Source organism: Dermochelys coriacea, chromosome 7 (assembly GCF_009764565.3).
Source record: "Dermochelys coriacea isolate rDerCor1 chromosome 7, rDerCor1.pri.v4, whole genome shotgun sequence".
Taxonomy (NCBI): Eukaryota; Metazoa; Chordata; order Testudines; family Dermochelyidae; genus Dermochelys; species Dermochelys coriacea.
The window spans coordinates 112,477,227-112,765,584 of record NC_050074.1 but is presented as its reverse complement, the minus strand read 5'-3'; the positions used below and the strand labels follow the sequence as shown (position 1 = coordinate 112,765,584).

The 288,358-nt window shown below is 40.3% G+C and overlaps 1 protein-coding gene across 2 annotated transcripts; it reads right to left on the bottom strand.

The window, feature by feature from the left end:
• Nucleotides 1-48,944: 48,944 nt before the first annotated feature.
• Nucleotides 48,945-253,451, bottom strand: GFRA1 (GDNF family receptor alpha 1). 2 transcript variants are annotated; one of them, XM_038411862.2, is made up of 10 exons: nt 252,786-253,449; nt 252,275-252,532; nt 250,986-251,288; nt 249,337-249,420; nt 121,080-121,419; nt 92,239-92,348; nt 84,011-84,145; nt 79,897-80,075; nt 54,567-54,620; nt 48,945-53,244 (listed from the first exon to the last, which is right to left on the bottom strand). In XM_038411862.2, the coding sequence occupies exons 2-10, from the start codon at nt 252,312-252,314 to the stop codon at nt 53,083-53,085; spliced, it is 1,407 nt and encodes a 468-aa protein (XP_038267790.1). In that variant the 5' UTR covers nt 252,315-252,532; nt 252,786-253,449; the 3' UTR covers nt 48,945-53,082. The 2 variants fall into 2 exon arrangements, with proteins under 2 accessions (XP_038267790.1, XP_038267789.1); XM_038411861.2 differs by having other exon boundaries at nt 252,275-253,451.
• Between the last annotated feature and the right edge of the window lie 34,907 nt (nt 253,452-288,358).

The following is a 288,358-nucleotide window of genomic DNA, read 5'->3' as shown; positions in this document are numbered from 1 at the left end:
AACTTCAGAGCTGCATGTCCAGAGCCCTTTCTAAGAAGGGTAGAACATTGCCCAGAGATAAATGGGAGGGTGTATTATCTGAAGCTATGGGAAGATACAGTCCACAGTGATGACATTGGGGAAACCACTGTACACTTGGGAAATTAATGACTCATTTCCCATAGAATCAGAGGTAGGCAGGGTCTGAAAAAGATGCCCTTGGGAAACTTATTGTGGCTCAGTGTGTGTTTCACAAATAATTCCCTGCGACAGGTGTCTTATTGAGCTTTTACTTACATTTCTGGCATGTTCCTGCCTCAGTCAACTCCCTGCCAAGCTAATTCCAAAACCCGGGATTCCTGCCCTTGCAGATTTCCCACCATGTGTTTTCCTTTTTAGACAGCTTCTAGGGGAAGTGTGGCCACAGCATGACAGATCCACATCCAGTGGCAGTCTCAGCCCTGCTATGGAGACTAAGCTATCCTCTAAGCCAGAAGTCCCCAAAGTGTGGAGCACGGAGTAACGTCTGGGGGGAATCATGGGGCCAGGCCAGCCCCCACGGGCGGGGAGGGAGAGACACCCAGCCCCTCCCCGCCACCCAGGTCCTGCCCCCAGCCCAGCCGCTTCCTCAGCTCCCGGCACCTGGCCCTGCACCTGGCCCTGTCCCCAGCCTCGGCATGGCTCCACTCTTGGCCACTGGCTGTTCCCGGCCTGGGGCCAAACCTGGCCACGAGCCTGGCTTCAGGCCCCCATCGCAGCCTGGCTGTGACTCTGCTCCTGACCCCGACCCCACCCCCAGCCTCGCAGCCTTGCTCACAGCCCCAGACGCACCTCCAGCCTCGGCCTCCTTACTTTTGTCTAGGTCCCACCCCCCTGCCCGTTGTGCTGCTCCCAGCCCCAGCTCTGAGGGGAGGTGGGGGATGTAGACAAGGGTAAGGGGGGGAGCAACCCTCCAAAGTTTGGAGACCACTGCTCTAAGCCCTACATGTGATTACCTCCATGTTAGAGTTGCGTTATAGTGGTGGTGGTGAGGGTGGAGAATGCCCTGCTGCCACCTGTATCCTGGGTGGGCAGAGAGCTTCAGTCTCCAGGGCTCTCATGACAGTACCCCTCAATTGAGGGGAAGGCCATTGTCATTCTTGTGGGTGGACCTCCTGGAAGGAGAACGGAGGGGGGTGGGTCCTTCCATCAAAGTTCAAATAGGCTAGCACTTTTCAGCAGCAATGATTTCACTCATAGGGTTAAAAAGAAGGGGGAGGGATGCTGATTGTATCATGTATCAGAATAGTTGACTGAAAATCAAAATACCTGTTCTCTAGTCTGTGGTTACCCCTGGGTCTATTTCTCTTATCAAAAAGTCACATTGCTCTAATTTGTGATGTCTCTTGGCTCCTCACCTGCATGGTATTTGTGATCCCAAACTGCGATCAAGCTCAGGCAAGTTTTGCTGAGCGAGAGTTGGTATTTTTATATTTCTCCCACCTTGCTCACAGATGACAGAGGTGAGTGTGATGGGACACATTTGTGTGTCCTGTCAAGATTTTCATGCCTGCCACACAACTTACTTATTCTTTAATAAAAGGTATTACCCTCCCCCTCCTGCTCTCTGAAGAACCAATATGTTTGTGGTTTGGAGTTTGGGAAGACATTAATATTTCACCCATGGTGGTGGCTGTGGGGCCACTTGGATAAAGAAGCAACCTGGGGACTGGGATTAACATGGTGCATTGAAAGAAAGTCTTGTAGGGAATGTTTTAAAGCTCCTAAGAGCATGGTTTTCAAGTGCTCCTTGTAAGCACAAAACTTTGCTCCTAATAAAAGCACTGTGGGTAGTACAAATGACACAAGATGCTCTTTTTCATTGCAAAGCTGAATACTTGGTAGTTTGGTAGATTTTATTATAAACAGCATAAAGAAAAAGTTTTCCCTCCCAAGCTAAAGTGGATGGAAACATCCTTTGCTCATAAAAAGATCTCAACACCACCCCCACCTCCCTCCCTCCCATATCTTCTTATCCAATTAAAGTCCTCCTGCGGGTCTGTAGGTCTGTTGACAACTTGTTCTATGTCACTAAACTTGATTTGCTGCCCTACTACAGGAATAACAATGTGGTGCCTCTTAAATGGCCTTAGTGTTAATTAGAGCCAGGAGGGTTGGCATTCTGCAGGCTGCCAACACTCTTATCTGGAATATTCATTCAATTGTTTAGCTCCCTTTTTTGTTTTCCCTCCCAACTTGTTTTGTGTCAGGGCTAAATACCAAGAGGGGAGATTTTACTCTAATATGTCTCAGAGTACATTGATGCAGTTATCCCCAATATGCACCAGGTCACCTGGAGCAAAATTTGGCCCTGAGATGTGCAGGAGGCTGTCATCTTCTGGGAAGGTTGTGGGTGGGGGAAAATCCAGTGGCTTCAGTGTCTCTTAACACCAAATCAATTGTGTAACATCGTGAAACACAAACCTCTGCTATCCATGTAGGTCCTTTCCAGCCCAGCAGGCAAACAGCTGTCAATATGGGCAGGCACATGTGCTGTAAAAGCAGCATTAATCTGGGCCAATTTTTGTGCTGCTTGCTGCCTCATACCCTGGGCAGGCTATTTGTAAAACCAACATAAATCTGATTGCTGAGGGTGAGGCAAGGTGTCTCAGCCACAGCTCAGCAGGCCATGTATGCACGCATCAGACTATGCCCCTAGCCGTTAGCCTCAACCCAGAGTGCCTCTTTATGTAGAATAGCCTCTTCAATTTTTTATTTTTTTATTTTTTTATTTTTTTGCAGGAAGTCACAATTGTGGGTGGAGTCTCATGCAGTGCATGGATTGTCTGGCAGGTGCCTGTGCATTGAGTTCTTTGTGTATTGCCTTCTCAAATTTGGCAATTTCATCTTTACAAGTTGCTGTCAGTAAATACATATGTCTATTTTTCTTTTTCCTCTGAGTCCCACTGTAGCTGCCTGCCTTTTCCAGCTCCACAGCTCAACTCAATGCTTGCTGACTAACTTTCCTGCTAAGACAGGATAGAGATGGCTTCAGAAATATATCAAAGACTGCTGGAGGGGGTCACTTGGGAACAACTCACAGTTAAATAAAGATGGTCACTTGCTGCTTCCATCCTTCTGAAGCAGCCTGTGTACAGCTAGCACACTTCTGAGTACAGTATAAAAATAGCCCCCCCCCCCCCAATTCTGTAATGAGGGCCTCTTGGGAAGAAAGTATTCCAGATTCAAGATACAGAACTGTAGCCTTCAAAGCCTTCTCAGCTGTTCACTCATGGATGGAATATGCCCTTGACAGGATGTGTATGGCACCCATTGGCTTAAAGGTGAGGCAGACTGGTTTTGTGTTTAATACACAAGATGGGGACTAAAGAGATCTGAGTTCAAGCTGTGTGAGTGACTTGGACTAGTTAATTAATCCTTCTGGTCCTCATCTAGCCATAAAATCAGGGTACTAAAGCTTTGTTTTTTCCAGCCATCGTCTTGCTTATTTAGATTGTAGGCTCTTCAGGGTTGGAACTGCCTCTCACTACATTTATGTACAGTGCCTAGCACTGACACTTCACATTATACATAAGTAGCATTCCAGGCAAATCTCCTTGACTTCAACAGAGTGGAAAAGGTACATGGCCAAGGGGAGCATTTAATGCACACAGAAGGCTTTATGCCAGTATCATTCACTGTAAGAAAGAAATGCCCAGATTCAGAGTCTTTGTTTCTTTGAATATAAACAAACCTTTTTGTCGCAGCCTTTGTGTGGCTGGTGAATATATTTGTTATCCTTAGCCCATTAGCCAGTGCCTATGCAGCTGGTTTTGTCCTCCATTAAAAATGGGATGAGCTTAAATGCCAACGTGAGAAGTGCAGCAGGATAAATAAAGATGCACTTGGGCAAATGTTATGCACTTAGTCATTTATTTTTCTACCAGCAGTTTTAGAGAGTTGTTAAGTCTAATCTGTTCAGTCAGCAGTCTCAAGAGTAAAAGCTTCGGCTTGGTGTTGATGCTTGGTCGAGTCTTAAAGCTTCATGGTTTTTTTGACACTGTGCTGAATCTGAAGCTTTGATGTCTGAGACTGCTGCCTGCACAGAGTAAATCATATTTTAAAGTTTATCAGTACAGTGAGTTCTCTCTCCCTCACACACACACTCACACAGAAGTTTGCTTAGTATTTCATAATGTCTTCCCTTACAGCTATCTCATGGAAACTTTGTCAAATCAACTTTCAAATCCTCAGAGATTCCTGTTAAAGATGGAAAATTCATGTGTTAGTGAGAATACAGAAGGAGCAGGACCTAAAGGGATAGCAATATATTTCCACTAGGACAGCCACCAGGTCTAGTCCCTGCTGCTGAAATATGCCTTTGTGGAACTTGCTGCTAGTTAGAGTGAAAATGGTTGTGGTAGAGTGCAAGTCCTGAATGGCTTCTGTGCATGTCACTGGATGTTTATTCCACTTACAGTGAAGCTTCACGCCACTTGTAGTGAAACGTCACTCTGAAATACCAGGTTTCTTCAGTGTACACCTCTGCATCCCAGGACATTATCTACCAGACAGAGGTCAAGGACCAGCTTGCAAATGGGAGCAGAAGAGGCGCTGATAAGCTTCTGCTATCCTGTGTTGGAAAGTGCAATCTCTGCAGCTTCTTGCAGAGGGGAATAGAGAGAAGCCAGGCTTCTCTTGCTTCCTGTTCACTCACTAGGAATGAAGTTGTATAGTCAGATACTCAGCTGCTCCTGAGATGTGGTGGAGAGGGTTTCCTGCCACTGATAGACTGCTCTAAATTATACCAGGCTGCAACAATCCCCAGAGTATTTGGGGATCAAAACAGTGCAAGTGTAATCCCGCTACATCCTCTTACCCTCTTTGCTCAGACTAGTGGGGCATAACATAGAGCTGAGTGTGATGCGCTGTCCCCTGTAGTGGCACCAAGACTACTTAGAGATTAATGAGTCTGCTACAGCCTTCACTAAGAGCCATGTGACTTTTAGCTCATGCAGTAGAGGCTCATGCATATAGCTCCAGAGGTCTCAGGTTTGATTGCCCTCCCGCCAATGACTGGGGTCTGTCAGCGTTAAATATACTCACAGAGCTACAGGTGACAAAAGGTCCCGGTCACCACTCCTGCCATGAAGAGCACGGGATATTGGTCAAGGAGTCTCTCCCCGTTGCAATCAATTTCCGCTTGTAATTTAGTGTGTGTAGTTTTTAATAGAACACTTCACTCCATGGGCCAGGTTGTGCTTGGTTTGCGTGTTTGTGTATGTTTGTGGGGGGCAATCTTCCCTTGTACAGCTATGCTCAGCTATACAGAGTACCAGCTCTTCTGCTTGACTGTGGAGTAACTCCTAAGGTACATCAGTGCAGGTAAGAGCAAAATGGATCCAATAAGTTTTATGCAGGGTGTAAGTTAGTGCAGAATTTGGCCTAAAAAAGATATAAGCAGATGAACAATACCCAAAACCAATCTGTGACAGATTTGGTTACAGAGATCCCCTTGGGTAAACTCATAAATTGTCCCCCTCTATAACACTGATAGAAAGATATGCACAGTTGTTTGCTCCCCAGGTATTAATCACTTACTCTGGGTTTAATAATAAATAAAAGTGATTTTATTAAGTATAACAAAGTAAGTTAGCAAGCAAAATAAAACAAAACATGCAAGTCTAAGCCTAATACATTTAAGAAACTGAATACAGGTAAATCTCACCTTTAGGGATGTTCCAATAAGCTTCTTTCACAGACTAGACTCCTTCCTAGTCTGGGCCCAATCCTTTCCTCTGGTACAATCCTTGTTAGTTCCAGCAGGCATCTTAGGTGAAAAATAGGGGCTTTCTCATGACTGGGACCCCCTTTGTCCTGTTCCACTCCCTTTTATATCTTTGACACAAGGCGGGAATCCTTTGTCTCTCTCTGGATTCCCACCCCTCTTTCTAAATGGAAAAGCACCAGGTTAAAGATGGATCCCAGTTAAGGTGACATGATCACATGACCTGTGAAACTTCATTACTCACTGGCTAGCACACAGGTATAGAGGAAGGCTTACAATTAAACAAAGCCATTTGCCACCAATTTTCGTAGTTGATGGGAGCCATCAAGAGTCCAAGCCACCATTAATGGCCCACACTTTGCCTAGTTACAATAGGAGTTCAGAGTAATACTTCATATTTCTAGCTTCAGATACAAGAATGATATAGTCATACAAATAGGATGAACACACTCAGTAGATTATAAGCTTTTAATGATGCCTTACAAGAGACCTTTTGCATAAAGAATATTCTAGTTACATTATATTTACACTCATAGGCATATTTCCATAAACATATGGAGTGCAATGTCGCACAATCATTGATTATATTTATTACTAAGCCCTAAAAATAGTTTGACCAACTTCAGTGTAATCTGAGGAAATGTCTCCAGAGATTTTTATGGGAACCCTGAATATAGGAATTTGTAATTATGATAAAAGATCAGTCAAAATTTCTTCTTCTGCCTCCTGTTCCTAAGAAGGCACAGGTCTGAATTCTAGTTTGTTACCCCTGGAATTAGATTCAGGTCACTGGTGTGGCATAACTAAAAGAGCAGAATTCGACCCAAAGGCAGTAGACGTAAACAACTGTTAGCTGAATCAAAAGCCAAAGAACAAGTACAGGCATCCTACCACCCCAAATAACTTACAATTCCGAGAGGTAACACACAGCATATGGTGCTCCCGTTGTTATGACTAGAGGTAGATTTTCAAAAGTGCCTGAGAACTTTATTGAGATGCGCTCCTAAATTGTCTAGGCACTTTTCTAATCCCTCCCGCCTTCACAAATTAAATAAATGGCACTTGCAGCTCCTGAGCTGAGTTGCTTTGTTCCTATCAAGGAATGTCTGAATAGCACCCTGAGTGGGGGAAAAAAGCTGAGGTTTCCCTGTTTTTACTTTTAACAGAACTCATCCATTATCAGCTGTTCTTTAAGGCTCTGGGACATTCACCTGCTGCCTGTGATAGTTACTAAAGGTAGCATTAGTTTGTTCTCCCTCTCTTCCTTAGTACAGCTGCACAGGGCAGAGGTGAAGAGGATATATTGGAATACGTTAATAGGACAAAACACCTCCTCTATCATCTCAACCTTCTCCCTCCAGCTTGTAGTTAATTTCTATGTATAGACTCCTTGAATAGAGCTGTTACTTCTAGAATTGATGGTACATATCATGGGGCAGCAGGTAACTGAGGGGAAGGGAAGGAAACTGCAGGTAGAAGGAATTTAATTTCTCTACAGCTCTCTTCCTTCAGCTGTGTAAGTAACCCTTTCCTACTAAAGGCTGAATTTCTTGGTACAGAGTTTAAGGATTTAAGGATGGACTGTGCTATGGTTACAACATTGGATGTGATTCAGGGAGCTGGATTCATTTCCTTGGCACTGCCACAGACTCCCCGTATGACATGAGGCAAGTCCCTTAATTTCGCTGTACCGTTTTTTACCCAGCTGAAAAATGGGGATAGCAGCACTGCCTTTCACCCATTATTTGTGTGTCTTGTCTAGTAAAATTGTAAACTCTTTGGGATGAAGCCTGTATCTCACTATGCATACACACAATGCCTAGCACAAAGGGGCCTTGATATTAATTGCCCCTACTAGGTGTTGCTGACATACAAATGAATAATAATAAAAGTGGGACATATTTATAAGACAGCCCCTCAGCCACAAAATATGAAATTATCTGACGGCAGCACTGCACTGTCTCTAATATTTATCAGTTCTTGTTTTATTTATTTGGTTATTTCAGTTAGTGCACACAATGGACTAGGCACTTTCTAAACATCAAAGAAGACATGGTCCTGCCCCAGTGAGTTTACAGATTAAAAGGTGTTCTAAACTTACTTCTTCTAACTAAAAAGAAAAGGAGTACTTGTGGCACCTTAGAGACTAACAAATTTATTAGTCTCTATTTATTTATTTATTTAGTCTCTAAGGTGCCACAAGTACTCCTTTTCTTTTTGCGAATACAGACTAACACGGCTGCTACTCTGAAACTTCTTCTAACTATTAAGGGTTAGGCGGAAACTGTCTGTGGAGACAAGTTATTCCATAGTTGCCTGCTTTGGGTTTCATGCACTTTGCTTTAAAGCAACTGGTACTGACCAGGATACTGCACCAGATGGAACCCCTGCTCTAGTCTAGTATGGCAATCCCTATGTTCCTAAAAAATAAACAGATCACATATAGATGAAAGGAGCATAATATTTAAATGCTCAAGGTGGGAGTGGGTCTGTCTTCTTGGTAATAAAGAGTTTAATAACAACTTGAGCCAGGTTCTCAATTTCCACTTTCCTCAATTTCCTTTTGCACCTCTAGTATTTGGGATTCAGCCCTGTTATTTTTCGTGCAGATGTAATATACACAGGCAAAGCCTCAGGACTAGGCTCTGCTCTGCTTAATCTCAGGTGTCTATGCCCATACTATCTAAGCGCTATGGGCTACAGTCACTAGGAAACAACACAATCAGAGATACTTGAGCAGGGCTGACACATTCCAACAAGAGGTGAGCAAGAATGCAAATGGACCGGGTGAAAGAACAGCCACACAAAGGAAGCAGATTACTATTGTTGTTGTTTTGTTTTATTACAGCGATATTTTAGAAAACAGACCTAATTGCAAAATTTTGGAGGAGGGGAAGCTCAGATGCTCAGCTGGCATGTTTTGAATTTTACTATACTCTCTTGAACCACATTAGACCAGAAAGAACCTAAGTGTACCTACGATATTTTATTTTGCATATTTGCCTTGAGTTTATTATGCTACATAAGGTTGCAAAATGTGTGGTTTGCCTTCAGCATGACATTAGTGCCTGGATGGTAAGATGATTGGGTGGGGAGGCTTGATAGCTAGAGAGATAGCAGTTCTTGACATTTACGCTTTCCCTCATCAGCAACTTGCCGGATTGAGATTTGGGGCCACCTGAATCAAGATGAAGCCCTGCATGATGGGTCCTCTGTCCTCAGTATGATACACTTACGTGTTATGAGGATAGCTACCAACTGTATTGAGGCTACCTCTGCCATTAACAGACTGGGCCATGCCAGAAACACTTTCTTAATGAGGAAAATCCATACTTCAGGATATGTGTCATGGAGAGGATTGGAAGGGGGCTGGGGGGGGCAATGAACATCACAGGAAGAATTCTATTAAGTTTAAGCATAAAGACAATAGTAAAGCTAGACTCCTTAAAAAGTGTTTTTAAGCTTCCCTTGACATTGCTTTTCTGTCAACAGCAAAATTTAACATAGAATTAAATCTCATAAATTCTACATGGGGCTTGGCACAGAATTTGTGTTTACATGCATTAGCAAGGTAAAAAAGAACTTCCCTTCAATTACCATAGCTATGTTTCAAAACCTAATTTGACCTCCAACAGAGTCCCTTTCACAGACTGTTTGAAAAATTATCACACCGACTTGCATGCATGTTTTTTTTGGAAGAAGCCAGCATGCATGCTGAAAAATGATCTGTGTATCCTAGTGATGCCACTGCTCATTTATTAAATGTGTAATCCTAGAATGACAGAGCCACAGGAGACATATAAGGCTAAAGCGAAAAGAACAAGTCCAAGATTTTCAAACATGACTAATAATTTTGAGCCCATCTTGAGATGCTGTAAAGAAGACCTGATGTTCAGAAAGCTCTGAGCACCCGACCTGACCAGGACAAGGTCTCAAGTTGTATGACCCAAAACTGATACACACAAACCTGCTAATTACTTTTCCAAACCTTGACCCAAGGATTTGCTCACAGCAACACTAGTGCTCTCACTGGGCATGAGGAACCTCATCTAATAGATCAGCTAACTTTATGTATTTCTCATCACGTTCAACAGTAAATGGGTCTGGCATGACATGCTGTCTGGCCTCTTTTAATTTTGTTTCATTGCCTGTGAGAGCTAAACATCTTGGAACCCTTTGTGTGTTTGGGAGGTCAAAAGGTAGATTTTTAAATTAACTACTCCCAGGGAATGGTTTCACTAAATGAACAGAAGAGAACTAGTTCTAATGGCCCTCTGAGATGTAGGATAGAGGCACAGTGACTTTTCAGTTACAGACGAAAAGCCGAAAACGCCCTCAGTTACAGGCACCTCAAAGGGTACATCTACACAGGGCAAGAAAACCCACGGCTGGCTTGGGTCACCTGACTCAGGTTTGCGGGGCTTGGGAGCCAGGCTGAAAAATTGCTGGACCCTCACAGGATTCCAGAGCTCAGGCTCCTGCCCATGCTCAAACATTGACTCAGCAATTTTTTCAGCCCAAGCCTGAGTCAGCGGATGCGGGCCAGCCACTTTTTTTTTAACCCTTGTGTAGACATACCCAAAGAGGCTTGAGCACCAAAAAGGGCAATGTGGATCTTTAGGCTTCTTGGCAACAGTCCCAATTCCCCCAGCTTGAAGCCAGGATAAGCTCCACCAATGCATATTAACTTCTCTACCTCCTTATCTACCTGTAGTGGCTGGCCATTAATTGCTGGAAATGGAGTAAGTCTCCCATTTAGACAAGGCCATAGACAAATAAGTTGCCAAAAGCATAAAGATCAACATTGGATCTTTGTTCAGATTAAGCCTCTTGCAGACTCCAGTCCTTAAGTGACTTCCTAAGGGCATGATGCTATGGGCTCTCCTATAGTTATGTATATACCAAGTGATTAGGAGTTTCAAATGACTATTAGGCTGGTGGGTCAGGGATTTGGCCTACCTTACTCAGAGAGTGAGGGTGATGGATGGGGAGGGTCTGTGAAGATAAAAAATGAGACCAAAGGCTGATACCTTCTTACTTTCCATAATTCACACAGACTCCAGCATGTCTGTGAGCTCCTGTGACAGAGTTCAGGCTAGGAGTGCTAGGAATGGGTGTTTGTAGGTAAACTTTTAGCAGAAATCTCTCCCGTAACAGGAGCAGTGTTATCAGATCGTCTTACTAATGTAGTTACCATATATTCTGCTTGTAGTGCTTGTTATGTGTAGTTTGCCTTGTAAACAGCATTAGCAAATGCACATTTATAATGTGCTTAAACAGTATCTTGAATAGTGTGGTGAGGCACTGTGTCGCTAAAAAAACACTGACTGGCGAAAGGAACAGTCTATTACGGTGGCTGATTTGCCTAAATTAATTGGGTAAAAATGAACTTGTGGAACCTAGATTCTGATGCTTTTTGTGTGCGCTTGATGCCTTTCTTCCTGCCAAGACAACCTGGAAAGACAGTACAGTTGTGGTGCTAACCTTGTTCTAGATTGTGCAACACTTCAGGGCTGGTCTTAGGGGAGGGCCACCCGGGCAACTACCCAGGGGCACCATGGTCAAGGGGATGCTGTGTGGCAGTGCTGAGGTGCACACTGCTGGTGTAGAGTCAGAAACTGCTCCCAGCTTAGGGTGCCCAGATTTTCCCGTGCTTCCTCCTGGTAGAGGAATATGGGGGTGGGGAACAAGTGGTGATGCATAGATACTGCTCACCCCCTTCCCCCCCCAGCATTCCTCCACACTCCATTACTGGTCTGTGAGGAGCAGCACCAAGTGCTCTGTGCATCCAGGTCACTTTCCCCACCTGGGCTGTGCTGTGAGGAGAGCATCAGGAGTTGCTGCTTTGCTGCCCTCCCCTTACACAGCCCAGGTGGGGAAAGTGACCCAAACGCAGAGAGCACTGATGTCAATCCTCCTCTGACAGCCCCCTAAGGGATGTGTTGAGGAGCAGCGTTGGAAGGGGGGGAGCGAGTAGCAATGCCAGCTGCTCTGTGCATCTAGGTCAGTTTCCCACCATGGACACAGGAGGGGGATGCAGGGGTTGGGGCACAGATGGCGAGTGCAGGGGTTAGAGGCAAAGGGGGCACAATGCAGGGATAGGGGTTCAGGAGGAGAGTACAATGCAGGTGTTTGGGCAAAGTGGAGTGGGGAGCCCGGGGGAGGGGGCCAGAGGCAATGGGGGGGTTCTATGCCCATGGGGGCCAGAGGCGCCAAAATACAAGTTCACCCAGGGTGCCATTTTCCCTGGGGCTAGCCCTGACACTTGCCTATGCTGGCAAGCATCCATTTGTGCAAACATGCTTATTGACTGTGATGAGCCTACCCAGAAGATCAAGGCATGAAACAGGCTCCATTGTACGGGTATGTACTGAATATAGGAGCCTTTAACAACTCAAGCCTCAAGGAGCCTTTAACAACTTTCTTAAAAGACCTCTTGACTGCCCAGTGTACGGTATGAAACTGCAGAGCAAAAACCACACTAGACTTTGACTTAGCTGCAGTGCCCGCCCACTCACCTATGTCTCAGTCACCTGTGTCCCTGGGTAGCTAATGGGTACAGCTTGGCGTGGGTGGGGAATTGGGGACAAGCAGCAGGGCAGTGTGCTATCATGTCTGCCACTCAGTATTAGTGTGTGAGCTCGGCATTGAATTGCCCTGGTGACTGTAAGGGTGAGCTGATTGGCTGCACTCAGGAGTCAGAACATGTAGACTTTGTCCTGAGCAACGGGGCTGACTCCTGGGTCTCCGCAAGTGGCTCATCTGCCCCTCTTTAGCCTCCACCACTTCCTTAGCCACCTCCCGGCCAGGACCATTGGAACAGAAGGCCTCCCACCCACCTCTGCGTGAGTTTGTGAGGCTCTCTCCATCTCCCCCGCCCCACCTGTCCCCTCCAGCTGGCTGTCCCTTCAGCGCACAGCTTGTCTGCACTCTTCGCCAGCTTCTTTCCAACCTCAGCCTCTTGTGCTGCCCAGCCTCTGCTTCACTTGGGCTAAGGGAGTGAGGAAGAGCATGAAGATCAGGCAGCATCAGGAATACAATTGCAGTAGAAGGAAGGGTGGGTAGTGTACTAGTATGGGACCTCAAAGACATGGGTCCAACTCCTTCCAGCCTATGGGCAAGTCACTTAGGGCCTGGCTACACTTGCAGATATAGAGCGCTTTGAGTTAAACCCACCTTCAGAGAGTGCTGTAGGGAAAGCGCTGCAGTCCGTCCACACTGACAGCTGCAAGCGCACTGACGTGGCCACATTTGCGGCACTCGCAGTGGCATTGGGAGCAGTGCATTATGGGCAGTTATCCCACAGAGCACCTCTTCCCATTCTGGTGTTGTGGCTTATGGGAAGGGGTTGGGGCATTCTGGGTCCTGTCCCAACTCTCCGTGATGCATCGATTCACATCCCAGCAATCCCTGTGCTTCCGCTCACATTTGGTGCCATCTTTCAGTGGTTTTTTTTGTACTGTGCGCCCTGTCTTCCCTTTTGGTCTGCGGGAATGGAGCCCGAACTGCTGAGGAGTATGCTGATGAGTTGTAAACAGGGGAGTTTGAGTGGGAGTTTGGAAGGGGAGTTTGTATTGTGGTGCTTGTTTGGGGTTTGCTTTTGCTGGGGGGGGTGGTCTTTTTGGTGTGACTTGTGTTTCCCAGATTAACAGGATTTAGGTGGGAAGGCGATGACAGATACAGAGGCAGCTGTGGGAGTGACTCCTGTAGTGGAAGACACATTGAGGATGACTGGATGTGGAAGCTGTGGTATGTACATGATCCTGGAGGGGGGACCTGGTAAGAGTTTTTTCTGCATGAAATGCCATCTGATAGAGCTGATGGAGGAAAAGATCCGAGGTTTGGAGATGCAGGTGGAAAGTCTCGTTGAGTTTAGGAAGGGGTTTGAGCAGATGATGGAGCAAAGATATGAGGTATCTGAAGGGAAAAGCTCAGACTCACAGATGGAAGCAGGGCTGGGGAATTCTGAGGGGAGACTGGGTGAGGAAAGTGGTCAGTGGAAGCATGTGACTAAAAGAACCAGGCAGAGGAAAAGACGGGCTAGTGAAGGAGAAATAGAGCTTAGGAAGAGGTTTGCAGAGTTGGAAAATGAAGAAGGGGCTCAGGAGGTACTTGTTGAAGGTGGAAGGGTAAGGAAGAAGAGAAGAGAGGTTAGTCCTATAGGAAAAGGGGAAGAGTCAAGGGAGACTACACCAAATATGAGCCCCAGGAGGATACAGATGTGGTGAAGAGGATTATAAGGGAAAATAGGAATGGAAAGAACTTGCAGCCAGAAGGAACAGGGGAGAGAGTGGAGAATAGCACTGTCACCAGGAAAAGGCAGGTCTATGTGATCGGGGACTCTTTATTGAGAAGAATAGACAAGCCTGTAACTAGAGCTGATCCAGAGAATAGAAGGGTATGCTGTCTTCCAGGTGCTAAGATACGGGATGTAAACCTGAGGTTGAAAAGGATCCTAAAGGGAGCGGGAAAGAATCCCCTAATTATCCTTCATGTGGGAACAAATGATATGGCTAGATCCTCGCTGGAAAGTATTAAGGGAGACTATGCTAGGCTGGGGAAGACACTTAAGGAAATTGAGGCTCAGGTGATCTTTAGTGGTATCCTTCCTGTTCCTAGAGAAGGGCAACAAAGGTGTGACAAGATTATGACTGTCAACAGATGGCTTAGGCAGTGGTGCTATAAGGCGGGCTTTGGGATGTATGGCCACTGGGAGGCATTCACGGAAAGAGGACAGTTCTCTCGGGATGGACTTCATCTGAGTAGGGAAGGAAATAGACTTCTAGGATCGAGGCTGGCACAACTGATAAAGAGAGCTTTAAACTAGGAATTAGGGGAGATGGTTGGGAGATGTCCAGGTAATCTCCACGCCAGATTTTAGCATTGAGAGGGAAGAAGACGAAGTAAGAAAGGATACAGCCATGGGTAGGAGAATGTATATAAGGAGCGAGGGCGGTGTGGATACTAGTCTAATAGGTTATACTGGCTGTAGAATGACTGTGCCTAATAGGGTACAAAATGTGAGCGAGGCCAAACAGCAAAAATTAAGATGTTTGTACACCAATGCGAGGAGCCTAGGTAACAAAATGGAGGAACTAGAGCTACTGGTGCAGGAAGTGAAACCAGATATTATAGGGATAACAGAAACATGGTGGAATAGTAGTCATGACTGGACTACAGGTATTGAAGGGTATGTGCTGTTTAGGAAAGACAGAAACAAAGGTAAAGGTGATGGAGTAGCATTGTATATCAATGATGAGGTAGAATGTAAAGAAATAAGAAGCGATGCAATGGATAAGACAGAGTCCGTGTGGGCAAAAATTACATTGGGGAAGATAACTGTAAAGCCTCTCCTACGATAGTGCTTGGGGTGTGCTATAGACCTCCGGGATCTAATTTGGATATGGATAGAGCCCTTTTTAATGTTTTTAATAAAGTAAATACTAATGGAAACTGCGTGATCATGGGAGACTTTAACTTCCCAGGTATAGACTGGAGGACCAGTGCTAGTAATAATAATAGGGCTCAGATTTTCTTAGATGCGATAGCTGATGGATTCCTTCATCAAGTAGTTGCTGAACCGACTAGAGGGGATGCCATTTTAGATTTAATTTTGTTGAGTAGCGAGGACCTCATAGAAGAAATGGTTGTAGGGACAATCTAGGCTCAAGTGATCATGAGCTAATTCAGTTCAAACTAAATGGAAGGATTAACAAAAATAAATCTGCAACTAGAGTTTTTGATTTCAAAAGTGCTGACATTCAAAAATTAAGGAAATTAGTTAGGGAAGTGGATTGGACTGAAGAATTTATGGATCTAAAGGTAGAGGAGGCCTGGGATTACTTTAAATCAAAGCTGCAGAAGCTATCGGAAGCCTCATAGGAAGGAGTTGTAGACCAAGTTGGATGAGCAAGCATCTTAGAGAGGTGATTAAGAAGAAGCAGAAAGCATACAGGGAGTGGAAGATGGGAGAGATCAGCAAGGAAAGCTAGCTAGTTGAGGTCAGAACAGTTAGGGATAAAGTGAGACAGGCTAAAAGTCGAGTAGAGTTGGACCTTGCAAAGGGAATTAAAACCAATAGTAAAAGGTTCTATAGCCATATAAATAAGAAGAAAACTAAGAAAGAAGAAGTGGGGCCGCTAAACACTGAGGATGGAGTGGAGGTTAAAGATAATCTAGGCATGGCCCAATATCTAAACAAATACTTTGCCTCAGTCTTTAATAAGGCTAAAGAGGATCTTAGGGATAATGGTAGCATGACAAATGGGAATGAGGATATGGAGGTAGATATTGCCATATCTGAGGTAGAAGCGAAACTCAAACAGCTTAATGGGACTAAATCGGGGGGCCCAGATAATCTTCATCCAAGAATATTAAAGGAATTGGCACCTGAAATTGCAAGCCCATTAGCAAGACTTTTTAATGAATCTGTAAACTCAGGAGTAGTACCGAATGATTGGAGAATTGCTAATATAGTTCCTATTTTTAAGAAAGGAAAAAAAGTGATCCGGGTAACTACAGGCCAGTTAGTTTGACATCTGTAGTATGCAAGGTCCTGGAAAAAATTTTGAAGCAGAAATTAGTTAAGGACATTGAAGTCAATGGTAAATGGGACAAAATACAACATGGTTTTACAAAAGGTAGATCGTGCCAAACCAACCTAATCTCCTTTTTTGAAAAAGTAACAGTTTTTTTAGATAAAGGAAATGCAGTGGATCTAATTTACCTAGATTTCAGTAAGGCATTTGATACCGTGCCACATGGGGAATTATTAGTTAAATTGGAGAAGATGGGGATCAATATGAACATCAAAAGGTGGATAAGGAATTGGTTAAAGGGGAGACTGCAACGGGTTCTACTGAAAGGTGAACTGTCAGGCTGGAGGGAGGTTACCAGTGGAGTTCCTCAGGGATCGGTTTTGGGACCAATCTTATTTAATCTTTTTATTACTGCCCTTGGCACAAAAAGTGGGAGTGTGCTAATAAAGTTTGCAGATGATACAAAGCTGGGAGGTATTGCCAATTCAGAGAAGGATCTGGATATTATACCAGAGGATCTGGATGACCTTGTAAACTGGAGTAATAGTAATAGGATGAAATTTAATAGTGAGAAGTATAAGGTTATGCATTTAGGGATTAATAACAAGAATTTTAGTTATAAGTTGGGGACGCATCAATTAGAAGTAACGAAAGAGGAGAAGGACCTTGGAGTATTGGTTGATCATAGGATGACAATGAGCTGTCAATGTGATATGGCTGTGAAAAAAGCTAATGCAGTTTTGGGATGCATAAGGAGAGGCATTTCCAGTAGGGATAAGGAGGTTTTAGTACCATTATACAAGGCACTGGTGAGACCTCACCTAGAATACTGTGTGCAGTTCTGGTCTCCCATGTTTAAAAAGGATGAATTCAAACTGGAGCAGGTACAGAGAAGGGCTACTAGGATGATCCGAGGAATGGAAAACTTGTCTTATGAAAGGAGACTTAAGGAGCTTGGCTTGTTTAGCCTAACTAAAAGAAGATTGAGGGGAGATATGATTGCTCTCTATAAATATATCAGAGGGATAAATACAGGAGAGGGAGAGGAATTATTTCAGCTCAGCACCAATTTGGACACAAGAACAAATGGGTATAAACTGGCCACCAGGAAGTTTAGACTTGAAATTAGACAAAGGTTTCTAACCATCAGAGGAGTGAAGTTTTGGAATAGCCTCCCAAGGGAAGCAGTGGGGGCAAAAGATCTATCAGGTTTTAAGATTCTACTCAATAAGTTTATGGAGGAGATGGTATGATGGGATAATGGGATAGAATCATAGAATATCAGGGTTGGAAGGGACCTCAGGAGGTCATCTAGTCCAACCCCCTGCTCAAAGCAGGACCAATCCCCAATTTTTGCCCCAGATCCCTCAACGGCCCCCTCAAGGATTGAACTCACAACCATGGGTTTAGCAGGCCAATGCTCAAACCACTGAGCTATCTCTCCTACCCCCTTAAAATAATTGATCTTTAAATATTCAGGGTAAATAGGCCTAATTCCCTGAGATGGGATATAAGATGGATGGGATCTGAGTTACTACAGAAAATTCTTTCCTGGGTAACTGGCTGGTGAATCTTGCCCATATGCTCAGGGTTTAGCTGATCGCCATATTTGGGGTCGGGAAGGAATTTTCCTCCAGGGCAGATTGGAGAGGCCCTGGAGGTTTTTCGCCTTCCTCTGTAGCATGGGGCCTGGATGACTGGAGGGAGGCTTCTCTGCTCCTTGAAGTCTTTAAACCATGATTCAATAGCTCAGACATAGGTGAGGTTTTTTGTAGGAGTGGGTGGGTGAGATTCTGTGGCCTGCGCTGTGCAGGAGGTCAGACTAGATGATCAGAATGGTCCCTTTTGACCTTAGTATCTATGACTCTATGAGTCTCACCAGCACATCATGCTTGGCAGTCGAGTTATTCCTTATGATCCTAAGTGACAGTGAGGGCTCCGACGATGATATTGACTCAAGTAAATAGACATATAACACGAGTTTGCTTTTGGCTTTCACGGACATGCTCACCACCACGGCACGCCACTTTTGGGCTCAGAAAACAAGCACTGAGTGGTGGGATCACATTGTCATGAAAGTCTGGGATGACGAGTAGTGGCTGCAGAACGTTCGGATGAGAAAAGCCACTTTCATGGGACTGTGTGAGGAGCTCCCCGCCCTGCTGCCCAAGGACATGAGACTGAGAGCTGCCCTGATGGTGGAGAAGCGGGTGGCTATTGCAATCTGGAAGCTGGCAACTCCACACAGCTACAGATCGGTTGCTAACCAGCTTGGAGTGGGAAAATAGACCGTTGGCGTCATGTTGATGCAAGTTTGCAGGGCCATTAATAGCATCCTGCTTGGAAGAACCGTGACTCTGGGTAATGTGCATGATATTGTGGATGGCTTTGAGCAAATGGGTTTCCCTAACTGTGGAGGGGCCATAGATGGGACGCATATTCCAATTCTGGCACCAGCCCACCTAGCCTCTGAGTACATAAATCGGAAGGGCTATTTCTTTATGGTTGTCCAGGCACTTGTGGATCAACGTGGGCATTTCATTGACATTAACGCAGGCTGGCCCGGAAAGGTGCATGGTGCACGCATATTTTGGAACACTGGCCTGTTCAGGAAGTTGCAAGCCAGGACTTTTTTCCCCAGACCAGAAGATCATCGTAGGGGAAGTCGAAATGCCCATTGTGATCCTTGGAGACCCCGCTTACCCTTTAAAGCCGTGGCTCATGAAACCCTACACAAGGAGCCTTGACGGCAGAAAGGAGCTGTTCAACAACAGGCTGAGCCAGTGCAGAATGACCGTGGAGTGTGCTTTTGGCTGTTTAAAGGGCCACTGGCACTCTCTGTATGGGAAGCTGGACCTGGCCGATGACAGCATCCCAGCAGTTATATCTCCGTGCTGAACCCTCCATAATATTTGTGAAGGGAAGGGTGAACGATTCACTCAGGCATGGAATTCGGAGGTTCAACACCTGGAGGCTGAATTTGATTAGAGATTAGGGATGCCTTGCGGGAGCAATTTGAGGCTGAAAGCTACCAGTAATGTCTGGTGCCCTGCACTGGAGTGAAGTGCAGTGGTTCCAATGTTAGTAGGAATCTGTGTTTGCTATGCTGACTTGCAGTGCCTGTTTCTTTCCTGGGCTAAGGTATCTTTTACTTTATGCAATAATAAAGAATGTTTTCAAAGCCAAGAAATCCATTTATTGAAAAGAAATACAACTGCTTGGGAAACAGAAAGGGCAAGGGGGGTGGGATGGGGAATGTCCTGTTATCATACTCAGCCTTCCTGTCTGGAGTGCTGTGCAATGAGTGCTGCGCTTCAGGATGGCTATACTGCATGGTGATGGGGGTTGAGTGCAGTGGGTAAGGGTCGTAGTTTTCAGGGCTGGGTGGTGAAACTACAGGTTGGAGGCAGCTGGTAGCGATATGAACCCGGATGTTGGGGAAAGTGGGTTGGAGGTGACATGAGGGCACAAGGGACAGAGTTTTGGGACAAGGGCTGTGGGGGGTGGGGTGGGGAAGGAGGGTCGTGGTAGTGCTCCACCTGCATGGCTACGAGTGCCTGGATAGAGTCCTCTTGGTGCTCCATTATGCTTATCAGCCGATCCGTGCTTTGCTGCCAGAGCACCACGCTTTTGTGCCGGCGCTGCTCATTCTGCTAGTGGATCCTCCTTTTGTTATACCAATAAAATAAAAACCAGCAGGATCTTATTAAAGGGGAAAAGGCAAAATACCACATTTATTGTGAATACAGAAAGAATCATAGTAAACAGTTAGTTATAGCTATAACATTCAATTCAATCTCATATTTATTCACACATTCATTCATACACACACACACACACATGTTCTGCAAGGTTGTTATCATAGTTACCGGCCTTAGAGTTGCTCATGCCAAGCCACTGGCCAGGTGGCCTGGACATGAGGAGGGAGCAGGGCCTTGTCAGATGCTCATCTGATGCTCCTGCAAGTTCGTTTGCAGAATCAGACCCCAAAGTTCTCACTTTCTAGAGTCCATTTTTATAGGAATTTCTTCCTATGCCAGTCTATGGGAATTGCTTCATCATGCTGTTGCTGAATTGATCAGCAGATGGCACATTCCTGATGGCTCCGTGTTGTCAGATGTTATCTTGTTCTTTGGTTCTCCCATTCTTGAGGCTGTTGGGTGGATTCCAGTCTGCCCTCCGGAGGGTCCTCTGTTTATTTCCACTTGACCCCTTCTTCAGCTGATGGACACTGGATTCTTAGGCTGGCACCTCCCTGATGATTCAGTTATTATCCACACCAAGCATCCATCCACATACATCCTCTATCTCTATTTTAATCACAATTGTTAACAAAGCGAGATGAATACAATAGAAGGGCGGGGAGTCTCTGGGTGCTGTTTCTGTTGTTACAGAGTATTGCTTTGAATCTCTCTCTCTCTGTGAGTAGTTGTTGTTACAAAGAATTGCTTTGAGAACAGACTCTGTCTTAGAATGTACTAACACAATTAGCAGCTTGCAAGTTTCACATACAGAGGGAGAGAAACAGTACCAAAGACCAAGAGACCTCTTAACCAGTAATACCCTGGAATTCAAATCATGGGGAATCAAACTCATTTGTGACTTTAATACAGAATTTCTTTAATATGATCCAACACTTTCACTGTCCCGCCACTTCTGCACTTTTTGATTTTCATTACTTGAATGCTGAATTACTATCAGACTTCAAGAATTATAACATTCAAAAACCAGTCGGAGAACACTTCAAATTCTCTGGTCACTCTATTACAGATCTAAAAGTTGCAATATTACAACAACAAAAACTTCAGAAAAAGACTCCAACTAGAGACTGCTGAATTGGAATTAATTTGAAAACTGGACACCATTAAATTAGGCTTGAATAAAGACTGGGAGTGGACGTGTCATTACTCAAAGAAAAACTATTTCCCCTTGTTTATTTTCCGCCCCCCTACTGTTCCTCTCAAGTTCTTGTCAACTGCTGGAAATGGCCCATTTTGATCGTCACTACAAAAGGTTTTTTTGTTTGTTTGTTTGTTTGTTTTCCTCTCTCCTGCTGGTAATAGCTCACCTGAACTGATCACTCTCTTTATAGTGTGTATGGTAACACCCATTGTTTCATGTTCTCTGTGTATATAAATCTCCCTACTGTATTTTCCACTGAATGCATCCGATGAAGTGGGCTGTAGCCCATGAAAGCTTATGCTCAAATAAATTTGTTAGTCTCTAAAGTGCCACAGGTACTCCTGTTCTTTTTTCATGCAACATGTCTTCCTTGCTTCTACGTGGCCTCTTTCTGATTCTTTGGAGTCTTTCGGTTGGTGATAACTCGGACGGCTGAGATCTCAAGGTTGCATCTGTAAAGGCAAAATGCAACACTTAACAGAGGCAGCATTGTTCACACCAGACAGAACAATGATTCCCTCGTACTTAAGGGCAAGCACGGTCTACACAATAGCATAATTTGCCCATCCCAAAGCAAGCGCCCACAACCCACGGGAGCCCCAAAATGGTGAGTAAGCACAGGGGCAAGGGGGACTGATTGTTTCATGGCTGTACTGTCCTCTGAATTTCTGTGCCTTTGAGAGAGCCAACAGCGGCAGGGGCCCCCTTATACTGAACACTGTCCCCAAATTTTCCACAGGAGTTTGTCCTGGAAGATATCTCGCTGCTGAGGGTGACTTGGGAAGCAAGGAAGAGTCTTCTACTAAAATGTGGATTCTACCCTGGCCCATATGCAGCTTGCCTGTGTGCAGAAATGGTCCCCCTCCCAGCTCTGCATGGCACAGTGGCAAGTTAGCCTGACTGGGACAAGGACCACAGTGGCTCTCCCAAGAAACTGTGCAAGCGCATTGCCTAAGTTCTGGATGAGACCTTTGAAGAGATCACTGAGGCCGATTACCACCATGTGAGAGCGCACATCAATGCCCTATTCTGCATCTAGGCATGCATGCAGCCCTAACCCTCCTCACCCCAAGAGCCCACACCAAATTACTTCCTTCCCAAAATAAGAGCCGCTTACCGGGAACCTCCTCTGGTGTTTGTCCTTCCCCAAGCACTGGCCACTGTGACTGGCTACCTTCCTCCTGGCTTGAGAATAGCTCCTGGCTGCATGCATCTAGGGATGCCGGGGTGTCTTCCTCCGCCTCAGTACCCTCGCTCCTGCTTTGCTCCTCCTCCTGCCTTGTTGGACTGTGTTCTGAAGTGTCCATGGTGGTACTCAGAGTGGAGACACCAAGTATCGCGTCCAGCTCTTTGTAAAAACAGCAGGTTGCGGGGGCAGCACCGTAGCGTCTCTTTGCCTTGAGGGCTTTGTGGTAGGCATTCTGCAGCTCCTTCACTTTAACCCTGCACTGCAGAGCGTCCCGGTCATGGCCCCTTTCCATCATGGCCCTTGATATCTGCCCGAAGGTATCATAATTCCTACAGCTGGAGCACAGCTGGTGCTGGACAGCTTCCTCCCCACAAACACTGATGCGGTCCAGCGCCTTGCCATTGCTCCATACTGGGGATCACCTGACGTGTGGAGGCATGGTCAGCTGGAAAGATGCACTGAGAGACTCTACACCTGGCTGAGCAAGCAGGAAGGGGATTTTCAAAATTCCCAGGGAATTTAACAGGTGGGTCTGACAGTTGGTCACCTGAGGGCAGGGCAGTAGAGTTCAAAGTGATGACCAGAGTGGCTAGAACAGGCATTGTGGGACACTTCTGGAGGCCGATCAGAGTGCACTAACAGACCAGGGCATCCATACTGGCACCACAGCACTCCAGCGGGGGTGCACAAAACATTATTCCATTTGCCAAGGTGGAGTACCGGGCGTGCTCTAGCCATGGAGTCAGAGCGCTCTACATGCCTTGCCAGTGTGGACGGGTAGTGAGCTAGTGCACCCTGGGGATCCTTTAATGCGCTCTAACTCGCAAGTGTAGCCAAGCCCTTAGTCTCTGCTCAGCTCCCCATCTGTAAAATGGGCATAATAGCACGTCTCTACCTCACTGGGGTGTTGGGAGGATAACTACATTAATGAGTGTAAAGTACTCAGTCATGAGTACTTAGCAGGGCCTTAAGTACCATAAATAGATGCAGTTGGCTGGAGAAAGCCTGAATGAGTTCCCAGCTGGCCATGAGCACTCTGTGTGGCCATCTAGATCCCTGGCCATTAGCCATTCCTCAGCTGTCTCTGGGAACTGACCAGCTTCTTTATGGCAGCATGCTTGTCTCTGTCACAGAGCCACACTGGCATTGTTCCTTCCTTGGTCCAGACCTGTAGAATATTGTTGAGATACTCCCAACTGAAAGCAAACTGCAGGGGGTAAAAGGGCTTGACTTGGGGTTTCACCTAGAGCCTGTTGAGGTGGCAGTTGACTGGACATTGAAGGAAGCGTTTGCTTTCTTGCAGCATTATGCATGACTTAGGAACCAAAGTGTGTTCTGACTCACCCCTTGTGCAGCCTGTTCACACTGATTTCAATGGGATCCAGGGGAGTGCAGTAAAGCAAGAGCCAGGGTCAATTGACTTGCCTGTTTGTTTGGCTAAATCAAACAGGCACATGTCTGGCGAGGCTTTGCCTTACAAGGGAGGGGCATTAGTTTTGTTGTGTGACGGGTCTTCTCTGGGAATGATGCCATGAGGACTCCTTTACACTTTGCCTAGGCAATAGTGGGGACAGAAACCCTCTGAGGCAAGTGTTTTGCTCATATGTATGCAGGGCAGCAGGAGTGGGTTGGGGCTTCCTACCTAAAAAATCCCATTGCATAATACATAGGCACAAACTTGACTGATAGCTGTTCCTGACAGTGGCAAGAGCTGATAATGCCGAGACCTGCCTATGGCCACTTAGGACTCATCTATACGGTGGGGGAATGCTCAGTGAGTATGTGCATTCTAACGTGCACTGACACATTGAGCATTAATAGACTTTTGTAGCCCCTGTTGGTGTGCACTAAAGGTTCCCTAATGTGCTTTCACTTTATACGCTTGCAAACAGCACTATGTTAAAGCACGCAAACAGCACTATGTTAAAGCACACTAACAGCTTGTACACAGCCCAATTTCTGCACAGCATGTTAGTGTGCTTTAGCAATGACACACTGTAGAGTACCATGTGGCTCAACCATGAATCTTCAGCATGAGGGCTCATGTACAGAGCACTTCAGATGTTCAGGGCCCCTTTATTTTTGTGAACTGGAGTTAGGATGGGAGGAGCAAAATCTATTTTTTAAATAATCTTGTTTGAATGTGGCACCAATTATTACAATGTACGTTATAGCTCGATTCATGGCTGCATGAATTGTTAGCATAATGTGAAAATATGGTCACAATTACTCAGTTACAGATGAGCTTTTATTGTACAGAAAGCTGGACTAACATAGAGTTGAACTGCATATATATATATATATATATATAAAATCAACAGTTTGTAACCTGGTCTTTTGCAAGTTGTCACTGAAGGGTTGTCCCTCTGGTGTCTGCTTTTACTGGCTGCTTTAGCCCACCTGCACATCCCTTTATATTCTTGTGCTGCTTGTTAATGCAATAAAATGTTAATTAGCAGCAGGGTGAGGTGGGGCGGGGAGAAGAAGACTGGCATATTCTGGGTGTAAAATGACTTGGAATTTAAATCGAGGCTGAGCTGAGCAGACTTTATTGTTTACAGTTTGAAACTGAGTGAAATGCTGTCTTTTTTTCCCCAGGTGTTTGAAGTCTAATCTTTTGATTGCACCATCTTTTGAAGCAGAGCTTTGCTGTTTATTACTAAACCAGCTGCAGTGCTGGAATAGGGAAGGAGGCAAAACTTGAGTAGAAATGTTCACCGGCTATGGTTTATCATTCACTACAGATTTTCTAGTTTATCGTCTAATCCATCATAAAGCGGATGTGAGATGTATGTGTGTAAACTTTCTAATCTAACTTTAAAGTTAGGGGTTTTTTGATGCAAGTTATACATAGTTATTATTTATACAATGTCCTAGGTGTGCATAGTGCTTAACGCCACTGGAATCAGTGGAGCTACACCAGCTTACATCAGAGACGACTACAGTTCATTTTATTTTACAGGTACTTTACCATGCTAAGTGCTGTGCTAACGTATTTCCCCGAATTACACAACGTGAATTGCCCAATCCTTAACATGGGTGACTGACATTCTACTAATTTGTAATCTGTTCTATTAAGCTTAAGCTCAGAATTGCCTTGCTTGTTGGACAACACCTTTTTAATGTACATATCAAATTGTATTGGTTGATAAGATATATTAGGAGCAGGCCTTTTGGGGGTACAGTTGGAAGTTATTCAGTAATGAGTATCTTGTTTTGGAAACCTTTGGACTATTATAACTGCTTTCTGATCAGACCATATTTACATATTGTTTTGCTGTGCAACTGTGCTGATTTGTAGCAAATATACCTTTTGAGCCTCATGGTCACACAGTTCTAATGGATTGAAAGTGTTTCAAAATGGCTATGGATGAAAATTAAAATACAAGAGCTTTTCAGAGCAGCTAGTGAGACGCCATTAGCTTCATCTTGTCATGTTTTTTAAAATTTGGTTTTACAATTACATTTTACTTCTTTAAAAAAAAAAAGATATTTTCCCTCTCATCTAGTTGTTGAGTGAAAGATCCAAACAATCAATCTAAGGAAACTAATTTGCACAGAGGAAACATTAAAACTGACTTAGCACAAAGCAAATTGTTAAATCAGCCCAGATTTGGCCTTTTGATAGTTGGTTGGTCTACTGATCAAACTACTCAGCTCACCAGCCACTGATAATCCAAGCATATGGGTAGATGGCTATTCTCTATCAGAGAAATGTCCCTGCCCTTATCCCCCTACCTGCCCCCCCAATCCATTAAGTGCTTATGTACAGCACTCCAGTAAACCCCTCACCCCTGCCCCATTCCCCAGGCTGGAAGAGCTTTCGCTCCATTGGAACCAGAAGTGTTCCATTGTGAGATAGGGAAGAGGCTTATGGGTCCCCACTTGCTGTACTTGGGCATGTATTCCATGGTGCAGGCTGCTTGGTGGGAAAGATAGGCTGTCACTCAGGGTGAAAGTAAGTTACAGGACTTACTGGTATGCCGGAGTCCTGAGAAGGGGGGTGGCCTCAACCAGAAGAGGCGTGGCATCAACAGGAAGAGGCATGGCCTTAACCTGAAGAGGGAGGGCCTTAGATCCCTGGGCCCTTTAAATCTTGATTTAAAGGGCCAGGGCTCCAGCTGCGGTAGTGGCGGCTGGGAGCCCAGGGCCCTTTAAATCACCCCCGAGCTACCAGCTTCAGAGGCAGCGATTCAGATGGCTCGGGAGCGATTTAAAGGGCCCAGGGCTCCAGCTGCCGCTACCGTAGTGGAGTCCCGGGCCCTTTAAATCACTGAGGAGCCCTGGGGGCTCCCGGCTGCCACTGCTGCCCCAGGGCTCTGGGCTCTGGCAGAGCTTTAAAAGGCCTTGGGCTCCACTGTGGTAGCGGCTGCTGGAGCCCCGAGCCCTTTAAATCACCACCTGAGTCCTGCTGTCCAAGTCCTGAGGCAGCGACAGCTGGGCTCTGTCAGGGAATTAAAGGGCCCCGGGGCTCCAGCAGCTGCTACCATCCCGGCCCTTTAAATCCACTCCGGAGCCCTGCCGCTGCTATCCCAGAGCTTTAAATTGCTGTCTGGGAAAGCTGGTCACCAGTACGTGGCACCGGCTCTACTGGTACACCATACTGGGGCATACTGGCTTACTTTCACCTCTGCTGTCACTACATGGCTGCTCTGTTTACTGCTCTTCTGGAGCTTAGTGCTGAAGCCAGGAGGTCTCCAATGCCCTACCTCATCTGCCAAAGCAGGCACTGAGCAGCTACTGTGTGCATGAAGGAACTACCTCACACAAGCCCCAACAGATTGCCCCAGTTTACAGCCTAGCTACCCAGACTTGTTGAAATCCAGCCTTGTGCAGGAGGCCAGTGAAGGCCTGAGAGCTTAAGTGAGATTTAACTGGTGCATGGGTATTGTGCTGATGATCTTCTGCAAGGGTAGTTAAGTCACCTTCTGCATGCTGGGGTCAGCATTTGGCCCCACATTTGTTGGTGCCCAGACTTTTCTGAGTTGCTTAGGTACACAAGGAAATATTGTAGTTGTTTGTCCTGAATATCCTTAAGCAACACAGACACGTGGTGCACTGTAGTTCTTTCTGTGCTGATCATTTTCATGCACCTCACTCCTGCAGTGAGGAACCTCTGTTGTAATATATGCAAAATCCCATTCACACCAGCTAAACATTCCTGGTATTCTCAGTGAACCAGGGAAGAGGTGATCCTTAATGATCAGATCACCCACTTGCTCTTCACATTGTGTAATCTTCATGCAGTGCATTTGATTATGGGCATTACTATGTATTATAAATTAACTGGCATTCTTAAATACAAGACGTCTTGCACAGCAACGTTATATAGTGCATATGCCCAAGGCGCTATTCAGATGGACCTTGCCACTCCACGTGAAATAATGAGTGGCCTTTCTTCTTGTTAATTAGTCATCAATTTCAGATGCAGTTAAAGTAAAATTACCTTTGGTACAATCTTGGTTATTATGACTTGTCCTGGCCATAACTCTCACTGCACTTTGTTGTTTCTTCAAATAAAAATGATATTTCTTGTGTGCCTTGGAATCTCAGGCTCATTTTTGACCCAAAGTGTCCTCAGAGAGTTATAAAACATAGATTATATAACCTCATGTTACCGTGTAATGAACATAGTGAGCGTCAAGCCCAGCAAGATGAAGACAAGCGATATGAATTTATGTTTTAATAATCTTGCTTAGATTAGTGTAAATCACTGCAGGCCAGGCTCCCAGTAACTCTGGTGAGGACTGCAACTTTTCCACTATGGAATGAGAACAGTGCTTTTTTAATAGGAAACTGTAAAGGATATGACTCCTTAATGCCTGCCAAGGGACAGCTGAGAGACAAGGTGGGTGCGGTAATATCTTTTGCTAGAGCAATGTTTGTTGGTGCGAGAGAGACAAACTTTTGAGCTTATACAGCGCTCTTCTTCAGGAACCTAGAAGAACTCTGTGTAAGATTTTTCAATTTTCTTTTTCAAATGGAAAGTCAGCACCATAGAATTATTGCAATTTTCAGTGGCATGCGACTGGCTTAGGACTGAAATAACTCAGCTTTGGATCAGGCCTCTTGTGTCTTGATGGTAGGATACTCTTTGGAGAATTGTCCTGGCCTGATCCATTGTAGTGTCAACATTTTGTACTGAACCCAGCCAGCAAGAGACATTATACAGAACTGCAGTAAATGTCATTGTTTCTATAACTGCTACATGGCTAAAGAGTGGTATTTGGTTCTTGCTTTTCAACATCCAGAAAAACCCACCCAAGTTCAGTGCTTAGACTTGAAGCAGAAGCCACAAAATTGCAATATTGGGCACCTTAAAATATTCATAATTAGATTATAAGGCCAAAAGGGACCGTTGTGGCCATCTAGTTCAAACTCCTGCATAACACAGGCCATAGGACTTCCCTGAATTAATTTCAGTTTGGATATTTTAGAAAAACATCCACTCTTGATTTAAAAATTGTCATTGATGGAGAATCCACCACAAACCTTGGTAAGTTATTCCAATGGTTAATTACCTTACAGTTAAAAACATATGCTAGTCTAAACTTGTCTAGCTTCAACTTCCAACCATTGACTCTTGTTATACCTTTGTCTGCTAGACTGAAGAACTTTCTCATATCAAATTCCTATGTAGGTACTTAAGGTGGGATCCACAAAAGTGCTTAAGTACCTAAACCTCAGACTTAGGTGCCTACATGCCAGTATTGGCTGCACTGAGAGCCACAAAACCCCACAGGCATCTAAACTTACTTGGCACCTAAGTTTTTCAGGATAATGGTTCTCGTGGTTCCTAAACTTCTGCCTCTGGGTACATCCACTGCTGCCGCCCCCCGAGGCATCAAGGCACCAATCTCATGCCTAAGCCCCAGACCGCCCCATGAACAAGGAAGAGATGGGCATTTGGCTGCCTAAGTCACGAGCAACTACCAATCCTGAGCAGGCGAGGAGGTAGTGGTGGTGCTCACCTGAGAACTTTCAGCCTAGTGGTTAGAACACCGGCCTGGGCTGTTGGAGTCCCAGGTTCAATTTCCCCCTCTGTGCCAGAGAAGGAAAAAGTATTTGAACAGACAGTACACCACTGAGTAGCATGGGCTAACCAATGAGCTATGGTCAAGGCTCATGTGGGGGCTCCCTCTGTCTCTCCTGTTAAAGCTGGATAAATAATGAGCGTGATTGGAGCAGGGGGACTGGACCCAGGGTCTCCCATCTCCATGCCCTAACCAGTGGGCTACAGAGTCATTCCTGTTTGCTCTTGCTCATTCTTTGGACCAATGACTGTTTAAGTCTTTATCCACCATAGAACAGCCATTGGGCCAGGGAGAGGCTGACTGGGAATGTGTTTAGGGCAGCTGCCTGGGAGGTGGGAGACCCAGGTGAGAGCTCTAACCACTGGGCTAGGCTCCCCAAGGATGGTCCGCCACTGCTGACATTTTGTATATGAAGTGAGGCGGGTGCCTAACGCATTCCCTCAAAAAGCTGCTTACACACCTAAGTTGCCTCCCACCAGGCAGTGGGTTCCCATTCATGGCTTGCTAAGCAGACATAGGCACCTATCTCTGAGAGAGGTGCAGGCTGAGCGCACACCACTCTGGTTAGCATCTCCCATTGGCTAGCTTAAGTGGCTTGCCACCTAGCGTGCTTGCTTTTGTGGCTTACGTTCTTAGGTGCCTCTCGCTCTTCATTCACTGTATAGGGAGCCTAAGTGCCTAACTCAGCTTTGTGGCTTGCAGGAGTGTTCCTCTGATTTTCTAGGTGCCTAAAAGTTAGGCGCTGGGACACTCAGCATTGCAATGCCTAAGTCCCTTCATGGATTCTGCCTTTATAGACCGTGATCAAGTCACCACTTAATCATCTCTCTGATAAGCTAAAGAGATTGAGCTCCTTGTGTTTCTCACTGTATTTTTTTTTCAATCTTTAATCATTCTCATGGCTCTTCTCTTATCCCTCTCCAATCGATCAACAGCCTTCATGAATTGTGGACACCAGGACTGGATGTGGTATTCAAGCAGTGGTCGTAACTAAACTAAATTCAGAGATAATGTAAACTCGCTACTCATATGTGATATTCTCCTGTTTGTCCATCTAAGTATTACAATAGTCTTTTTGGCTACAGTGTTGCACTAGGAGCTCATGTTCAGCTGATTATCCACCATAACTCCCAAATCTTTTTCAGAGTCACTGCTTCCCAGGCTAGAGTCCCCCATCCTGTAAGTATGGCCTACATTCTTTGTTCTCAGATGTACGAAAAGAAGCTCTTGAGGAATTCCACCATGATTTCAACAATTTCCATCCCACCATCAACCTCAGCCTGGACCAGTCCACACAAGAGATCCACTTCCTGGACACTACAGTGCTAATAAGCGATGGTCACATAAACACCACCCTATATCGGAAACCTACTGACCGCTATTCCTACCTACATGCCTCTAGCTTTCATCCAGATCATACCACTCGATCCATTGTCTACAGCCAAGCGCTACGATATAACCGCATTTGCTCCAACCCCTCAGACAGAGACAAACACCTACAAGATCTCTATCATGCATTCCTACAACTACAATACCCACCTGCTGAAGTGAAGAAACAGATTGACAGAGCCAGAAGAGTACCCAGAAGTCACCTACTACAGGACAGGCCCAACAAAGAAAACAACAGAACGCCACTAGCCATCACCTTCAGCCCCCAACTAAAACCTCTCCAACGCATCATCAAGGATCTACAACCTATCCTGAAGGACGAGCCATCGCTCTCTCAGATCTTGGGAGACAGACCAGTCCTTGCTTACAGACAGCCCTCCAATCTGAAGCAAATACTCACCAGCAACCACACACCACACAACAGAACCACTAACCCAGGAACCTATCCTTGCAACAAAGCCCGTTGCCAACTCTGTCCACACATCTATTCAGGGGATACCATCATAGGGCCTAATCACATCAGCCACACTATCAGAGGCTCGTTCACCTGCGCATCTACCAATGTGATATATGCCATCATGTGCCAGCAATGCCCCTCTGCCATGTACATTGGCCAAACTGGACAGTCTCTACGTAAAAGAATGAATGGACACAAATCAGACGTCAAGAATTATAACATTCAAAAACCAGTTGGAGAACACTTCAATCTCTCTGGTCACTCGATCACAGACCTAAGAGTGGCTATACTTCAACAAAAAAGCTTCAAAAACAGACTCCAACGAGAGACTGCTGAATTGGAATTAATTTGCAAACTGGATACAATTAACTTAGGCTTGAATAGAGACTGGGAATGGATGAGTCATTACACAAAGTAAAACTATTTCCCCATGGTATTTCTCCCTCCCACCCCACCCCCCACTGTTCCTCTGATATTCTTGTTAACTGCTGGAATTAGCCTACCTGCTTGTCACCATGAAAGGTTTTCCTCCTTCCCCCCCTGCTGTTGGTGATGACTTATCTTAAGTGATCACTCTCCTTACAGTGTGTATGATAAACCCATTGTTTCATGTTCTCTGTGTGTGTGTATATAAATCTCTCCTCTGTTTTTTCCACCAAATGCATCCGATGAAGTGAGCTGTAGCTCACGAAAGCTTATGCTCTAATAAATTTGTTAGTCTCTAAGGTGCCACAAGTACTCCTTTTCTTTTTGCAAATACAGACTAACACGGCTGCTACTCTGAAACCTGACTTTATACTTGGTTGTATTGAAACACATGTGTGCATCCAAGTTACCAAATTATCTAGATTGCTCTATGAGAGTAACCTGTTCTCCTCATTATTTACCCTTCCCCCAGTCTTTGTGACATCTGCAAACGTTATCAGTAATGAATTTATGCTTTGTTCTAGATCATTGCTAAAAATGTCAAATAGTATAGAGTGGGGTAGTCAATTATTTTTTGTCAGGGTCCAAATTTCTTGGTCAAGGTCCAGACTCCGGATAAAATAATAATAATAAAAATCAATAATGATAATAATAAGTAAATAAAAAGATTTTGGGGTCCATTCAAAAGAGTCTGGCAGTCTGGTGTACAGCCAAGAACTGATCTTTGCAGAAACCCACTTGTTTAACAATGATTCTCCATTTACAATTACATTTGTTAGCTAGTTTTAACCCATGTAATTTGTGCCATATTGATTTTGTATCACTCTGGTTTCTTAATCAAAATGACAGGCTGTACCAAATCAAATGCTTTATAGAAAAAATGGTTACCTATCTTTTGTAACTGTTGTTCTTTGAGATGTGTTGCTCATGTCCATACCGTTCTAGGTGCATGAAAACCCAAGAGTACAGTTGTCAGATACTTTTGCCTTAGAGGCATCTGTAGGGTCGGCTCTGGTGCCCTCTGCAGTGCTGCGCTCATGCGTCGGTATATCAGGCGCCACCAGCCCTATGCCCTCTCAGTTCCTTCTTGCCAGCAACTCCAACAGAGGGGCAGGAGGGTGGGTAATGGAACGGACATGAGCAACACATCTCAAAGAACAACAGTTACGAAAATTAGGTAATTGTTTTTCCTTCTTTGAATGCTTGCTCATGTCAATTCCATTCTAGGTGACTCACAAGCAGTATCCTGGAGGTGGGCTCAGAGTTCACAGACGTGCAGCTTGTAATACTGGTCTACCAAAGCCAGCATTGTCTCAGGCTTGCTGGGTAAGCGCATAGTGAATGTGTGGCAGCCCTGCAGATATCTGGAATTGGCATATGGGCCAGGAAGACCTCCAACGAGGCTTGTGCTCTAGCTGAGTGGACGGTTACAATCACTGGCGGAGGCACCTTTGCCTGAGCATAGCAAAATTGGATGCAGGTGGTGACCCAAGATGGGATTCTCTGGGTGGACATTGGATGACCTTTCATCCTATCTGCCACCGTGACAAACAACTATGTTGACTTGTGAAATGGCTTGGTCCTCTTGATATAGAAGGCTAGGGCTCTCCTGACATTCAGAAAGTGCAACCTATGTTCCTCCTCAGACTTATGAGGCTTTGGGAAGAAGACTGGCAAAAATATGTCCTGACTCATGTGAAATTGCGAAACCAACTTGGGTAGGAAAGCCAGATGGGGCCACAGCTGGACCTTGTCCTTGAAGAACACCATATAGGGTAACTCCGAGGTAAGTGCCCTAATCTCGGAGACCCTTGGGGCAGAAGTTATCACCACCAGGAATGACACCTTCCAGGAGAACAAAAGAAGGGAACAGGATGCCAAAGGCTCAAAGGGGGCTTTCATGAGTCGTGTGAGCACCAAATTCAGGTCCCACAGAGGGACCGGGTCCTGAACCTGGGGGTAGAATCACTCCAGACCTTTCAAGAACTGAACCATTATGATATGAGCGAAGACTGACCTGCCCTGGAATGGAGGGTGAAAGGCTGATATGGCAGCCAAGTGGATCTTAATTTATGAAAGGGACAAGCCCTGAGCTTGAGATGCATAAGGTAGTCCAGGATCTATTGCAGCGAGGCTGCTCAGGCCTAACCCCTTGGGCCAAGGCCCAGAATGTGAATCGTTTTCATTCGGCCAGGCAGGTTGCTCTAGTGGAGGACTTTCTACTACCCAGCAGGACCTGCTGGATGTGGGCCAAGCACTCCTGCTCTTTAGCAGTTAACCATGCAGCCACCAAGCTGTTAGGTGCAGCACTGCTCGCTTCGGGTGCAGGAGCCTGCCATGATTCTGGGACAGGAGATCAGGCCATAGGGACAGCTGCATCGGGGGTCGTCACTGACAGGTCCATCAGCGTGACGAACCAGTTTTGGTGAGGCCAAACTGGGGCTACCACGATAACCTTGTCCTTGTCCTGCTTGATCTTTATGAGGATTTTGTGAAGCAACAGCACCAGTGAGAAAGCATACATCAGAGCCCCCGACCATGTGAATAGGAAGGCGCCCGGCAAGAAGTTTCTGTCAATCCCCCCAAATGAGCAGAACAGGTGACATTTCCTGTTCTGATGTGTCGCGAACAAATCCACCTGGGGAGATCCCCACTTTCAGAAGAGCCTGCTGACCATCTCGGGGTGACCATTCGTGGTGAGACAAGAAGGCTGTGCTGAGGTAATATACTAATATGTTCCTGGTTCTGGGTGGGTGCGCTGCCACGAGATGAATGGCATGCTGCACACAGAAGTTCCAGAGCCAGAGGGCTTCCTGGCAGAAGGCAGGCGTCCTGGCTCCACCTTCTTTGTTGATATAAAATATCAGGGTGATGTTGTCCGTCAGGACTTGAACGACTTAGGCTTTTTGGTTCCACCAACAAGGCAGACAGGCCAAGCAAACCACCCTGAGCTCCCCGACATTTATGTGGAAAGAGTGGTTCACTCCCGACCAGCAACCTTGTGGACTGAACTTGCCCAGGTGGTCTCCCCAGCCCAGATCCAAGGCAACAGAAACCAGAGTTAGGGTTTGATGGGGCTGGGACCATGAAGGAAACTCCCTGAATTATCGATGTGGGGTCCAACCACCAAGCCACTCTCTCTTTTCTTTTTAAATAAATTTTAGTTTAGGTAATAAGAATTGGCTCTAAGCATGTATCTTAGGTAAGATCTGGAATATTCATTAACCTGGGAGGTAATGTGTCCCATCCTTTGGGATTGGTAGAACCTTTTCTTTTATATGATGAAATAAGATTTTCAGAAATCTTCTTCATATTTGACTTGGGTACCTGGATGGAGGCCTAGGGTTGGGTTACTTCAAGGAAACTGTGTTGCTGGCTTCTGGGGAACCAGTGAGGTAACGAAGAGGGTGTTTTATGCTGGTTTGATAAATCTAAGTATTGAAATATCCACCAGTTTTGGGCAACATCTGCCCCATTCTTTGCAGTTCACCCTAACTGAGCTGGCCCCCATTGGGACCCTGGTCATAACCCCAGAGGCAGGTATGAGTATTTGAACCCCTTAGTGGGGTGAAATACTTTTTCTCAGCCCTCTTGGGAGTGCGGGGACAGGGTTTGCCAGAGGGCTTTGACAATCTTTAGGATCCCTTTGTGCACCAGGAGCGTGACAAGTGCAGGGGTGGATGCGGAGAACACATTAAACAAAGTGTCTGATTGCTCCACCATCTTTCCGACTCTAGGCCCAAATTAGTGGCCACCCTTCGGAGCAGGGCTTGGTACTCCTTAAAGTCATCCAATGGGCTAGCACAAGAAGTCCCTGCCACAGGCTCATCTGGAGAGGATGAGGATGACCAAACCGTCGGGGGAGGGCCCGGGGCATCATCCTTGGTGGGGAACGGGATCTTGGGGTAGGCACCTGTCCTTCCACCTCAGCGTCTGCTTGCGCTTTGTGCACCAAGCCTGGGGCCATCAGTGCCATTTGGTGAGAGGGGCATCAGCATAACCAGCATGCCCCAGGCATTCCAGTAAGGCCATTGCATTGGCCACTGGCTCTGCTGCCAGAACAGCATCGCTGCGGTGGACACAGCCTCAGGAGCCCAGTCACAATGGTGCTGTCTCAACCAGGGGCAGAACTCCCTCTTCATGCCTGAGGAATCCTCGTCCTGTCACCATGGCAGGGCTATCAATGCCTGAGTCTGGTGGCGAACCATCCCATGTGTGATCAGTGCCAGGAGTAGGGGGAACAGCGCTGTGTTGGGGAGCATCCCCAGGTCCTGGTGATGGTGACCATCAGTGTGGAGAGGGGTGGCGTGAAGATGACTGGTGCTGACCATATAGTTACCAGCACTTCTCTCTGTGCGAGACCTGGCATGAGAGCAGAGACTGGGAGCATGGTGCTGACGATCTATAGCAGTGAACCGGTAACCTGGGCTGATGCAGAGACCAGGGACATGGCAACAAAGGGCTATGCCTCAGCTCCAGTGACTAGCAGTGCTCACTCGCCTTCTGTAAGGCTTTCATGGCTGGCTTGCCCTCGTAGGGAGCCTTCGCTGGGTCCATTGCCGCATGCGGTGCCGGCTGTGGTGGGAGAGTCCTTTGCTCTCTGTGTGCCGTGAGCTGGGAAGGCATTGACTCCACTATCAGTCTGGGTCCCCTACTGCTCTCCCTGAGTTGGTGGGAGATCCCTTGTGAGGGTAGGAGGTCCCCTAGGGGATGTGTCCCCTTGCAACTCCAGTGTGGGTGGGCAGCCCAAACAGGTCCTTTACCCAATGCCCCTTGGTCCCTCTTCCTCAGTGCTGGGTCCCGCTTCTTCTTGGGCTCTGACAAAGGGGATCGATGCCAGGGGTGCTCTCTGCACCGATGCTGAAGTGCTGGGTGTTGCATCTGGCTGGGACCGCTCCAAGGCTGGGTGAAGAGCGGCCTCCATGAGGAGGGCCCTCAAGCAAATATCATGTTCTTTCTGTGTCCTGGGATAAAAGTTCTTACAGATGTGACACCTCTTGGATGTGGGATTCCCCCAGGAACTTTACACAGATACCATGAGGGTCACTAATAGACATACGCCTATTAGAGTCAGCCCATGGCTTAAAACCCAGTGACCAGGGCATGCCCCGCCTTGGGCAAAGTCCTCGCTGGGATCCTAATTGACTAACTACAGTACTTAACAGCTACTTACTAACTAATCTACAGTAAACAAAGCTATTTACAGGAACACGAAGCCAAAAGGGAGAGAAACTGCCGACCACTTGCGACGCAAGAGAGAGCAGCGCTCCGACCAATCACCATGGGCGGTAAGAAGGAACTGAAAGGGCATAGGGCCTGCACTGCCTGATATACCGAAGCATGAGCATGGCACACTAGAGGGCGCCACAGCTGACTCTACGGATACTGCTAGGGCAAAAGTCTCCGACAACTGTGCATGTAGGCGTGCACACACCTAGAATGGAATTGACATGAGCAAGCACTTGAAAAAGTAGTCTAAGTATATTAGATTAGCCCTATTACCTTTATCAGCTGAATTTGGAATTTCATCCATAAAGATATTGCTAGTTTGACAAGATCTATTTGCCATAAACTCACTTAGATTGGCATTAATTACTCACCATTTGTTATTAATCCAGTTCTGTGTCAGCCATTCCATTATTTTGCCCAGGATCAGCATCTAGTTTATAGGCCTATAATTACCCAGATCACCCCATTTACCTTATTAAAGCCATTGGCACAACATTTGCTTTCTTCCAGTCCTCTGAAACTTCCCCAGTGCCCGAGACATTTTGGAAAATCATCGTTAATGGGCCAGAGAGCTCTTCGTCCAGGTCTTTGAAAACATGCAACATAAAGAGCCTCCGTTCCATGTGGTCTCTTTGTTATCAATGCAGCAAGGCACCTAAAAAGATTGACCATTTGTTTTAAGACTTGCAAGCTGTGCAGTAGGTGGGTATCATACAAGTTAACAGTGACTCCATCTGGACTCTGTTTATGCTCTTCCTTCAATTGGGTACTTAAGACCATTTGGCTTCTGTGCAGCATGGAGTACTTACTTCTGTAATGGATCTAATCAGATGTGTTCTCCTCATCAAAAATATCGCTTATGTCTGTAAACTAGTGTGGGTGTGGGGGGGAGGGCAGTATACCAAGAAGCTATTATTACTGCAGGACTAACTTAGCTTTCTTTAACATACCCTCCTGATATTTCTGATGTCCTGATTTACCTACCTATTATTACGCTCCTGTCAATTCTTCTTATGTTCTGGTCCTCTTCTTAAGGAGTTCTGGTTGTTGCATGTAAAAAGTCAGTTAACGAATAAAAGCCTTTGCCAAATCTGAGCTGTGTGTCTGGCATTGGTTTAGTTGTGTCCATGAATAATAGCAAGCTAAGGAAAATCCAACCCAGAATTCAGACATTACTTTTTGGCAATCTAAAGTGCTGTGCCGTTTCTCTTCTACATTAGTTCAAAGACCCTGGCTCGTGCTTTTGAACCTTGATGGTCCAATGCTATAACAATCAAAATAAGGAAAAACATAAGCTGTGATATTTTCTTCTATCTCCTGTTCAGTAAGCAGTCTTGGTGGGTATCTTTTTAGATGAAGGACTGCAGAAGTCACAAGACCCAGAGATGCAACAAGTCTAGACATGAGACAAAATGACCTGCTTTATCTTTGTATTGTTTATAAATATGATGAAAAAGGCCATTTCAAATGCTCATTTGTAACCAGTTAATTATTTTCTGGGGATTTTTTTAAAGCAACATCAGGCAAAATTTACATTGTGAAATAAACCATCCATAAAGTGTGCATCATAACTAATGTTTAGCAATTTCAGCCTAGTGAAAAATTATTAAAACTTCATGACTCATTAATAAGTGATTATAATCGCTTAATAGAAAAGGAAACTGAGCTAATGATAGAAGCTCTGATTAACATTTTTGACGTTAGGACATGAAATCAAGTGAAATTAATATCATTGGGTGTTGAATGTGAAGTTATTTTCAAGTGTAGGTGGTCTCCATAATCACAAAAAAATCCAAGTATACAAGTTCAACAGTGGAAGAATATTGTTTCAGTTCTACTCTTCTATGCTAGTTTGCACCATGTTTAATGAACTCATTGATGTGTTGCAAATGAGTACATGCATGTCTCATTGGTAGTCACTACTGGAAAAAAATGTAATTACAATCTCCCTTTGGGAATTAATCTCAAAACAATACTTGATGTGCCAGAAAACAGAGGCATTTTAGGGACTATAGTATATGTTTCTTTTTTCCTCCTCTCTCTTTCTCTTCTTTTTAGTAGTGATGAATATTTTGATGTCAAGGTAAAAGATCATCCAAGAGAATAATACAGCACAGAGAGTCTATCTATAGAATAATCACATGTCAGATACATAAGCAGCTCCAAAACTGACATGACAACTGTTCCTGGTGCCAGATGTATACCTGTAAGAGCATCTTCCCCAGTTTAGCATCTGCATACCTCCAGTGCTCACTTGGGCTGTACCAACTGGTGGCATTTGAAGATAATGGGGAGGAAGAATGCACTGAGCTGGTCTGCTGATTGTATAATTTGAGATCTAAAAAACAGGGCAGTATAAGTGCAAATGTTAAAATGTTGTTTAATGAAATCAAAGAATTATAACACAACACATTAAATGTGTTAGGAAAAAATGTCTTCCTATTCACTGTAGAACTTATTTTTTTACATTTTACATGATTGAAGAAACAAATTAATTCTAAAACTGATGTCTCTGTGATAGGATTCTATAGCCCCATGTGCTAATTCTAAAGTTGTCAAAGGGTGAGGGACAAATTCCTCCATAATTTACACCCATGCAGGCCCCCTGACGATGAATAAATGAGCAACCATGACCCTGTGGCTTTAAGAAGACAACTTCCTTTTCAAAGCATGTGCTTTGAGGGCCAGTGGGCATCAGTGCCCAAATTCTGTTCTCTTCACACCCATAGAGCTCTCACTGGGGCCTTCATGTAGGTAGGGAGATCAGAATACTGACATAACAGTGAGGATCTGAGAGGAGACACCTGCCTTCTTTTGAAATCAATCAGTGTTCATTATCTTCATGATAAAGGGTTATGGCAAAATCAATTCCTAATAACCTACTCTAAATACTTAAGTCATCTAAATTTTTATTAATCTAAGATCCTAAGGCATTGTGCATTTTTCAACAGTTAAAACATCCAAAAATCAGAGAGCTTCTATGTGCATAAATAATTTTGGACTCAGATGTAAACTAGGCTTTATTAATTGTAACCCGATTTCAGCATTCAGCAAAGAGGAGATTAGCATAAATCAGTTAGATTAGTAATATATTTACAACCAATGACACTACAAAAAGCTTGCATTAGCTTGGAGACGATAGTTTCCTTTTTCTCACTCTGTGGCATACTTTTTTAGCTCACTCTTTTTAGCATTTTCTTAAATTTCCATCTGAAGAGTAAAGTGCTGCACTTGCAAACCTGGGAATAAATATTTCCTGTTTAGCCAACCCCACTTATGGTGGTTTTTATTTGTAATAGCTGTTCAGAAGATTGTATCCCAGTCACTTCAAAAGCAATTGACTACCAGCCTTTATTTTGTAATGGTACAAAGCATAAATGTGTTTTTATGAAAGATTTTGTGAATTACACATCCACATCAAACAGAACCTGTAGCATGCTAACACAAAAGAAGCTTTCATCAATAACATTGGATTCCTCCCCCACTCTTGCACTATTTTAGGTCATTCCTGATTGGGCTTGTGTAATTTTCTATAATTAATATCGTTAAAAGTTTATGGCCATGCTGTATGGGGTTGTTCTTAATTTTCAGGTCCAAATACACATGCGTAGTGCCAAAAAAATTGCATTTATTTTTACCAAAAATTGTTTTTGGAAATAGCACTCTTCTCTCTGAACATGAAACCAAACCAATATGAAGCTGATTGTAATGCAGAAAGGCCTTCCTTGCCAAAACCTATGCAAGAGTCAGGACTGGTAGCTAGCTTGGGCTGGGCATTTTGTGTGTGTGGAGGGGGAGGAGGGACACTTTTATAAATCCAAGTCACTGGCATCTAAGAATCCCCTACTGGTTTTGTAGCACATTGGAGACCAAGGCTCCAAGAAACAGAAGAACTCCCTACATCCAAGTTAGCGCATCTTTCCGCTATTTCCCTCTCCATTCTCATAGCCTTATTCTTAGCTGGCAGTATGCAGTCCTCTGTCATTGCCCAGAAATGACTAGACTGTCTAGTTGCCTTCTAAAAAGCATCCTCACCAAAACACTGCAAACTCCTCCTCTGCCCATTTATAACTTTCATTTAAATCCCTACTTGTTCGTGAATGTAGGGATCAAGAGATAACTCTCTTTTGAAGTCCTGTCTAAAATACTGCCAATAAAGATATTTTTTTAACCTGTCATAATGGGGTAGGACTCTACTAAGTGTTGCAATTAGTCCTATGATTCAATGATTTTTTTAGCCTCAGCTGCAAATTTTTTATTTTATTTTAAGATGTTGGTATGATAACTTTTCAATGGGTCTTTAATCCCCAACATCAGGGTCAATAAAACCAGAGAGAAGATTTGAAAGGGAGGCTATAAGTGGTTCTTTTAAACTGATCCAGCTGTTCAGTGATCTAAAATAAGCTTGTTTTCACATACCTCTGGAGTGGATGTTGCTCAACATGCCAGGCACTGAGATGTGCCACCCTTCATTCTTGTTAAGTCCTCTGTGTTCTCTTCCTCTCTATTGTGTCTGCATCTTTCTACGCAGAAGCCTATCTCTAATGCCGACTGACATATTCCCAATGGTGAGCTGGAGCTGGTTTGCACCGGTTCACTAGAACTGGTTGTTAAATTTAGAAGCCCTTTTAGAACCGGTTGTTCCGCGAGGGACAACTGGTTCTAAAAGGGCTTCTAAATTTAACAGGCCAAAAGTGACCCTTAGGCGCTGACTCCAGCCCTGGAGCACCCAAGAGGAAAATTTAGTGGGTGCAGAGCACCCACTGGCAGGTCCCCTCCCTGGCATGGCCCCGGCCCTGGCCCCGGCCCCAGCCCCAGCCCCAGCCCCAGCTTACCTCTGCTCTGCCTCCGTCTCCTCCCCTGAACGCGCTGCCCCACTCTGCTTCTCCCCACCCCCCACCCCACGCTTCCTGTGAATCAGCTGTTTGCGTGGGAAGCCGGGGCAGGCTGAGAAGCAGGTGGCGGCTTCGCACTCAGGCCCATGGAGGCGGAGGTGAGGTGGGGCGGGGGTGTGTGTGTGTGTGTGAGGAGGGGCCGCCTGCGCTGCAACAGGTAACCCGGGGGGGATGAGCAGGGGAACCCCTCCCCGCCCCAGCTCACCTCCACCACCCTGGACCTGAGCAGGAAGCCGTCACCTGCTGCTTCTCATCCCTCCCTGGCTTCCTGCCGAACAGCTCATTCGCTGCAACCCCTGCTCCCCCCAAGCTCTGGTCCCCCATCCCTAGGAGCCAGAGGGACCTGCCGGATGCTTCCTGGGAGCTGCCCCAGGTAAGCACCACCAGGACTGCCCACCTCGCCCCCTGCCAGGTCCCTCTGGCTCTTATGGGTGGGGTGGGCACTCACTACAGTGGCCCACGAGACCCTCCTGCCCGGTTCTGGGGGCAGTCAGGGACCAGGGGAGGGGGATGGATGGGGTTGGGGGGGCTTCAAGGAATGTGGGGGGTTGGATGGGGCAGGAGTCCCGGGGGGCAGGGGTGGACAACGACCCCCTCATGGGGTGAGGAGGGAACCCGTTGTTAAGATTTTGGCAGCTCATCACTGCATATTCCCATTCCCTCTTCTTTAAAACAAATGTCTTCCAAGTGATCTCTAGCCTCTACTTTCCATGGACTGACACAAAACAGAGATTGTTGTTGGGGATAATAGGGGGCAAATCAAAACAAAGGGTATGGCATTAATAGGACAGGTGCTAACCATTGCTGTTGATATATTTTTTTGTTGCATTCCATTCCCCAGCCTCTGGCTCCACAAATTATATTAATTTAAATTTTAAAAACTCATTGAGATAGAGACCTTGTCCTCTGTCTGGTAAAGTATCTAAGCATTACATGCTTGACAGCGCAGTCGAGCATCAATTGAGCATTCCCATCACTGATATGAAAGTTCCAGCTCGTCCAGTGTGATGCTGTAGCAGAAATGGCTCCTGCAATCTTTTGATGAATGAACAAGGAAGAAGTGAGTACCTGTAGGGAGATGATTTTACCTCTGTATATGCAAGTGGTAAAACCAGTACTGGGAAATTTCATACATTTCTGGTGTCAACATTTTTTAAAGGATGTCAAAAATTGGAGTGGTGAGGAAAAGAGCCACAAAAATTATTCAAGGCACAGAGAAAATGTCTGACAATGAGAGACTTAAATTAAACAGATTGAGCACTTTATGAAAAAGCAGACTAAGAGGGGACTTGATTACAGTGTATAAGTACTTTCATGGGGGAAAAAAAACACCAGATACTGAAGGGCTCTTTAATCTAGTGGAAAAAGGCAGAACAAGGACCAATAACTGGACGCTGAAGCCAGATAAATTCAAATTGGAAATTAGGCACAATTTGTAAACAGTGAGGGTGATTAACCATTGAACAAACTACCAAGAGAAGTGGTGGATTCTCCATCTCTTGATGTCTTCAAATCAAGTCAAGATGCCTTTCTGGAAAACAGGATTTAGTTGAACACAAGTTATTGGACTCAATACAAGTATCACCAGGTGAGATTCAAAGGCCTGTGATATACAGGAGGTCTCCCTCAATGATCTCATGGTCCCTTCTGGCCTTAAACTCTGACACTCTGAAGTGACCCTTTTGTTTTAACTTGGATACTGGCATGTGCAGATGCAATATAGAGAGGTCTGCAGCATGTTTTTAAATTGGTATGTTAAAGCACAATTTGAAAATGGATGATTGTGGCGATAATGTTGCCGTTTTCTAATTGGGTCACTGATTGTACCTGGAGCGTGTGCAATGTGGTATCCTACAACTTGTTTTCCTCCTTCCTTCTACCAATTCAGGACACTCCTCATTCTGGAAATATTTTGTTTTTCCAGTTTTTGGAGTGACATCTATGCTCTTATTCTTTTTCAGAATCCCAAGTGTCTTGAGGACTATCTCCGGGCTTCTACTTGTCTTGTGACAAAATATCAAATGTCCTTTTTTCTGGCTTAATCGTGTCTGTGTGTTTGTGAAAGAGAGAGCTCATGGACAGAGGACCGCTGTTGCTCCTATCGCTCAACCATTTGCATTTGATGTTCCCTGCTCATTGCATTTTGGTGGGCCACCATATATCAGTATCACTGAGGACTTTTGAGCCAGGAAATGCACTGACTTTAAAAGAGAAAATCTTTTATTACATTGTCTCCTAGATCATAGTCAAATGTGGAACAAGAGGAATGAAAAAAAACCCTTAATGCTTTTCTTTTAGAGTCAAAACTGTCCCTCTGTGGAGTCAGCCATGCCAAAACAAATGACCAGTACAAAACCACAAAAACAGGGTTTTTTTTTTTAATAAAAAGAGAAACCAATGTTTATTGGGTGGGATTTTCTTTCGCCTATGTACAACAGTCATGCGTGAGCATTATGCCAACAGAAAAATCCAAACATCAAGAAGTTATTTTCAAAGTCCAGACAGTCCAAACAGCAATGTCCTTAGCTCAAGTCTAAGTCAACAGGAACAGTCAACAGTGGGGTTGATTTTGGTTTTTTGTTTTTTCACAACAAAGTACCTGGCAGAATGATTGTGAGAGGACCTGACACATAATAACCTACAGTGGGACGTACAGAAAGCCATAAGACAACATATAGAGACTTTACACACGATAATAATAAGGTAAATAATTGTGTAAGAATCTCCTCCAAAAAGGGAAGTAGGGATAACTGGATGGGGTTTTTTGGGGGGGAGGGAGGCAGGAGGAGGGAATGGAAAAAATAACCTGGGCTGTTCTCAATGTATAGATTATATTCACAGTGAAAATCATTCCTTCTAGCTCCAAATGCTCCCAGTTACCTCAGCCTGCATCCCTCCTCCCATCCCCAATCAATCCCTTTATCGGCCTCAAATAACAAAAATACTTTAAATCCAAACTTCATTCTATTTCCCCTCTGCTGTAGTTCTTGTCAACTTGTATTATACAAAAAGAACACAAACTTAGACATACCCTCAGCAAAAAGAAAAACTCCCTCAGTTTCCCAAGCATGATGATTAATCACAACTAATTATGTCAATACCAAGTTGATGATACACATCGTATAAACCCCATTAAGCAAACTCAGTGGTGATAACCGTTGGATGGGGCGGGGAAACAAAGGCAAATTGGCAACAGTTGTCTTCCATGTCATAGTGCTGTGAAGCCATTTCTTCCACTGTTTGGCTTTAGTCTGCTTCCTTCTTAGCCAGAAACAATGCCGTGTCCATGGGAAAGATAAGACATGTTGTATATATGCCTGATGACTACAGTGAATTGTCAGCCTAACAAGACATGGCAATGTGCTGTTTAGGACCATTGTTTTCATTACTTTGTTACCCATCAAGCTTTTTTTTGTAGGGCAGGAAGATGGTGATAAACAGATTATAGATCATATAAAACAAGAGTCTGGACCCCCTGAAAGATGCACTCATATTCAACTGCACGTTGCATGATGGAATTCCATCTCTAGCACACAGGGGTCTTCTCAGATTAATTTAGTTAGGGATAAGGTGCATAATCTAATATTGTGTAGAGGGAACATAGCACCTTAGAAATCAGATGTGAAAAAAATAATCCCTTTCCCCCTCTCTTGATGCTGTTGGAAACTGTTGGTTCCTCAGCCACTAATTCCTGCTTGCCATACTCATGGGAGTAATTCCCACACTGGTCTCAAGGGGGCATTTGTCTCATTGGGACTACAGACAAGAGTCAAACAAGCAGGATTTGGGTCTCTTTTTCTACCAGCTTAAGACTTCAGGGTATTAACATCTTTTTCTTGGCCCCTTACACTTTGCAGTATTTATAGTTAAATTAAACATTGTGGTCATCAACCATCACTTTTGTGTCTTTCTGAGATCTTGCACCAAGGCTTTGAGACTCCTCACTCCTTCTAGCTCACTCAGACACCCACATAAAAACCCAACTCTTCATTTTGTTCTAAAAATTGCTTTATGGCTTCTGTGCTTGAAGACGTCTACATTTCCCTGTGGCTTAGTAGATTTATTTTTTAAGGTTCACAATGAAGGGCAAGTGTGACCGGCAAACTAAACATCAGGTTAATAAGCTTGCTCTGTATCATCGGCATAATGGGTGTGTGCCAATAAGCCTGCAAGCTTGTATGGGCTTATTTGTCAGTTTGAATTTCTGGAAAACAGTATGCGAGCATGTTTGTAAGTTAATTTAGGGCTGGCTTGGCAGCTCTGGAGGCTAAAGCCTTTTGTAAAGGCACAGAACAGGTACCATAAAGCACAGGTAGTGGCAATGCCAGTTATCCCACCCTTAGCCTGTTATTGTACTACTACTGCATCTAGGGGTGACATGTTAATTCAGGCTCTGTGGCCCATTCAGGGTATAGCTTCTGAAGTGAGACCTCTGACAACTGCCTGTTTATGTAACATGGCCAGATGTCCACTAGGAACTGAACTGATTCAAACCAGTGGCAGAGGTGAATGGTTCTGTATCCCATTATTAAATCCTTTTAAGCCCCTCTTTACCATTCAACAGATTAGCCAAAAAATCTCAGGCGTCACCCACTACAAAGAGGGGAAAATTAGGAGTAAACAAAGGATTCAACCAAAACTAATGTACACAATAGGAGATGAACTACAAGAATAAAATTGGCTATTTATTGTACTTATACCTGCAGATCTTTGAATGACTTCTCCAGCTGTCTAGCATGTTAGATCATAGAGCCATACAGGCCTGAGTATTATTAGCGCTCACATTCAAAACCACTGAACACAAGCCAGCAAACATGGACAGTTGTGTCATGCCAAGATACCATCTCTAATTACCTACATTAATCTACCATGTCAACGCCTAAATCCACCAGATTGGAGAGGGCCTGAAGATAAATATGGTCTGATTCTGTCAAGTGTTTAGCCCCCCAAACTCCCATTCACTTGTGTAGGAATTGAAGGAGCTTAGCAGGTTGCAGGAGATGCTCAGGGCTTCACAGGATGGAGGTCTATAGGGAGGAGGGTGTATTAGTGAGACACCTTGGTGGGAGTGACTTGAAGAAATCCAGTTACAGTTAAATACATGACCCAGTTTCTCCCTATTTCTACAAATTCTCCCTTCTAGGAGATTAGAAGGCAGTGTAGAAAAATTCAGGTATTTTGGAGTTTTTAAGAAAGGGGAAAACTGGACAAAAACTGTGCTCAAGTGGGTATCAGGTTTGGCTGCTTTATCTAGTCAGTAATTAACACCAAGTGACTCAATGATAAAATTCAGCGACTGATACGTGGGCAAAGGAAAACAGCAGAAGCTGCAGCTGCTCTGGTCAAATGGGCACAGAGACCTACACTGCAATAAAAAACCTCCCTGCAGCACTGAGTGTCAGAGCACAAGGCCATTGACTTGGGTTAGTGGGGGTTGCGGCCCTAAAAGGAGCAGTGTAGAAGTCTGGGCTTGGGCTGTAGCTGAAGCTCTCAGACTCTCCCCTCCGCTCCCCCTGTCATGGGGTTTGAGAGTCATGACTCCAGCCTGAGCCCGAACATCTACACTGCAATTTTTAGCAGTCTGAGCCCTGAGTCAACTGACATGGACCAGCTGTGGCTATGCCACAGATCTTTATTGAAGTGTACACATACCATTAGGAGCTAAGACCTCGGTTGAATGGTATCACATGACACTAGATACCACAATCTATGTTGATAAATGCCATTGAGAAATTGGTTGACCCCCTGCTTTTTTCCCTGTAACTTACAAACTCTCTCGGCCAAACCTTGTAAGTTCTTTCTAAGGTTTTAATCAATGACATTTTACCTAGGCAAGCTATTAAAAAAACATTGCAGAAGGATTTCAGGATTTGGCCTGATGGTTACCAAGGTCACCACTTTTAATACATAATCTATGAAGAAAAAGTTTCCCCTAAAGACAAAATATACCCATGTAAAGACAGAGAATTAAGTTGTGTGATGGACAGATACTATACTAAGCTGAAGAATGTGCTTAAAAAAATCCAACCCTTAGCCTCAAAACTAGAGCTGGTTAAAATGTTTCTGATGTAACGTTTGTCATCATAAAAGGCTGATTTTATAAAATTGAAACATTTCATGGGAATGTATTGATTTTGTTGAAATTTTCTGCTGGAAATTATCATAATGTTTCATTTTGATAAGGTTGAAACATTTCATTATAACTCTCATTTTGACATTTATATTTAAATTATAATAGTCAAAATGTTTTGAAGACAACATTAAAGTCAAAATGATAAAGTCAAAATTGAAACATTTTGACTTTATTAAAAGAGCGACTTTATTGAAATGAAATATTTCTATAAGGTCAAAACAAACTATTTCACTTCCTAAAAAATTCCAAAATTTTGACTTTTTTCCTAATTCAGGATGAATCCAAATTTTAAAATCTCAAAATTTCCTGCAGGACAGAAATTCCTCTTTTTATTTTAAGATGTTCTACCCAAACAAACAGTGCCAAAAGGATTAGACAAACCACAGACTCTTCTGATAGAGGTGAGTGTCTCCCACAAAGCTGGAGAGAAAAAGTTGAGTGCTCTTGCATGAAGAGGTTCAATAAAGACATGGAACATCTTGCTCCCAACCAAGTTTACATTTCACAGAAGCAAAGGATATACTCAAAGAAAATGCTGAGGCAAATCTTTAGAGAAAAAATGTAATGTGGGGAACAGGGGAGAATGACGTTCCGAACTGAAGAGAGCCTGAAATGGCCATAAAGTGAAACATCACCGAAGGAAGTGAGCTGGCAAAACAGAACATATATTTAAAAATGAGAAATCTTTGGATTTTCCTGCCAATTTCATTGGAAGCAAACACATTTCTATTTGGGCTCATGTGATGCGAAGTGGAGAGTATGCATAAAGCTGTTGGAATCTGGGACACATCACAGGGAATCCTGTGTCAGTTTTTAATATAGGGCTCTTGTAAGTAAATGTGTATCATTCAGTGGGTCAGATCCCACCAATGCAGTAAAGCAAAATAGTTCCATTTTTTGAACAGGCAAATAAAGCAGAACTGTTTGGCTTGGATAGTTTATAATAAAGAAATAATACATGCCAGATTAGGTCCTCTCACTTGCCCAGCTTTTGCTACCCATTTTAAAAGGAGCTATTCCCCAGAATAACAATCCCTGGCTCAATCCATCTACTTTTAGTGTTCTGCTCTGTCAGCAATAAAGAATTCCAATGGGCAGCATGAGACAGGCCTATCACGTGATGGATCTGTGACTGACTTCCCTCAGCAAGTTTTAAGCATCATTCTTCTTCCTTACTGTTTATATCTACCTTTCCTCCCTGGATATGTCACTTTTAATTCAACCATCTCTAGACCTGGCCTACTGTTACCCCTAGCACGTACTCAAGGCATACTCTACTTCCTGGTGTTTACACTCCATAATATTGGTCATGTCTCATACAATTTTATGGGCAGTAGGATACACCACAAGTTTGAGGAAAAACAGCAATACTTCTAAGGAGAAACAGGGAGGGGCCAAGGCAAAATGACCATGAACTAATGTAAAAGTATTTTTCTATCAGGACTGGTGGTTTTTCATATTCTTAGTTCATTGATTCAAAATGCAACAGTCCTCAGGTTATGAATGGACGCATTTTCAAAAAGGATGGGTCTTATCAGGATATCACTGAATAAAAAATTACTGGAAAAAATGATCCAGATAGAGCCTATAAAATTGCGTTACAAATTATTAAGATCACCTGCCTCTTCTGAATGACACAATATAGGTGAATCTTCCTCGAGGAAAGGCTCATGGACACAGTCTTGCAAGGTGCTGAGGGCCCTCCGCATTCACTGACTTTAATAGGATTTAAGGGGCCCTTGCAGCAACTTTTTAGATCACTCTTAGTATATGACCAAAGTGGTGCATAGGACCTTCTGCAGGATCTCTGTACTTGACAGAGTGAAATTTGCCTCCATATATTTTATGTTTTTGTTACTAGTAATTGAAAGTATCTACTGCAGCTCATAGTCTTGTATCTTTTGTATATTAATAACTTGAGAAAGTCAGACATATGTTAAATAGTGCAAAATACTGACCATATAACACCACATTGTGCATTAGCTCTTTAACATGCTGTTTTTTAAAAAAAAAAAAAACAAAGACAACGATCTGATATATTTAACATGAAAAGTGGAGATGTGTTTCTAATCATTCTAATGAAACTACCTGTTTCATTACGTTAAATGAAAAATGGCTTGTGTATCTTTATTTTAACTCATGATTTAATTTAAACATATAGCTTACTTAAAAAGGACTGAGTTGATTACATTTACAATTCAAAGCCTAGGTGTCATCAATGGGTGCATCCTGTATTTGGATGGCTGCTCACAGTGCTGTAGATATACTGGTAATAGAAATGCACTGAATGAATGCATGAAATCCAGTCTTTGGGTGTTTGCCTAACACTCAGTACATGCAATTATGGTAGTTGTAAGTGGAAAGAAAAAATGAAACGATTTGCTTACTTTAGTACTGTAGCAAATAACTGTGTTGACAAGGTCACTGTGCTAAATTGACATCGTCAGCGCCACATCCAACTGCTAAAAATCCACCAATATTTGCATGGTGATATCTGTAAGAACCTCTTTAAAGTGTCAGACTCATAATTTTTTCCTCTGGCTTGTTTAATAAGCAATTTATTTTTAAATTAAGAATCCAGTGTGCTTTAAATTTATCCAGGAAAAAAACAGAGTGTTATTTCTTGCTTGTGGTAGACATGGCCAGCTTCACAAAATGTAGTCTATTTCTGTGTTATACACATGACTCTTGTTAAGCCAAATAACAATTCCTTTTGTTATCAGATGCTAATGAGAGTTGTTGTTTACAGTGTTAAGTGATCAATTGCTTTTATTCTGAATTGCACTGGTTCACAGCTATAATAATCAGTATAATATAGATAGAGATATTGTAGTAAAAACAAATATATAAAAATCTTCAAAAAATGTATGCACTGTGCCAGCAGATTATTAAAGCTCCAGATATTATTTAACATTTAATGGGCTGAATATAAATGATATTGAAAAGAAACCTTTGTTGATCAAAGAAGGGTTTAACCATTTTAATGTTTATGGATTTGTTTTGAAAATATTTTTAATTGGGTAATGTCAAACTTTCCCATTATAATTCTGTATGCATTAGCATTTCAATAGATTATACTTCCAACTCTTTTTGACATAAAAGAATTTATTTTTAAATCTTGGATCTAGTTATCTTTTTTTCTTGTTGCCACTATTTTTCAATAATTTGATTAGCTTTTAGAAGAAAAGCAACAGCAACCACAGGGGATTTTGTAGTAACGATAGACTATATATTTCTTCTCCAAAAGCGGCTCCTACGCCTTAGAAAATAATGTGAAGTTTTTTTAATCAGTGCAGAATTAAGGAGTAATGTTGTCTACTTTGCTATGTTTAGTGGAATGCAGTACTCTAGATGTTTGTCAGAGAATGGTTTGAATCGTATGTTATGTGACTATAACCAAAACTACAAAAGTGATTTTTAGAATTTTTGCACTGCTTTTATTAGTCTGGTAAAAAGAAAAATCCCAAATATGGATCAGCCAATAGTTTAACAATTGGTTAGTGAGATGTATATTTTTCACATTGCTAGCAGCACTGAAGTCTATGATCTTTAGTTTGTATTTTTATTGCAAATAGCTGATCTGGACATTTCAACCAAACCTGAATAGATCATGTAGGTTTCAGTGTAAAACTATAAATTCAGAGCGATGAACTCTATACCTAGCAAAGTGATCATCTATTTTCAATAAAAACAGATTACAGTTGATCATTTAGATATAACTGCTTGTAACAGTCACCAAGCCACTACAGTCAGGTATATAGACAGCCCTTAGGAGACATGCTGCCTATCTGATGACATTTAAAGCTTTAAAAAATCCCTTCTAGATACTGCAGTAAATCATCATGATTCAGCATAGGATGTTGGTGTCACCAAATGAAACAAAAGTGTTTAAATCATGTGCACTGGCAATATTGCCATTAAACCATTTATGGGTCCAATACTGCAAACCTTTACTCATATCAGCAGTCCCATGGGCTTGAGTGGGAGTACTAATGTGAGTAAAAACTTCTTACATAGATGAGGTTTGTATGACTGTGCCCATAACTGAAGCAATGATCCCTTTACGTGTTGATTTTAGCAGTATAAGAAATGATACACAATTTAAATTTCACATTTCTGTTTTATGTCCTATTTTCAGTCTATAATGGCGTGATCGGAGAGCTAAGCCATAAAGCTTCTTTAACTTTTAGAGTTGATATACTATGTAAATATAAGCAGATAATGCTGTTTTAGTAGATGAAATAAATTGTATGTCATTTTTATTAAACCAACAATAAAATAACTAGACTGTATTATTACAATAGAAGTATAGAAGACCAACAATTGTACAATTGAAACTCTTTAGCAAAATTTGTTTCTATTATGTATATCCTTGTAATTTAAATAAATTTAGCATTATGAAGTGTTCACAATGATTGCTTCTTGTTAATTTAAGGAATTTTCACCCCTTGTTAAGGCTAAATGTAATTAAAATTTAGAAGTACTGGTAAAAGTTTATTACACTCTGTTTTTTATGAGATTTTAACTAAAAGATGTACGTTATACCTGTATGTGACTTATAATGGCTTCTAGCAGCGAATGCAGAACCACTTACGTTACAGAAACATTTAAAGAGGAGAATGCTAACACACTGAAAAAGTTAAACATCAGTAGCAATCTATCAAATGAAGACATTTCATGAAGTCCACTCTCTGGGAGAACATTCACCATGTGACAAAAGCCTGGCATCCTCGTTAGTCTGATGTTCATTTAATTTTAAAATCAAAATAGTTAAATGAGATAAATAGAATCTTAAGAAAACTGACATCTTCCTTCTCAGGTAAAGGCCAGAATTGAAATAATAATAAAAAATCCAAACAGATTGCTTTACAGGCAAATTTACATACTGTCTCTTTATAACACTGCATGCCCAAAAGCCTTTTGGGTTCGGAATGTAGCACTGCATCAAGTATTTCACAAAGCCCCTAAATATCACAAGAAGCTTAAAAAAAAATAAGAAAGAAAGAAAGAAAAAGAAAAATTCCAGTTGAATGAAACTGTTTTAGCAGAGTGCTTCAACTCAGCTCCTAGAACTGGAATTTCAGATAAACAACAGAGGACAGGGAACAGAATTTTTTTTTGTAACGTGTCCTTTTGTAATGCAGCTACAAGGTTTCTGATGAACTTAAGAACAAAGAGACTGAGAGTGCAATTGTCATAAATATGAGCAGTGTGCTTAGACTGAAGCTTGTAGGAAGAGCAGATGAATTCTCTGACGATATGTGACTGGTGGAGACTCTGACTGTGTTGTCCTTCCCAATAGCATTCTGCAAGAGACAACACTTTCCTTGGTCATTGTTAAGCATTTTCATTATACTGTAATATATTTAGATGCACTTAATAAAATTCATCCTGCCAGTTTCTCCCCCTCCAATTTCATGTATTTCACCATTATGAATTTGAGTATATGAGAAGGATAAAACAGGATGTCAAAAAGACAGTGGTATTAAAATACAATTTGATTGTAACTATCAAAACACATTTAAGGGACACCATCAAAGTAATCAGGTGGGGAAAAAAGAATAAATGAAAATGACACACTTTGAGAGCAAACCCAATTGGAAGATCTAACCTTCTAAAATCAAGCACTATTTTAAAGAGATCTGTGTTCCAACATGGAAATTCATTTTTAAAAAGCAGATGCAGGACTTGCTATGAAATTTGTCTTGTGTAGCCAACAGCAAGGATTGTTTGAAAACAAATTATTGTTGGATTTCTATAGGTAAGAACCACCATCAGAGTAGGTTTATGGGTTGGCCTAGCAACAGAAGCAATGTCCATTTAGTTTCTTTTCCCAGTTGCTGCATTGTTATATGCCCATGTGTTTTCATGATCAAAAAGTACTAATGCTACATACAATATACAGCTATACATTATACACAGTAAAATAACAGGATAATATTGGGGCAGATTGGCAGGTTATGTGCAGGTACACGGGACAGTACACAAGGAGTATTCTTTAACTCCTGAGCCAGCAGAAAGGTTACAGATTAGTTTAGTTTCCATGAGAGTCAATCTTCCACCTCTAGGGATGGTCCTTATTGGTCAGGTTTGAAGCAGGCTGGTGGAACAGCGTAGGGAAAGGTTCCAAGTCTCCAGGGACTGTCAATCTAGCTCCTAATGTATTACATAACTGTCATTTCATTTATCCTAAATCAGTATTCTGTCAGCCATAAAATGAAATCTGCTGTATTTCTGGGACTTGGTAAATGCCATATGATTACATGTTCCTGCAGATTACTAGCTAATTACTCTTCCTAGGTGTAACACTAATTACTATTTGACCTGCAAAATCAGTTCTTGGGAAGCCAAGTGGAAAGAGGGAATCCCAACAACTATGTAGGAATTAAAATGTAATTATCTCACCACTGCATGGTACCAGGGTAGCAGCCACTTTGGACCCAATCCTGAGCTCCTCACTCAGGCAAAACTCCCTTTATTATGATAACTTGGTACCCAGCTATGATGATATTAATGGGAATTTTGTCTGAGGAAAGAGTTCAGGATTGGGTCCTGGATTATTACATTTCAGATTGATATCTGCATTATGAAAAATAAAGTGCTACTGTGATAGGGTCCACATTCTTACCTCATTAAGACAGAGTTCTGTGTCTACAGATTCATTGGATTTCCGCTTCTGTGCCTATAGACAAATGCAAAAGTTACACAGTATATAGGTATATTTATACACGTAATATGGATATTTCTGTTTGAATAAGCTTTTCTTGATTGTTCTGTTTCATGTTAACATGCCTCTATAATAAATGAGTAGGAATGAAGAGCAAATAGTAAAATAACAGTCTTGAAGTAACAATATAATCTCAGCGCTTGTCTACATAGAGCCTTAGTGGTTGGCAAGCCGGGATGTGACTCTACAGCCCAGTAGCTAGCCATTATATTTCAAATGGTAGTTCATCAAAACACACAAAGGAACTTTTAATGTGCAGTAGCCAGGTCCACATGCCCAGTGAGTGCGTGGCAAACTAGTGCACTGCAGATTTACAGCCTGGTTTACAGCGCATTAAATCTCCGTGTAGACAAGCCCTTGCAGTTTTAATCCCCGCTGTGAATTTAAAATACAGATTTTGAAAAAGCCAGTAAGAATAAGGGCATAAGGCACTCAGCTATTACCGTGATGAGGCCATAGAAATGCCTACATATAAATCAAGTCAGTAATCAAGGGTCTATGTAAAAGACACATATGATCCTAGTAGAGAAAAATGGAATATGATCATGCTTTCAGTAAATATTAACTAACACTAATAGATCTTAACTAGAATATATGGACTTCGACCAGTGTATTCTTAACAGTTAGGAAAAAATATACCATATTTTGAAGTGGTTTACTTCTGCTAATAGAATTTTACCTAGATGTTAAGATGACCAATAAAAATATTTTAAAATAAAAATATATTAATTTCTGTATTGTGGTACAGCCACAAAGCCTGTTCTGGAAAGTTACCAGATTATGCAAACAGAACAACATTTATTTCCTTTAAGGAATACAACTATAAATCAAACGATCGGGGGACTGGATACCAGGTACCCCACCTCCCAAGTGCGTGCTCCAATCACCAAATGATATAGTTATTCCCTCTCTCCCCTTTTCCCCCCCATTATTTATCTACACTGGAAGAGCTTCAACAGGAGAACCTGTGGGGGCCCCTCATCAGAATATCCTATGGCCCAGTAGTTAGGGCATTCAACCTTGAGGTGGCAGATCCCTGTTCAAATCCTGTTTCCCCATCAGGCAGAGAAGGTACTGGAATCAGAGGTCTCCAACGTCTCAGGTGTGTATCCTAACCACCAGGCTAAAAGTTATCAGGGACGTCATCCTCCTCATTTTCTGTTAACTTGTCTGTAGGGGCCCAATTCAGTAGGTGAGTTCTGAGCATGGTTACTGGGTTGGGGAGAGGATTCCCTGTCCATGCATTGTTCTGGGGCTCAGTGTGGGGTTGCAATGCATATGTGCAGAAGCAGAAACACAGGCATCTACTGAACTTTTATCTCAAAAATTTCTGTGCAGAGCAAGTTTTGGCACCTACAGGGTTCAGCAGCAGCAGCTGAGGTTTTTGTGAATCTGAGTGGGGCCTGATTCTGGGATTCAGGCACTGAAAGTGGCAGGTAGGCACCTAAGTTCTTTTGTGAGTCTAGCCTCTAGATGAAAAAATAAAACTCTGGCAGTGAATTTTGAGTGCTACTTGGCCAGATTAGAAATGACTTTCTCTGGTGACAGCAATGCTGATTTCACTCCTCATTGGCTTGCCGCAAGGGGAAACATGACAAGCAAGGAGAAACCAAAGTAAAGGCTAATCTTGCATTTCTTTTTCAGCACATCCTTCCACTGAGTCAAATGGGAAAGTGGAGATCCAAAGAACATAGGATGGGATCTTTGGTTTTTACATTATAAATTGTTAAAGGCCTTTGTTGATATTTCCTACCTCCTTGCTATGTGCTAGATATCCAAGTCCTTATACAAGCTTCTGTCTACTGCCCATGTGTGTTTTCTAGTCGCTATGCCTGGCTTGGGTTACAGAATACTGTACCATTTAGGATATTACTATTTCTAATTAGCTTCTGCTCTATACCAAGGATTAAATTTTATCTTTTCTTAAGACTTAATATAGCTCTCAAAATGAAAAGAGAGAACAAGGTCGTGTTCATCTTCCATTACATTCATCTTGAAAAACAACATAACCAGTGCAGCACAGAAAGTATAATTGCATTTTAGAAAACAACTGTTTTTAGGGTGAAATCAACAATTATCAGGTAGAATCCAAAATCAACAACAAAAGCTTTTCAATAATTTTGATCATCATTCACTAGCTTTAATTTGGGAACAGTTATCTCTATATTTAATGAGGACCATTTTAACAATAATTAATACATTTATTTACCTGCTTCAAATAGAACAGAAGTTCCTTCTTCCTTTGGATTTTAAAAAAGTATTTTAAAGTGGCCTTTTCTCCCTTCAAAGTGTAAGGGATAGTGTCTGTAATTCAAAAATAAAACAACACTAACACCTTCTTTTTGGGGAGGGGAGCAAGAGGGGGATTTGCAGGAAAAAATTAGCTTCCAGGCTGAGACATTATCTGCCAAGTTTCAAATTGGAAGAGTAGATTTTTACTGCTGAGTTATAAACCTGAAAAAATGAGTTCTAATGGAAATACTGGCATAGGCTGCACTACTATAATGCAATAGTGTATCACTAAATCACAAGTGATTTTTGGGGGGAGGGGGAGCAGGGAAAGAACCTGTGGGCGGAAGAGTGCACTATGGGAAGCTTATATCAGTAATTACATCCTAAAGGGAAAATCCTTCCTGCCCAATTCTTAGGCACAAAGAGCAGAGAACACAAAAAAATGGATGGTGCTATGCTTCACAGGAAAGGAGTGCTTTACCTGGGGAGTCAAGTCGGGACTCAGACACTACTGATGGTCTTGAGGCACATGCACTCACACACAAAAATGAAAAATTATGTGGAGCCCCATTATCTGTTTATCTATAAAATAGCCCCAAATCTTATACAAGATAAAGAAGCTTGCATCCCTTGCATGCTGTAGAGTGAAGTTCTGGCCGGGGAAATTCTGCACCTCAAGATTCAGGAGGATTTGGGGGAATACAGGTGTGTCTTATATAGGCTACTGTAGATGCCATCCCAAGCCCCAGTCTCAAAGAACCCCTCAGGACAGTGTAATTCCATGCCTGGTACACTGGTAACAGGGTTTGTCCCTAAGGTATTAAGAGCAGCCTTTCAGTCAGAGTAAAGATAAAATAAAACACATTAATTTGCAAACTTGACAACATCAAATTAGGCCTGAATAAACACTGGAGTGGCTGGGTCACTATAAAAAGTAATTTTCCCTCTGTTGATACTCTCACCTTCTTGTCAACTGTTGGGAATGGGCCACATCCACCCTGGATTGAATTGGCCTCGTTAGCACTGAGCCCTCACTTGGTAAGGCAACTCCCATCTTTTCATGTGCTGTATATTTACCTGCCTACTGTATTTTTCACTCCATGCATCTGATGAAGTGGGATATAGCCCACAAAATCTTATGCCCATATAAATTTGTTATTCTCTAAGGTGCCACAAGGACTCCTCGTTGTTTTTGCTAATAAGACTATAGTAGAACTTCGGAGTTACAAACACCAGGGTTACAAACTGATCAGTCATCCACACACCCCATTTGGATCAGAAGTACACAGTCAGGCAGCAGAGACAAAAGCAAATACAATACATTGCTGTGTTAAATGTAAACTAACAACAAAAATAAAGGGAACATTTTAAAAATGGATTTGACAAGGTAGGAAACTGTTTCTGTGCTTGTTTTATTTAAATCAAGATAGTTTAAAAGCAGAATTTTTCTTCTGCATTGTAAAGTTTCAAAACTGTATTAAGTTGATGTTCACTTGTAAACTTTTGAAAGAACATTTTGTTCAGAGTTATGAACATTTCAGAGTTACGAAACACCTCCATTCCTGAGGGGTTTGTAACTCTGAGGTTCTCCTGCATATTTCAGAATTAGACTTATTTTCAGGCTTCATATAAGGCCTGAGCCTGCCATAAGAATGTTCATGAGATTTTTTTCACTGACGGAAATGAGAGCAGGATTGGGCTCGTAAAAAATCAATGAAAATGAAGTTTAAAAAAAACTCTCAAGAAAAGAGGTCTGGGATCTGTGTTATTGGCTAAAATCAAATCTGCTAACGATTCATGCATTTAGCTGTAATCTACTTTTGATTGTAGAATGAATAGTTACAGGTAATTGACTCACTGACCTAAAAACCCTCCAAATTACTGTACACCTTTTCCTTTTGTTACTATAAAAACAAGCAGTAACTTTATTTAACTACAGTTCTTAAAGCCTATCCCACAAGGAACGATTAAGAAGGTTTGAGATGGGTTGACTGATAACTGTGGCTTTGCAAGAAACTCCTGTTTGGTTGGACTCAGAAATGCTGGCCAGTCTTAAGAAGCTGCCTGAGTTTTGTCTTTGTCATCAGTCTTGTGCTGAGTTACCCTTTTATATTTTGTAAAATGTGCCCCTTAATTCTGTAAAGAACCTAGTTACTATGGTAGAAAAGCAAAGATTCATATTTAAGAATTTGAACACTTGTGAACTCTGTCTGATGAAATTTTCATTATGCTGCTCATCTATCAGGAGTCTTAGCTTAGCTTGGGCAGTCTCAGGGTTTTAAACCACTCCCCTGCTTCCTCTAAGGCACTGTGCCCAAGCCAATGTCCTGAGACATCTGGTTGGTACGGAAAGCTTCTCAGCCCATTTCAGAAAAGAACTAGTACCCTATGCCCAGCAAAGAGCTGACAGATGCTCTTCCTGGAGGGGAAGGAGAATCAGAGCTAGCAGAACAGCTAGCTGTTTCTCTGAAAGGCACGCGGCATTGCTACATAGCCTATGTCCATATTACAGCTAGGAGCAAGCCTCCCAGCCTGGCAGACAGACTTGTGCTAGCTCAGCTTGAGTTAGCACACTGAAAACAATAGTGTGGATGGTGTGGCTTGGGCTCCCCAAGCCCACCCAACCCCATGGGCCTGAGCTTGAGAGGCCACCTATTTTATGGCTTGCAGTGCAGTGATTTCGTTTCACATACAATGTAGTGTTCATATAGGGTATTCAACGTGCACTAGAGGTCCACAGGTGGACTGTTCCAAACCAAAGTGAGTTTTAATTTGGGAAAAGAAGGGAGCAATGGAGTACTCAGCCTGTAAAGTCAGAGGCACAGAATGAGCAGCTGATCCTGCAAACCAATACCTCTCTGATAGTTTGGTCTTCAGGTTTCGTGAGGGAATATGTACTTTACAGGCCTCATTGCTTAGATACTATGGTGATAAGCAATGTAGCTATAACTAAGACAGATACATATATTTCATGCTTGTTTGCAGGTCATTTTAATGGGTTTGGCTTTGCTATCCTTTCAAATTCTTGGCTAGCTATAAGCATATTAACAAGGTTCAAAAAAAAAAGAGCAGAAGAAATCCCCTCAAACATCCTCTGGCTGACCCCACTCCTGAAATATTAATAACAAATGACATTACATGTTCTTTTTGTTCTTTTCTAGTGTTGATTAGAGATTTACTATGCAACCAACCTGTTTTCCTAACAGTAGGACATAAACAATATATAGAAAAATGCATGGAGTGTAAAAATGCAATAAGTTTAACTCTTCTGCACTCACTAAGTGCTAGCTGCATCTATCACACTTGTCAATAGTATTTTCTTATTAGTACAGTGGTACAATAGTATGCTGCAATATAAATTACTTTCAGTGGGGAAAACAAGCAAAGTGCATGTCAGAAGCAGAGTATACTAAAACAAGGATCTAATTCAGCATACAGTAATTCTGAATTCTGTGCCTCACAGCCTGGTGTAATGCTATTTAAGCTTTGTAGATTCTCACCATGAAGAAGACAGACCTTTTTTTTTTTGTTGAATCAGCCCCAAAGGTGTTACCTCAGAGCATGAATTTGTGTGTGGTCATTTTGCCTAAAGTATCATCCCATTTTGTATAGTAAGTACATTTTAATGGTAGGTATTACCAAAACATTTTTGGTATCAGTCTTCAATGCTAGAGCAAAATACATAGTAAGTATCTTACAAAATACATAGTGAGTTTTCTTATACGTGTGTGCATTCCAATGCCAATAGGCAGCTGAAACCTGGCTTATTTCTATAACCCTCTCTTATATGTTCATAAAGGCCAGGGAAGGCAGATTACCTGCAAAGTTCCCTTTCCCCCTCCACACAGGGCATCGTGCTGTTTGTGTTTGAGAGAAATTTGTGTGCTCAAGTTTTAGGAGTAAGGCAATTAAGAGCTGTGCGACCACATGATAGATATGTGTCTCAGGATTGTGTGGAAAACAAATCCTTCCTGACTGTGCATGGCCAGATACACAGATCTTCAAACACCTTTTCAAGCAGTTAGTTTTTGAGTGAGCACAGTGCAGAATGCAATACACAGACTAGTCTGCCAAAAATGACTTACCTAGATCTTCTGAATATCTAACCTTACATGGTGGTATAGTAACTAGTTCTGGGTTTGCTTCCCTTTTCACTCACTCATTTATTTGAGTTAAATGACTTCATATAGCCCTAGATTCTTGTTTCCTATTTTTAGGGGATAGTATGGAACATTCCTAATATTGTCTTTTTATCGATATGCCTCAAGCAAACATGTTTGCATTAAGAAAGGCAGAGAAGAAAAGAGAATACTAAAAAGCACAGGCAGAATAACTTTTGCTAGCCTCATATCCTAACAACTTAGGCTGCTTGGGTTCCCCCCCACCCCAGCTATAACACTGAAAACCATGTAATCCAAAATCTAGTACTTTGGGATTTTATTATTAAAACCCATCTTCCCAGTGATTCTCTACCGCCACCAACCCAGTGACTTATATACCAGTTATAAGTAGCATCTAGATATTGTGCACTGTAATTCAGTTAAAGAAAACAAAAGTGAATATAAAGCTATTAAAGTCCTGTTTAAAAGCCACAGTCATATTTTAATTATAAATAAAAAACTTCATGGTTGAAATCCTGAACCCATTGACCTTACTGGGGGCCAGGATTTCACCCCACATGTCTAAGAAAATTCTTTCCTGGGTATCTGGCTGGTGAATCTTGCCCATATGCTCAGGGTTTAGCTGATTGCCATATTTGGGGTTGGGAAGGAATTTTCCTCCAGGGCAGATTGGAGAGGCCCTGGAGGTTTTTCGCCTTCCTCTGTAGCATGGGGCATGGTTGACTTGAGGGAGGCTTCTCTGCTCCTTGAAGTCTTTGAACCATGATTTAAGGACTTCAATAGCTCAGACATGGGTGAGGTTTTTCATAGGAGTGGGTGGGTGAGATTCTGTGGCCTGCGCTGTGCAGGAGGTCGGACTAGATGATCAGAATGGTCCCTTCTGACCTTAGTATCTATGAATCTATAAGCACTAGTGATACTCCTGCTTTCAGTAAACCCATAAGGTACCCACATATCCTGTGAGAGATTACACGTTAAATGCTCTATGCACAAGCAAGTTCCCATTCACATTTATCACAGGTTTCAGAGTAGCAGCCGTGTTAGTCTGTATTCGCAAAAAGAAAAGGAGTACTTGTGGCACCTTAGAGACTAACAAATTTATTAGAGCATAAGCTTTCGTGAGCTACAGCTCACTTCATCGGATGCATTTGGTGGAAAAAACAGAGGAGAGATTTATATACACACACACAGAGAACATGAAACAATGGGTTTATCATACACACTGTAAGGAGAGTGATCACTTAAGATAAGCCATCACCAACAGCAGGGGGGGGAAGGAGGAAAACCTTTCATGGTGACAAGCAGGTAGGCTAATTCCAGCAGTTAACAAGAATATCAGAGGAACAGTGGGGGGTGGGGTGACAGTCTCTACGTAAAAGAATGAATGGACACAAATCAGACGTCAAGAATTATAACATTCAAAAACCAGTTGGAGAACACTTCAATCTCTCTGGTCACTCGATCACAGACCTAAGAGTGGCTATACTTCAACAAAAAAGCTTCAAAAACAGACTCCAACGAGAGACTGCTGAATTGGAATTAATTTGCAAACTGGATACAATTAACTTAGGCTTGAATAGAGACTGGGAATGGATGAGTCATTACACAAAGTAAAACTATTTCCCCATGGTATTTCTCCCTCCCACCCCACCCCCCACTGTTCCTCTGATATTCTTGTTAACTGCTGGAATTAGCCTACCTGCTTGTCACCATGAAAGGTTTTCCTCCTTCCCCCCCCTGCTGTTGGTGATGGCTTATCTTAAGTGATCACTCTCCTTACAGTGTGTATGATAAACCCATTGTTTCATGTTCTCTGTGTGTGTGTATATAAATCTCTCCTCTGTTTTTTCCACCAAATGCATCCGATGAAGTGAGCTGTAGCTCACGAAAGCTTATGCTCTAATAAATTTGTTAGTCTCTAAGGTGCCACAAGTACTCCTTTTCTTTTTACATTTATCACAGAATCTCTGCACAGTTTGATATGATTGTTCACAATTGGGAGTCTCTGCTTAAGAAAAAACCTAGGAGTGGCACAGCAGGTCAGGATTCAGCTGCATTGAGAGAGCGGAGTCGGGAAGCACGCCAGTTGCCTGCCAAGGCTGGCTATAGGATAGTACACAGCCCCACACTGCCAATGGAGGGAGAGGCAGAGTGGGAAAATGAGGCCACGAGTTGCCTCCACCCTCCAGCAGCAGGACTAGAGGAGAGGCAACTTGCATTTCTGGAGCCAGGAGGAGAAAGCAAGCTGGCTTGTTTGAACATCTGTCTATGGAGGGACCTGAGCAGCTGTTGTGGTGCTTGTGCAAGACACTGTTCTCCAGCATGATGCCAGGCTAAGCAATGGACATTAGTGTTTCTTTCTTGAGCACTACATTCACTCAGAAATGTTAAGGGGAAAAGAATTGTCAAAAACATTTGTCTAGAGAACCTCCTGACCGAGTCTTTTTTAACAGACTAAATTGTTGAGGATTTTTGCATTTATTAACCATATAGTAAATCGTATATGTGCATGAGTACGTAATGTGAGCATGGGCACACACACACAGAATATAGTGGTCAACTTTAAAAACTTGACAATTCCCTTGAAGAAAACCTTAGATAATTAAATGGAAGCATTCAAGATATTTCCTATAGTAAGTATAGGGAAGTACATGGGAAAACTGCAGATACTAAGGTAATCTTATCTATATGGTAAAATTGGCAACTATGAATGCGCACACACCTGAATGCAAGTATATTTGTTTTGCTACATCTGTACTTATGTGACTATCCTGGTTGTGAAGTTTTATTACATCACCAACATGATTTAGAGATTGCTTTATAAAAATAATTCAATCTTGAGCAACTATGATTTAGAACAACTGTTGAATTTTGCATTTATGGTCCCAAGCAATCCACTTCCATGAGGTGACATAGAAATGCTTTTTTTATTTAAAACACTTTTTCTCCATACAGCTTTAAGGCCCTAAGTCTGCAATTAGGCACAGACAACTCCGGGGCTGAGGCCTTAGTGAACATGTTACACTTGCTAGGTACTTAAACTATTTTTTAGCATTGAAAATACCATTTAGAATAAAATCACTCATTATAGAGGAGGAGGGAACATTAACTTTTTAAAGAATGAAATAAAACTGATCCAGGTATGACTAACAGGAACAACCTGCATTTTCTGACAGTGAGGAGGCAACAGACATTAAAAAAAATCAGCCAGAAGCAAAAATCCAAGATAGAAAATTTCAGCCCAAGCAGGTAAGGTTTTGGCAAAGTTATAAGCTGTTGAAAACAGAGTCTTATAAAGGGGAAGTGTTAGGCTACCAGAACGAACTGTAATAATTTGTTCTTATTTTCATTAGAATAATGCTACCTTCAATGAATCTTTCTGCATCATTTTCCGGCGAGGCATTCATACTTACCATTGGTGATCTGGGTTATTAAATTCCTAGCTCACATTATTTCTTGAAAGTAAAACTAATATCATGCTAATACTCCTTGTGAACATTTTATTTTCTACCATATACTCATGTTCCAAAGAATTTAAGTGAGGACAAAATAAAATGTTAAATCGGTCCAATAAGTCCTATCAACTGCCCTCCATTAGTTAAGCTGTCCCTTGAGCTGCCCTGTCAGCTTTGTAACAAACTATAAAAAGGATCCCTGCAGTATGGAGCTTGTAATTTCATACTAATGCCAGGCAGTGAAGTGGCCTTATATGCATACATACGCATCATCCTACCCACATTGGAGTCAATAGGACTTTGATCATTTTACCTGAATGGGAGCAGGACTGAGCCCTTAGTCAGGAATAAAATCCTGGCCCCACGGAAGTCAATGGCAACACTTCTATTCACTTCAGTGGGCCAGGATTTCGCCCCAAGGACTTTGTATCCATTATTACACATGAACAATCCTCTCTCATACAAACAGCCTCACTGAAGTCAATGGAGCTATTTGAGTGAGTGGGAAATATTTGCGAGAGTAGGAGTTTGCACAATTATACTCTGATTTTCTATTTCCCATATTCTTTATGAGTTTGATCTTGCACCGTGAAAGTCAACAGGAGTTTTTACATTGACTTATATGGGAGCAGGATAAAACCCTCTATAACTTTCTAACATCTACTTGTATCTGCTATGAATAATTAATCAAATTTGCTGTGGGGAAAAAAGTACTATACATCATAGTTAACATTTTGCCACAACTAAAATGCTCACTACATACACACATGCATGCATACAAGCAAAATGAATGGGCATTTTAAATTCTTAGCAATTATCCATCACATTTTGGAAAATTATGAGTCCATAATAATCAGATTATGCAAATAATTATCCGATTATGCAAAATTATGTTCACAGGAAATATTTCTGTTTTGTTTCATTGCCCAAATCATCCACAGAAATGATGGAAGGCTTGTATTAAAGCAGAACAATGTAATGCAGAAAAATATAGGCATTATAAATTGAGAAATCCTAATATTTTGTATAGGTTCCATGTATAATTATAACAAGGAGTCCTGTTGCACCTTAAAGACTAACAGATATATTTGAGCATAAGCTTTCATGGGTAAAAACCTAATTTCTTCAGATGCATCTGAAGAAGTGAGGTTTTTACTCACAAAAGCTTACGCTCAAATATCTCTGTTAGTCTTTAAGGTGCCACCGGACTCCTTGTTGTTTTTGTGGATACAGATTAACACGGCTACCCCCCGATACTTGACATGTATAAAAATGGCACTAATTGTGACCTCTGGCAGTGAGTCTCATCAGAGGGGCCAAGGATTTATGAGCATATGATTATAAAATCCCATGGTGTTTCGGATATTTCTTTCCAGCTTCCTTTCTCTCTCTTTGAGATTCACTGCTCTCGCAGGACAGGAAAGATCTCATGTGCTCAGAGAATTTATAATTCCTTGGTGGCCTCCAGGAGGTAAATCTTTGAAGGTGCAATATACCATCAAATTTTAACACCTTTTTGTGGGGCCTAGGTAGAAATTATAAAGTTCTACAAGAACATACATGCTGCAGTGGAGACTCGAATGGACTACCTGAAGAGGACCTTGTTTAAAGGATTGTTGGAGCAAATGTTTTCCTGAATGTGCAGGAGCTACACTAATATTTCTCAAAAAGAACAGGAATACTTGTGACATCTTAGAAACTAACAAATTTATCAGAGCATAAGCTTTCATGGCTACAGCCCACTTCATTGGATGCCCACGAAAGCTTATGCGCTAATAAATTTGTTAGTCTCTAAGGTGCCACAAGTACTCCTGTTCTTTTTGCGGATACAGACTAACACGGCTGTTACTCTGAAACTAATATTTCTGTATCTTCCAAAAAATTCACTTTAAGACATTTGTTTGTGTTTGTTTTAGGTGTATATACGTATGTGTGTGTGTATGTGCATGTAAGTGTTTGACTGACAGCTGTGGAGAATGAACTCTTCAATTTATTCATGAGTCAAGTACACCACAGTCAGCACAACTGTCTCGACCCAGAGCTGGAGGGTGCAGCTGGTAGTTCTAATCTCTGTACTCTGCTTAGTCCTTGGCCTCTTTGTTGAAACTACCAAAAAAGCACTACTAAGTGTAGCAGTGGTTTTTGTAGTGTGGACACTTGGGCCTGGATCCACAAAGGTACTTAGGTTACTAAATCTCGGGGTGAGGTGGAGTCCCAGTTTTAGGTGCCACTGCAATCCACAGAACTCCTGCCTGGCTGCCGACTACCCCTTCAGGCACCTAAACTTGCTTGGTGCCTACATTTTTGCAGTAAAAGTTTCCCGGGTGTTTATGTTTCTGCCTTTCAGCATGCAGATTGCTGCCTTCCTTTAGGTGCCCATGCACCTATCTCCTACCTAAGACCCAGAGCAATCAATGGACCAGGGAAAGACAGGCATTCATCTGCCTAATTCACGGAAGGGACCCAGTCCAGTAGGCATGCTCAGAGGTTGCCTAACTCACACAAAACAACTGTGGGAAAGGAGGACCGTCTTCCTTATAATGTTTAGCCCAATGGTTAAAGCACTCACCCAGCATGTGGAAGACCCATTCCTCCTGATAAGGTGAAGGGATTTCAGCAGGGATCTGGCACCTCTCAGAGGAGTGTCCTAATCACTAGTTTATGAAATATTCTGATGGGGGTCTTCCTCAATCTCTCCTAGTGACTGTGTTCCATTTTAATTAAATAATTGAATAATTAAATATGAAAGGTGCAAGAGAGATGACTGTATGCCAGTGGTTAGGGCACTCAGCTGAGAGTGGCAGAGTCCTGCTCAGATCTCGTTTTCACATCAGGCAGAGTAGGGACTCGACCCAGAGGTCTCCCATATGCCAGGTGAGTGCACTAACCACTGGGCTACAGGTTATAAGGGAGGCACTCCCCACAAACCATTTTGTGTAGATCTAGGTGGAATCTGAGCATGCCTACTGGATTGGGCACTGCACACAAATTAGGTGGGGGAGTGCTTATCTTCCCCAGCTTCTCCTATTGGTTAGCATAAGCCATTTCCTGCCTATCATGTTGAGTTTGTGGATCCACATTCTCAGGTGCCTCTCTCTCACCATTCATCATAGAGGGAGCCTACACGCCTAGCCGATTGTCTAGGTGCCTAAAAGTTTGGCATTGGCATACTTAAGGCCCATTATGAATCCTGGTCTTGACCACAAATTCAGTTGCCAGGGAGCAAAATTCATCTCTCACAGACCACCCAGCAAACTGCCTTCAGATACTAACTGTTGCTAATTACCAGTTTAGACTGGATTTTGACCAGCAATCTAACGGTGAAAGGACCTTGCCCATTAGCAATCCCTGAGCCGTATATTACCCTCATTAAACTCACATTCTGGATATAGAGTGGAGCTGATTTTAACTGAACCAGTTCACTTTTGTCTATTTATAAATAATGACCTTCATTCCTCATCTGCAATAATCATGACTATATCCTCACATCTAATCACAAACGAAATCTTCATTACAATTGTTTGTGGGCCAGATGACTCCTGATAAGTACATGATTCTGCAACAGGGACAAGTATACCACAGGCTGATCAGGGTTCATATCTGTATCAAAAAAAAAAAAAAAAAAAAGCTAAATTTTCAGAAATGCCCTCTAAATTTGCATCTACAGTTTTGTGCACACAGCTTCTTGCACACACAAACCTGCTGCAAATGAATGCAAATGTATGCAAAATTGGATAATTAAGGGTGCACATGATTTGAGTGCACAAATAAGATTTACATTTATATAGAACATTTAATCCCAAAAGACCCTAAAGAATTTAACTTATACACATTCAACTTTTTTTTATGCTATCACATTTTGGCCAATAGTAAAGAGTACAATGAACAACAACATTTGTTTAGCATATGATTATTGTAAATTTTTGCATGTACATACAAATTGAAGACACAAATTTAGGGTTAGGTTTTCAGAGTTAGATGCTTGTAACTGTGTTGCATTCATCTTTGCATGCTTAGTTTATAAGCCCAATTACCCAACATGCTTGCACAAATCAGGTATTTGTCATGTCACATGATCATCTAGGCATCTAACTCACCATATGCACATACCTGATTCACAAACATACATCAAACATTGATGTGCCTCAATTAGGTGCACACAAACGTATGTGTGTGTAACTTGGCACCTCTAACTTGGAATTTCTGGCCATTAGCACAAAGTTGAGCCTTCTGAGAAGGTAACAACTCTAACAGAAGAAATACACAGTAAAATACAGCATTTAGTAAATTAGTGCCCTGACTACCTAATTCTGTTTTCAAAAACCTATGGGGAAGGATAATCCTATAATTTTTCAGGATATGCATGCTGTGTGAACCTATGACAAAAAAAGCCTGCACTGTGCACAACAGTCTGTTTACTTGGGGCTCACACAGCAAGCTAAGCACACAGGAGCGTTTAACGTGTGGTAGAATAGGTTGAGGCCAGTCCACTGATTAGTACCAGGATCCTGTATGAAATATTTAGGATTTTATTCTCCAAAGTAAAGAATAAAATAAACAACACTTCAAACTCCCATTGATTTTGAAGGTGAGGGACTAAAATGGGGGACAGCATCTTACGTTCCAGAACTGAATAATAGATTGAAAAAAGTGGTTGAGTAGAATGGTTTAAGGGCAATGCAGAGATCTATTATTCAGGTGAGGCAGCGGATTAGAAGTCATGGGAGAAAAGGTCAGTAGGAATAACAGAGATTTGATTTATATCCAGTACTTGATTGTAAATGTGCACTGAAGACTATAGGTAAAATGAGGAGACAGGTTAAAAGCAGAATAAAAATATATTTATGTTCACATCTTCGTTAGCATTAATGCTTTTTATTAAGAGTGTATGTTAGCGAATTTGGTTAAAAAGCTTTGTTTCATTTTCTCTCCTATAAACCTGGCTCATCTAGTATGAAGATATCTATCCCTGCTACCTTTATAGCGTGTGATACAATAATTTCAATGTATAGCTTAGAATGACTGTTTTAAAATTTTTATTATATTTTAGTCATTTATGGAATCTTCTCTATTTCTTTCATTTACTGCTGGTTATGGGAAGGAAACTATTCCTATGTTGTTATTGTGTTTAATGAAAGAATTTTCATCTTATCCTCTGTATAATACCAAGGGCTTTTGTTTTCTAAAGTTTATTTTATAATAAGCTAAGTATAGGTGCAATAAAGACAGATACAAAATATCATGTCTATAAACAATAACATTCTGTTATAAAGTACACCCAAAGAGAATTTACATCACTGTAATAATGGAGTTAGTCCAATCTACACCAGTGTAACAGCGCAGGATTGGACCCAAGGGGATTAGTTCTCCAGGCCTGCCTAGCCAGCACTGGTGTGGAGACCCTTCCTGTGTTACACAGATACAGAACTGCTTCCACTCAGCAAGCAACCCACCCTTACACATAGCTCCTATTTGGGGCATGCGTGCAGAAAGTCTTGCACTCAGCCTCAATAGTGGAGTGAATTTCATAATAGTGTGATCTGGTGGATTTCTTAAGTTGATACACAAAGGTAAAGTAAGAGAGCTGAAAGCAGAAAGGAGAAGAGAGGAACAGAGGAAGAGATAAGAAGATAGAGGAAGGGTAGAAATGATAAAAGGGATAAAAGTGATAAAAGGGAGTTACAGAATATCTGGGATTGAGAGGTGATGTACATGTCATTGGAAGGTGAAATTAATGGGTAAGCAATGATATCACGTAGACAGAGACAGAATTCATCCAGGTTATTGTTTCTTGAGAGTGTAATTTTCCCCATGATTACTGTTGAGATTTCTTCTGCTTCCATTTTATTCAAAAGGGAGGATCTTTTCAATAGCATAAGAGAGCATTTTAAAAAGGGACATTACTGTTCAGGGCTGGCATTCTAGTACTTGGTACATTATGGCTGCCAGTATGATGGGGACATTTTGAGCTCCAGAAGTAAGATTACAAACTTTGTGCTGGAGTGGGAAATGTGGTCATGGGACCAGGATGTAATACGATAGAGATGCTGATCACTGTTGAAACATCCATCACTTTGCAGAATCTGTTAGTTTAGGTAAGAGGACTGTAATCAAAGCCATTAATAGCTCATTAAGTTTTGTTTTAGAGTATGTGGAGAACAGGTGATGAAGATGTATGTTTGAGAGTTGCTGTATCCTAAACCAATTTTCATTTGAGAAGGTAAGATTAGGTCATTTGTCCCATTTTTCTAGGGAAAAAAAAGAAATACAAAACATCATATATCTGAATGGAGGACTTTTCAACTCCATAATATTCTTAACATTCATTCGGCCAACAACAGAAACGGCCAAATGTAGTGTCTAAAGCTAGGTTTCAAAGTAGCAGCCGTGTTAGTCTGTATTCGCAAAAAGAAAAGGAGTACTTGTGGCACCTTAGAGACTAACAAATTTATTAGAGCATAAGCTTATGCTCTAATAAATTTGTTAGTCTCTAAGGTGCCACAAGTACTCCTTTTCTTTTTGTCTAAAGCTAGACATCAATGGACAGCTCACAGTGCACAAAATTAAGCATGGGCTTAAGTCTTTGCAGGCTTGATATCTTAGATTGTAAGTTCTTTGGGGAAGGGTTTCCCTGCGCTATATTTGTACACTACCTACAACAATGGGGCTGCGGCTTCTAGAAGCTACTACAAACCAACAATAAATAGTAATAATAATAATGCAGGGTTCCAAATAGACACTTAATTTGGTTTACTTACAATTTTTTTCCTGATTAATAAGTCAAAATAATTATCAAAATGCTTAATGAAACTATTTGTTTAATAAACGGTTAGCAAATAAAAAACTTCAATAACCATTCTGATAACTCTTGATTTAAAAATAAATTTAATAATCACATTATTTTTCAATAAAAAATGTAATGAAAAATTAGAAAAAGTTGGTTTTTCACATAAAAATTATTTCTAAAAAAAGGCAGGGTTTTTTTGAGAGGAGAAATACTTTGTAAAATTTCAACCAGCTCTGGTAACTACCAAGCTGGTCACTTTCAAACTTAAAACTCTTAGAGATGAATGTCTCTATATCCAATTACTAATCTCCTGTGGCATACACTTCCCTTACTTTGTGTATATGTGTGTGTGTGTTTCTCTCTCTATTTGATATGCTTTCTGTGGGAATATATTAAATTAACTTAGTTCATTGTGGTAAGATATTTATTATGTACGTGGCACTCAAAATGTGCAAAGTGGTTTACTGAACAAATAATACATAGGGTGAAATCCTGGCCCCATTGAAGTCAACTGGAGTTTACTTAGCTCTTTTGGTGCAAGGCCTATCTTTTTGTTCTGTTGGTTACACTGCCCAGCATAATGAAGCCCTCGCCCATGACTTGGTCTCCTGGGCACTACTGTAATACAAATAATAATAACTTCAATGGGACCAGGATTTTATCCAGTGTCCCCATCCCGCTAGAACACTAGATAGGTGTACTCCATTTGCCTGAACTAGTTTTACATTGATGTAACTCCATTGAGTTCACTGGAATTAGTTCTGATTTATATTGGTGTAAGTGAGATCAGAATCAGGTCCAATAACTTGTAACCAATGTTAAACTATTTAGCAAATAGCAAATAATATTCTTTATACTAAACACTTTTACATATTCCACAAATATAGGACATTAGAATTGCAGTTCATAGTATAATGACAATATGTCTTCTATTACAGGGTGATACACTAGAACTGTTATTACTTGTAGTTATGCCCTAAAATTAAATTATAATACTGTGCACCATTTTAAGGCCATTTTTTGCATGTTATAGTAAGTGATCTATTTTAAAGGGAAAGAATATGATGGATTTGAATTTGGAGACAGAAATTAAATCACCTATTATTAAGAGTACCCTTAATATGATGAACCACCCTTATAAAGCAAAAGCACTAATTATGCATAGGCATATTTGGCACAATTGGAAATGTTCTGATTTTCTGATTCACAGTTAGTCTTGTGCTTTATATTTCTGCAATTATTCCTATAAGAGGAGACTTTGCTGTAAAACAGTGAAACAACTGTGGCTTAAGGGAATGCTGCAAATGTTACATCTGTTTTTAGTGGGAGTAATTTGCTTTCTGAGAATAGAAACTATAATCTGTCCATATCTGGCAGTTGAAATTTCAGTATTCTTTAAAGGTGTGCAGTAGATTTTGGTAAAATGGTATTTTTATAAGTCATTAAATTGGTTTTTAGGAACCTCACATTTGAACAATTATTAAACTATAAAACAAAATTGCATGATTCCTAAAACTGTAATCTGAAGTTTTACAGTCAGCTATAAAAGGCTGTATTATTATAATATACTAAAGATGCTGAGACTATTACAACTTTTAAAAAAAATGAATTGTAAAATCTTTTATTGCTGATGAAATAACTCTAAACTATTATGCACTCCAATAATATATATGTACCATATTTGGGTACAATGAAAAGCATACTATTCACAAAAACATAATTTAAATTGCGATTGAACTATGCAAAATCGAACATCTCGATTTATTTCTATAACAGAAGTTCCTTGAACCTGACTTTCAGTATATAATTAAAAATGTTTCATGCATTTTAGGACTAATAATTAAATATAGGGGCCAGATTTTCAAAAGAGCTCTAGGGCACTGATCCTCAGCTGAGGTAAACCAGTGTAGCTCCATTGAAGTCAATGGAGCTGTGCCAGTTTAAACCAGCTAAGGATCTAGATATTTATTTATATACTGCTGTAAAAATGGTAATGGTATATGTTGATGGGCCCCCTATTAAAACACAGTAGGTTAGTCTGGAGAGGTGAAATTGGGAACAAATTGCGTTTGTCACATGAACCCCACCAACTGCTACTATCTCATAATGCATAACTCCCAGATAAGAATATACAGCACCATTATTGGCAAACCAGCACCCCTTTAAATTTTGTCCTGACATGGACAAACAAACATACCTATATTACATCAATTCCTATGCTGAGTGATATCAGGCTAGATCCTCAGCTGGTGTAAATTGGTCTGTTGAAATCAATAGACCGTGGCAAAGTAAATTGCATACTGAGAAATCAATATTTATCCACCAGCCTCATGAGGCCAAATTCATGCATGGATTAATTATGCTGACTTCAACAGAGTTATGCTAAGATTGTCTATTTTGTGTACTTCTGAAACCAATTGTGGCTGCTACAGTTAAGAGCAAGTCTAAACTAGACTACCTTCTTTTTTGGAATCATGATGCATTATTTAATCTCAAGTATCAATGTATCTGCTTTCTCACCTAGGAACATGGAAATTGTCATCCTGCATCAGACACAAGGTCCATCTAGTCTAATTTTATGTCTTTGCTAATGGCAAGCACCAGGTGCTTCAGAAGAAGACATCAAACCACTACAGTAAGCAACTGTGAAACTAAATAGGACCTATTTTAACTATTGGGAGAAACTCTTGAGTTCTGATTCTTCTGTTTACCCTGAGGAAAATAAGGAGAAAACTTCATTGAGGTCAATGGTGTTGGGAGTAGGAAATCAGCCTCTTTGTTGGGAAAACACTGAATTCAGATGAATACTGTCCAAATTAGATTAACGATGAAATTTTAGATTATCTCCGGCTGTCAGATACTAATATGAAAATGCAAAGCACACAGGGCTTCTTTAGGTAAAACAGAATTGCTGCTGAGCCAAATTAACAGATGCTCCTTTTGAGAAGAAAAGCTGCCAATATAAATCTATAAATCAAGTTCTATAAATCATTTGTGCCAGCACGCTGACCTCATTATGTCAGCTAATCCTGGAAATACAGGAGGTAAATTTAAATCTTCTAGTATGAAACTTTTAATCAATATTCTAAACGTTTTTCTTACAATTTATTCTGGCAGACCAATTGGACCATTACCATTCTGTTAATCTTTTGCCACGGACTAGAACTTTCTGAATGGTTATAATGTCTGGAAGAAGATAGCCAAAAAAGTGTTTTCTTGAGGGATGGAGTTGGAAGGGCATTTGAACAGAAACAGTCACCCCTTGTTTGTTCTTTGCAGAATGGCAAAGAAGCAGAAAAAATAAGATACCACACAGAAGGGCTGGAAGGTGAGGGTAGCAGCCAGACAAAGTAGCAAGTACTTCAGCACAGAGGAATAAAGTTCAGTGTGTCTTTATTCAGAGCACAGCCTCAGCATTTGTATTGTTCCCACATCAACAAATCACCTACGTGCTTACTATGCTTCCTATTTATGTTCACCAACCACCCAATTACCAATCCATGAAGCTGCACACCTGTTGTGGCTTGATATTCAGAGCACTACATTATAGCTTTTAACCCTCTACCAATACCTACTTTATAGCAATATTATTTAACATGTATGTACTTGCAAACATTAAATAATTATAGACAGGATTCAGCCTGCAAGCACTGGGCAGAAACTGATTGGTGCTGAGCACCTGCAACACTCTGGCTTATGAGTAAAGAGTATAGTTAAGTGCTTCGTTTGCATGATGTAAATTGTGCATAGGGCCCAGTCTCCTCAAACACCGGTGTTGCCAAATCTTGTGATTTTATCACAAGTCTTGCAATATTTGGTGATTTTCTTAAAGCCTCAGCTCCTGGAGTCATGGGAATACATGCAAATCTCAGCTTTCATTTAAAAAAAAAGTTGCTTGCAGCCCTCATTTGCTGAGGAGAAAAGCTTGAAAATGTGACTCAAGTGTATTTTAAAGACTCAAAAACCAGAAGGCAAATAAAAAGACCCCCATTACTATTTTTTAAATTTCATTATTTTAAGCAAATATCATAATTGTTTGTTTCTGAGAATCTTTGAACGCTTGAAGTTGACATTACTGAAATATTCCCATTTCCTTCTGCCTTTTTTTAATATGTGCTTTTGAGAGTATAAGAACAAGTGCACAAGGGGCCCCACAGTTATTTGCCCTCAGTCTGAAGGACCATGCTTTGTACTGAATTATATTTGCATCCACTGTCCACATTTGTACAGGAGCTCAAAAATCTCACACTCCCTTCAGCATGCTGTACAAGGGCTTGAAGGATCAAGGCCTTTATAATGAATGCCCTAAGGGAAACTGTGCAACTGATTGGGAAGTAGCTGGCGTTTGTTGTGCAAAATTTTGGTGAAAACACAGCAATTTCTGTTAAATTAACACAATCTTCAGTTACAAAATATTTACTAAAACATTCCACCTCTCTCCACAAGTGTCATTATTAATTCTTCTTGTTCTGTATTTACTGATATCATAGATCAGATGTATACAATAATTCATACAGCATTTAAATATCATATTACTATTGCTATTTATTTCTAGGTGGTTGTCCTACCAAACTTCATTATTGGCCTCACCTTGGCCCTTTATACATCCAAAGACATTGAGGGAGGGTGATTTAATACTAAATCTTGAGCAAACTCACAGCACCAATGGAGATATGCTGAGTGGAGTGTGAGGTACATTTTTGGATTGGAGTGCTGCTCGGGTGAACAGATATCCTGATTTTATAGGGACAGTTCCGATATTCTGGGCTTTGTCTCATGTAGGTGCCTATTATTCTTTTTCACATTTGCTAACTGATCACACCAAGTGCGGGAAACAGGTTATGCAGAAGAACTAGACTAGGTGCCAAAGATGGCAGTGAAAGAGAACTAAACATGGATCAAAGCCACGAGAAAGCTTTTTTTAAGTATTATTTGAAAACAGTTTGTCCACACAAGGCTCCAGCTACTAATACTAACATTTTTTCTTCTTTTCATGTGTTTTGTATACAATATTTTATGGCCTGATCCTTTGAGTGCTGAGCAGCAATTATAAAGTGCTGAGCATTTTACATAGATCTAGCCACTGGTCCCTTTTTTTGTTTTTTTTTTTGCATGCATTGGGGAACTTCCCTAGAAGCAGGGTATATTGAAGTGCCTATAAGTATTGTTGAAGTCAGGCATCCACCTGACAAACATGAAGTACTGAGATAATTTTGGGACATAATAGAGTATATTATGCTAATAAAGTAATTCACTTGCAAACTAGCAGAAAACCTAAAGCAAAAGCTTCCATCAGAAGTCAACATTTCAGTATTTCAATTTGAAAAAGAAATTACAAGAATATTATAATTCAAGAACCTGGTGAGCCTCTGTAAGTGATAATTTTACATGAAGAACAATTTTAAAATGATATCACTATAGCAAAAAATGATTTTAAACCTCCAACAAATATTTGAAGTAAATACTGACTTTAGATAAGCAACAAGTATCAAATATTTTGTTTAAACATCCCCAGCATTTCTAGCACCTTGAAAATGTGTGTGTACCAGAGATCATACAAATTGATTAAACCATTAATGTCTTTTCCATATGACCTCTTTGAAGAAGTCAGAAAAAATGTATCAACAATAGCTCAGCCAGTGTCATTCTTGTTACTAATATGAATGCCAATTATTTCTGACATGGCAGTTTGGCAGGCTACCTAATGCCCTATATTTTACAACTTCAGGAGGTTAGTACTTAGTCATTTCTATGACATTTTATACTAATCAATCCATTCCTCACTCCACCCCTCTTTGTGTTGTATAAAAAAACCCTACCCTGTACCTACCATGATCTGAAGACTTAACATCATCTGAATGATCATTTTCATTTTCGCTTAAAATGTAATTGTCTTGTTGTATTGATACTTTTGCCTTTAATTCTTCTTTTCATAATTTTTATGCTGTATTCTCTCTCTTTTTTTTTTTAAGAGTCTTTGATCTCCAACACTAAGACTATAACAAAGCCCCTTAGAGTGCTCTCGGTAGTACTAGTGCAGGTTCTGAAAATATTACAAAGGAACACTTCTCATGGGAGGTGATCATACGAACAATACAGCTTGTCAAAATGTACTACAAATGTCTCCACTAACTTGGTTCCTTTATGATATTTTAGAGTTTAACTTTAAGTCTCATGTTCAAAGTAGCACCACACTGTCTGACAAATGTATGGTTTCAGAGTAGCAGCCGTGTTAGTCTGTATTCGCAAAAAGAAAAGGAGTACTTGTGGCACCTTAGAGACTAACAAATTTATTAGAGCATAAGCTTTCGTGAGCTACAGCTCACTTCATCGGATGCATGAAGTGAGCTGTAGCTCACGAAAGCTTATGCTCTAATAAATTTGTTAGTCTCTAAGGTGCCACAAGTACTCCTTTTCTTTTTGACAAATGTATGTTCAATAAAAACCAACAGAGTAACCTTCATTTAATTACTTTAAACTTTCCATTATCAGATGCTTGGTTTCAGTTATGAGGCAAGGAAGGTGCTGATACTGGAATGTTAATCTCATAAAAGATAAAGCTGTTTGGTTCAGATAACTTCAGGTACTTCTGAAAATGGATATAGCTACATTCCTAAACACTAGCAGGTCAGTTTTGTGAGGTTGACTGTTCTCAACAGAGACGTTTACGCCTATGTCACTCCTGACCTACTATATCAGTGGTACTCGTGAAGTGAAGATATTGCCCCAAACAGTGCTGATTGACTGAGATGATAATGTGACTTTTAAAATGCTAGAGAACTGGGGCAGGGAGGGAGGGAAGACAGTGGAGGCTAATTTATTTACTTGGAAAAACAGCTTGATTTTCAAATGTGTTGAGCATTCAGAACTCCAACTGAAATCAATGGGATTTATGATAGTCTGCCATTTCCAATCCAATATTTATTATGTGTACTTTGGTAGCGCCAAGAGGCCCTGATCTGCTAGGGGCAGTACAAACAGGGAATATGGACATGATCCCTGCTCTAAAAAAGAAATACTCAGTTCATCAATGCAACTTATTAAATATAATATGCAGTGAATTAATGTTTTCTCCATGAATTTTTTGTTTTTAAACACAAGAATTCAGAGGTCCATTTTTTAATAGTTGTATTTCTTTTTTAACATGAATTTTTTTTTCACATCAAGTCATTAATGCCTATGTAAATACATCCCTTGTTAATTAGCAATTACTTACAAAACTTGATTAATAATGAAAATAGATATGCAAAATCACATTAAAAAGAAAAGAAGAGAAAGCAATTCTCACCATCATTAACCCCAATATATCTTCCAAGTAAATGACACTTGTGCAATGTATTAGGTTTATATGAAATTTGCCCACTTGACATGCCAAGTAAAGGGAGAAACTAAAAGGAGTTGGTGATGGGGAAATGGTATAGGAAAAATGAGAAAGCAGAATAAAGGCTGGGAAAATCTTGAGATATATAAATTGTCCCTGGAAATAAATGTGGACACTGATATTTTCTGACAGTAAGAATACAACAATCAAATATTTTATAAGTAAGAAAAATGTAAAAGCTATCAGATTAGGGAAAGAAAGAGTTTTAGTTCTTGTCTGGTTTAGACACAACAAATCCTGCATTTTGGCAAGGGGTTAGACTAGATGATCCTTGAAGTCCCTTCTAGCCCTATGATCCATAGTTTGGATGTCCAGTGTAAAAGCAAATTCATGTCAGATAGAAACTTTAATAACAAAGCTGAAATTAATTAATTTGTGTAATATTGCTATTGTCCCACTATGAAGACAAAATTAAAAGTGGGACAAGCAGATCTGTCCTTGAGCAAAGCCAATATCTTTAAGCAACCAGAAATCTTTATAATACAGGATTTCTAAAATCCTCTGGCTTAGAGATGTTTTCAGTTTAAATTTTCTTTTACCTCATGTTCTCCCCTGCCAAAATTCTGTGTTTTTTTCCTGCCCAAATTCTGTAATCTTCTGATAACTGCATTTATGGCCTTGGGCAAGTGTTTAGCCTCTTTAAAATTCAGATTCAATGCCACACCATGAATTGACTAATTGAGGCAGGACATTGGGCCCAATTCAGAGGGGAGTGTGTAATCTAGATCGTTTCCCCCTTTCCCATGTCAGTTATACCAATATACACTCTTATGTTCACATTCACTTTTTAATCTAAATGAGTCTAAGTTGGTGTAACTAACATGATGAAGGGCCAAGAAGAAGATTCAAGGTACACTAGTTCACACTCAGTGTAACCTTTGAATTTGAATGATTGATTGCATCATCTCTATTTCGTCTATATTGGCTGGGTAGCAGGAATGCCAATTTCATATTCAAAGCTGTGGTTCCACTAAATAACTATGTCCTTCCTGTTCCTGGGTTACTGTTCCAGTACAACCTATTCTTATTTATGTTTCTTATTTAAAGTAAGAGTGTCTAACATATTACAAAATATGGGATAAATAACTTCAACATTAGAACCAACAGAGCAGAATACAGATTAATTCAAGTCTATCTGGGTACCTGCATATGCAGCAGGCAGGGGTGACAGATTCTATATCAATAACAATTTCCTTCTTTCCATTTTGCACATTTATTTTGCTGTCTCGATGTAGCACTTACAAAGCAATCTTACCTGCAGATTTGCACATGCTGGTAAATCATTGTGGGTGGGTATTTCATTGTTGGTGCTCTCTGAACCCATGTTTTTAAATCTGGAAGCTGTTGTAGTTGTCGCTGTGGTGGTTTGTACTGGTAGGATTGGCTGCCACACAGTCACATCTGTACCATTGCCGAAGGCCTGAATTGCATTTTCTGTAGAAAACAAGTATAGCGAAAATTCTGCATATAAACCAATGCCACAAACAGCAGAATTGGCATTAAAAATAACCTGATGCCATAGAATAGAAATAACTCCAAAAATGCTCTCCCATGCAAAATTTTGTCCTTATTTGTTCAAACTCACGTTTTTATATTGAAAAGCTAGTTTCAATTTATTTTGAATACATGCCAGAAATGTGAATTTTGGGGCCACAGGTTTATCTACTGCTAAATTCTCCCTGAAATATTTTCAGCCATTCTTTATGGAAGCTCAAAACCGTAAATCTTCTGTGAGCAAATTAGCATTCAAAAGCTTCAAAAAACTTAACTGGTGAGACTTAAAGTACAATATGTATGTTGTGTCCTAATTCTGATAAATTATGTTATGCAACAAGCCAAACATAAAGAGCAAGCAATATATTGACTTATTTCCACAGCTTGCTTTAAAACCAATGTGCCCATAAACAAGGGACTGTTTAACTAAGATGATCAGTTTCCAAACAAAATCTACAAAACAAAGTGAGAGAAGTGTGTTTAAAGTAAAAGTTTAGAATATAAAGGTTAAAAAGCTTATCAATTTCATGGGATTAAAGAGTGTGTTTATGGCAAGGGTAAATTGGTTGTGTGGGGTTTTTTTTATACAAATGAATAGAAAAACAGTTTTTAATCAGGTCCTTGGGGATTCAGCATGGATTTAGGGATTCTTATTCCACACTCACTGTATAAGAAATCAAACAATTTCACATGGGACTTGAATGGGGAAGTTATTAACAATACTCTTCACTGGCATCCATCTCGCTATAAAATAATTTACATTTAGCCCTCATCTTAGAAAGATGCAGTTTATTCTAGAATCTGATCTTAGCGTTCCACCAAACAGAGATTGATTCATAAAAAAGACATTACAATTGGTTGGATTGATGGGGGGGGGGCAAAGTGAGAATAGTACGAAAGGATTTTCCTGTCCAGTATTCTCTCTTAAATAAGGTAAACAGCAGTATTTTTCACACAGTAAATATCATAGGAGACCAAATAATTACCTAAATTAAGTAGTGTGCCATCTTCTTGTTTTCAGTGCTGTAGGAGAAGCTACAGGAGAATATGGAGGCACCCTCTAGTTTTTAAAATAAAATTACTCTTATAATTTAAAATAAAATTATAATTCTTATAATTACTCTTATAACTCTCTCTTTTTTTCCCTCCTTCGGTGTATCTACTTTTTTGTAATAATGTGCATGAATTTTATAACTATAACATAGCAGACGAACATAATAAGAGTAAGATGCCATGGCAAATGCTTAACTGTTCTAGTAGATGACTGACTGTTTCAATCTTCTGTATTAACTCACTTTTGCTCTGTCTTTTCCCCTTGCTTACCAGTTTTTCCCCTCTACTCCATCATCTGGTATGTATGCCCAAACCCTCCAAAACACTTACACCCCTGGGTAACCTGAGTCCCATTCAACCCAGTGGGATTATCCAGTGCACAAGTGTGTGCAGGATCAAGGCCATAGTGTGTAGAATAAGCAACACTGTGTGTATTAGAAGAACATTTAAAATATTAATAAAAATAAAGTTTAATAAAGGCGTTTAGGATTGAAATGGGCCAACCTCTTTTTAAAGGTGCTACAGTTGGGAGTTATAACAGAATTAAAGGAACATTGGTTGGGATTTCAATATGTACTATCATTTAGGCCCTAGAAATGTGGGATTCTGACTTTTTAAAGACTGGCCATTTTCAGGTAAGGCCAAGATTCTGCAAACACACATGCACTTTACTTTACACATGTGAATATTTCTTTTTACTTCAGCAGGACTACTCACATTCATACAGTTATACACGTGTCTTTGAAGGACCAGGACCTATAATTCTTCATTTTCCAACAGCAGAATACATGTAAGTAATACTATACTTAAAAATTAAAACTGATTTCTTTAGTCTCTGTTCTGAAACAAATGCTTTTTTCTCCCATGTTGAAAGGCCATTTATGAAAAGACACGAAAACACTTTTTCTCCCTCTGTGAAATGCTACTAAACCAGGAACACCTTTAATTTAAATTTTTTCACAAAGAGGTTTCCCTGTGAGGGTAAGTATAATTTTTCTCATAGTGACCTCTAATGTCACTGCTTTATTGTCATTAAACTTTTTATTCCAGCAAAGACAAAGGGATTGGTGTACACTTAAAGTCTAAGTGTACTTGTAAAATGTTAGTAATGACTAATGAACACACTTACAAATTAGCAAAATATGAAATGTTATAAAATATGAAAAGTTATATGTGTGAGAGGCAGCTTGGAGAAAGTATGGATGCTATACAGTTCCCCTGTCTTGTTTAGAATCCCACTCGGAATTGATTGCTTAACCAATGATCTACATTAACCTTTCCTGAGTAGCAATCCTTCCAAGGCTTTTAACAAATAGGGCTCAATCCTGTCATCGTTCTGATGCTTAATGGAAGTATTGCATGTTGAGAGACTGTTGGGTAGAGGCAAAAGATAAAAATGCTCTTAGGGCAGTCAACACCTTTGATGGTGTGTAGAGTACTAACACTACATGCCCAGCTAGAACAGGTATAAATAACAGTGTATGCAATGAGACACTGCTTAAGTGAGTAGTGTAGAGTACCCAGTGAGTAGAGCAGAGTGCCCTACACATCTGAACACAAAGGTATATATCTTACACAGCTCTCCACATGTTCAAGCAGAGTCTCACTCATCCACACTGCTATTTTTAGCAGTGTAGTGTCCTGCTGCCTTCCCATCTTCAGAGCCTTTCCCCACTGCACTGAAAGAAGCAAGCAGTGGTGAAAGGCTCTGATGGGGTAATACAGGTGGAGAAAGGCTCTGGCAGTGGGAAGCTTTTCACTGAGGCATGTAGCTACACATATCCTACAAACCACTGCAAGATGCTTAGAGACAAGGTCTTAGAGAAGTGCAGGGTCTTTGATAGCCCAGTGATGGAATTTCACTATAACTCCCCTATCCGCAACTAGAGAATGCCCTACTTCAGACCCACTGCTAATATAACTTTCTGGGGTTGTTTTTTTTAAAAGAGGTGACCAAGTTTGTGTGCTGTATGACTCCTCTGACTACCTTAAATGTTGTACTTGTGGCACCTTCGAGACTAACAAATTACAATTTAATTTAATTTAATAACAAATAAATTTGTTAGTCTCTAAGATGCCACAAGTATTCCTTTTCTTTTTGCGAATAAAGACTAACACGGCTGCTACTCTGAAACCTTAAATGTTGTATTGCTCTACATCAGCAATAAACCCTTTCTCTGAAATTCAAATTCTGATGTGCGCTCCCTATCATTGAGTTATAAGGGTGCTGGCAAAAGGAATTTTGGAAAGGAAGTCTACCAAAACTGACTTCTCAAAGACCCTCAACTGGAAGTAAGTTGGGCTATTAAAACCATAACATAACAATCTCAATTAAATTGCTGTATCAGGATCTCATTGTGAAAAAAATCATTTGAGTGAAGTTTTGACCAAATTTCAAGTATCTGAGAAAGTACCGATAATAAAATCCCAATTCATATATATCTATATGAAACCCTTCATAGCCTATTTCTCACATTATACACAACCCTCTTAGATCTTGCAATTTTCTGGTAGAGACCTTCCCTGATGGCTACCCAAAATATAACCTGTTGGTAGATGAATTTTTCCACATTATGTACCACTGTTATTTGGAATTATCTCCCACAGTTTCTCATGTTTACAAGCTTGAACATCAGGTAGATTTGCTCAAGTACCTTTAGTTCTAGTTTCTATACCTACTACATATCCAATCTATCAAAATGCATAGAAGTGGCCTTGAAGTATCACAATGTACTTAAAAACTAGGTGAAACAACCCAATACAGTACATGTTGCGACATGAACAAATATATGTTTGAAAACATTTTATAATATTGTACTCACTAAGGCATGTATTGTCCTGGAAGAAATTCAGAAATTTCAAGCATTCTTCTATGTCATTACCGCTGTTGCTGCAGTCACACCATGGGGCAACGCTGAGACTGTTGGAGTCTATGTAGTTTGGTGTCATAACTGTGCCTATTAACAAAGAGCAACACACTGTACCATCAGTAATCTTTGTAATGTCCTACCCTTCTATATACTACCCAAAGAAATGACAAACATCATCTAGTGGAAGACAGAAACAGGGATGGATTAACACTAACACATAAACACTATAGGCCTGGTGCCTAAGGCCCTAGCTCTCAGAGTCATATGTTGAGTGCAGAATCTCAGCTTTCATCTTCATTTTATTTTTTAAAAAAGATTCTAGCTGTTATGGTTGTGAAGAAATGTGTGAAAACTTAACTGTAGTGTAACTGATGCTGAGATGTCCACATGACTTTGCAGACAGTCTGAAAGAATAGCTATGAGAGATCTGAACTTCCTCATACATCTCAATGGGGTGCTAACACCAAACCTCCACTGTTCTGAAAGGTTCTGCCCACTGTGTGGTAGGAGAGGAACACAGAAACAATATAATTAATCTTCATAACCAGCTAGAATTTATTTCCTGCAGCTTTCAATTTACTAATAATTCTGCTTTTAGTGTCAATGCCATTAATGACTTGGATAATGTAGTGTGGAGTATGTTTATAAAAATTTGAGGATGATACCAAACTGGCCGAGGTAGCTAGTACTTTGGAGGACAGGATCAGAATTCAAAATGACATTGACAAATTGGAAAATTGGTCTGAAATCAACAAGAGGAAATTCAATAAAAAGACAATTGCAAAGTACTATACTTAGGAAGGATAAATCAAATGGACAACTATTAAATGGGAAATAACTGGCTAAGTGGTAGTACTCCTGAAAAAGAGCTGGATTATAGTGGATCACAAATTGAACACGAGTCAACAGTGTGATAGAGTTGCAAAACAGGCTAATATAATTCTGGGGTGTAGTAATAGGAGTGTTGCATATACAACACGAAAGCTAATTGTCCTACTCTACTCCGCACTAGTGAGGCTTCAGCTGGAGTACTGTGTCCAGATCTGGGTGTCATAGTCTAAGAAAGATGTGCACAAGTATTAGAGAGTCCAGAGGAGAGAATCAAAAATGATAAAAGGTTTAGAAAATCTGACCTATGAGGAAAGATAAAACTGGGCATGTTTAATGTTGAGAAAAGGAAGACTAAGCAGGGAACCTGATAACAGTCTGACATGTTATTGACATAAACTGGGACCGTATAGATCATTGTTGCAACCAAAGTCCTGTAGTGGCACCAAATCTTGTATAAAGGGGGTCAAATGAGGTGTCTAAGACAATGTTATGGTTTGCTGATCATGATTATGCTGTCTATGTGTGTGTATCATTTTTGTAGTTAAAGTTATGAATATTGGTTCTGTACTGTGTGTATTTCAAACTTATGCTATGCTTCTGGGGAACACTCCAGACAAGTTGGTGTCAGCTCTGCCTAGCTTGCTTGATGGCCCATTAAGGACCATCAGCTATACAACTGACCCATTGAGAGAAGGCAGACACGCCTTGCGACTCAGCAAGGTATTCAGGGACCTGCCTATGGACAGAACTCTGCGGTTTTTTCATGCCATGTGATGGACAGCTTGTCTTTGGAACAAAGAAAGAAAGACCATGTGGCAAGAGAATATAAAAAGTTGCTGCAGCTCCTCCATCTGGTCTTAAGTCCTGCTTCTTACCTCTGGAGGAACTTTGCTATGCTGAAGCTTTGAACGAAGGACTGATGACCCATCCCAGCTGTGGAGGTACTCTAGAGACTTGATTTGAACCTGCAGTTTATTCTATCAGTGCTACAAGCCTGAACTAAGAACTTTGCCATTACTGTATGTAATTGATTCCATTTAACCAATTCTTGCTCTCATCTATATCTTTTTCCTTTTATGAATAAACCTTTAGATTTTAAAGGATTGGCAGCAGTGTGATTTGTGGGTAAGATCTGATTTGTATATTGACCTGGGTCTGGGGCTTGGTGCTTTGGGATCGAGAGAACCTTTTTTCTTTTACTGGGGTATTGGTTTTCATAACAATTTGTCCCCATAACAAGTGGCACTGGTGAGGATACTGGAAAACTGGAGTGTCTAAGGGAATTGTTTGTGTGACTTGTGGTTAGCCAGTGGGGTAAAACCAAAGTCTTCTCTGTCTGTCTGGTTTGGTTTGCCTTGGTGTGCATAGAAACCCCAGCCTTGGCCTGTAGCTGCCCTGCTTGAAGCAATTTGTCCTGAACTGGCACTCTCAGTTGGATCCCACCAGAACCAGCATCGTTACACAGTCCTAAAATATGTTAAGGGCTATTATAAAGGACAGTGATCAATTGTTCTCCAGGTCCACTGAAGGTAGGACAAGAAGTTATTAGTAACTCTGCAGCAAGGCAGATTTAGGTTAGCTATTAGGAAAACCTTTCTAACCATACGAATAGTTAAGGAGTGGACTAGGCTTCCAAAGGAGATTGTGGAATCCCCATAATTGGAGGTTTTTAGGAACAAGTTGGACAAAACACCCGTCAGGGATGGTCTAGCTATATTTGATCCTGCCTCAGGGCAAGGGGCTGGACCAAATGACCTCTTGAGCATTCCTAAATGTCAATGGTTTTATGACTGCCATTGCCAACAACCTATGATCATGTATCTGTGCTTCCATTTTAACTTTTTTTGCACATATTATTGGATAAGTATTCTGATATTTACATTTCAGGCTCAGGCAAAGCAACAACTAAACCAAAATAAAGAATGCATTACATGTCCTAAAGGAAACACTGAGAATGCCCTCCATTGATCTAGATTATGCAGCCCTTATTCGTTTTGGTGAGCACTTAGCCAAATGAGTAGAATCATTGAAGTCATTCCCTGTCTAAGTAAGCGTTCACAAACTTGAGTAAGGGTTGACCAATCATCCCCTTAATTATTTTAAATGGCTCATTCTTCAAGTATTTTTTAAAGTTTATGTCCCCCTTCTGCTTTTAGTTAACCTGATGTAAACCTGAAATAACTCCATTGATTCCAACCCCAAAAGTCAACAGAATTACTTCAGAATTGCACTAATGAGGGCAGCCATTGGCTGAATAAGTATTTAGGCATCTACATCCCTCACCCAGTAGCCTGGAGATTTAGGGAAAACTTCTCTCTGCTCCGCACTAGAGCAAATGTATTGTCAGTGGTAGCTGGGCATGTGGAATGGATGAAGATACATATTAGAGACCCACAGTGCAGATTGAAAGGGCCAACTTGGTCCATACAGCCTAGAATTTATAATCCTCAAAAAAAGGGGGGGCTGCCAAATACCACATCAATGTGTGCAGCACTATGTGAGTGCCTTTCAGTCACTCAGGCGTTGACAGGAATATTTAAATTGTTTCGCAAATGAAATGGAAGACAAAGAAAAACAAACATTACGAGCGGTCTTAAAGAAATCCTGAAAGTTATGCAGAACTGAAGTTAGCTGCAATGATAAGAATCACCCCCACCCAACTTCTTTTTAAAGCTGAATACAATCACTTTATCTACTTTCAATTTGTAACTAAAAGTTGTAGTGATAATTACCCAATGTCTACATAAAATCAGCATATGTGTAAGAAGAACAGTTCAAATTGTTTATGAAATGAAGGTGGGGAATATAGCAAAATCAGCAAATATCACTTGCAATATTTATGAAAATGTAACAGTAGGTAAATAAGAATAGGAATGTTATTAAATTAAAATAAAGCAATGAAAAATATCTACCCATTATTTCTTTGATGATTTCAGTCCACTGTTTAAAATATATGATATTTATGATCCAGAAAGAAGAAAGTAATGTAGAGAGAATATGAAAAACCAGAGTTTTTTAATGGAAAGAAAATAGACAAGTATCAGAAAAACTGATGATAAAAATACTTGATAAAGAAATAGAAAACAATAGGGTATGAAAGAAGTTGGAAGGGCCACTAAGGTAAGACTTTCAAGAAGAAGAGGAATTAAGTCCATAAAAGTGGGTCTAAAGAGCAAGTGAAAGTGTAAAATGTGACAAGCTATGATCAGAGTCAGTGACTATAGGAAAAACAGGATGAGGAAGGTATACACACAGCATATACACTGTATATACTGGAAAAAATAGAGTGGCTGAAAAAGCAGCTAGCAGAAAATAAGTCTGTCATTCAAACCTGAGGGCAGATGTGAACCCAAGTAGATTATATATTTGGTTTCCTGGGGTGGATTCCTTTATCCCCCGTGTGTGTGGAATTTTTGATTTGTTGTAAGATGGCCTCTTGAAAATTCTGCCAAGGACAGTAACTAAGCAGGATAATCATGGCAGTTTGGAGTAAAATAGGTCATAATAGCTCTGTTGTGGTCACTATTTCCAATTGTTGTATCATGTTATCTGGAGCAGGCATCAAACTCATGCATTAGGCAGAGGCAAAACTGGCCTGAACCTCAGCATATCTCCCAGCTCGAATCAGAATATCTTTTAAGAATGAAAAAAAGTTTAACTAAGTTCCTCCAACCAACGTGTGACCCTGAACATGTGAAATTTGACTACAGGAATTGGCCCAGGCCTAGCAGAGATTGTTAAAATTACTAAGCACATATGCTTTACAACAGGACTGTCAGCAAGGTAGAAGGAAGAGAAGCTCAGCAAGAATGCAGAATGACAGGAGTCATTCATCTGAACTTGAGAGACAGAGAATTAACGTGGCTCCTGCACCCCAGAGAATCACAGGAGACTGAATTCCCAAGAGGGCTTCCTGACTTCTACGACAAAGAAATACCTTTTGGGATATAAGAAACAGAGAGAGACACCCCCACCCCCGCTTTGTCCTTCACCTTAACGAGACAAAGAAACCAAGTGATTTGATTTCTGTGATGGGTCCTGGCAAACCCCACAAGTGAAAAGCTGGAAAGGAGACTGTGGGTGAGAGAGGCCATCTTGAACAAAACTGTATCTTGATAGATTAAGTTTTTGACTTTTAAATGCATGTTTCCACTTTTATTTGCTTGTAAACATCTTTACACTTAGCTCTTTTACTTGGTATCACTTAATCAATTCTCTTTTGTTAATAAACTTGTTTTACTTTTACTATAAACCAATTCTGTGCTGTGTTTGAGCAGGAGGGTGTATTTACCCCAGTAAATGAATAAGCTGTGATGTACTGACTCTTTAACAGAACAGCCATCTTAGTATCTTCTGTGAATACACAGTGATAGAGGCCATACCCTGCAGAGAAATATCTCTGAGGAGCTTGGAGGCTGGAGTTTACTGATTCTGACCTGCTAGGCAAGGACAGCCTGAGGAGTTTGCTCATGAGGAAGACAGACTGCTGTGGCAAGAACTGATACAAAGTGCAACTGCCATCAAAACTCACTCTTGCTGAGGCAGAGAGCTAGCACAAGTGGCTCATAAGCAGCATGTTAGAGTGGTGTAGTTGGCAGGATTTACACACAGTTTATTGGGTAACTGAGATTCACACTTCTAGCAATGATAAAATGGTTTTAAATTATTCATACGTAAGATAGTTAGGAATATGTTGAGAGAGGTAACGGAGTGGCTTTTAGCTCTGGGTATCCCTAGCAGTATGTTACAGTGTTTGATCCTGCAATCCTCGTTCACTAACACAAAATCCTATGGAATTTCAGGGAGACATAAGGAAATTAAAATGACAGGATATGGAAAACAAATAAGGGAAAATGCTTCAGAAAATGTATGGAAAACCTTATATTGAATTCAATAGAGTTACACTTATATGAAATCAGTGTGGGAGTAGAGACGGGACCAGTGTGCTTAACTTTGGAATGACTAATGTGTTGGGTTTCACATCTTTCTATCTCCAACCTTTTTCTACACCAAATAATCATGTCTTTTTTCTTAGCAGGTTATCACTTTTTTTTTAAAAAAAAAACCCGTGTATTTATTGATTTTCATTAGCTCCCGCACAAAACCAAAAATCCCTTCCTCTAAAATATACTTTCAAACTGTATATATCATACCAATACAATCCAAAACCACCACTCCATGCAACCTATTTTCCATTTAACTGGTATAACATCTCACCTACTGCCAATAGACATGACTCTACTCTCATTGACACCAGTTTTCTTCTACTTCTAATTCCACTGACTTCAGTGGAGTTGCCTCTAGTTTACATCAGTGTACATGAAAGCAGAGGCAGACCTACTGTACATTCCACAGAGAACCTTCATGTTCCTGAAACAAACAGTGCAGAGATTACAAAATCTTGCTGCCATCTCTTTAGAATTGTATGCAACCTCTTATGAAGTAACTAAATGAAACAGCATTCTATTTTAATGAACAGCATTTTATCTTCACCACGCTAGCTGGAGATGCCTGGTATTTAGATGAACGAACCTGGAATAGCTTGCTACAAAGAGTTAACCAAAATGTGTCTGCTTCCCATATATTTTACAATAGTCAGTAGGACAACTCTGGCCCTGATCTTGATCTCATCTAGACTGCTGTAAATTTGGAGTTTCTATACTGAAGCTAATGAATTTACTCCAGATCTACACTGGTCTGACTGAGATCAGAATCAGGATCTTGTTATTCCATAACAAGGAAGGTTTGTTTTAGTACATTCCTTTGTTTATCTGAACTACAGCTGAGAGGCGTAAACTGCTATAACACTAGTCAGTTCCGATCTTCATGCATGTGTCTGGGGGCTGTTAGGAGAGAAGAAGAATGTTTATTTCCCCCTTCAGAAGTTAGATCTCCTTTTGATTTCACTTCCTTAGGGACCCATTCCATGTCCCTGGTGTCAGAAAGTGTTTATGCAGTGTTATACTATTCGTGCAATATCATTGCCTACAGGAACACAAAAGCACCTCTCTATATGAACTGGGTCATCCTTAGGGTTAAATTGCAAAATGGATCCAATAAAATCCTCTACAAAAGTCACTAGGCCCAGTAACAATTTGCCAACAGCTCTTATCCAGAGTTATCCATTAGTACAAGAATTACTCCTTGCCAGCAGCTACACCCTTAATTTCATTGACTGGATCTGATTTCTTCACTACTCAGTTCTTTGTTCACGAATCAAATGAATTTTTATCAGTCACTGCTCCCATGGCTTGCTTTCTGTATATTATTTTTTCTGTTAAATCTTGGACTGCAGTCTTTAAAACTACCATGTCTTTTCTTAGTAGTCACCAGGTATAATTTACCTTATTCATTTTAAGGACTTGCTTTTAATTTCATTTTCCAGCAAGATCAGACCATTCTGTACATGTTTTTGTTCTGGATGGTATTTCAGAAGACATTCATTTAACAGCAGGATCTGCTTCAGGTTCGGCTGGGGCCTTCACTCCTAACAAAAGGGGCTATGAATGCATCATGGCAGGTGCAGGCTGTGAGCTTGAAAAAAAAACCTTAACTAGTGACCATTTTTGTAATTTGTTTGTTTTATAGTCTTAACACTCCCCTTTTTCTTTATTGTCCAGCCATGACATGTCTGTGGAAAGTTCCCTTCCCCGAGATGAGTTCTCCTAATCAGGAATCAATCAGCATGGGTGGGATATGAAATTTGACTTGCATATAAGCGTCCCCAGGTTGAGAGTCAGGTAGGTAGCAATGAGCAAAATGAATGATTGGAGAAGGAGAGGACTTCAGGAGATAAGTTAACTCCACAGAGAGGCATCTCAGAAAACAATTTGAAGGGCCATAGGAAGATCATGAATACTATAGCTGATGGAAGTGAAATGAGACTGATCTGGTCTATTGCTGTCTCATTTTTCAATTCATAGTAAGTGTTTCCTAAATCTGTCAATACCACCTGATTTTCTGATAACAGCAATCACTGCCAAGTTTTAGTGTCACCTACTCTTTTTACTCTATTCACTTTTTTATTCAATGGACCTGTCTGATATTGACCACTTTGTTTTCAAGCTTTACTTCTACTTGCTTCCATACCAATTTTCTTCACAGTCAAGCACATTTCTTTCCCTCATCCTCTGCCCTTCTTTTGCTTACTACTATACAGCTTAATTTACTCCAGAAGAATCTTAGAATCAAAACAAAGGGCCGCTGATTTAATTGGGGGATTCTGCCTACAATCTCATGGCACAATATTTAACTTTATTTTTTGTTTTCAGCAAGCCTTCAAGATGTCACTCTTTTGTATCATTTGCAAGCAACACTCAGAGAGCACCCACTCCGCGCAAAGCTCTTACCAATAAGCCCCGAGTAAGCCAGGAGGCAGTCAGCATAGTTTTCCTTCAGACAGCTACTAACAGACCGTGACTCAGGCTGGCAGTTTGTGAAAAAATCTGCAAGGCGAGATCTGCAACATGGTAAGAAAAAAAATGCATATCTTTAAAAATCAAGCCTCCAGGCAGCCTTACCTTTTGCACTTTTCTTTTTTTGTCAATATTTCATCATCTTAAATACATACATAGAACACATTTAAACTGGTAAGACTCCCTTTTTAAATATGTCCCTGTCTGCTTTTGGAGTGTAGATCTGAGAAGTGTTAAGGTATGCAGTCAGCGAAGGACACTGCATGCAGAAATATACACTTTATACCAAAATGAGTGCTCTGCATTTCCCACCAAACACAGGCAAACAAGAGAATTCATCATGAAAGAGTTCATGTTTTGTGATTCCCAACTCTGATTAGAGAGCAGGAGTATGACATCTGGAAGAAAATCTGTATTAAGAGAACACAGTATCTGCTAGAACAAGTGGTTTATTGATTATGTATGGAGCAACAGTACTGGAGAAAACATTTTGCCCTTGTAAAATGTGCACTTAGCAGAAGTCCACTGGATTGAGTTGAGGGCTTAGAGTAAGGAAACCTGAGTTCTGTTCATAGACCTGCTACTGAACTACCATGAGACCCTCACTTTGCCACTCTGGGAGGGGAAGGATAGTCCACTGGGAGTTTCTTAGGTTATTACATATAAGGATATTTTTATAAATTATGTTTCAGGACATAGACTAAACTCTTGTGGGTAAGGAAAGCATACTGAGTCCATGTGGCACAAAATCTTCAAAATGTGGGCAGGGAACAAAGATTGTTCCACGAGTAGTATCTGAATGTTAAAATAGCTCCACAGATTTAAATGTCATTATTTATGTAAGTAGGCAAAACCCCCAAACAAAGGCTTTTTTCTTGAACTGCAGGAGCACAGATTAGTGTCTTGAAAAACATTGACATGTGCCACAATGTTTAGAATTGTCCAGTTTTCCCTTGGACTACAAGGTGCATGGCTCCAGAACTCACTTAACATGCTCTGTCATTGCCAAATGTTTTTAAGCTCCCATAACTAACCCTCGGATGTAGCGACACTGGTCATTTACTGTACAGCCTGTTTAAAGAATTTATTTGTTGTAGTAAACCCTTGAGGAGGCTCAGAAGTGCTCAACTGATCCCTAGTGCATACAGCTTGAATTTGTGTTAATTTCTGGAGAATCTTTGTGGTCATGAAAGTTAACAATCTAGAAGCATCGCATGTGTAAGTTTTCAAAGGCCAATTATAGTTCAGACAGCTGTGGTTCAAGCACCACTGCACTAGATTGCCAATAAATGTTCTCCCTGACCTGCAGGATCTTTCTGTCTCTCTCTAGAGACAAAAGTAATTGAGTTTCCATGCTACCTTAGTTCTTAAACGCTCTTGAACGACAACTAATTGTACCAAATACTGATGTGGATTACTTTCCAATGGAAACTAAGCTTAAGCCACCAAACTCTTTTTACTTATGATCTTAGCTTTGACACATATTTAGTCTCTAAATTTATGGATTATTTAAACCTGAGTCTACGGTGGAAAGAAAAGTCATGTGATGTGTGAAATGAAAACCGAAGGCCAGATCCTCAACTGGGGAAAATTATTGTAACTCCATTAATTTCAGTTGATCAATGCTGATTTACACTAATTGAGGATCTGGCCCAAAATGTTCTGATCACTGTGAGACAGCTGACAGCATGGTCACCAGCCAGCCCGAACCAGTGATACAGCTCTTTAAATAAACTGAGATACAAAAATAACCTAGTCGATGAAAACCAAAGCCCTGCCTAAAGCATAGTATATCATATTAAAACTCCTTTAGCAAAGATAACAATCCTTTTGGAAATGTTAATAATAAGCAATGGGTTAATACAAAAGACGTTTGACAACAGGTACTCTGAATATTTTGTTAATTTCATATTCCTTCAGTGTGGCAGTTCTAACCAGTTTTTGAGTAGGGACACTATTTGGTTAAGTGTCTTGCTAATTCTCTAGTATCTAGCGGAGAATTTTGATAATTTAGATAGTGAGTTACATTTGTAATGTGAGTGTTTGTGTTTTAGTGTACATGATTATATTCACGCAGGATGTGTGTGTATATATGTATAGTGTATATAGGCAGTCACATGTATAATGTAAAATATATAACACAACTACATTCAAAACAATGAATTCATTTCCAGCATCCAAATCACAAATCCTCCACGTGCATGCCTGTATTAATGATTTTTTCCTCTCCTTTGGTGTAAAAAAGGAATTGAGCACGCCACCAAAAAATCACCTTCCCTGGAAGGAAAATAATCTCTCCTTTTTGTGGAAAAAAAAAACAAATTAAATGATCCTATTGTAGCCATATGAAGTAAACTGCAGATCTTCAGAAAAGTGTACCTTAAATACTGTGCATATTATTAACCAAATAAAATAAGAACGATCCTATTGATAAATCCTATACAAATCTGCTCAAAACAGTCTTTTGAAGAAAAAATTCTCCCAAACGTGGTACTAGTAATAGCACTAGTAAAAATATTTGGAGCAGCCAAAAATATAGAAAGAACACAAGTTCAATTTTTCCTTTATGATCTTGATCTTTCAAATATTCTGAGGGATAAATGAATAAGCTTTGAAATATTGTTCAAAAAAAAAAGACCCCAGGGATTTTTTAAAATTAGTCTTGTACGTAAAAACAAATTCTTGACATGGACTCACCTCATATTAGCATGCCCTGTTGCTTTAAGCAATATTAATTACACCTTTATACTTTCTTTTTGGAGTATTTTTAAAAAGCTCTTTGATGTTTTGAAATTATCTGAGGCAATTGCCACTTTGCCCCTTTTTAAGGCTGGTTAATTGAACTATGGCATTGTTTGCACAGCTGTGGATATGTATGCCATTTATAAAATGAATACTGTGCATTTAAAAGCAGTAAGGTTTTTGCAGTATTCAGTGAGTTATGTCAAACTTCTCTGTGTATTTCATTTTTTGGAGGCGAACCTCGGCCTACACGTGAATAGAGCACTGATGAAAGAAGGTCCAAGGCACTTGAAATTTGTGGGTTAGAAATACACTTATGGAAATGAATCATTTGAAGAGTTCTTAAAACTGTTGATGTGACTATTTAAAATATTCAAAAGGTGTCATAGTTGATCATCAGAAGCAATACTCTCTTATAAAGCAGGGACAGTCATGAGTGGCAGTAAGTAAAAATATGGCAATGCATACTGGTGATCAGAGGGACAGCTATTGTCTAGCAGTTTTTAAACTTGGGGAAAAACTCCCAGTGACTTCACTGGGCCCAGGATGTCACCCAGAGGGTCTGGAGGAATGATATAGGAAAAAAATAACAGAAGGAATCGTGCCTCAGTGAAGTTAAGGAGAGCTTTTCCGTTGACTTAAATAGGACCAGAGTTTCATCCCCAAAAGGAGAGAGATTTGGAGAAGAGACCATGAAGTCTCATGGAAGTGACTAAAGAAACGCAAGGCACTAGCTGGTAGCTCAAAGAGATGCATGGAGAGTTTGTGAAGAAAAAGGGAGAGTCTTCATGACCAAAATGGACTGTTGAAGGCTCTAACCTTGAGTGTATGTTATATATGTTTAGATATGTTTCACACACCAACTTAGAAGATAGTAATGTTTTCTCAGTTTTTCCCTTTAATGTATTATATGGATGAGGAATAAACTTTTTCAATTAACTAACATGGTTTTCTATACTTTTTTGTGGGGGAGGGACATCCTAAAGGAGACCTTTATCTGATTATTTGTGCTTTGACCAAATCAAACATCTGAATAGGAGGAATTGACCAGAACAGGATAATATTAAGCCTCTAAAGGACTTAATTACTAATTATTATTCAGCATTTAGTAAATGTCCATGATGGTACTTGATGCTGCATAGTAAAAGAAAGTAAGGAACTCCTCCTGCCACTGGAAATTTATCACTTTTAATTTTAATTAAATTTTTAATTTAATTTTTAATTAACGGTTTTAATTCTAGTGAATTATTTTCACCCAGCATAGGAAAATTCTTTATTGCAGCTGATATATTTCTACTACAGTAGCTCCTAGAGACCCTAACCCAGACTATAGTCTAATTATGCTAGGCACTGTACATACACAAAGCAAGAGACTGCCCTTCCTCCACAAAGAATTTACTTTTGAAGTAAACAAAACAAAGACTGGGGAAAGGTAGTATTATCTCATTGTACAGATGCGGAACTGAGAAATTCACTGCCTTGCCTAAAGCCATACACAGTGTGGAATTAAACACAGAGCTCCTGAGTCCTAGTCCAGCTTCCAAACTACAAAACCTTCCTCTCTCATGCTTTAACGCTTACATCTTTAAATGACAACATGAGGCATTATCAGGAGTACGTTCACACATGAAGAAAGCGCATAAATTGTACCAATTGTGATGCTGTTTTAAGGGAAATACTGAGACTTTTAAAATGATATGGGATTAAACCCTCTAGAATCCAGACTCTGGTGGAGAATTAGCAGATCATATCTCCATAAAGAGAGTAATTTTTTTGGTACCTCTGAGTACAAATGATTAGTGTGTACTTTACTAAACACACATATTCAGTTGCCATCGTCTAATTTCAGTTTCTTCTATAACTCACCGTATTAAGAAGCTATGGGATATAGGCTCTGTGACAAAGTTCCTCCTCTACTTTGGTGGGTCCTGCACTTATTGGTGGATTTTGCTCTCCTCAGAGATTCACAGTAGCCCTCAGTTTGGCCACTTTTGTGGCTCAAAACTGCTGTTCACTCAGATAATCTTATCACTGGCCAGCATGGGGAAAAGGAAGGAGAACAATCCCCACAGTCTCTGCTGGTCCACCTAGTGGGTCAGGGGACAGGCCAGGGACCTTCCCCTCTGGTGGGACCTGTATCCAATAGGGAGTTGGGGGATGGGGAACCTGGACCCGCCCTCTACTCCGAGTTCCAGCCCAGGGTCCTGTGGATCATAGCTGTCTATAGTGTTTTGTGTAACACCTGTGTGAAAGCAACAACTCCCTGGGCTACTTTCCCATGGCCTCCTCCCAACACCTTCTGTATCATCATCACAGGACCTTCCTCCTGATGCCAGATAGCATTTGTATTCCTCAGTTCTCCAGCAGCACACCCACGCCCTTTCCCTCTCAGCTCCTTGCACGCACCTTACTAACTGGAGTGAGAGCCTTTTTAAACCAGGTGTCCTGATCAGCCTTAATTAATTTTAGCAGCATCCCAATTGGCTACAGGTGTCCTAATTAGCCTGCCTGCCTTAATTAGTTCTAGAAAGTTCCTGAGTGTTCTGGAAGAGTCCCTGTTATTTTACACAGGGAAAAGGGACCTGCTTAACCTGGAACTAATGTATCTATCTTCAACCACTCTTTTGTAGCCATCTGGCCTGACCCTGTCACAGCCCTGATTCAGGAAAGCATCCCTAATTCAGAAGAACAGTTAAGAACAGACTTAAAATTAAGTTTAAAGCTAAATAAGTCTTAAATGCTTTCCTGAATAAGAGCCATAGATATCTTTCATCTGGTCCTTTAAAAATCTGGTCCTAGATGACTAAAGATGCAGATAGGCACCTAGTGGGATTTTCAAAAGTATGTGGGGTGGGATCCACAAATAGATTTAAACATTGTAAGGCTGAGTGCCCTACTTTAAGATGCTTTGGAAAAATCACAGGAACAAATGACTGTGCTAGCCAATGGAAGATACCGACCAGAGGGTGGGTATGCTAAGACCTACCCCTTCTCAGAGTTCAGCACCTAAGTCTGGGCTGCAGGGACATGTCTATCTCTTCTTTCGAACCATGAATTGGGGGAAGAGAGGTGTTCTAAATTGTGTGTGTGTGTGGGGGGGACAAAATAGCAGAGGAGAAAGACCTCCCTTATAACCTTTAGCATAATAGATAGGGTACTCACTCAGGATGTGGGTGCCCCCTGGTAAAAGTCATCCTCCTCCTGAGAGAGAGAAGGGATTTGAAACCTCTCGGGTGAGTGCCCTAACCACTGGGCTATAGAGTCATTCTAGCTCTTTCATAAGCCCAACTAACATTTAATTATTTAAATGAAGTGAAAGAACTTCAATAAAAGAGATTGAGGCAGACCTACATCAGCCTAGTGGTTAGGGCACTCACCTAAGAGGTGGATGATCCCTGTTCAAATCCCTTTTCTCCCTCAGGAGGAGGACCCTGAACCACAGGTCTCCCACACCCTGGATGAGCAATCTATCTACTAGGCTAAGGGATGCTGTCTTCCCTGCCCAGCTGTTGAGTATGAACTGGAGTGAGGGACCTGACCCAGTAGGCAGCCTCTGAGTATGGCTACCAAATCGAGCCCCCACATGAGACTTAAGTGGCTGAATACCTACCATACCCGGTTTGTGAATTGCTCTAGGACTTAGGCAGGGGATAGGCACTGAGAGGGAGGCAGCAGTAGGCATGCAGAGAGGCAGAAATATAGGCACCTAGAGAACTTTTATTGCAAAATACTTAGGCACCTGCACACACAGGGTTAGGTGGCAGCCAAGTGGCCCTTTTATGGATTGCAGAGGTACCTAAAAATGGGGCTTTCATGAACCACACCATAAGTGCCTAACTCCACTAGTGTCTTTCCTTTTGCAAACTGGGAGTGTACCACTGACCTCCTTTGGACAGAATTTCAAAATTGCGTAAGTTCATGAGACCATACAGGAGTCCATGGTGGATTTGAGTGTATGCTACTAAAAACATGATTTATTCACTTGTTATAGCAAGTAGATAATATTTCCCCAAAGTCCATAAGTTTGGTCAGTAAATGAGGTAAAGAGCGATTTCCAAATGTGACAAGCTTAGCAAGGGTACTCAATAGGCTCCCATTTGGATTTAGCAGAGATATTGCCTATGGATTACGTTTCCATTTCTGTCTCAGCTGCAGAAATGTACATAGTGCACAGACACCAGTCGAGCCACCCGGGTGACTACACTAATTAGCCAAACCTGCTCTAGTGTCTAGACACCATTTGGCAAACACAACACAGTCACTTTAAGGGATGTGCTGGATTAAAATTCAAACAGAAGAATAGCATACCTCTGATACTGGAAAATTTCAGGCTAAGTACATGAACATGTATATACAATGATTTCAGTCACATTAAACTAGAAAAGCCAAGTTGAAATATACCATTCCTCTCTGATACGAAGCAAATCAAGTGGCCTCTTCTGTGGCACTGTGCAACATCTAGCCACTTAGTTCATTTGATCATTGAGGTGTTTTATTGTCATGGTGAACTCATATGTTATGTTGTATATAATGAATGTGTGATGAACAGATAAATAGGATAGGACTATATGAGTATAAGATTAACAAGTATTTAGGAGTGATGAGTGTGAATTAGGTACATAAGTAAGAATGGGCCAATAGATCCTGTTTCAATATATATGTTGTAATGTATCTATCTACAAAGTCAAGACCTCAAGACACCTGATTGTAACATCACAGAAAGTTCTGTTCTGAACACAGGTTACCTTGGAAACAGGTTGACATAAATGTTAATAAGATGATAATAAGGAAAAAGGGAACTAAGAGAACAACCTATGAAAATCAGAGCACTCCAAAACTTATGGGGTGTGGAAGTACAGATAAGGGAAAGGAGGGTTGAAACCCTCATGCATATGCATAAGGTGTTAGATGTGGTCAGAACAATATGATAAATGAGGTCGCTGATTGGGCTAGAGTGGGAAGACTTCATTGGAAAGGTCTCAGCAGGAACCCTCTACTGATGACCACTTGTTGAGAGATCCACCCAACTATGAAATCTTTGGCTATGTATGGTTATGGCATTGGCCAGTGCACAGACTCTCTCAGGTTTTGTATGTGTGTAACTTATAACTAAGGATATGATTTTGCCACAGGGTCACAGATTCTGTGACTTTAAGAGACCTCTGTGACTTCTTCAGCTTCAGCCGCATGCCCCAGAGTGGCGGGGCCTCACAGCAGTCAGACCTCTTGGGCTTCAGTGCCCCCCACTCCAGTCAGCAAGGTGTACCACATAACCAATTGTTTCAGCATCAACAATATTGAGCACATACACAATTTCAAATGAGAAAAACTGACAATTACTGTAGAAGTTAGGCTCACACGGTGTCTTTGGTTCAATGATGAATACAATTAATGAAGACATTTGGCCCCAGTCTACAATTTATGGTGTTTTCCCAGTCTCAGTCCCACTGACTATAAAATTACAGTCTGAATTACATATTGAGAGTCAGCCCACCGATTCAGTCTGGGTTAACTGCGTAGCTCTAGCTTCTCTCTGCAGGGCTGGGTTGGCTCTGACTGGTGCTTTACTTGTCAAGGCACAAGGCCATACTTTGTGTCTCAACAATATAGATATTCACACAAGTATCTTACTTAATTCTAAGTAATTCTAATTCTTGTTAGAATAACAAGAGTAAGGCAGCAGCCTTTTAGGCAAGTAGCACACTTCCCTATCCCCTTAACTATAAGCCTATGCTATATAAAAACAATTATTTATTTTCCTTCTTGGGACTAAGGATTTTATAGGTACCTTAACATGTAACTGCTTCACACCAGTAAGGTCCAATTAACATATAAAATTACAGGAAAGTGTATTGAGATCCAACCCACAGATTCATTCTAGGTTACTGCTGGCAGCCTTATCTTCTTCCTACAGGGCTGAGTTGGATCATTTGATTGGTACTCAAAATGCCTGCCAATTTGGCACCCCTAGTAGAATTCACTATTGATTGGTCAGGGCTTTCAGCTTCAAATTAAGGCTGTGTGTGCCCGTGCATGAGTTTACAGGAATGATTACCCTTAAAGATTTCCAAACTAGCTTCAAAACAGCTACTGAATATGGTTAATATCTTCCTGCACTCCCTCTATTCTGCTGAAATAGCAACTACTTTATTTACAGTGACTAAAGCCTCTAAACTGCCACCTTATCTGGGACTGTTTGGTCAACTCAGAGCAAGTAGAAACAGCAGCTGTAATTACAGCAATTAAGTTTTTGACTGAACACCAGAAAAAAGTGGGGGAGGGAGAAAGAAGGAAAGACAGAAAAGAGGGTTACGCTGGCACCTATGGTATCTATTTTGACCCATCTGTGCTGACTTTTTTCCTTCAGTACCTCTAAACTTCCATGCTTGTAACTGGTATCATATTTACTTGTTTAAATACACATACTGCTGGGTAGTTGGGCACAACTATGAATTTTAATAGGTCTTAATTAGTTTTTAAAAACTTATGAAATATCTTTATATACATTAATTAACCAGCAGCTCTATTAACTTTACAGAAGAAATTAGTGTTTGTTTTTCTGGGGGAACTTGGGGGAGGGGAGTCCCCTTCAAACATTTACTTGTGTTTTTCTTTTTTGGGGAGGGGAGAAAAGCCAAACAGTGAAGGTTAAATGAATTTACATTTTCCCTCTCTGAGCTGAGTACAGAACGTTGTTTCTCCACATTAGCTGATGACAGGCACTTGCCTATTCTTGCAAGGAACATACAGAATCTTGGACTTCAGGAGCTGATTTTCAACTGTTTTCTTATTATTTATTTAATGTATTAAGTCACACACAGATATCCCATTCCTGGTTTAATTTATCTTAAAAAAAAGTTACTTCATCTTACGTAAAATAAATATCAGTGAAAAAGTCAATTAGAACACAAATATTTCCATAAACACACATATATACAAAATACACTTTTAAAACTGACAATATCTACATTCAATTAAATGTGTTTTTCTATTTTTGCATTAATTATACTTCTTTTCCTAAGTAACAATTAGTCTAAAACACGGGTTCTCAAACTGTGGGTTGGGACTCTGAAGTGGGTTGGTACCCCCTTTGAATGGGGTCACCAGGGCTGACTTAGATTTGCTGGGGCCCGAAGCTGAAACCTGAGCCCCACTACCCAGGGCCGAAGCCAAAGCCTGAGGGCTTCAGCCCTGGGCAGCAGGACTTAGGCTGCAGGCTCCCTGCCTGGGGCTGAAGCCTTTGAGCTTCAGCTTTGGCCCCCCTGCCCGGAGTGGTGGGGCTCAGGGTTTGGTGCCACTCCACCCCCACTCAGGACAGTGGGGTTTGGGAGGGCTCAGGCTTTGGTCCCCCCTCCTAGGGTCGTGAAGTAATTTTTGTTGTCAGAAGGGGGTCATAGTGCAATGAAGTTTGAGAACCACTAGTCTAAAACAACAAACATACTCCCTGTCTCCTGGTATGTTTTGCTACTGCATTTTAAGCAAAGCAAGATAAGCCAAATCAGCAGTGTAGGATTTTTTCTTTATTTCCTCTTCTCTTGCATGGGTTAATCACTTGGGACACAACATATCCTTATACTCAATGTCTGGTACAACAAGACAAAAGAACTCACCAGAATGGTAATCCAATGATTGTCAGTGTCAGTTTAAACCTCTAAATATCATAAGATCATGTATTAGTGCAATTTTAATTTAAGGTAACTATATGTCCACTGGGTCTTAAGAGAAACTACCACTCTCAGATGCGAGTCTAAATTAATATGACTTATCTGCAATAGGTTAATATATATATTTTATACTACTGACCTTTCTGTGTAATAAAACAATTTTCAAAAATATGGTGCAAATTATGGACACAGGATAAAGTAATAAAGCATTAGAACAGTAATGTTCTGGTACAGTGACACAAAACAGAATTTTCTTTCTGTTTTCAAAAAATTACCCCAGACCATACTTTCTAGAGGCCTGTTTGAGAGAACATCTGGAAAGCATTCCACAGGAAATCAAACCTATATTAAATATGTGTTGTGAAGTTCTGTTTCCATGCACTGACTTTAAACATATATAATATATTTCTGTTTCCCCAACTGCAAACAAAACACTTGCTTGAGAATCTTCTATAAAATTATGAGTTGAACTTTAACTGTAGGTTAGAAAGATTTTTTTTTCAACTTTATAGTTAAGGCAACAATATGTTAATTTCAAAATTGACTGAAGCAAAAGGGTACAACATCTGAAATGAAAGCACTGAAAATAAGCAGCATTCTCAAGTCTCCCAATACATCTGGCACTGCATTCAGGCTATGTTTTCCTGACAAAGGGTGCTTGTAAGTTTTATAGCCTGTCTCTGCAACAAAGCTTTCCAATAACATGAACAAATCCACTAGATAAAACTTTTAATAAAGCAGCTTTTGTATATTTTCATTTCATTTCTTTATGCTACTTAATTTGTGGCTTGTAATATAAATGACTACATCATGTTTACGGGTGTCCACTTTTCAGAGTGTCTCTTGAAATAATGTTACTTAAGAAAGAACTAGTCCTTTACGGATGCAGCTGTCCTCTCTTCATTAGATGGGCAGCCAGGAGTGTCTTTGAATTTTAGGCTGGGAACCTAGGGAAACTATTGTCTTTTTCAAAAAGTAGCCAGGGATATTGATGCAATTGCAGTACTTCGGGTGTACCACTTGACCTTACAAATTTATCTATGGCTGCATCACAAGTGAGCACTGAATGGATGCAATATCAAAGCACATGGGAGAGAAGACTGTGGCAATATCATCTGTAAACACTAGAGTAAATTATAATGCAATGCAGCTGACCCACAGGAAACTATTATATGGTTTGGAGACTGTGCAAACCCTCTTAAAACTTATTTATGGTCTTTGTACTTCTGACTGTCTACCGAGAAATCTATTGGTGAAAACATAGTGGGGTAGATCCTCAGCTCTGTTAAGGCTGTTTTATGGCATTCTGGTTGTGCACAGGCCTTAAAGCTGGCATAACTAGCCAATTAGGGATTCCCTTGCTATATGAAAATCCCTTGTGTCATTGGACTGCCATACATGGTTCTGTCACCCTCTTTTGGCAAAGCAGGTTGACTGGGGAAAAGGGAGGGTGGCCAGAGTGCTCCTGCACTCTAGCTATCCCTGCAGGACTGTAGGAAACTAGTACGCCTTGAATTAGTCCTGAAGCTGCTCTAGGATTTTCTTCAGGACTGATCCAGCAATTATCAGTCCAAGGATGAAAGGGGCATAAAGGTTGCTTACTGTCACCTTTGTGGGTCCCACTTTCCCGGAAGCCAACGGGTGAGCCAAACAGCCAGAACTAAACATCTGGAACTACTAAACTAGCTAACTCGGAACTGATCTCACTCAAAATGTTTTACTTACTTTTAACAGATACACGAGCATTTAATGTGATAAAAGAAATAATAAATGTATTTTGTGCCCATATATTATTACAAAATACTTTTTTGCACCAATGTTGGGCATACAGAGCCGAAACCAGTCTCTTCCATCCCTCTCTGTATTTAGCTGTTGCTTCCATCTGCTTTATGGACTTGAGATAGATTGTTCTGTCCTCATGCCAAGGGTAGTTCTTAAGATTTCTCTTTGGCTCCCTCATTTCCTCAGACCAGTTGGTTTCCACTTGACAGTGTCATGCAGGAGTATGTGTGTTGGCATCCAAAGTACATTCCCCAAATATGCCCGATGCTTCCTTCTAATTCTAGAGGAGACAAGTTGCTCGTTCGCAATTTCTCTGATCACTTCGTTGGCAATGAAGTCTCTCTGTCTAATGCCCAGAATCTTATTGGGACACTCTGTACCTCAAAGGAGCACCCTGAAACTGCCATACTCACCACTGTGATATATGTTTTGTATAAAGTATGTCTTGTGAGGTTTCATTCTGTAAGTCTTGATCTCCTTGAACACTAATAACCTGTTGGATTGCATGTACTATTGCTGTATGTGAAGTTATGAAGTATTGCTATATGTGTTACTTAAATATGTTGTATTGTTGGGAACACCCACTACCAGCCGTTCAGTTACAACAAAAGAGTAGCCATCAATTGCCAGATGGTCGTTAATGGCTCATCAACACTGAATCCATGATCCCAGAGTCTTCTTGAAGAAGGCACATACACTATGGAGACTTCTTGACCAATGGGGACTGATTGACTCCCGCACCACAGAAAAAATCTTTCTCGCAGTTGGAAGATATATATAGAGAGAGAAAGTGACATCATTTGATCTCTCTTTCCCAGCAACTCAACACCTGGAAGAATGTCTGGAGGACAAAGATTTTGAATTGGGGAAGTTTGGTTCCAGGCTGGAAGGTAGTCCCACCTGGTGTATTGAAGAATTGTAACCTGCTTGTACCATCTGTCAGGCTGAGAAAAGCTGTTTGATTCAACTCCTGTTTAGACTAAAGGTTTGAGATTTAGAATGAGTGTGTGACACTGCACTCCATAATGCTTTATAAAAATATGCTTATGAGTGTAAATATGATGTAAGTGGAATATGTTTTATGCTAGATATGCCAGTTAACATATCTTTGCAAATGTAATGATCTAATGAATATATTCATCCTATTTATATGCATTATAATTTTTATATCTGCTTGTATTTAAAGTGTTTGCTGTAAGGAGCACATAAGAAAGTTTGGCCAACATGTTATGAAGAGATTACTCAAGTAATTGGGAGTACTTAACTAACAATGGACTTTGGGAGATGCCAATCCACATCTGAGCTTTCCTGGGAATGTTCAAACGAACATGTAAACAGTGCTGTGGGCCTGCAAAAAGCTGAATCATTCATGGACATGTGACTTGCCCAGGTGGCTACAAACTCCACCTTGGTGCTGTGATTTTCCACAGTAAGAACAAAGGGGTGTCCTTTAAAAAAGAGAGAATATAAAAGGCCCTGGAACCTTCTCCATTTTGTCTTCAGCTGGCTCAAGAGATGGCCTCTCCACCCCAAAGAGATGCCTGAAAGAAACTGGAACAAAGCAGTAACTATGGGAGGGTGAGTGATTGCTGGACCCAGACTAGGAAGGAGTCCAGTCTGTGAAAGAAGCTTACTCGAACATCTCTGGGGGTGAGATTTCATCTGTGATCAGTTTCTTAATGTATTAGGCTTAGACTTGCGTGTTTTGTTTTATTTTGCTTGGTAACTTACTTTGTTCTTACTTGGAACCACTTAAATCCTACTTGTTATACTTAATAAAATCACTTTTGTTTATTAATGAACCCAGAGTAATTAATACCTGGGGGAGCAAATAGCTGGGCATATGTCTCTATCAGTCTTACAGAGAGCGGACAATTTATGAGTTTAGCCTGTATAAATTTTATACAAAGTAAAACAGATTCATTTGGGGTTTGGATCCCATTGGGAGCTGGGTGTCTGGATGCTAAAGACAGGAGCGCTTGCTAAACCGTTTTCAGTTAAGTCTGCAGCTCTGGGGGACGTGGTTCAGACCTGGGTCTGTGTTTTCTACAGGCTAGTGTGTCTGTCTCAACAAGGCAGGGTTCTGAAGTCCCAAGCTGGCAAGGAAAACAGGCTCAGAGGTAGTTTCAGCACATGAGGTGACAGTCCCAAGGGGGTCTCTGTGACCGAACCCATCACAGAATGTTTACTTTTTATTTTCTTAAGGTAACTATCTCTGATCTTTATGCCTAGCACTTAAAATCTACCGTTCTATAGTTAATACACTTATTTTAATGCTTTATGCTTGCCAGTGAGTTTGTCTAAAGTGCTTGGGAAATCTCAGTTTAGGCTAACAAAGGCTGGTGCCTGTCCACTTTCTTTTGATGAAGTGGCGAACTAGGTAATGAACTTACACTGGTCAGGCTTTTGACCATGCAAGACAGTTCATTTCAGGGGTTAAAGACTGAGGGGATGGGGAATTGACTGGAGTCTCCCTATTGATTGTTCATGAGTGGCTGGGGGATCATTCATACAACTCAGTTGGGTGTGTCCCTGCCTGTGGATGTCTGTGTGAGTGCAGTGCCTGTCAGAGGCTTGTAGTTTGACGTCAGCGTCACAACAGTATGAGAGGCAGCCCAGGTTGGTAGGTTTGAAGAGCTCAGCAGTCCCACTGTCTGTGTTGCACCCCGGGGACCCGTCACACTTACATAGGCATTTATTTCGTAGGCATTTATTTTTCTAACATTTTAATAGATCTCCAGCTCTCACAGATGTATGCTAGCACTGAGATTATGTTTGAGTTGAAAATTATCAATTTTGTTTTGATTCTCTATATCTTTGATTTCCATATATTGTTGAGCTTAGTGAATGTTGTGGATGCCTTTCCTATCCTTGATGTCACATCTTTCTTGAGGTCTCCATTGGCAAGCTTGGTGCTGCCTAGATAAAGAAACTGTTCTACTTTTTTGATGTTTTTGTCTTCTAGTATGATATTACTGTTCCATGTCCAGGTTACAATGAAGTTTTGGGATAAATGATTTTGAGCAATACTTGTCCTTCTGTTTTTGCAAAAGTATCTAACTTTGCAGCTTTGCACAGGTGGGTTGCTCAATATCATCAACAAAGTCTAGGTCTCCAGGCATTTGCCACCTATCCATACTATGCTCGTGTTTTTATTATTTCTACCTATTACCATGAGAAAATACTTAAAAGTAGAGATTTGAAAATATAACAGTCTTTTGTCTCAGCTAGTCTTTTGTCTCAGCTGAAAATATCCATAATGGCAACTATGGCCAAGAATATATGAATGTAAATCATATACTAATCCTAGGCAAGGTCACAGTCAGATGGTACAGTAAATCTATACTGAACAATGAACATACAGCACAAAACTTTCTCCATGTCACTTATTTCAGAGCTAGAAGAAAATCAAATAATCACACATAACTAGCTCAATTCTAACTTTGTCTTGTATTCTCTGTAGATATCAGTACCTTACTTCAAATCTGGATTTTATTCAACAGTAGCAGGAACACAAAGATGGCAGTATTTAAAATTAATGAAAGTGAAGTTGTAGAATAAAAATTTAAATATCTAAAATTCAGAAATATGCAAGTGCATGTCAAAGAGCTCTGATGAGAAACAGATAATCATCTACTAGTTTCAGTGCTTACATTGTCATTGAGCTGTTTTAAAATATGAGCTGCAATTAGAAATATTCTCACTGTGGTCCGATGTAGAGTGATATAAATAACCTTTACTCTGTCCAATATAGTGTAATAGTAGAATCAGTTAACATTCTTTTACTTAACACTACCTGCAGATTTGCCTATATAATGGCCAAATTTACCTTCGGTATAACTCCACTGATTTCAGTGGAGTTACACCAAGGATGAATTTGATGTAATAGCCTGTGTTGCTTAAAGTTAAGCTTTACTGGTTTAGGACAGTAGTCTGGTATTTCTGACTAAGCTTAGAGAGGGATAGCTCAGTAGTTTGAGCATTGGCCTGCTAAACCCAGACTTGTGAGGTCAATCCTTGAGGAGGCCATTTAGAGATCTGGGGCAAAATTGGGGATTGGTCCTGCTTTGAGCAGGGGGTTGGACTAGATGAGCTCCTGAAGTCCCTTCCCACCCTGATATTCTATGATTTCTATGTCGCAGTATGTAACGTTAAAAAGCAGTTTAATGTTCCTACTCCGATAAGGAAACAAAACAAAATGGGCCAAATTCAAACTGTTGCAACTCCACTTCATTTAATTAAGATTCTAACCTACAGTCTACATCCCTATTTTACTCCATGTGGGAGTAATAAAAAGGCAGTATTCTTGCATCACCGATTTAAACAAAAAAGTGACCTTTTCAGACACAATGATATACTAGGGATACTAAGTATAATCTTTTGTATCCCAGATCATTTGACGATCACTGTATGTTTGTCCAATTAATTCAGTCCTTCTTTCCATTTTTTGGTAGACAGGTAACAATGAATACTGAATGCTACTGTTAGCTTTTATACTGAAAAATAATCTAAAAGTAATAGCAGGACTTGAGCAGTATCAGAGACATCACCAAAGCTACATCTTACAAAACAGAAGTTGGCAGAAATTGAATAATTCTTTGACCATGTTAAGACATAAAACTTTTATTTTTTATAGTACAGGGAGAGGAGAACTTCACTAATTTCTCTTGGTTACTGAGGGTTTCAGGAATCCCTGAAAAGTTCTACTTGACTGAACAGTATTTTGCTCTGAAATTTTCAGAATTGTTTGACAAAAGACCTCAGTTGGAAGATACTATCTAGTTGCTGCTTCTTAAAGCGCGAAACGAATCTGAGAGAGGATCTCTTGGCTGTAAAGCAAGGAGTTGTATGAAAGTTTTGGGGGCAAGATAAATCTGAGCTATTTCTATAATTACTATATTCTTGCTTGCTGTTTAGAGGGGCTCCATCATTCCAGACTGTCAATCATCCAACAGGCTTCTAATCTTCAATACCCTCTTGAGCAGAACATAGAAAGTATAAATGAGGAATGTTTAGCCAGATTTCAGCACCTCAAAAACAGTTCTGTGCACTTAGGGAAGGAGGATGTTTTGTTTTGCTGGATGTTTTGTTATTAAATTCCAAAGGGATTTCTGGCCATGCTTTAGGAAAGGATTGTTCATGTCTATGTTGAATTATATAAAAAAGAGAGAACAACTGAAAATTGGTCGATTAGTTTTGAGGCTTGCAAGAATGATGTTCAAAGGCAAGAAATGTAAAACACACTGTTTACTAAAAACAAAGTAATCTAAGCCTATTTTAGGCTGATCATTAAAGACGTCGCTGTAATGAATACGTGCAAGTCGGTAAAATTGACATTACAGTGGTAACCTTACCTCTGACTGTTTCCTGACTTTTGCACTATTAAATAGCTCAGTCTTAACTTTGCATTAATTTAGTGGGTTTTTGCTTATTTTGCAGAACCTGCATTAGCACTTTTTGCCAGGCTAGCAAAACAATTTTCTGGAAACCCACCCTATTTCCCCCACAAAACATACTACCTTCTGCTCCCCCTGAAAACAATCTTTTTTTTTTGTACTAAGTAGGGTAGGATAATCAGGAATTGATGTGTAGGATAATCAGGAACGTCCCTTTTTTCAGGGCTGGTCCCAGACAATTTTACAAAACTACTGTGGGGTCCCAGTTTGCAAAACCCAAAGCAGAATAACCACCTGAAACAGCTGCCAGCTAGTTGCGAGTGAAAAATGGATATATATGCATTGCAGAGACCACCCCAGGTCTGTAATACAATCACTAGTAGCTGAATGCCTCCGCTGTCACCTGGGTGTAATTTGTAAAGCAGTGTGTGTAAAAAAGCCAAAAATAGCTGAGAACATAAAAAACTGGATTGTAACAGACCACAAAATCCAGTGATGAGTCAACCTGGTGATATTTGAAACAAAGAGAGCTCTCAGCCATGTCAGTGAGCTTTTTCCATTGCTTCATGCTGACTCTGACTTTCTTGACTTCACAGTGACAATCTGCTGTTACCTTGTCCTCCATGAAAACTCTCAATGAGCACCCTCGTAAGCCACCCCTCCCACACAGAGTTAGATCCCTATGAAGTCTGAGACTGTGGACATTTGGTTAGCCTAGCAGACCAGCTGCACCCACACCAGCATGGGATACCAGATGGGATGCTGACATCCATGCTTCTGCTCTCCTCCCCTCCACTGTAGGCAAGGGATGGACTTGGCAGGATTCTGGGGGAGGGCGAAAAGAAAATACAGGAAATGGTGTACCACAGGGGGAGGACTTGAGAGTGAATACAAAAGAATGAATAACGTGGCAGAGAGATAGCAATGGTGAGATATGAGGCTGCTTAATAGTTATGGGGAAATCTAAAAAGGGAAGAGGAAAGAAAAAGGGTAGGAGAACTGAGAAAGAAACAGATTCTTTCATTTTCCTCATTTTGCTTCTAAAGCACAGAAAATATGAGGAAAGAATAAGCACCCCTTTCTCCCTCCCCCGAAGCTACCAAAATCCACCAGAGCGCACATCCCTGATTCTCATTAAAGCTGTACCCTAAGAACTCTCAAGCTGCTAGACTCCATTACCTTGGCACCAGGAGAATAAAAGGGACAGGATAGAACTAAAGATTCCCTACCACCATAACATCTACACACAAACATCACCACAGTGCTTAAGAAGCCACAAGAAGACAATGCTGCCCAGGGCACCATATTCATGAGGGGACATGGTCTGCAAGAAATTTCCTAGTTTGCTAAATGTCTGATCCTCTCATACGCACTGGGATCGCTCAGATTACTGGAATGGGAGTTCTGAATGCCAAGTACTACAGAAACAGACCCTCGATGTCACTTTATGTATTAAAGCCCACATTTTCAAACAGTGCATGCAAAACGCACTTGCAGTTTTGCACATGTCTTGTAGAAGCTGGGTATAGACGTAGTAGCTCCTTTATTGGGTAAATAATACTTTTTAAGTCTGTAAAGGACTTAGAAATGATCATTACAGTTTGTGTTAACTTTTTCAGACTTCTAAGAAATATAACATCTGATTTTTAGTCATTCCAGACTCCATTTTGTGTGTAGTTTTATGTATGCGAACATGCACACACAAACACATACTTGCACAACTGCAGTTAAAATTTGTATACTTGTGTGTACAGATCATAGAGCAAATTTAATTTGCATGAATGGGTTGTTGAAACCAAAATTTTACGACTTATGCTTCTACACCACAGAATCTGTGACCTGCAACTGCAGACATCGGTACACCAAACAGTGCGTGCAGGTGTGTTAATCTACAACTGGGAGCAGACGTCTGAGCATCAAGCCCCATTAGTATATCTTACACCAAATATATGAAAGCTGTAAAGTATTTACTGTGCATGGACATGGTGTAGATATACTATACATTTAGGAAATATTTCTCTTCTCTGATCCTCTCTGCATATTTTTATTGCATATTCTGGAGCTGTTCCACACAGGCGAGTTCAGACAGGAAAAGTTTTTCCTATATGTGAAAGGACCATAGATATGCAATGGGACATTTATTTATAGTCACTAAAACGGTACCACAATATGTAATGCATATTGGGGAAAAATACTGTTTAAATTAGGTGCTGCATGGGCACATAAATTACTTGGCTATTTTATTTTTTATAACACCAAATAGTCCTAATCACCACTGAGGTGCTAATTACAATATTGCAAAACCTGAACTTTAAATATGATGAATAATTCATTTACTTTAGGGAAAAAAAGCATCTAGTTTCTGAAACAAGTCAAGAATTATTTTTTGGCTGCTTCCAATTAAAAATCAACCAAACTGCCATCTTTGACCATTTTGAGTATGGTAGGTGTAGAGGACAAGAAACTTACATTCTTTAATTACATTCTTATTTTAACAAGAGTCGACTTATTTTGTTCTTCTATATTCCCCATTCTCTTCAGATCTTTATTGTACAGTATGACTCGATTAATATTGTGCGACTTTTCTGTTCTTTTAATAAATTATGCGTCCAATTCACTTGTACTCTGCTTAGATCTTATTAATGATTTGGAAGGTGCTCCTAATCAAAACCTATATTATTCAAAAGGCCCAAGTAATAGAGACACTTTCATTCTATAAAGAAAATAATGTCTTGAGATACTGTAGATTATAACTGCAGCAGAAATGTGGCTTAGTGTCCTTCAGCTAGAACTAGATAAATTCATGGAGGACAGGTCCATCAATTAGGGTTGCCAACTTTCTAATCTCACAAAACCAACTACCCTAGCCCCACCCCTTCCCCGCCCTCCATTCACTACACTCCCCCCTCCCTTGGTGGTTCACTCTCCCCCACCTTCACTCACTCTCACTGTGCTGGGGCATGGGGTTGGGATGTGGGAGTGGGTGAGGGCTCTTGAGTGGGGTTGGGGATGAGGGGGTTGGGGTGCAGTAGGGGGTGTGGGGCAGAGGGATTCGGCATGTGAGAGGGTGCTGCGGGTTGAGGTAGGGGGTTGGGGCGCAGGCTTATCTCGGGCAGCTCCTGGTCAGTGGCGCAGCAGGTCTAAGGCAGGCTCCCTGCCTGTCCTGGCACCACACTGTGCCCTGGAAGTGGTCAGCAGTTCCAGCTCCTAGGTGGGGGGGAGGAGGAGGCTCCATGCGCTGCTCTTGCCCACAGACCCTGCCTCTCCCCGCCACTCCTGCAGGCACTGCCCCCCAGCTCCCATTGACCACAGTTCCCAGCCAATGGGAATGCGGAGCTGGAGCTCAGGGCGGGGGCAGCGCGAGGAGCCCTATGGCCCCCCTGCCTAGGAGCCGGACCACCTGCTGGCTGCTTTCAGGGCACAGCATGGTGCCAGGACAGATAGGCATTAGCCTGCTTTAGACCTGCAGCACCGCCAACTGCACTTTTAATGGCCCAGTCGGCAGTGCTGACTGGAGCTTAAAGATCAACTGGGTGTTCCAGTTCAAAACCAGACACCTGGCAACCCTACCATCAATGGCTATTAGCCAGGATTGGCAGGGATGGTGTCCCTAGCCTGTTTGGCAGAAGCTGGGAATAGGCGACAGGGAATGAATCACTTGCTGATTACCTGTTCTGTTCATTCCCTCTGGGGCACTGGCATTGGCCACTGTCAGCCGACAGGATACTGGGCTATATCAACCTTTGGTCTGACCCAGTATGGCCATTCTTGGCTAAAGCAAAATGATGTCCTAAAACACAGTAGTTTCAATTTGTGGTTCAAGCAGTCATAAAATGGGGTTCCTTTGAGGTTTTAACTGAGCCAGGACCACACACTGTTTTAGACAGCTTCAGACAGCATGATAACTGTCTTTAGAAGATTTGTTTATCAACATGAATAATAAGAAATTACCAATGCTCATTTTTAGTATTAACATTTTTAATGCATGCCTGAAAGACTGGGTTTCAAACTTGTATATGAGCTGTAGTGCAAGGAGAGGTAGCAGTTAGGTAGGTGGTAACAAAAACAAATTATTTGATATCCTGATCATTTTTTTTTAAGACATCATGGTCATTTACTGAAAATTAGGATTCTTTACATAAACCAGAACTTATCTGCATTTATGGACATTTCTGGTCCCTCTTTCCATGGTTCAAAAGTTTATTTTGTCTAGCTGATTAGGTACATTTCTGAACAATGAAGAAGAAAATTAAGTTAATTAACCTATCATCTCAGTAATGGGTTGACAGTATCTGTAGTTGGCCCAGTTGTTTTCCTGTGCTTATCCTGTTTTTATAACAGATTCAGTGTTCTGCATAGCTAGGGTGAAATTTTCAAAGATGTCCAAAACTAAGCATGTAAATAGATATTTGTGTATAGTAACTAGATATTTTGTGCATGAATGTTTGCAGGCCCAAACATTTGTATTCACAAATGGTGTCCATGTAAATAGTCTGAGAGCATTTTAGGAGGCCTTTGAGAAAAGGATGCGCCAGTGTCTTGAATAACACTGAAAGTGCTTAAATATGCGTGATATACATACAAATAAACAACTCTTCGCAAATGAGGATTTCACTTTGGTTAAAATATGTGCTTGTAAGTATTACTTCATTTATTATTTCCTTCTACCTTCAAAATAAAATAAAACAAAAAAAAACCTTGGAGTCAGAAACAAGTGCTTACAGGCCATGGGTTTAAATTATTTTAATTTAGGCTCTGGTACCACTAAATGGACTGGGTATTTCTGGATCTCAACACTAGCAGTGGGGAGCTGTTGCCTTTCTTCCCAGTCTGCTGGGAGAAGAAAAAAATGTGAAGGTATTTGAAAAAGCCTGCTACTACCATATCAGTAGACTTGGGGACAGTTATGGCTGGCTCTGTATAGAGGGGCCAGAGAAGGAGGGATAGAAGAGTACTCCATAACGTACATATGGAGCAGCCATAAGATTGGGTATTGCTCTCCATGAGTACATGGTCAAGGAATGACACAATATCAGTATCAGTCCCCACAACCCCTGGGAGGGTGGGTCAAGCATGACTGTCTTCACAAGTTGGTCATCTGCAACTGGGAAGGGAGGAGACATTTTGTACCTCCAGAAAGGAGATAGAAGTGCTGCTGCACTTTGGTATGCTCCTACAATGCCATCAGTGCACTCCACACTAGTGCTGTACCTCTCCATACCCACACCCACAAAACAATGGGTCTCTGAGCCAGAAAAGAGCCCAAACTTTCTGAACTGACATTTGTATGAAAAGTTTCAGAGTAGCAGCCGTGTTAGTCTGTATTCGCAAAAAGAAAAGGAGTACTTGTGGCACCTTAGAGACTAACAAATTTATTAGAGCATAAGCTTTCGTGAGCTACAGCTCACTTCATCGGATGCATTTGGTGGAAAAAACAGAGGAGAGATTTATATACACACACACAGAGAACATGAAACAATGGGTTTATCATACACACTGTAAGGAGAGTGATCACTTAAGATAAGCCATCACCAACAGCAGTGGGGGGAAGGAGGAAAACCTTTCATGGTGACAAGCAGGTAGGCTAATTCCAGCAGTTAATAAGAATATCAGAGGAACAGTGGGGGGTGGGGTGGGAGGGAGAAATACCATGGGGAAATAGTTTTACTTTGTGTAATGACTCATCCATTCCCAGTCTCTATTCAAGCCTAAGTTAATTGTATCCAGTTTGCAAATTAATTCCAATTCAGCAGTCTCTCGTTGGAGTCTGTTTTTGAAGCTTTTTTGTTGAAGTATAGCCACTCTTAGGTCTGTGATCGAGTGACCAGAGAGATTGAAGTGTTCTCCAACTGGTTTTTGAATGTTATAATTCTTGACGTCTGATTTGTGTCCATTCATTCTTTTACGTAGAGACTGTCCAGTTTGGCCAATGTACATGGCAGAGGGGCATTGCTGGCACATGATGGCATATATCACATTGGTAGATGCGCAGGTGAACGAGCCTCTGATAGTGTGGCTGATGTGATTAGGCCCTATGATGGTATCCCCTGAATAGATATGTGGACAGAGTTGGCAACGGGCTTTGTTGCAAGGATAGGTTCCTGGGTTAGTGGTTCTGTTGTGTGGTGTGTGGTTGCTGGTGAGTATTTGCTTCAGATTGGGGGGCTGTCTGAAAGCAAGGACTGGTCTGTCTCCCAAGATCTGAGAGAGCGATGGCTCGTCCTTCAGGATAGGTTGTAGATCCTTGATGATGCGTTGGAGAGGTTTTAGTTGGGGGCTGAAGGTGATGGCTAGTGGCGTTCTGTTGTTTTCTTTGTTGGGCCTGTCCTGTAGTAGGTGACTTCTGGGTACTCTTCTGGCTCTGTCAATCTGTTTCTTCACTTCAGCAGGTGGGTATTGTAGTTGTAGGAATGCATGATAGAGATCTTGTAGGTGTTTGTCTCTGTCTGAGGGGTTGGAGCAAATGTGGTTATATCGTAGCGCTTGGCTGTAGACAATGGATCGAGTGGTATGATCTGGATGAAAGCTAGAGGCATGTAGGTAGGAATAGTGGTCAGTAGGTTTCCGATATAGGGTGGTGTTTATGTGACCATCGCTTATTAGCACCGTAGTGTCCAGGAAGTGGATCTCTTGTGTGGACTGGTCCAGGCTGAGGTTGATGGTGGGATGGAAATTGTTGAAATCATGGTGGAATTCCTCAAGAGCTTCTTTTCCATGGGTCCAGATGATGAAGATGTCATCAATGTAGCGCAAGTAGAGTAGGGGCATTAGGGGACGAGAGCTGAGGAAGCGTTGTTCTAAGTCAGCCATAAAAATGTTGGCATACTGTGGGGCATCAGCCGTCAAGAATTATAACATTCAAAAACCAGTTGGAGAACACTTCAATCTCTCTGGTCACTCGATCACAGACCTAAGAGTGGCTATACTTCAACAAAAAAGCTTCAAAAACAGACTCCAACGAGAGACTGCTGAATTGGAATTAATTTGCAAACTGGATACAATTAACTTAGGCTTGAATAGAGACTGGGAATGGATGAGTCATTACACAAAGTAAAACTATTTCCCCATGGTATTTCTCCCTCCCACCCCACCCCCCACTGTTCCTCTGATATTCTTATTAACTGCTGGAATTAGCCTACCTGCTTGTCACCATGAAAGGTTTTCCTCCTTCCCCCCCCTTCTGTTGGTGATGGCTTATCTTAAGTGATCACTCTCCTTACAGTGTGTATGATAAACCCATTGTTTCATGTTCTCTGTGTGTGTGTATATAAATCTCTCCTCTGTTTTTTCCACCAAATGCATCCGATGAAGTGAGCTGTAGCTCACGAAAGCTTATGCTCTAATAAATTTGTTAGTCTCTAAGGTGCCACAAGTACTCCTTTTCTTTTTGTATTAAAAGGAATGCAATAGGAAACCTGCTAAGAAATCAATTTTCATTTTAGCGCTGGTTGTAGCTTTGGGGAATGGTAATTGCAATTTTTACCTACCTGGATTGTGCAGTGGTGTAATATAAAAGGCATAAAATCAGGGCAAGATTAATGAAATCTGATGAAATAAAATACTATTAAACAACTTAGCTGCTGAGACTACATTTGACCAGAGCTGACAACAAACACAGAAGTAGTAATGGCAGCACTTATACTAAATATTCCCTGCTGCAGCTTAAGTAATAGGAAAATCTTTATGGGATAAATCCACCCCAAAGACACTGAATGCAGTGGAACCTTGGCTGAAAATACTGTGGAAATACCATTGCTCTGCTGCTCAGGGAGGTATGGCAGGCAGGATAGAACTCTAGAGAAGCCATGCACAAGGAAGAACAGGCTTAGGTTTGAGGTAGAGGACAGGAAGCCAGGTGTTCTACGACTATGTGCATCCACAGGCCTAAACATTCAGGATGCACGGAAACCCAGCTTGTAAGGTGTAGTAGCTGTGCACAGTGTCAAGACACTGGGTTGGTGAAAGAACTCTTCCCTGACCCTGTCTGAGACATTCAGCTCAGGAACTAAGTATGGGTAGCATTTGGCCCCATAACTGAGAACAGTTTGGGCAGTGGAAGTAGCTGCCAAGAGAGGCTTTGGAATAAGTCCCTGGGGACAGGAATCAGATCAAGCCTTGAATCACATTTGTCAGGGATTGCTTATGAATAGTAATAAATAATAATAATAAAAAAATCAATTCTGCCTGGCAATATGGCGGGTAGACTAAATCACCACATTAATCTCATCAATTCCAAATCAATTTATGAGATGGACATTTTATCCTAACAAAAGTAATTGTTCTGCTTATCAAAATAGTAAAAACAAAATTAGAAACTAAGATGTAAAACAGAACATATACAGGCAGTAGAGCAAATTACAGTGGATGCCCATAAAGACTCAGACCGTTCTGAAAGACATTACCATTTCTTAGTTTTAGTCTCCTCTAGATGGGTACCATGTCACTGAAAACTGCAGAATCAATAAAAAATGGTGGAACTTTTAAAGAGGTTCACTGTACACTTACTCAAGCATGATACAGTCCACTCAACGGTGACAAGAGCTCTAGAAGAAGTCTGAGGATTTGAGGTCTCCCATTAATGGGATATGCTAGAGACAAGTGAAATGTAACATTTTTCCCCCCATAATCTTCCACTCCCCTTGCACATACTGTATTGTAAATACATATTCCTAACGGGAAGCAATGTGTTTGTGTGGTGATGCCTGAAATCAAGACTCTTGGATTCTATTCCTGGTTCCACTGGTGATTTACTATGTAACCTGGGGCAAGTCAGTTAACTGTTCCTTATTTTACCATCAGTATAATGGGTATAATATAACCCTATTACCCAGGGTTAAAATCAGGGTAAATAATGTTGGGAAAGCATTTTGAGAACCTCGTGAAAATGCACTTTCTGAATGCAAATAGTTGTTATAACTTGAATAGAGAACCCTCTCTACTTCTTAGTGCATTAGTCTCTACAGATCATAATTCTCAGAATCAGTGGCCTTGCCCCATTTTCCAGTAGAGGACAGAACCTTGGGGCTCCAATAGTATGGCAGAGGGGCCAAAAGCTACCTTAACAGGCAGCTGGGGATTTTCCTTGCATAGGAATCCTTGGGTGTTGAAAAGCTGATGTAGCCTGCTCTATGCCACTCCCTGCTTCGGTGATGAAGAATGTGTGCTACATTCTGGGGACGCTGAGCTGCTGGAATGGCTCTGTGGGGGGCATTATAACATATAAACACCACACTGGGTCAGACCAAAGTCCCTCTAGCCCAGTACCCTGTCTTCCAGCAGTGGCCAATGACAGGTGCCCCAGAGGGAATGAACAGAACAGGTAATCATCAAGTGATCTATCCCCTATCACCCATTTCCAGCTTCTGGCAAAGAGTGGCTAGGGACACCATCCCTGCCCATTCTGGCTAATAGCCATTGATGGACCTATCCCCCATGAATTTATCTAGTTCTTTTTTGAACCCTGTTATAGTCTTGACCTTCATAACATCCTTTGGAAAGGAGTTCCACAGGTTGACTGTGTGTTGTGTGAAAAAATACTTCCTTTTGTTTGTTTTAAACCTGCTGCCTACGAAGTAGTTCTTATGTTATGAGGAGTAAATAACACTTCCTTATTTACTTTCTCCACACCAGTCATGATTTTATAGACCTCTATCATATCCCTCCCTTTGTCATCTCTTTTCCAAGTGGAAGAGTCCCAGTCTTATTAATTTCTCCTCATATGGCATCTGTTCCATACCCTAATAATTTTCGTTGCCCTTTTCTGAACCTTTTCCAAATCCAATATATCTTTTTTGAGATGGGGCAACCACATTTACAAGCAGTATTCAAGCTGTGGGCATATCACGGATTTATACAGAGGCAATATGATATTTTCTGTCTTATTACCTATCCCTTTCTTAATGACTTGCAACATTGTGTTAGCTTTTTTGACTGCCCCTGCACATTGAGTGGATGTTTTCAGAGAACTATCCACAATGACTCCAACTAAAACTGACACAACTTAGAGCAGACCATAGGCTATTCCAATCTGGCTCCTATGCCTCCCCAAGGAAAGAGAGGGAAGAAGGCTATTTATGCCACCTTCTCAGGTGCACAGAGCAGAGCTCAGGAACACTTTAGGATCCAGCCCAAAGGTTTAAAGGTAAAATACTATAGTGAGGCCACATAATCATATTAAATCTTAATTATTTCTACAAAATATACTCCAGGGCAGTCAAAATATATAGAAACGCACTCAAATAATTTACTACAGTATCCTTGACTTCATAAAATGTTTGTTTTCATTGCTAATACATAAAATTTGGGTAATACACTTTGGGATTTATCCACTGGCAATTAATGAGAATCTAGTGTATAACTTTTAAAATATGGCATTAGTACAATGGCTTTCTAAGATAAACATACAGAATGTAACTGGGAGTATGAGGTTTCCTAGAGGCATAGAAGGCCCTGTGTGCAGCAGAACCAGTGCAAGAAGCTTGCTCAGGGCATGAGGACCCAGGAAAAGCTATGTCTTTTGGGGGCACCCACAGCCCAGGTACACAGAGGAGGAAGAGGGCTGGGAGCTGGACCAGTGGATCAACAACTACGAATACATCAGTCAAACACAAATATCTGTGGGGATACCGAGGTGGGACAAAACAGTCCCAAGCCTACTGCAACTCTGAAACCCTGAAAGGGAGGATTCCCAGACAGTGCAGAAAAACCCTGTGAGCAACCTGCATGCTAGGGCTATGAATAAGGTCCTGGCTATGGCTTTTATCCACTAATAGCTACACTACTATTCACAAGCAGTATTAGAGTGTTCAAATATTATTAAAATTTCCCATCAGCTCTTGCAGCTTGTCAATTATGAAAAAAATATTCATCACTTCATGAAGACACGTAAAGGAAAGGTTTCCAACAAAATTTTGTAGGAAACAGCTTTCTGTTTTTATATCTTTCCTAGGGGGGTAAAAGATCATTCCATCATGTAGTGAGTAGTTACAGTTTCTGAGAAGACATATACTGTAACCAGATGCAGACTTTTGTTGTTCAGTTGAAGATGTCAAGTTCCACCCCCGCCCCTCCCCCGGCCCCAACTGTCCTGTTCCCGGGTGGAAATTCTGATTTGGAGTCTTGGCAATTTCAGCAGCTCCAAAGGTTCTCCCTGCTACCTCATTAATCACTTCCCTGCCATGTGCTATCTTACCTGCAGATGTAATTCTTCTTGCAGGAATCTTGTAAATTCAAGCAGTTTGGTTTCTCTTTATCTTCATACGAACACACAGGAACAATAGTCTGCCGTCTCCTTTCTGTACAGGCTATGTCTCGACAGGAGCAGAAGAGCATCCCATAGCTGTGCTTTGGGGGAACTTTATCAAAAAATAGACGGAGAGCCTTATGACACTTCCTCTTGTTGCAGATTTCATTAGATGTACTGCTGGTGCAGGGGGTTATATAAGCAGATCTGAACCTCTTGCAAGTATCATTTAGGTTACAGGCTTTTGCTGCATCCAAACAATTGTTCCCCTTTGAAAGTGCTGGCTCCACTGTAAAAAATAAGAAATATATCAGGTTTATATTGTGTTACAATGTTTGTATCTATTTCACAGTTAATGAGACCTTGAGCATATATTTGTCAGCTAAGAAATCCTGGCTGCCAGAAAACGTGTCCACCTCTTATGTTTCTTTGGCTCATAATTCAATGAGAGAGAAAGTGCATGAGCATATGTTAAAATTATAATGGTGGAAAATGATGGATGACTAAATCAGTAGCATTGCACTTTATCTTCCTTGTAAAACAACTACAGTAAAAGCATATTGGGCTAATTAATCCCTGGTGTAACTCCAGTAAAATCAATGGAGTTGCAACATGGAAAAACTGTCGACTGTGAAAGAAGACAGCGAAGACACAGATTACTGTTTAGTCAGTTCTCCAAAAACTCTATAAATACCATTCAATAACCACATCAACAACCATACTTCCCAACCTGTAAAAAGTTTATATGCTCATTCTGCAGAATTTACAGACTACATGCTTACTAATACATTGTTTACAAGGTACATAGTCTACAGAACTTGAAAGGTTAGCATGTGCAGTGAAGCCCATGTAAACCCATCCTACACATCTCGTAAACTCCATGCTCACCTCTACAGGACAAGCAAGATAATCTTAAAAGGACCATAGGTGCACCCTGAACCTTACTAAGTCTATGGAGGTTACAATCAGCGTTAAAGACACAGGCTAACACAAGGATACAAAGCTATGGAAACGTACTGACTAAAAGCTTCATTAAGGTAAGTGTGAAAGTTGTAAGGAATTATGCATTATGCAAATTTAGTAGAATTTATCTGAATATTAAAATTTTCAAAAACCCAACCATTCGACAAAGAAAATTGGAGTTAAGGATTGACAAATAATTTTGACTGCCATAAATAGTCAGGACCCACCCAACATTGTAGATCCAAGAAACAGTCATAACTCCCCATTATGCATCATTTCAATTGCAAGCATGAAGAGCAAAACAATGCTGCAAGTTCTTAAACTGTAATAGGGTCGCTGTATTCAGAGCATGGGGTGGCCTGCAGCATCCCTGCCTCAGTTTCAGGGTTCCTCAGTAATTCACAAAGGCTTTCTTGTAGGCAATAGCTTGGACTGGTTTATTACCATATATAGTTCCAGAATAAAATACTCAAAAGTTCATATATTCATCCTTTCCTTCTTCATCAAGCCCCTCCCAGGGTCCTACTGCCTGGAGTCTTTCAAGCTACTCCAAGGTAGAGCTGGCCAAAATTCTGGGATTTTGATATTTACGAATTTGCTTTCATTCCACTTTGGAAGAGGAGCCTTCCTGCTCCTGAAGCCCACAGCAGCCTTCTCCAGGCTGCTGCTGAAATCTCTCCTCTATCAGAGCCTTTTCTACTCCAAATGCATGATTGGGTCACATGACCCTCTTCAGGGGGTAGCTGTGTTAGCCTGTATCCACAAAAACAACAAGGAGTCTGGTGGCACCTGAAGAAGTATTGTTGTTTTTTACCAGTTTATGCCCAAATGAATCTGTTAGTCTTTAAGGTGCCACCAGACTCCTTGTTGTTTTTATGACCCTCTTCATTTCCCCGTACTGGGGGAGGAGTGTTGACTGTGGCACAAGTGGTGAGTCTCAGCCTTTATAGAGTCAGTCACTCAGTGGCAGTATGATACAAATAAACAACGCATTACACTACAATCTCCCATACCTACATCTCTGAAGCCTGATCCAACACAAAAGTAGCAAACACTTGATCTATTTTTAGTCCAGCTATATGTTCTAGTCACAGAAGAATAATTTTACATTGCACATTCCAAGCCTTTCTTCATCCCACTTTCCTGTGTAGTAAATAGATCACCATTGTTTGTGTCTTATCCTCTTCATAAAATACAAAATCTGGACAGATACAATATTCCACTATAAACCAGAGGGACCAATCAGGTCTTACATTCAATGTCTGAAGTTTAAACACTAGATTTAGATGAGAGATAGTATAGTCAAAACATAACACAAGATGCAGACCACAGAGACCAACTTCAGATCTCCCTTACAGTAGTGTAAATCCAGAACTACAGTGATTTCATTGGAGTTATTCTGGATTTATACCACTGGACTGGAAATTGGCCTTCAGCATCACTAGCCTGATTCTGATCTGACTTACACTCACTGGAAACACAAGAGTGATCTAGTGCACGTGAGATTAGAATCAGGCCCTATCACTCAAATCATATTACACCAGACCATGTATACTTAGTTCAGAGAGGAAGGGAGGTTTTTTGTTTGATACCGGACTGGGTCTTAGGAGATCTGAAGTTGATTCCCAACTTTCTGACAGACTTACAGTGAGACCTTAGGCAAGTCACCTAAATCTTTTTGTGTCTCACTTTCCCATCTGTAAAGTGGGGATAACATAGCTCCCTATCTGACAGATAGACTTGAAATTAGACGAATGTTTCTAACCGTCAGAGGAGTGAAGTTTTGGAATAGCCTTCCAAGGGAAGCAGTGGGGGCAAAAGATCTATCTGGTTTTAAGATTCTACTCGATAAGTTTATGGAGGAGATGGTATGATGGGATAATGGGATTTTGGTAAGTAATTGATCTTTAAATATTCAGGGTAAATAGGCCTAATCCCCTGAGATGGGATATTAGATGGATGGGATCTGAGTTACCCAGGAAAGAATTTTCTGTAGTATCTGGCTGGTGAATCTTGCCCATATGCTCAGGGTTTAGCTGATCGCCATATTTGGGATCGGGAAGGAATTTTCCTCCAGGGCAGATTGGAGAGGCCCTGGAGGTTTTTTGCCTTCCTCTGTAGAATGGGGCATGGTTGACTTGAGGGAGGCTTTTCTGCTCCTTGAAGTCTTTAAACCATGATTTAAGGACTTCAATAGCTCAGACATAGGTGAGGTTTTTTGTAGTAGTGGGTGGTTGAGATTCTGTGGCCTGCGCTGTGCAGGAGGTTGGACTAGATGATCAGAATGGTCCCTTCTGACCTTAGTATCTATGAATCTATGAATCTATATGTGAGGATAAACTAATGTTTTTAAGGTGCTCAGATACTACAGAGATGGAGCCGTAAAAGTATATAAATAGCAAGAGATCATAGTTTTTTGAAAAGCTAATTCCATATGCAGATGAAGCAAGTTGTGACAGGTCCATAGAATATATAATATTTTAATTAAAAGGACATAATTTTAATTATTCCAAAGTCCTTGGAACAGATACTAAACCAAAATATGCCAATATTGCCATTGAGGAGACAGTAGCCAGCACCACAGAGTTCAGGTTGCATGTCTAACTATAAGAACGATTTTCATCACTTTCAAACGTTTGGTTTTTGGATAATCTTAACATTATAATAATGTTAAAATGTTGTACTACATTAGCATATAATTATAACCTTTACTCTAAACTCAAAGTTTTTTCTCTGTGATACTGCATACAGAATTATATGCTAAATCCAAGTATAATTACCACATAATCTTTAGGGCATATAATTATGCAATATATGCATAGTACATACTAATTACGATGCGATTACAGAGTAATTACATGCTTATTTGTGCCTGTAAGGCAAATGTTATACCAAACTGTTTAAATTCGGATATCTTAGGATAAGCAGTTGGTATGAATTTGTGGATGAGTTCTGAACTAATACATGCCAACACAAACATATAATTCACTACAGTCTAAAGAATTATTTAAAAATAAGCAAGATACAATAGAGCAGTATGTTCACATCTTTCTTTACGATCATGTATATGATTTTATTAAGGGTCCAAAATATGGTAAATGCTGCTATGGAATTAAAAAGTGCTTTAAAGATTAGGACCTCGGGGGACAAAAAAAATCAAAAGTGATATTTTTAATGATTTTCTTAAATTACATAAGCCAAATGCAGTGATAATAAAACGGTGGTGAAAGTTATGCTGAGTGAAAGTTGCACTGGGTAGAAATTGTTCAGAAAGCTACTGTGATATTTACACTCACTCATATGCATTATACATTTTATATCCAACATGTAACTTACACTACTCTGTGTCACCTCTCAATATAGCACAGAGATTACTATTTTACTTTAAGGCTGCAACAGTCTGAATTTTGCCAATTGCCTTTTGCCCTTTCTATTTTGCTACTTGTGAACCCAGCTACAGTATATTTATCACAATATTGTACATAGTCAACTTTTTTGAGATGAATACTTACACTAGAATCAAAGTGGTATGCAATCAGAATCAACAGTGTTTGTACTGAATATGAACATATAAATCAAACATGCTCATGAATGCCAGATTTTCCTGAGCCTTTAAATCATGTATATTTAATTTAAAATTTACAAACTGAGCCTATTTATGTTTTATTTTACATTGTGAAAGTATCATGTAATTATTCTTAACTCCTTTGGTAGGCACAAACAGTTAGCACAGTACTTACTGTAAAAGTTTTTGCAGTTTATTTGCATTGTAGTAACATTTAAGGCCACAATTTCAGCTAGTCTCTGTTTTGTGAAATGCAAATTACGAAGGCAAGCAGTAATCTGATTCTTGTCAGATATCTCTAATAAATTTGTTAGTCTCTAAGGTGCCACAAGTACTCCTTTTCTTTTTGCAAATACAGACTAACACGGCTGCTACTCTGAAACCTGATATTAACTATGTAATACATTTTAGGTTTAAAAGACAAATAGTTTACATCTTACTTTCTTTATCATTATTACAAGTATCACAGACTCGGGCCAGAAAATCCTTCCCTTTTCCCTATGTTGTCCGTCTTTCATCCTTCTTGCATCTAGTTTTCAGTCTGCGCATAGTGAAGCTTTGTGGCTGTCGAGGAAGGTGTTGACTCTAGAATGCCCATTAACTCAGTGATGTGCTTGAAGAGGTGCTCGCTCCATAGATCCTGGGAGCCGCTTATTAAAATTGTTGCCACCAACTCAAAGGACATTTGAGATCATTTCCCTGCCTTTGATAGATGTGTTTTGCAAAAAACAGATAATCTAAGGGTCAGAATTAATTTTAGAATAAACAAAATGGACACTTAGATTTTAATTTTCTTACAGTACATAAACAGCAATTTACAGTGGTTGCCATTAAAATTACAATTGTTCTTTGCAAATAATTAGCATTATGAGGCTATTCAGTGAATTTAGCACAAGGAATAATGCGATCTTTGCGGTAAATGTTAATTAGGTGAAAGGGAACATTGTGAAATGTTATTGGTGACTACTCTGGGCTTGTTCCTGCATAGAAGAGTGACACAGCTCTAGATGTAGAAGCCAAAGGTTGAAACTATCTAGCAGGATAAGTAAAGGAGCAGAATCTGATCCTGCATTAATTAAGGTGCTGCTGCTGGAGCACCAATTTACTCATATTTTGTAGAAGGAATAAGGACGAAGAAGGGAGTGTGAAGGGACGCTTTTCAGTGGCATGCAAGGGTGGCAAATAAACCATTATCTCTTCAGACATAATGTACTGCCAATCCCAAGTGTGCAGAAATAATGGGTCAAGTCTCCAAAAATCATGAGTCTGGCTTTAAAAATCATGGGACGTTAGAATTTTGGGATTCTATTTGTCATCTCATTTCTCAGCCTTTAGATATACATGCAGATCACATTTTCACACTTTTTCTGCAACTCTGAGGGCTAGAAACTTACCTTAAAAAAAATAAAGCTGAGATTCTCACACAATCACTGGTCTCTAGGAGCTGGGCTTTAAGAAAAGCACCAAATGTCACCAGACTCATGTTAAAACTGTAAGAGTTGGCAACACGGGATATGCCCATGGTCTACATAATGCCCCCTTTGTTTTAGCCTGCAATCTGGAGAGTAAGAAAGCAGAGGGAACAAGGGTCTGGAGAGTTATCACTGCACAATGAAGCTGAATATAGTTTTTAAGTTTGTTTCATGTGCTTGGCCCAGAATAATGAACAAGGCATGAATTTACAATAGCGTTGTAGACCTGTAAATATGTAAAAGATGTAGCTAGTAGAAAAAAGGGACAATAGGATGGTAAGCAATATGTGATGGCTTGCATCTGTGGCTAGAATGTAACGCAACACATGAACAGCTCATGCTCTAGAATGGGGCTTGGCTACAAAACCTAATGAGCCAATCACAGAGTGCAGGACATGATGTGGAGTCGAAGGTGCATGCGGCAGTTTGTTTTACAATGCGTATATAAGCTGATTAATGATTTTGTACTTTGGATTTGTATCCTGTGCCATCCCCTACACTTGAACCTGATAAACTCAAGAGTAGTTTGACTGTCTGTCAAAGAATCTCAGTGACAAATCCAACGTGAAACTGATTTATTGGATTACAGAAACCTAGATAAAGTGTTCTCCCAGAACCGGATGAAGTATTCTGGATATGCCAAGTGGAAAAGGTCTGGGGAGGAATCCCAACATAGCTAATGCTTAAAAGTTACCTGTGCTCATTTAGGTCTTGACTGTACTCCAATTAAAGTCAATGCAAAAATTCCCACTGTCCTGAAAGATTCGGGACAAGTCCATAAAGCCTTTGTTCATATTTCCATTGGAGCACGATCACCTTTTAGTCCCTGCTATGAACAGAATGAAGGCTTATATGGAAACATAATTCTCCTTGCATTATTGAAGAATACAGGTTTTGAACCAAATTTTGACTTTAGTCACACCAGAGTAAAGCTTGATTAAATCCATTAGATTCACTAGAAATTAGTCTGGATTTACAACCGTATAACTGAAAGAAGAATTTGGCCCATTATTCCTAGTTTTATCTCTTTCCCCCAAGGTGTCTTATACAGAGAGAGAGAGAGAGATACAGTGATAAAGGAAAGGAGTACTTGTGGCACCTCTCTAAGGTGCCACAAGTACTCCTTTTCTTTTTGCGAATACAGACTAACACGGCTGCTACTCTGAAACCTGTGATTATGCAAGTGATAAAGGGCAGCTCTACACTTAAAACGCTGCATCAGTATAGCTGCAGCGCTTTAATGAAGACGCTCTACACTGATGGGAGAGAGCTCTCCTGTCAGCGTACTTAAGCCACCTCCGCGAAAAGCGGTACCTATGTCAGTGAGAGAAGCTCTCCTGCCAACATAAAACTGTCTACACTGGCATTTAGGTCAGTATAACTACATCGCTCAGGGTGTGGATTTTTTTGAACCCCCCCCCCCCCCGCCGAGCAACATAGTTATCCCAAAGTAATTCTATAGCGTAGACCTGCCCAGAGTTAGAAGCTGCTAAACAAAGAAACTTGTAGAAGCTGCTAAGTGATCCAGTCACGGTTTCTCACATATCGCACCAATGATTTCAACCCTAATCTAGAGGGATTTAGGATGTGAAGTTCCTCCTAATGTGTAACACAACACTAGCATCTGGAATGAATTATGCATCAGAAGGACCTTATACGAAATAAATCCCTCTGGAGAAGAGATCTCCGGTCATTCCATATACAATTCATGCACTGTACTGAATCAGGGGCTGGTTTTGTGGTGTGGAATGCTCAGACCCAAGGCTTTAGCTGAGCTCTTCTAATTAATTTCCCCTCGACTATTCAAAGTGACCCTATGTTACTGCATATGCTGCCCAGCTATTCCATTCAATATATTATTTGATTTAGTCAGATACTAAGTAGACAGAATTAAGACTGAAATTGTGCATGCAGTTATACAGAATAAAATGTGAAAATATTACAATGTACATCGTCTGCATGATAAGAGATTTATTGCACACAAAGTTCACAAGACACAGTGCGAGACCATTTACCAAAGTCTTGCCAATTTACAGGGTAACTTTCAACATTTCTTTTTATTACTGCAGAATTGAATTCACAACTTTCCTTTTTTCCTCAGCCTTGATTAATTACCATGTTAACATAACTACTGTTCTCCCTCTTATAATGGGCTTGCTCTAAAGTGCTGCCCCAGCAAAATAAAACAGGAAAAAGCTTCCAGCTCTTTGCTCTAGTATTGCAATCCTTTTTGATCTCACTATTTTTCAAATTTGTTCCAATCCAATAAAGCATGCATGAATATAATAGCAAATCAGATAATACAAGGTTGTGACCCTCGTAATTGATCCTTCAAGCTTCTTTTTCCTTTTTCCAGTGACTTGGTAAAAAATACATTTAAATGTGCTTGTTGACACATGAGAATTCACTTTGTTGATCATATACACTGTTTCAGAGAGATTATATTACATAATAATGAATTTTCTACTGCCCCTTTTTCTCCCATACCTACAACCCCATTAAGCATTAAGCTGTAAGCAAACCTCCTCTGGGGCAAAATTGGAAGACTAAAAATATCAAAGAGCCAAATCCTGAAATCCTTTTTCAATGAAAGCTCCCATTCACTTCAGTGGGAATTTTGTTGCTGTAACACTTGAGTAGGCTCTTCTAAATATGGGGCTAAATCCTTGCTAATTCTTTAATAAATGAGCCCTAATCAAAAATGGTTCCAAGATCAACTATGAACCATAGCTATCCTTTCCTGTTAGAGGTATGCTTTTTAAAAAAACACAGACTATATTACACCACTGAAAATTTATATCTATCATCAATGGTTTCCAAGTCACATGATGTGAAGTAATTAATAGTTCTCTCTCAGCAAATGCAATCATTATATTTTTAATTAACCTTTTCAACCTTCTGTACCTTTTACTTTTGTTATACACTAAATCTTTGCAGTTTTTCAGTTATGTTTGATAGATTTTAAACAATCACATGAAAAATAAACTTCAGATTTAATCAAGAAGTCCTTATGGTTACAAATAAGAAGGTATTGTAAACGTTGATGTAATGAGGATTGTTATAAATCAGATACAGGGCAGACACTCGGAACTTTGTGGCTATGTTCCCACCTAATTTTTGTTTTGGCAGCTTACTGTTATTTAATGGCTTTGGCTACCAGGAAACTGGCTTTTGAAAATTCTCTCTCAACCTAATTCTAATTACTCTGTATAAATCATACAATGATCAATTATAAAAATCTGAGGTTCATACATTATTTAAACTTAGCATTTGAATCCTCACGGCAGGAGTACAGGAAATACCTAAGCCCTTCTCTTTGCACACTAACAACCGCTTTATATCTGTAGTGGTGCCAATTACTGTAAATTAGGGGCCAGACCTGCTCTTAGTGTAAATCTGGAATAACTCCATGGACTTCAACTGAGAGCAGAATTTGGCCCCAAATATTTTTTTCTAGACAAGCTAGCTTAATGTTCACTATATATGAACATCAGGGATCAAATTCTTCTCTCACTTACAGTGGCATAAATCCACAGAACTCCACTGAGCTCAACTGAGTGTCACCAGATTTACACCAGTGAAACAGAGTATGTTCTTATTTTATTAAGATGGCGTAACTATATTATATGTACAAATGTTTATAATTGAAAGGATTATTTTGTAAATTATTTTCTCATGTGATCTTTCAAATGCTAAGAAACATACTTAGTAATGGATATGAAAAATTAAAATATGTTTTATTTAACATAAGGCTGATTCCAAGATAACGAAGGTCAAATTTGTTTGGAAAAATAAGTCTGATATGAGTGGAGCAGATACTAAAAGGAAATGATCTTTCACAAAGACAAGCAAAATATCCAAACATTTTTCAGTAATGCCATAAAACTATAATTGGATTTCAATTTAGTAATAGACATCTTAAGACAGTCCATTCTAATAATCTAATTATGTCTTATGTGACTATGCCAGATACTATCCTATTGTTCTTTGACTTTTTGTATTCAGACAACCATATCTGCTATAAAATGTAACTACAGGGCCAGCTCTGAGCTGTACTATTTTGAAATTTCCAAACAAATATTTTAATGCTACAATGACATTCCAAAGATGGCTTGTTGGCAAAACTGACATTTTTTAGTTTTGCTTTGTTTTCATTTTCATTATACAACAAAGCTGTTAACATGTATCAAGAGCTGTGTGAAAAGTTTCACATGGAAAGTGAATGCCTAAAAATGTTGGGCAAATATAAATAAATTAAAACAGTTTTACTAATTTTCACACAAAAGGAAAAAAACTATATTCAGCAGCAAAACTGTCTTTCCCATAGGTTTCAGAGTAGCAGCCGTGTTAGTCTGTATTCGCAAAAAGAAAAGGAGTACTTGTGGCACCTTAGAGACTAACAAATTTATTAGAGCATAAGCTTTCGTGAGCTACAGCTCACTTCATCGGATGCATTTGGTGGAAAAAGCAGAGGAGAGATTTATATACACACACACACACAGAGAACATGAAACAATGGGTTTATCATACACACTGTAAGGAGAGTGATCACTTAAGATAAGCCATCACCAGCAGCAGGGGGGGGAAAGGAGGAAAACCTTTCATGGTGACAAGCAAAGTAGGCTAATTCCAGCAGTTAACAAGAATATCAGAAAGAAAAGGAGTACTTGTGGCACCTTAGAGACTAACAAATTTATTAGAGCATAAGCTTTCGTGAGCTACAGCTCACTTCATCGGATGCATTTGGTGGAAAAAACAGAGGAGAGATTTATATACACACACACACAGAGAACATGAAACAATGGGTTTATCATACACACTGTAAGGAGAGTGATCACTTAAGATAAGCCATCACCAGCAGCAGGGAGAGGAAAGGAAGAAAACCTTTCATGGTGACAAGCAAGGTAGGCTAATTCCAGCAGTTAACAAGAATATCAGAGGAACAGTGGGGGGTGGGGTGGGAGGGAGAAATACCATGGGGAAATAGTTTTACTTTGTGTAATGACTCATCCATTCCCAGTCTCTATTCAAGCCTAAGTTAATTGTATCCAGTTTGCAAATTAATTCCAATTCAGCAGTCTCTCGCTGGAGTCTGTTTTTGAAGCTTTTTTGTTGAAGTATAGCCACTCTTAGGTCTGTGATCGAGTGACCAGAGAGATTGAAGTGTTCTCCAACTGGTTTTTGAATGTTATAATTCTTGACGTCTGATTTGTGTCCATTCATTCTTTTACGTAGAGACTGTCCAGTTTGGCCAATGTACATGGCAGAGGGGCATTGCTGGCACATGATGGCATATATCACATTGGTAGATGCGCAGGTGAACGAGCCTCTGATAGTGTGGCTGATGTGATTAGGCCCTATGATGGTATCCCCTGAATAGATATGTGGACAGAGTTGGCAACGGGCTTTGTTGCAAGGATAGGTTCCTGGGTTAGTGGTTCTGTTGTGTGGTGTGTGGTTGCTGGTGAGTATTTGCTTCAAATTGGAGGGCTGTCTGTAAGCAAGGACTGGTCTGTCTCCCAAGATCTGTGAGAGTGATGGGTCGTCCTTCAGGATAGGTTGTAGATCCTTGATGATGCGTTGGAGAGGTTTTAGTTGGGGGCTGAAGGTGATGGCTAGTGGCGTTCTGTTGTTTTCTTTGTTGGGCCTGTCCTGTAGTAGGTGACTTCTGGGTACTCTTCTGGCTCTGTCAATCTGTTTCTTCACTTCAGCAGGTGGGTATTGTAGTTGTAGGAATGCATGATAGAGATCTTGTAGGTTTTTGTCTCTGTCTGAGGGGTTGGAGCAAATGCGGTTATATCGTAGCGCTTGGCTGTAGACAATGGATCGAGTGGTATGATCTGGATGAAAGCTAGAGGCATGTAGGTAGGAATCTCCTCTCTCTCCTCTGTTTTTTCCACCAAATGCATCCGATGAAGTGAGCTGTAGCTCTCGAAAGCTTATGCTCTAATAAATTTGTTAGTCTCTAAGGTGCCACAAGTACTCCTTTTCTTTTTGTCTTTCCCATAGCGGAAGCAGAGTGTGCATATCAAAATGGAGAGAGAAGCTGAAGGCCAAAGGATGAATTCTACCTGCAGCAGCAGGCAAGGTCAAGAAGTCCTCCAATTTATACAATGAATGGAGAACACAAGCTAAAACTTTCAAAAACAGGACCCCAACCACATGTTCCTAAATCCATATTTGGATACCAAAGTGGGTGGCTTGATTTTCAAAAATGCTGAGCGTTCAGCAGTTCCCACTGACTTCAGGAATTAGAAGGTTTTGAAAAGAAATTATTAAAGAGATTCATCTTATGCCCCAATGCCAGCTTCTTAGAGATCTCCTGACCTGCTTACTGCATGCTCCAGTAAAGGATCTACATTTTAAACAGAATGATAACTTTTTTTATTGTTACCAGCAAGACTTTGTATTGCACTTTATCAAAAAATGTGACTTCTCCTCCTATGGAATTGTACTGTACTACAATATGGACTGTCCTTGTAATGGAAAAGCTTTCACATCAAGTATGTACACAAGAAAAGAGCCAAAAAGAGGATAGCTATTCAGAATTTTGGTCATTTTAGCATTCTCAGGGAAGGAGGGCTCCCCAGCCAGCAACCCAAAATCTTTAGCTAGATTATTTGACAATTAACCTGATCCTGAAAAAATAATAGTAAGTAATGTACGATGTAGTATGTTAGCATTTTATTGTAACTTTGCCTTAATAAAAATATTTATAAATAATAAAATAAAATAAAATGGAAGAGGTAAAAAGTTCCCAAGTTACTTCAAAAGTTCCTTTAAAGTTCCAGGATGGGATTTTCAAAAGTTCCCAATGGAACTTAGGCTCCTAACTCAGTTAGGTGTTTTTGAAAATCCCTCCCTATGAGCCTAACTTTGGGTCCTATTTTTTAATATCTCAGCTTTAAGTGTTAGAATGCAAGTACCTCAACTACACACTAGTTGACCTATTCAGGGAAAGGTTGCCTGATAATGAAACAGGGTGGGTAGAAACAGAACCTGATATGTGGGAAGAAGTGCTGCTTGAGAGCAGAGAAGGGAGCAGTAGATGTCCAGGAACCTACCACAATGATTGTGAGGGAACTTCTTCCCCCCACCCCATCTGATGACTGTGCTGAAGTGAGGAAGAAATGAGTATGAGAGGTGATCAGAGCAGGGTCCCTTACTGACTGAGAGTTCCAGATGTATGCAGTGTAGGTTGAGCCGAGTCGGTTCCAGGATGTTAGAGACACAAGGTGGGTGAGGTAATATCTTTTACTGGACCAACTTCTGTTAGTGAGAGATACAAGCTTTTGAGCCACACAGAGCTCTTCTTCAGGTCTGGGAAAGTACTCTGAGCATCACAGCTAACTACAAATTGGAACAGATTGTTTAGCATAAGTAGTTGTGTTCTAAGGGACCATTCAAGGGAGAGTGGCTTGTCTCAGCTCTCTGAGAGCTCTAGACTCATACAAAGCCGTTGGCTGGGATACAGTCTATAATACATATGAGCTAGACAGTCAGTTTCTCCCTAGCTGCCTGCCAGTCAATTGTGGATTAACCACCCAGTCCCTTATTAGCACTTCAGTGTGGCACAGAGTATAATCAGCACTTCCCTAGGGTTATGAGGTGAGTGGACTCACAGGGCCAGATCCTGGATCTGATCAAACTGCATTCAGTGGAGGACCTGGAATGGAGGTGGAGAGATGGTTCAAAGTCTCCTTTGCATTCTTCTAAATCGGGGTCTTAACTTTGTGATGTGATGGGGGTGTTGAATTGGCATTCAGGCTAAGGATTGCTCTAAATTATGCCAGCTAAAATGAGCCTCTTGGACACCTGCTCATCCAGCCAGGGGTGACCAGAGCACAGCCATCTCCAGCCAAGTCATAAAACCTGAGTCATAATGCCTCAAACACCTGGAAAAGAGACCACATATTGTTCCTGACTGACCTCTTAGGTCAGCTCTCAGTTCCTCTTATACCACCAAAGTGGCACAAAAGGAATGGAGCCAAGGGCCATGATCTGGCCCACAATCTCCACAAGGGAAGGGAAGGGCTGTTATGCAGTTGCTTCCAAGAGAGAGGAACAAGAAGCAGCCTGTGCAGGTCTGGAGTCAGGCAAAATCATGGAACTTCCCTGGGCTCTTCAGCTGTGCGGGACTCTTTAGTTTGAATAAAGCCCCAAGAGATCAGCAGCATTTAGAGCCATCATTTAGACACAAGGGAAGAAAGTAAAGGATGAAGGGAGAGGGATTGGTTCAGGCACAGAGGAAACTGAAAAAAAAATACTATAAATGGTAAAACTGGCATTTCTGTTTGATCATTCTCGTTTATTCTTTTGTTCTGAATTAGGCTCAGGATTACATCCACTAGCATAGTTGTACATATTATCCTAGTGCAGACAGGCAAAACTCAATAACCTTGATTTGCACCAGGGAAGATTACCCCAGTTTGAAATTGTGGAAAACTGCCACCAGTCCAATGGTGGTTTATAGTAGCTTTGCATGTCCACATTAGGGGTTTGCATCAATTCACCTATGCCATTGCTCACTGCTGAGGTCTCTAACTGGGGCAAATACTCAAAGTAGGAACGTCTTTAAAAGGAACGCTGTCATACTTACTTTGTGCTATTATTCATTTTGGAAGGAAAAAAAATCAAAGGAGGGAGACTTGGGGAAATGAATAAGAATCAAACTTGACAATAACAGCCAAAGTGATGAAAAAAGACATGAAAAATATTAAACATGGAGGAAGAAAAAAATCCCCTTTCCATCACTACCCACAGGAAAGCCCTACCTTCCCTAAAATTCTTCTTCAGTTTGTCAGGTAGAGGAACATGCAGCAGTAGTCATGACAAAAGAAATATCAATAAAGGGAAGAAGAGAGTCTAAAATCACAGTGCTAGCAGCACTAGCAGGGACAGGAGCAGATGCTGTCATCATGACAGCAGCAGCAGAGGTGGGGCTAAGACTGCAATCATGGCAGCAGTGAGAGCAATAGAGTCATAGAACAGCAATGGCAGCAAATGCCATAGCAGCTATAGAGACTCTGCATTATCCCCCTTTTCCTGTTGCTAATCGTGGCAATTATCTGTCCTATTTACTGAACAATCAGATTTGCATTCCATTAATCTACCACCAGCTGTTGTTCTTTTCCCTGCTAATTTGTCCAATGCAATCCTGTTGAATATAAATAAATGCAGTGTAATGTATTATAAGTTATCCACTGAGGTCAATGATATTGGTTACTTTTGTCTATTCATAGATTTCTCACTAATCAGCTTCAGTGAGCTAGAGTACGCTTTATTACTTTGTATTGGGATCTTAAAAGCCGATGGTCAAGCAGAGAAGGTGCACTGATGCAGGCGTATTTAGTGGAAGACAGGGAAAGAAGAGACTTTTGAACATAGTAAATTACTTGAATTATATTGTGCTAATGACTTAGTGTTGAAATAACAATGGCCACTGCTCTATTGTGCACATGCGGAAGATAGAACAGTATAGAATAAAAATATAATTGAAGGGGAGGGAGGGATATATGATACACATTACCCATCTGTATATATTTTTCTTGTTTTTCATTAACCTGCAGGTAGTTTCAAATCAATTAAACCATGTGCTTGCCTATCTCTCTGCTTTAGCCTCGTTTCACTCCTCTCTTTGTGCCACAAAAGATGCATTACCTCCTGCCCCCTTTGTAGCCTTCTCCAACTCTCAGCTCTGGGCCCTCTACCCTGCAGCACATGATGCCCAAAGACTGCCCTCCATGACCCCAAACTGGTATGCCATTACCCCCTCTCAAAGTTTCTCCTTAAAACATGCTTCTCCTAGATATATAAAACATCGCCCTTCCCTAAGAGAATTGTTTACAAAACAGGTGATAGAAACAAACAATCAGGGAACTGACATGCTAATTTCACTGCTCAGTAGCTGATTTGGTGTTGTATCCCATCCTCACGCCTCAGCTGTATGTGTCTATTTAAGGCCTGATCTAAAATCTATTGCAGACAATACTTTTACTCCCATTGACTTCAGTGGACTTTGGATCAGGGCCTTTGGCCCCAATTCTGCATGTGCTTAAGTCCCATTGAAATCAACTTAAGCATGTGCTTAAGTGCTATCCTGAATCAGGCCTTACATTCAACTCTCCTGACCAGAGTCCTTGTCTTCAAGGAACAAGAGTAAAGGACCGTCAGTGGTTCATACATAAAAAGAGTCATAAAAAACTAATGGGACATGTTAGGCAACATTAATATAATAATAAACTGAAGTTAATTACTTTAGTTTACAGGCACTTAATTAAAATAAATATCCTCTTAATTGGTGATGAGTAAAAAACAGGTAAAATAACAATAATTTACATTTGTATATCCTATTTCACACACCACAGAAATACAGCCACTTTTGGAATGGAGAATTGCAACTTCTTAGCACCAGCAACACTGGCCAAGAGATTTTAGGAGGGGAAGTGAGCAATTCTCCAATCTAAACTACGGGAAGAATTTAGTTACCACATTATTATTATTCAATTTGGAATTTTTTTCAGGACAGTGAGCCTACATGCCCATTCAGATGAAAAGCACTACTGAGGCTCTCATAATCACAGATTGCCTGGACTTTAATTATTTTGCCTCATCTGAGTGATACCACCACCAACAAAGTGCTCATCAAACTGGGGCACTGAGGTTCAGTGCTGATTTAGAGGGACTATTGCAAAACTGGTGAATCACCAAAACACTTTCTTGAAACAACAAAGCTTTCTCTGGAAGTCCATTAAAATATTGACCATGCTCAGTTTATGGGAACTCAGCTGAGCTGATGATATCTACCGCGTTCTACTGAGATCCCAGCTGGAGGTATGCTGTTGCTATAAGATTACTAGCAACTTAGGTATGTTTTCCTACTAGTAGAATGTCTAATAACAATAAACATTCACTATTAAAATGTTTTACAAATATATTATGTCATAGTATTCACTTATTCCCCTTGCAAAAGAAATTATCTGTACCTTTCTAAATGCTAGGCTTCAGTAATGAGAACTTCATTCTATACATATAAACTTCATATATTTAGTAAAAAAAAAACCAGCTGCAAATTTAAAGGCTTGGGACCCAAATTAAACCTTGAATTTTAAAATTAGTGTTAGTACTAGAGGTGTAAAAAATGCACCATATCAGTATACTGAAAAAAAATCTAACTGTCCAAATCCATTCTATACAATGGCACAGTATGTGTATTTCCACCATTAATAACACCAGCTACTTTGGTATTGGTAAACCAAAGATGCTTTCCACACATTCTTTAAGTGAAAATCCAATAAAATAGTATGGTTTCACCTGCATTTCAACAGCATGAGGAAAAAGTGAGATTAAGAATGCCATTAAAAGCAACAAAGAGACTTTAAACAACATGAATCAAGCAAAATACCGTAGAGAGGAGAGGTTTCCACCGTAGGTTAGTGTGTCAGTAAATACATAAAATATAGAAGTCCCACATATTTGACATCTGAAGAACAAAGTTATCCATCAATGTCTTGGCAGAGATCAATCAAACTGAATGCTACTGCTGAACACCTAATAGTATGATGGCAATAATGTAGCCATAAAACCTCTACGTCTATAATTGACTGGTTCCATGTCAAGCTACCATGTCTGAAACAGTGACTAATGTTCACCTAAAGATTTCACTGGCATTGAATGACAATGCGTTACACTCCACACTATTTTCAGCAGATTGCTTATGTTGGATCATGGCCAAGCAACAGGAGCCAGAGGCGAAAAAGCCCACTCAAGTATAGACATTCACATGATGACTGGTATGGCAGTCTCAAATACACCATTTATCCTTTTGAACAAAATTTAAGATGTCTCATCTGGCTGTAAATTAAAACAAAAATACTCTGTTTCACACAGCACATACTTATCCTAAACAGAAACACTGCATTGTAAAAGGACCGTGAGCCCCTGAACGTAAGAGTGACAACAGAAAAACTTGCTTTATTGAATTGGGCTCCACAACAACAAACACTTCTTAAATAACAAAAACGATATAGGATTTTTGGGAAGAGAAAAACAACAATACATGTGTTGAAGAATCAGTAGTGACTGCACAGTTAGGTGAAGGTGAGTTTTGCATTTAAAGTATGGATTCAACTATTTTGTTACATATGAAAAACAGTGTACCCTCCCCAAAATTATATCACTTATTCTTTGAATACAGAATAATTTTGTGAGAATTTACAAGTAAATTATATATTATAGGCCAGATTTAACTTTGCTACAGTGGTGTGAATACAGAGTAACTTTGCTGAAGCCAATGGACTTAATGAGAGTGGTATGAAGCCAAAGTACCACTATGTGTTTCAGTTGAGTTATTCTATCTTTACAATTTGCCTGCACAATTGAGAGTAGAATCTGGCCTTTCTCTTTAAACTATTCAGATGATACATTTTTTATGGCTTTAATTCAGGAAAGCAGAATGAACTTGAGTGTTTATATGTTTTCCTGAATCAGGATCTCTGTTAGTAAGACAACCAGACTTGTAAATTTGTTGATGCCAAAATAAGGCATTTTAATGTGCTTTGTAAGTTTCACTATCGCTAAAAAAAAAAAAAAAAATTAAAATGTCTGGTACTCTCTAATGGATCACGTGTGTATGTCAAATTGCTCTGTGGCCTTTGATATATACTTAAAGGTTATTGGCTAGTCTTACTGATGTTTTTTTAAAGAGCTAACTATTGATTAATAATGTTTCAGTATTAATATAACCACTTTGTGTGGATCAAGAAACATCAATAGCAGAAACCCATATTTATCCACAAATTAACTATAGATAGATCTGTTACTTTAAGCCAAATGGGGTGCACCCATTCACTACTTTACAAGAAGGATGAAATTACTACAATAGTAAAGATTAAAGCAAAACAGCCTTATTTTTCAGTTGCATACAATGAATGCAATTCATGACTTCATGTCCCGGTGGAGCTTTTGAAGAGATGATGTAAAGCACAAGACCCAACTTGACACACTGACATTTGTAAGGCTTTACCCAAGGATAACATTTCATAATTTGGGACTTTAATTGGTTCAAATGCTGAGCAAAATAAAATGTACCTGATTTTTTCATATAGCACAAGATCAACATGGGGCCATGCAGGTGCAGAGTTCTGACCAGGCAGATTAGTTGAAGGATTGGGACTCTTGTTTATAGTTTTTTTTTAGAGATGTTTGAAAATAATACAGTGATCTGGACCATCACACAAATAGGAAATTGAAAGTGAAAATTTGCCTGCCGCTGAAAAGTTCCAAGTTATTTATCTGAAACTGTAATTCTCTGAACCATGTGAACAACATATTCAAAGACTAGATCTCTTAGGAAAGAACAGCATACAGGAAAGGTAAACCTCATATTAGACCCTGATCCTGCAAATGCTTATGCACATACCTATTTTTATGCACATCATTTGTCCATTTGAAGTCCATGGGACTTCTCAGGTGCTTTAAGTTCAGTATGTGCATATGTGTTTGCAGGATGGGGGCGTTAGAGTTCAAATTTTAAGGATCATGTTTACTACTTACAGAATGAGGCTATTACACTCACAAAAAAATTACAATAAAATTATTTCTTAAAATCTCCATTTTACTATAAATTTGATGCTTTATATTACTATAGTGTCTTGCATCTGAGGACTTAAAATGCTTTAATAAAGATGCCTAAATATTATGCCCATTTTATAAAAAGGAAGCCAAGGAATATTTGAGGTTAACAGTAACCCAGGCATGTGTGTCTATTCTTTTAAAACTACAAAATACCCATTGGAGAGGTAGTAGGTGCGGATGTAGCTAAATCAAACATTAGCAAAGATTAAAGTGCCAGCAAAGAATCATCACCTAATTGCAGAACATTTCTGAAGGTTTGCACCAATGTAAATCCTTACATGAGTAGAGACATGGGTTTTAACTGTAACTATTTAACTATGTAGATGTGCATTGATGTAGTTAAACCTGCAAAAACCCCTAATGTAGATGAGATGCACTGAAGCAGAGTGAGGCCTACATGCGTCTGACTTAATCCAGTATATTTTTATTTGTGTAATTACACCAGCAATAAATCCTTTAATATAGACAGGCCCTCTGTCAATCACTTTATGTCACCACTATAATATAAAATTTTATACAGAACATTTTTAACCCATCAGAAAAAAAGACCTAAAATTTAATTTATTTTCAATTCAACAATGTCATGAATTTAAATCTTTAATATTAGGTGTTTCATTGTGTCACATCGTGTTATACCAAACCACGTGCTATGTGCCAACAGATGACACGACAAGGTGCCATTAGACATAATTTGATGAGTTTTGCCGAAAATTTTTTGATTATCTTTTTCATCAGAACAGGTTTTTTAAAATTAGCTGTGGGTCTTCTTGTTTGTTTCCAAGAATATGTGAAACCTATTGGTGATGTCATGGCCATCAAGCAATAAATACTCATGGCCTGAAGGGCCAGATTCACTGTACTCTTTGGTTGTTTTGTGAGGCTTTGGTGAAGCACAACCCTAAATCCAGATTAACTAGTCAATTAAACCAGAATTACAACTACTTTGTCACTAGAGTGGTGCAGAGCAGCTGGAGCATTCAGTTAATCAGGCTCTGAATATACAGGGTGCTGTTTCATGTTTGACCCAACACACAACCAGCCATTCTCCCATGCAAATTAACCAAGGCCACTTAAGGCAAGCATAGTGCCTTGTAAAGTCCTCCCACATTTCCAGAAGTTCAGAGCTCCATGCTGTGATGAAACTGTCCTTAACACAAAGAAGACCTCAAGGCCCACCCTTATCCCTGTGTATGACTAACCACGAACCTAACACACCATCCCATCAGTTGTCCCAACCCTGTAGTAAAGGCCCTCTATTATCTGATTGAGGTACCCTCCCACTGATACCACTGTGTGCTTCTTGTAAATGAAGCAATCCCAGGGGATTCTGAGGTAGCAAGAGGAGAAAGGGGGAGGGGGAAAGAGAATAGGTGATGGCATCCTTGCTTTTGTGCAGCATACAGCAAATGGTAAGCTACAGCTGAGTTAGGATAGAAGCCTGCATGTCTTAGAACTGAAGCCACCAGTATTGACAGTACTATCACAAGACCTTAGTTTAGTAGTTCCCTAGACTGTTTGTTCCATGACAAAGTTATATTTGCCTCTTTGTGAAAGAGCGAAAAGGTGACTTTTGCTGGTTGTGGTTCACATGTAAAATATTTTTCAAAAGCTCTAGCTTTCATTAGCTGCTGGAATGTCTCTGTAAAAGCTGACACTAACTGTAGAATGTATTATAGTTGAGATGCATTATGATAATTAAGAAACTTGGTATTTAATGCAACAAAATCTAACTTACCTCATGTTTAAAAATGCCACAAGTACAGTACATTTGTTATCTAAAAATTGTATAGAGCATTATACATTTTTTAAACAATTTAAATTGATTCGTAAGATGCAACTCAGGAACATACTGCAACTCTAGAAAAAGAAACATTAAACATGCAGAGAAAGCTTTTACCAGGGCAGAGGTAGATAGAGTTACAGGACTAGTGTTGCATAAAAGGAAATGTCAGGAACATTTTAATAGCTGTAAATATATCAGTATTTTTAAAGAAGTTTTTTGGCCAGTTGTGAAAGAGAGCAAACTGTATCTAAAAACTACTGTATATAACTGGACAATTGAATGACCACTGTTTATTATTACAGCCTTTCTGTTTATGACAAAAAAGGTTACCGCTGACAGAAGAACCACTATCCAGAAAATCTGTCTCATATTTAGAAATATGTTTTCTGAATTTCCTTCTAAGATTCCTCATTGTCATTTTTGAAAAATTACAGCAAATTAATAAGGCTCTCTACCCATGGCTGAAAATAGTTTTTATATAACAAAGATGTCATTACGCTTTATCTGCATGAATTCCATGAGAGCAAGAAATAGAAACACAATAAAAATCTTTCATAACAGTTGATTAGAAAATATGGCCCGCAGAAAGTCTAGCTCTCATTGCACTTTGCATCAAATATATTAGTGAAGCTGGGATTTTAACCCCCCACAGCTTTACCACAAAGAAACACATTAATAAGATGCAATTTAGATTAGCATTTTTTAATAAGCAAGGGGATCAAAGAAAACTTGAATGCTGAAAGGCATGTTAAACTGTGTGCAAATTCAAACTTCAAGGTATACTACAGAATGAAGACACATTTGTACTAAATAAGACTGGAATTTTATGAGAACTTGCAGTGCAAAATATATTCTTTATTAACTGTTTGAGTGCAGCTGATATGTTTGGCAGAACAGCAGGTACCTTTTATTTGCACGAAAAATGTTTCAGTGATTTACATAATGTTAATGGGTAATGACAAATCAGAAGGTGTGGCGGAGGACCAGCAGTGAAAAGATGGATCTTTATAACAGCCCAAGAATCTTCTCATACAGGATTCTGGTCTGTTTTTACATAGGTATATGAGTTTCTTAAACTATCACATAATTTCAGTGAGACATGAGAATGGTATGTCCCCTTAAGGCAGCCACACAGCTGTAACCTGGTGGGATATCCATCAGTGGTATATTAACTATTATGGAGTGTGAAGCCAACTGCTAAAGCTTTGCCATTAAAACAAAAGTGTTGGACCTATTCCTGTGTGCGCCTTGGTTTACTTCCCACAAGACAGTGTGAATGGTTGCGTTGTTTCCTGAGTGATATAATGCAAACCAATACCGTCACTTCTGACATCTGTACATATTTAGAAAATCTGACAGGTACACAAAGGGGTATATAGATGTTGAAAAGGGCACCAAGAAAACAGAAAAAAACAAGAAGCAAATAGCCTCAATGAGCTAATGACAAACATTCTCTTCTGTGTAAATGTTTTAATTTTTTTTGAAGAATTGGGTTCAGAAACTAAAGGTGCCTCCAGGCATGACCAGCACTTACTCATCAGATCACCACAGGCCTCACTGACCTTGGCAGTCTTACAAGGATCATATTTTCACATGGATGAACTGTTCCTGAACAATTTCTCTAAACAAGCTTTCTATAAGCATCAAGCATGCTTGTCTTCTCTTGCCATTTATATTTCCTTGATTAAACATGTTTATTGTAGACATCAAAAGGAAAAATCAAGTCCCTGCTAACGTAAGGATTTAAACAACAAAACAAAAGAACGTGGGACTAACATACCATTTGTATCCCTCACATTGTTCACTCTGCCTGTACGTTCTATCCCTTACCCCTACCTTGTCGTCTTGTCTATTTGGACTATAAAATCATTGGGGAAGGGTCTATCTCATATGCTATATTTGTACATTGCTGAGCACAAAGGAGTCCGATTTTCTGGTGGCCCCATGCACTACTTTAATAAATATAATTAATTCATGTGTGAACAATCTTTATGTCTCCGAAAAATGAGGTAGCAGAACAGCTTTAGGAGGAATCGTATTCAGGGCTCCTGTGCCATAGAGTAGAAAATGGTTCATCTTTATTGCCGTTGTCTAAAAGTTGTATCAACTTTTTGGGAAGACTGAGATTAAAACTCTCATCACAGCAATCTGAAGATACAGGAGACTAAAGTCTGCTTGCAATTAACCTGGTATAAATCCAGAGTAACTCTACTGCTTTAGTCAAGGAGATAAAAATCTAGCTCATTTAATGCCCTCCTCCCTTCTTGGCATTGGCTCTTCCAGCACAGAACAGGAATTAGATAGCTTTTTAAGCATCACATAGAGCAATATTGGGAATGTCTGTATCCACTTTCTGCACACAAATTTCTGCTATCCATAAATCTAAACAGAGGGAGGAATCCATCCTCCCTAGTTCCCAGAAAGAACCCTCAGGTACTGAACCTTTGAGCAGGAATCAGGATTTAGCCTTTAATTACCAATTCTTTTCTTGCCTCCCATCCTTGGCAAAGACAGATTAATTGTGCTCGACACCAGGCAGGACACACACCTACTCTGTCACATTGAAGGGGTAAAAAGGACTGCAATGTCATCTGAAGCATCTGGTATTGGCCATGCTTAGAGATGGGATAATGGACTAGATGGAATGCTGGCCTGATACAGGATAACAATTTTCTATTTCTATGCTCCAAATATATGTGTAAGTCTCTAGATGATTAAAAGAACCAGTATTCTGCATTTGAGTATCATATGGATTTTTTATGTACAAACAAGCAAACTTGGATAAATACATAATCAAAGTCTGATTCTATGGGTTTCCCCTAACTTTTGTTAGTTTCCTATAACATATTTACTACAGCATGATCTTGGTTACAGAAACACAATAACAAGTGGGAGAAACCTAGAGTGCCAAAAGCAATATACAAGTTAATTTTTTGGATTCAACAATAGTTCCTCTAATGCCCTGTGAAATATTTAAAACCTGGCTGCCTGAATGTAAAATGGTACTGCTATCACATGGTGCAATAATCATGCTGGATACATACTTGAATTACTAGGCCAGAGCTATCAAGCCTTATTGAGCTGGTAAAATCTAATGGTTATAAAAGATCAACATTGGTTTATGAATCTGGCCCACAGGAAAAAGAAAAAAAGGAAGAGAAAATGCTTTATTCAAATTAGCTTCCAGCATTATAGCTGAAAACAAACTCTAGACAATAAAAGAAATTAATGTTTGATCTAGATCTATTCAATATATCTAAAATATGTCCTATTATACATTCTCTGTTATATGGTCTTATTCTAGAATATGCTCTGTTTAACTATTAATGCAATATAGCATTATATTAATGCCAGATTCTATCAAAGGCATTCCTGGCACACCTGAAACAAAAAAACAGAATTATAATTTTCTGTATAGTGTTGTCACTGGTTACACTGTGTGGATACTGAATTGTTAACTAACCGCAACAAAAGAATCACATTCTAATGAGGATAATATATCATGGCAATGTCAATTTGATTAATGTAATGGGGGCACATTTCAGAAGAAGGAAATTACAGGTCATTAGGAGTAAATTCAAATTATGTAACGAGGTTGAATGATTTTCTTACGTATATACTGAATATTTTGTTTTGTATGTTTATGTTTTGTTTTAAAATCTCAAAGCATTCTTCTTTCCAAGTTAACCATGTTTAACACAATTTGGCTGGTAATACTTTTCCAGGTTATACAAACATCTTAATTCTGGGCTGGTTAGAAAAGAAAGAAAACCTTGGAATCTAGGACAACAAATAACTGACTTTTATTAATAAAAGTCACACACAAACACCATATGTTTACACAGCCCTTTACAAAACACACTGTAAACTAAGTTCCTTGCCCCCCCCCAAATGAAGTCAGACAAAAAACAATGCAAGGCAAGACATGGCATAACAGTTCAGATAAGGAAGAAGAGAGGTTTCTGGGGAAGGCAGCATCGTGGAAAGTAAACAGCAAGGAGTTGGAAAAAGAGAAAATGAGCAGTAACGTGAGAGGATTAAGGATAATACAGGGAGCAGGAGTTGGAATAGAGGAAAATCAGAGCCGAGACATAGGTGAGGGTAAGATTATATAAGGCCTTGTAGATGAAGATGAGGACCTTGAATGCGATATGGCAGAAGATAGGAAGTCATTGAAAGGATATGAAGTCTGTATACAGTTGACAAAAGCCAAGGAACATATATGCTCTGGGCCAAACCATGCCCTCAGAAAAAGTTGCACAAGGGCCAGAGGTATGCAGTTAATTTCACAAGCTTCTACTTATAGAGTTTATAAAAACCATCCAGGGGTGGAGAGGAATGGGATTTTCAGTACTATGGAGGGTGGCATGAAGCATGGCTGAAAAAGTCCCTATCAGAGACAATACAGATGTAGAGAAGAGAGGCGAGGAACCTGCATACGCACAGAGCAACCACACAGGACAAAGACCGGTGGAGGCTGGAGGGGCACTGGTTCTCATACATCAATAAGAGCTCTTTTTGGCCAGTCCTTTCTGCTTCAACCTCAGGGACAACAGGATGGCAAAGGGCAAGGACTGCTGTGTTTCCAAGACCAAATCCAGGCATCCATAACCCGTCGCACTACCAGAAATCTGTGAAAGGCTACATCTACACTTGGAGCTGGGGTGTGAGTCTCAGCTTGCACAGATATACACATGCTAGCTTGACTAGAGCTAGCGCGCTAAAACAGTAGTGTAGCCCGGGTACCATGGGCCATAGGAAGTGGCAGCATGGGCTAGCCATGCTGAGTACATACCCATGGGCTTCAAGTGATTTTCGACATGGCATGGCTAGCTTGTGCCGCCTCTTGTTGCTGTCTGTGCTACCCCAGCTACACTACTATTTTTAGTTGCTCGCTCCATGACAGCTAGTGCAAGTATGTCTATGTGAAATAGGAACCAGACTCCCAGCTACAAGTGTAGACATATCCTAAGTTAAAACTGATTCAGATGGCATTAAACTTATTTGCCAACTAGTTGTATGCTACCTGACATTTTGCTAGGGAATGCTGCTGCTGAGAGGGCTTCTTCAAGTCTGGCACCCTCTCAGCCCAGCCATGCATTACATGATTGTGGATCACCAAATGCATACATATTTCATTGAGAGGCGTCAGTGGAGCTGGAAGAAAGGGGAAGAGGCCGTTTAGTCTTCACCACTCACTGTCTCCACCAAATTTTGGCCTGTCCCAGCAGGATTTCCCCCCTTCCCCCGCCTCCCAGCCATCCACAGCATTTTATTAGAGCACAATTAAGCCCTCTCTAACTTATGCTACTGGAAAAGCTCAAAAAGCACGTGGAATTAAAGGTGGGGATTTCATCTGATTTCTCTTTGATTTGAGTCAGATTAACATTATTTAAACATCGTTTTTTCATATTCAGTGCTTCAGTCACTGTTTGTCAAAGTACTTATATGGCCCTTCTCACCACAATCCGAGTGCCTCACAAACACTAATGATTTTAACACAGATCCTCAGAACACCCCACAGAAGTAGAGACGCATTCTACCTCCATTTTACAGATAGGGAACTCAGGCACAGAGAGATTTGTTTTGACTTGCTCAGGATCATACAGGAAATCTGTGGCAGAGCTGAGGACTGAACAGAGATCTCAAGTCCCAGTCCAGGGTCTTGACCACAAGACCCTCCTTCCTTAGAGTATTTTTAAAGTATACTAGTTGTAGTCAACAAGTTTAAACTAAAATAAATATTGATATAAATGTATTTATAGGACTACATGTTTATTTACTTTAATTGATGTATTCAGTATTTATTAAGGCCTGATTCCGCAGTCCTTACTAAGATAAAAACTCACATCAGTCTATGGTAATGAGTTGTTGGAAGTCAGTGATAGTTTTGCTTGAGTATGGATAATGGGATCAGACCCTTACTCCCATATTAGATTCAGCCTTTTCTTACATTGGCAAGAGACAGATGTTCAGCAAGCTAACTTGAAAAAACTGAATATGGATTAACTGTCAGTGATAATGCAATGATCCATAAGCAATAAACCTATATACAGTATTATATACTATGACAGACTATGTTGTGTTTATTTATTTGTAAATATAACCATTGCCAGTGGGTTAGAGATCAACAGCCAATATACATTTTAGAAAGTATCTATATTGTCTTTAACATATCATGCATTTACAACACTCCAAAGTGGTAAGAACCACTATACATCAAGTCATAAATAGATAATACCCAAAAACATGCCATATTCAATTCTAAACAATTTCAATATGGTCTCCTAAAATACTGAGAGAGCAAAAAGATGCATCAATAGCAATAATGGACCAACAACTCCTCTGTTATAGAATTTTAATTTACTAAACTGGTAAAATGAGTTTGTCTAAATTATGCCCCAACTACTTTACAGAAATTTTATTACTGAGCCTGGCCTGTAGCTGCATTTGTATGATAAACAGAAGTTGTATCTGGCAGTATTTTATTATTAAAATGTGGTTCTCTGTAGTGTAGATTAGAAAAGACAAAAGGAAAATAATGGGCGAGAAAGAAAAATTAGACCCAGCCCTGCACTGCATAGTACAGAGGTGTCAAACAAGTAGAAATACTTGTTAACGTGTAGGCAGAAGCTCAGAAAGAGAGGAAGTAGAGGCTGTATGGCACTATCTCCCTCTGCCCCCAAGACAGCAGAAATCCTTCCAAATGAACACTGTGCTGATGGGGCTCTATGGGTGTTGACGGATAGCTGAGCAGCCAGAGGTGGGTGTACCCAGAATACAGCTTCTGTTCTTTGCGCTGCCCCAGAGGAAGTTCTGCAGGAATAGGAGCTCTCTTTTGTGTACCTCCAAAAATCAGTGGCTCCAGTACCTAGTATCCTGACAGTGCACCGACCAAACAGATCTGCCCCAGTGAATTCAGCAACAGTGCTGGTGCTCAGGTCAATTAGGTGCTGTAGTGCCTGGGAAAGTGCAACAGATTCTGCAATGTCTCAGGAAGGCTGCAAGAGGGGTGCATTGGTGCACTGCTGAGACAACAGGATCAAGCTTTGTAAAGTGCATTACCACACTGGGAAACTGTCTCAGGATATTTGGACTCACCAATAGTTCCTCAGAAGTTCGTCAGTGTCAAGGTTCCTTCCCCAATCTGAACTCTAGCGTACAGAAGTAGGGACTTGCATGAAAGACCCCCCTAAGATTATTCTTACCAGATTAGGTTAAAAACTTCCCCAAGGTACAAGCTTTGCCTGATCCTTGAACAGTATGCTGTCACCACCAAGCATTTTAAACAAAGAACAGGGAAAGAGACCACTTGGAGACGTCTTCTCCCAAAATATCCCCCCCCTAAGCCCTACACCCCCTTTCCTGGGGAAGGCTTGATAAGAATCCTTACCAATTGGTACAGGTGAACACAGACCCAAACCCTTGGATTTTAAGAACAATGAAAAATCAATCAGGTTCTTAAAAGAAGAATTTTAATTAAAGAAAAGCTAAAAAAAATCACCTCTGTAAAATTAGGATGGTAAATACCTTACAGGATAATCAGATTCAAAACGTAGAGAATCCCTCTAGGCAAACCCTTAAGTTACAAAAAGACACAAAAACAGGAATATACATTCCCTCCAGCACAGCTTATTTTACAAGCCAATAAACAAAAGAAAATCTAACACATTTTCTAACTAGATTACTTACTAACTTTACAGGAGAGGTAAGGCTTGCATTCCTGATCTGTTCCTGGCAAAAGCATCACACAGCCAGCCAGAACCCTTTGTCCCCCCCTCACGCCCCGCTCCAGATTTGGAAGTATCCTGTCCCCTCATTGGTCATTTTGGGTCAGGTGCCAGCAAGGTTACCTTAGGTTCTTAACCCTTTACAGGTGAAAGGGTTTTGCCTCTGGCCAGGAGGGATTTTATAGCACTGTATACAGAGAAGTGGTTACCCTTCCCTTTATATATATGACAGACAGATTCAGATTTTACATTCTGATATTCCTCACTTGGCACTGAACTTCCTTAATATGCTTTTCAATCTCTCATATTTGGTCCCATGCACCACTTCTCACCAAAACTGTTCAAATAAAGCTAGCTTGAAGTTTCTCAAACTGTTTTGTAGTTAGGACATGACAAGAAAAAATTTCAAACTTATGACCCATTTGTCACATGAAGACCTATCTTTAAGAGGGCTTGTATGAACAACCTCTAGTTTGATTTAAAAAAAAAAAATCTGCCGGCCACATACCAAACATATCATGTCTGAAGCTAAAAAGAATTCTAATGGGTATTTTATTGTTGTCAAGGGCGGGTATGTGTGAGAGCACACATGCATGCACACAAAACTGGGTATACAATGGAATGACTCAACCTTACTATAGATTGGCTGTTGCAGCTCTTTTATAAAGTGGCATTACTAAGGTTATTTGTAGTGACTTTACACTGTTCAGTTGCAAAACCAAGTAAATTGATAATGTTGTCCTTACATTACTTCATTAGAGTGTGAACACCAAAACACTGTGGTCACTAGTAATGAGAAATACATAGAAGGGGATAAGAGACGATGGAGAGCGGAATGCAGAGAATGAGAATAGCAGTTTAATACAGTGTATGCTATAAATGAAATTACTGCTAATTTCCCAAGGGATGTGTATACTTAACCTTCACATCTGGCACTCAGGTTTAAATATCATTAAGGGGTTTTGCTTTAAAAAAAGGGGGGGAGGAAATAAACTGAAGTGCTCTAAATCTAAATCACAATGTAAAATTGTTTACATAGTGGCAGTGGATTTTATCTTGGAAAGAAAATCCAGACTATAGAAAACCTGCATGCTGGATGTCTATGGCCTCAAGAATCAGTTGCCTCAGACAGAGGAGATGTTCATGAGAACAAAACCAAAGCTAGTATCAGCCAAAACACAAAGAATCAGTATCAGTTCTTGAACTGTTAGTACAATTGCCTTTAGCCAGCCAAAGAGTCACTCGTAACACTTCAAAGTATTTCTTTTACAGGCTTCTTATATTGTTAATCATGCCCTGTTGTAGTTGTGGGTGGCTGATGATGCTCCTGGAAAATAGCAGCAATGGGAGAAGACGGGGTTGAAATTATATACGGGTGAAAAGTACTTCATCAATAAAAGACAGTCTTTGCTTTCAAATGCCTTGCAAAATATACAGGCCCCAATCCTCAGGTCTTTATTCAGAGAAAAGTTCCAATGGAGTCATTCAAAGTCAATGGGAGTTTTGACTCAGTGAGGAGCTCAAGACTGGGCCCTTTCTGTACATGTGTGCTCATATGCACTGAAATCTGTTACCTTAAAAAAAACAAACCAAAAACTTTGCTGCCTTTTAGATTGGACCAAATCACTACAGCTTATAACAGTGTTAGTAAAGCATTTTGAATCGTCACTATTATATACATGAGTATTACAGTAGAGATGAAAAAGAACTGCAGACATGTACAAACAAACAGACATTATTTCTCAACCTGCATAACTGCATGCATACTGCATGTGCTATACTGCTTTGGGCTATGTTAGGTTACATTGTGTGCTGTACATTTTTATTCATTGTAATATTTAATAGGACACACCTATCAATACATTTTGTACTCAGTTTTTCTAAAACTGCATGCACAATTAATTGACTGAATTTTGCCAACACCTAAAGCAACAACAAGTATTTGGTATTATCATATTTTACTTGCAAACTCAATAGCTGACTGCAATAAAGGAATTGTAGTGGATTCACTTTTTAGAAGGATAGTAAAATGGTATTCCACTCCAATTATACAAGTTATTTGTCTGAATATGAAACTCAGGAATTTAGGTTATTTCCTTGAACCTGTATTATATAGTATACTTCTTTCATCTTTACTTAATTACTGTTCTTTAAAATTACAAAACGGCAGACAAAAGGTGAAAAGATTAAAACAAAAAATGATCAGATTCATAATTGTATATAGAACACAGCTGTGAACTATACTGATCACCATTATAAAAGAAAAATTAATCAACAGATACTGCACAATGATTTCCCAGGAATGATAGTTATTTCCCTTTAGTGGAAAAGGGAAAAAAATCTGTGGTGTCTCAGATGAACGTTGAAAATTGTAGATACATAATAAAACAGGATAAATACTTTGTATGCACATATAGTGATTATCTCTGAGAACTCGTGAAGGATGGGAGAGATCCCAGAGGACTGGAAAAGGGAAAATATAGTGCTTACCTATAGGGAATAAGGACAACCCAGGGAATTATAGACCCATCAAGTTAACTTCAGTACCCAGGAAGATAATGGAGTAAATAATCAAAGAATCAATTTGTAAGCACCTAGCAGATAATAAGGTGATAGAAACGGGCAACATGGATTTGTCAAGAACAAATCATGTCAAACCAACCTAATATCCTTCTTTGACAAAGAAACAAGTCTTGCAGATAGAGGGGAAGTAGATGTGATTTATCTCGACACTTTTGATAGTCTCACATGACCTTCTCATAAGCAAACTAGGGAAATATAGCTCAGAGTAATATACTATAAGGTAGGTGCACAACTGCTTGGAAAACCATACTCAGAGAGTAGTTATCCATGGTTCACAGTAAAGCTGGACACACATATTGATGGGATCTTGCAGGGATCTGTCCTGCATCCAGTTCTATTCAATATCTTCATACATAATGGATAATGACAGAGAGAGTAAAGTTATAAATAAGGCCCCACTTGACTCACGGGATGATTGTCAAATAATTGCAGCTGAGTTGTGAACAAGAGATGAAAAATTGTAGAAAAATAATAATGGACCTTTGTTAATTGTGGCTGATAGCCGGAGCCCCACCACACAAAAGGCTGACAGCCAGAATGAATTAAAATCAAAATTGCCTTGGAAGCCTAATATTGTGGGATTTGAAATTTCCACAATATTACAAATTAAGTCGGACCTTACTTATAAAGTTTGTGGATGATACCAAGCTAGGAGGAGTTACAAGCACCTTGGAGGACAAGATTAGAATTCAAAATGTTCTTGACAAACTGAAGAAATGGCCTGAAATAAGTGGGATGAAATCCAGTAAGGATATATGCAAAGTACTACATTTAGGAAGGAATAATCAGTTTCACAACTACAAAATGGGAAATGACTGCCTAGGAAGAAATACTACTGAAAATAATCTGGGAGTTATTGTGGATCACAAACTAAAGATGAGTCAACAATGTAATAATTTTGCATAAAAAGCAAACATTCTGGAATGTATTAGCAGGAGCGCTGTAAGCAAGACACAGCAAGTAATTCTTCCACTCTACTCAGCAACTGATAAGGCCTCAGCTGGAGAAATGATGAGGACAAATTGGAGAACGTCCAGAGAAGAGCAACAAAAATGATTAATGGTCTAGAAAACATGGCCTACGAAGAAAGATTGAAAAAACTGGGTTTTAGTCTGGCAAAGAGAAGATTGAAAGGTGACATGGTAACAGTCTTCAAGTACATAAAAGATTGTTACAGAGGAGGGCAATATATTGTTATCCTTATCCACTGAGGATAGGACAAGAAGTAATGGGCTTAAATTGCAGCAAGGAAGATTTAGATTAGACATTAGGAAAAAAGTTCCCAACTAAAGATAGTAAGCACTGGAACAAAGTACGTAGGGAGGTTGTGGAATCACTGTCTTTGGAGTTTTTAATAACAGGTTAGACGAACACCTGTCAAAGATGGTATAGATAATACTTAGTCCTGCCTCAGTGTAGCGGACTGGACTATATGATCTACTGAGGTCCCTTCCAGTCCTACACATCTATGATTCTATAGTTAAGAATATTTTTAAGTACATCAGAAGCAGGAAGCCTCCTAAACAACCAATGGGGCCACTGGACAATCAAGATGCTAAAGGAGAAGTCAAGGACTATAAGGCCATTGTGGAGAAACTAAATGAATTCTTTGCATCAGTCTTCATGGTTGAGGATGTGAGGAAGATTCCCAAACCTGAGCCATTCTTTTTAGGTGACAAATCTGAGAAACTGTCTCAGATTGAGGTGTCATTAGAGGAGGTTTTGGAACAAACTGATAAACTAAATAGTAATAATTCACAAGGACCAGATTGTATTCACCCAAGAGTTCTGAAGGAACTCAAATGTGAAATTGCAGGACTACTAACTGTAGTCTGTAATCTATTATTTAAATAATCTTTTGTACCAAATGACTGGAGGATAACTAATGTAACACCAATTTTTAAAAAGGGCTCCAGTGGTGACCCCGGCAAATACAGGCTGGTAAAACTGACTTCAGTACCAGGCAAACTGGTTGAAACTACAGTAAAGAACAACATTGTCAGACACATAGATGAACATAATTTGTTGGGGAAGAGTCAACATGGTTTTTGTAAAGGGAAATCATGCCTCACCAATCTACTAGAAATCTCTGAAGGGGACAACAAGCATGTGGGCAAGGGTGATTCAGTGGAAATAGTGTACTTAGATTTTCAGAAAGTTTTTGACAAAGTCCCCTCAAAGGCTCTTAAGAAAAGTAAGCTGTCTTGGGGTAAGAGGGAAGGTCCTCTCATGGATTGGTAATTGGTTAAAAGATAGGAAACAAAGAGTAGGAATAAATGGTTAGTTTTCAGAATGCAGAGAGGTAAATAGTGGTGTCCCTCAGGGGTCTGTACTGGGCCCAATCCTATTCAACATATTCATAAAGGATCTGGAAAAAGGGGTGAACAGTGAGATGGCAAAATCTGCAGATGATACAAAACTACTCAAGATAGTTAAGTCCCAGGCAGACTGGAAAGAGTTACAAAAAGATCTCTCAAAACTGGGTGACTGGGCAACAAAATGGCAGATGAAATTCAGTGTTGATAAATGCAAAGTAATGCACATTGGAAAACATAATCCCAACTATAATCCCCATATAAAATGATGGGGTCTAAATTAGCTGTTACCACACAAGACAAAGATCTTGGAGTCATTGTGGATAGTTCTCTGAAAGCATCCACTCAATGTGCAGTGGCAGTCAAAAATGCTAATAGAATGTTGGGAATCATTAAGAAAGGGATAGATAATAAGACAGAAAATATCATATTGCCTCTATATAAATCCGTGGTATGCTCACACCTTGAATACTACTTGCAAATGTGGTCACCCCATCTCAAAAACAGTATGTTGGAATTGGAAAAGGTTTAGAAAAGGACAACAAAAATTATTAGGGGTATGGAATAGCTGCCCTATGAGAGATTAATAAAATTGGGACTTCTCAGCTTGGAAAAGAGACGACTAAAGGGGGATATGATTGAGCCTATAAAATCAAGACTGGTGGGGAGAAAGTAAATAAGGAAGTGTTATTTACTCCTCCTCATAACAGAAGAACTAGGGGTCACCATATGAAATTATTAGGCAGCAGGTTTAAAACAAACAAAAGGAAGTATTTTTTCACACAATGCACAGTCAACCTGTGGAACTTCTTGCCAGAGGATGTTGTGAAGACCAAGACTATAATAGGGTTCAAAAAAGACCTAGATAAATTCATGGAGGACAGGCCCATCAATGGCTACTTGCCAGGATGGGCAGGGATGGTGTCCCTAGCCTCTGTTTGCCAGAAGCTGGGAATTGGTGACGGGATAGATTACTTGATGATTACCTGTTCTGTTCATTCCCTCTGGGGTACTTGGCATTGGCCACTGTTGGAAGAGAGAATACTAGGCTAGTTGGACCTTTGGTCTGACCCAGTATGGTTGTTCTTATTTTCTTAAGAAGAAGATATACAAACACAACTAAATAAAAAAATACTTTCCTTATCTTCATCTATTTCTACATGAAGTGTATTAGCTACACTGAATCTAACCTTGTTTCCCCAAGGAGACAGCCTGTATGATTCTGCCCATTTAAGGGTTTGTCCTTCTCATTCTTTATTCCTCAGACAGAAGATCCAAATAGGAACTCTCTGTTCAGGAATCCTACCTTCATCCTTAACTATCACTTCAGTGAACGCAGACAACCATTACTATCTTTCTCAGGTGTGGTATCACACTCTGAACTTCCACTTCTGCCTCTGAGGTCACACAATACATCTATTCCCGTGTGGTCTCCAGCCTTCGAGGCAGAGAATGCCCCTCCAAGTATTGCTGTGCAAAGCTGGGTGGCCATCTTTGAGTCTGAGTTTTCATCCAATCAAGAGCAGAGTTACAGGATAGCCATACTTATCACACATTACCTAACCTGTCCAACTTTAATTTTACTTGGCATATCATTATTATATTGGATTTTTAATTCTCTATTCATCTGCAGACAAAAGACTATGCTTTTAAATAGATTGCCAAACTATCTGAGTGAAACATATAATAAAATGCTAATTGAGTCTGCTCCTAGACAAGCATTGCTTAGATCTTTGATGATACAAAACAGCAGTTAATGGAAATGTATTCAAGAAATTTTTCTTATTCAGTTCAGTCTATTTTGAGGGGGTTAATTAAAAAAATGTTCAAGGGATTTGTTTTCTATGTTTCAAGAGTAAGGACTCTGGATTATGTTTAAACAGATGGATAAGAGGGATAATGAGTGGGAAGATAGATACCAAAGAGATATTTTTTAAAGGAAATCAGTACATTAGGCAACAGGAAAGACTGAAATTATACATGTGAGTGCAAACAGAAGAGTGTTTGGAACAAGGGCTAATGTAAATTTTGAGTTTTGTATTCAACTCTCCTTTTGGGGTTTAAATATCAGTATCCTACATATCCTACATACATCCTGATAAAGGGCCAGATTGTGAGGCGCCCTGCACATGCACAGAGGGATAAGCAAGAAGCCTCTTCCCTCCTCCATTCCTTACGTGGTGGTGTAGGGACCTCTCCCAGTAGCACTTTCTACAACTCTAGAGGGCATGGGGACTGCTCATTGCTACTAGGAAGCAGAATGCCAAAAGTGTGAAAGGGAGGGTGGACCTATGCGCTCTCACTCACTGGCCCACAGAGCAGACCACACACCTCCTGTGTGCACAGTAGCACCAAAGGTGCTCTCCAATGCTCCTCCTGAGATAAGGTGTTTTTTATCATCCATATACAGGACTGCAATATAACTGTCACAATCCAGTCCAAACTGGGAAAGGGGCCTGTTACATGTTCTCTTCGGATAAATGTCACACCCCAAGATACTGCAGTTGTGACATGTTGAGACAGACTGAGTCATTCGCATTTACCATGATGGAAGCTGTCAAACCATTCTACTTCATTCCTATGTAATGAAAGTCAAGGATGACTTGAGAAAACTTGTTGCAATGTCCACTCTTATACATTTCGGGTCTGATCCACCTCTCATTAAAGTCAAAGACTCCCACTGACTTTAATGGGAAATGGAGCAAGACCCTGAAGTGTTACCAACTTGTGTTTTTTATTATCTCTGTGCTCTGTAAACAAAAAAAAACAAAACAAAACAAAAAAGTCTACTATTGTTTAATGTAAGATGGGAAATATTACTGGCTGGCACTGTTGAAGGAAACAGAACTCAAGGATCAACATTTAAAGCCACAGAAGATTGTGGTCTCCTTCAGAGCAAGCACGACCAAAGGGCCAGAATGCGGGCAAAGGAGTGCAGCGTATGTCTCAGCCTGCCCAGGCCCAAATGTGGGGCACCGTGTGTGACAAAGACCCACAGCGGGGGGCACAAAATAATTATACATGCAGGAAACTTAAAATGAAGTGGGATTTGCTCCTTTGGTGTATTTCATTCTTTCTGCAATCTGTGTTCTATGATTCTATATTTTGATGTAATAATTTTCAACAGTCAGAAGAGAACGACACCAAATTTTTGTGGAATATATGTAACTTTGTGACTGAAAGAGTAATGTCCCTCGAAATAAGGTGCAGAGAAGAGATAGGGGAGGCAGTAACGTGTGTGTGAAAGTATGCAGTATTAGTAAGTAGAAGATAATGCACAGGTAACTTGGTACAAATAAAACTCTCACTCAAATGCAATTCCAGGGATTTCAATTTCAGAGTAGCAGCTGTGTTAGTCTGTATTCACAAAAAGAAAAGGAGTACTTGTGGCACCTTAGCGACTAACAAATTTGTTAGTCTCTAAGGTGCCACAAGTACTCCTTTTCTTTTTAGGGATTTCAATGTGAATTTTGTGTAACAGAGAATAGAAATCAGATTATTATTTGTGGATATATATATTTCATTCAAAGTAAATGAATAGAAACATGGAAAAACATTTAGAAGAGAAAGTGTTCATTTTAATCTAACAAAAAAAGCTTGATGTATTGTAAATAAGTCAGATAAAGAGAGAAGGCTTGATTTTGAGCTTACTTATACTTGATTTCCACTGATATCATGCTAAAGACTTGAATGGTGTTATTCCTAATTTACATCAGTGCGCAGCATATGAGAATAAGAATCAAGCTCAGAAACTGGTACAAAAGTTACTCAGTCACCCTTACTACAGTCATTGATTTGCAGATTCAAACATCTGTTAAATATACATTTGTGTTGCAAGAGAAAGAATGACATTTTTCTAAAATGTATCCTATGAGGGTGAATTTCTGGTTCCATTGAAGTCGAAATGGCAAAACTCCCACTGACTTCATTAGGGATAGAAATTCACTTTAATTATTTAGTAAAAATGTGGGCAAATCACAACCTAAAAGTCAAAGCAGAATCTTCAAAAATTCAAAATGCTGAGTTGACGTACAGAATATCGGAACTTTAATGAATATATGATTCATAAAATGCTCAAATTTTGCAATATATATGAACAAAAATCTTATATTAACTCTGCCTTTTCTTATTGCCAATATTTATTTATTATTTTACATGGTGAACCTGTCACCGGTTCTAAGAGCACATTTACAATATTTTAAAAACAAACAAGATTAATAAATACTCCAATAAGGGTTTATCAAACCCATTCTGGGATGCTGACTGCTTTCTTGACGAGCGTAGAAGTGGGAGGGAGCCCTCAATTTCTACAGAATTTAAGATTTAATGGGGAAACACACAGACACGCACACATATTATATATAAAGGGTAAAATTTTAAACTTGGCTGTTTAAGGTTAGTTTCCTAAATAGATATGGGTAAAATTTTTGGAAATGTTCAGCAAACCTACCTCCTCCTGAAGTCAACAGTAGCAGTGGGTGCTTTGAAAAAACATGCCACTTTGATTTAGGTGTCTGCATATTAATTTAGAAGCCTAACTTTAGGCACTCAGGATTGAAAAGAATGTGAACATGGTTTCTAAGCCTTATGTTTGCGAAGCTAGCCTTTCAACTGCGAACTGAAGGTAAATCAATGGAATATTTATTGCCTTGTTGAGTCTGTAGAAAAACACTTCAGCACCTCATCTGCTGCTCATAGTTTTGCTAAAACTGCAAAACAATAAAACTGTCAGTGTCCCAGTCCCTTTCATCGCTGCTAGTGAGAACCATGTGGGGCAGCAGTTACACTTCTAAAAAATCATGTCAGTCCTGTGGCTGCTATTTTGGAACACTATTAGCAGCAGCACATGCAAAGACTGGGTCATTCAGTGAGGATGCACCAGCACATGGAGTTACGGGAGAGGTCAGTGGCGGATTTAGAGTTAGTGGGGCCCTGTAAGCAGCTTCATTTTTGGGAGGGGCCCCCCCTTGGGACCCCACCAAGAAAAAGAACATTCTCTCTTATTCCCTCCCCAACCCCCATTTTTCATTTTTTTCTTCCTCCTTCTCCTCTATTATAAGTAATAGGAAGTAAATGAAAATAAAGTGAGGTACCTTGATTGGGGTTGAGGTGCAGGAGGAGGTACGGGCTCTGGGCTGGGGCAGGGGGTTGGGGTATGGGAGTGGGTGAGGGGTGCAGGCTCTGGGAGGAGGTTTGGGTGCGGGCTGCAGGCTCTGGGCTGGGGGTTAGGGTACAAGAGGGATTGGGGGGGCGGTACTTATCTTGGGTGGCACGGCTCCCGAAGTGACCAGCAGAGCCCTCTGGAAGCGGCTCCTAGGCGGGGCGGGGGGGAGACACAAGGGGGTCTATGCACGCTGCTGCCCGCAGGCGCCGCCCCCGCAGCTCCCATTGGCTGCAGTTCCTGGCCAATGGGAGCTGCAGAGTTGGCAGGAGCAGGGGCAATGCACAGATACCCCGGGGCTGCAGGGACATGCTGGCCGCTTCTGGGAGCGGCACAGCGTGAAGGGAGAGAGGCAATGTAGGCCTTAGCCCTCCTGCACTACTGCTGGCACATCTCTGCGTGCCCCTTTGGGGGTGCGGGGTAGCTGGTCTCCGTGTGCTGGTTAGGGCAATGGCAGCACATGGAGCTGACTCCCCCACCTCCACCAGAGACATGCAGAAACATGCCTGCAGCCGACCTCTTCCGGGAGCAGCATAGCTATGGAATACAGGCAGCCTGCCTGCCTGAGCCCGGTTGTGCCACTGGCCGGAACTTGGAGGCAGGTTGTCAGATGAGATTGTCCTACATTTTGGGGGCCCCCTGTCATTGGGGCCCCCATGCCACTGCACTGTTTGTTTCATGGTAAATCCACCTCTGGGAGAGGTAGAATAGCAAAGATCTGTCCTCTCTCTCCTTAGAATCAGAGAATATCAGGGTTGGAAGGGACCTCTGGAGGTCATCTAGTTCAACCCCCTGCTCAAAGCAGGACCAATCCCCAACTAAATCATCCCAGCCAGGGCTTTGTCAAGCCTGACCTTCAAAACTTCTAAGGAAGGAGATTCCACCATCTCCCTATGTAACACATTCCAGCGTTTCACCATCCTCCTAGTGAAGTTTTTCCTAATATCCAACCTAAACCTCTCCCACTGCAACTTGAGACCATTACTCCTTCTTCTGTCATCTGCTACCACTGAGAACAGTCAAGATCCAGGCTCTCTGGAACCCCCTTTCAGGTAGTTGAAAGCAGCTATCAAATCCCCCCTCATTCTTCTCTTCTGCAGACTAAACAATCCCAGTACCCTCAGCCTTTCTTCATAGCACCAAGGGATAGCTCAGTGGTTTGAGCATTGGTCTGCTAAACCCAGGGTTGTGAGCTCAATCCTTGAGGTGTCCATGTAGAGATCTGGGCCAAAAATTGGGGATTGGTCCAGCTTTGAGCAGGGGGTTGGACTAGATGACCTCCCGAGGTCCCTTCCAACCCTGATATTCTATTCTATAAGTCATGTGTCCTAGTCTCCTAATCATTTTTGTTGCTTTCCGCTTGATGTTTTCCAATTTTTCCACATTCTTCTTGTGGTATGGGGCCCAAAACTGGACACAGTACTTCAGATGAGGCCTCACAAATGTCCAATAGAGGGGAACGATCATGTCCCTCAATCTGTTACCAATGCCCCTACTTATACATCTCAAAATGCCATTGGCCTTCTTGGCAACAAGGGCACACTGTTGACTCATATCCAGCTTCTCGTCCACTGTAACCCGTAGGTCCTTTTCTGCAGAACTGCTGCCTAGCCATTCAGTCCCTAGTCCCCCTTGCAATGGTCAGGAGGTAAAGTGGAGACTAATGCTAGGTAGTAGAGGAGACTTTAACCCCTCATTGCAGCTGTGATGGGTTGGATCACAGAAACCCCCTGGGAGCTGCCACCTGATGTGCCAAGACTACTTCTGCTCCTGCTTTCTTGCCCTGCCAGCTTAGGACTCCAGCACCCTGCCTGGTTTGAGCCAGACCTGCTAGCCTGCTGCAAAATCAGACCCAGGTCTGAACCACGTCCCCTAACAGCTGTAGGCTTAACTGAAAGCAGCTTACAGAAGTGTTCCTGTCTTTAACACTCAGATGCCCAACTCTCAATGGGGTCCAAACCCCAAATAAATCTGTTTTACCCTGTATAAAGTTTATACAGGATAACTCATAAATTGTTTGCCCTCTATAACACTTATAGAGAGATATGCACAGCTGTCCCCCTCCCCAGTATTAATACATACTCTGGGTTAATTAATAAGTTAAAAAGTGATTTTATTAAATACAGAAAGTAGGATTTGAATGGTTCCAAGTAGTAACAGACAGAACAAAGTGAATTACCAAGCAAAATAAAATAAAACCTGCAAGTCTATGTCTAATAAACCTGAATACAGACAAAACCTCGCCAGTTCCAGTAAGCTTCCTTTTACAGACTAATCTCCTTTTAGTCTGGGTCCAGCAATCACTCACATCCGCTGTAGTTACTGTCTTTTGTTCCACTTTCTTTCAGGTATCCTTGGGGGTGGAGAGGCTGTCTCCTTAGCCAGCTGAAGACCAAATGGAGGGGTCTCCCACAGGCTTAAATAGACTTTCTCTTGTGGATGGAGAGCCCCTCCTCTCTCCTATGCAAAGTCCAGCTCCAAGATGGAGTTCTGGAGTCACCTGAGCAAGTCACATGTCCATGCATGACTCACAGTTTTTACAGGCAGAAGCCATTGCCCATCTGATATCTCGAATGTCTCCAGGAAGACTTCGTATGTGGATTGGAGCATTGTTCCTTAAGTGCGTCTTGATTGGGCACTTAACTTTGCGAATTCCTTTCCCCAGGAACTGACCAAATGCTCTACTAAGGTTATTTAGAAATCAAGCCAGTACATGGCCAATATTCATAACTTTGAATACAAAAATGATACATGCATACAAATGGGATTAATAGATTCAGTAGATCATAACCTTTACATGGATATGTTACATGGCATATGTAGCATAGAACATATTCCAGTTATGTCATGTATATTCATAAGCATATTTCCATAAAGCCTTATGGGGAGCACCCTCACAGCAGCCAAAAAGTTCTAGGAGGAGTGGTAGAATTAACATTAGCAGACTCTTCCCCTTGAAGCTTATAAAAATACTCTGGAAAAAAGAAAAAAATATCCTTCTCCCTTCTAGCAACTAGAGAGAGAGAAGGGATGAAGCTTCAAATTTATCATTTACTAGCCAAAGGCTATTACAAAAGACAGAGTCCTAAAATAAGCCAGGGACAGAACCAGCAGCTAAAGAGGGTGGGGTGAGGAGGACTGGCCTTCTTCCTAGATGGACTTCAATAATACTGTTCTTCTCCCCATCTTCAATTGTATATGTTCTTCCACATGCGAGTAGGCTTCTAGTTATTTTTTCAAATCATGACAAATATAACAGCAGCAAAAAAGATATTTTAACATTTCCTAGCACCTCAAAAAGGAAAAAAATTGAACCCTATTCATTTGACCCCTTTAGATTCTTGTGCTGCATCTAGCACTGTTCTATTGGAGCACTTTTAGGACTCAAGAAAATCCTGATTAACTAGACAGGACTTGGACTGAGTCCAAAGGTCAAAAGACTCAGGCTTGCTTAAAAACTACACCGTATTGTGTAAGAGAAGTTATTCTCTGTACTATGTAGTTCTTAAATTAAAATAAAGACAGAATTGTGCTCTGTTAGCTCCAAAAAGATGTAAAGACTTTAGATTCTTGTGCTGCATCTAGCACTGTTCTATTGGAGCACTTTTAGGACTCAAGAAAATCCTGATTAACTAGACAGGACTTGGACTGAGTCCAAAGGTCAAAAGACTCAGGCTTGCTTAAAAACTACACCGTGTTGTGTAAGAGAAGTTATTCTCTGTACTATGTAGTTCTTAAATTAAAATAAAGACAGAATTGTGCTCTGTTAGCTCCAAAAAGATGTAAAGACTTTATTTTTCAAGTATCTTACTTCAATAGTATGAATTCTGTCAAGTGGTCCATAGAATAAATCTGCACACAGTTCAACATAACAAGAGTACATTAAATAGGATCTGACATTAAAAGACCCAACATTGAATGGAAATCGAAAATAAATGCCCACATTCTCCCCAGAAGACTGTTCCCCCGCAAGGCCTAGGCATTAATTTAACTGAATGAGGAAGCCACTAGGGCAGCTGTCGGTAGCTTATTTGATTTGTGAATAAACAATGGCTTCATTTTAAATGCTATTCACTCATATGCTCTACACTAATGTAAAATAAAAAATACAAAAGGAACTAATTATTTTAAAAAACACACACTTTTACAAAAAAAGGTTTCATAATTTGAAGTTTTTAGTTTTCACACGGTGGGAAAATCAAATAATAAAAACTTCTGTTGCATTATTAATTTTTAACTGCTGCTAATGGTAAGAAGCCCTGAGGTTATATCTTATAGTTAATTGATATTGTGCATTTGGCTGTATATTAATGAGATGTTAGGGTATCATAGGTCATTCCAATAAAATCTTTGGGCTTGTCAGCTTGAATTATGTATCTTTACATCTGTAGAAAACAGTGACAATATGATAATTACAGTAGTTGACACATGTTGTTAGAGTTTGCTAGCACAATCAGGTACATCATGTCCAAAGTGCAGATGCCAGTCTACTCTGGCACTAATAATCCATCAAACAGATTATTAATGATGAACAATTTCTAGCCAAAGAGAAGCATTTAGCAGCACAATGAATTTTCATAGGGGAGCACACCAATGGCCCCTTGACACTAAACAGCTTTAGCGATATTACACATCCGGCATCTCACCAATGCTAACAGAGGTGAAAACAAGGGCCTTGATCCTACAAAACCATATGCATGTGTTAAACGTTATGCACATGTTCTATATGTGAAGAAAGATTTGCAGAATTGATGCTAAAATTTGTAATCTGATAGAAGAAAAAGCATTAGCATTGTCTTGAATGAATAGCTTAATATATGCAGGACTCACATTTATATTCGTTCAGATTTTACCATATGCAGGATTTGGAGAGTTTCCATTTAAGGAGTCATAGTACTATGGTTTTACTGAAGGAGAGCACAGACACTGAATAATTTAGTTTTCATTTAATTTAAAATAGTGGAACTCAGCTTGTCCCAATTTGCAGTCAATTCATATTTCCCATTCGGACTTATTACCTCATGATCAGATGCTTGTTTGAAATGTAATAGAAGTGTAGAAGTCCAGAAGAAGAAGAGTAATATGCAAAATGGGGTGAATCTATTCCAAATAAGCAAATTTTATCTGTTTATTAACGCAAAAATTGAAAATAAACCAAACTGAGTGCACAAGTTAAAGATGCCCTGGTACAACTGGCACTTACACAGCTGAGAACGCAAGATGAAACTGACCTTGAAAACATTATAATGGAAAACTACTACGGATAAATTGTTCTTGAACAATTTATCTGATATATTTAGCACAAACAGGCTAGTTTGCACATCCAGCATACATTACAGCCCCTGCCCCCTGCCGAGTAAACACACTTATTCTGCATAATGCAAAACAAAACAAAATTCTAACTTTGTGGGTCATATTCTAATCTTTATCACAAAGAATGAAGTCTAGAATGATTCCATTGACATTAGTGAAGTTACTCTGGATACTTTAAGATCAGATCTAGTCCTGTATGTCTCATTTCCTTTAAGTTTCTTTTACTGAATTCCAAAGTTGTTGATTTCCTTTTTACTTATGTACTGAGTCACATTGCTTATTCATATATTTTAGCAGGATTTTAAGAGCTATTGAGCTACTGGAACTTTATAATGACTTTCTATAGCAGTATGTTTGTTTATCTTGTGTGTCATTAAGATTGATGTTCTTCATCCTGGCATGTGAAGATCAAGATTGTGGTCTTTGACCCATTGCTCACAAATTGTCAAGTGACACCAACAGCAGAAAATGTACAATCAACAGGGTAAGGGTACAGAGGCTAGGGGACAGAAGTGGGTGGAACTTTGGCTCTGCCCCCATAATATGGCAGACAGTACAGCAGAACAACATGGAGTGGGGACGTAAACTGGGCCAGGTATAGGGCTGAGATCACTCCTCTCTTGGTGCATGGGGGGAGCCAGAGACCAGACAGTGACTCAGAGAGTCAGAATCTTGTCATTGGTCTGCTCTTGGGGAAGTGCAATTACATGCAGCCTCTTACTCAGGATTTGTTACAATACCACAATTGATGTGTTCAAATATATGGTTAACCACATGAATGGCTCAAACCCATATATGTATGCATTTTTGAGTACAGCTGAATACTACACTGTATATACCATGCATAGACTGGGCTTTATAGAAAGAAAAAAGTATGTGGGGGGCAGACAGATGGCACAACCCACACAGACACATGCATTGATATTCCAGACAATACTGATTTTCAGTCAGAGAAGAGCTATGTTCCTGACAAACAATCTCTGAAGTAACCAGCAGTGGTTGACTGACCAGCTGTGGAAAAAGGAACATTCAGCATTTTAATGGGTGTAGCAGTGAGTACACTTCCCTCCTTTCGTGATGCCTCATTGAACCAATACTCAGGAAACACAGCTCTATGCTGCCCCCAACATGGGCCAGTACTAATAGCCATAACTGAATACAGCAGAGTTGAAATACAGTATTACAGGTTATAGATTATACTACCAATGCTACAGTGTTAGTGCGATGAACTGATTGAAAAATCTTGCTGTCTAATACTTATTCATCTAATATTTATATCCTGTACTTAGAAAGGGAAAGGGAAAGCACAGTGTGTCTAAAAGGTTCATTCCATCTCTACCTTTAATTTCTATTAACCTAATTCTGGACTCCTCTCTCGTGTATTTTGGTCTCATGACATCATTGTGCCGTGGTACCAAAAACAACAACAAAAAGCCCAAACTCAAAACACAGATAAATGTGGTAAATTCATTTCTAATAAGAAATGAAGACTTTTCTCTTCATAACTTAAAAGAAACAGGTAATAATTACAGAAACACAAAAGAAAGCCCAGGAGGAAAATTACCATTGTTAACAGGATTATTAAAATAATCTTTTAAAAACTTATTATGTTCAGTTTTAATTCAGAAGTCTTTAACCAAAAGAATTCTTCTTCCATGTTCCTGAGTGTCTAAATGTAGGGACCAAATCTACATTTAAATACCCAACTACATTTGACCTAATTGCCAGTACCATAAGGGCACAGTGGCTGTCAGCCACTGCCTCTCAAGTTCAGCTCATCTTCCCCACCCTCAAATGGCCATTTCTTTTAAAACCCATAACAGAGCCCCAGGCATTTTCTTCCATAAAGGAAGAATGCTCATTTTAGGAAGAAAAATCAAGATTCTAGAGAATATAGATAATGTCCTCACAAAAGCGGGGGGGGGGGGAGAACAGACCCTACCACACTTTCTCAGAAACCAGGTCTTTTAATTAATTATCTTCCTAAATATGGTATCTCAAACAATATGCAAAATTTCATTCAAAATCCAACTATTCGCTGGAGGGGAGAGTGCATTTTATCTTGTTCCCTCAAGAACCCTAAAGCCATCTTACTAATATTTATATTCTAATCTTTCTATGCTCACTTGTAAAAGCTGATAATTAGGAAAGTCTCTTTGATGGTCAGAAGCTTCTCACTATTTGTGTGTGCATGGTAACAGGATGAATCACTGCCTCCACTAATCCTGTAAGAGTGTTAAAGGTCCCATGTGACGGTTATCGTGAATGCTAAATCTGCCCTATGTTATGCTACTTTCCACTAATCCTAAAAATATTAACAGTAATTTATCATGAAAAAGGGTTAATTATACATTTATTTCTAATGTAAGTACATTAGACCAGACTCACAAATAATATAGCATTTTTTTATAAAAGGAAGAGGATTCCAGTTAAAGCATTTGATCAGACACTTCACTCAGAAATAACATCTATAAGGGAGTGCGGAAAAGAAAGGCAGAATAATTATAAGATCTTAACACAAAATTTATAACAACATTTGTTTTTATCTCCTCTGCTTCTTGTTTTCAAATGACTTTGGGTGCCATGTCAGATTCAGAAAACAGATTAAAATATTTGGTTTCCTTTTTGTTACTTATTAGAGTAATTATATATAGACAAACTTGTTCCCTTATTAAATTTGTTGTAATTAAATCAAAAGGTTTTAGCGGACATGAAAAAATGACAAGAAAACCCCACATTTTGAATGATTTATTAATATTAGCAGAATCCAGTCCTTAAGTACACCCTTGGCATTTTACCCAATGTCATGTATTGTTATTTACAGTATATACTATGGAATCCTACTTTTATAGATTTTTTGCTGTTCAGCATGATCCAGGGAGCCTGCTCTAATATGAAGTGTTTCAGAGCATCTGACAAAGGAAAGGATAAAAGAATGGAAACATCTTTTGCAGGACTACTCTGTTCCTCAGTCCCACTAACAGCTAACTTGCTCTTGAAGGACTTGACCACCTCCCTCAGTCACAATTATTCTAATACTCAGTTTCTCTGTTAGAGAATGTATAATGACCACAGCCTCAACTTTTTCAAACTTCACTTTTAGGCCACTACTTTTTGTTCCATTGTGTATAGAGGTCCCCATAAAAAGGGTCAACATTTGCCAAAAGTTACCTCTCAGATGTATGTCAGATAATACATTTCTTCATATAAAAATAGGAAGTAATGGTTGTATACCAGATATCAAACTGTTCTACTATTGGAATATATCGTCTATTTAATTGCAAATCACTGTCAATAAGGAAATGGGATTATTCACGTTATATCTTTGAAGCAATTTATACACTGTGATCATGTACCACATTTTGTATTTTTCTGAGCTGCCCAACCAGGCTCATTTGTGGCCAAATTCACATCTGACAAACAGATACAGCTCCACTGACAGAAACGATTTGCAATTCAGTTATCTCAACTATAAATTTGACCCACAGATTTTTATGTTTTATTGCCCGTTCTTGTATCATCTCTTATTTTCTCTCATTATTCAATGTTTTAAGTGCTGGGATTACAGTTGTTCAAAATATTCCAGATACACTATGGTTGTTAGAGGGCTGTTTACGGCAGCACTAGGATTTAAGGGGCCCATACTTCCCTCCACAGTGTGTGCACAGGGGTGGGTCTGTGCCTCTGGAAGGGGAGTTACATCTTTGTGGAACGTATCCCTTTTCCTCAGCCCCTTGGAAATTCTTCCAACAAGCACTTGGAAGGAGGCACTGCTTCCCCCACTGCATCTTGAAGGGGCAGCTGTAAGAGGAGCCTCTAGAAAAATGGCTTCTCCAAGAGCTGGTGGGGCCACTTGGCAGAAGAGAGGCCAGCAGTTTCAGCGTGGGTGTACTTCACATCCTATATGTCTCAGAATTCACCTTTGGGGTGGCAAAACACAGGGGGTACTCCGCCATATAAAAACTGAAAGGAAATCCTGTAAGTTGAAATTCCACATTGGGGAGACTGGAATTGTTAGTTTTTACATGATGTATTTCTGAACATAATTCCCAGAAGAGTACTGCCTGTTTTTTCAAAGCAATAGTATTGCACTGCAAACTTATCTTTACTATTGATCCCTGATCTCTCGCTATCTCTGACTTGTTTCAGAGTAGCCCTGTTAGTCTGTATTCGCAAAAAGAAAAGGAGTACTTGTGACACCTTAGAGACTAACAAATTTATTTGAGCATAAACTTTCGTGAGCTACAGCTCACTTCATCGGATGTATTCAGTGCAAAACCTGACTTGTTGCTTCCTATAAAGCTGCCTTCCAGTGTGTAGCTATGTGGTTTACTTCCTCTCTTTACAATTATTAGTATTGAATCCTAACCTTTTGTAAGTTACCTCCTATTTTTATTTCTCCAAGTCATTTAGCCTTTATATTTGTTGTCATTCTGATTTTGGTGTTAATAAAAAACTTGATTAATGCCATTTTTGTACTTTTTTCTTGAGACCATAAATGAACATACTAAATATTATAGGTCCTATTCAGGAAATGGCCATTGTCAGAGAGAGGATACTGGACTAGACCATAGGTCTGATCCCAGATCCCTCAACTGGAATGGGAATTCCTACGTTCTCACCATTTGAAATATCTAAAATTATTGTCTGCTTCCAGAGAGACTCACTGTGCATGCATGTGCAATGTGGGGAGATGCACACTTTCTAAAGACAAGACAAGAAGCCGCCTGACTACTGTTTTATTTACCTAGAGCCTATCATCCACTAGCCGTGCCTTCTGGGCCCCTTACTTTCTCCCACCAGCTGTGTCTTTTTAAATATGAGATCATTCTTTTACACATTTACAAGGGCTATGTCTTCCTTGACAAAAAGTAGTGGGGGTGGGGGGGTGGGAGGAAGGGAGGTTACAATAGGATAATTAACACTTTAGCTATTCTGCTGTTATATCCCTAGCAGAGACAATCCTCAGGCAGTTTTTCAGTTTTTAATGTGATGTACCTAGATGAGGCCAACACAATACCCCCTCAAGTGGATTTAACCTTGCCTAACTACATCACAGTAAAAACTACAGAGACTTCTCTCCACTAGATTTTACAGTGAGATACAAATGGGCATGTTTTATCTCACTGTAAAAACACACTTTTTTTTTTTAACCATGAAGATACAGCTTCTCTTCAGTTCAAGTTTTTTCCTAGGCAGAAGCCTCCACAGTCCAGGAGATTTGTAATGAGATGATGTAGAAATGGGACCCCAGACCACTCCTTTTCTCTCTGGCATGTCTTGAGCCCTCTCCCCTATTGCTGAAGTGGGATTCCCAAAGCTATCCTTTCCTCCAGTGTCCTGTTGGGAATGCATCCGATGAAGTGAGCTGTAGCTCACAAAAGCTTATGCTCAAATAAATTTGTTAGTCTCTAAGGTGCCACAAGTCCTCCTTTTCTTTTTGCGAATACAGACTAAAACGGCTGCTACTCTGAAACCTGATGGGAACTAGTTCTCCAGTTGCCTCCATTGTATTTCTCGTAAATACTGCATAAATAACTCAGATATTTCTACACACAGTACATTACCCATCACCCTCAACATAGAAACTAAGTGCAAAAGAACAACAACATACATTAATAGAGTTTTAGGGTTGGGCACTTAAAAGAAAATGGAGAGGAAATGCAAAAGCTAAACTTCCAACAGGATTAATTACGCTGTACTTCATATATTCCAGACATATTCCTACTTCTTCTGGTAAACATTACATGTTAACATGTTATCATTTGTAGTTAAATGTACCATAAAAGAGACAGTATGTGCATATGTCTGAATTAATATTGTTGTAGCAGCATTAACGTTTGTTACTTACTTTTATTTTAACTGTGGAACCTTAATTTGAAACCAAGGACCTCTTAAAGGTAACACACTTTCAAGAAAAAGTATAATATCCAGTTACGAGCAGGCAAAGTCTAGTTAATTTCCTACATCTTCCAAATAGCCTTTTCAAACCATTCTTTTCCTTAATATTTGTTAGAAACATTCTTCTCTGTCTGTGATAGTAATACTGTTGCTGAAAATCAATAGTCTGACTGCTTTTGTGGCTGCAATACATGATATATCATAATGTTTTATAAGACTAAAATGAGCTAGAACTGATTCAATTTTAAGATTCTGAACTCAAACTAATAGGTTTTAATTTAAGAAAATATCTGTCACTATGAATAGGCAAACAAATGAATTGGATTTTTCAGTTTTATTCCTTGGGCCATAAGTGTTAATCTCTCAGTAGAACACCAACACCGTATACCACTATAGATTATCAAAAGTGACTAGTCACGGCTGTGAATTATTCATTTGAAAGGTTATGCATCAGTGATAATATAAATTATATGAATATATTTTAAAATATAACATTTTAATAAGCTTTTAAAATGATTTCTCTCCCAATATTTAAAGCTAAAAATAATATTTGATGTCTTTGAGCGAATTATGGATTTATCTTACATATTCAAAAGTCCTGCAGGGTATATTATGATATAAGAGAAACCTGACCATTTAAATGCGCACTGTAGAATGTCCTCCTCTAATCAATTTAAAGTGACGTGCATATTTCTCTCTAAGGACTGTAATTCCTGCAAAGAATGGGTGCCAGTTCATAATGTGTTAGAAAAAAACTATGATTCAGAGGGAAGCAATATGAGCAAATAGTATATGAACAGGATAACTCTGAGCACAAACAAACATACACAAGCAACTTATCATGGAGAAATGCTGTAATAGTTACATTTATGACTTTGGAAGCTTGACCAAAAACAACTATTCATTTTATGTGCTTAAATTTTAAAGTATCTTCCATTTGAGACACACTAGAGGCTGATTTTCAGAAAGTGCTGAGCACCTGCCTTCTAAAAATCAGACCCTTTTAGGGTGTTTCCAGTTGGTACCTAGAAATTGAGTTCTAAAGTCCCTAGTCACTTTTGAAAATCACGCCCCCTCAATGTCACTAAATGGCATTGTAGAAGAGTTTGAATATGTTTTATTTAAACTGTGACATTGGATGATAGTTATATTTGTTATGTAATGTCTGAGTGTTGATATGCTTATTTAAAATGTTATTTATCCATTTGTTGACAGCATCAGCTGATATCCCTTTTTTATTCATCCGAAGACAATAAAGTATACATAGTTTGAAGTTGAAGAAGAATTCTAGACATAGGGTCAAAACTATTAAATCTGTAAAGGGAACTGAGGCAATGTCTAAGAAGCTCAGAACTGCAACAACGGATAAGGTGCTGTGTCCCACTTTGGCTCCACTAATTATTAAAGGACCTTCTCCTCAAATCAGAAACTGGTGTAGGAATTGAATGCATTAGGAGTAAGGTCTGCTACCTTAAAAAAATACTCTTTTGTCCCAACTTGTCTTTTCAGTTATAGCACACTTTTTTTCTCCAAACTCCTTCAGCATGTAATTTGTACTACCTCAGCTCCAGCTCTCTCCTGAAATCAGTTTCAATCCAAGTTTTGATCCTTACATTCAATTGACAATATTCTTAGTAAAATTAGCATTGCCTTTTTCCTGGAAAAATATAACATCTAATTCTCTGTACCCATCTCATTTAATCACTCTGCTGCATCTACAACAGGTGATGACTCATTCTTCCGGACACTGCTGTCCTTCCTAGGATTCTTCCACTAGGTCATTGTTCTCTTCTTGATCTCCATCACTCCTTTGGTGCATAATTTCACCAGCTTCTCCTCCCCAGTTCCACTCTTTACAAGCTCACTTGCTCTCACGTTATCCAACACCACTTCTATGCTGATGACAAGTTTCAACCAAATCTGAACCCTCGACCTCCTCCCCATGCAATCACACATCTCTTCCTGCCTGACATCTCATGCTGGTGACCCAAATGCAATTCAATATGCAGAAAATTTCAGCACTAATATAATCTAGAACCTCTAAATTTTAACAGCAAATAATTATTCTGACAACCTCCTTTTCCCATTGTGATATTTGCTTTAATAAAATGTATGATTATGATACCAGAAGTAAAATGTGGGACTTTGCTGAAACAGATTACAATACCAATTTTACCAAGAAGCATCCATTAGATCAGCAGCTACATTCTTCAACCTTTAAAATAAAATACTATCCTTAAACGTCAAATGACCTATTAACAAAAAACAAACTACATGTCAGCTTTCCAAATTGTTCTTCAATATATATCAGGAAGACTGGCAGAGAAAATCTCCAACATGCTCTCATCCTCCAGAGAGAGATTTAGGAGAAAAGAAAAGAAATGTTAGAATGTCATATTACACTAAAGAGCTAGATAGGGACTATTTGATTTTCTGTTCCTTACTGCCTTTTTCTAGGAAGCTGTATCAGAATTTAAGTGTCTTCAATACTGTGTAGATTGCATTAAGGTGTTTGAGATTTTTCTTTCTGGTATTTTGTATTTGTATTGACCAGATAGTCCTGCGTTAACAGCATGGGGATTCATAGGCAGATCTGATTCAGATCAATTCTTAGATAACACAAGTAAATATAACTTTTCTTAGCTTATAATGTAAGGACCAGCATATCTGCAAGACATTTTAATCTAGTCTGTATAGCTTCTCATACCTCACTCATCACCAAAGTATCTGAACACCTTCCAGTAGTTCAATAAGCAACATTACTACACATCTGTCACTGTGATAGCATGTGTAAACTGCAAAGTACATTAAGTAGAGTTTATCAGAACTATTCACATAGAATCATAGAATCATAGAATATCAGGGTTGGAAGGGACCCCAGAAGGTCATCTAGTCCAACCCCCTGCTCAAAGCAGGACCAAGTCCCAGTTAAATCATCCTAGCCAGGGCTTTGTCAAGCCTGACCTTAAAAACCTCTAAGGAAGGAGATTCTACCACCTCCCTAGGTAACGCATTCCAGTGTTTCACCACCCTCTTAGTGAAAAAGTTTTTCCTAATATCCAATCTAAACCTCCCCCATTGCAACTTGAGACCATTACTCCTCGTTCTGTCATCTGCTACCATTGAGAACAGTCTAGAGCCATCCTCTTTGAAACCCCCTTTCAGGTAGTTGAAAGCAGCTATCAAATCCCCCCTCATTCTTCTCTTCTGCAGACTAAACAATCCCAGCTCCCTCAGCCTCTCCTCGTAAGTCATGTGCTCTAGACCCCTAATCATTTTTGTTGCCCTTCGCTGTACTCTTTCCAATTTATCCACATCCTTCTTGTAGTGTGGGGCCCAAAACTGGACACAGTACTCCAGATGAGGCCTCACCAGTGTCGAATAGAGGGGAACGATCACGTCCCTCGATCTGCTCGCTATGCCCCTACTTATACATCCCAAAATGCCATTGGCCTTCTTGGCAACAAGGGCACACTGCTGACTCATATCCAGCTTCTCGTCAACTGTCACCCCTAGGTCCTTTTCCGCAGAACTGCTGCCGAGCCATTCGGTCCCTAGTCTGTAGCGGTGCATTGGATTCTTCCATCCTAAGTGCAGGACCCTGCACTTATCCTTATTGAACCTCATTAGATTTCTTTTGGCCCAATCTTCCAATTTGTCTAGGTCCTTCTGTATCCTATCCCTCCCCTCCAGCGTATCTACCACTCCTCCCAGTTTAGTATCATCCGCAAATTTGCTGAGAGTGCAATCCACACCATCCTCCAGATCATTTATGAAGATATTGAACAAAACGGGCCCCAGGACCGACCCCTGGGGCACTCCACTTGACACCGGCTGCCAACTAGACATGGAGCCATTGATCACTACCCGTTGAGCCCGACAATCTAGCCAGCTTTCTACCCACCTTATAGTGCATTCATCCAGCCCATACTTCCTTAACTTGCTGACAAGAATGCTGTGGGAGACCGTGTCAAAAGCTTTGCTAAAGTCAAGAAACAATACATCCACTGCTTTCCCTTCATCCACAGAACCAGTAATCTCATCATAAAAGGCGATTAGATTAGTCAGGCATGACCTTCCCTTGGTGAATCCATGCTGACTGTTCCTGATCACTTTCCTCTCCTCTAAGTGCTTCAGGATTGATTCTTTGAGGACCTGCTCCATGATTTTTCCAGGGACTGAGGTGAGGCTGACCGGCCTGTAGTTCCCAGGATCCTCCTTCTTCCCTTTTTTAAAGATGGGCACTACATTAGCCTTTTTCCAGTCATCCGGGACTTCCCCCGTTCGCCACGAGTTTTCAAAGATAATGGCCAAGGGCTCTGCAATCACAGCCGCCAATTCCCTCAGCACTCTCGGATGCAATTCGTCCGGCCCCATGGACTTGTGCACGTCCAGCTTTTCTAAATAGTCCCTAACCACCTCTATCTCTACAGAGGGCTGGCCATCTCTTCCCCATTTTGTGATGCCCAGCACAGCAGTCTGGGAGCTGACCTTGTTAGTGAAAACAGAGGCAAAAAAAGCATTGAGTACATTAGCTTTTTCCACATCCTCTGTCACTAGCTTGCCTCCCTCATTCAGTAAGGGGCCCACACTTTCCTTGGCTTTCTTCTTGTTGCCAACATACCTGAAGAAACCCTTCTTGTTACTCTTGACATCTCTTGCTAGCTGCAGCTCCAGGTGCGATTTGGCCCTCCTGATATCTTTCCTACATGCCCGAGCAATATTTTTATACTCTTCCCTGGTCATATGTCCAACCTTCCACTTCTTGTAAGCTTCTTTTTTATGTTTAAGATCCGCTAGGATTTCACCATTAAGCCAAGCTGGTCGCCTGCCATATTTACTATTCTTTCGACTCATCGGGATGGTTTGTCCCTGTAACCTCAACAGGGATTCCTTGAAATACAGCCAGCTCTCCTGGACTCCCTTCCCTTTCATGTTAGTCCCCCAGGGGATCCTGGCCATCTGTTCCCTGAGGGAGTCAAAGTCTGCTTTCCTGAAGTCCAGGGTCCGTATCCTGCTGCTTACCTTTCTTCCCTGCGTCGGGGATCCTGAACTCAACCAACTCATGGTCACTGCCTCCCAGATTCCCATCCACTTTTGCTTCCCCCACTAATTCTACCCGGTTTGTGAGCAGCAGGTCAAGAAAAGCGCTCCCCCTAGTTGGCTCCCCTAGCACTTGCACCAGGAAATTGTCCCCTACGCTTTCCAAAAACTTCCTGGATTGTCTATGCACCGCTGTATTGCTCTCCCAGCAGATATCAGGAAAATTAAAGTCACCCATGAGAATCAGGGCATGCGATCTAGTAGCTTCCGTGAGTTGCCGGAAGAAAGCCTCATCCACCTCATCCCCCTGGTCCGGTGGTCTATAGCAGACTCCCACCATGACATCACTCTTGTTGCACACACTTCTAAACTTAATCCAGACATGGACATGGACAGCTCCATACAGGATGGATAAAAATCAATGATTTTAAAACATTTTGTGAATTAAATCTGATTTTATTTTAAATTACGTATAATTTTTTTTAAAAAATGAACATTTAAAATTAAACTTAAAATTATCACAAAGTATGTTAAGGTCTAAACTTACTATAATCTATTAAAATCACTTAAATAAAATAAAGATCTATATTCAGGCAGTGCATGTTTGCTTCCAAAGTTTTTTAAAAATGAAACCACTGAAACGGTGGAAGTGATGAAGTGCTAAATCAACTTTTGATAGCAATAGTCTCTTCTGCGGGTGCAGGAGAGAATATATTATTCCTTTCAGTTTATTCAATTAGTTTAGTTCAATGACTAGTTCAATCAAAGTTGAGAAGCCAATTGGGAGTTGAAAAAAGCAAGCATTGTTTTCCTCTTGCAATCTATTAATCAAAATTAAGTGTGAGAGGATGAAATCTACTAGTTCTAAAATCTTGAAGGATATGATGGCTGAAACTATCAGTTCAACTCACTAAGTACAAATAATACTACCTTTAATAAATCAGTTAGTTTTAAATGCAAAACATGTTTTTAAAAACTTACTTTTTATTTCTTAGGTATCCTCCACATTTAAGATAATTTTATTTAACTAATAAAAAACAATTTTATAAAGCTATTTTTGTTTATTTTAATTAAATATTTAATTAAATGTTGTTAATTTAATTGAATGGAGATTAACACAAATCCAGATAAAAAATTAATCATCTAGTAGTTAAGAAATGCATCATTCACCATTTTCTAACTTTAAAAAATGTGTATATTAAAAATATGAATGTGTACGTTTAGCTATATAATTGTTTACATAAATCTGTATAGATATATTGTTTCTTCCTGGTTAGCAAAAAGAAGTACCAAATTTAGTATACAAGCTATACCTAGTTGCAAGTCAACACGTTTTAATGGTCACCAATCTATGAAAATAAACCTTCCTTAAGGAAAATAATGAAAAAGTACAAATGCAAACCAAGATTAAAATCTATTATTTAAATCAAGTTTTCCTGCTTGCTGATTTACATCATTATTAAAATTCATGATTTAAATAACTGATTTCAATCAATCCATCTTAGCCCCATGCGCAATATCTGGCTGGTGAATCTTGCCCATATGCTCAGGGTTTAGCTGATCGCCATATTTGGGGTCGGGAAGGAATTTTCCTCCAGGGCAGATTGGAAGAGGCCCTGGAGGTTTTTCGCCTTCCTCTGTAGCATGGTGCACAGGTCATTTGCTGGAGGATTCTCTGCTCCTTGAAGTCTTTAAACCACGATTTGAGGACTTCAATAGCTCAGACATAGGTGAGAGGTTTTTTGCAGGAGTGGGTGGGTGAGATTCTGTGGCCTGCATTGTGCAGGAGGTCAGACTAGATGATCGTAATGGTCCCTTCTAACCTTAATATCTATGAATTACAATAAAATAATAATAAGCATTTATATAGTGATGTATATGTTCAAAGCACTTTATAAACATTAATTCTTGCAGTACCCCTGTGAATCAGATAGATGTGCAAGTATTACTATCCCCATTGTACAGATGGGAAATTGAGACAAAGAGGTAATAAAAAAAAAAGTCAGTGGTACAACAAGAACCTGAATCCTGGTTTTCTGATGCATAATCCCATGATCTAACCAGCAGATGAGTCTTTCTGTCTGAACAACACAGGCTCTTGGCTGTGTATGCGTCCAATCTGAGGATTGTCTCTTGTACCTAGCACGTCTGCAGGATGCTACAGAGTAGGTGCCATTTCCAAACAAATGAAGACACATGAAACATGAACATGGACTGCACGATTAGGCCCATGACATGAAACTTTAATACTGTAAATATCTGTCTCTCACATGAACCATTAGTTGCTATAATACTGTATTCAGAGCATTCTTTTTGTTGAACAGGAAGGAATGCATATTCATTATGGTAACCCACTGTAGGTATTCAGTAGTTCTTTTAGATCAAACATCTGATCAGTTCAGGCAATAACATCTTAGCCCAAAGCTTTTAAAGCAGCGGGCAGAGGTGAACGTTCAGAAAAAGCAATGGCATTTCCAAAAGAAAACTCACACTGCTCAATTTGCTATATTGTAATACGTACCAAAATACATTCTGGTACACTGGACAAAAAAAACAACTTACTCGTACAACAAAGGCAAGGAAATAAATAAAATCTAGAAATGTATATTTCCCTTCAAACAGATGTTCATATTTTGTTGTTCCATAGGTATATCCCCCAAGAGCTGTGACATTACAAATATTTTATTCCAAACATCTTCATCCTTATCAATGCTCAGTCAAGCACTAATGCACATAGACAAAAAAAATGAAAAGAAAAGCACAATGAAGTGATTATGACTATTAAACATCAACCCTTCATTATTCAGCCACTTTAATAGCGTGTGATAGATTCTTATGAACCTCTGTGGGTTGAATTATAATGCACTAGTATAAGGTTAGTAGACTGCATCAGTCAACATTAGAAACAAAGAAATATAAAGGGACAAATTCAACAAGGTTTCAAACTGGTTTCTGTAGGGTTCACAGCAGAGAAAAATGATTACAGTATGATATTGTTGCCCCTCTGCTAAACAGAACTAGACATTGTGGGCATGAGAGTGGGTCATGTTCCTACTGGAACAAAATTTGGTCACACAAACTCAGTATTTTTTCCTATTTTATTCACAAAATATATAAATCTACAATGGCAACAACAAATATCCAAATATGAAATGGCAATAACCAAAACTGCACAACTGAAACTCCATTTTCAATAACGCCAGCTAAGACACTACTGTGTTCAGCACTATAGGCAAAACAACTTCCTCTCTGATCCATGAAAAGAGTTTTTTATACTGAAACCCCCTAACATGAAAAAGCCACCTTACAGCAGAATCTGAGTGCAGACAAGGCAAGAGGTAATTTTACCTCACTCCGACTCCCCTTATCTATATAAGGGATTTACAACAACAGCTCACATAAGATAGGTATCAGCATAAAAATGCATTTTTCCTGGTGTCAATATGGCCTTGTGCCCAGGGCTACATTCAGCTGCTGACACCTCCATATGACTTACTTGGGTGTTAGGGCAAATCTGCCTCAGTTTCCTCTTTGTTTAGCCAATCGCTGTTCAGTGCCATGTCTGGGAGTTCCTTCTTGTGACTCTAGCCCTCTGGCTGGATCATTAACAGTCTCTCCCCTCTCTCAAGAGGGGAGAGGATGTTAAGTCAGGAGGCCGGTAACTTTAGTAAAGGGTCAACAGTCTCCAGCATCTTGGGGTTCAGGGTCCTTGTTCTTCAGGCTTTATTAACCCAACTGCTGGGGCTGGTAGGGGAACCCAAGCCCACCCACTCCTGTGGGTTCCAGTCCAAGGAACCCTGTGGGAAGTAGCTGGAACCGGGTTTCTTCTAATCCCTTACTGCTTCCTATCTTGCCTCTCCTGTAGGTTGTTTCCCAGACTCACTTTTGTGATCCTCTTCTTCTGGAGGTCTACCTACCTGGGTGGCTTCCTACATATTCACTGATGAAGGCTCCTGTGCTCAGTGGTTTCTGAGCCTCTCTGGCAGCCACCCCTTCCTTCCACCCTGCAGCCTTTTTATCTTCCCTGCTATTGCAGTACCACCAATCAGCCCCAGCTGAGAAGGTAGCTTGGCTCCCCATTAACCCTTTAGTAGCTGCTACAGCATGGCATCTGTATGCCCTCTTGAACCTTGATTTTTTTCTCTCTGTCCTCCAGTCAGCACAATGACTGTGCTGAGAGTATAGGGACACAAAGGATTAGAATCACACAACACTCATTGTTCTCAATAGTGAACATGGACTAGTTCAGGTGAGCCTAGTCATTAATGCCACATTTGCTCTGTAATGCAATGGGGGTCCTCAGACAGGTTTATCTATCATGAATGCCCACGTGAGCTACTGTCTCTGCAAAGCTATTCAACCACAGTGCTCAACCCATCCATTGCCCTGAATGGCCATCCATTGGATGCTCTAGCCAGCCTTTATGTGTTCCACTGGGAGAAGCCCTTTGGGCCAGATCCTCACCTGGTATAGCTACACTTATTTCTGTTTTTAACCCTATCAGTGGAAAGCTTCATCAAGTTTAATATATATCAATAATTCATAAAATGTGTTTCAACATTAACATTGGTGTAATAATATCTTCCTGCCTGTGTGTGGGAGGTATTTTCATTTCATGTTGAGTAGCAAACAACAGAAGGTGTATTTTCTTACTGCTCACAAATGTTTAGTGAGTGTGAACAACAGAACCCTGATGCAGATCTTCTTTACCCCCTCTCATATTTATGCCTCCAGCTGGAGGAGAAGGACAATTGCCCCTGAAGATCCCCATGCATGGGAGTGCAAGTCTCAGCACCAAGAGTCCTGGAACCCTCCAGGAAGATAGGTCCAAAGCAGTTTATGTCCACACCCTTTCATGCATCCAAACATTTTGCATTAGGTTATATAAAAGAGTCCATAGCATCATCCACATCAGTTCCTTTCCAATCAACAGAGGCAGCTACTCTCCGAATCGGGGTTTCAAAATCCCACATGCCTGCTTGTCTGAGGCAAGTAGGAATTTAGAGCAAGTGAAGAGGCTGAATGGGGCTAGGGAGCATAGAAGTGAGGGAAGGTTTTCTATCCCTACTTTGAATTACTGTTTCACTCCAGCACTCCATGTAGAAGAACCATCTTCTTTCCAGTGATAGCAGGTAGTTTACATATTAAAACCAAATCTTTCAATGATAGTTTTTAGCTAACTGCATTTTTTTCAGTCCCCAGATATTAGAATCGAGGGACTGTCAGCAAAAAAGGCCCCAGGTAACTAAACTTCCATAGCAGTGCATCATCAGACACTCTTTGAAGAATTGGTGTAATGTATACTCCCTGAAGCTAATACCACCAACGAATGTGAACAGTCACATTCTATACTAGCTGTAGTTTCTAAATAGCCTTTAAGAGAAGCCCCATGTACACTACATATCAATAATAAAATCAGAGGCATAAATAATCCATATCAGAGAGAAATGATCATAATCACCTAATCAGACAGATGAAAAAGGTGCTTCTGGCAACTGATGTCACTTAACAATCCTTAACAATCTGAATGCATTCTTGTATCCAAAAGCATTCCTAAATTGTCCTCTTGTCCGCCCGCCAATGGGAAGAACACTATGCCATTCCCCCAGACAACCAGCATCATCTCTATCAACCTCAACCATCTAATTGTCATTCTAGTTCTGATCTTGGCTAGACATGAGGAAAGCAAAGACACTGCACCATCTTCTTTTGATGGAGGAGTAGAACTTTATGTCATCTGCATAATGATGATACAGCCTAAGTCTCACTGTCTCACCAGCAGCTTCATGTCCATGCTGAAAAGACTGTCTGACAGAATATACCCCTGAGAAACACCATGAAAGTGAGACAGAGAGAGAATGAATGAACAAATAGTCAAGACCATCCTCCTGGATCTCTCTTGGAGGAAAGAATGGAAACACTCAGGCACCATCTTGTCTACTTCAACCACAGCCCATGGGCAGGTTAATAAACCCATGATCAAGGGTATCAAGGATGCTGACAGGTTTGAAAGAATGTTGGATTAAATCTCTCCATTTTGTGAGAACTTTGGTTAAGAGCCTTTTACATATATGATGATACTTAAGAGGCAGAGTCAACTTCAAAATATAAGTAAAATGTAGATTCAGGTGCTACTCTTGTCCCTGAATCACCCTGCCCGTGATTTTACAATCACATGCTAATATTTTTATGGAATGTTCTTCTCCCCACTACTGTGTGAAGACCCACACAACAAAAGGAGAAACTGATGATAGGGGAAACAGTGAAAATGACTACATAAAAATGCTGTCAATAAACGAAAAAAAAATTATTTTTCCTCTAATCTCTTTCAATTATAGTTATCTTGGGTGTTACTTGTAACAATAGTAACACATTTTCAGAGAGAAGTGTGGTTTTTAAGTTGATAGTATCACTTTAATCAGAACTTCCACTCACTCTTGCTCATACATAATGGGAGCTGTAGGACTAGAGATCCCAGGAAAGAATCTGCAAAAACAGCACTAAGGACCTGGAAATTAAGAGCCATCAGTGTTGTTAGAACTTCATTTCACAATGGTTCTATATTTTCTGAAAATACTGCAAAAACAGGTATTAAAATTCATAGTTTTAGACTTGCATTCCTATCTTCAGTTCTACAGCTTCAACTGTTCTTGAAGAGCTTTTTGTCTCTGATTTATAAGATTCTTCACATCATTTCATGGCTGCCAAAATACACATGAATTCATAGTGTGTACTGACGAACTAAAATCCAGCTCTGAATTACGCAAGTTTTAGAAAACTGCATGCTTACTAGCCTCTGCATGAGATGGTGTATTTAGAAGAAAATGCCATTGCGTTAGGACCTATGAGCTCCATCTAAAAATGCTAACCTAGAGTATAACAGTTTCTTAGGTCTCACTTTCCAGCCATTTATGTCATCAGAAAAGACGAACATATTACCCAGTATCTAGTTGTCCACAGAATCATCCCATAAGACATAAGTGACAGACAAAAGCATTGCAACTCCAAGAATCTAGTTGGGAATTCCAGTCTCAGAACAATTACAAAGCCTAATGTCTAATGGTTAATCTACAACACCAGTACTCCGGAGGCCCAAGTTCAAACCGTGGCTCTGCCAGGAATTCCATGTGTGACCTTGGGCTTAACCTTTCAGTTCTTCACCTGTGAAATTCAGATAGTACTCCTCCCTTGGGTTGTCTTCTCTTTTTAAAATGTTAAATCTTGGGAGAAGGTACAGTCTGTGTTTTGTAAAGTGCCTGGAATCCTGGGGCGTCTAGATGCAGTCGTGATACACAAAATTATTGAAACAAATAATAAGATGGCACCTCTGTTGGCAGTTTACACAGATAATTCAAGGAACAGATACCTGTGGAAAATGAGCTGCCATTTCAGTTGTACAGGTGGTTGTAATGGTTCTCAGGGTTCCCAGGACTGTAGGTTACCTTGTTATTCCCCTGCCTCCAGTGAGAGGAAGACTTGTTTCTGCTTAACTGGGTGTCAAGCTCCCGGATGCCTCTCATCTGTTAGCCACTGAAACAATCTCCTCTGGGCTATGCCTCTTACTTTGCCTTGCAGGTTAACACTAGGTGCAACCCCAGTCCCTGAGCCCCTTTGAAGCACCCCCTGTGTGTTGTTCAGCCCTTTATCCACAGAACACTCACAGTAATATCAGGTATGCTGTTCCTAAAGGAACATTATACACATCAGCCTGTTTGATTCAACTCAGGATCAGCTCTAATATAACTTCACAGCACTGAGATATTTATATCGAAAAAAAACCATTAGTTTATTATCAAAGATCAAGATTAAAAGGATAGTAAGGATAATGGAAAGAGAAGGATTATATATAAAACCATACCATAACACAACCCGCTTTCTACAGATTAAATTTAACAGACTAACCTTCTGTTTAAGGAAGTGCATCTTAATGCCTTTTGCAGCATTTCAACCAAGACTGGTTGAGATCCTGTTTTACATAAGAACAACCATACTGGGTCAGACCAATGGTCATCCATCTAGCCCAGTATCCTGTCTTCCGACAGTAACCAATGCCAGGTGCTTCAGAGGGGATGAACAGAACAGGTAATCTTCAAGTGACCCATCGTGTGTCACGCTTTCCCAGCTTCTGGAAAACAGAGGCTAAGGACACTTCAGAGCATGGTTTGGCATCCCTGCTCATTCTGGCTAATAGCTATTGATAGACCTATCCTCCATGAACTTATCTAGTTCAATTTTGAACCCTGTTATAGTCTTGGCCTTCACAACATCCTCTGGCAAAGAGTTCCACAGGTTGACTGTGTGTTGTGTGAAGAAATACTTCCTTTTGTTTTAACCCTGCTGTCTATTAATTTCATTGGGTGACCCCCAGTTCTTGTAAATGGCAAATAGAGTAAATGGCACTTCCATATTCTCCATACCAGTCAAGATTTTATAAACCTCTATCATACCCCCCTTAGTCACCTCTTTTCCAAATCCCAGTCTTATTAACCTCTCCTCATATGGAAGCTGATCTATGACCCTAATCATTTTTGTTGTCCTTTTCTATACCTTTTCTGATTCCAGTATATCTTTTTTGAGATGAGGCGACCAGATCATCACACAATATTCAAGATGTGGGCATAACATGGAATTATATAGAGGCAATATGACATTTTCTGTCTTATTATCTATCCCTTTCTTAATGATTCCCAAAATTGTGTTAGCGTTTTTGACTGCAGCTGCACATTGAGTGTATGTTTTCAAAGAACTATCCACAATGACTCCAAGATCTCTTTCTTGAGTGGTAACAGCTAATTTAGACCCCATCATTTTATATGTATAGTTGGGATTACGTTTTCCAATGTGCATTACTTTGCATTTATCAACACTGAATTTCATCTGCCATTTTGTTGTCCAGACACCCAGTTTTGAGAGATCTTTCTGTAGCTTTTTGCAGTCTGCCTGGGACTTAACTATCTTGAGTAGTTTTGTATCATCTGCAGATTTTGCCATCTCACTGTTTACCCCTTTTTCCAGATCCTTTATGAATATGTTGAATAGGACTGGGCCCAGTACAGACCCCTGAGGGACACCACTATTTACCTCTCTGCATTCTGAAAACTGACCATTTAGTCCTACCCTTTGTTTCCTATCTTTTAACCAGTTACCAATCCATGAGAGGACCTTCCCTCTTACCCCATGACAGCTTACTTTGTTTAAAAGTCTTTGAGGGGACCTTGTCAAAGACTTTCTGAAAATCTAAATACACTATTTCCACTGGATCACCCTTGCCCACATGCTTGTTGACCCCTTCAGAGATTTCTAGTAGACTGATGAGGCATGATTTCCCTTTACAAAAACCATGTTGATTCTTCCACAACATGAATGCAAGCGCACTGTCCAATTTACTTTCTCAGTGACAGGATGAAGGAGTGTGTTTTTGCACTCTCCTTATAGTTTACACAAAGTTGATTGTTTGCCCCCTGAGACAGGACAACCCTGTGTGATTGAACCTCTGGTGTCTTGTCTCCCTGTTGACTTCATATGTAAATTCGGCTTCCATTGTATTGGCTTACAATGCTTAATTTACTTGTGATCTGAGACAGACAGGTAAATATACATCCTTTGGCAGAAACCTTTTTGTCAACCCTGGATTGATTCAGACTTTAGGAACATATTTACATCACACAAATATGATTTTTTAGATAGTATCTGTACATACATTTCACAACAATATTAACAGTCAGTGTGATCCTGGCTTTTATTTAAGATCTTACATGAAAACATTTATGGCTAAATACTAGTGCTAGTGCTAGTGAGATTGTCAGGCCTGTTATGAGCTGCTGTGAAAACAGTGAACCCCTTGCCAGCTGGCACCAGTAGGCCTCTGTATCACAGAAGTACACATTAACAGGTCACTGGGAGGGAGGTTTATATTGCCAAGGTCCATAATGTATCTTATCTGTGGAAAATTTCCATTTCCAGCAGAGGCTCTCTAGTGCCTTTTATTATGATCACTGAATTTACTTTAACAAAAATAAGGGGGCAAATAAATAATATGTTAAATTAATCTTCATCGCATTAAGTTATTCCTTCAAATGACCGACAGAAAATGAATTTATTAATTGTTCCTGTAGAAAGATGCACAAGCCAGCCAAGCTCTATGTCAGCTTGATCTCTAATAATGAAACCATCTTGACGAATGCTCTCTAATATGGTTCTGTTGTGAAGGTGGATGCTGACAACTATTAACTTATCCTAGTTACTTCATTTGCAGCTAGGGACACAATCTAGCAGCTGAGCTCCATGACTTGCTGCCTCATTCTTATTTGAAACTTCCCATTAAAGGTTATTTATAACAAGGTAGTCTTTCAATTGTGCTATGATGATCTGCCAAGAAAAGGATATTAAAATAGGATGATATAGCAACATTTTCTGCTCTGTTTGTTTCTGTACTGGGAGTAGTTTGGTGCTTTCAGGAGGCTTAGCCGTTGACTTGCACCAACTGCAACTTGCTCCTCATTGCCAGACTAATGGGTGAAAGCTATGAGCTTGGAAAGACTTGTTTGCTAAATTCACTGGTGAACAGCTTGCTGACAGGGTAATATGCATAAATATATTGTTTATAATGAAATAACCCCTTTCTCATGCTTCTAAAATGTATATTCTCAACAGTGTGGTAACTGTACGTATATTAATTTCAGATTGCACAGTATAAAGTACTCTGTGCAATGCAAAAAGTTACCTTAGGGTGAACCACCCATCATATTTGCCTATTGTGTAAAAATACATTTTCATAATTACAATCCTAAAAACTCTATAGTTACTTTCTGATGTTTAAAAAATGGTCTATAGCCATCTTGATGTGTCCAAATATGTTTGTACTCCACTACAGATGAAATGTGATATGTGATTTTTTTTCCCAAGGAACAAAATAACAAGAGAGAAAAAAGTGTTATTTCATATATAGACAGTGACAGTTTCTAGTTATTGATGCATCACTAAGCAAGGCTTGCTAACAGCTAAATGAGCTATTGCACTTACAAAATGAGGGCATGTGGCATATCTGATTAGTTTTACTCATGGGTCTAGAGTATTATATAACTCTAGAAGGCTGATATCTATTTTTTTGGAAAATGTGCCACTTTTAAAAAGAATAGCTGCATTAAATGCCATATTGTTTCCTTTCCAATTATCTTTTGTATTCAGCATGCAAATGGAAAAAATGAGGTATATTCATTGTAAATGCCATATATCTCATCTTAATTAATTGTAAACAAACTTCTATTAGCATTTTCACTCGTATGTACAGTCTAAAACAAAGTAAGTATTTCTGGCAAATGAAGGTACAGTATTCTAAGAAATCTGGTTTTTGCAAACTAATGAAATGATTTATAACCAATTTTATTACAAGCACCTGTGAGCTCCCACCGAGCAGCAGCAACAGACGTGTTTCTGCTTATATTGCTCAGTTCCAAGCTAATGTCCCTTAAAGCTGTTAGGCTAAAAGCCAGCATGAGATATATCCACAAAGAGACCTGACCCTTCTCTCTGCAACTAATAAAGCTTCTTGGAAGTTTTAAGTTAATAGTCTATGTGAAATTCTTATTGTTGTAACTTTGCCTTGTTTCCCAGCCATACTTGGCTAACTATCCCCTATAGATGATAGAAATAATGCATAGGAACTGAACATGATGATTAGTCTGTTTCATCTAAACAGGGGAAATTAGTGAAACTCTTCAAACATTACTATTTAGTTATTTATAGGAGCCAAAAAGTCTAACTCTAGAAACTTAATTTTCTCCTGTTTTCATTAAGAAACACTTTCCTTCTTCTGTGTCATAAATGTCTGTTATAAGGTTACCTTTAAAGATTTTGGCTGCCCATAAAATCTCTTAGGCCTGGATCCACAAAGGGGTCTTCGGCATTGCAATGCTCGGTGTCATGGTGACTAACTTTTAGATGCCCAATAAATCCACAGGAACAACACTGGGATCCACAAAGTTTGAGTTGGGTGCCTAGGCTCCCTATACCATAAACGGGGACAGACAGGGACCTAAAAGTGCGATTCACAAAAGTCAGCATGCTAGGTGGGGACCCACCTAAGTTAGCCAATGGGAGATGCCAATGACAGTAGTGGGTCCTAAGCCCCATCCTTCTCACGGAGCTTGGCACCTAACTCCAGGCTGTAAGGAGACGCCTATCTCTGCTTGTGATCCACAACCAGGAACCTCTCTCCTGGAGTCAGATGGGTTAGGTTCCCAAGCCATTGCTTGCCACCTGCCTTATTCAATACAAAACACTGAGGAGAAGGAGGTCCCCACCTTATAATTTTTAGCTTAGTGGGGAGCTCACACATCTGGGATGTGGGAAACCAAGGTTCAATTTCCCCCCTCTACCTGAAGGGCAGGGGGGAAGGATTTGAATAGGGGTCTCCCACTTCTCAGCAGAGTGTCTGAGCACTGAGGTATGGGATACTGTGGTGTGGGGCTCCCTTGATTTCTCTGCTGAAGCTGTTCCACTTTGGATAAAAACTGAAAGGGTCAGTGGGGTGTGTGTGTGTGTGTGTGTGTGTGTGTGTGTGTGTGTGTGTGTGTGAGAGAGAGAGAGAGAGAGAGAGAGAGAGAGAGAATGCGTGCATGCAAGTGAGTGAGCAAGCGAGAATAATTCTATAGGTTGATGCTTTAGCACTCACCTGGGAGGTTGGGGACTCAAGGTCCAGTTCTCCTGCTCCAATAACTCTTTAAAAATAATAGCAGTTCATATGTAGCACTTTTAATCTAGGTAATTTAAATCACATACCACGTCAGTGACAGTGCTTGGAACTTAATCCAGGTCTCTTGATTCCCAGTCCAGTGTCCTATACACTGGACAACATTGCCTCCCAAAACTCATTGGTGGTAGAAGGGAAGGCTTGAAATCAGGCTGCCTGAGAGTAGGTGAAGCAACGTGGCAATAGTTTGAATGAACTAACTCTTAAACTAAAGAATTATTTTCATGTCTGAGGACCACCAAGAAAACCACAACATAAATAAAACTTAAAGATCCATGAAAAGGCAAATTCTTCCATTTGCAGTTAATTTCAGAGAAGGCTTGCACAAGCAAAGAAAATTAATTCACTGGGGCACTGACCAGGCAGCTGGCTTTCTGTAAAACAAGATATATATAGCATTACTTGTCTTCAAATACCTTGCATAGGGCAGAATTTGTGGATATTTGTGAACAGTACTTAGATTTTTGACTCCTTTAAGTTTTGAAAGAATTTACAATTTCACTTTCATTATGTGAGGACAGAAAATTAATGTGAAGTACTATGTATTTCTAAATATGTCCGTTACTACACACTACATATATAAACCCAATCTTCAAAATACTGAGCACAATGTATAATGATGCAAAAAGGAAGGTTACAGAATCTAGTCAAATAGTCTCATTGTATGATTTTAAAAAGCTTTTCTACTTAGTAAAAAAAAAACACAATTGTGCTTAGAAATTGGCTAAAATGGGAACCTCAATTCCAAATTCTTTTGATTTCTTGGGGTTTGGGTTCCAAGTTGGATCTAAATTTGTAATGAACTGGTTTTCCATTTCAAACGTGCTATAAATGAGACACTAAAAGCTTGTGATATTTTAGTGACAGCAAGTCTGAACCCAAATTTATTTCTGAGTTGGCCTTGATCCTGAAATATAACTTAAATGTAATACGGCTCCAAACCCTACATCCTTGAGTCATTTCTACTTAACTTTTTAAAAGCTTCATACCCTTCAGTGATATAGTAACAGATGTTAACTGAATGCATTTATTAAGTAACAACCATAAAAGAGTTTTTATAGAAGTCACCACACAATCACTTGAAATCCACCCACTACAGTTTAAACATGGCTTTTAAATCAAATACATTTAAATTAAACATACAATTTAAATATTACAAAGTAGTTTATTTGTGTAATACTCAAACTCGGAAACTAACTGTAACTAGTGGAGATTTTCAAAGGCCCAAATGGAGGAAGGGCATCTAACTCCCATTTGTTCCTTTCAAAATCTCTCCCTACAGAATCAAATTAAAACAATCCTAAAAGTTACAAGAAAGGGAACTGTTTAGTGTTTGATCGTTTTTTATGTTCCAGCAAGCATGGAGCAAAAACAGATAAAAAAATCTTGCAACAAAAACAATTGAAGGGAGGTAAACCTTAAAGTTCATTCTGTTCCCATACAGTAAAAGGGCAAGTGCCTGGTGCAAAGCAGTTTGGTATAAATATAATAATTTCTGGATAGCTGCCAGGACTAAGGTTGAAAAGCAATATTACAAGGCTTCTATGATGACAGCCTACTGGGAGACATTTGTTGAAAATTGCTTTGCCTATCATTTAGTCAGCAAAAAACCCACACAGTGCTAGTTACTTTAGAACTGTGTTGAGTGTGCATCTATAAATGATTCAAATTGTAAGCTTATAAAGCCCCCATATAGGTGCAATCACCATAAAAGCCTAGTGTTCCTGTTCTATTCTTTTATATTGGAAAGCCTTATATATTTTCACCCTATGCTGTTCAAATAAGTAAGTATAATTATAAAGGAAGCATGCTCTCAGATTTAGATTCAAGTTTCAAAAATTAAATTAAAATGACTTTTTGACAACGGACAATAAAGTTTTCAATGGTTACACTGTGAACAAGCAGAAGTCTTAAATCTTGCAACATCAAATACACAATGTATTTTTAATTATAACCTTTTTCTCTGCGGGAAATGGTAACTTATACAAGTGCTAAATTGTAGTGTTTTAACTACACGTCTGTCTTCTGAAGTCCTCCAAATACATGAAAACATTTTAAAGTAATTGGAAGGAAACAAGCAGAAGAAAGGACTAACCCTCAAATTTTCAAAGCACTGCCTATAGATTTTAGACATGTGGCTCCCATTCAAGATAATGGCAGTCATTTAGCTACTTCTGAGAACCGTTTCAAAAATTGAGGAGTAAATGTCCAGCAGTTCATTGATTTTTTTAAAAATATGGTTAACAAATAAATTAATTTCTACATATTCTGCAGTTACTTTGGTTTGTATAATGATTTCATTTACATTAAAGTCATTTAGTTTTTGCTACCGCACCAGAGAACTATATGATTTATGAATTAGATAAGTAGCCCTAATTTTCATGAAAGCTAATAATTACTACATTTTGACATCATTATTGGTTGGGAAAAAATGCCAACATTTTTTGCTTTTGTATATAAGAGCTAGCTTTAGAACTTCTAGATCTCCAAGTGAAACAACTTTGAAGGGATTCCACCTGGGGGTCAGAGATGGTTGAGTTTACACATACATTCCTTCCATACGGTGTGCATCATGAGGCTACTTTTCTTCTTTAAGAAATGCCCTGCTTTTGTTTTGGGATATGTTTTTGCAGGGATTCAAAATCCATTTACCTGCTTCTTAAGCGTGTGTAGTAAGCTTTCCAAGGCAAATACCATCAGTTATTGTGGAATTAAAGCTTCATTTAAAAAAAAAAGACACACACCCCAGAGATTCTAACCCTTATTCTGCGCAAAAATTATCTTCCAAAGAGAACCAAGTGTAAACCAATGCCGCGGTGTTTTCCTAAATCTACAGACTCTCCCATCACATGTGTCTCTTCTTTAAGGATTCAAAGGATAAACAGTGCTGAGATTTTAGTACATGAGCCAGTAAAAGCTGTTATTTGGTTTCAGAACAGTATTAATTTACATTAGTTTGATTATTCTTAGTCACTACTGATAAAGGCCCAATCCAATTCAGATTAAACTAAATGACAGGAATCCCAGTAATTTAAATGGAATTTGTATTGGGCCCTAAAGTTAAAACAAATTACAGCTCCCAATCTCTCACACACATGTTCCATGGACGGGGAAGAGACAAAAAAACCCAAAAAAATAGAGAAAGGCAAAACGTCACTGCCTGATACTGAATCAGAGTCAGACCTGATTAATTTGAGGTTTTCTTGAGTGTAGTGGCTGTCTTATTAGAAGCTATAAGTGTATCTGTAACTGACAGTGAAAGATTCTCCTTTAACACTACTGATAGAGGTCTATGCTTTTAGAGATGAACATGAAGTTTATTTCTATATCAAATGTATGGAACATAGCTGATGGCTCTCATCCAAGGATGTTCTGATTTGGTGTGCTTGAAAAGTTTTTCATAAAGAACTGTCTTCTGGGATTTCTGGAACATTCTACTTTTAGTCAGGCCAGGTTTATGACAAGAATAGGCTTTTTGTTGTATTAGTAATTTGAAAAAAGCTATTTCAACTTTTTTGCGCTTGAACTGAACACACATTAATATTTTTTGCAAGTCAGTTCTTTTTTCAGTCAAACTAATTTCCTCCATCTCTACTCAGAAGTCATCCATCCAGACTCCAAGGCCCAAATTCAGCCATTTCCTGCACAGCTGTATATTCAATGGAGTTTGACCCATCTATAAAAGAACTAATTTTGGCCCTAAATCTGACCTCTCAGATCCTGTCAACAGCCAGTCGCTATGACCATCATCTAGATCCAGAAAAGAAAAGAAAAAAGAAAAAAACATCAAATTTGTGTCCTTGTCCTCTGAAAGGACTGAAATAGATACAGATGTGGAGGCAGAGATGCCAGCTGACACTCACCAGCATACAGCCTTCTGTGTAAAAATTCCCAACAAAATTAGATTTCTGTGGATAAGCACTGATTTGACATGAAGTCAGACAAATCCATCCATAGCATGTGACATAGCTACAACATTCCAGACAAAATAGTGCATTTTGAGAAATTGAGAAAAATTGAGAAATCCTCCTCCCGAATCAAGTATGACACAAACATATCTAAAATCATTCTCTTGAGACCTTGAAATAATTGTTTCTATCATTCTAGTCTGTCGTTCGCCACTGTATCAAGACATCATCATCACTTCCCATTGACCACATAGGTATGTGCTTTGCCACAGGGTTGTATTTTGGACAACTCCCCTGGAATGGATTCTGCAGCCTCTCCCCCCCTTCTTCTTCAACAGAACCATGTCAGTTAGGTTGTTTTACAGGCTTTCAGCTCCTCCACATGAGGGGAATGAAGAACTGGATTTGCCTCAAAGAGAATGTTACATCTGTAAGTAATGCAAAAGTCTTGCAATCATCATTATCTGTTTTACTTTGACCTGTAGTATAAACCTGTCAGTGAAAGACACTTACATACATTTATACTTGGAAATATGAATTCAATACCCACTGATTACTGCATATTAGGTGCTTATCTGGTCCTTTTTTGATTATGTGCTGATTGCTGTGTTATCTTAATGCAAATACTGTTTTGGATGAACACAGACTTTGGTCACGATATATGCACCCAAGCCAACCATCCTAGCAATCTAGGGTATTTATTACAACCACCTTCTGTAATATAGGAAATTGCCTCAAAATGGTCATACAGTCATGTATTTCTCAATGTCCTAAACAGAGAATATGGGACAGTGGGTAAAAATGTTCAAAATATGATACCACTTGCTCAATAAGCATAAAATGGCACTTGTACTGAATATATCAGTTTCTAAATTATGATCCATGAACTGCCAGTAGTCCACAGAATGAAACATTTGAGAAACATCACTGGCGATTTTGAGAGGGAAAGCTGATGGAAGAATTTTAAATTGAAGAACCTCTGGATTATTACTGTTTATATTCATGCATCACAGAAGCTGCTTGGGGTATTTACATAAACACAGTTAAATATGAAAGCCACGCTGATTGCCTACTACTTAATGGAATAATGGAGAAACATCTCTGGCATGGTAAAAATACATGCTTTGGCATCACGAAAAGGGAATTCACATTTATATTTTCTAAGTAAACTAATACCAAACTTTCAATAAAAAAAAAACCAACATGAGGGGTGAGGAGCTCCTGTGAGAACAGAAACCACCTTCTTCCACCAGCCAGATCTTGCAGTCCCTGTGTAATCAGAGCTTTTATGCACTCCAAATTAGATTCCTCTGCAATGAGAAGTGTAAGAGGCAGAGCAGAGAAATCCATATAATCTGGGAGCTGCCAGATTGAAAGCAAAAAAATCCATGAAATCTCAGATTTTCACGCAAGCTGAGAACTCTGCCTACAGCTGTGACTAAAATCTCAATGAAGCAATACCAAATATTACTCAGTGTTTTGCTTCGCTAGCAGTATGAAGTATAAAGCACAGAGCCAAATTCTTCCCTTTTGTAGCTTTACTGACTTCAGTGGATTTACATCAGCAATGAATCTAGCCCACAGAGAGCTTCTTTGTTGGAGCACCGGGCCTCAGAACGAGCAGGGAACTCTGGGTCAGTGGGTACCAGGTGGTACAAGCTTGCTAGCTAGAGTGTTAGGAAGTGGATGCCAAACATCTCTGCATGTGTCCTGACTGTTGGCTATTGAGAGGTATTACCAGCAGCCACAGAAACAGCACATTCCACACACTGGCTAGAGGGTGATTACTGAGCTGGCGATGGCAGCTGAGAAGGGGTGTATGTGTAAGGGATATAAAAACTGTGGAAACATGGCAGGATTATGCCCAGCCAAACGTGGTAAACACACACACACCAAGAGCAATCAATGCGGCTTCATAATATGGCACAAATAGCACAAACGGATTTCTAGATGATTCTGTCATATTCCTAACAACCAGTAATATCTTATGAAAGTTTAATTTCATCTTTAAAAAAAAAGCTGCAATATTTAATGCGACAGAACTACAGAGCCCATGCCCAAAGACTAACATAAAACCCATGAATATGTTTCCACTGAGATTTGAATGAGAAGATGACCTGGACTAAACAGGACATGTTGGATCATACACCCTTAATATAGAGAACCCGATTTCTATCCTTTTTTTTTAAAATTAACACTGAATCTGCACCTTCATGTTTTACAAAAGTACTATGGAAATGTTGGATCATTGCATGATCAGTGTGCTCAAGCACTTTCACCTAACCATTAAGGGCTAGATTGTGGAGTTAGCCTGAGCTTTAAGTAAAAAAGGCAGTGCAAATACACAGCAGACTCACAGAGGCACAATTTAGTCTCCGGTTTCCTCTTCCTCCAGTGGAGGATGCAACTGCATCAGCCTTTACCTGACTGGCACAATTTACTTTCCCCACAACAGCGGTTGCGTTGGTTGGTATGTTGGGAGGAGGGTAGAAGTAAGACTCCAGCGCCCCCTCCATCCTTGCTTGCCCACTCCTGACTTTGTGTGAAAGGGGAAGTATTAGCCCTGCATTGCTGTGGCTATTCTCTCCAACTACACTGTGATCTGCAATGCGAGTAGTGTGCTCATGTCCTCATACTCTTCTGTGCTGGGACAGACTGCATGTCATAAATTAGGCCTTCTAAATTACTAAAAGAAATCCTTTGTCTTAAATTTCTCAGAGGTGGCATCTTGCTTCAGGATTTTTTTTCCCCTCATGGAGTTTAATATACATCAGACAGACATCAGGGAAATAAAAAGATTTTTAAAAAATGAGAGGTTTTGCACTTTTGGAAAAGTCCCAAATAAAAGCTTATGACAAAATTAAGGCATTAAATATATATCAGCTACTCAAAGAAAACTTGTTAGAAAGTATGTAGTTATTAAAATACAACTTGACACTGAAAAATTCTAAGAATAAAGTTTAAAGATTACCTGTGAATGTTGTAACTTGTTAGTTTAAGTTCCACCAAAATTCTGACCCTGTTTCAAAGACCATCTTCACCTTCCATACTATCTACAAATGAAGTGAGCTGTAGCTCATGAAAGCTTATGCTCTAATAAATTTGTTAGTCTCTAAGGTGCCACAAGTACTCCTTTTCTTTTTGCGAATACAGACTAACACGGCTGCTACTCTGAAACCTATCTACAAATTGCTTCTCACTCATTGCATGTGGGAAACCAACCCAAACAAACACTCCTTTACTTCAACTTCCAATGTGTTTATAGTAAGAATCACTAAGATCAGTCTTTCCTGGAAGGACAATCTCAGGTGGCAGGTGGATAGACCATCCTCTGTGGCCATTCAGTCTTTGGCTTCTCTGCTGAGACTGTCCACAAAGATTCCAGTTAATGCCAAATGGGGTTTTTGTGACGCTGTGTGTAATTTGGAATACATACCTGTCCTCTGAAACAGTAAATGGGAACCACTGAGATTAATGTTTTCTGTTCATACTGATACCAGCAGAATGCTTCGGAGTACAACTTTCAGAAAGTTATTCTTCTGGCAATAATGTAAGAAAATGGGGCCCCTTAAGATTTGAATCTGGGCAGAATAGGATAGCTTTAGGCAATTGTGTGGGCCAGTTCTTTCTAAGTGCTTCTTTATGGAGCTGGGGAAAAGGAAGAGGAGGAAGATGATTACAGTGACATGTCCCACTACTACAGTGTCTCTCTCAGTGATAAGAGAACTCCATACAGTGCTCTGAATCAGGGAGAGCACAATGCCATCTTCAATTTATCTTCAGCTTGAGAGCTACTGTAGAAAAGGTCACTAATGAAAAAATGAGTTTGCACATCATAGTATGTTTATCTGGCCTTCACATATCTTTTTGACACTACTGTCTAATTGAAGGTTTTTTAGTTGTACTGAGAGCTCACCTCTATAATTGATTTCCTTCTCCTATTCATTTTAAAGGACAAATCTAGTCACCAGATCTCTACAGACACAGGGCTCTCACCAGAGCAGACTCAGTGACTAAAAGGTCAGTGAACGTCTTGTCTCTAACAACAAACAACAACAAAAAGTCTGATTTTGTAGCTGAAGTTGTGGGTGTTCAGCATTTCTAAGCATCAGACTGTTATTTTTATCACTGTCCAGTAGAGCTGGATGAACTTTTTCTGCCAGTCAAACAAAACAGTTTGCAAATTCACCAGATTGTTCTGGAAAAAAACAAAAAACAAAAAACAAAACCCTCCACACACACACACAAATTTCCAAAACAACCAAATGACTTTTCATTTTGAATTGTACTTCCATTTTATAAAAGAAGGTTAATCATAGGACTGCAAGGGACCTCAAGAGGTCATCTAGTCCAGTCCCCTGCACTCATGGCAGGACTAAGTATTATCTATCTAGCCCATTCCTGACAGGTGTTTGTCTAACCTGCTCTTAAAAATCTCCAATGATGGAGATTCCACAACCTCCCTAGGCAATTAATTCCAGTGTTTAACCACCCTGAGAGTTAGGAAATTTTTCCTTATCTCCAACCTAAACCTTGCTGCAATTTAAGCCCATTGCTTCTTGTCCTATCATCAGAGGTTAAGAAGAACATTTTTTCTCCCTCCTCCTTGTAACATTTTATGTACTTGAAAACTTATCATATCTCCTCTCAGTCTTCTCTTTTCCAGAGTAAATAAACCCAATTTTTTCAATCTTCCCTCACAGGTCATGTTTTCTAGACCTTAAATCATTTTTGTTGCTCTTCTCTGGACTTTCTCCAATTTGTCCACATCTTTCCTGAAATGTGGCACGCAGAACTGGACACAATACTCCAGTTGAGGCCTAATCAGCATGGAGTAGAGAGGAAGAATTACTTCTCATGTCTTGCTTACAACACTCCTGTTAATACATCTCAGAATGATGTTCACTTTTTTGCAACATTGCTACACTGTTAAAAAGATTAAAAATAAAAATGAAATGTTTCATTTCAACTCAAATGAAATTTTTAAAATACAAACCGAAGTATTTTCAATTTTTTGGTTGTATAAAAAAAATTAATTTTGTTTTGGGTCATCCCAAAACAATTTTATTTCCCAAGTCTCTGAGGCAGCGAATGAACTGAAAAATCTCATCCCCCAAAGAGAGTTTTCAAATGATCTTCAAACTGCGGCTCTGCTAGGCTGATCAATGAGAGATTTTAGACTGTATCAGTGAGAGATGCAATCATACAAAAATAACAAAAAGCCACCCATGTCTGTCTGTCTGTAACAACAGAACCTATTGCACTGCAAACAAAACAAAAGGATGGGTCAACTTTCTACAGTCTCCAGTTGTATTTTGGTGGACTTTTTCACACGCCATTTATACAGAAGGGATCAGTCACACAGCATGGCTCAGTGAGGTGGAACCTGATCACCACTGTTGAAGAGAATTTAGGGTGTTTTTTACAGCACCACATAATTCTTATACTTAATATAAACATCCATCACTACACCGTAAAGTTCACACATACTGTGAGCTTGTGTTGATATATCAGCTCCATTTCAGCATGGATGCTGAAAAAGCTGCCAGTGCTCTTGGAAACTTCAGTTCCTATACCATTATTTCATAACCTTTAGAGGGACTTTAGTATTTCATTAATGATGGTGGGGCTTTGACCAGAAATAAATTTCTTCAAGAAACTCATCAAGACAGTAAAAGAAAAAGATACCACGGAAAGAGCTGCTGGATGCTAAAAGAACTCTGCTACAAAGTAGAACAGATACTCAGATATTATGGTGATGGGGGGGGCATATAAATACATAGATTAGGTAGATGCTGACAGGCACAGACAATTTGCAAAACACTGATGGTTCCCAGGAAGTCCTCCTCTGTACATGCTGGAAAGGCACTGACTTTGAACTGCAGAAGGCCATCTCATGTCACCAAGTCAAGAATACACAAGATGCTCCTATGAGTATCCTAAGATTAAAACTTTGAAACTATAGACATCCCTGAGCATTCAAGTTTGAGGAATCTATTGAGATAGGAATATCTCTGGAGAATTGCACAGTACATTTGAATAACTATGACTATAACAACTTATACACACAAGTATACACACACAGGTTCTCTTTCACTCAATTTTTGCTAGTTTTACAGAAACATGAAAACTCAGGCTTTTTACCAGAAAACTAAAACAATATTTATTGGATATATAAAAAATAAATAAATAAAATAAAAAAATCACACTCTAGCTAGCAAATAAGTCATATTTCACATCTATGATAACATCAAAGGGATATGTTTTATGGCTAGGTGGTCATAACTGTGAAATACATTATGACTTTTCTAAAGTGCCAGAAAAGACAATATTAGAACATTTTAACCTATGAGACTGAAGTATGCAAACTAACTGCAACCAATTGTTTGACAATTGGTTGATTTACTTTAGATGTTAAAATCAAAGCTTAAAGTGATCTAGAAACTAAACAATACTCTGTACAATTTATGCAGCATAACAGTATATACTACACAATCTGAAATAATGAAATAGTTCACAAACTGAAATTCTAACTGTACGTCAGAGTGATACTTCAAGAGAAGGAGAAGGAGTTCCAAGATAATCATCTCTGAGTCTTATCAGCACATACAAATAGCAGTATTTGCAGTAGTGGAATTTGGGTGGCCCTTACGATATACAGAGGTAGATTTCTATTTTTTTCCTTTGTCTTCTTCAAGAAAGATTCTGAATTAAGTCTGTCATAAATATAAAGGGAAGGCTAACCACCTTTAAATCCCTCCTGGCCAGAGGAAAAAACCCTTTCACCTGTAAAGGGTTAAGAAGCTAATGATAACCTCGCTGGCACCTGACCAAAATGACCAATGAGGAGACAAGATACTTTCAAAGCTGGAGGGGGGAAAAACAAAGGGTTCTCTCTGTCTGTGTGTTGCCTTTGCCAGGACCAGAGCAGGAATGCAGGTCAGAACTCCTATAAAGGGTTAATAAGCAATCTAGTTAGATATGCGTTAGATTCTGTTTTGTTTAAAGGGCTGATAAAATAGCTGTGCTGAATGGAATGTATATTCCAGTTTTTGTGTCTTTTTGTAACTTAAGGTTTAGCCTAGAGGGATTCTCTATGTTTTGAATCTGATTACCCTGTAAGGTATTTACCATCCTGATTTTACAGAGGTGATTCTTTTACTTTTTCTTCAATTAAAATTCTTCTTTTAAGAACCTGATCGCTTTTTCATTGTTCTTAAGATCCAAGGGTTTGGGTCTGTGTTCACCTATGCAAATTGGTGAGGATTCTTATCAAGCCTTCCCCAGGAAAGGAGGTGTAGGGCTTGGGGGAATTTTGGAGGGAAAAGACGTTTCCAATTGGGCTCTTTCCCGGTTATATTTGTTAGACGCTTGGTGGTCGCAGCAATAAAGTCCAGGGCCAAAAGGTAAAGTAGTTTGTACCTTGGGGAAGTTTTAACCTAAACTGGTAAAAATAAGCTTAGGGGGTTTTTCATGCAGGTCCCCACATCTATACCCTAGAGTTCAGAGTGGGGAAGGAACCTTGACAAAGCCCTTATTAGTTAAACTGATTGGATTTTAGGTGAAAATTAAAATAAAATATTGAAAATATTTTCATTTTACAATATGCTGGTATTCCATCAGGAGCTACTGGATATGGTAGCCTTGATATCATATTTGCTAAATACAGAAATTCTTTGTTTGATCTTTAAGATTGCAAGCGAAGACTGAATCTATACAATTAATTCAGTTAAGATACACAAATTGATATCAGCTGTGGATCTAGCCCAGTAATTTTACCTTATACCCAGAAGCAGAAGAGTGAGACTGTGATCAGACAGTTTCAGGCATTATTTCACAGTACCTGTCTGTGTAAACATCATCTTACATAACAGCAGAGTAAATAATTTTAAAATATGTTTTTACTTTCTTTAGAGTTCATAAACCTGATATCTCCCAAAAAGAAAACTGTCATCATATAATAATGAGTGACAATTTACTGCTTGCTGCTTCAGTCTTTAAAATATACTATTAAGTTTCTGAGTAGCAGCCGTGTTAGTCTGTATTCGCAAAAAGAACAGGAGTACTTGTGGCACCTTAGAGACTAACAAATTTATTTGAGCATAAGCTTTTGTGCATCCGATGAAGTGAGCTGTAGCTCACGAAAGCTTATGCTCAAATAAATTTGTTAGTCTCTAAGGTGCCACAAGTACTCCTTTTCTTTTTATTAAGTTTCTGATAGCCAGGGATTTTAAGATGATTACGCTTATTCAGCATATCATTGTTACTGACTGGCAAATCCTATCAATACAGCAGCAAATCTCACGAAGTGTGGCAAGCTATTAGTAATAGCCGTAATAAACCTAAATCTATTCTTTGTACTCAAATAGTGCTTGCAAAAATCAGATAAAATGTAAGTGCTTTATCATCTCAAATGATAAATCCGTCATGTGTTTTGCACACACAGATTGTTTCACAATATGAACTTATACCGCGTTAACATAAAAATACAAATCTATATTCTTGGTAGTAGTTACTGCTGATTTATAGAATATATTACACCTAAAGCCATCTAGATGCCTTACATCAACTAGAAAGGTTCCCTAAAGAAATATATCACCACAAAAGCTCTTTTATTAAAGGAACAATCTCAGCAACTTTTCTCTTTTGCTCATTTCTTTGACTTCAGCTAAATGTAACTTATAATGTAACTTATAGCATGTTGGAATGTATGCCTTACAAAGCAAGTCTGTGGAGGAAACCATAGCATTATGGGTGCTAATAGAAAAATTAATAGATAGCTGACAGACAATAAACATCTCCTTTCTCTACTATATGCCAACAAAATCATTGAAATTTCCTTCTGTTCAAAAGAAAGATGCACACATTTTCAAGTGAACGAACAATTTTAAAATGCATCATTATTGATGGATATTTAAATTTAAAAGGTATTCATTGTCTGATTCATGTACTTAACGCAGAAGCTTCCCCGATCTTTGTGACACCACCTGCATGCCTCAAACTTAGGTAACACTATGGAATAATCTCATGAGAATGTCAGAAATGGATATCATGGTTTCATAGGATCAGGATGAGACAGTGAAATCTAGGTCAGTAGTATGCCCAGGAATCTCCCTTTCCATAGAAAGGCTTACAAAACAAAGTAAATCAAAGTAAATCAGCAATAGGAAGAGAAACATGAATGCCTCTACTTCAAGTCAATGCTACAGAGAGTGTAGATTTCTTCTGTACCCTTTTCCATAATGCCCTTGGAAATCAGAACTTAAACCATTTGGGCTTGAGTATCCACTGCCTTGCAACTTGTGTATTCTGTTCAGATTTGATAGAGTTTTATACTCACTTTAAACAGGTATAATGACAACAGAAAGTGTAAGGCAGCAGAGAATATGGCCCATTTGTTTTTAACCAAAGACTCTATTCTTCTCCTACTGATGTATATAGAAAAATTCCCATTCACTTCAATCTGAGAAGAATTGAGCCTTTAATGTAATTTATCATTTGAATATACAGCAATATCATCATTATAGCATTATGACAGCTATGCATCAAATCCAGCAGCCCTTATTCAGGAAAAACTCCATTTTGGTTTGCTTATTTTTATAGGTTACAGAATGATCCAATATAAATATATTCTGAAATACTATTGTTTGCTCTGTGCTACACTTGTATTTGGTAGAAGCACTAGTATGAAGATAAGCAGTGCCGTCGACCAGTGCATTCAGTGTAACAGGAATACTGCCAGAGTAACGCAGGATTCCAAAAAGTAAGTCTGGAGATACACTATACAACACATTTGGGGGACTGAACATGGCCCTATTTCAACAGTGTATGCTTCCTTCCTTTTAGCCACATATATCCTCCAGTGGACTGTTGTGTGCAAAGGGGAATTCTACCCAACTAAATTCATGAATGCAGAAGTGGAAAAGGGTCCTTTTGTTTTTCCCTCCCCTTGCATACCAGCAAGATGTACACCAAAAGTTGTCATTGATTATAATCTACAAATATATAAACTCAACCATTTATTTCCCAAAACTTGAGTTTTTGAGAACAATCACCACTTACACTGCAGAAATACCATATATGCTAGAGGAGCTATCAACTATGGCCAAAAAAGAAGAGGAACCTGCACAAGAACAAAGTAAAAATAGTGTCTTCTTTGTACTCTACTATAAGTAGGCACTTTATAAACTCCAGTCCATATGCTTCACTTTGTTCTTATATAAAGTACTAAATCAATCTCAATCAAGCAAATAATTTAGGATTATGTTGTTCAAAGAATGGTCATTAACAATAAAGCTGGTCCAATAAAAAAATCAAATTAACCCAGTGCAAAGATCTGGTTTTGGAATATTAGTCAAGGCTTTTTGCATATACAATCCCTTAAAATGAATGATGAATTTGAAAGTATTAGTGGCATTGCAAGTTTTGCACATACTGCTGCATCAATGAGATGAAACCCAGACCTGTAGAGACATGAGCTCTCTGCAGATGTTGCCAATAAGCATGGCAATCCTTAGAGACTCTGCTGAGGTTGCCAAACAAGGTAGAATTTAGTATCAAATGCAGGCATGATGTTTAAGAACTATGTATGTACATTTCTAGTATGTCATTGAGTGGTTGTAATTTATGTGTAATACACATCAATAAAGCCTACTGTAGAATATTTTTTAAAATGGCATGCCCTTGTACTTTCTGACTTTGTCTAGGGCAACGACTGGAAATATGAGAAATATCACAAGATTTTTGCACCCGATAAAATGAAAATGTTTTGGCAATCTCTCAAGAAGGGCTGTTCTAGTGAGTTTTTATAGGAAAGATACTGTTATTGAACAACCAATGATCCACAATGGAAAGCTCTCACTATGAAGAGAAAACTGGGCTGTCTCAGTTATGGGCTGTCTCAGTCATTAGAAGCCATAATACGTCTCAGCCTTTCTGTGAGGTCAAATACAATGGATATCTTTCAAGGAAGTATTAAAACATACTCTCTCTCTCTAGGGATTTGAGGCAGGAGGACAAGTTTACTCTGATCCCTATTCCTATTCTCAAGCCAAAAATATTCAGGTAAATTTCAGATATATTTCTGCATCATTTTCAAAGTTCCCCCTTCTAATACTTACCTCAATAAGTGAAATAAATATTTTGCTAGTTATAAATAAAAATATCAACAAATGTGATATTCATCAAAAACAATAAGGGGTAAAATCTGCCCACAGAGAGATGCAGTCCACTAGGTGTCCCATCTGCATATCTCTAAGTAGAATTTGACTCCTATTCCAATATGATTTAATCTGTTTTGCACAGCCAGGAACTCCTGTCCTGTGTTTAAGTTAATAATTAGCATACTGTACGAGCCACATAGGTTAAGTGTGTCTGCTCCTCCTCATTTGTCTACTGCTTTGTTTCATTAGATAAAGGTGAAAAGGTATGGACTCAAACTGACTGCATTTGAAATCCATGTGCAACAGTTTACTATCTCAGTCCATAACCACGTTGTATTAGTCTACACAGTATTGTTATAGTACTTGAGTTTCTGAATAATAATATAGCTATATAGTACAGTACTAAAGATATCAGTAAATCTGCATGTGGCTCTGGTAAACTCAGAGGATGCAGCTACTAGTTTACAAGTGATGTAGTCACATTTTTCCTCCCATTCTAGCACTTTCAATATAACAAGAAGCCTTTCCTGCAAATATTTACTATTTGGTGTAGTGTTTACTACAATGAATAATATGGATTCAAAGAACTCAGTGAACAGTGAACCCAATAGGGATATAACTGTCTTATTAATGGGGTTCATGCAAGTCCCATTAAAGCAAACATTTGACTTTTCTTTAGACTAGTTCTCACTTGTTGACAAAGCCACCTAACAAACTTCCATCTTTTGAAAATGCCAAAATTTCCACAGGCTACTGGATGCTGTAGGGATACACTCACTCTTTTTTGAGATGCAGAACTGTTGCTCTCTGGGGGTGAAATTCTGATCCCATTGAAGTTAATGGTAAAACTCCCATTGACTTGAATAGGGTGAGGATTTTGTCCTAGATCACCAGCTAAAGTGTGGGTCAGGTGAGCAATGACTGAAAGTTATGATTATGAGATTCTATATATCCATGGCTTATGTGAACCCACTTCTTACTCCAGTTCCTACTGGGCAAATGCCCACTTGACAAATAGTACTAGTTGGTCCCCAGCACAGCTTTCACCCAGCTTCAAACAAGTTACACTCACAAAGTGAAAATATATCCCCTCTTCTAGGGTCTGGCTTTATTCCTCAGGACATGGAGGTATAAGAGACACTGGGGGGTTGTCTACATGCACCAGAGGGGTGTAAACCCAAGTATGCTATTGAGTGTCCCACAGTAACTGGCCTGATTGGACCCTGCTGGCATGCACTAAAAGTTCCCTAGTGCATATTAACATTATACTGTTTGAAACGGGACTACATAAACATGCACTAGGAAATTTTTAGTGTGGCCAGTAAGGTTCACCTGGTCCAGTTAATGCGCGACACACTAGTGCGCACTAGAATTTACACCTCTCTGGTGCACACTAACGCACTGTGTAGTCAAGCCCTGGAATGGATTTTAAGTGTTAAAGTAATTCTGGGTTGGGACAGTATATGTCCACCTATCTCACATACCAGACATTTAATTGGGTACAGTGCACGGTTGGACTACTGCCTCTTGGGGAGGTGGATTACCTACACTGACAGGAGAACCCCTCCTTTTGGCATAGGTAGCATCTACACAGAAATGCTAAGTGTAGACAAACCCCTAGCTTTCTCTGACAGAGGGCTATTCCCACTTTTATTCACGGTAGAGTCTACTGTCTAGTGAGTTACTGTTATTTGTTACATCTGTGTTATTCTCACACTTCCTAACAGAAGAATCCTGCCACCCTATTTATAGTCCCAGTAGAAAGGCCAAAGACTGAATTAGTATGGAAACTGCACCCCCTTCTCACAGAATATCAGGGTTGGAAGGGACCTCAGTAGGTCATCTAGTCCAACCCCCTGCTCAAAGCAGGACCAATCCTTAAGTTTTGCCCCAGATCCCTAAATGCCCCCCTCAAGGATTGAACTCACAACCCTGGGTTTAGCAGAGCAATGCTCAAACCACTGAGCTATCCCTCCCGCCTCCCCATTCTCATTCTTACAATCTGTGTCTTGATCAAGGAGGATGTTCCTACTGATCTGAGGATGGATAGAAACATCACATTCTCAAATTCAGTAAATTAAACACCATGTGCCACAAGTAAATTCACTTTTAAAAAGATGGGTGGGGGGGCAGTGAGGAGGAAATGCAAAAAATGATTGCTTTGATTAGAGAAATCATTAAGGGAACAAAATAACTCTATAAACATATAAAAATAAACTGTGTTCCTTAACATGTTCATTGAAATAGCCCACATAACACGGGGTTTAGTCATATCATGCACTGCAAGAATATTAAAGCTACAAGTCAAGGTAAAAATAAATAAATAAAGCCACCTCTTCTGGTGTCTGGCTTTATTAAAAAAAAAGGAATTCCAAAATAATAGCATATGAGCCCTAGTCTAATGCATATCATACATTGGAATATTTTGCAGTAGATGGGAATCAGTGAGAAAATTTGTGTAGTCTATAAAACTTGTTTACTGGGAAGCACACAGAATCTAGATATTCTGAAAAATTCATGCAATTGATAATGGGTTTTTTTTCATTTGAAAGTTTAACCATTTTCACAGTAATCCTCTCAAAGAAAATTGTTGCTCAAATTCTGTTTAAAAACAATCCCTGATCTCAAAGAGACAGATACTATACTGCTAATTTTATAAGCATAAAACTAAGACTGATAAATTAAATTGAAAGTTGTTGAAATACAATAGACTATAACCTAGAAAAAAGGTCCTCTGCAGCTGCAGTCCCATTGTACAAAGAAACTCATTTCTGTGTTTCCTACAAGAAGCCAGTCCCATTAAAAAGGAGTCATTGAAAATTACCTAATTTAAAGGAGAGAAAAAAGGGTTATGAAGGAAAGAAAGGAAAGAATAATTTCACACATGTATCATCCAGGGTGCAAGAGCTGTTGAACCTCACCTCACAATTATAGAAGAAAAGGAATGGGCAATTTGAGGTTATGATCCAGAGCCCCAAATCCACTCTGTGTTGCCCTCACTTCCCCCTACAGCCATAAAGGCAGCAGAACAAATAGCTGCTCTGCAAAATTAAGGCAATTCAGACTCAAGTCATGAGAGACGCAGGGTCTGTACCCCTGTACATCATTGGCTGTGCCTTGTAGAGCATCTGCAATAGCCCAGAGGAGGGTTGTCAGGAAAACAGGGTCAGATGACTCTGTAGCTCACAAAAGCTTATGCTCTAATAAATTTGTTAGTCTCTAAGGTGCCACGGGTACTCCTTTTCTTTTTGCGAATACAGACTAACACGGCTGCTACTCTGAAACTTGCAAATTAAGTAAGTGTAACCCAACTCCGCCCCACTTCCCCACACACACACCCATACATCCCAGGGGAGGTGCTTAACAACTGCTTCACAGGCAGTTCAATCACTACTTGCAGCCTGAAAACTGAATTCTGTTCCACCCACCCCAATTTTTGCAGAGCACCCCAGCACAAAGACTCTGCTTTCTCACAGAAGGTTTCCGCCAGAGGCCAATACTTTTTAGGATTCGAAAAAAAATTTACAAATCAAGCTTCAAAATTCTTCAACACCTCTGTGGATCTGCCTTTATGGAAAGAAACTTTAAGTGTCTATTGTTCTTTTAGCACTGAGGTATCTAGAGGAAAGTATTTTATGGAAATATTTTTGTATAAGAAGGTATATTAAAATATCTTTTAGACTAAGAATAGGTGAACAATTAACAACTTCCTGGCTGAAAAGACCCTCCTTAATTTAGATTGCCTGTGCCTGACCAGGAATAAAGATTTCTGTGTATCCTTGAATCCTAGCCAATGAGAAAGTATCTTTCAAAGCACTAAAACTCTATTATTTATCTACAATTAAGGTTGATTCAGCAGAAAATTAGAGTTTGTTCATACTGGTCCCCGTACAGGTTACAATGCATGAGCCTTAAAAACAGACTGCCACTAAAGATGTGGGTGGATCTCCTGGAGCCACACTGACAAACATATTTTGGAACTGTCCTTTTGACTAGAAGGAGGCAGTATGATTTTAAGGATACCTCCTTTAAAGTTACTTCCCAGACATGCTTTTTGGAATATATCCCAATCATCCTGGAAACTCTCTAGCTCATGAAAAGCTTGGGTCTCTCTCCAGCCCTGGTTGTGGCCAACAACTCATATTGCTTAGAGAGAAGAGCAGACTGCCTCCAAGGACAGAAGTGTGACACCGCAACTTGACTGACCTGGCAGCTAAACATTTTGGAGAAGAGGGACCTCAGGCAAACCTGAAAAGATTTGACCTAACTTTTTAGACATCTTTAATTCCTAGTGAAAGGAAACAGATCATTCTCCTTTTCCCTCCTAGTCCCCCTCTTCCCTTTTATTATTTACACCTTCCTTTTCCATTCCTTTGCTTTTTTGTTGGTCTTTGCCCTCCCCATTATTTTTTTTTGGGAAGGGGGGGGAACAAAATAAAATACATTTTAAAACAAGATATGAACTGGAATATTTGAATATAGGATTGGAGGGGATTATTTCATTTTTAAAAACATATTCATGATGCTCAATCTCCCCTCACCGCACCATCACTGCTGCAGAAAGAGAACAATGCTTTGCTTTTCATCTGGGGATCTCAAAGACCTTTTACAAATGGTTAACCCTTATATCCAGATGATACCGTTTGGGAAACTGAGGCAACAAGGCTGAATGACTTCTCCATGTGTATATAATAAGGGAGTGGCAAAGTCAGGTAATTCCCTACCACATCTGGGTAGGCTTAATTAATACTCATAGAATATGAAAGTGTTTAAGATAAAAGGTTCTATAAAAGTGCAAACCATAACCCAGGCATGACATTAAAACAAGACAGAACCCAGGACTGATTTTTTCAAAAATGTAATAAAACCAGTCAGCTTTTTGCTTGCTTGGTTGCAATCCCAGTATCTGTGACTTTCCATGTTTTCAAAAGTAGTTTTTTTTCTGAGAAGCCTGCTCATCTTGGAAATGTTAAAAATTCTAGTCAGAAAAGTGCAATTTCCCTAGGTCTTCAAGTCTTTTTTTTTCCTGTCTTATGGAAACCAATTATGACCGTGTTCTTCTACTTTCGCTTCACTGAATTCTCTTGTTTTTGATACATGCTGTGTAAAGCTTCGCCATTTCTTCTACTTTTGGTCTCCTTTCACTTTTTATGATTAGGAACAAGCCTCTACTTCCATTTTCTTTACTTCTGTACTTACTCTGCCTCCTAGTAGTATGTACAATTGAAGATTTTTTCCACCATCTCAATCTGATATTGTCATGAATCATTTTCTAGACATTTTGCTAGCATCACTCCCAATTTGTGTTTTTCTGAACATCAACTCCCAATCATTTCTTGTTTTCATTACAGTACAAAGTGCAGGGCCAGTCTGCCTGGGCTCTATGATTTCCTCCTTCAAGTCTTTAAAAATACAGCTCTTCTGCAACGCCTGCAAATGCTAGCCTCCCCCCGCTTCAAAGAAATGTTGACAAAATAGAACACAAAGAACAGAAAAAAGTCAAACTACCAAGACACATGCTAATCACATTTTAAATTTTATTTGTTTCAAACCTTTGATTGTCAATAGATTATAGACATAAATAAAACAAATGATACAGCTCTAGGCAGTAAGTTTTTAAAAAGGCATGATTGTTTCATAGGTATCATTCATAAGAAACTTTACAGACAGTCAAAATTAACCACTAAAATGTTTTTAAAATACATATATTTTTATATAGTGCTCTTTTTTTGTTCAGACCCTGTAGAACATGAAACCTCAATTTGGAATTTGTAGTACTATGTTAACACTACATTTTACATCCATTTAAAACTTTTTAAATTGAATTGCTTTTAAAGCAAATATAAGTTTAATTCAAGCATAACAAATTCAAGTACAAATACTTTAGGCTGTATTATTAAAATCTCTGGAATATAAAAATATATTAAATTCACTTCCTCTTAACAACCATTGAGGACTTATCTTAGTTTAGCAAAGCAACATAGATTACTTTCTCTGAAGTCCCTGCTAAGGTCATATTGAAAGTTGAATTGTAAACTACCTGACTATATTACTGCAGTGGTTTACACACTTTTTTCATGTGGTGCCCATGAGAGAATAGGTTCACATTACTCAGCTTTGCCTTCCAAAATCACAATCCTGATTATTGTTGCAATAGAGTCTGAATTGTTTGCTTACATAAAAAGATATATTGGGATAGAATTAAGATGACAGTCTCTTTGGTCAGGTCCTCCCATTTTAATATCTGTGCTATTTATTTCTTTGCCCTGAGTATGTACAATTTTACATTTACTAGAATCTAATTTCCTTCTCTTTCTTGCAGCTTTCACTATTCTAATCTCTTGAAGTCACTGAAGCTTGGCCTGGCTACAAGACCATTCTCTGCCCACGCATTTTTGTGTTACACACAAATTTAATCGTTGAAATTACATCAAAGAAACACCCAATAAAGATAGATGTGAAGCACGAGGCATAAGGTGATTTTTTTTAGTTTAGTTCATGAAACAAACTCTAAGGACATCAACCAGCAGGAAGGGTGGTCGGTCATTGCTTGAAGTCTGGCAGATATTACGCTAGTGTAACAGACTGATACAGCACCACAGACTACCTGGGAGTGTTCTGCAGACTACCAGTGGTCCAAACAACAGGCAAGTCTGGTGACTAAGCAATCTCCTAGAATACACACTACTAACAAACTAAGTTGAGCATTTCATTATATCATACATACAGGAGTGTGACAGCCCTCAACAAAATGCATTTAATAAACACATTTATCTTCACAATATGCAGCCTCCTCCTTATCCCCCACCCCCACTCCTACACACACACACACACACACACACACACACACACACACAGAGAGAGTAAGAAATGGACATTCCAAAGTATGTTCAAAATCAATTGTCTGTAGGGAAGTATTTCCCCAGGATAGTGGTTTGTCTTAAATCACCTCCAGGGTGAAACTGACTACTTTGCAAATCCTTTTTTTGTTTTTCAAACTTCAAGAAAAATGTTCTTTCTGTTGTATTTATGAGTCAACTGGTTAATTTAAATCACATCTATATATTCCCTATGGAGAACCCATGAGGTATATCAAAGATGTGAGTTAATGTTTACAGCTAGTAAGCCTGAATTCAAATTGTATGTTTAATGATACTCCCTGCACAGAGCATCTTGCTCCTGGTTAGTTTTTTATTTTAATGTGCAATTTTAAAAATATAAAAGAATGTCGATAAGCATTATTAATGATGGCTTGGTACAAAAGTACTGTCTAGTCAGAGTCTCTGGGTGTCAAAGGCAATTAAAGTTTAAATACTGAGACACGGTTCCTAGAATCTTGAAGTACTGACTGTATTGATTCTGCAGAAAATTCCCGTTGACATGTCCCAGCCCTCAATAGCCTCCAAAAAGTAGCTTTATCAATAAAATTGATAATTATATTGATAATGATCTTACCTTTATATTGCACATTTCATCCAGAATGATCCCAAAGTGTGTTACCAAAGATTTACAAACAATATATGGCAATCACTTGTGTTTTTGTGTTAGGAGTATTTGTAATGTTCCTCAAAAGTTATTATTAAATGTGAATACCTAGTAGTCCTGAGGCAAAGCCAATTAAGCATTGCACTCCCATGGGCTCCTCCAGGGCACAACATGACCCTAAGACGCCCTCAATGGCAACAGGTTCACTGTTCTGTGATAGCGACTCCTAACAGGCCTGACAAACTCACTACATCTAGTGTCCCACTTTCATGGTATTTATCCATAAATGATATCACATAAGATCTTAAATGAAAGCCAGAATCATGCTGATCATTAATATTGTTGTGAAATGTATATACAGACATTATGTAAAAAGTTATATATGTATAATTAAAATAGGTTCCTAAAGTCTGAATCAAGGCAGGGTTGACAAATAGGTTTCTGCTGGACAAAGGATGTATATTCACTTGTCTGCCCCAGTCCACATGTAAATTAAGTATTGTAAACCAACACAATGGAAGCCGCATTTGCATTCCAAGTCAACATGCAAACAGCACACCAGGGAATAAAACCCAGAGGGGTCATCCTAACTCGGGGAACCAACCATGAGTTTTGAGGATAAGAAAAGGCAAAAGGACACCACTTTATTCTGCACCTGAGGAAATAATTGACAGTGTGATTATATTCATGAAAATGAGTTCCCAACCTGCCCTACAGTGCTTCTAGTTAGAGAAGGCTTTGGTGAGAACAGACTGCTTTAGAAAGAATGTTAGCCCATTAAGTTATGATGCTTTCTAGACATTAAACTTGTTATGATTTTGTTTTATATGTAACCTTTCTGATTCCATTATTATCTTTGCTCACTGTCTCTTAAATCTTAAGTTTATTATCAAAGGTTATGATTATTTTCACTATAAATGTTTCTCAGTGCTGTAATGTTATACAGCGGATCCTCCCTTGAATCAAGCAAGCTACTGTATATAGCAAACCTGGTATTTCTGAGAAGCCAGTGACAGGGTCTGGATATCACAGGGGAATGCTCGAAAGGGGTTGGGGAACTTGGGTGCACCTATTATTAATCTTCACAGCAAACTGAGGCTAGCAGTGCCGAGAGGAGAATGTTTGGTGTAGCTCCGGCTGGAGGGGTCAGGGAAATGACATCTAGTTAAGCATCAGCAAGTCAGTCTCTCTCAGGGGTAACGATATGACTCAGTCCTGGGTACCCCGAGAAAGTCACACAGAACTCATGAAATCTCACCATAATATTTATGGATTCCAGTCTGGAGAAACGCTATTTAAATCTGTTAAGGATACAAACTTGATGTTAGTCAATACAAGGGCAGACAGTGAGGAACTTCAAAAAAATCCTAAGCAAGCTAAATAACTGAGCATCATCAGGTCCAATGAAATTCAGTGCCTCCAGGACAGGGACCATGTGTTACTATATGTCTGTATATCATCTAGCACAAATGGATGCCAAACATGATTGGTGCCTCTAGGCACTACTGTAGTACAAATAATAATAATATTCATGTAGACAAATACCATGCACATTGGAAGGAACAGTTTAAAATACTTGTAACACTTTGACAGGATATGAATTAGTTTTAAGCCCTTGGGGAAAAGATCTAGGCATCACTTTGGATGGCTCTTTGAAGATGTCTGCTTAATATGCAGCAGATGTCAAAATAGCAAATAAAATGTGAATTAAGACGGGGACAGAGAATACTAAGGAAATATTTTAGTGATAAAGCAAACCCTCAAACTGTAAGGTTTTGGATCCAAGTCTTGTCCAGACAGTTTGGACCTCCACTTCTTAAATCAGGTCCCATATTTTTCCTTCCCTTTGTAACACTACCTGCCCAAACAGGTGCACTACGTCCTCCCTACCCTTGAAGATCTATCATTGCTGCAGCAGGATTTCTTCTGGGACAAGGTGGTGACTGCCTCACTGATCTTAGAAGTTTTTTGCTATTGGTAGTAAAAAGGTGGTTGTCTCCCAACAGTGTTTTTTGGTGGGAGTTGTAGAGCTTGCTTCCCTTCTTTTTCACAGTTCTTCTTCGGGGAAAGAGGTATCGGATGGCTCAATTCAACTCTTCTGATGGCAGCAGTTAGGCAGAAAGATTCAAGAACCTTCCCCTCCACTGGGGTCCTACCACTGTGGATTTATATAATATTCCTTGCTTTCCTAGTATTTATATTCTAGAGCACACTATGCTTCTGAAACCCTAGAAACTAGAATATCTAATGACAATACATTTATAAAATACCCTTTCCGCAGGGATCAGTTCTGGGTCCAGTTTTATTCAATATCTTCACTGATGATTTAGACAAACTCCTACCTCTCTAATTTAAAGAGATTGACATTTTTGTCAAAGCCAGTCAGAAGTAAATAATTAAACACTGCCATTTTATAAATCTTTAAGGGCATTCTTTATTGTTGAAAGCACTATATTTTCCACCTCACCTTCTTACAGATTATGCTTCTAAATGTACTCAATTTGTCCACAGCAGTCACATTTCATGACTATTTGGCAAGATGGAATATAATATACTCGACACAATAATCAAGTCAACTGTTTGAGAAAAATGTGATTTTTCTAAAAGCAGGGCTAAAAGAAACCGAAAAGCAAGAAAAGATACTTTTGAAGCATTATGTTTTTAAACACAATGGGACTGAGTCAATGTTTAAGTAAGAGAAGACGGAAATACATAAGAGTATTACAAATCTGGTGCAACTCTATAGGAATGATTACATATACAAACAAAACTTGAGTACCCTATGAAAGAGTTGTGTACGAGCTTACTGATTAAAATACAATTGGCATTGTGCTATTTATTCAGGTTTCAAAATTTAACCTGGACTCACATGGAGTTAGCATAGGAAAAAAAAGTTAAAAAAAAATCAATGAAGGAAACTAAAGCAAGTTCCAGTTTCCACACAAAAGTTCCACTTGTGTCTTTGTGCTGGAAAATTTGGTCACTTGATTCTCACCCAAATGCAACTAGAGTCACTGGAGGGATTGAAGACTCCAAAAATAAGAATCAGTGGAAAGAAATGATTCACTGGATAGTGTGTAAAGTACTCTGGATATCTCCCTTTCTGCTTCATAAAGAGAATTACTCCACCTTGGTTCAGAGCTTCGTTCAGAAAAGGACTTGAACCCATGCTCTGAGGTATTCTTTGGTTCCTCAACGAATCAACTTAGACTCAAAAGTGGAGATCAAATCAGTGCAGTTATCCACCAGTGTAGTATTCTTCCCTGCAATATACTTTCTAGTATGTTTTCCAGCATAGTTTTAAAATTTCTCAAGGAATGATGCTTGCATCACTTCACTTAGAGAAGAACCATGTCTTTTTGCTTAATGCCTAGACAGTCCCATAGTCATGTTACTGTAAACATTTATTACTCATAGTGTCACTTAGATACACTTTCCCCCAACTTATGACTCAAACATAATGCTGATCAGAATTCCAGTTATATTTTGATAAATAATAAATAGGATGTTTATATGCCGCTAACATTTCTTTCATCCCCAATTTTTTCTGGAGAATTATTTTATTTAGACTCTGAATGGTAATTAACTTGGAGTTACTTGAAGTACACTCAGCAGTTATAAAATTCATGCTGTTCTGCTCTTTTAGAGGTACAAGAGGTCCCTAGTTTGCAGTACTATGCTGATTGATTCCTATAGTTAGAGCTGCTGATTCTCTGCATGAGTTTTCCCAGATAACACATGGCCATTTAAATATTGGTGCACTGGGTTTTTATAAAGCATACATTTTCTAGAAATAAGCAGGGTCCAGAAAGCTTATTGAAAGATACTGAAAAGTTATCAAAGCTTTATAGCATTTATTTTTAAAAGGTGATTAAAAACAAGTTTTACAATGATAAAAATGATAAGTATCAAAGAAAAAATATTGTAAACATTTAACTTGAATATGTATGTACAGTTTGGGGTAATGTAATGAGTTATACATTAGTGATAAGCTAATTAGTTATGGGTTATATTTGTTTCACCCACACACACTACTGCCAATGGACTATATTTTTTTGCACTCCTTACTCAGGCAAAACTCTATTCTGATCCAAGTAGAAGTATTGCCTGAATAAGGACTACAAATTCTGGTTCAATGAAATTAACAGGACTTATATATGCATGTGTGACCTGACAACTCTTATGGAAGTACATTGGAGTCTTTCCATTCACTTAATTGGAGTTGAAGGCCCACAGAGCACATAAGAGACTCTCTTTAAGGATGGGAGATAAGTTCTCTACATTCTTTTCTGTAGCTAAGTATTAAACCCAAACTCAGATCCATGTCATTTTAGTCCATATTTTAAGTCCATAACAAACATTTTATCATGATGTAGTGCTCCAATTCCCTACATAAAAGGAGTTGTTGTTGTTTCCAGGAGCAATTTATAAGGCCGGAGTGGCACCATATTTGGTTTTCTTGCAGTTTCCACCATCCAAGAACTGAAATACAGTTAAAGACCAGATCTCACATAAGATTTTCTGCACTTCACTCAAGCATTAAAAAAAAAAAGCCTTGTAAACCATACACAAACTTAAAAACAACACTTGATACATAAATACAAATACTTGAACCCACACCTCTCCTCCCCCACAACTATTTGTGTCTGCCTGGCAAAGCTACAGATTTAAACTTGCAAATTATCATTTGTTTTCCTCTGATTCAGGTGTCCTTAAGAACTAATATTTTGCTTAGAAAAATGGTTATTGCAACTAGACTGAGGTTAGATATGTAACCATTTGGAACAAGGGTATATGTATGCCCATTCATGGGCAGTTTAGAATAAAGCATAGTCTGTGCTACTACAGCTGGGCAAATAATTGATTTTTCAGTTTGGTGGCCAAACTGATGTAACTCCAAGAAACAAAACACAAAACTGGAAGTACACGATGATAAATCTGAGATACATCCACTGCTTGGAAAGTAACCCCGGAACTGCAAGGCCCGGAACTGCAAGGTCCAGGACATGTACCTTGTCATTATCTACTAAGAAAAATAGAACAACTCCCAAGGTGACCATTAAGAACTTTTCTTTGTCCAGATATTAATTCAGTTCCCTGAGTTCTAGGATAGCTAAGAGCCTTCCCTTCTTTTCTGCAGTGTTCTTGTAGCTGTGTCGGTCCCAGGGTATTAGACACAAAACGTGGGTGAGGTAATATCATTTATTGGATGAACTGCTGTTGGTGAAAGAGACAAGCTTGTGAGCTACACAGAGCTCTTCTTCAGGTCTGAAAAATGTACTCAGGCCTGGTCTACACAACAGAGTTACATCAACGTAACTGAAAGCATCTACACTACAACGTTGCTCCCACCAAATGTAATAACTTCACCACTGTGATAGGCATAGTGCTTCAGTCAATGTAGTTAGGTCAAGGCAGTGTCAGTGCAGACACTGTGTTGACTGTTCCGGCTGTCAGACCATGGCAGCTGATAGCGTGAGGCATTGTGGGGTGCTGTCAGCCCGGAGCTGTCAGCTAAATCAATGGACGCACTCCTGGTGAGGACGCACACCTCTGAGAGAAGAAGGGTAGTGTGGACATGAAAAATTGATTTAATTAATGTGGTGGCTGTATGTCACCGTAACTTATGTAGACTTAATTTTGTAGTGTAGACTTGCCCTCAGTGTCACAGCTAAACAAAAGGTGGAACAAATTGTTTAGTATAAGTACTTAACACATATAGGAAGAAACTATTCCAAGTAAAGTGGCCCATTAACACCACTTCAGTCAGAACAAAAAAAGGGGGTTAGTAGGTTACAGATTGCTGTAATAAGCCATAAATCAAGTATCTTTATTAAGACCATGATTTTTAGTGTCTAGCAAAGTTATAAATTTAAGCTCCCAGACTCATCTTTTGAAGGTGTTGTGCAGGTTTCCTTTGAGGACAAGGACAGAGAAGTCAGTTATGGAGTGATCATTTTGTGAAAAGCGTTCAGCCACAGGTGAGATGGTGTTTTTGTCTTATTTTTCTGAGAGTACATTCAAGAACATAGTGATTGCCTAGTTTCACTCACAGAGTTATTATTGGGGCATTTAGTGCACTGAGATATACCGCATGTTGTGATCGGCATATGTAGGACTCATGGATCTTGAAAGGTGTGGTGCAGGGGGTATTGATCATTGTAGCAGTGGAGATATGTCTACAGGTTTTGCATCTGTTATTATGGCAAGGTCTGGAGCTGCTTTGAGTGGTATTTCTAGTCAATGGGGTGCTTGCTTCTGATGATGAGCTTAACAAAGTTGGGGTAGGGGTTGTTTAAAGGCCAGAAGAAGGGGCTTAGGAAAGATTTCTTTCAGGATGTAGTCCCCATTGAGTATGATTTGTAATTCTTTAATGATACTCAATATGGATTCTAGTGCGAGGTGGTAGGTGACAAAGTCAGAGGTGGTTCTCCCCTGCCCCCATCCTCGTACTGAAGCAGATTCTCTTGGGGTCTTTGGGTAGCTTGTTCCATGATGCGATCTACTTAGAATCATAGAATCATAGAATATCAGGGTTGGAAGGGACCTCAGGAGATCATCTAGTCCAACCCCCTGCTCAAAGCAGGACCAATCCCCAATTTTTGCCCCAAATGGCCCCCTCAGGGATTGAACTCACAACCCTGGGCTTAGCAAGCTAATGCTCAAACCACTGAGCTATCCCTCCCCCCAGTGTCCTTGTTTGGTGAAGGTGGTTTTAAATTAACAACCTCCTATAGAATACCATCCTTGCCACCATGGATGGTCACCTCCCTATACACCAACATTCCTCAAAACAACAGCATCGTTGCCAGCCAAAATATTTGTAAGACAATGAACAACACTCAGATCTCCACCCCAAACCCATCCATTTCATTCTCACCTATAACAATTTTACATTCAACAACACTTTGCCCAAACTATGGGAACAGCCATGGGTACTAGGATGGCTCCCCGGTATGCCAACCTCTTCATGAGTTCTAGAGTTCCATTGTTGAATGCATCCGATGAAGTGAGCTGTAGCTCACGAAAGCTTATGCTCTAATAAATTTGTTAGTCTCTAAGGACCCACAAGTACTCCTTTTCTTTTTGCGAATACAGACTAACACGGCTGCTACTCTGAAACCTGTCATTGTTGAAGCTGATCATGTTGTCCAGGAAGTTGATGTTAGTGCAAGAGTCTTCTAGAGAGAGTTGGGTGGATGGGTCCATTTGTCCAGACTGGACAAATGCACCGCAAAACCAATGATATACCTGAGATACACCAATAATATTTTCATCAACTGAACAAATGACCTAAACTTCCTCTTAGACTTCCAACACAACTTCAACCACCGTCCATCTCTCCCTAGAAGACTTCCGCACCAGCATCAACTTCCTGGATACCACAATCAGCTTCAACAATGAAACTCTACAGACAACTATATACAGACCCCCATGGATTGCCACACTTACTTGCATAGATCTATTAACTATCCCAAACACACCAAAAAATCTGTTAACTATGGCCAGGCACTCAGATATCACAAAATACACTTCAAGAAGAAAGTCCAGGAAACGCATCTAAACACACTTAAAACCAACTTCACCAAACAATGACACTCCACCAGAGAAATAGATTGTACCATTGAACTGGCCACCCAAATACTTCAAGACAACCTGCTTCAATGTAGAAAAAATAAACGTTGACCACCACCCCCTAATTGTCACCTACCACCCCACACTGGAACTCACACAGTTAGCCTTAAACAAATACAGCTCACATGCTGTGGGGACCACATCCTACAAGAAATCTTTCCTGAATCCACTCTTCTAGCCTTCAAGCAACCCCCCAATCTCATTATCAGAAGCAAGCTCCCTACAGACTAAGACACACCAAGTCAAAGCAGCACCAGAGCTTACCATAACAGCAGATGCAAAACATGAAGACATCTCCACTGTTATGACAATCCATGCTCCCCCCAGCCCTTCAAGATCCATGAGTCTTATACACATCTATCACAATTCATCCAGTGCACTAAATGCCCCCAAAACCACCATGTGGGTGAAACTAGATCACCACTATGCTCTTGAATGAGCCCACACAGAAAAATGATCTATACAAAGCTGTGCTGGTCCAAGGATATTAGAGAGACAAGATGGATGAGGTAATAATTTTTATTGGACCAACTTCTGTTAGTTAGAGAGAAAATTTTTAAACAGACCTTTTCTTCCTTGTTGCTCTAAATTCCCTTCTTTTTGAATATCAGGAAGCATCTGGAGTACCACTTTTTCTCTTCTTTTGCCCAATGGCACAGGCTTGATGTCATTCTTTGCCAGGAAGAATGGATGCAAGGCAGCATCTCTTTCTAATATTAAGGAGCCCAACAGTATTCTTCAGGGGCATGAATAGAATGGGGATGGGAGGGGGAATACGTGAGTTTTCTGAAATCTTGAGTTTGTTGCCCTATCAAAAAAGGCTCATGATGCATGTGTCTCAGTTGAGGGTAAAAGACTCCCAGGCTCTCTTCAACAAGGAGGAGTCCTGACAGGCTATTGATAGTGGCAGGCTCACTAAACACACTGGAACCTTACACACACACACACACACACACACACACACACACATTCACTCACTCTTTTTTAGTCCTCACTGAGAGAGGGCTTAAGACCCTTCAGCTTATGTTGCTGTTGAGGCCAAGCACCCAATGCAGGGGGGGGAATGAGATCCGCTGAAGCCGATCAACATGAAAGTAGGCTTCTAAAGCAGACCCCTCACTTGAAGGATGTGGTGGATGAGATACAGTCCCCAGAGCCAGAACCAGAGTGGCCTTTTTCTCCTTTGTCTTCCACTAGGAAGCCTATAGCTCTTCTCCAAACAAGTTCTCTCCAGAGTAAGGCAGGTCTTCATGATTCTGTGGAACTCCTGGTGGAACACAGGTACCTACAGGCATCCATTCTCCAGCAGCAGCTCTCACCATCATCTCATCCACATTAAAAGTCCCCATATCTCATCCCTAACCAGCTCTACATTCTCATGAACTAACTTTTTAAGCTTCTAGCATTTCTCTTGTAAATGAGAAGTCTTATACTCCATTGTTCCACCTGACCTTTGACAATAAAGGTCACCTGATAAATCAGTCATCCAAATGAGTCCCAGCATGGCTGTTCAGGATTCTGCAGGACAGTACCATAGATATGGATGGGTCTTCCCTCTAGCCATGGCCATTCTGCCACCAAAACCTTGTGAACATGATAAAAGATGTAGCTGGCAGCATCCTCAAGGAGAATGTACTTTTTTTTTTTTTTTGGTACTCATTGATGATGCATTACCTCCAAGACTAGGACAACTGTATGAGGATCTGCCACACCTTCATCAGCTGGTCCAGAATAGAGTGCCTGGACACTGCATCCCTAGGGGACAGATGTTCTTGGCTCATGTACTTCTCAGGGCATGTCTACACTATGAAATTACATCGATTTTATAGAAGTCGATTTTTAGAATTCAATTGTATACAGTCAATTGCGTATGTCCACACTAAGCGCATTAAGTAGGTGGAGTGCGTCCTCACTACAGTGGCTAGCATCAACTTACGGAGCAGTGCACTGTGGGTAGCTATCCCACAGTTCCCACAGTCTCCACTGCCCTCAGGAATTCTGGGTTAAGCTCCCAATGCCTGGTGGGGCAAAAACGTTGTCGCAGGTGGTTTTAGGTACATGTCGTCAGTCGCCCCTCCCCCCGTGAAAGCAACGGCAGACAGTCGTTTTGCGCCTTTTTTCCTGGGTTAACCATGCAGACGCCATACCACGGCAAGCATGGAGCCCGCTCAGCTCACTGTCACAGCTGCTGTTGTGGGCAAGTCTACTGGGGGGTGCTGCTGTGATCCAAGTAGCCAATGCAATCATTGATGTTCTGTTATCAAGGATAGTGACTCTGGGAAATGTGCGGACCTTTTTAGATTTTAGGTGCATCATATTCCTGTCCTATGTCGCTGGTGAAGAAGTCTTGCACCTGTACATTCCAGTCCGGTCGTCACTGTAACACCCCATAGCACTTCTGTGGTTGACACATGTACCAGCTCCAGGGCACTTGCTCTTTTGCCTTGGCCGAGGTACCTTGCCCTACCAGGACCTCCAAGCAGGCGACACAGAAGCACCTGCAGCAGCTGGCATTGCTACACAGCAGCAGCTCCTGGGTGCCTTTGCAGCAGACAGTGCAATAGGACTGCTACCTGTCTTCGTCCATGATGTACAGCTCCACTGCTCTCCTGCAACTCTGCTCCACAGCGACGAGCTCGGGGGATCCGTTCTGGTCCTCCTGGGTGCCTTCACAGCAAATGGTGCAGTAGGACTGCTAGCCGTCCTCGTCCATGGTGTATGGCTCTACTGCTTCTGCTGCAACTCTGCTCTCCTTCTCTCCTGCAACTCTGCAGCAGACGGTAAAGTAGGACTGGTAGCTGTCCTCGTCGGACATGTAGCTTGGCCGGAGGTTCTGGGAACGTCTTCCCTGCCCGGCTCCTAGCAACCTCCAGGGCATGGTATACGGCTCCACCACTTCTGCTGCAACTCTGCTCTCCTGTGAGCTGCGTGAGGCTGCTCTCTCAGCCGGCAGTACCGTGTGGTTGCACCTACCCCAGCCTACCCCTTGCTTCCATGGCTCATGAAGCCTGGACAGTAGTAAGGAGCAGTTCAACTACAGGCTGAGCAAGTGCAGAATGGTGGTAGAATGTGCCTTTGGATGTTTAAAAGCTCGCTGGCACTGTTGGTCAGACCTCAGCACAACCAACATTCCCATTTCAGAGTAGCAGCCGTGTTAGTCTGTATTCGCAAAAAGAAAAGGAGTACTTGTGGCACCTTAAAGACTAACAAATTTATTAGAGCATAAGCTTTCGTGAGCTACAGCTCATCCGATGAAGTGAGCTGTAGCTCACGAAAGCTTATGCTCTAATAAATTTGTTAGTCTCTAAGGTGCCACAAGTACTCCTTTTCTTTTTGTGAACATTCCCATTGTTATTGCTGCTTGCTCTGTGCTCCATAATATCTGTGAGAGTAAGGGGGAGACATTTATGGCAGGGTGGGAGGTTGAGGCAAATCGCCTGGCATCCGATTTTGAGCAGCCAGATACCAGGGTGATTAGAAGAGCACAGCAAGGCGCGGTGCGCATCAGGGAGACTTTGAAAACCAGTTTCATGACTGGCCAGTCTTCGGTGTGAGAGTTGTGTGTGTTTCTCCTTGATGCAAACCCGCCCCCTTTGTTGATTTTAATTCCCTGTAAGCCAACCACCCTCCCCCCTTTGAAATAAAGTAACGATTGTTTTGAAACCCTGCATTCTTTCTTTATTAATTAAAAAAATGCTATAACGGACAAGGTAGTGTCCTGTGGGGTGGGGGAGGAGGGAAGGACAAGGCCACATTGCTTATTGTAGCCACACTAAAAATCAAACTGTTTGAATGACAACCTTCTGTTGCTTGGGCCATCCTCTGGAGTGGAGTGGCTGGATTCCCGGAGCCTCCCCCCGCCCCACGTTCTTTGGTGTCTGGGTGAGGAGACTATGGAACATGGAGAGGAGGGTAGGCAGTTATACAGTGGATGCAGCAGGGGGCTGTGCTCTTGTTGGCTTTCCTGCAACTCCAACAGGCGCTTCATCATGTCCATTTGCTCCCCCATTAGCCTCAGCATCATGTCCTGCCCCCGCTCTTCGCGCTCACTTAATTCTTTCCTGGCCTCTGCCACTGAATGCCTCCATGCATTAAGCTGTTCCCTATCAGTGTGGGAGGACTGCATGAGCTCGGAAAACATGTCATCGCGAGTGCATTTTTTTTTGCCTTCTAATCTGCGATAACTTCAGGGATGGAGATGATGGGGGAGCGTAGAAACATTCTACGCTTTATGATTCTGGGGGGACTGCATGGTCACCTGACATAGATTCATAGATACTAAGGTCAGAAGGGACCATTCTGATCATCTAATCCGACCTCCTGCACAGCACAGGCCACAGAATCTCACCCACCCACTCCTATGAAAAACCTCACCCATGTCTGAGCTATTGAAGTCCTTAAATCATGGTTCAAAGACTTCAAGGAGCAGAGAAGTCTCCCTCAAGTCAACCATGCCCCATGCTACAGAGGAAGGCGAAAAACCTCCAGGGCCTCTCCAATCTGCCCTGGAGGAAAATTCCTTCCCAACCCCAAATATGGCAATCAGCTAAACCCTGAGCATAAGGGCAAGATTCACCAGCCAGATACCCAGGAAAGAATTTTCTATAGTAACTCAGATCCCATCCATCTAATATCCCATCTCAGGGGATTTGGCCTATTTACCCTGAATATTTAAAGATCAATTACTTACCAAAATCGCATTATCCCATCATACCATCTCCTCCATAAACTTATCGAGTAGAATCTTAAAGCCAGATAGATCTTTTGCCCCCACTGCTTCCCTTGGAAGGTTATTCCAAAACTTCACTCCTCTGATGGTTAAAAATCTTCGTCTGATTTCAAATCTAAACTTCCTGGTGGCCAGTTTATACCCATTTGTTCTTGTGTCCACATTGGTACTGAGCTGAAATAATTCCTCTCCCTCTTCTGTATTTATCCCTCTGATATATTTATAGAGAGCAATCATATCTCCCCTCAACCTTCTTTTAGTTAGGCTAAACAAGCCAAGCTCCTTAAGTCTCCTTTCATAAGACAAGTTTTCCATTCCTCGGATCATCCTAGTAGCCCTTCTCTGCTCCAGTTTGAATTCATCCTTTTTAAACATGGGAGACCAGAACTGCACACAGTATTCTAGGTGAGGTCTCACCAGTGCCTTGTATAATGGTACTAAAACCTCCTTATCCCTACTGGGAATGCCTCTCCTGATGCATCCCAAAACCGCATTAGCTTTTTTCACAGCCATATCACATTGGCAGCTCATAGTCATCCTATGATCAACCAATACTCCAAGGTCCTTCTCCTCTTCCGTTACTTCTAATTGATGCGTCCCCAACTTATAACTAAAATTCTTGTTATTAATCCCTAAATGCATAACCTTACACGTCTCACTATTAAATTTCATCCTATTACTATTACTCCAGTTTACAAGGTCATCCAGATCCTCCTGTATAATATCCCGATCCTTCTCCGAATTGGCAATACCTCCCAGCTTTGTATCATCTGCAAACTTTATTAGCACACTCCCACTTTTTGTGCCAAGGTCAGTAATAAAAAAATTAAATAAGATTGGTCCCAAAACCGATCCCTGAGGAACTCCACTGGTAACCTCCCTCCAACCTGACAGTTTGCCTTTCAGTAGGATCTGTTGCAGTCTCCCCTTTAACCAATTCCTTATCCACCTTTTGATGTTCATATTGATCCCCATCTTCTCCAATTTAACTAATAATTCCCCATGTGGCACGGTATCAAATGCCTTACTGAAATCTAGGTAAATTAGATCCACTGCATTTCCTTTATCTAAAAAAGCTGTTACTGTTTCAAAAAAGGAGATTAGGTTGGTTTGGCACGATCTACCTTTTGTAAAACCATGTTGTATTTTGTCCCATTTACCATTGACTTCAATGTCCTTAACTAATTTCCCCTTCAAAATTTATTCCAGGACCTTGCATACTACAGATGTCAAACTAACTGGCCTGTAGTTACCCGTATCACATTTTTTCCTTTCTTAAAAATAGGAACTATATTAGCAATTCTCCAATCATTCGGTACTACTCCTGAGTTTACAGATTCATTAAAAATTCTTGCTAATGGGCTTGCAATTTCAGGTGCCAATTCCTTTAATATTCTTGGATGAAGATTATCTGGGCCCCCCGATTTAGTCCCATTAAGCTGTTTCAGTTTTGCTTCTACCTCTGATATGGTAATATCTACCTCTATATCCTCCTTCCCATTTGTCATGCTACCATTATCCCCAAGATCCTCTTTAGCCTTATCAAAGACTGAGGCAAAGTATTTGTTTAGACATTGGGCCATGCCTAGATTATCTTTAACCTCCACTCCATGTTTAGCGGCCCCACTTCTTCTTTCTTAGTTTTCTTCTTATTTATATGGCTATAGAACCTTTTACTATTGGTTTTAATTCCCTTTGCAAGGTCCAACTCTACTCAACTTTTAGCCTGTCTCACTTCATCCCTACATGTTCTGACCTCAATTAGGTAGCTTTCCTTGCTGATCCCTCCCATCTTCCACTCCCTGTATGCTTTCTGCTTCTTCTTAATCACCTCTCTAAGATGCTTGCTCATCCAGCTTGGTCAACAACTCCTTCCTATGAATTTTTTCCCCTTTCTTGGGATACAGGCTTCTGATAGCTTCTGCAGTTTTGATTTAAAGTAATCCCAGCCCTCCTCTACCTTTAGATCCATAAGTTCCTCAGTCCAATCCACTTCCCTAACTAATTTCCTTAATTTTTGAAAGTCAGCCCTTTTGAAATCAAAAACCCTAGTTGCAGATTTATTTTTGTTAATCCTTCCATTTAGTTTGAACTGAATTAGCTCATGATCACTTGAGCCAAGATTGTCCCCTACAACCATTTCTTCTATGAGGTCCTCGCTACTCACCAAAATTAAATCTAAAATGGCATCCCCTCTAGTCGGTTCAGCAACTACTTGATGAAGGAATCCATCAGCTATCACATCTAAGAAAATCTGAGCCCTATTATTATTACTAGCACTGGTCCTCCAGTCTATATCTGGGAAGTTAAAGTCTCCCATGATCATGCAGTTTCCATTAGTATTTACCGTATTAAAAACATTAAAAAGGGCTCTATCCATATCCAAATTAGATCCCGGAGGTCTATAGCACACCCCAAGCACTATCGTAGGAGAGGCTTTACTAGTTTTCCTCCCCAATGTAATTTTTGCCCAGACGGACTCTGTCTTATCCATTGCATCGCCTCTTATTTCTTTACATTCTACCTCATCATTGATATACAATGCTACTCCACCCCCTTTACCTTTGTTTCTGTCTTTCCTAAAGAGCACATACCCCTCAATACCTGTAGTCCAGTCATGACTACTATTCCACCATGTTTCTGTTATCACTATAATATCTGGTTTCACTTCCTGCACCAGTAGCTCTAGTTCCTCCATTTTGTAACCTAGACTCCTTGCATTGGTGTATAAACATCTTAATTTTTGCTGTTTGGCCTCGCTCACATTTTGTACCCTATTAGGCACAGTCATTCTACAACCTAATTAATTTATTAATTAATAAAGAAATTCTACAACTCTATAACCTATTAGACTAGTATCCAAACCGCCCTCGCTCCTTATATACATTCTCCTACCCATGGCTGTATCCTTTCTTACTTCATCTTCTTCCCTCTCAATGCTAAAATCTGGCGTGGAGATTTTCTGGACATCTCTCATCCATCTCCCCCTAATTCCTAGTTTAAAGTTCTCTTTATCAGTTGTGCCAGCCTCGATCCTAGAAGTCTATTTCCTTCCCTACTCAGATGAAGTCCATCCCGAGAGAACTGTCCTCTGTCCGTGAATGCCTCCCAGTGGCCAGACATCCCAAAGCCCTCCTTATAGCACCACTGCCTAAGCCATCTGTTGACAGTCATAATCTTGTCACACCTTTGTTGCCCTTCTCTAGGAACAGGAAAGATCCCGCTAAAGATCACCTGAGCCTCAATTTCCTTAAGCGTCTTCCACAGCCTAGCATAGTCTCCCTTAATACTTTCCAGCGAGAATCTAGCCGTATCATTTGTTCCCACATGAAGGATAATTAGGGGATTCTTTCCCGCTCCCTTTAGGATCCTTTTCAACCTCAGGTCTACATCCCGTATCTTAGCACCCGGAAGACAGCACACCCTTCTATTCTCATGATCAGCTCTAGTTACAGGCCTGTCTATTCTTCTCAGTAAAGAGTCCCCGATCACATAGACCTGCCTTTTCCTGGTGACAGTGCTATTCTCCAGTCTCTCCCCTGTTCCCTCTGGCTCCAAGTTCTTTCCATTCCTATTTTCCCTTACAATCTTCTTCAACCCATCCTGTATCCTCCTGGGGCTCATATTTGGTGTAGTCTCCCTTGACTCTTCCCCTTTTCCTATAGGACTAACCTCTCTTCTCTTCTTCCTTACCCTTCCACCTTCAACAAGTACCTCCTGAGCCCCTTCTTCATTTTCCAACTCTGCAAACCTCTTCCTAAGCTCTATTTCTCCTTCACTAGCCCGTCTTTTCCTCTGCCTGGTTCTTTTAGTCACATGCTTCCACTGACCACTTTCCTCACCCAGTCTCCCCTCAGAATTCCCCAGCCCTGCTTCCATCTGTGAGTCTGAGCTTTTCCCTTCAGATACCTCATATCTTTGCTCCATCATCTGCTCAAACCCCTTCCTAAACTCAACCAGACTTTCCACCTGCATCTCCAAACCTCGGATCTTTTCCTCCATCAGCTCTATCAGATGACATTTCATGCAGAAAAAACTCTTACCGGTTCCCCCCTCCAGGATCATGTACATACCACAGCTTCCACATCCAATCATCCTCAATGTGTCTTTCACTACAGGAGTCACTCCCACAGCTGCCTCTGTATCTGTCATCGCCTTCCCACCTAAATCCTGTTAATCTGGGAAACAGAAGCCACACCAAAAAGACCCCCCCCCCCAGCAAAAGCAAACCCCAAACAAGCACCACAATCCAAACTCCTCTGTTTACAGCTCTGTTTGCTAGCTCCTGTGCCACTGCAGCTGTCTGTGCCGCTGCCTGACTGTCTGGCTACCTTTATAGGGCCCCTAGTCAGAAGCCCCACCCCCTAAGCAGGGCTCAGCTGCTCTCCCAGCACAAAACCCCTACACACACGCACATACTAAAAATACAAAACCAAGTACAACTACCTTCTCCTCCAACAGAACTCCCACTCAAACTCCCCTGTTTAGAGCTCTGTTTGCTAGCTCCTGTGCCGCTGCAGCTGTCCCGATGAGTTCGCCATGCTGACCAAACAGGAAATGAAATTCAAAAATTCCTGGGGCTTTTCCTGTGTACCTGGCTAGTGCACCGGAGTTCAAAGTGCTGTCCAGAGCGGTCACAATGGAGCACTCTGGATAGCTCTCGGAGGCCAATACCGTCAATTTGCATCTAAAACTACCCCAAATTCGACCCAGCAAGGTTGATTTTAGTGCTATTCCCCTTGTTGGGGAGGAGTACAGAAGTCGATTTTAAGAGACCTTTAGGTCAATGGAACGGGGTTAGTTGTGTGCCATTTTTAAATTGACCTAATGCAGCTAAATTTGACCTAACCCCATAGTGTAGACCAGGGCTCAGATGCGTACCTTGTAGATTTTTGGACTAGTTTCTAACACAAAGTTAGCTGACCTGGATTGCTTGTGTAAAGTCTGGAGAAAGGTAGGATCCTCCCCTGCAGAGTCAGTGTCTTCCTCTGTCGTGAAATATTCAGCATCAGATGCGTCCTCTAGCTCCTCTGTGTTCAAACAGCAGATTCTCAGTCTACTCCATTCAGAAAATTGTTCAGGAAATGGGGGGTCCAGGAGTGTTATAAGTTCTCCAAAGAAGCACTAACAAAGGCTGCACCAAAAGCACTGACTCTTGTTTATATGGCAGCAGCATGTAGGGTATGTGTAGCTACATGACATGGTGAAAAGCAAGCTGTGTCCACACCGCAGTGTATAGCTAAACATGACAGGGAAAGGCTCTGGAAGGGGAAGGCAGTGAGGAAAGGCTCCAGCAGTGGGATGAAGCAGCTTTCCCCCCGCCAGAGCCTTTCCCCTTGATGGAGAAAGGCTCCAGCAATGGGACATTACACTGCTAAAAATATCAGTGTTAATGGGGAACGCACTTCTTGGGCAGATCATAGAATCATAGACTATCAGGGTTGGAAGGGACCTCAGGAGGTCATCTAGTCCAACCCTCTGCTCAAAGCAAGACCAATCCCCAACTAAATCATCCCAGCCAGGGCTTTGTCAAGCCTGACCTTGAAAACCTCTAAGGAAGGAGATTCCACTACCTCCCTAGGTAACCCATTCCAGTGCTTCACCACCCTCCTAGTGAAAACGTTTTTCCTAATATCCAACCTAAACCTCCCCCACTGCAACTAGAAACCATTACTCATCGTTCTGTCATCTGGTACCACTGAGAACAATCTATATTCATCCTCTTTGGAACCCCCTTTCAGGTAGTTGAAAGCAGCTATCAAATCCCCCCTCATTCTTCTCTTCTGCAGACTAAATAATCCCAGTTCCCTCAGCCTCTCCTCATAAATCACGCGCTCCAACCCCCTAATCATTTTTGTTGCCCTCCGCTGGACTCTTTCCAATTTTTCCACATCCTTCTTGTAGTGTGGGGCCCAAAACTGGACACAGTACTCCAGATGAGGTCTCACCAATGTTGAAGACGGACATGTAGGGAGCCAAGCAAGGTAAATACCCTAAGGTTCTGCTGTGTCTTTACTGTACTCACCTAAGCAGTGCTTCTTGTCTATAGTTCTATTTATACCCCAGCTAGGGAGGCATACAGTATGAGAATATGTATGTATTCTCCACACAGCCATATGTATAGACAGCTTCAGGGTGGGAGTTTTTGCCTCTTAAAAAACCCCAAAAACAACAACAAAAACCACAATCCTGACTTTGCAGAGAGATCCTCCCCTGCACAATACATGAGAGAAGGAGTCTCTCAAAGCCAGTACTGCAGATTTCATGGGAGCCTCATAGAGACCCAGGAATAAAAAAGAGCTATACCCTGTCCAATCCAAATAGACAAAGTCCTAACAAAAAATAGAAAAAGCTAACTATAAGCTTCCCTTTAGAGAAAGACTTTAAGCTAAAACATAGCCCTAAATATTTTAACACAAAGCTCAACACAGGAAGCAGATTGGGTTCCACTCGTACATGTGGAACTGAAGGAACTGAAGGAAGAGAGAGTTAGTTCTAAACTCTACAACAACTAATCTTTGAAATTGGTTCCATTGTGACCTGAAGGGAAAATCAGCAGAATCAATGTCGTAAAGCAGAACTTGATTTTGTTTGTGGACCAGTTACAGTACATTGATTTGAGAACATTTGTCCTTACATGGTTATAAATGTCTTCATAAAAATTTGTTGACCAAAAATAATATAGTATAAACTATAGCTACTGCACTATATTATATATTGGATGACTTGGTTCTTTACTATTAAAAAAGCTACTTTGAAATATAAATATGACCAAGCTAAGAAAAGAATATCTGTTGTTCTAGTTGCATATGTACGCATGTAACTTGTCTACATAGTCATTCCTGAAAACATTATGGGCCAAATTCATGACTCTGTTTATAAAGCCATAAAGGGTTCAAAAGCCTTTGTTAGCCACAGCAATACAGCCTTCACCAGGATAACCAATCATGAATATAGTCAGGCCTTGCATGCACAGGAATCAGAAGGTAACCCTATCTGCTCAACTGGAGCAGAACACAAAGCTACTTGGGAGGAAAGGAAGTTAGAACCCTGCCAATCTCTTACTTGAAACCTTCAAACAATTAAGGGCAAAGCTGTCAAAAGAATGAACACAAGTCATAATTTATATAAACCAGTACAACTTTTTGTGCTAATTTTAGAAGCACAGAAAAACTGCCTTGAAGAAATACTAACAATACTAATTTCTGCATTAAAAATGTGAAATGGAGAAGTCCTGTACTTCTCCTATCAAACAAAAATGCTGTGTATCCCCCAATGCAAGCACACATTGAGCCCTTAATGCAAATTGGAACTCAAATTGTTAAAACAAAGTAAAGATATTCCAAACTATTCAGAAGTAATGTGAACAGCAGGAGTCTCACAGTGGTAAAAAATCCTCAGAGAGATTTCCTCTAGTTGAATATATACTACATAGTATTACTTGGCAGCTGGCCAAGGCCTGTTTTTAAGTAGCTGCAGGAAGATTCAGAGAGATGTGTATTTTAAATACTTTTGCTACTCTCTAAAAACAAACAGTTTGAATAAATGCATGTACTGTACACTAGTAAGAGACATTTAAGAAGTCACCACATTTAAAAAAAACATAACCACGCCCCACCACACAACTGAGTTTCCCTTTCACATAAAGGATTCCTAATAAAAATAGGAATTTTTAGAACCAAACCAAGGAAATTATCAATGTTTAATAGCATCTCACACAACAAAGCTGTCATGAAAAATTAGATCACTGCAATTAGGAAAGATTTAGGGAACGGATGATTTGTAAAATAAATTTCAAATTCCAAAACTTTTGAGTTAAAACATATTTTAAATATGAAAAATCCTTTAAAAATGTAGAAAATCACCAGGAAGGATAAGTAACAACACTTCTTTCTGTAAGACATGCTCTGTGAGTCTCTGATCTTGCTCAAGATGCAGCATGTACTCTGAGGAACATTATGAATTGTCGCCTTCATCTATCAATGACACCCTTTGCCACAAAAGAAGTGTAACCCGTCATGCAGATACTGTAGCTATCTGTTACAAAGAATTCTTCCCATGACAGCTATCAGAATAGGAAATGTTTAAAGTAGCTCCTTTTGGTGAACTCTAAGCCCATTTATAGATATTTCTTATTCTGGTTACAGACTGAAACTAGTCACTTAAAGCAGTCTACATGCTTTAGTTCTGATTCTTACAAAGCAATCCTGAGTCCTTCAGTTAACACAAACAGCTATTAATGGAGACAATGCCGTTTATCCAGTTTTATACATTTGTGGAAAAAATTATTTCTGTATCTTGTAAATAATGGGTTTACTTTAAATGACAGCATTTTAATTCTCTTCAGTTACTATATCAAGGCCAGATATTGCATACTGCTTGCATTATAGGGAGATGTGATTGTTTTCCAAAGATCCCAGGGAGTACAGCTATGGAGAAAAGATTGCCATTTACCAAATCAATTTCTTTTGCCTCAAGTCACTGTCCTAGGTATAGTCACTTATTGATTACCTTTTAGATGTGGCTTTTGTTTTGTTCTGTGTAGGGTTAAATACACATGCTTAAATCTCCCAAATTCATTTTAAAAAGCTGAATTGTAACTACTTACAGCTGCAACACTACACATTTAATTCTGAAACAAGGAAGTGGAGTCATAGTTAATTTTTGTTTTGTTGGCTTTGGACACGTTGATTTATACAAGATTTTTATCCTGACTTTTTCCTCTGAAGTAGTACCATAATCTATCAAGTTTAAGATCTAAAATAAATGAAAGAAAAAGGAATACTCTCCTATTGATAGCATAGGGAGTTTACAAGCTTAATCCCAAACATCATTAATGAAAGTTACCTACATACTGTAAATCTGCCACAGAGCAATGGAAAGAAACCCAAAAATTGACAATTTCACAATTGTAAACATCTCCTGGTTTATTATAGATGAACATAAGTAGTGACATATAGCTTTTCCTCCCAACAGTTACCACTGTAACATAAATGACCACATAACACACATTTTGTAAATAATAAAAAAGATGTAACAGAATTATGCATTGTTCATGGCACTGGATTGCTCAAGGAATGAACAAAGAATCATGAAAGATATGAAGCCTTTCACCTCTAAGTCACTGGTTCAAGTGAGCTGTAGCTCACGAAAGCTTATGCTCTAATAAATTTGTTAGTCTCTAAGGTGCCACAAGTACTCCTTTTCTTTTTGCGAATACAGACTAACACAGCTGCTACTCTGAAACCTATCAAAGTAGGCAATAACCAAAAATAGTCATTATATAGAAGTGTAGTAATCTACGTGGAATCAGTCGGTGATGATCATTGCTTAGAGGATGGGTGTCCATGCTTCAGAAATCACTATTATGATCAGTCCCAACAAAACAGCCAAGAACCATATAGACATGGAGACTGAACTACCCTTCCATTCCTAAGGATTGTGCCTTAAGGTCCGCAACGAGACATGTTGGCAGGGCAATGCTATAGTTTTACTCAGCTCTGCTTCTGTCATACCTGTTCTATAAAGAAATAGCTTAATAGTGTTTCCAGGGCTGTCAAGCAGAGACTTTTCTTGACCACATTTTTCCTTAAAAATGCAAAAAATAAATTAAATAAACTATAACAATTCTAGAATGATAAGTTAACAAAACTGAGGAGAAGGCATTTCTTCTCATTTATGCTTCTTCTCACAGCGGTTGTTTTTGTAGTATTCCAAGTCTTAAGGTCATGGTGGATTGGAAATAAAGTTATATTTTGTTTATTGTAGAAAGGGACTAAAAAACAGGACCAAAAGCTAAATGACTCTCCAAATCAGAATTACAATTAGTCCACATTTCCGACATTTTGAAAACGTTGTTTTTTCCTTCTGCCTAAGCATAATTGTATGCAGATCTTCACCTACTAATTGCACTGCAAGGCTGTCAAACCTAGACTGCTTTTTAAAATTGAGCAAAAGACGCAAGCCTCCAACAGTTTTAACACCAAATTATAGACAAGATTAAGTGCATTTTAACAGGCTGGGCTTCTTTGCAGAGTCCCCTTTAATTTTCTGCTGTGAAGGTGGGAAATTTGGAAACAGGAAGATACATCTCATTCATCATCAGCCTTGGGGAATGCTTGCTTAGAAACACACACAATTTGACCTCTCAAAATATCAAAGTAGCTTACTTCATCAGGTCTTAAGCATCATCAGAACATTGCAAGTTTTTCAGTCTCCATTTCACTCTTTGGAAAACTAAAATTAAGTGAAGTGACTGTCAGTGAAAGAAGTGACACATTTTTTCCATCTATATGAATTTATGTATAAACCCCCATAATTTTCATGAGGGAATAATACATGCAGTCCTTACCTATGCAGACCTTTAAAGAATTTGACAAGTAGATTTATCAATTTATAATAGAATTTTTTATAATAGGGATACTTTACGCTCTTCTGTCATGTTTTATTTTCGCTAGTATGGGCAAATAATAGGTCTTTTGGGGGAAAGAACTTGTTTGCATCCTAATATACAGTATCATATACATTTACAAGGCCATATAAATGATCATCAATAATAATGACAATTTGATGTTGTAGTCAGGCTCATATCCTGCAGCACTTAGGCCTGTGGTAGTCCCGCAATAGGAATGTGAATAAGGCCCACAGGATTGGGTTTCTGATCAGGTATTTATTTTACAAAAGCTTTTGTGGTTATGATTTAATTGCTTTTAATTTGCTCAATAAAGTAATCTCCATTGTTATTAACATCCAAGACTTGTGTTCCTATACTGCACTAAACAATATTAACAGACATTTTAATCTGCTTTTTAAATGATAATGCCAAGCTATTCCTCTGCAGAATAGATTCCTAATCTATTTGCAAGTTCTAACTGGTGATCTCTATATATTTGAACAATACATTGGGATTACTAGCAAAACAGCAAATAAAATCTTTCATAACTTTGCTTTCAAAATTTCTTTAATAGTAAAAATTGTAAAAATCTCAAACTTATCCTTCTCTCCTAAAAATATTCTTCCAAGATAATGTATCTAGAAAATAAGATCCCCATACTAGATGAAATGGTGTTAGCAAATACTAGTTTGCTACTTATAATATTTATATTTCATAAATAATTGTACATCTTCTGGATTTTTTTATTTTCTAAATCCAAATGCACATTTCTTTATGCTCACTAATCTAAATAACTGTTTCCCCCTCTCTTTAATCTATTAAAATATACTGGAATCCTGTGACACTCAAGTGCCTAGCGTAACACTTAACTACAAACTGTACTTTTTTATCTATACATTTTAAATCCATTGCATTTTTATTTATTTAACACCCAAAAGGGCTAGGTGCTTTACAGACCCAGAATAAGACAGGACATGCCCCCAAAAGGTAGATTATAATGCCCCAATCCTGCAAATACCAAGGTTGATGTTTAACTCTTCAAATGGGAGTACTCATGTGTGTAAAGTCAAGCAGATACATAAGTCTTTGCAGAATCAAGGCCTATATGAATACCAAACACACTCCCAAAATCCATTCACTCTAAGGTGCCACAAGTACTCCTTTTCTTTTTGCGAATACAGACTAACACGGCTGCTACTCTGAAATCTAAAATCCATTCACTCAGCTGCCTTCCAGGTAACATTGTCATCTGTCCCAAAAATTCACTTCTTCATTTTGTGTATGAGGAACGATGGAGGAAGCGCGACAACACCAAAAATAAATAGTTGTCAGGATGGCTGAATAGCCACATGGCTTTATTGTTTGTACCTTTTCATTTTCTGTCCTCTTCCCCCTTGTCTCCATGTGTCTGTTTATGACCCTCAATTGTGGTGTCATACTGAATTTAGACTGTATGCTCTTAGGGGCTGGAGCTGCATCCTCACTTGGTTTTTGAGATCTCTAGCATATTTTTGTAGATTTGACTTAAAAAAAGAAGAATAGTAGCAATATACAAAGAGTGTGAGAAGAACGCATATGACAGGCACAAGAGGGAGTGTGTGGAAGGAATGAGTTATGGGATTGCTTGGGTAGAACTGTACACATCACATTTGCTTTGTTTTTTAAATTACATTTGAAACTGCTCCTAGAGAATCAGAGAATCACTTAAAGGTTCTGAAAACAGCAGTGTCGAGGAAAGCTTTAAAGGAAGAAAGGGAGGGTTGGCTGGAGACAAGAAAGGATATGCCAGGTGCAGGGCCAGCACAGAAGAAGAAACAGGAGAGTTGAGGGGGACCAGTTATAAGAAAGAAAGAGGGCAGAGCTGTGCAGAGCTTTGAAAGGGAAAAGAAAAAAATCAACAAAAAAAGAAGGATAGAGTGAATGTGGAGCCAACAAAGGGTCACAGAAAATAGAGGTGGAATGTTCAGAGACGACAACACCTAACTGTTGATAGCACGGGGGAAGCACAATTTAAAGGTTCGTGGGAGCAGGCACGTGACTGCCAAAGAGAGGTTTTCAAATTGTGGAGCACGCCCCGGAGAGACGTAGAGGAACATTCGGGGGCACAAAAGCGGCAACACCAGCCCCGCAGGTCATCCACCCAGCAACCAAAAAATCTAGGGGGCACATGACCCCCCCCATACATCACCTCTGTTCAGAGTCATACACAAGAAAGAAAATTTGGCCGAGGCATTTTGGATATATCAAAGGGGTGCAAGATGAGGGTCAGGAAGACCTGAGAGAAGGACATTAATGAAGTCAAAGGAGTTTACTAACACATGGACATGAGATCTGGAACCAGGGATGGAAAGGAAGGAATAGGCCTTAGATATTTTGTAAAGGAAGGAGGACAGGATTACAAAATTTAGCAGTAATTTGAATAAGAGGAGTAAAGGAGAGAGAGGCATCAACAATGACATGTAAATTGTGAACCTGGGGAAAAGGCAGAATAGTGGAATTATCTATTGGGATGGAAGAGGAGAAGAGAAATGAGAAGTTCTGTTTTTGCCATCCTGAGTTTTAGTACTGGGCCCTATGATATAGAATTTAAAAAGAAGAGTGTGGAAGTATGAACACTTTTGAACTTCATCAGTTGCATGACAAAACTTTAATGGAAAAATGTACTTTACAGATATCAGACAGTGATAAAATCATATAGCCAGTGAATGCAGAAATTCATCTTTATTTATGGGCTCTATTCAAATTATTTGATATCTCCAACTCTCTTTACAACCCATCATTTCTGCAAATTTCTATATAGAGTGAGCCTTCTCTGTGCCATTAAACTGTGTGATGTATCTCTCATGTTACATTTGTAGTTCGAGTACACTTTGTACAGGACAATAGCTTGAAAGGTGTAAAAATTGCTTTATGCACTACATGTCATAACTAGAGAACTATTGAGAAAATATAACAAAATTTGTTAATGAGCTAACTATGTCAGCAGCAATGATTTAAGTTATTGCATGAGTTTCATCCACAGAAAATGATAGAATGTGCCAAAATACATATTTTTTAAAAGTCAGTAAAATACTAATGTAGAAATATATGGCCAAGTTTACACTGGCAAATTTCTTTATTTTATAAACAAAAACCTTTGAGATCATACTTTTAAAGTTAAATACTGTAACCACATTCTTTCCTGATGCTCAACTGAGATGAATCCCCAACATACATTATCTTATCCTATGACAAATAAGTTCCATCTTACAATATAAGAATTCTTGTCTGTCTTCATTAAACCACAAGCACTTTACCATCAGAATTTTTAACTTACTGTCAACAGCTGACAGATACTACTAGTACTGTCAAAATAATTCCTAAGAGTCGCATTTAAAAACGGTGCTCTAAAATGCATTTTATAATGATTTTACCATTAAAGATTGAGAACTAGAAACACCTGCTGTAAATTGCACCTCACTATGCCACTCAGAGCTACAGCACTCCAGGGTGCTGCTCCTATTGCCCATCTCTCTTTGTGGTTCCATCAAAGGAAGAAGCATAAAGTCTGCCAGGGCACCACAGTAGCTCTGTGGTGGAGGCTGCCACAGGAATATGCCTAATCAGTGTACCCTCATTTTTATACCACCCTCATCACTGTGTTATCTGAGTGCTTTACAGTAGTCAATTAAACAATGTGAACTAAAATCTGTCAGATGTGATTTGTTCTCTCATTCCTCCTCTCCCCCTGCCACACTTGCCACGTCCTGTCCACAACCACCAGCACTGCCTGGTTTTGGGGCTTCAGTGGTTGCTTGCCTGTGCCCACAAGAGAGCACAGCCTGCAGACACCTTGTGCCATACCATTCTTCTTGCTGAGGTCTTTGCTGCTAGAGGCCCTGTGCCAATCTAAAATTGCTACTTGAACAGAGATCTTGGGATGACTGTCTCACTGACTTCTCTATTCCCTTCCTCTATCTCACTCTCCAAATAATCCCACTGAAATCAGTGGGACTACTTGTGGAGGAAGGTACTATTCAACATGAATAAAAATGAGAGAATCCAGCCCTTAACAAAAAGAGAGTTTAAAAAGTGTGCAAAGAATTCTCAGTTGGAATTGGGCTGACAAGAATAATTTAGAATATGAATTTTGCAATATAATTTAAAACACACCAGTAGAGACACTTTCTAAATTGAAATGTCAATTTTATAATCATAAAGTACTTGACAGTCTTTTGGGCAAAAAAGAATATTGACTGACATGTTAGAATGATGCCTTGTCCACCATACAAAGGCTGAATAAACAAGCTTTTCTTGGAAGATTTATGTGAAGTGGTAAGGGGACAGATATTTTCCCTGTACCTTGAGGTAAGGCCCAATGCTTCCATGAAGCTGGCAAGTAGCTACTATACCTGGGTATGGAAAAAAGAGGATGTGGCACTTTGCAAGGATTTCCACCTTGTACACAGAACCTCTGGCTACGTTTATGTCTTTCAACTGGCCTTCCCAAAATGGTCGCCCTAACGGCCCCACAAAAGCAGTCTCTACAAAACATTTCTCCACAGCATACATAAAGATGCTGCGGCTACCTGCACAGACTCTCAGCTATGTTGCTGGAGGTTCCCGCTCCTTATTAATGGCCTTTGCATTACCTCCTATAGTGTATTAAGTTCATGAAGCTGTTAGGCTGGACTCTTGGTAGGGAGAAGAATCTACCTGCCACATAAGCACTGGGTGAGTAATAACTGGGAAAGACAGCCCCCTTCTGCTTCTACTGAGGTCAATGGGAACAGGAATAGACCCTATGTTGGCCAGTACTTCAGAAGAGTACTTAATTCCCCTGTCAGAGTCAGATTCATCCTATGGGGAAAACACAAAATAGGAAACTCAAAGAGCTTCAGAGAGTCAACAATCACCATAAAGAAAAGGAGTACTTGTGGCACCTTAGAGACTAACAAATTTATTAGAGCATAAGCTTTCGTGAGCTACAGCTCACTTCATCGGATGCATTTGGTGGAAAAAACAGAGGAGACATTTATATACACACACACAGAGAACATGAAACAATGGGTTTATCATACACACTGTAAGGAGAGTGATCACTTAAGATAAGCCATCACCAACAGCAGGGGGGGGAAGGAGGAAAACCTTTCATGGTGACAAGCAGGTAGGCTAATTCCAGCAGTTAACAAGAATATCAGAGGAACAGTGGGGGGTGGGGTGGGAGGGAGAAATACCATGGGGAAATAGTTTTACTTTGTGTAATGACTCATCCATTCCCAGTCTCTATTCAAGCCTAAGTTAATTGTATCCAGTTTGCAAATTAATTCCAATTCAGCAGTCTCTCGTTGGAGCCTGTTTTTGAAGCTTTTTTGTTGAAGTATAGCCACTCTTAGGTCTGTGATCGAGTGACCAGAGAGATTGAAGTGTTCTCCAACTGGTTTTTGAATGTTATAACTCTTGACATCTGATTTGTGTCCATTCATTCTTTTACGTAGAGACTGTCCAGTTTGGCCAATGTACATGGCAGAGGGGCATTGCTGGCACATGATGGCATATATCACATTGGTAGATGCGCAGGTGAACGAGCCTCTGATAGTGTGGCTGATGTGATTAGGCCCTATGATGGTATCCCCTGAATAGATATGTGGACAGAGTTGGCAACGGGCTTTGTTGCAAGGATAGGTTCCTCGGTTAGTGGTTCTGTTGTGTGGTGTGTGGTTGCTGGTGAGTATTTGCTTCAGATTGGGGGGCTGTCTGTAAGCAAGGACTGGTCTGTCTCCCAAGATCTGAGAGAGCGATGGTCACATAAACACCACCCTATATCGGAAACCTACTGACCGCTATTCCTACCTACATGCCTCTAGCTTTCATCCAGATCATACCACTCGATCCATTGTCTACAGCCAAGCGCTACGATATAACTGCATTTGCTCCAACCCCTCAGACAGAGACAAACACCTACAAGATCTCTATCATGCATTCCTACAACTACAATACCCACCTGCTGAAGTGAAGAAACAGATTGACAGAGCCAGAAGAGTACCCAGAAGTCACCTACTACAGGACAGGCCCAACAAAGAAAACAACAGAACGCCACTAGCCATCACCTTCAGCCCCCAACTAAAACCTCTCCAACGCATCATCAAGGATCTACAACCTATCCTGAAGGACGAGCCATCGCTCTCTCAGATCTTGGGAGACAGACCAGTCCTTGCTTACAGACAGCCCCCCAATCTGAAGCAAATACTCACCAGCAACCACACACCACACAACAGAACCACTAACCCAGGAACCTATCCTTGCAACAAAGCCCGTTGCCAACTCTGTCCACATATCTATTCAGGGGATACCATCATAGGGCCTAATCACATCAGCCACACTATCAGAGGCTCGTTCACCTGCGCATCTACCAATGTGATATATGCCATCATGTGCCAGCAATGCCCCTCTGCCATGTACATTGGCCAAACTGGACAGTCTCTACGTAAAAGAATGAATGGACACAAATCAGATGTCAAGAATTATAACATTCAAAAACCAGTTGGAGAACACTTCAATCTCTCTGGTCACTCGATCACAGACCTAAGAGTGGCTATACTTCAACAAAAAAGCTTCAAAAACAGACTCCAACGAGAGACTGCTGAATTGGAATTAATTTGCAAACTGGATACAATTAACTTAGGCTTGAATAGAGACTGGGAATGGATGAGTCATTACACAAAGTAAAACTATTTCCCCATGGTATTTCTCCCTCCCACCCCACCCCCCACTGTTCCTCTGATATTCTTGTTAACTGCTGGAATTAGCCTACCTGCTTGTCACCATGAAAGGTTTTCCTCCTTCCCCCCCCCTGCTGTTGGTGATGGCTTATCTTAAGTGATCACTCTCCTTACAGTGTGTATGATAAACCCATTGTTTCATGTTCTCTGTGTGTGTGTATATAAATCTCTCCTCTGTTTTTTCCACCAAATGCATCCGATGAAGTGAGCTGTAGCTCACGAAAGCTTATGCTCTAATAAATTTGTTAGTCTCTAAGGTGCCACAAGTACTCCTTTTCTTTTTGCGAATACAGACTAACACGGCTGCTACTCTGAAACCAACAATCACCATGATTTTCTTTTGTATATGGTCCAATCTGATTACAGAAAGGAGAAGCAGAATTCAGCAACTAGTATTTATGCACCCTCGATACCTTGCAATCTCACTGGAACTAAACCTTGTCTCTGCAAACCAAATGTGCAGACAAAATGTCATTGTATATTTTCATATTAGCTTTTTTTATTAAACTGTTTTTCCTTTGTTAAATGCCACTAAAATGAATTCCTGCTTTTTTCTTGGACAGAGAAAACAGCCACAAAACTTCACTGGAGACAAAAGAGATAGTTCAGATTTATACCAGTGTAACCAACATCACACTGGCTCAGGGACTATTACTCTGATTAATACAAAAATCATCTCACACATAAAAATACAATTATGTATTGTGATCAGACAAGTACAATCATAATTAATAATGCATTCTTATTTTTATGGTGCTCAAAACCCAAAAGGCCTCTCTGCACATCAAAAAAATAGGGCACAAGCCAAAAAATTACAATAGGAAACATAATCAATTAAAATATTATGATGTACTATGCCTGTTCCCTCTCTGAAGTAAATTGCAAGACTCCTATTAACCTAATAAGATCTGATTCACTGTATCTGAAACTGGGTGAAAGTAACTCTAATATGAAATGCCTCATCTTTTAAAATGTTTTAAAAAGGCAACAGTACAAAAGATAACAGTTAACTGGTGTACCTTAAGCTGTCAAGAGAAACCAATAAACGTATTTATTAATATTTACCATACCAACCAATAAATATTTACCATAAACATACTTCTTTTTAAAATACCAGTGAATCTCAAATATTCTTATAGAGATTTCTCAAAAAGAGCAGGTAATGTTAAATAAGAAAAAGTATATAATATGTGATACATATATACACACACACACACACATTTAGAAATGGACCCAGGATTAAAGGCCCTAGGCTGGAGGATTTGGGTATGTCATACTATATTAAGTCACTAGGAAAAGCCGTTAATTTATTATACACCAGAATCCAAAAGGAGAAAGTGTCACATTGGCTAGGGTTCAGAAACTAACTTATCTTTTTTGACAAAAAGGAAGAAAGAGGCAATGTGGGCTTATATAAAAGGAAAGAAGATTGTCTTGTAGAGAAAGTGTAAAACAATAATTACAAGATGCATCTTCTTCCTTTGATGGATACAATTAACTTACAAGATGTTACAAGAATTACAGCCGTGAAATGTGGGGTCAGGGAGAATGGACTCAAACATATTAAAATGTTGAGAGGAAAAAAAAAAGGAAGAAATCAGTCATGATTGTGAAAATTTGGAAAAAGCAACGCTGGACTTTCTGTGGCATTCACCTGATGGCACTTCCTCTCAATTCTCCCATCTATAGGTAGGGAAACCTGATCTTACAGAGGGAGAAAGGGCAAGATATAGAAACCCTATTGAGCTTTAAACTTGTTTTCTTTTGTGTTTAATGCACCAGGAAATTCATATGAAGAGCCACTCTACTCTTGGGGAGAAGAAGAGTATGGGTCTGTCTGTTATTGCTGTTAATGTATGCAGTGTGAAGCCGTACTGGTCCCAGGATATTAGCGAGAAAAGGTGGGCGAGGTAATCTCTTTTACTGGACTAACTTCCTTTGGTGAGAGAGACAAGCTTTCAAGCTGCACAGAGCTCTTTTTCAAATCAGGGAAAGGCACTAAGTGTGTCACAGCTAAATAGCAAATTGGCAAAAATTCTAAGGGACCATTCAAGGGGAAGTGGCCCATTAACACCCCTGTAGTATCTTTCTCAGACCTGAAGAAGAGCTCTGTGTAGCTGGAAAGCTTGTCTCTCTCACCATTGGAAGTTGGTCCAATAAGAAATACTACCTCACCCACCTTGTCTCTTTATTGCTGTTAATGCTCATAGCAGCATTAACTCATGTGGATTTCCTGATGGAATTCCACCAGGTCCTGAGGGAAGTGTATTGCAGTGTATTTTCTCCTCTCTCATCACTGATATACTCACCTGGGAATCCCAGCCACACACTATATCTAGAAAGGTGCTTCTGAAGCTCATGAAATTGGAGGGAGAATGCCACCAACCCACTCTTTCTTCTCTGCTCAACACCCTAGTCCCTCCTGTGTTTGATTCCCCGTGCTAGCATCGGGGGGAAGGAGAGCCAGAACCTAACCTACCACTATAAAATACACCTCTACCCCAATATAACGCGACCCACTATAACAAGAATTCGGATATAACGAGGTAAAGCAGCACTCCGCGGGGAGGGGGCGGGGCTGCGCGCACGGGTGGATCAAAGCAAGTTCGATATAATGCGGTTTCACCTATAACACGGTAAGATTTTTTGGCTCCCGAGGACAGCGTTACATCAGGGTAGAGGTGTACTTAAACATTCTCCAGTTACAGTGTACATGAGATTATTAAACTATCTCACTGATGTGCATAATTAATGTGATAACTCCAACACTTCCCATTTTTATAACCTTATGCTTCTTAATACATTAGAGACCATCTCTTACTGAAAATAATTTGCTTACTTTGTTTTACAGCTGATTCTGTGTGCAAATCAAACATGTAAACTTTACATGCTATGTTGCCGATATGGAATTTAAAGATTCTTATTGAAGCATAATGTGCTGTCTCCTAAATTCCGCTTTTATAAATCTATAAGTTTATGAAAAAATACTCTAATAAATTCTAAAAACACCATGTTTGTCAAAGTACAAACTTCTAGACATCTTTTACAACACAAAGTTCTCAAACTTTTGCACAGTGTGAACCATGTCTTATAAAAGATTGATTCATGGACACCTTCCCTCTAATGTAGCAGTTCTCAGATTGTGGGTTGGGACCCCAAAGTGGGTCGCGGCCCCATTTTAATGGGATCACCAGGGATGGCATTAGATTTGCTGGGGCCCAGGGCCAAAGCTGAAGCCCAAGATTTTCAGTCCTGGGTGGCTGGACTCAGGTTACACTCCCCCCTGCCCAGGGCTGAAGCCCTTGGGCTTCAGCTTTGACCGGCTTGCCCACGCAGGGTGGTGGAGCTCAGGCTTTGGCCCCCCTGCTTGGGTGGGCTCAGGCTTCAGTGTCTCCTCCTGGGGTCACGTAGTAATTTTTGTTGTCAGAAGGGGGTCACGGTGCAATGAAGTTTGAGAACCCCTACTCTTATACACGTTGTCACTTATGTAACATCCATGTTGTAACTACAGCAATCAGTTACATGAAAAAGGAAGATTAGGAAAGTATTTATTTATTTTAGGGGTCTTTGAATGTGACTTAGCAGCTGGAAACAATAAGGAGCTAGAAGCATGTGACCAACCAATTCTCCACAAGCCACCAGCAAATTCTCCCTGGACTATGAATGGTTTAAGAACCACTGTTGTAGAATGTGCCTCGTGCAGCAAATCAGTATATATTTCCAAAAGTAATAAATAAATGAGAAAGAATATACTAAGATTAACAAAGTAATGAGTTTGTGATTAACCATTCAACTCGCAAGTTGAGTTTAACGTTGTGTGTGTATAACATTAGATCATCTGAAGGAGTAGAATTAAATATTCTTCTATTTGCCACTATGTATTTTGTTTACACCACTGCACAGAAATGGCCATAGGCATTTTGTTCTGCTTCAATGGCTCTCTACTTTGTACTGAAGTGAATGATGCATTTCAGAAACCATCTCTTTTGTAAATATTTCTTCAACTATATGTAGTTACGCTTTTATGAATACAAAAATTATAATATTTATTTTAGAGTTTATATTTCCAGTTGTAAGGAACAATGTCAAATGCCATTTTAAGAGGTGGGTTACTCGTCATTGCATGCTGGAGGGCAAATTGTTCTGTGCTGAAGATGAAATCGCTGAATTTAAATAAGTTAAATGTTTGAGATATTAATGAAAGATCACACTTGAGGCATGGAGGTTAACGGTATAAAGCTAATCTCCAAAAACCTAATCAATTGATTTGTATATTCACTATAGTTGTAATGGAGATAAATGTCCCAAAAGGTGTCTCTCAAAAGCAGTTATGGTTTAGCCAAAAAACAGGAATTTTAATGAAATCCTTAAAGTAACTACATGCTATTATCTGCAAAAGGCACCCAGGTCTTAGGCTAATTTACAGAGTTGCATCTTAGCTAGGGTAACCACCTTTTCAAAATGCAAAACCGAGACGCATGCAGTAGCCCCACCTCCTACCCCTCTTCTTCCCCCAGGCCCTACCCTCTGGCCAACCTGGAAGTCAGAGCCAGGTAATGCTAAGAGCCGCCCAGGGCAGCAGGCTGGGATGCCCAAGAGCAGCCCTGACCCATGTCCCTATTCCCCGGGAGTACTGCCCAGGGCAGGTGGAGAGTCCAGGGCTCCCCACAGCGGCCCAGGTTCTCTGGGTGGCTCTTACTACTGCCAGGCTTCTGGCCTAGCATGGAGGCCTCAGGGCAGGGAGGGCAAGGCCCACCTGAGTGCCTCCTCTCACTCCGCCACACCAGGAAGAGGCTGGCACTGCCCCTGAGCCTCATACAGGCGTGCAGGGAATCCAGGAGAAATGCTGACCCGGAGTCATTCAACCCATGACCAGGACTGGAAATGTACATTTCAGGTCTGTCCCGTCCAATTAGGGACAGGTGGTCACCCTAAGCTTAGCATGCATTTCACAACTGAAATAGAGAAGCTCTAGAACTGGACATGATTACTAAAACAAACCCACATGAGCCCAGCACCCAGGCTCAGATTCTGCTGCATGTTCACATTGTGACAACAATGGCAGACAAATCTGAGGTCTGGATCTATAAGGTCAGATGGTCCTGGCCTTAAACTGGGAGGAGAGTCACAGGCCTGGAGTTAGGAGGATGGTGTGTCATAGGCTTCCTTTTAAGGAAGAGACTTGTGGAGAAAAAATTAATTTAATTCAGCTGCAACTAACACTGAGCCCACTTCTCCACTTTACCCTTTTTATTTTTCAAGAATGCAGGCTTTCTTTGCAGGTTTATTAGAGGTGCAATGCAAAATTTAGTTGTCATGGACTTCATCACAATGAGACACCCTTTGGGTCCATAAACAAATAAATGGATTACTAAAAAGCATTGCAATTTTTTAGTTTTTTACATTAGTGACACTTTTCAGATTGAATATTATTTATACAGTAATTAATCCAAGTGTAACAGACCCTACTAAAAGAAGTTCTTCATTTTACTTTAATATTTTAACTGTCTGACAACGCCATGTGATTGGAGAACAAAACACCATGGAAATTGCCTACAGAAAAGAAAATACAGAATGGACAAATTAAAATCATTCCTGGGTTATGTAATATGAGACTAATACTGACAATTAGGGCAAGCGCTTTAAAAAAAATCTCACATTTCCATTTCTTAGGTATGCATATGCTGGATGAACTGTATGGACCATTCATTTTCAGTCAAACTTTTGTTTATTGTCCATGTCTTGTAAAATAGAAATAATGTAGAAAGTCATAATAATTGTTTCTGATAAGTGACTAAAAAGCTTGTTCTGGACTGTATATTTAGTAAAAAGAATATGTATTTATACACAAAAATAAGTTATAAAAGCTATGGAGCCAAACTTCTGCCTTCAATTGATAGTCACATAAACCTGATGAGGGTGACTATGAACCTAATTATATTTCACATAAAAACTGACCAGGTTTGGCAGAAGATGAGATATGAAAACCTTGCCTACAGGCAATTCTGCTAATACAAATCAGAAAAAAAGAAAACAATCAAGATCTGAGAAACCTGTATAAATTCTGCTACCCTGGTTAAATGCAGACATGAAAAAAGTTATATAAGGCTTCAAAAAGGTATAATATACAATAAAAATCATAATCTTAACATTACAAATATTTCCTACTAATTTTTCCTTAAACATTTACTAAATACTGGCATTTTTCTTCTATATGTAATGAAATATAAGACAATGCAACTCAAATTTTGTTTACTTCTCTGGATCTAATTTTGCAATCCTTGCACGCCCAAAAACTTCCACTGGAGATAATGGGAATTTTAAGTACACAAGGATTCAGACTCAGCCTGTGCACCACGATCATAAATGGTGGCTGTAGGAATCATTACAGCTGTTGGAACAGTGTATATAATTTGTTGTTGCAGAGCAGCTGAGGAATCTAACACATTTATTAAAACTACCTTGGCAAAGAAATGGTGTATCGAAAAAATAAAAATTGTAACAAAAGACATTTCCATTCAGATCAGAAGAATTTCAAGGTAGATCAAAATTTGGTCTTGAGTAGATCAACCATAAAGTTTAAGAACAGAGTTTAGGTGGCTTGCTGCCAGAACACCAAAATGAAATGGCTTTGTATTTCATGACAATAGATTCCTGCAGGAATCTGTTGTCTCCTGTCCCTTCTGTCTCTCCTACTACTAGCTTTCTAGACCAAGGGCAATTTTTTTCAAAAGTATCTAAGTGATTTAGACACCTAATACCATTTTCAAAAGTAACTCAGGGCTAGAATTTTAAATATATTTAGGTATCTAAATCTGAATTTAGACTCCTAGTGGGATTTTCAAAAGTGCGTAGGTACGTATCTGCATCTTTAGACACCTAAATATCTTTAAAATTCTGACCTTTAGGCATTTAAGAACCTAAAAACCACTCACTTTCCATGAGACTTGGGCTCCTAACTTACTTAAGCACCGCTGAAAATTTTATTAATCCCAAATCACCTTTGAAAATGGGACTTCGGCTCTTTTGAAAAATCACCCCAAGTTTCTTGTTGCTCTGGTTCCTTAGACCTTTTCTCTTTCAAAGTGTGATTAATAAAGCTGCTTTCCTTAAAAAGGCAGTTAACTGCAAGATTAACTGTTTACATTGTATATAAATTATGATATATGATACTATATTCAATGTGCTGACATCATATCACTCTATAATTGAAGGTATTTTATACAGACCGCATTCTTACAGGACATTTTGGAAACTAGAAACAAGTATAATGACTTCTTCTGTAACATATCTCACTGTCTAAAATCCATTGTTCCAATAAATGATATTAGTTTGGGACCAAAAATATTTAAGTCTGAAAATACAAAAACAGTACAGTCTGAATGGCACAAGAAAATGCTCAGGGTAACTACATAGCAGATTTTTTCAAAAGCAAAACTGCTATGAAAGAAAGGCTCTTTAAAAACTAAGACAGTTAATCCAACCAAAAGAGATGATTCTTAATCTTAAAACTTCTTCTTTAAACACAAAGGTATAAAATAATAAGATATTCCCACCATCTCCCTTAATGTTAATGGGAGGTAACTTACATAGCCACATTTCCAACAAGGCATTGTATTGTAAATTACAAACACAGGGAATCAGATTGCCACCTACAGGTAAATTAGTTAATTTCTGAAAACAAGTGCTAAAACAAGGGCGGGGGGGGGGGGGGGTGTTACCCTCTTCAATTTTAGTATTTTTCCAAATATTTTGGAACCGTAACCATATCTTGACTTTTCCAGATCCAGAAAGCAATCACATTGCTCTGTAGTTACAGAAGTGGATTACTCCATAAACTCAGAAAACTCACATAGACCGAACTTGACAGAAGTAGCTTATAGTCACATTTCACTTAAAGAATTTTAAATCTGCTTACCTGATACAATTGGTGCTAGCCTAAATATGTCTGATAATCTGCTGTTAACTGGTTCATAGGGGGAATCTTCAAGCAAGTCATTTCCTAAAGACAACAAAAGATTTGGGTTTCTTTTACACATTATTCTGGGGATGAAGTTTTGTTATTTCACATGATGGCATTATTTTTATTCTCAAAATAATCAGATTGGGTTAAAAAGAAAACTACTCTAATATTACAAGGGGCTTCCCATTTATTGCTCATTGTATTTTCTCTCACCATGGGAGAGGATGGAAACACTTGAAAGAAAGAAGCATTTCTTGCCATTAACTCCCTCCCCTCCTTCAGCATGGAATGAAGTCACAAATCAGAAGAGGCAGTTTGTGACATCACAAGTACTGCCTATCTTCAGAGGGAGAAGAGATGGAGGGAGGGGAAAAGGAAGTTTCTTACATCAATTCATTATTGGAAGAGAAAGAGCAGAAGTGTTTTTAACAAAAATCAGTTGGGAAGGAAATTGATTTATAATGTAGCAAATGTCCAATAAATGTACTTCATTATGAAAGTTGAAACAAAGAGACATATATTAATCCATTAAAATATTCCACCTGACATTTTCATTGGCTAATGCATACATACTGTGTGGCTTCCAGGGAGAAATATAAAGCTGGAAACACCTTCAGAATGGATGTTTGAGACAAACTTGGCCCACAAGACATGCAGGATGGGGCCCTAAACTTCCACTGAATTCAGAAGGCATTTGGGGTTCTTCAGCAATGCAAAATCTGGGCGGGTGATACATAGCAATATTACCTAAGGACCTGATTCTGTTCCAAGTAGACTCAATGGGAGACTTGACAAGGACTTTAATGGGTATAAAGTCAACCCTATCATTTAACACTGGCATTCCATTTGCAACTCTCTCATAGAATCATTAGGGTTGGAAGAGACCTCAGCAGGTCATCTAGTCCAATCCCCTGCTCAAAACAGGACCAACACCAACTAAATCATGCCAGCCAAGGCTTTGTCAAGCTTGGCCTTAAAAACCTCTGAGGATGGAGATTCCACCACCTCCCTAGGTAACCCATTCCAGTGCTTCACCGCCCTCTTAGTGAAATAGTGTTTCCTAATATGCAATCTAGACCTCCCCCACTGCAACTTGAGACCATTGCTTCTTGTTCTCTCCTCTGCATGCTATGCAAAGTACCAAATCCGCTTTCACATAGCTGTATCCCGTTCTTCCTTTTCTTATATTTACACTTTTATCTTACACCCAGGTGCTAATTAATTCGTTTCCCACCGCGTCCCTGTGAAGTGAGATCTAGTTAACAAGCGTTTAAACTCCTCAGTTAGGGCGAAGTCACAAATTGATTGTTGCTGGCGCTTTGGCACTTGCTAATGCCCTAATCTTTTGACTTTGATTTAGAAAGGTCAACCGGGGACCTCTGGAGGAAACCCTTATTGTGGATTGCCCAACAACGGGAGACTGCAGCAGCAGCTGTTCCTGAGTCTGATGAAAGATCCTCAGTTTTTCAGCTGAAGAGCACAATGTGAATTATGAGGTCAAACCCTCCGTTTAGTCTCCGCGGTGGTGGCTAGCTGCGGCTGAGAGGGGCTGGGAAACCACCCTGCCTTTGGGGAGTGGGCTGTTTCGGGGTTTCGCAACGTACCCTGTAAGCTTTGGTACATGCTCCAGTAAATGCGCAGGCAGTTTTTCTCCTTCTTCATGCCCCTCTTGCAGCGGCAGTTGTAAAGAGATTTCTGCTTGAGCGCCTCCATGGCGCTTTTGCACTCGTCTTTCGCTTCCAGGCCTGTCGCCCGGCTGAAGTTGCTCTCTTTGCCGGCTACACACTGCCTCAGTGTCCTGTATTTAGTACTACAGCTCTGCTCCTTGAGACACTGATCGCTGGCTCGCACGCAGTCCAGGCGGTCCCCGCCAGGCAGCCCGCTCACTTCTGCGGACAAAAGTACATCTAGAGAGAGAGAGAGAGACAAAACCAACAACAACAACTCGTTTTGAGACACTGGGCTCCGTGCCAACCCAACCTGGGGAGAGCAACCCCCCGCCCGACCAAATGAACGCACGACCCCTTTCCAAAGGCAGCCGCTCGCTAGCTGACTCAGCCCGTGGCCAAGCCAGGAGCTTTGTTCTGAATGTTTGGGAAGATAAATGAGGTTTCAAGGGGATGGCTCTCCTGCAAATCTCTTTACGGGAAGTCCGCAGAAAAGACAGAGGGTTAACGTGCATGGTAAAGTATTCACTGTTCCTTACATCAGCCTTCATTTAATTAATAACCCTTCCCTCCCTATGTTCCACGGAGGGGTTAAATATCTGCCCTGGCTTCCCATAAGGGTTTTGCTGGGATTTCAATTACATTCATGAGGAATCCGAGAGCGGAGAAGTCTCCTCGCCGACTGATACTGGCTCTTTTTACTGAAGTCACTTTTTAAAGACTGTTTGTTATGTTCCCCCCCCCCCCCTTGTTCCCACATTTCTCGACATGCTTTTTTGCAGAAGGAAACAGCGAATGATATGAGCCACCCTTCTCCACTCCCCAACGCCAGTAAAATCCTTCCCTTCCTCACTACGCACACAGAGTAAAACATGTATTGTTACAATATTTGCAACCGAGCAGGGAGGCACGTTCAGGTAAGCGATGCAATCAATCATTCTTCTCACGGATGACACCTCCACCCCCACGGTGTTATTAAGATGAAAAGCGACTATTGAAAAGTTTTCCTCTAACTTACTAGAGCCCAATTTAATAACGGGCTATCCAGGCAATAGCTAAATCTCAGAGAGCTTTAAATGTGGTCCGTGCTCAATTCAAATCCGTCAAAACTACTGGCAACTTCCCCGTTCACCTTAAACCAGACAGCAGACATCGGATCTCACAAACGCAACGTTCTGCTTTAGGCAGCCCTGTAAAGAGAGCGAATGTAAACGCCGGCAACTTACCCATTAAGGGTAAAACGAAGTATAAGGTAGCAAGAAACATCTTGTTCTCTTCAGATGGTTCACCCCGATGAGCTGATGTGCCACCCCAAAGAGGCTCAGCATGTAGATATTCCAAAACAACGGCGGTCCAGAGACTCTGATTTCAGATCCATTGAATTGAAAGAAACCCCCCTCGCCTCCTCTTCACCAATAACATCACCAGCACCAGCAGCTACGCGAACGCTGAGCTTATTCGCTTAGATTTCAGGTCCGAGCAACCTGAAAACACAAGCAGTCGCTTCAAGGAGAGAGCGAGACACTCACGCGGTGCGTGTGAGACAGACAGAGGCAGAGAAGGAGATTCGGTTGCTTCCTTGGGTGGGCAGCACTTTTTTTTCCCAGGGAGGGACTCGGAAACAGGGAGGGGAAAAAAAAATCCAGGCGATTCCCCCCCCCCCCCCCTAGTCCCACAGCCTGGCTTCCATCAAAGATTGCTCCGGACTGAACACAAAATAAACGATTTTCCACTTACACAGAGAGCCTCAGCCGCCTCCAAGTCATGGTGTCTGCACAGCTCCTGGCTACCCTGAGTGGGAGCCTCTCCCCCGGGAACCTACCGCCACCCCCCAAATCCACGAGCGTTGGGGGTTTGTCTCCCACTTGCCGGAGGGAGCGGTGGAGGCGGAGGGGAAGGGGACCCGGCCGGGCAGGCCCCAGAGCCGGCGCGCTGGTTATCTGGGCTTTGGGATGCGCTCACAACGGGCCCCCTCTGTTGCGCGGGTAGCAGCCGGAGTTATTGATCGCGCACACGGCGCTGGGTGTGAGAACAGTCGAGCAGGTGCAGCTGCCGGGCGGCTGCATCAGAGACGTTGGGCAAAGCCGTGCACCGCCTGGAGGGGACTCTGAAAGTTTGGCGGGGGGGGGGTTGGTTTTTTTGCCCCCCCCTCACCGCCCCCAAGATGATCAAAGCACCCACGGGGACAGCTGCTGGGGTCAGGGCCGTCCCCACCACCAGCGCTCCTCGCCTCCCGGGACACACCGAAAGGTGCCCGCCAGGCGCTGTGCCCCAGGGCTCGGTTTTGTATTGCCCGAGAGAGACGGTAAATCCGGAGCCGCCGGGACAATTTCCGCTCCGGATCCCCTCCGCCGGACTTGTTAATGATTTACTGACAGCAAGGTGGGAGTCACTCGGTGAACCCTGATTGCGCTTTGATGAGACGAAACCTCCTCCCCCACCCCCAAACTGGCTCTTCCTCCTACTCCTTCCCCTCCGCCCCACCCCCACCGCCAAAAAGGGGGTGGGGGAGGGTGTTGCGGAAAGGTGCCTCCTTCTTCTGCACACACACGAATCAACTCCCCCCTGCTGTTTGAGAAAGAAACTTTTGGACGTGACTCCAGCGTGGAGTCCGGACTTGGGTTAGCGCATGTAAGAGCGGCGCGCACCCTCTTCCCTTCCACAGGCGGTGGAAGGACGCAAACAAGGACCCATGCAGCAAGGACCAGACCTATTTAAACAAGCATCTGCTGCGATCTCAAATACATGCTCCCACTCTGGCTACTTCAAAAGTTAAAACGTGCATCTTATTTTCCTCACCTCCTGTCCAGGAGGAAAACTCCCCCCCCCCCCGCAGTCAGCCTCGGGTGCCCTGGGCTCTGGGGAAATGAGAAATAGGTTGCCAAAGGAAAGCAGGACATGCTTTAGTAGGTACTTCATACCGTTCCCACATGAAAGCCATGATTGTTCATATACCCCAGTCTTATTTTTGTAGTCCCCAACTGCAAATGTAGGAATTCAAGCATAGGGGGAGACACCCAGAAGGCCCTCTACTAAATATTTCATTACGAAATATAAAAATGTAACATGAGAACGGCCATACTGGGTCAGACCAAAGGTCCATCTAGCTCAGTAGCCTGTCTTTAGACAAAAAAAAAAAAAAACAAAAAAAAAAACAACCAAAAAAAACAAAAAACAAACAAACAGGAGTACAACAATTTCCATCCCACTGTCAACCTCAGCCTAGACCAACCCACACAAGTGGTCCATTTCCTGGACACTACTGTGCTAATAAGCGATGGTCACATAAACACCACCCTATACCAGAAACCTACTGACTGCAATACTTACCTACATGCCTCCAGCTTCCATCCAGGACACACCACATGATCCATTGTCTACAGCCAAACTCTAAGATACAACTGCATTTGGTCCAATCCCTCAGACAGAGACAAACACTGACAAGATCTCTATCAAGCATTCTTAAAACTACAATACCCACCTACGGAAGTGAAAAAACAGATTGACAGAGCGAGAAGGGTACCCAGAAGTCACCTACTACAGGACAGGCCCAACAAAGAAAATAACAGAACACCACCAGCTGTCACCTTCAGCCCCCAACTAAAACCTCTCCAGCGCATCATCAAAGATTTACAACCTATCCTGAAAAATGATCCCACACTCACAGATCTTGGGAGACAGACCAGTCCTCGCTTACAGACAGCCCCCCAATCTGAAGCAAATACTCTCCAGCAACTACATACCACACAACAAAAACACTAACCCAGGAACCTATCCTTGCAACAGAGCCTGATGCCAACTCTGTTCACATATTTATTCAAGTGACACCATCATAGGACCTAATCACATTAGCCACACCATCAGGGGCTCATTCACCTGCACATCTACCAATGTGATATATGTCATCATGTGCCAGCAATGCCTCTCTGCCATGTTCATTGGCCAAACTGGATACACTCTACGCAAAAGAATAAATGGACACAAATCTGACATCAGGAATCATAATATTCAAAAACCGGTAGGAGAACACTTCAACCTCTCTGGCCACTGAGTAAAAGATTTAAGGGTAGCAATTTTGCAACAGAAAAGATTCAAAAACAGACTCCAACAAGAAACTGCTGAGCTTGAGTTAATATGCAAACTAGATACCATTAACTTGGGTTTGAATAGAGACTGGGAGTAGGCTGGGTCATTACACATATTGAATCTATTTCCCTAAATTAAGTATCCTCACACCTTCTTGTCAACTGTCTAAAAACGGGCCATCTTGATTATCACTACAAAAGTTCTTTTCTCCTGCTGATAATAGCTCATCTTAATTAATTAGACTCTTACAGTTTGTATGGCAACTTCCACCTTCTCTGTATGTGTGTGTATATATCTTCTTACTATATATTCCATTCTATGCATCTGATGAAGTGGACTGTAGCCCACGAAAGCTTAGGCTCTAATAAATTTGTTAGTCTCCAAAGTGCCACAAGTACTCGATTTTTTTGCTGATACAGACTAACACGGCTGCTACTCTGAAACCTGTCTTTAGATTGTGGCAGATGCCAGGTGCTTCTGATGGAATGAAGAGAACAGGCAATCATCAAATAATCAAAATGCACTTTTCTTCTTTATAGTACAAAGGCTACTTAGAGGAGCAGAGGGCTTAGTTCCGTTTTATATTGGGGTCCTACATTCAAATACAACTCAGGTACTTACAGAATAGAAAGTCACCCACCTTGTATATAATGTGCTTAGTTTGGTTATAGCACAGTCTGTAAACAAGCAAACAGCAGCACTTTCAATTAACTGCAAATTACTAGCAAACTTCATAGATCTACAGATATTTGTGTGTACACAGGTTTATTAGATGAGTCCATATATACCACCATTTGGACAGAATTCTAGTTCAGTGTATCAATTTACACTTGGCTCCTGAATAAACAAAGCAAACATATGTCACATATTCAAGACAGATGGTTCAAACAGAGAGCTATTTAGTGGTTTCCCCACAGTTGCTACTACATGGAGTTCCCCAGAAACCCAACAAAAATGTAATTAAGCTAAAATACCGCTAGCTTCCAGATTTTCTCAGGTTTTCAAAAACTGCAAAACCTGATTCAAGCGTTTATATTTCTCCACTTTTATACGTTGGAGTTGAGATAAAAGCCAACAACAACAAAAATAAGTATACTTCCCGACGTATTTTTGACAACAAGCTTTGTTTCCCATTTGGCTAAAGAATATTCTTTTCTTTAAGATGAATTTTGTTGGTTTCTTTTTTAGGAAAGTGAGTCAGGCTGACCATTTTATAATAATTTTGTAGAATGCTTTTTGTCATTAAGACAAGCTCAGAATCACTGGCATATGTTAGGAAATATAAAAATATAACAGAGGCAGAATTATTTTTAAATAGGAAGTTTTCCCATTCTTTTCTTCCATCACTCTTTCTTGAACAGGCAAATCTGCATGAAAAGGGAATCTTGATTCCTTAGAATCTCATCCATCCCTGCTGCTTATTCCATAAATGAATTCATAATCTTTGTGATGCCACAATGTAACTAATTGGTTTGTCCCAAAGGATTAACATTTCAGAGGTGAGAAATGTATATTATTCTAAGGTGGAAAAAAATCTATTAACTTCTGCATACTTTATAGAAGGTATATTCATAATATGATACTGAGAGCAAATGGTCATAACATATGATTTTTTAAAACTCAGTCCTTAATATTTTAATTTATCGCTAAATCTCAAAGTCCATTGCACTAATTTAGCAATTACATTTACAGTGTCATGTTCAGCAAATTATTGTTTCTAGCTTTTGAAACAGTTGATAATTAAAACAGTGGAGCAAGTTGGCCTTCCAAATGTTTCAGTACAAATTAGACTGGATGATGAGATTTATTCTTTTCATTTCCAAATTTGACATTATCATACGACATAATATGTATGATGCAGATGGTATAAATATCTTACGACACAGTGAGCATGATTCACCTATCACTTATGTTGGCATAAATCAAGAATAACTTAAATAAAGAGATTTTACACCAGAGTAAAATAAGTGCAGGTGAGAAGAAAATCAGGCTCATTCTTTGCAAAACCACCACAAAAATATAACAACTTGATACTATATTACTGTTATGTAGTATATTTAACAGTATTACATGGTATATATATATAAGAAATAACATAACAGGGCTCTTCTGAGCTAATGACCACTTACTTTGGATGGTGTTCTAAACCATGAAGCTAAAGGCTGAGGCCCAGATCTTCAAAGGTCTTTAGACACCTAATTCCCATTGATTTCTATGTTAGTTAAGTGCCTAAATGCCTTTGTGGATATGGGTCTGAGTAACTTAACCACATAAGAGGAGCAATGATCCTCCAGGGAATACTTTTCTAGAGTGTCTTGCTACTATTATGAAATTGAATTTATATTTGACAATAATGTTAAAAGTCAGATATAAGATGTCATTGACATGATTATGAAACCCCCAAAAGCTAGTTAGAAATTTGTGCATTCAAAGTTTTACAGATATTCTGTAAGTACTGTTCTTTTCTTTCACATCTTTTTGGTGAACACTGAAAAACTAGCACCCCATGAAAGTGAAAAAGATTCAAATTCCATTACTTCAAACAGATTTAACAGCCCAACTCTATGTTTTGAAAACAAAGCCAAGGCAGAAGCCACAGTGCTAAATAGAAAAGGAGTACTTGTGGCACCTTAGAGACTAACAAATTTATTTGAGCATAAGCTTTCGTGAGCTACAACTCACTTCATCGGATGCATTTGGTGGAAAACCAAATGCTAAATACATTTTTTTTCTGACTCTCTAACTGTTCCCCTTCGCACAGACTCTTTGATAGGACACTGTATATAAGAAAATTAGTTGCAAATTACAAGGATTTCTGCACTGTAACAGAAATGATTAAATCTTTTTTTAATTCTTTCTACACCTAGAGTTCTTCATGAAAAAACTTGTACAGATACAAACAGACATCATCTTCCTTTCCAAATACAAACAGATGGACATCATACCAAAAGGACTGAAGGTAAAAAATCCATTACAATCTACATACATACATACATACAATCTACCACACAGATTATGCTAACAGCTTGTGCCACACGCTCTCAAAGAAACTGCGGAACCACCTGTTCAACATCCTCTATAACAAACAGGGACAGATTAAGAATGAGCTCTCAAAACTGGATACTCTCATAAAAAAACAACCTTCCACACAAACTTCTTCATGGCTGGACTTTACAAAAACTAGCCAAGCCATTTACAACACACACTTTGCTTCTCTACAAAAGAAAAAGGACACTAAACTATCAGTCCACTGAATGTATCCAATGAAGTGAGCTGTAGCTCACGGAAGCTTATGCTCAAATAAATTTGTTAGTCTCTAAGGTGCCACAAGTACTCCTTTTCTTTTTGCGAATACAGACTAACATGGCTGCTACTCTGAAACCTGTCATTAATGTACCATTGTTGACTTAATTTTGTCCTTAGTAAATCTCTGGGTATCACTTTCCCCCCCTTAGTTTTAAACTAATTTTAATTTCTTATTAGCCATCCAGCAGTGCAGGTATTATAGAACCTTTGTAGGAGAGTGTTGTATTTCTTGGATACCTAAAGTCACTTGCACACTGGCCTCATCCCTCCTACTGAAATGAAGTGCCTGTCATGTCTTATTAGAATTGTTTAAATATACGCTGCAACAAAACATGTTTTCAAGTCACCTTTTTTTCTTTTTTAGTGCTTAGGTACCAGACTGAAAACACTAGACACTGATGTCCCATTATCTACAGAACAGGAATAGCATGGGTAGTCAAAGCACAAGGTTCTCTCCTAACATACCTAAAATATTGCTCTGCAGAGATTGTCTCTAGAAATGAGGGGGAAATTCAATCCTCTGGTTTTATTCTGCTCCCAGTTATACTGGTGACTTCAGTAGGCTTACTCCCGATTTACACTGGTGTACCAGAATCCAGTCCAATCTGTCAATTCAGTAATTAGCCAGACTCCACATTTATTCTGTCTCTGTGGAGATTGACAACAATGCTATCAATTATAATGCTGGTTTTTAAGATGTAGATAGATATTCCCTTAGAAACAAGACAGACACCAAGCTCACTGTGGGCTTCAGCCTCCATGATGGCTTCGCTGCCTCTCGGTCCTCAAGGATTGTTGATTGTTTCCAGAGCTGTAACTAGGCATTTTAGTGCCTGGGGTGAGCAAGCATATTTGTGTTTTTTGGTAATTTTTTCACCCAGAGGCGACGTGTGTGTGTGGGGGGGTGTAGGGTCACGTACCCCCCTGATTTTTTGGCTTCCCCCCCAACCCAAACAGAATGGGTTCCCTTGCTGAAGTGAGTCGAGAGTGTTGCCTTTGTTTCCGCCCCATTTTCCCATCCCCACAACTTTGTGCCCTGGGCAGCTGCTCCGCTCGCCCCATCCTGGTTGCAGCCCTGATTGTTGGCATTGCTGTTGGTACTTCACTTTTTAAGGGTTTTTTTTTAAAGCTATGTCTGTGATGGCTGATACATTTTATCAAGTGTTTATAATAAACTGAAGCTTTTCATTCAGTTTGCTAACTTTCAAATGTATGTCAATTAAAAAAATAATCCAGGCACCTACATTTCATAGACATTTTCTAATTTCATTCAAAGGATATTTTTCTTTTCTTTTTCTATAAAGAAAGAATAACAACTATTATAAGATAAAATGTAGTGATGATAAGGGGACTGTTTGACATACTAAGTCAACTGTAAAAGGGAAGCTTCAGAAAACTTTCTTTCAAAGTGAGTCTAGGCAAAGAGATCCTTCAAAATTTACTAACTTTCTAGGTTTCAGGTTAGACTCACCTTATTGCATGAAACTGGATGCACTCAGTAGGCGAGAGATATCAAATTCATTCTGTGCTGAGGGCCCAAGGACATTTTCAAATGGAATCCACGGGTCAGTGTTACAAACATAAAGGCACATTCTGTACTTGTTCCATGAGGAATCCTAATGGCTTTCCTTCTGCATCCCCATCCATATGTAAGTGAATGGTCACTCTACACCAAACACTTAAAAAGGAGTCATCTGCAATATTAAACTGACTAAAAAGTTAGTCAGCTTTGCTTTGCAGCCAGCTTCCATGTGCAAAAGCTATAATGCTGGAGCACTGTGTCAATTGCTATTGCTGGCAGCAGTCCACGATGACAATGGAATGGTAAATTGACGTAAGGGCTGAATTAATACATTGACTGGGCTGCATCCAGCCTGCAGGCCACATGTTTCTCATCCCTGCCATAGACTCATTTCATGGAGTGAACTTGAATGAAAATACTGAAGTCAAAGCCATTGAGCCATGAGAAATATAAATTTTATTAAGTGTGGATCTGATAGAGCTGCTGAGCGGAAGTATGTTGGGGAGAAGAACAATGTCATGAACTTCTAAATGTAATTCTTTTGGGAAAGAACAGGTGGAGTGAATCTGAGGCTGAATTAATGAGTGACACAGAGTGAGAGAGAACAAGTGCGAAAGGATCCAGAAAACAGTATTTTTACGGGCACTTTTCTTCCAACAGTATGAAAGTGACACAGAAGAAGAAAGAAGATACAGAAATCATTAAGGGGAGGGAGTTTAGTTTGCTTTACTTCTCCTGAATTTACCTTCATTCCATGAAGGCAAGTAGTAGTAAGTAGTTGCTTGAATATGTCATAAAGATTTGGCCCAAGACATTTAGCCTTTGTAAAGGCCAGATTAAGTAACAATGCTGTCTATCCTTCAAACAACAAAAACCTGCACAATCCCCCCTAAAAATCAATTTTGAGGAGTTTATGAAGCCTTGAAAGGGCTTTTGTGGCCTGGAAACAAGATGGAGTTTTTACTGAACCTGTCATTTAAGTGGGTTTAGTGCTTTCAACAAGTGTCAGAGAACAAACGGAGCACAAAGACAGGAAGACTAATTCAAAGTATTACCATTAAGTGCCATACCCTTCCTCCCCACCCCCTAACCCTTCAGAGTGTATGAGAAGAGAAGATGAAGCTTCTGGATCCTCCATTTCAGTGCTTTTTTCCTCCATAGGATTTAATTGAGTGTGCGCTGTTTATTAATTCACAGAACAATTTTTTTAAGTAAGCTTGTTCACCCAATAGTTTTTCCAAGCTCATAGTTGCCAGCTACAATCATCAGAAATGCTGTACTTTAAATATTATCTGGCCACTTAACTACAAAAGTTGCTGTGTTCTTCAGTAATCTTATACATGACAGAATAGACCACATTAATATGCAACAGCTGGTTTTGAATTTCAACAGAATATGGGATAACAATACTGAAACACTGCACCAGAATTCAGAAATATGGACTAGTAAAAATCAGAAGAAAACATAAAACTACTGGTATCTATTTAATTTGACAGAGAAATTAAAAAGTGAAAAAATCCTAGCCACTTCTAAGAGCATGTATCTTAAAAACTTACTATTTTAGCTGCACTATTTTAGCTAGTATATACAGTACATTAATATATAGGTTAAAAAGTATGTTTTAGACAGATAGTTTACCTATTACCATTCTATTGTTTATTATCTCATAAGGTGGACTGATAGAGCCCCCTAGTTGCTACTGGAAGTAATTCATACTCCTACAATAAAACAATACATGAAAATGAATAATGCAAACAGTGATAATAAGCAAACAAAAACTTGCTGTAAAACAATTAAACATACAATAGGAACAATATAGATGATGACATGTTAAATACGGACTCATATGTAAATGAAACTGACAGGCAAGGGAATCAACATATTTATCGCAGCTACAGAGAACATTTGAGCAGTTATAGTTGGGTATCTCCTAAACTGCAAATTTGAGACTTTATTCCTAATATGCACAGATAGTTTAATCTATTGAAATACCTATTGACTACCTAGCTATTTTAAAATAATCATGATGCAAACACAAATGAAAATCTGCCTCCTTTAGTGTTAGTAATAAAGGGTTATTCATAAAGCAAATATGGGATATTAAAGCTAGCAAGGATCAAAACTTCTTTTTTGTACATTTTAAGAAGGTACAATGTTAAAATAGGTTAAGAGCTAAAATGGAAGTGATTACCTAACAATAATGTCCTCAGCTGGTGCAAATCAGTGTGGCCCACTTGAGGATTACCTGTTCTATTCATTCCCTCTGAAGCACCTTGCCATTGTCTGGGTTAGATGGACCTTTGGTCTGAGCCAGTATGGCCGTTCTTATGTTGTATGTTTTTTGACTCAGTAGCTTTACTATTTTGGAACCAATGGAGCTTAGCCAATTTATACCATTTATGCCTTTGCTTCAGGATGGCTAGTTCATTCACATGAAGAATATCAATTTGTACAGCTTCCTGAGTAACTCTGTAATCACTTCTGGGCAAAGAAACTCAACAAAAAACAGCTTTCACTGACATTTTTTTAAAGTCATGAAAATATTTATGTCAATTTTAGGCTTTCTTAAATACTTTCAACTTACAAAACTTAAATACTGGGCCCAAATTATGTGCCAGTGACCCTTTAATTAAAATATGTATATTTTGTTTCTATTTGTTAATTTTATACCGAGAAAGAGCATTCTCATATACAAACAAGATCAAATTTCTGTAGCCTTTTTCTGATTATTCATTTTAGATTTAGTTAGTTACCAATGGACATGAGAAAACCAGGGTCTGATTTTCAGTACACCAACTGAAGTCATTGGGAACATCTCTGAAAAACAGTCCCCTGTTTTCTCCCCTAAATTATTGGGCATTAATATAATAATTTGTTTTCTCTGCTGTTACTTATGGAAGACTTGCATTCCTTCTGACGACACAAGATCTGACTGGCCCTATCTACAGTACAGAAATTGATTTTAAACATAGTGGGCCAAATTTAGAGGTGAGTCTAAGTCTGGAACAGAGGTCTCAAACACGAGACCAGCAGGCGGCCCGCAGAGTTATTTGCTGTGGCCCGCCAAGCTTTCCAAGAGGGAGGAGAGAGGAGCGGGGAGCCGCACACTCAGGGGAGGAGGGAGAGAAGAGGCGGGGCAGGGGAGAGGACTTGGGGAAGGGGTTGGAATGGGGGCGGGGAAGGGGTGGGAAGAGGTGAGGCAGGTGCTGGGCCTCATGGATGGGGTAGTGTGGGGGCGGGGGGGCGTGCAGGCTTTTGTACCTTTATATGAAAAGGTGTCAGTGATGCAGCCCTCAGGCCAATGTACTAGTCCTTATGTTGCCCTCGCGATGATTTGAGTTTGAGATCCCTGGTCTAGAATGAGTCAAAATTGATGTACATTACATTTTCCATCCTCCCCATCAATATGTACTTTACACAGCTAAAGCCTTCTCTGCATTACAAAGTTTTTCTGGTTTAGCCATATCAGTATAGTTAAACCAGCAAAACTCTCCTAATGTGGATGCATAAAAATATCCGTGGTGTAAAAATAACTGCATCCACACTAGGGCTTATGCTAGAATAGCTAACTTGGTTTTTAAAAAAATCGAATTGCACCTCTAATCATCACAGCTGTAGTGTTGTAACTCTGAAGTGTAGATCAGGCCTGAGACTCCCTCATATCTTGAGGTAGTTTTATACCAAATTTCCACCAGGCAATATACACCCACACATTCCCATACATATATTCTCTGAACTTCACCCAGTGAATCTAACTGAATGTAAGAGAGTTTGTAATTTACACACCCAGTAGTCAAAATAAAGGAGTACAGAAAGAAGCAACTGATTGGAGCATTTAAGAAAACATAAGTTAAAATAAAAAGAAAAGGAGTACTTGTGGCACCTTAGAGACTAACAAATTTATTAGAGCATAAGCTTTCGTGAGCTACAGCTCACTTCATCGGATGCATTTACCCTCTTCTATTTAAACTTACACCTTCTTTTGACTCCTGTTTGTGTTACACCAACTGAGATTTCTTTACACATGGGTAATGGCTTTAAATCTAGTCTAATAAGGGAGTCTGAGTCTCCATTTACACTACATTACCCATCACCTCTGATTTTGAACAATTGTTTAATATACAGCTAATACAGCTCTTCAGGGTAGGGACTGTGTATTTTTTGGTGTTTGTAGAGCACCTAGAACAATAGGACCCTGATCCTGACTGGAGCCTCTGGGCACTACTATAATATGAATGTTAAATAATAAAAAACAATAAAAACAAACTCATTACCAAGCCTTGAAAATTAATTTTCTGTCTCTTCCAAACTGGAACCCCACATGTATTTTTTTAAACACCATGTTTCAGAACATAGCAAGTTCTGTAGTGTAGACAGGGCCAATTGAGCTGCATTGTTTATAGCTGAATAAAGGTTAGGAATCTACTAGCCCCAAGTGAGAAACAGGAAGTCTCTAATAAGATGTAACATTCCTGAATTTCATACAATACCTGAGATCATGAAGAAAGCACAAGAAACTATGGCTGATGAGACAAAAACAAACAAACAAATATCAAGATAAAAAATTTTTCGTATTAAATTTAAAGCTGCAAAAAAATACTCACCGCTCTGAAGCACTGGCCTCTCCAAGTTTGAATTGGCTAACTATCTGATTGGTCACCATTTGTAACAAGATGGAGCAAGCCTTTAAAAAAAAGAAAAGAAAGAAAGAAAGTCAAATCTTGATACCTAGCAGGGAATGCAAGCAGGAGAGCCTACAAAGTTGCTAAAATATAAAGTAATTTGAACAATATCTCTTTCTGAATGTGTTTATTTTGTAATCTGTGTAATCTTGGGCAAGATTGGTCAGATTGACAGAAGCATAGTAAGGGGTATTATGAAGCACCAAAACACCTTATTTAAGTAGTGTTTTTCTTCCTCAAAAAGTGTCTAAGAAACAGAAAAAAGAAAAAACAGACAGGAACAATCAGGCTTGAGCCTCCAAACAGACAACCAAAATGTCTTGCACAAAACTCTATCTTAGCTTCTCTTTTCCAAAAGGAGCTTTTCAAAATACAGTACTGGGGGAGTTTACCTTTTTCTACTGGACTCCTGGCATTTAAATCTCTGTGGATTAAGTTCCCCCTTTGTAAATCGGGAATATTACTGCGTTCTTTCTCCTATTCTTTGTCTGTCTTGCTCATTTCAATTGTAAGCCCTTTGAGGCAGTTAATTTCTCTTACTATGTGCATGCACAGTGCCTAACATAGGAAGGCCACGATCTTCATTGGAGCTTGTAGGTGTTATTTTAATATTAAAATAAAATAATAAGAAATGGTTTATAAGGAGAAACACTGATAGGGTTATTCTTCATCTTAGGTCTCCTATGAAATGACACAGAAGTACCAATAAGATGCAGATTCCAGCATCTTTTGGTTGATATTAACTGAAAGGAAGGAATCAGTAGGAGACAAGACACTACTGAGGAAAATGTTCCATTGTGGTGGGAATGTGTTTGAAGACCTGGGATGCAGGGGAAAAGAAAGAAAGAAAGAAAGAAAGAAAGAAAGAAAGAAAGAAAGAAAGAAAGAAAGAAAGAAAGAAAGAAAGAAAGAAAAGGGTGCCAAATGTGTCTATTAGACCGCACTATCACGGCCATATCTGAAAGTGAACATACATACAGTACCATACTTTTTTGGTGGAATGTGAATGAAGCCTATAATGTTAAGCCTATAAGCTCAAGATTCCACGAGTATTTTCTAATCCTATAAGATTTCTATATTAATTCAATTTTTTCCATTTCCAGATGCTTAAACTTTTTCAGACTTTTACTTTGGGGGCTGAAATTTGGCATATTTGTGCTCAGTCTGAAGCCATTTTTTAAAAAGTGTGACCAAAATAGTTCAGCCATTTTCAAATTGGAAAAACTGTAGAATCATTAATTTCTTATGTGTGTGTATATATATATATATATATATATATATATATATATATATATATATATAAAGTCACTACAGTGTCTCAGGAGGAGATTGTAGAAACTTCAAATCTCAGAGGGACAATCTCCAAGTAGCATATGTGCCTTTCAGTGGTACATGAACATCAGTTTCAACTTCAGAGAGTGAAAAGGGGGTTAAAAAAATCAGTATTTTGTGCATGAACAGTGAGTTTTTGTTACTTTATAAAACTAAAGCTCTCCCAACGTTCTGTTAGCACTATATACATTAAGTTGAGTGGAATTTTCAACGGACAACATCAACATTCTAGTGAAGCTGTGCACAGATTTAAGAAAGTTGACTAAACTTTGTCTTTAATGTGTAGGTGTATGTGGAATATGATCTGTAAGCAGGATTCCAGCGCAAAAGACTTTTCCTATAGGGGCATTCATCACCCAGAATGCAGCTTCCTATTTCTTTCTAGTCAATAGTTGCACAAGATAGGAATTTATGTGCAATATCCTTCTCAACTTCAATAACAGTGACACGGACATTAATGCTACAACAATGATTTGCCATTCCATTTACCCTTGTCAATACATCTGCAAAGGGTATTTTAGTTTATTAATTACAGATTTTATAATTTCTCTTAAAATATTTAACAGAAATATGCTTTTAATGCAACTGTGACCATTTTTGATAGTTGTGCATCACTACCGATGAAGTGAGCTGTAGCTCACAAAAAGCTTATGTTCAAATAAATTTGTTAGTCTCTAAGGTACTCCTTTTCTTTTTGCGAATACAGACTAACACGGCTGCTACTCTGAAATCTACCAAAATATTGTCATCTTCTATGATATTTTGAATAAATTTACAATTTGTACAAAACAATCAATAAGTACAATTAATATTGGAAACAAATGTCAAAATGATATACTTGCCACTATATAAATGAATATTGTTTCACACATAAACGTTCTTTGTGGCAGTGGTTCAAAACTCTTTTTATTCTACGGTAAACAGATTGAATTAAATAAAAAATGATGTGCCAAATCTGAAAGGATTTAAATGGCACAAATTTCAAGCTATTGATTACTGACCATGCTTACAGTATCAAACAATACTTTTTCAGACAGCTGTAACAGCCCACTACAATACAGACATGATTATACTAGTGAAAAGTTGAAACTGTGACTATTTGACAGGTTAACGGTCATTTTAAATTATTGAGAGGATTTTTTAAAAATCAAAATAAAACTAACTATTCAATCCTTATACTGTGTGGAGGGGGGGGGAGTTATAACTCTTCTACAGAGGAAGAATCTCTGCCTTTTAGACAGAGCAAGGAACTTCCACCTGGGATGTACCTGTTATGTGGATGTTACAGCTGACAAATGTTTACTAACAAAACCTGAACAAATCTCAGGCAGATAAAAGGCTCCCTCAGATATCTTCTACTTCTTTGGAATTAGTCCTAACTAACCATTTTAATTTGTGACTGTCAGAAGTAAATCCTAGAGCAGAGGGCAACGGAATGTCAAAAGAGGTCAATAATAGAAAATCAGACATTCGCCTCTAGGATGCAAGTCTGAATCCAGCTCAAGTTTTTGGTAGCCAACAGGTTTTCCATTTGAGGGCTGTTTGGTTATGTCTTTGAAAAAGTGTTGGTAATCTCAGTCTAGTACCCACTGCAAGACATCACTGGCATTAACTGACAATCTTGGTGGTTTTAGCCCAGAGGCCAAGAATTGGTTTGCCACAGAGACTTGCCACAACCCTCTCATAGTTGGTGCTGCTAAATGAAGGTTGTGGCACATTTGTGGAGCAGTAAGTAGAAACTTGTGCTGTCATTGTTTATCTTGTACCTATTCTGTGGACAGAAGAGTCTCAGCACAGCAATTTTCAAGAGCACTGAATTCCACAAAGTTTGAAAAAAGGAAAGTCAGATGACAGGTTTACATCTAATACAAATGGTTTCTAGTTACTTCTAAAATATGACACTCAGTAGGTTAATTGAACTTTGAACAAATACAACCTACAGTCTTGTTTCATAGAAAAGCAATTTTAAATCTAAGGACGAGAGAACATGAAAGAGAGGAAACAAAATATAGAAATAAGTGGGCTCCTTATTGCAAATGGTTATATGGGCAAAACCCTTAGGAGTTGTGTGTGGAATGGCTACAAAATCTGGTTGAGATGTATTAATCATAATATTGAACATCTATCATACTTGTATAAGTGTTATTAGTCAATAGGAAAAAATGGGTTTTTCATGCTTTATTTGAGCTACCCCCTGATCAGAAATCAGAAAAATAGCAATTTAATATAGATGAATAGTGGAATAGAGCAGAACTGCATATTGTTCTCCTTATAGTGCTCTTAAGTAAGGTCCTTTGTACTATCGTCAAGTGTGGCTTAATTCCTAATGAAATTCTTCAAACTCTGGGGAGTCTCCTGGACAGCAGAACAATAATTGTAGGTTTTTTAATTAATTCCTGAAAGAAAAAAAAAAGTTGAAGTATTTTATTTTTACCTTTTCTCTCTCCCTTAGGTGGCTCCACTTCTTGGTTGCAAACCTATGACATCCAAGGAACTGGTGCTGTGTGTTGGGAAGTGGGATCTGGCAGTTCTGAATAGGGTGATAAGCAGCAGATGGAGGGAATTTGCTGCCTACCACCTTCTCCTTCAGGAAGAGGATCCAGACTTCAGCAAAAACTACTCAACTGGGAGGTTCTGTGGGAGGCTCCATGTATCCAAAGGGCCAGAAGGAAGGAGAAGGAGGGAGCCGAGCTCGAAACAATTTACTGGAAAAACACTAGTTCTGTTCCTTTCCTTCCCAGCCTTCTAACAACTGCTTCATCGGCTGCCTGGTGCACTTCCAGCCCTGCTGTTTTATTTCCCTACCTAGGTCCTGTTGAGCTTCTGCTTCCCACTCAGAAACACTTCTCTGCTCAGCAACTTTCCCTCTTAATCAGAATGCTTTTTTAGGAGCCTTCCCTCCAATCCTTTGTCCTCTCCACCTCCACCATAAGATAGAGTAGAACCTCAAAGTTACAATCACCAGAGTTACAAACTGACCGGTCAATCACAGACATCATTTGGAACCGCAAGTATGCCATCAGGCAGCAACAGCGACCAAAAAAAAGAGATTAAACATTGCACTGTACCATGCTAAACAAACTATTAAAAACAATGAGGGAAAAATTTAAAAAAAGATTTGACAAGGTAAGGAAATTATTTCTGTGCTCGTTTCATTTAAATTAAGATGGTTAAAAGCGCCATTTTTCTTCTGCATAGTAAAGTTTCAAAGCTGTATTACGTCAGTGTTCAGTTGCAAACTTTTGAAAGAATAACCATCATGTTTTGTTCAAAGTTACATACATTTCACAGTTACGATGAACAACCTAACTCTGAGGTACTTCTGTACGGGTGCTCTGCCAGCAACTACCTGGCCTGAACCATTCTCAACGATCATCCTCCCTTCAATAGCTCACCAGTCACACCAGAGTCTGGATCCTATTTCTGTACTAGGGGGCATCTGGCAGCAGATTCCCTGCAACTGCTGTTGATTGCATTGCTCTATGGGTGCCAGATGCCAGTTGATGGCAAACAAGCCTGCAGTCAAGTAGATTAGCCACCTAGGGAAAGAGACAGAGAAAGTGTTAATTTTTCATCTTATGTTTTCAAATTAAAAAAAACAACAACAAATCTATTATTCTATTGCCCAGACACGTTCAAAGTTTGAAAAGTTTCACTAGAGTTACAAGAACTAACCACACGTTAATTAAGAAATGTATATTCAGACTAATGAACTTTTGGTACTGAATTGATTTCCTGCAAGAACTAATAAACACATTAATGTAAAATGGAAAAACATGCCAAAACTCTGAAAGATAAATCAGTCTCCTGAACACTAACCAGGCACTCTATACCTAATTTTTTATAGTTCATCACTTAAAAACTATTATATACCTTTATCTACAGGGCAAAAACTCACCCCAGTGTTACTTCAGTCTTTCGAGTTACACCAAGAATGAATCTGGCTTATAGTGAGTAAAGTTCAGCATACTTCAGATATAAAAGTGAAATACAAATGTAAAATCAACTGCTGAGTGACATGTACAAGACGTTGTTTTCTTGCAGATGTGTATACATATCTAACATTCATATTTCCTACATAATGGAAGGAAAGACTGTAGCACTATACGTGCTGGGCATATAAGTAAAAACGTAAGCGGAACATTGTTGGATCTGTGCCACAGATCATCTTGCATTCTCTAAATTGGTTACACAGAAAAGGAATCTTTTGTAACACTAGCAAGAAATTCAAGTTTTATTAGGCCTGGTCTACACTATGAGTTTATGTCGGATTTAGCAGCATTAAATCAGAATTAACCCTGCACCCGTCCACACAATGAAGCCATTTTTTTGACATAAAGGGCTCTTAAAACCGATTTCTGTACTCCTCCCCAACAATTAGCACTGAAATCGAGATCGCCATTTCGAATTAGGGTTAGCGTGGACGCAATTCGAAGGTATTCGCCTCTGGGAGCTATCCCACAGTGCACCATTGTGTCTGCTCTGGACAGCACTCTGAACTCGGATGCACTGGCCAGGTGTACAGGAAAAGCCCTGGGAACTTTTGAATCTCATTTCCTGTTTGGCCAGGCGAGCTCATCAGCACAGGTGACCAGGCAGTCCCAGAATCAAAAAAGAGCTCCAGCATGGACCGACAGGAGGTACTAGATCTGATCACTGTATAGGGAGAGGAATCCGTGCTATCAGAACTACGTTCCAAAAGACGAAATGCCAAAACATTTCAAAAAATCTCAGAGGCCATGAGGGACAGAGGCTACATCAGGGATGCAACACAGTGCTGCGTGAAACTTAAGGAGCTCAGACAAGCATACCAGAAAACCAAAGAATCAAATGGACGCTCCGGGACAGAGCCCCAGACATGCCGCTTCTACGCTGAGCTGCATGCAATTCTGGGGGGGCCGCCACCACTACCCCACCCCTGTCCGTGGACTCCGAGGATTGGATACTCTCCACCATGGCTGAGGATTTTGCTGATGGGGAAGATGAGGAGGAGGACAAGCTTGGGGAGAGCACACAGCACTCTGTTTTCCCCAACAGCCAGGATCTTTTTATCACCCTGACTGAAATACCCTCCCAACCCAACGAAGCTGGAGAAGGGACCTCTGGTGAGCGTACCTTTTTAAATATAATACATGTTATAAAAGCAAATGTTTTTAATGATTAAGTAGCCCTGAGGACTTGGGATGCATTCGTGGCCAGTACAGCTACTGGAAAAGTCTGTTAATGTGTCTGGGGATGGAGCGGAAATCTTCCAGGGACATCTCCATGAAGCTCTCCTGGAGGTATTCTAAAAGCCTTTGCAGAAGGTTTCTGGGGAGAGCAGCCTTATTCCATCCTCCATGGTAGGACACTTTACCACGCCATGCTAGTAGCAAGTAATCTGGTAACATTGCATGACAAAGCCTGGCAGCGTATGGTCCCGGTGTTTGCTGGCATTCAAGCAACATCCGTTCTTTATCTCTCTGTGTTATCCTCAGGAGAGTGATATTGTTCATGGTAACCTGGTTGAAATAGGGGAATTTGATTAAGGGGACATTCAGAGATGCCCGTTCCTACTGGGCTGTTTGCCTATGGCTGAAAAGAAATCCTTCCCGCAGTTAGCCACGTGGTGGTGGTGGGAGGCCATTGGCGCTGAGGTGTTCGCGTTTGGCTAGCAGGGATCTTCCCTGATACCAGCCATGCAGTGGAGGGAGGGGTAAGCGATCATCCCAGAGAATTGGATGGTAGGAGGGGGTTAGTTTGGTTTCTGCTGCTGCACATTAACAGGAAAACTGCAGCAGTAAATGGCCAACTCAACAGGCTTTGCTTGGTAGGGAAGAGGAGGGTGCTGCTGTTATGAAGTTTGCAGAAGCCAAAAGACTATGGCTTACCATGGCCACCAGCAAGCCGAATTCTGTTGCCCGGCCCTGCGTGTGTGATCTCTAACACCAAAGCCGCAGGCACTCAATATAAGATGCAAAATGTGACCTTGTACCAAAATCTCATGTGAATAGTGTTGTTCACCGTGAAAGAGTATAGCCATTGTTCTGTAAAATGTATCTTTTTAAATACTTCACTCCCTTTTTTTCCTCCAGCAGCTGCAAATGTTTCAAGCCTCCCTCCTCCATCCCAGAGGCTATCTCAGATAAGGTGGCAAAAAAACTGCATGCACGATGACGTTCTCTGAGCTCATGCAGTCATCTGGCACTGACAGAGCTGTGTGGAGGGACACAATACTAACAAGGTCAGCTCCCAGACTGCTGTGCTGGGCAACACAAAATGGGGAAGAGATGGCCAGCCCTCTGTAGAGATAGAGGTGGTTAGGGACTATTTAGAAAAGCTGGACGTGCACAAGTCCATGGGGCCGGACGAATTGCATCCGAGAGTGCTGAAGGAATTGGCGGCTGTGATTGCAGAGCCCTTGGCCATTATCTTTGAAAACTCGTGGCGAACGGGGGAAGTCCCGGATGACTGGAAAAAGGCTAATGTAGTGCCCATCTTTAAAAAAGGGAAGAAGGAGGATCCTGGGAACTACAGGCCGGTCAGCCTCACCTCAGTCCCTGGAAAAATCATGGAGCAGGTCCTCAAAGAATCAATCCTGAAGCACTTAGAGGAGAGGAAAGTGATCAGGAACAGTCAGCATGGATTCACCAAGGGAAGGTCATGCCTGACTAATCTAATCGCCTTTTATGATGAGATTACTGGTTCTGTGGATGAAGGGAAAGCAGTGGATGTATTGTTTCTTGACTTTAGCAAAGCTTTTGACACGGTCTCCCACAGCATTCTTGTCAGCAAGTTAAGGAAGTATGGGCTGGATGAATGCACTATAAGGTGGGTAGAAAGCTGGCTAGATTGTCGGGCTCAACGGGTAGTGATCAATGGCTCCATGTCTAGTTGGCAGCCGGTGTCAAGTGGAGTGCCCCAGGGGTCGGTCCTGGGGCCCGTTTTGTTCAATATCTTCATAAATGATCTGGAGGATGGTGTGGATTGCACTCTCAGCAAATTTGCGGATGATACTAAACTGGGAGGAGTGGTAGATACGCTGGAGGGGAGGGACAGGATACAGAAGGACCTAGACAAATTGGAGGATTGGGCCAAAAGAAATCTAATGAGGTTCAATAAGGATAAATGCAGGGTCCTGCACTTAGGATGGAAGAATCCAATGCACCGCTACAGACTAGGGACCGAATGGCTCGGCAGCAGTTCTGCGGAAAAGGACCTAGGGGTGACAGTGGACGAGAAGCTGGATATGAGTCAGCAGTGTGCCCTTGTTGCCAAGAAGGCCAATGGCATTTTGGGTTGTATAAGTAGGGGCATAGCGAGCAGATCGAGGGACGTGATCGTTCCCCTCTATTCGACACTGGTGAGGCCTCATCTGGAGTACTGTGTCCAGTTTTGGGCCCCACACTACAGGAAGGATGTGGATAAATTGGAAAGAGTACAACGAAGGGCAACGAAAATGATTAGGGGTCTAGAGCACATGACTTATGAGGAGAGGCTGAGGGAGCTGGGATTGTTTAGTCTGCAGAAGAGAAGAATGAGGGGGGATTTGATAGCTGCTTTCAACTACCTGAAAGGGGGTTTCAAAGAGGATGGCTCTAGACTGTTCTCAATGGTAGCAGATGACAGAACGAGGAGTAATGGTCTCAAGTTGCAATGGGGGAGGTTTAGATTGGATATTAGGAAAAACTTTTTCACTAAGAGGGTGGTGAAACACTGGAATGCGTTACCTAGGGAGGTGGTAGAATCTCCTTCCTTAGAGGTTTTTAAGGTCAGGCTTGACAAAGCCCTAGCTGGGATGATTTAACTGGGACTTGGTCCTGCTTTGAGCAGGGGGTTGGACTAGATGACCTTCTGGGGTCCCTTCCAACCCTGATATTCTATGATTCTATGATTCTATTCTACAATAGCAGAGTACAGGATGGTGGCCGATGAACGTGAGGAGAGGTGGCAGCAGGAAGATCAGAGGAGGCATGAGGAAACGCTGGGGATACTGTGGGATCCAACGGACATGCTCCAGGGTCTGGTAGAGGTTCATGAATGGCAGCAGGATCACAGACTTCCGCTGCAGCCCCTGTTTAACTGCCCTCCCTCCTCCCCAAGTTCCATAGCCTCCCCACCCAGATGCCCAAGAACGCGGGGTGGGAGGCTCCGGGCACCTAACCACTCCACCCCAGTGGACAGCCCAAGCAACAGAAGGCTGGCATTCAACAAGTTTTAAAAGTGGCCTTTTCCTTCCCTCCTACTCTCCTCCCAAACCCCACCTGGGCTACCTTGTGAGTTATCTCCCTGTTTTTATAATCAATTAATAAAGAATACATATTTTTAAATGATAGTGACTATTTCCTTTGCAAGCAAGCTGTGATCGAAGGTGGAGGGCGGGTGGCTTACAGGGAATTAGAGTCAACCAAGGGGGCAGGTTTTCATCAAGGAGAAACAAACAGAAGTGTCACACAGTACCCTGGCCAGTCATGAAACTGGTTTTCAAAGCTTCTCTGATGCGCATCCTTTCCTGCTGTGCTCTTCTAAGCACCCTGGTGTCTGGCTGCGCATATTCAGCAGCCAGGCGATTTGCATCAACCTCCCATCCCGCCATAAACGTCTCCCCCTTACTCTCACAGAGATTGTGGAGCACACAACAAGCAGCAATAACAATGGGAATATTGGTTTCACAGAGATCTGAGCGAGTCAGTAAACTGTGCCAGCGACCCTTTAAACGTCCAAATGCACACTCTACCACCTTCTGCACTTGCTCAGCCTATAATTGAACAGCTCCTGACTACCGTCCAGGGTGCCTGTGTACGGCTTCATGAGCCACGGCATTAAGGGGTAGGCTGGGTCCCCAAGGATAACTATTGGCATTTCAACATCCCCAACAGTTATTTTTTGGTCTGGGAAGTAAATCCCTTCCCGCATCTGTTTAAACAGACCAGAGTTCCTGAAGACGCGAGCATCATGAAGCTTTCCCGGCCATCCCACATTGACATTCGTGAAACGTCCCTTGTGATCCACCAGTTCTTGCAGCACCATTGAAAAGTACCCCTTGCGGTTTATGTACTGGCTGCCCTGGTGGTCCGGTCCCAAGATAGGCATATACGTTCCATCTATAGCTCCACCACAGTTAGGGAATCCCATTGCAGCAAAGCCATCTAGTATGACCTGCACATTTCCCAGAGTCACTACCTTTGATAGCAGCAGCTCAGTGATTGCGTTGGCTTCTTGCATTACAGCAACCACCACAGTAGATTTGCCCACTCCAAATTGATTCCCGACTGACCGGTAGCTGTCTGGCATTGCAAGCTTCCACAGGACTATTGCCACTCGCTTGTGAACTGTGAGGGCTGCTCTCATCTTCGTATTCTTGCGCTTCAGGACAGGGGAAAGCAAGTCACAAAGTTCCATGAAAGTGCCCTCATGCATGTGAAAGTTTTGGAACCACTGGGAATCATCCCAGACCTGCAACACTATGCGGTCCCACCACTCTGTGCTTGTTTCCCGGGCCCAGAATCGGCATGCTATGGCATCTGCCCCTGCTCGGTAAATCCAGGGAAAAGGGTGCGAAACAATTGTTTGCCATTGCTCTGGCGGAGGGAGGGGTGACTGACAACATGGCTTACAGGGTTGGCTTACAGGGAATTAAAATCAACAAAGGGGGTCGCTTTGTGAGAAATAGAATGGCCCCCTCAAGGATAGAACTCAAAACTGGGTTTAGCACGCCATTGATTTCACGGAGGGAGGGAGGAGAAAATGAATACAAAACAAATTGGGTCTCTTTCTTGTTTTGATCCACTTCATCTATCTTTATACATCTTGCTGGCAGCAGACTGTGCAGTACAACTGCTAGCCATCGTCATCACCTGGGTGCTCGGCAGAAGACGGTGCAGTCTGACTTCTGGCCATTGTCTTCTGCTGGCTGCAGATTAAAAGACAGTGCACTGCCGGTAGGACTGAATAGCCATGAGACAAAACTTAAAAGGGAAATGACCTGGCTGAGTCACTCCCATGTTTGCCCAGGCGCCCCTGACCTCATCGAGGTCGGTTAAAAGAGCACCCTGGACTACGTCGATGACAGCTACCAGTCATACTTCACTGTCTGCTGCCAAAAGGCAATAAACTGTTGATGTGTAGCAATGCAGTACCGCGTCTGCCAGCACCCAGGAGACGTATGGTGACAGTGAGCTGAGCGGGCTCAATGCTTGCCGTGGTATGGCGTCTGCAGAGGTAACTCAACAAAAAAGATGCAAAACAATGTCTGTCCTTGCTTTCACGGAGGGAGGAAGGGAAGGCGGGCCTGACGATATGTACCCAGAACCACCCGCGACGATGTTTTAGCCCCATCAGGCACTGGGATTTCTACCCAGAATTCAAATTGGTGGAGAAGACTGTGGGAACTGTGGGATAGCTACCCAAGTGCAACGCTCCGGAAGTCGACGGTTGCCTCGTTATTGTGGACACACTCCGCCGACTACATGCACTTAGAACATTTGTGTGGACACACACACAATCGACTGTATAAAAACGCTTTCTACAAAACCGACTTCTATAAATTTGACCTAATTTCGTAGTGTAGACAAGGCCTTAGAGATCACAAAACCAAACTAAATATATGTTCTTCACATTTACCAGTACATAGACATATTTTTAAAAAAGACTGATTTTAACTGCTCTGAGTAGCACAGGTCATCAACGATAACTCAGAAGGAAGGAAATGTAAAAATATGATTCAAACGAACCAACTCCTTAACTTGTATAAAAAGTGATTACTTACCAACAGTAACTCATGTTCTGTCTCAACAAAGCTCAGCTGTAGAATTAGCATTGGAATCTTCTTAAGCAGTAGTTGGCAGTTACAGTACATATAAAATCCTCTCTGTGGTCCATAAACAAATGGCATAAATATCCCACCCCACCCTGCCTCCCAAATCTACTTACAACTGGGATCAGAAGTAGAGAGGAGGAAGGGAGGGTCATTGTGATACTGTGGAGACAATATATTCCGAAGCGGAATCCACTTTGACAGCTCTTTATAGGGGTTCTTTACAAGAGGATGAATCCTTCATCCTGGGATTTCACATCATACTTTGTAACCAAGAGTCTTGGCAGCCATACTACTTATGCCTGAAGTTATCCTTTTTAGGGGATCTGCCAGACTCTTGAGCTACAATAACATCTTGCAGGAGGTGATTATAAAACAGTGTTCTGGAGCCTTTTGGGCTCTTTGTGAGAAGGCCTTGAAGACATGACTGCCTTCATTTAGTGGGTCCTCCTCTTCCTCTCTCTCTCTCTCTTTCAATGGATGTCCCCAAAGTTTCAGTCTTCGGCTCTCTGCTCTTCTTTCTCTACACTGTATCTCTAAGTCCTCTTATCTGTAAGCATGACTTCAAATGTCATTTTTGTACCGACAATTTTGAAGATCTCTCTCTAATGAAGACCTGCCTTCCTCTGTCCATTTCCACATCTTAGCCTATCTTTCGGACATCTCTTTCTGAATGTCCTGCTGACAACTTAAGCTCAATACATCCAGAACTGAACTTTTAATCTCCCACCACCATGCCTTCCCCTCTCCTCGATTTCTCAACCACCATCATCCTCCTAATCACACAGGCCCATAATGTGGGTATAATCATCAACTCAGCCCTCTCTAGAAGTATACACCTAGACCATGTCCAAACCTTGCCATGTTTATCCCCATATTTCAAAAATTCAGCCTTTTCTGTCTGTCCAGACAATCAAAGCTCTTTTTCAGACCCTCATCATTTTATACCTTAACTAGAATACTCTCTGTGGACATTTTTTTCAAAAGTACTCAAGTGCCTTAAGACCTGAAGCCCACTTAATTTTAATGAGACGTCAGCTTCTGAATCAATTACATAACATTTTTTTTTTACTTCTTCTCTCTGGCCTTGATACCAAACACATTGCAACCTCATCTCTACCCCCTTAAATCCTTCTGCTAGGATCATCTTCCTAACTTGTCACTCTGACCACCTCACCTCCCTCTTTGTATCCCTCCATGGGCTGTATCCACCACTGCATCAAACACAAATTTCTTGTTATTGCCTTTGAAGACTTACCGTGTAGCTCCACCAGCTTTCTGAGCCATCAGATGGCCTTCATTTTGCCAATGATATCAGCCCTGACTGCCCACTTGGCCACTTCTCTGCACTGTCCCCCATGCTGCCCCTCCATGCATGTGAAAACCTTCTAGTCAAAATCCCTAAGGCTACCACCTTATCCTCCTCCAAGTCCCTTTGCAAAACTGACCTCTTCCATAATGCATACAGTAAACTATAACTTGATAACAGATAGGGAGGTGGCAAGCTGTGATTACTGCTTTTTACTGGCGATGAATTGCCTGCGCTTTATTTTTGTAACTCTTACCCACCCTGAAATAGTTTGTCTTATTGACCTACTGTATACTGTCTTTTTACTCTTTGGGAGGAGGGACTGTCATTTTCTACATCTGTATAGCATTTAGCACAGTGGTGCCCCAACATGGCACTACAGCGACATAATTATTCATATAAATAATAAAGCTGAGTTTCCTCCCCCCAAGCCACAAAGGAAATTTTTCATGCCTTTATGAAGATCATGAGGAAAGAGAATCAGCTTCTAAATTCCATCATCTTAACCAAAAGTATTTTTAAAACTCATTGAAGTAAAATAATAAACCAGAAACTTTTCAGCATAAACGTAACACAACTTTTAAAAAGTTATTTACAGTGGGACTTATGCATCTAATATGATGGGGGGAAAGAGAAGTTTGTTCCATTACTACAGATGACAAACAAAGGAATTCTGTAGTTGCATAGGACTGGGGTTTCACAATGTCCATCTATGGGATGTAGGGCTCTAGGAAATTACATACACCATATAACTGACAATTATTGCTTTAAAAGTTTCTGTGACTAGGCATGTGGGACTCTGTGGAGGCAACATCATGAAGAAAAAAGAAATATTGACACAGCTGAATGTTAGTATCAGTATCAGATTAGTTAGCTTAATGCAAATATGACCTGAGGATTTATTGAGGACTAGCAGGTTTGGAGAATCTCTCATTTGCTATGTATAATTTAGGCCATCTTTTCACTGTAAAACCAGTGATCTGAATGTGGCAAGACAGGACTGGAGGAAACATATACAGAGTAGATCTGACCTGATCTATTAATCTGTTTTTTAATTTCTCTGACAAGACATTTTAGGAGAAAACAGGCTGAACAGTAATATATTATCATGCAGTAACACGTTTCAGGAATGACTTTAGAACTCCATCTTCCCAAATTGTGTGAGAAAAGGCATGCCCTCAAACTGATATGCTTGGTACTAATATCTAGGCTGGGAGGAAATAAGCTGCCCCATTTCTAAGACCACCTGCTAGAGAACTGAAGAAGCAATATAGAAATAAGTTGAGGCTGTGTACCTTGTTTTCATTAATGGTCATGGTGACAGCTAAAAGAGGAGAGTAGATGACCAATATTCAGTTACCCAGTGAGTCATCCAAAAATAAAAAAGAAAGACTTTTGTTTTGAGCCCTAGAATCAGAAATAATATTTTTAAATACGTGACCCAAGAGCTTCTTACTGCCAAATGACAACAGAGTGCAGTGGGGTTACAGGAATTTCCTGATTCTGGTTCACCAAAGAATGTCATGTGAGGTCTCAAATGAAAACTGGTGTCACACTCATCATCAATATCATTGTGAAACATACAGATACTATGTAAGGAGTCATGTATCTATACTAAAAAATTATGTTCTTAAGCATGTAAGGTGGAAACGGGTCACCAAAAGGTAACATGTCTCAGACTGGTTCCCCTCAGACAGGAGTTAAGAAACATGTATCTCTCTGACAGGTTGTAAATTAAACATAGTAAGCTAACACAATTGATGTCCATTTACATATGAAGTAAAAGTTGAAGAGATATGAAGTCAACAGGAAGAGCACACAGGAAAAAACAAGCCACGGGGGTTATCCTGTCCATGAGTAAAGATAATGAACTTTGGAGGTATTTCAAGAAGGCAAAGACGATACCCTGTTATCCTGTACCTACAAAGTAAAGGACAGCATGTTTGAATTCATGAAAATGATGTCTCAGCCAGCCTTGGTTGAAAATTCTGTAGAGAACTTTGGGTGAGATAAACTTCTTTCGGCAGGAGGTTAACCTGTTAGTTAAGGTTAGTCTCTAGAAAGTGTGTTATGATTTTGTTTTATATGTAATCATGTGTTTCCAATATCCTTACTATTTCTTGAATCTCAACTCTTTTATAGTGAAAACAAGAATAGGTTTATTATCAAGGTATTTACATGCTATGATGCTAAGGGAAGTGCTGATCCTGAGCTGAAACTTACAAGCTGATGTGTATTGCTCCTTTGGAAACCACAGGATAAGGGGCAAGATGCTACAAATAATGCTCCAAGGATGTGAGGATTCGTGTGTGCCTAGCACTACCTACACAGAGAGACTGAGACCTGCAGAGGCCTGGCAGCTAATGCTTGTACTACCAGAAGCTGTTGATTTCAGGGAGCTGACACACAGCAAACACAGAAAAGGCTCCTTCAGGCTAAGGGCAGGTAGTGGTGATGTGTCTCACAAATTTGGGGAGCACCACAAAGTAATCTTTAAATCAGAGACTAGAAACTGTGTGGTGCAGGTTTTCTTCTGGGATTTTAGGAGTCTGCATTATCTATTTGCTCTCCTGCCATACACAAACACTCTTCTTCTTTGCTGGTACTGCTACAGGCTATTAACACCTGCCTGTGACAAAGTATTAGCTGCTGGTAGTCCATAAAGTCATAATGTGCTAGGCCAGTGATACAGCTTTAGTGTAAATCAGCCCTCAGTCCGAGTAAGTCGACCTAAGTTACACTACCTCACTTACATAAGTTACGTAGGTGAAGTTAACGTAACTTAGGTTGACTTACAGCGGTATCTACACCACGCTGTGTTGATGGGAGATGCTCTCCTGCTGACTTACCTTATGCTTCTTGGGGAGGTGGAGTACAGAAGTTGGCAGGAGAGTGCTCTGAGATTGACTTAGGTTGTTTTCATCAGACCCGCTAAATCGACACCGCTGCATCTATCTCAGCAGTCCCGATTTAGCTATAAAGTATAGACAAGCCCCGAGGCTCACGAACTACAAGTGGCTCTTTAAAGTGTCTCCTGTGGCTCTTTGCAGCACATGACATTAAAACACTGTGATTTAATTATTAACCAGAATGCTTTTACTATGTTATTAACCAATTGTAGCTGATAAAATAGTAATACTTGGTCAGTCATTTTGCTGTGAAAATAATTCATACATATGAAAACAGAAAATGAAATACTGAATTCACACTACTGTGGCTCTTCTAGGTAATGTTGATCGCTAATTTGGCTCCTGAACCACTGAGGTCTGAGCGTCACTGTGCTAGGCACAGAATTAGACCACGTCAGAGCAGACATTTCTGTTACAAGAGAGCAAGTTAACCCACATATGTCACCAGAGAGAATCACAACCTCCTTGGCTAAATTGAGGTAAATTAGATACATTTTCTACACTTTTCTTTTTGGGCAGGAGTCAAAAAAACAAGAGCTGGGCAAAACCCAATACGTTTTTAACTGCTGTAAAATGGATTTTGTAAAAGCTGAAGGATCTGAGTCACTTGGTAATACGATCAGGTCTCATTAAATGTGTTACTGGAATTCCTGAGCAGTTGCAGCTCTCTTGTGCTGCATTTTGTCCGAATGAATTGTCTTTCCGCTGAGCAAATCCACCTGAACATTAATTTTTTTTTTCCAGTTAGTAACACACTGGTAGATTTAGAAAATGTAATTCTGAGCAGTTTAGGATTCTTGATTTTTCTCTGGTTTCTTTCTTTTCCTCTTCAATCTACTGCTGAAGTATTTAATCATCAGTTAAGGTTTTCTGAGTTTTTACTGTTCTGCTCTTGCTTGATGCGCTACTTGGTAGGTGAAAATGTTTCAAAACTTTCCACCATCCCTTCTAAATTATAAACCACTACCTCAGAGTCTCTGAAAGACTGATGATGTTCAATTGATTAAAGACAGAGATTTGACTCCAAGCACCAAATATCAGACTTGAATGGCAAAAGTTTTGACCTCCAAATTCTGGTGTTGCTTTTTTATTTGTATTATTGTATCACCTAGGAGCCCCCAGTCATGGATCAAGATCTAATTGTGCTAAGCACTGTACAAAGAAAACAAAACAGTCCGTGGCACAAACACAATCTAAGTATAAAACAAGAGGTGACAACAGATGGATACAACAGATGGGGGAGGAAAACACTGAGACAATATTGGTCAGTATAATAGGCCGTGGCTGCTTCTGTGTTTGAACTTTTCCACAACATTTTCAAAATGCTGTAAGTGAGCAGTCAAAATGGACATTGTTTGACTAAATGAATGCTGTCATAAATATAAAGGGAAGGGTAACCACTTTTCTATATACAGTGCTATAAAATCCCTCCTGGTCAGAGGCAAAGTCCTTTTACCTGGAAAGGGTTAAGAAGCTCAGATAACCTGGCCGGCACCTGACCCAAAATGACCAATGAGGGGACAAGATACTTTCAAATCTGGAGGTGGGGAAAAGGCTTGTCTGTCTGTGTAATACCTTTGTCGGGAACATATCAAAGATGCAAGCCCTCCAACTCCTGTAAAGTTAGTAAGTAAGCTAGCTAGCTAGAAAATGCATTAGGTTTTCTTTGTTTTGGCTTGTGTAATTCGCTGTGCTGGAGGAAATGTGAATTCCTGTTTTTGTGTCTTTTTGTAACTTAAGGTTTTGCCTAGAGGGATTCTCTATATTTTGAATCTGAATGCCTGTAAGATTATCTTCCATTCTGATCTTACCGAGTTGTTCTCTTATCTTTTTTTGTTCCTCTAATAAAGTTCTATTTTTTAAGAATCTTATTGGTTTTTTTGGGTGTTAAAAATCCAAGGCTGGTCTGTGCTCATCTTGTTTATTCTCAAGACTCTCCAGGAAAGGGGGTGTAAGGGCTTGGGGGAATATTTTGGGGAAATAGGAACTCCAAGTGGTCCTTTCCCTGTTCTTTGTCTAAATCTGTTGGTGGTGGCAGCATACTGTTCAAAGACATGGAGAAGTTTGTGCCTTGGGAAAGTTTTTAACCTAAGCTGGTAAAAATAAGCTTAGGGGGTATTTCATGCGGGTTCCCACATCTATACCCTAGAGTTCAGAGTGGGGAAGGAACCCTGACAGATGCCAACAGTCTTGAGCTTTGTGGGAAGGAATCTTCATGCTGCCTGGAATAGTTGTGGGCTTTGAGAATCACCTAATTTAGATTGTGATGATGGGTTAGTTGGAAGATGCCATTCTAAAGGTTGAGTTTAAATTTGCACTTAAAGCAGAGGTTCTAAGAAAATTTAATCAGGACTCAAAGTGCTGTAATTTTGAAGGAAAATAGAGTATATGTTATACTGAATAATCTTTGAGAATGTCCTGGTAAATTCAATGGTTTTATATATACTCTCCATATATAAGTCCATTTTAACATAGGTTTTGTTGGGAAGTTTGACTAAATGGAATAAAGTTCTAACAGTTAGAACTTTCTATGTTTTCTGGATTAAGAAATGAGGGAGACATTGTCCAAAATGCAGTGGAATCAGAGGTAATAAGTACATTCCCACTCATCTATGTTTTCCATCTAGTGCAAGGGTGGGCAAACCTTTTGGTCCAAGGGCCACATCAGTGTTGTGAAACTGTATGGAGGGCTGGGTAGGGAAGGCTGTGCCTCCCCAAACAATCTGGCCCCAGCCCCCTCCCACTTCCTGCCCCCTGACTGCCCCCCTCAGAACCCTCCACACATTCAACCCTCCTGCTCCTTGTCCCCTGACAGCCCCCTCCGGCCATAACAGCCTCCCCAGGACCCCACCCCCTATCCAAACCCAGCCCTGCTCTGTGTCCCCTGACTGCCCAACCTCTATGCACACCCCTGCACCCTGACGGGCCCCCCAGGACTCCCATGCCTATCCAACTCCCCCTGTTCCCGTCCCTTGACAGCCCTCCCCCAAACCTCCGCCCCATCCAACCACCCCCTGCTCCCTGTCCCCTGACCTGCCCCTCCCAGGACCCCTTGCCCCTTATCCAACCCCCTGCTCCCCGACCCCCTTACCATGCTGCTCAGAGCGTCATGTCTGGCAGCCGCACCGTGCAGCGGCATAGTTGTAGGGGACGGGGGACAGTGGGGGATGGGCTAGGGGCTAGCCTCCCAGGCCAGGAGCTCAAGGGCTGGTCAGGGTGGTCCCAAGGGCTGGATGTGGCTTACGGGCCGTAGTTTGCCCACCTCTGATCTAGTCACACATGGCTTCAAACAATGGCAGATCCTCTCTAACCTCAGCAAATGAAAGTAAATGGATTAAGTAAAGCTCTCTGAACACTTTGGAAATACATTTATTTTTACTGACAATTTCAAGGCACATCAGTGGGGTGACATACTGATAAGTCCTCCATAAGAAAAAAATTGCATTTAAAACAGATGAAAAAAATATAGCCTATAATACAACATTTGGTACTATAGCTATTCATGTCTGCTGCAGAACAATGCTGAGAAGGGGGTCTGAAAGCCTCTTGATGTTTATCAAGATCGAATATACCAAGATTATGGGTTCATGGTTTGTGGCAGGACAGATCCAAGAGTCCTTGCTAACAAAATTATATGCTCTAGATAAGAGATGCTTTGAGTTTGGTCATCAATTAAAGGATGGTTTAAGGTGCAGTATGATCCCAGGAAGTCTTGGGTCCTGAAGATGACCAAAATTCTTTAAACATAGTAAAACTTGCCCACATACTGTTTCTGAAGAATTCCTTCATCACCTTTAACTCAGCTCTATGCCACCTCACAAAATTAGGATATTCTTGCACAGAGAGAATCTTGGGAGGCCAGAAGCAGCAAGCAGTAGGTATACTACCAGAGCATCCTGAGCTACGTGATAGCTATTCTCCAAGCTCTCAACATGGTCATTTTAATTAAACTGATCAAATTCTTGTAGCAGATCTGAATCTTCTCCTAAGATTAGATCATTCTCAGTCCTTGGTTGGTCAGACAGTTGTGAGTTGTTCATCCCATCTAAAAATATCTGTCTGTTCTACCAAGTGATGCCCAATGACTGAATAATGGTTTCTCTAATATAAGTAAAGGTTGTGGCTTAGTTGTGAGGAGCTGATCTAGTTGCTTTTGGACGGTATTAGTTTCTTGGCTACAAAGAAAGATTATCTAGAGGTAATCAAAACTGAAGCATTCCAATTTTTACTTGAGGTTTCATCTGTTCTAAGGATACTTGGTTTCTGGTCTGAATCCTATCACAGATAGAAGAAAGCTGTTAAGGCTTCCCATATAATATACATTACTGTCTCAAATTTTACTTAAATCAAAACATTGGTGAATATATCCTGGAAGGTACTTCTGAAACTTTAGGTCTGCCAACAACAAGCAGGGAATCTCTGCAGGCATTGCCCAGGGATTCCTACATCCATCTCAAACTAAGTAAAGACCACATGACAGTGTGTGTTCAGATACAGAAGTAACTCCTATTGGACATGTCAAACTGCTAACTAATGATTTTGCCAGGATATAAATTCTACAAAGAATTGACAACAGTCAAGATGGAGAGGTTATGCACTTTATTAACCTCTCTACCCAAAAAGTGCTGAGATGTCAAACAGCTCAGACAAAAACTTCAGTCTCATCCAGGGGAGTATGGACAGTCCAGACATTGCATTTGATCACATGCACAAATACCAAGAAGAATATACAACAGTGATTTGGGTCAGTTACTGGGGAAGGGGAAGCTTCTTGTGCACTAAGGCTGGAATTACCTTGAAAAGCAATGGTATAATTCTGCACAGATTGTCCCACCCAAACTCTTTGTAACCTGGCATGCTCAGCATAATCAAGCCATGTCTCTAATTAGACTACTCACATACGTAGAGTTAATCATGTGCACGTATGCAGGATTTGCCCTTTCATTCTGATGTCTCTCTAGAAAGGGACAGAGTTTTTTTGTTTGTTTTTTATTTGTACAGTTCTGGGAAACCCAATGGCATTTAACACACAACAGTTGCCTTTAAATTTAAAGTGCAGTCTTATTAATCATTTCATCAACTAGTTGCAAAACTTTTCTAAGTTATCCATAGAAACGTGATTGACTAAAATAAAAGAATTTAGATGATCTGATTAAAAATCATTGATATAAAACTTCTATGAAAATAATGTGTATACCTACTTTATAATACAGAGATAATAAAGATGAGGTATTCAAAAAACAGAGAGAATATGAAACTGTCTGATTTAACTTTCAGATAGAGAGAGATGTAATGATTTCACAAGAAAGCAATATATTTGCTTTGCTATTCATTACCATTCACTTTTCTGTTATTTTCTTTCAATAATCTTTAAAAAAATAAACCAGAAAAATTATTTAGACACACTGCACACAAACAGAGAGTGGACATGCTGAAGCTTCTGAAAAGCAGCAGTTGGGACACAAAGTAAATAATTGTTTATGTATCCAGAACATTTTATAATTCCAGTTTATTCTCACTGTGATATTTTGCTCAAAATAAATTTTTTTAATTGCTTTGCCTTTGCATTGAGCCCCAGATGGAGCATGCAAAAAGTTATTTGTGCCCATGCAAGCCTTTGAAAATTGCATCATAAAAAAGGAGTAATCCCTTAGAAGCATAGGTTGAATATAGTTTGCAGGCTCTCTTTTAATTGCAACCACATTTTTTTAAACAGATGGAATCACAGAAACAGTATCTCCATTAATAGGGAGATTTTGATAGCATGAGTGACCACTGCCAAACCCCACCTCCCACTGTTCCTCAGATGTTCTTGTTAACTGCTGGAAATAGCCTACCTTGCTTGTCACCATGAAAGGTTTTCCTCCCTCCCCCCCTCCCCCACTGCTGGTGATGGCTCATCTTAAGTGATCACTCTCCTTACTGTGTGTATGATAAAACCCATTGTTTCATGTTCTCTGTGTGTGTATATAAATCTCCCCTCTGTATTTTCCACCAAATGCATCCAATGAAGTGAGCTGTAGCTCACGAAAGTTTATGCTCAAATAAATTTGTTAGTCTCTAAGGCGCCACAAGTACTCCTTTTCTTTTTGCGAATACAGACTAACACGGCTGCTACTCTGAAACACTGCCAAACCTACTCTGAGTAAGGTCTCCCACATCCAAAAAGGAGCTATATCAAAAGGGAAAGGGCACAGTTTATGTAGACCTGAGGATTATTCTGTTGTCTCTCAGATTATCTTTTGCAATTAACAGATAGGAAAGGCCTTAACCAGCTTCCTCAGAAAGGCTAAGTAAGTTTTCTAAGAGCTATTCAGATTCTTTTAAAGAGAGCTGGGGGGAAAGAACAGCTTCTAGACAAATAACTCAGATCCTTTGTATTAAGCTTACAGGTACATACGGTCTCATCCCTACTAGGTCTCCCATAGAGGAAAGACATATTACTAAATTCAGAGGTTGACTCACCCATTGCCATTAAAAAACTTTCCTGTTTTACCTTAGTTGACCATTAAACATTATCTTAGTTCTACAGTATTTGTGCTTTTCTATACTTATAGAAAGAAATATACTGAATGCTGTAAATATTGATGTAAAATTTGTTACTTAAGAAGTTATAAATCAATTGGCAAATTTTTATGGGGGAAATATGGCATACTAGGCTATGAGATTAATTTGATGAAAGCCTTCAGCACAGACACAATTATTATTATAAAAAAATAGGAAATTCTTGTTTTTTGCATTCAAGTTGTTTTCATCATGCCAACTAACTCCTTTTGCTTTAATGGAAATTATGGGAAGGGTTTAAAAATTATCTAAATTAGTTCTGAATACCACTTTTGTTATGACTGTGAAAATTAGGTTGTTTTATTTATTTTCTTTAACCAGCTAATATGTATCATGTTGTTGGTGCATTTGCAGTATCAGAAAGAAGTTGGGCTTTATGAACTATGATAAAACATTTGAAAATCTTCTGAAATACCTTAGAGAAGAGGTACTCAAACTGTGGTCCGTGAACCACCAGTGGTCCACAAGCTCCATTCAGGTAGTCTGTGGGTAGTTCCCTCTACGGTACATGCCTGGGCGGCCACACATGAGAGGGTGAAGGGCAACCCACCTAATTAGTGGAGCCGCAAAGGCATGGCTCCACCAATTAGGTGCCTGGACCCTGGAGAAGATACACATGTAAGGTGAGGTGGTGGCCTTGCGGGGGGGGGGGAAATAGGGAGTAGGTGGGAGGGGGCAGTGGGGTGAGAAGAGGGAGTGGGGGTAATTTGGGATGTGCAGAGCTGTGGCGGCCAGAGAAAGAGGCGACTTTCCCCAGCTCCAGAGCTGCGGCTGTCGGGGAGAGACCCCCTCCTTCCAGGCCCCA

Coding starts and splice junctions, on each gene's coding strand:
- GFRA1 (XM_038411861.2), bottom strand. CDS start 252,314: ATGTTTCTTGCTACCTTATACTTCGTTTTACCCTTAATGG. Junction 121,420..249,336: donor GCTAGCACCAATTGTATCAG/GTAAGCAGATTT, acceptor TATTTTTTACAG/TGGAGCCAGCACTTTCAAAG. Junction 54,621..79,896: donor CAGCATGTGCAAATCTGCAG/GTAAGATTGCTT, acceptor ATTTGTCTATAG/GCACAGAAGCGGAAATCCAA.